Here is a 265,171-nt window from a genome sequence, read left to right on the forward strand (position 1 = left end):
ATGTAGCTGAATCTAGACAGATAAGTGCTAGAAAGATATAGATTGTGTTACCTTTATAGATGCACTAGGCGCTATATGAAGCGCTCTTTTTTTAAACTCATGTTTTGTCCTCAGTCTCTCAAATGAGGCAGATATTATTATCATCTTCATTTTACAGATGAGGAAACTGATGCATAGCAATTATTTATAAAACTTACCTTACAAATTCATAGAAAAAAATTCTGGAAGCATTTACTCTAAAAGTTGTAAGACTATGTGTGATGTTTGCTCTTTTGCCTGTGTATAATTTCTAAAAAGAGTTTGTATCACTTATGTAACAAAATGAACGGGGAGACTGTCAGTTCCCACGTTCGCGGGGAGACTGTCAGTTCACACGTTCACGGGAAGACTGTCAGTTCCCATGTTCATTTTCCCATGTTCTCATTTGGCGTGTGAGCAGTGGAGGGCTTGGGATCACAGACTGCGCCCTGCTTGGGAAGGGACAATGATCCACAAAGATTTGCAGATGGTTTTCTGCTCTGTGTTATATGGAATGGTAGTAATTTTTATTAAGTTGGAAGGAAGGGCCGGGTGCGATCGCTCATGCCTGTAACTTCAACACTTTGGGAGGCTGAGGTAGGAGGATCGCTTGAGCTCAGGAGTGCAAGACCAGCCTGAGCAATAAAGTGAGACCCTATCTTTCCAAAAATTTAAAAATTAGCTGGGCATAGTTGTGCCTGGCTGTGGTCCCAACTACTTGGGAGGCTGAGGTGGGAGGATCGCTTGAGTCTAGGAGGTCAAGGAAGTCAAGGCTGCAAGTGAGCCAGGATCATGCCACGGCACTTCAACCTGGGCAACAGAGCAAGACCATGTCAAAAACAAACAAACAAAAAAACCATTGGCAAGAAGTGGTTACAATAACTTGGAAAGAACCCTTGCTCTAGGCCTCTTGCATTTTATTAAGGGTGAATCTTCAACATTCCCTAGCAGGCTAGGATCATTCTGTCAGAGCCAAACCCCAGATAAGTCAGGCTTGCAGAAATTGTGTATTCATCTACCTGGGTCTATGAGAACCAGAGAACTAGTGCTAGCTCATGCCACTATTCATTGAACTGCTTATTTTTGGTTTGTGTTATTAATCTGCATTGTTTAACTTCTTCAATGAGATTATAAATTCCTGGGTAGAAGTGATGCTCTGGGAAATACCTCTTCATTTTTCCCAGAATGGATTAAACATAAAAAGTGTTTGATGAATGGTACTTGAATGAAATGGAATCAAATATATATATATATATATATATAAAATGGTAGATTTTTGGCAATTTGGGGTATTTATTTTTTGTAACAAATAAATCAATAAACAAAAAATGGAAGGGTCTTCCCTTTCCCTTCCCTTCCTTTTCCTTTCCCTTCCCTTCTTCTTTCTCTTCCCTTCCTCTTTCTGAGCAATTCCTTCCTAAATCCATTGTATGGGGCAGAGAAAGGTAGACATCCATTCAGCTGGGTGGCCTGGTGTAGGATGTCAGAGCCCAAATGGGATGGGGGCTCTACTCAGGGACAGGGGCAGCAATGATGATAAGAGATTGGCTGTATACAGGGGATTTGATCTAATAAAAAAATTAAAAATAATGGGAACCAAGGTTCTCGTTGTAGAAGAGAGTTAGAAATAAGGAAAGGGAGAAAATTAGAATGAAGACTGTGGTGTTGAATTGATATCGGAGATACCAGTGTGAACTCATGGATTTCAGTAAATATATGTAGATACAGAAATAAATTTAGATGTAAATGTGTTTATGTATATCTTTGTCAATACGTGTGTGTCTGTGTGTGTCTGTCTGTGTGTATATTCCTTACCTAAATACTTTTCTTTGTCGTGTTTTCAATTCCACATTTAATTCATCTGGGATTTATTTTTATGTGCAGTATGAGATGGGTGCCACATCTTTTTGACCAAATAGCCAGCCAATTTTCCCAGCACTCTTTATTAAATAATTCACCTATCTCCATTGATCTGAGATGTTTCCATTCTGATATGCACATATTAGGTTGACTGTAAACATCTTAGAAAAGCAACATTGATCTTGTTAATGATGGAGCAATGCTGACACATCTCCATTTCTCCTGCTCTAACATCTGGGGCATCAATAGCCTATTTCCAACTGAGTGTTCAAAAGACATCCTTAAGGTCAACACTTCCCAAACTAAACTGATCCCATTTGTCTTCATGAATTCCTGACCTCAGAAAACAACATCATCAGCAGCCTAACTTTCCAGTGATCTTTCAACTGCTCTGACCCTGTCCTCCCCTCTCACTGTTAAATCCCTTCCTTCTTTCCCTATTCTCTGCAACTCCTGAGTTTGGACTTTTCCCGTGAGCTATTATGATTATATTATATTTATTTCCAATGTAATATTGAAAATCTTTCAAAAATTGAAAGAATCCATGAGAAAATAAAGCATTTGGCCTGTTTGACAGTCAGGGCTGATTTGATGAATCTGAGTGACCAGATCCCATCTAATCTACCTTTCACACTGATTTCTGAATAATAAATAGAAATAATAAGTAAATAAATATAATATAGTCATATGGGCTTGTGCCTGTGATTCTGCAACTCAAAAACCTTCAAGTCTGTGTGTTGTCTTAAACACCATAGCTGAACATTCAAGGTCACTGGGGTTGACCTTCTAGATGTTCTTTCTTCTACCTGACTTGCACTTTCATCACTTGCATTAAGCTCCGGTCCTGGAACATGCCAAATATTTTCCCGATTTTGTACTTTTTTGCCTTGCATGGAAAGCTGTCCCTTTCCCCTCTATCAAAAATTATACTGTCTTTTAAGGTCCAGCTTAAACACAGCCCTCTTCCATAAAGTGCTTCCCTAATCCTCCAGCTGGAATTATTACTTACCACCTGTTTTCAAAGCACTTTGTTTGTGCTGTATTGTACTATGTGTTTCATTATGCTTAGTATGGAAGTGCTATAAGCTTGGTTTTCAGATCCAGATTTTAGCCCCTGAAGCCAGGACTGCATCTTTGTTACCTCTGACCACCACCTACAGCTAGCAGTTTTAGTTCACTTACTTTGGCACCTAGCTAAGTGCTCTTACCCCTCTCCTCCTCTTCCCTTCCCTTCCACATTGATTTAATGAGCCACAATGTATACCAGGCACTGTTCTAGAACTTAGGACACTGTGATGAACCAGATAAAGTTCTTGTCCCTATGAAGCTTATATTTTACGAGGAGTCTTAATTAACCCTTTCAAGAACCCTGTGACATAGGGGCTATTGTAAATTATTCAGGAGTTGAGTAACATATTTGGTAAGTAGCATAACTGGAATTCAAACTCAGATCTATGTGATATCACTTGTCCCTAGCACCATAGCTTGTTGAAATATTTGTGGAACTGGAAATAAGTTTGGTACTTCAAGAGAATTAAATAGGATACTTCTTTAGATGCTGAACTGAGAGGAAAATAATTATGTGCCACTATTGAAAAAGCCATGACCCCCTTTGCTCTCTCCATATGCTCAGGAAATAAATATAGAAACCAAGTCTTATAGCCAAGTTTGATCTTCAATTCTAACTGAGGGCCCATGTTGCTTTATTACAGAAAGTTGAAAAGAAAGAGAAACTCACATTTTTTTTGAGGTAGATGCATCTACATATTTTATTTTTTTTAAATCTTCATAAAAACAATGCAAGGTAGATATTGCTGTCTCCATTTCTACAGGTAGAGAAACAGATCCAGAGGGGTTAAATAACTGTCCACAATCATGGCTATTTCCTGGTATTATGTTTTGAATAGGAATTTTATAAGCCACATATAGAACTTATATCAATTGAATCATTTTAAATGTACATGGAGAAGATTCTATTTAAAGGACTCCTATAAAAGGTAGATTAATTCAATAAATGGTAATGGGATTTACTGATTTGCCATTTTGGGGTAAAAAAAAAAAAGACAAGTAAAACTGGATCCTTTTATCACCGCTTATACCAAAATAAATTCCAGATGGATCAAAGATTTACATGTAAAACACGAAATCACAGACGTCCTAGAAGAACTCATGGATGCATATTTTTATAATTATAGAATGGGCAAGACTTTACAAAATTTAACCCCGGCTGGGCATGGTGGCTCACGCCTGTATACCTAGCACTTTGGGAGGTCAAGGCAGGCAGATCACCTGAGGTCTGGAGTTCAAGACCAGCCTGGCCAACATGGTGAAACCCAGCCTCTACTGAAATACAAAAATTAGCTGGGCATGATGGCAGGTGCCTGTAATCCCATATACTCGGAAGGCTGAGACGGGAGAATCACTTGAACCCGGGAGACAGTGGTTGCAGTGAGCCAAGACTGCACTGCTACACTCCAGCCTGGGCAGCTGAGTGAGACTCCATCTCAAAAAAAAAAAAAAATATATATATATATATATGTGTATGTATGTATGTATATATGTATATATGTATATAACCCCAAGCCCAGAAATTATTAAAGAAAAGATTAGTAAATTTGATTATATAAAAATTTGAATTTTGTATAGCAAACTTTAGTCTCTTTAAAAAAAAAAAAAAAGGCACAGGTTAGCCGGGCGTGGTGGCTCATGCCTGTAATGCCAGCACTTTGGGAGGCCGAGGCTGGCAGATCACCTGAGGTTGGGAGTTCAAGACCACCCTGACCAACATGGAGAAACCCTGTCTCTACTAAAAATACAAAAAATTAGCTGGGCGTGGTGGTGCATGTCTGTAATCCCAGCTACTCGGGAGGCTGAGGCAGGAGAATCACTAGAACCCAGGAGGTGGAGGTTGCAGTGAGGCAGGATCATGCCATTGCACTCCAGCCTAGAAAGCAAGAGCAAAACTCCGTCTCAAAAAAAAAAAAAAAAAAAAAAAAAAAATAGGCAAAGGCAAAAAGAAAAAGAGGAGAAATATTTTCTTTGACTTTTTTTTCTTCTATCCTTTCTTACCTTCAAGGAAAGGAGAAATATTTTCTTTGGTTTCTAGACCTTAGGTAGATCTCACCAAAGGACTGCTTGGGTATTTGAAGCCAAATCCCTGCTAGTAATGCAGGACTGTATGGCCTGGCCATGTCTCACATGACAAAGTGATAGTCGCCAGCCAATCAGAAACAGAATTGGGGATCAGTATCTATCCTGGACTGTATGTTTCCTGCAAGTCTCAAATTACAACAGAATTCACAAATTACTACCTGGGGACTTGATGGAGGAAAATAATGTGATTCACTGCTTGAGGCTTCAAAAATCGAAAGAATGAATGTGGAAGTAAAGCATTTGGACTGTTTGATAGTCAGGGCTGATGTGATGAATCTGAGTGACCAGATCCCCAGAGCTCCCTGTCATTCCTTCTTGAAGCTGGGTTTCAGTCATAGGAGAGGGAAGAAAAGCAAGAATGAAACGGCAGGTGAAATCTATTTGATTCTTGGTGGAAAACTAAGTTTTCTGTGCGAAGTGGTGCTTTACTATTTTTAAAGGATACTTACCTGACAGGAAACTATAATTGAGTTTATGTGACTTTTCTCAGCAAAATTATGGAACATCTCAGTATAGCAAACATTGGGGACTGGGTTAGAGGGCTATAGGGGACTTGCCGTGTATTTGTGTTACATTTATATTTGCCAAGTGCATATTCTCTCTTAAGCTCTTTCTTAGGCATAACAAATGTGAGCTTATTTGGGATGAGCAATAGATATTTTATTTTGTATAGCTGTGCTTCTATTCTCCATAGTTACACCAGTATTTATTTTCTAATGAGACTTTCTGCATTATGCTGAAGCTTTGCAATAGGAAGACCGGAGTTTAGGAAGTCCATTGACCAACCCCAGCCTAGTCACCTTTGCTTTGTAAGGGAATCTCTGTGTTTGTCATTGACCCAACCCAGTCTAGTCACCTTTGCTCTGTGATAGAACCTCAGTGTTCGTGGGGTGTGTGTCAGAGGGAGAAAGAGGGATAGTTGAAAGAGGGGAGCATAATCAAAGAGCTCTAACACTTTGAGGCCCAGGTGGCTCTGATGTGGGATATCCTTAAAGGAATATGACTCTGGTAATCTTCTCCTTTGCATTTCAAAAAAGATTAAGCCTGGAGCAGTGGCTCATGCCTGTAATTCCAGCACTTTGGGAGGCCAAAGTGGGCAGATCAGTTGTGGTCAGGAGTTTGAGACCAGACTGGCCAACAAGGTGAAACCCTGTTTCCACTAAAAATACAAAAATTAGCCAGCTGTGGTGGTGGGTGCCTATAATCCTAGCTACCTGGGAGGCTGAGGCATGAGAATCACTTGAACCTGGGAGGCAGATGTTGCAATGAGCCAAGATTGCACCACTGGGCAATAGAGCAAGACTCAGTCTCTGGAAAAAAAAAAAAAAGATTAATGAGCTGTCATAGAACCCTGAGAATGAGACATGAGACATGGAGAAGACAGTGGAAACCAGGTGAATCTTCACACCTAAAAACTTGAGTAAGAAGACAAGGGAGAGAAATTCCCAAGCACGCCTTATCAAGCTGGGCAGTTTCTCAGTGCCAGCCTCATTAGCAAGCTGGAGTGGATGTGTAGAAACACTCACATTACTTCATGGAAACAATTAAACAGTGGAACCCAGAAAAGTTTGGACTTAGGGAAAATCAGCAAGGGGACAGGGTGAGGGCAGGAAGAGTGTGCTCAGAGATGTTGCAATTTGGGTATAAATGCCTATGAGGCCTCCCAGGCAAGAGAAGTCTGAATACTGTTACATTTTAGGGTTCATACACCTCTGTTGCAAGGACAAATTATTCCCTCTAAGAATTACGGTCAACTAGTATTTGGAAATGGTGATACTGTAGGAGGACTAATGCATGGAAATAGGTGTGGAATCTGAGTTTGTTTGTGACTGCCAGTGAACAGTGAAGAGCCTGAAATGAAAAACACCTGACAGGTTGCTTGAACGACCCTGGAAATGGATAAAATGCTTGGCAAGTTTTTTAGGAAGGGGGAGGAAGCAAATGTAGCCTTACTAGAGCTTAATACTTTGCACCCTCGGAGGGATGTTGGGAACGTATCTGGAAACTAATCTTTCAGCCCAGTCTTTTTTTTTTTTCTTTTGAGATGGAGTCTCGCTTTGTCACCCAGGCTGGAGCACAATGGCACAATCTTGGCTCACTGCAACCTCCGCCTCCCAGGTTCAAACAATTCTCCTGCCTCAGCCTCCCGAGTAGCTGGGATTATAGAAGCATGCCACCATGCCCGGCTAATTTTTGTGTTTTTAATAGAGATGGGGGTTTCGCCATGTTGGCCAGGCTGGTCTTGAACTCCTGACCTTAGGTGACCCACCCGCCTCAGCCTCCCAAAGTGCTGGGATTGCAGGCATGAGCCACCGTGCCCAGCCTGAATACTGAATTTCTGTACAGACTGAAGCTATTCCTAGATCAAGATAGACAAGGAATGTCAGACATGACGCAAATCCTTAAGTAATAGTTCACCCAGTGGATTTAAACCTAAGCAGGCCACGTGTCATATGCATATGAGCTCAAGTTCTGGAACAGACATGGTGGAAACCATGGAGGCAAGAGGCAAAAGTTAGGTGTGTTTCTCAAGAGTATCACCACAGCAGCCCTGGGAGGAGAGATATTTAAACTCTGGCTAGGGAAAACCGTGTGACACTGAAAACTGCATGTACCAGAAGTGAAGTAATAACAGCCCCAAACACAATCCTAACAATAGTTTACATTTACTGATTGCTTACTAGATTGCAGGCATTGTGTGGAGCATTTACGAGCTTTATCTCATTTAGGAAATTGAAGGCGGTTGATGGAGAACTTTAGAGGCTTGACATTTGAGGTCATATATATCCTAAGGGATGTTGTACTTCAATAAGAGTGGTAAAATGTTCAAGAACTCTTCAGGAGGTATGTGGAAGTCCCATAAACTGTAGAGCTACACACGTAAAATTGCTAAATTATCAGTGAACAAATTTTTTAAAAGCTTACTTTTTAAAACTGGAAATCCTATGGTGGAAGATGGTCAAGAAGAAAGCATGGATTAGACTCTCTGTGAACAAGCAATTATTGGGGCTGCCTGGAACAGAACACTTCAATCAAAGCCCCAGCTGCCAGTCCAAGGACAGGCTCCTAATTCCCTCCAGTTGCCAAGACTAGAGACAAGCAGCACGAAATGCCTGTCCAAATCAGGGGGGAGTCACCCAGACCAATTGGGACAGTCACTTAACTGCTAGAAAGGCAAAGGCCTTACTTCACCCTAGGGCTTCTGAGAAGGCTGGTAAGTGGCCTCCTGCCAGCTTCAAGGGTCAGTTGGCCAAGAAAAAAAAATGTGAAAGAGGGTGCCCATAAAACGGCTAAACAAAACTGTGCTTTCATGGACAGTGCAGAGAACAAGGCTGTATGCAAACAGAAAATGATCAGGATGAAAACCCATCTTTACTATTCCCAATGTAAACTAGCATTATAGTGAGTCAGACATGGCAATGTGGGCCAGGATATGAACTGGTAATATCACAATAGCGGTCCTTAGGCATGCAGAGATTTAAGGATATCAGAGTGGAGTTGAAAAGGAACATGGAGAGATTTGGTGTTCAAGCAGTGCAGGAGAGTGGATCCCAAGCAATGATTTCTTCTCAGTCTCCCCATGACCTATACCTGACCTACCTCCCTTCGCAAGAATCTGATGGATTAGGGTTTGTGGTTTTAGCATAAAGGTTACCCCAACCTGCATTTTTTGTGGGAGGACAGGGTCTTGCTCTGTTGCCCAGCCTGGAATGCAGCGGCACAATCACAGCTCACTGCAGCCTCAACCTCCTGGGCTTAAGCAATCCTCCTGCCTCAGCCTCCCAATTAGCTGGGACTACAGGTGTGTGCCACCATGCCCAGCTAATTTTTTTTTTTTTTCTTGAGACAGAGTCTCATTCTGTCGCCCAGGCTGGAGTGCAGTGGCATGATCTCGGCTCACTGCAAGCTCCATCTCCCGGGTGCACACCATTCTCTTGTCTCAGCCTCCCAACTAGCTGGGAGTATAGGTGCCCACCACGACGCCCTACTAATTTTTTTTTGTATTTTTTTAGTAGAGATGGTGTTTCACCGTGTTAGCCAGAATGGTCTCGATCTCCTGACCTTGTGATCCACCCGCTTTGCCCACCTCAGCCTCCCAAATTGCTGGAATTACAGGCATGAGCCACCGCACCTGGCCACTAATTTTTTTTTAACTTATTTTGTTGCTCAGGCTGGTCTCAAACTCCCAGCCTTAAGCAATCCTCCTGCCTCAACCTCCCAAAGTGCTAGGATTACAGGCAGGAGCCATCACAAGCAGCATCTTTATGCACTTTGGAGCTGTGGGTAGGGTTCCAAAGGCTTGAATTTCCAGAAGGAAGGGAAGAAGTGGATGTGGATGGCAGTGGCTGTGTGCTTGAAATGGAAAGATAGGACCAAGTGAGAGGTGAAGCCAGCTGGACTTCCTGGGTCAAGTGGGGACTTTGAGAATTTTTCTGTCTAGCTAGAGAATTGTAAATGCACCAATCAGTGCTCTGTGTCTAGCTAAAAGATTGTAAATGGACCAATCAATGCTCTGTAAAATGGACCAATCAGTGCTCTGTAAAATGGACCAATCAGCAGGATGTGGGCAGGGCCAAATAAGGGAGTAAAAGCTGGCCACCCCGGCCAGCAGCAGCAACCTGCTCGGGTCCCCTTCCACGCTGTGGAAGCTTTGTTCTTTCGCTCTTCACAGTAAATATTGCTGCTGCTCACTCTTTGGGTCCACACTACCTTTATGAGCTGTAACACTCACTGCGAGGGTCTGCGGCTTCATTCCTGAAGCCAGCGAGACCACAAATCCACCAGAAGGAAGAAACTCTGGATACATCTGAACATCTGAAGGAACAAACTCCAGACACACCATCTTTAAGAGCTGTAACACTCACCACAAGGGTCCGCAGCTTCATTCTTGAAGTCAGTGAGACCAAAAACCCACCGGAGGGAATAAATTCTGGACACACAAGGAGAAGTTGCATGAATAAGAACCTACTCCAGTTTATTGCAAGTACTTCCTCCACACTGTGGGCAGCATGTTGGTATCACAGAGATCTGGACATTCTCTTCACCCACCCCTGCAGCCCAAAGCCTACAGGAGATAGGCTTGAGAAGGAGCCAAAGGCATCTACTGGGTCCCCAAGAGTAAACTTAGAAATATTAGAGCATTCCACTGCTAGGCGAAAAAACAGATTAAGGGGAATATAATTCCCTAAAAACAAATGTTCCCTTTCTGTCAATGAGACTAAGTGGTCTTCAGGGAAACAGCATAAAACAGAGCTGCATGATCCTTTTCCCTCTAGGGGAAAAGTTTGCAAAGATTGTATTGCTTGGGTAAATGAGATCACCTGAACTAATTCCTAATTGATAAATGACAAAGTTTTGAAGTCTCATGGCCTGTATGCCTTCTCTTCATGGCAGTGGGGGGAAAAATGGGTGAAAAAAGTGGTGTACATTTTAGCACTCTAAACAGATGAATTAAACCAGATCAGTGTACACGATACCTGCCCCAGAATATTAACCTGATGGACAATCACTGATTACCAGTGTCTCTTTGAGGAGACTGTGAAAACCTTATGATGACTGAAGGGAATAAAAAAAGACCATGAAATAATCTGTGTATAATTTCAACTGGAAAAATTTGTAAGTGGAATGAGTTGTCTGTAGGCCTAGATGTTATTAACAAGTATGCTTTAAAATAACATATAATGCTATAAAGCAATAGGAAGATAACAAAAGTTGTTGGAGGGGGTGGGGCATGATGTCTCACACCTGTAGTTCCAGCACTTTGGGAGGCTGAGGTGGGTGGATCGCTTGAGGTCAAGAGTTCAAGACAAGCCCAGCCAACATGGCAAAACCCTATCTCTACTAAAAATGCAAAAATTAGCCACGCCTGGTGGTGCACACCTGTAATCCCAGCTACTTGGGAGGCTGAGGCATGAAAATGGCTTGAACCCAGGAGGCGGAGGTTGCAGTGAGTTTAACATTGCACTCCAGCCTGAGTGAGAGAATGAAACACTGTCTCAAAAACAAACAAACCAAAAAACAAAGTTAATGGAGTGATTCTAGGCTGGTACTTCTCAAACTTCTGACATTCTAGTACTACCACCTTCAAGATTTTTGCCACATCCTTGTATTTAATGTTTTTCCTTAAATTGGTGAGTATTGTAAACTTACATATACTTTTTTAAGGAAGAAACTTCATATCATGACTGTAAAAGAAAACCGATATCATTTGCCATAAATAGGAGGTAACAATATAAACAAGTACTTACGTAATGAAAACCAAAACAGTGTTGTAAAACCCTAGCTAGATACCATTACAAGCCAAAGGCTCTCAGCCTGAGGTCTTTTCTCTCTTTTAAAAAGGGAGATTAGCAAGTGATAGACCATACAAGGACCAAATGGAAACTTTCTCCTTGGAATAATGAACAGGAGTGTGAGAGAAGTGGAAAGGGAATGACTCACTCACTATGTGATTCAATGCCATTTAATGTTGTTGTCTGGGTACCACTGATAATCGTCTCCAGTGTCAGTTAGGCTCAAATCATGATTTGTGTTCTGTATACTGTGGGAAACACAGTTCTTGACCCTCTTAGAGTGATGTAAACCTCATCCACCCAGAATGGAGTGAAAATAAGATGGGAAATCAGAGAAAAAAGGTATTTAAAAACTCTTAAAAGCAGATTAGGAAAATTAAGAAGCAGCAAGATGGCAGGAGCAAAAGACACACAACCATAAGGCAAAATATAAAAGAAGGTGAGAGGATAAACTCAATGTTTGAAAGTAAGCAAAGACAGCTCACAAAAGGAAGAAGCAAAGCTAATTAAAGACTGAAAGTGGATATGAAGTGACATCACATCCAATCAAGATAAGCATAAACAGAAATGCAGAAAGCTATCCAAATAAGCACATGGGCTAAGTCTGTAGGCCACATCAGCTGTTACTCCCTGCCCTCTGTTCTTGAGGGAAAATGGGGGAGGTGTGAGAGAAATGGCTGACACTTCTGTGTGTGCACCATGAGATCATTACACAACTGAACCTACTGGTGGCAGGAACAGGACCGACTGGAGAATCAGGCATTTCAGTTACTTTCAAACAAACATATTCTTCATTTGCCCATGATTTAAAAAATGCGCATTTGTCCAGCTGAGTTTTACTTCTCAGATAGCTGTTTTGCATGTAGAATTTAAATTGCCCAGTACTTAATTTGTTTTTCTAGAAGGCAATAAAAGGTAATTTATAACTGGTAGGTTCGGTGGCCAGAGAAAGTGATAAAATTCTAAACCCAAGGCATTGGTATTCAGTGCTTTTAGCTGTTCCTCTATATAATCCAATTTATAGCAAAGTAAAGATGGGTCACTTGGGGCTTCTATAGTTGCCATTTATGCCTCAGAAAATAATAGTTAATGATTGGGGCAAGGTAAATAAATAGAAGATCAATAAAGTTCAAGGTGAAAGCAGTGTTCAGATCGCACCAGAAGCTACACATACGCTAATTAACATAAAACTGTTTCATTGCTGTAAACATTCCACTGTCTGGATTCTAACAGTCACATGGGCATAAAAAGCATCAACATGTAATAACATAATTAATCTATCTAATATAAACTTTATAAATGTATTTTTAAGCTTCAAGACTGTTTCTCGGGTACTGTTACAAATGTGATTTTCTGAATTTTGAAACTTCCTTTCAATTTTCTTTTATTCTCACATTGACAGAATGAAGTGGGAACCATATTTATGATAAGACTTGCTAGATTTTAATGTAAAATAATTTTAGAATAATATTTTACATTTATATAGTATGTTACAGTCTATAGAGTATTCTCACATCCCCACTGACCTTCACCATGACTCCGTGAGGCAAGCAGACTTTACAGAGGAGTTAACAGGCTCAGCAAGATTGAATGACTTGCTCAAGCCCACACAGCCAGTAAGTGAGGTTGACATTTAAAATGAACATGTGTTGAAGCTAGTGTGTGTTGTCAGGGGAGAAGAGGCTGACTATGTCCTCAGAAGCCTCACAGGTGACCTTACTTCATGAAGTCCCCAGGTTATATGGTCTGTCCCTAGCTCGTCAATGTCCCAGAATGTTGCAATCCAAGTCAACCGAAGTACCCTGATCAAACCCATAGGAGATTGAATTCTAAACCAGTAAGCTGGTTTGTTTGTTGTCAGAAACATTACTGCCATGTGAACCGGAAAGAATGCAGTTGCTGGTACCACCAGTATACTCTCTTCCTGTAGGCAGAATTACATGGGATGACGCACTACAATCACGAGATTAAATGATAGGCATGGAGGGAGACTAGGAGACAGATGTTGAGGAGCGGGCAAGGAAAACAGTGACATGTATTGATACAAGATGCCTATCATTATCATGATCGATTTCATTGTTACCTGTACTTATTATCTTCATCTGTCCCATTCTAGAAAGGAAGAAATTGAGACACAAAAAGATTAATTAACTTGCCCAAGCATTTGTAGGATTTCATTTTTAGGTAGTGCTTCTTGAGATGGATTTCTCACACTTAAGCCAGAAGCTACTCGTTCTAATTACAGCAGAAAAAAAGATAGAACCCACATAGTGGGTTGGGGCATACAAGCTTGCAAGGTGTAGATATATCTATGGGTAAAAACTCACATTAAGGGCCAGGATGATTCACTTTGAGTCTTGGCTCCTCAACTGGCAGCATCAGTGAATTTATATTATGTATTTATTTAAATGATACCCTCAGAAATGTAGCCCCCTCTGTAGGTGATCTTATATAATGGAGCCAGCTGAGAGGTGGTTCAGGACTTGAATTTAAAGTTTTCAAAAATTTCTCGGAAATTTTTTATTAAAGAGTGACATAAATACCCTATTACTAATATTTAATCTGATGAGCAGCCATAGGGGACACTTATGCCTTCTCCTTTTGCAATTTTATAGCTTCCACATTATTTTTTAGAGGTTTAAATATATCAGCTCTTCACGACTCTGTAGGTTTTAATTATCAAAGCAGCTACATCAATTTTTACCAAAAGCAGACTGACCTTATTTTATAACTGAAACAAAGTCCAAAGCTTGGTCCCAGCAGCAGGCAGTTAATAGGTCATTCCATAAAGATTTACGTACACTTTGTGGATACAGAAGAATTTTAAATAGGGGAAGTCAAACTTATGGACTCACTTGTCTTTCATTACTTTAGGCAAGATAGGATTTACTTCAATTAAGAGCTGTATCCTGGCTGCATGGGGCTTATTTTTATGAAGACTCAAAAAAAAAAAAAAAGAGAATACTAAATTCAGCAACTAATCTTAATATACCTTTGGGGGTAATAAACACAATAATCAAGTTTTCTTTTGTTTCAGCATGAAGGTAGCTTCACTGCGGGATGAGAGAAACAGGCAGTGTTTCATAATTATATTTATACACCTGACATAAGAAAAATATTCCTCCAAAGTGAAAGCAAAACCTAGGGCAGAAATAGCTGGGTGTTGGAGGGAGGTGGGTATGTGTGTAGGAGAGGGTGAGGGACATGTTTCTATTACCTCTTGGATCTAGCAGTATCAATACCAACCTATCTTCTAGCTCATTTTGCCACCGCAAAATTCTTTAGGAAAAAAATCTGTGATTAAAATCCTCAATCTCTGCATCCCTCATTCCCATACCCACTGTCCTCTTCCCTGAAAAAAATCTGTTGCCAGCGCCTCTTCCGTGATCTTTTCTTGTATGGGTTTTCTCTCTAGAATAACAGCTAAATCAGGAAAAGGTCTTGGGCACAGCTCACTGCTTCAGTGACTACCTTGAGACCAGCTGGGGACTGACAGTCTCAGACTCCGACCAGTTGCCACAGATGCAATTGCTTTGAAAAGCAGATTCTCTTCTCTGCTAACCTCATGCAGAAAAATGAAAATGAGAAATGCAGTGATATTTTATTTTTCATTTTCTCCTGCTCATTCTAGGAAATAGAACCAAGGGAATGTATTGGAATGAAACAGGGTTTTTCTTAGTAAATAAACATTCCATCAGTACCAAATGCGGGTTTGAGAGTGTTCTAAATAACACTATATGGCCATTCTTCATCTTCTTATCTGTGAAGGACTAGGCAGTGGTGGAGGGAGTGTGTGGAGAATAAATGGTCAACACTTAGAGAATAGACCTCATTATGCTCATTTTTAAAAAATAGCATTCAAACAGGTGTAAACTTTATAATTTTGTCATTCCAGAGAGTAGTATCCTTTTAAACATGTATTGGATGTGGTATGAGGAAATAAGATTGTTGTGATGTTCTAAGGTCTCTTAATTAGGACTATTGGTATTTTCTGCAGTACAAGATATCCATTATTTGCAATTTAAAGACCAGAGCACCTTTCCTCACAGGTGAGAGATGGAGAGAGGCTGCACTTCAAAGTGAGAAAGATACAAGTGCAAGTGGAATGGATGTGGCAGCTTGCTACCCAACAGAATGCACATCATTTAGCCCTAATGCAGTGAACACATGCCCCTAATAACCTGCCTTATTCCTGGCTCTCTTTCCCCCGTAAGCTCATACTGCCAGTTAGTAGTCTCTTGCATCTCCTGAGTGGCTGTGCTTCCTTAGTGAGGGGGCTCACTGGGGCCTGGGTGCCTAAATAAGCAGAGATGGGGGCACCCCATGTGATCCTGCCATGTAATCACTGCATTGTCTTCACTGCGAGAAGGGCAAGGGCCTGGTTCCCCACAGTCCAGATGTCTTGTGAACCAGCAGTAAATATTACCCGGATTAATCAGACTGAGAGAGATGCTGCTTAGGTCAGGGGCTAGAGGAGCTTAGCCTCAGGAAACCAGACTTCAGAATGAGAGTCAGAATGATGGGAAGCTGGAGGGCAGAGAGGGGGCAGACCTGCCTTGCCAGTGGGAGAGAAGGCTGGCATCTTGGGAGGTGAGTTCAGTGCAGTGGTTATGTGAGTTCAGGCTGTATGGTTAGGCAAGCTGGTTTTCTACTGACCAATTGATTGTGGGCATATTTCTAGAACTCTACAGTTTCTGTGACAGCCCCAACTTTCCTTCCCTCTAGAATGGAAATAACTATGTTCTGAAAATCCAAAGAGACAATGTATATAAATTGCCTGGCATAAAATAATGTTAAATATTATCATCACAAGCAAGTAGAGGCCAGGTACAGTTGCTCACACCTGTAATTCCAGCACTCTGGGAGGCCAAGGCAGGAGGATTGCTTGAGCCTAGGAGTTTGAGGCCTGGATAATATAATGAGACCCCATGCCAACCAAAAAATAATTTTTTTTAAATTAGCCAGATGTGGTGGCATGAGCCTGTAGTCCCAGGTACTTGGGGGTGTGAGGTGGGAGGATCGCTTGAGCCATGGAGGTCGAGGCTGCAGTGAGCCGTGATCATACCACTGCACTCCAGTATGGGCAGCAGAGCAAGACCCTGTCTTAAATAAAAAAAAAAAAAAAAAAAAAAAAGCAAACATATGGATTTTTTAAATGGCATCTGGGATGAGACTGACAGTTATTTTTTCCTTGTGCCTAAGTTCTTGCTTGGGCAAGTAGATAGGCACGTGCAGCTGGACTTTAAATTATATCTTTTACTTTGGTCCTGCAAATGTTGATTTTTGTGTTGGGTTAATTTCTGTGTGGAGGAGCTGGCATGAAGGCAGGCTGAGCTATCAGTTGGGGATTTTCCCTTTATGTTCTGCCTGGTCTCTATAAGTTGTCTAATGAATATCAATCAGTATTAATAAATGTCTACCTGAGAGAATTGCAGAGCAGTAACCACTGACCTTTCATCCTGTCTCCCGTTTTCTGGGGTTTTGATAGCTACAATTATAGTTGTAACATCCATTTTTATTAAATAAGAAAAAGGACACAATTAGGAAATTGAAAGGTTTCGTTGCACTTGGCTATGCTGCTTTATAAAACATGTACTGACTATTAACGCTAACTCTGCCAGCTGCTTTCCTCATACTATTTTGGTCGTTACAAGAACCTACAAGAAAGTTATTTTAGCTCTACTTTACTGAGGATCAGAGAAGTTAAGTAGCCTGTTTTAAGTTAACAGCTTCAAGTGGCAGAGTCCTAATCCATCAATAGTTAGAGCTATCTACCTATTTGCTCCTCAGATATTTTTGGATTGCCTCTTACGCGTTGTTCACCATACTAGGTGCTGAGGGGATAAAGGTCAGTGACACCTACCCCATCCTGGACCTCACAGAGCTGCTAGCCTGTGAGGCTAGCAAGGCTGAGTGGAAGGCTGACAAGTTAGGCAACTAAAACTCCATGTCACAATGTAGAGGGTGTGGGGTGACACAGTCATCCCAGGCAGAAAGAACAGCCTCTGCAAAGGCGCAGGGGTAGGAAAGAGCAAGGCACTTTGGGGGAAGCACAAGGAGTTTGCTATAGTGCTAAGTGCTACGTGATAAATAAGGGCACAGGCAGAATACTGTGGGCTCTCAGGACAGAAACCCACTATGTCTGCCTGAGGAGTGTTAGGTTGAATTTGAATTTATTTGAGGAATTGTGCTGTCAGACTCTCAAATATTTTGCAAAGCAGTAATAATAAGCTCTGGGGATGCTGACGTTCATTTCTCTGATTAGAATTTTCCGAAAAGGAATGAGACTTAAGGCTCCTCCAGGTTTGTTTGACGTTCCTGTGCCCCAACGTGAGCTGAGGGGCAGCTCTGACTGGGTCCCAACACATCAAGTAAGACATAGCCGAGACCCGACTGGCCAATATGGTGAAACTCCGTCTCTACTAAAAATATAAAACATACCCGGATGTGGTGGCGGGTGCCTGTAGTCTCAGCTACTCGGGAGGCTGAGGCAGAAGGATCGCTTGAACCCAGGAGGCGGAAGTTTCAGTGAGCCGAGATCGTGACACTGCACTCCAGCCTGGGCGACAGAGCAAGACTCCTTCTCAAAAAGAAAAAAAAAAAAAAAAAGACATAGCATGTGTGTATGTGTATATGCATATGGAGGTCCACTGTAGGATCCTGGTGTCCCAGAGGGGTTAAAATATCTCTCCTAATAACATCATTTGGCTCTGTACACCTAACACTTTTGTGCCAGACTATTTTCTTGAGCTGGTGAGGTACAGACTCATTGTCTTCATAATAATCCTATCAGGTAGGAGCAATTATTCCTAATGCTTCAGATGAGGAAATTGAAGCACAAAGAAGTTAAGATATCTATGCTCACACAGCGAGTAGGTACTATAGTCAGCACTTAATCTCAGAGCAGTATGGGCCTAAAGTCTGTGCTCTTATTCGTAGTCCTCTACCCCAGACTGTACCTCTCCTCCCATCATTGCTGAAAATTTAGAACTTTCAAAAGTTCATGAAATCATTTACGTAAATTATGAAAGATAAGCCACAGTTCTGTTCTCTGGTACATAAGAATCAAGACCATTTATGGGCAATCTCAGAAATAAACCTACCACATCCACCCCCAGTGCCTTTGACTCATTACCTCTATCCCTTTGCCAAACAACCAGATGTTGTAAAGCTGGTTACCTTCAATGGAGCAGTAAGCAAAGGCACCCCACTCAAACCTTGTGATCTATCACGGCAGTGGAGTCACTGCCTGTAGGTGGATTTTTTTTGTTTGTTTTTCTCCCAAGCCTGAATCCTGGCTCCCCTGCAGAGAGAGCTCCATAAAGGCTCAGCCAAAGGTGAATGGCAGTGACACTGTGGCAGTCTTTTGTTCCTAATGAAGCACCTTAGGGTTCATTATATGACCAGGTTCTACCCCAGGAGATCCTAATTTAGTAGCTTAGGGAAGAAGCTGAGGCATGCAGATTTAAAAGCAAAACAAAACAAAACAAACTCCATGGGTGATTATGATATACAGATAGAACTGAGAACCCCTGGAATGGGTTAATTGGATGGAGGTCTTTTACCTGCCTGTGAAAGGTAAAGAATGCCTGACATCAATAATGATAATGATAACAAATTAAATTAGTAGAATGAATGAATGCTTCCATGAAGTCTTGGGATTTAATTGCTTCTTATTTGGTAATTTAATTGGAAATAAGCATATTTGGGGGTCTATAGTTCCTAGCCTCAGCATCATCAAGAGACCCATCTTTTATAAGAAGTTATGACCTGGCTCAGGTTAGTTCTCTCTGTGTCCCTCACCCATAACTGACTCTCAGCTCTGTGCCCTTGGTTCATCTTCCCTACAGGTTGCATTTAGATTGCTCCCCAATATTCCTTTTTCTATCTTTATGCCTTGCATAGTTTGATTGGTTACCCTGGGGTCCCCAGCTCTGCTTTTATATATACAGTAGAATTAATTTCTTCTTCTACTATTACATTACCCTAAGTGAACCTGATGCCCAGGAGCTGCTGTGACTAACCCATTTCTGTGTTGCCTACAGAAATCAGTAGATAGAGAAGTTAAGGCAGAAGAGAGGTTCAGTTTAGATGTAGAAAACAACTTTGTATGAAATAGCAAGACAGACATTTGATGAGTCTTTGTTTTACCTAAATTAATAGAAAAAAAGTCATCGTCTTGTGCGGACATCGTGAATATCTTGCTGAAAAATAAGAGAAAGCACTAAAAGACCTTCCCAAGTTACTTGTTATTATGTTATATGTTATGTTATTATGACTAACATTGCTTCTGAGGAAATGCAATTAATTTTTTTTCCTGTTGGATGCTGATTCTATCTTTGAATCTTGATGAATTTTTCTGAATAGTGTGTGTAAATCTTGTTTATTATTCACATCCACCGGTGCATCACTCTCTTCCTTCCTTCCTTTCTTGCATATACATTTCTAGGAAACATGAAGATTAGAAGGTCAGGAAACATGAAGATTAGAAGGAAAAATTACCAAAAAACATAAAAACAAAAGCAACTCAACCGTAATACATTTCTGGCTCAACTGGAAATGTAAAGAACTATAATTTAATTCTCATGGCCTAATTTTGTCCATGCTGTTTAAAACCATTAAGTGATTATAATTTTGAAAAATACCAGAGAAGCATAGTGCATCTGTTCTTTCATCTTACGTTATAGAGAAGAAACCTACAACATCTACATTATAGAGAATAAGAAACATACAACATTAAGTGATTATAATTTTGAAAAATACCAGAGAAGCATAGTGCATCTGTTCTTTCAGCTTACGTTATAGAGAAGAAGACACCTACAACATCTTGATAGCAGGACCTCTGTGTTTTTAGCATGCCTCCATTAAGGGAGTGATGCCTGTGTAGCAGATGAGAATGAAATGATGCTTTGGGTTGGGTGACAAAATATAACGATTGTCACTAAAAGAGAAGAGCCCATCTTGCTATTTTGCTTGCACTACCCTTCAATGGAAAGGGCTGCAATTGAAGAAGCAATATGGTCTGGAGCAAAATTATATGATAATGACTCATAATAAATAGCGGACTCTGTGTGTGAAATTTAATGTAGTATCAGTCCTCAACTAAGTGTTAACATTAAAAGTCAGATACAAAAGAGATTTTGTCTTTTCAAAACGCATCTTTATCATCATTCAAGAGGCAATACTAGAGTCAAACATCTCATTATAGCTCTATTACTACCAGGAAACTTCCAGTCTGCAGACTTCCAAACAAATTCCTTTTAATGGGAATTAAACCAAACCAAAAGGTTTTGTGACTATTTGAGCAGTCCTGTTCTGCATTACAGGCTAAAACTTTATTCAGCTTTTTAGCCTAATAGGCTGCAGTTGCACAGCACATTTGGAACTTTAAAATCTATATCTCATTTGCATTTTGGAATTGCTATAAAATAAACACAAAACCTTAAAATTAATAATTAGAAATCTGTAAGTCCTTTAAACCTTCTTCATGCTGGAAGATAAGTAAAGTACCTTTGGAATAATAGCTCCTTAATTTCTAGCATTTATAAGTAACCTCAGTTTGGTTGTATAATATGTACCCACCTCCCTAACTCCAGCCAATGCAAAATCATTTCTGAAGGATAAACACATATTATAAACTCAACATTAGTTCAAGGTAATTAATAGCAACTAAGAAAAAGAAGGGAATGTATGTGCTATGAAATCTGTGACTGTAAGAATTCACAGGTCAACAGATTGGATTTACTTGATCCTAACAGCAGCTGTACACAAAGGAAAGCAAAGTCTTGGCTGGTTTATTACCTCAGTAGTTAAGCATTTAGGAGTGTTTGAAAATCCACTATGTATAGGAAAGTAAGAAAAGTTGGCCAGGTGCGGTGGCTCATGCCTGTAATCCCAGCACTTTGGGAGGCCGAGGTAGGTGGATCACCTGAGGTCAGGAGTTTGAGACCAGCCTGGCCAACATGGTGAAACCCTGTCTCTACTAAAAATACAAAAATTAGCCGGGTAGGGTGGTGGGCGCCTTTAATCCCAGCTACTCGGGAGGCTGAGGCAGGAGAATCGCTTGAACCCAGGAGGCGGAGGTTGCAATGAGCTGAGATGGTACTACTGTCCAGCCTAGGTGACAAAGTGAGACTCCATCTAAAAAAAAAAAAAAAAAAAAACTGCAATAAAAATATAATCATAAAGAACTATCATTGTTATTTGAAAAATTATTTAGAACATACACATTTCTGACATTGTTAAGGTGTGATTTCCTCTAGATTACTGAAAAGTCCCCTAAGCATCAGTAGTTTAAAATAGAATGCTTTTAGATAGATATTTTTAAAAATTGATTTACATACTCCTTGTGTACTGAATATAATTTAACTTTTTAATGAACAAGTTTGAATGTCAGAATTGTGGGACTAGCAGTTAAGTGCTATAATCAAAAACAAGGGGAAGCAATATCTTCTTCTCTCCCCTACCCACCACATGTGCTTTTCCTCCAAGATGCCATGTATCAAGTTGTCTAGGGGAGAAGTACGTATGTTATCTTTGATCCCCTCTGCTGCCATCCCATCAACTACATTATCTGAATGCTTCTTTAAATGCCTGTTCTTTCTTTGCCACTAATACTGCTATAGTTCAGGCCATTAATATTTCCATGTTAGATGACAGGAAGTTTTCTAACGGGTTTCTCTGCCTTTATGTAGTCTGACCACCTGAAGTCCTTTTCCATTTTATAGCTAGAGTGATTCTTCTAAAAATGTGTATCTGATCTAATCATTCCTCTGCTTAAAAACCCTTTAATGACTTCCTACTGCTTTCAAAATAAAACCCAACTACTTAATGTGGCCTCTTTCAGGCCCTATATGATTCAATTCACTATTACTTGCTTTTTGTCTGCTTGATCTAGCTGTTTCTGATTGTTAAAATCTCTCATTCATATGGTGGGCTTGTCAACTTATCTTGGTAATTCTAGAGGTTTTGCTTTCTATAATGGAAAGCTGTGTTGTTAGGTACCTTAAACTTCTTGGTAGTGACCCTCTATTTCTATTAATACATTTGATTTAAAAGACTATTTTTTGTCTGAGATTAGTAATGTTTCATCAGCTTTCTTTTTGTGTGTATTTCGATAATTCATCTCTTTATTCTCTCATATTAAGTCTTTTTGTTTAGTTTTGTGGGGTTTTTTTTTTTTTGAGACAGGGTCTTGCTCTGTCTCCCAGGCTGGAGTGCAGTGGCAGCCTCAACCTCCTGGGCTCAAGTGATTCTCTCATTCAGCCTCCCAAGTAGCTGGAACTACAGGTGTGTGCCACAACACCAGGCTAACTTTTGTATTGTTTGTGGAGATGGGTTTTTGCCATGTTGCCCAGGTTGGTCTTGAATTCCTGGGCTCAAGTGATCTACCTGCCTCAGCCTCCCAAAGTGCTGGGATACCAGGCGTGAGCCACAACACCTGGTCTAATTTTGTGATGCTTTAAGCCAAGCCGATAATCTCTGTCTTTTAAAAGTAATTTAAATCTGTTTAGTTATTGTGCTTATTAATACAGATTTGGAATTAATTCTACTTCGTTTGTATATTTGTTTTATTTGCTATAACTTTTATTTTTTATTTTTTGAGACGGAGTCTTGCTCTGTTGCCCAGGCTGGAGTGCAGTGGCACGATCTCGGCTAACTGCAAGCTCTGCCTCCGGGTTCACACTATTTTCCTGCCTCAGCCTCTCAAGTAGCTGGGACTACAGGTGCCTGCCAGCACGCCCGGCTAACATTTTTTTTTGTATTTTTAGTAGAGACAGGGTTTCACCGTGTTAGCCAGGGTGATCTTGATCTCGTGACCTCATGATTTGCCCACTTCGGCCTCCCAAAGTGCTGGGATTACAGGCATGAGCCACTGCGCCTGGCCTATAACTTTATTTTTTAAAACTTTTTCTGCTTTGTGTTAAGTTAGCAGTTTTCTATATTGGATCTCCCCAACACTTGGCCACTCTTTCCTCTCTGCTTATTTAGAAGCTCCAGATGGTATTTTTATTAATATAAACTATCTTAAGTACAAAGTATTCAGAGAAGCCAGGCACAGTGTGGCATGTTCCTGTAATCCCAGCTACTTTGGAGGCTGAGGCAGAGGACCCCTTGAGCCCAGGAGTTCAGAGCCAGCCTGGGCAACATAGTGAGATCTTGTCTTTAAAAAACAAAACAAAACAAAACAAAACAAAAACCAAAGTATTCAGACAAAGTCATTATTTCTAGCCCTATTCCAAACAAATATGACAAAGTCCTTAGCTTACTTTACCCATTTTACACTTCCTTCCCTCTTGTTATTTTTTTAAACAAAAAGTGGTTATTATTTTTAATTCTACCACATATTTTAATTTGTTCCCTCATAAATATCTCTTATATGTTTTCCTCTGGGCTTATTTTTCTTTAGTAGTTCTTTGGGCGTTGGTCTGTTGGCAGTAAGCTCCCTTAGTCTTTCATGATTGAAAATGTCTGTTTTATCCTCTCCCTTAAATGGTAGTTTATCTGGAAATCAATTTCTTGGTTGATAGTGTTTCATTCAGCACTTCTATCATTTAGTTGTCTTCTTGTTTCTATTGTTGCTTTTGAGGAATCTAGTTATAGTTCCTTCGTAGATAATCATTATTTTTTCCCTTTGGTAACTTGTGATTTATCTTTATCTTTATTGTTCTGTACTTTCACTATAATGTGACAAAAGTGTTAGTTTCTGTTTATCTATGTGCTCAGTACACGTGATGTTCTGATGTTTTCATTAGAAAACCTCAGCCATTTCTCTCTCTTTTTTTTTTTTAAGACAGAATTTCACTTTTGCCGCCCAGGCTGGAGTGTAATGGCATGATCTCGGCTCCCTGCAACCTCCGTCTCCTGGGTTCAAGCGACCATGCCCAGCTAATTTTGTGTATTTTTAGTAGAGAGCGGTTTTCACCATGTTGGTCAGGCTGGTCTCGAACTGGTGATCCATCTGCCTCAGCCTCCCAAAGTGCTGGGATTATAGGCCTGAGCCACCGCACCTGGCTGGCCATTTCTTTTTCTTCTCTACTCTTCCTTTCAGTGTTTCCTTCCAGAACTTCTATTACACATATGTTGGAGCCACTCAATCTAAACCCAGGAATTTAAACTTTTCTTTCACATTTAAAATTTCTAAACTCTGTTCTGGGTGAATTCTTTAGTACATCCCTTTAATTCACTACTTTTTCTCTTTGACTTTGGTTAGCTCCATATATCTTTTGATTTCAATGACCATATTTTTATTTTTCAAATTTTTATTAGTTTTCTCATATTTACCTGTTTTTTAATTCAGCCTCTATCTGTTCCTTAATTTCTTGTCCTTTCAAAATGGGTGCTATGCATCCATTTATTGCATATCAAATTCAAAAATATTTAATTTAAAAATATTTGCCAGATGGTTCCATAGAATTTTTATTTGGAGTAAATACATGCTCTGAGTGTCCATTTTGTTGGCTATCTTTCATAGTATTAGATATTTTTATGTGACTGAAACTTGGTGGTCAGGCTCATTTTGAGGGGAAATTTTTATTTGCCTTTTCCTGTTTTGTTTTAGTTTATTTTCTTTTTCTCACTCCTTCTGGGCTCACCTCCATGCTTAGTGATTTTGCCTCCATGTGTCTCCCCAGACCTCCATTCTAGAATTAGATCTAAAGCTGGCATCCTCATGCTCCTATTCCTAGTGATGCCACAGGCCAAGTCACATGGCCAGCTGCTTGGCTTGGTTCCTGATTCCAAGGCTGTGTCTTTGTTCTTCTACTTTCCCAGGTAGTGGGTTGGCAGCGGTTTATTTTCAGCCTCCTTTCAGGAGTTCCCGGCTTCAAACACTAAGCCTGGCTCCTGCCCTCAACTGAAGCATCTGTAATTCCTTTCACCTTGCAGGAGACAATAATCTTGGCTTTTGAGCCTGAGACCACAGTGAGCTTGTAGCTCCAGCCTTGCTGAATGCTTTCTGTTTGGTTCCACTTTAGATCCATGAAAATGATCATTTTGTTCTTGAGCCTGGTTATGTCTTTTTGGTTTTCTCTATTTTTTAGCCATCATTTCTCTTTGTGTGGAGGAAAAGGAGTAGATGAAAGCATGGTGTTACTGCACCAAGTTGAGTAGAAATATTTCTGTGTGTACTTCTCCATTTTTACCTCTCACCATCGCTGCCTTAGTTTATGTTCTAGCCATAATGAACTACTTTCAGTTTCCAGCGGGTCAATAAATTGCATGCCTGTCTCCCAACCCCCAACTTTGGATGAAATAAGACAACAGACAAAAGTCAAATAGAGACTTGAAAAAACTGATATCTATATTATATCTATCTACCCTTATGCGTCATTACAGATAAGCTAATAAAACTGGGTTATAGATCTGTAACCCAAAAGGGCTTGCCAACATTCTCTGCTGACTCTCAACCCCCACAGAATCTAGCCTTGGAACAGCCCACTAAAGGGGAAGTTTGGGTCTGCAGCCAAACGTGTTTATCCAAGATCATTGTCTGCACTGATCTAGGGCAGAAAGGGAAAAAAAAGAAGGAATTTATTAGATTAGTTCCATCCAGTCAAGAACTATGAGCTAATGAAGGTAATAGTACTCACCAATCAAGTAACTCACTCCTGAGTGTGAAGAATAGTGGTATAAGAAGCCAGAACTAGCACTCCAGTAGAAATTCCCCTCTCCTCCCATGGAAACATGGTGCCAAGGGAGAGGAGGTTCCCGTAACACCTTAACACACAGGCCATCCTCCTTCTCATTCCTCTAAGTCTTGTCTCTTTCTTTTTTCTTTCTTCTTTCTTTTCTCCTTCTTTCTTTCTTTCCTTCCTTCCTTCCCTTACCTTCCTTCCTTCCTTTCCTTTTTCTTTCTTTCCTTCCTTCCTTCCTCCCTCCCTCCTCTCTCTTTTGTCTCTTTCTTTTCTTTTTTTTTTTGAGACAGAGTTTTGCTCTTGGTGCCCAGGGTGAAGTGCAATGGTGCAATCTTGGCTCACTGTAATCTCCGCCTCCCGGGTTCAAGAGATTCTCCTGCCTCAGCCTCCTGAGTAGCTGGGATTACAGGCATGCGTCACCATGCCCGGCTAATTTTGTATTTTTAGTAGAGACGAGTTTTCTCCATGTTGGTCAGGCTGCTCTCGAACTCCCGACCTCAGGTGATCCGCCCACCTCGGCCTCTCAGAGTGCCGGAATTACAGGTGTGAGCCACCGCGCCTGGCCCTTTTGTCTCTTTCTTTTGAGACAAGCTCTTGCCAGTTTGGAGTCTAGTGGTACGATCATAGCTCACCGCAGCCTTGAACTCCTGGGCTCAAGCTGTGGGACAGTAGGTTCTCTTAACACATGCCATGCCCTTTCTCCTTCCTCTATTCCTTGTCCCCCCTCCCTTCTTCCCTTCCCTTCCTTCTCTTCCTTTCCCTCCTTTCCTTCCCTTCCCTCCTCCCCTACCCTTCCTTTCTCTTCCCTCTCTTTTCTTTTTCTTTTGAGACAAGGACTGGCTCTATTACACCTTGAACTCCTGGGCTCGAGCTATCCTCCACCTCAGCTTCCTGAGCAGCTAGGACTACAGGCGCACAACACCGTGCCTGGCTAATTTTTAAATTTTTTTGTAGATAGACAGTCTCACCATGTTGCCCAGGCTTCCAAAGCCGGGATTACAGGTGTAAGCCACCACACCTGGCCCCTCTAAGTATTTTCAAAGGCTCTTCCTTCCTCTCTTTATCTGCCAACTCTTACTTTTTCTAATGCCTATAATAAAAACAATAGTTAATACTTATTGAATCCCAACTATGGGAGGAAGCACTATCACATACATTATTGAGTTTAATCCTCATAACAACCCTATGAGGTGTGTATTTTTATCCTGATTTTATGGATGAATAAATTAAGAACAAGTAAAATTTCCTTTGTTTCCAATATAATGCAAGTAAGTGTCGGAGGCAAGATTAGGCCCAGGTTTCTCCAACTCCAGAGCCCATGTTCTTTTTATCATATACAGCTGCCTCTCATGTTTTATTCATCCCTGGATGCCTAGAACACAGCATAACACCAACAGAGTGAGTGCTCAATAATAATGAATGAATATATAAGTCAATGAAACATATTTTCAAACTAGCTGCCTAGTGGATTTAAAACAATTTTAATGTAAGGATTTATAAAGAATTCCTAACCTCTTTTGGAGTCAAATTCCTTTTCATAAAGGTGGATATAAGGATCCAGCTTTGAAGGTTTCTGTAGGGGTTGCCAGGTTTGATATACCTCTGCAGTCACATCTGTCCAGCCCTCCCAATTTTAGGTTTTCTTCCCCTGGCCGACCACAGAGACATCTTCTCTGCTGGTTCCATTCTGCTTTTGTCCCTGCCCAAACTTGTTGCCTACGTGAAAGAGTGGATTCCTTCTAGTCCCTGATCACTTATACTTGTAAAACTACTGAAGCTTCACATACTACTACCAGCCACAGTACCTCCATGTAAAGACACACTGTGTATTAGTCAAGACTCTTGAATGTAAGCCACAGAAACTAATTCTGACTGAAAAGGAAATTTCTAGGCTTATATAACTGAGAAATTCCAAAGATGAAATAGCCTTAGATAGACCTGGATTCAGAGAAGTAGATTTACAATGAGCCCAATGAAGTTTAAATTTCTGGGTTACTAATTGCTCGGTCCTGTCTTTGGCTCTGGGAGAGGTCCTAGCAGTGTGTATACATAATCACGTTTTTCTAAATCTTGTAAAAATAAAACATTTCAATCACAATTGGTTAAGATTGTGGTTTCTTTTCTACTCTGATTTCCTATCCGTCACACTGCTCCATTGGTCGCATGGGTCGTGTGGTGGTGGTGTGGTCTCAGCATTATTAAGACATACTCACTTGTAATGGAATTCAGTTTAGCAAAATCCTTTTTTTTTTTTTTTTTCCTGAAATGGAGTCTCACTCTGTCGCCAGGCTGGAGTGCAGTGGTGCGATCTTGGCTCACTGCAATCTTCGCCTCCTGGGTTCAAGCGATTCTTCTGCCTCAGTCTCCTGAGTAGCTGGGATTACAGGCGCTCGCCACCACACCCAGCTAATTTTTGTATTTTTAGTAGAGACCGGTTTTCACCAGGTTGGCCAGGATGGTCTCAATCACCTGACCTCATGATCCACCTGCCTCGGCCTCCCAAAGTGTTGGGATTACAGGCGTGAGCCACCACACCTGCCCTAAAATCCACTTTAATAATTCATTTTGTATTTGTAATTTTGTATTATTTTTCTTAAAGAGGACTCCTCAAATTATGTATGCTTCTGGCCCCACAAGACCCAGATCCACCCTTGCCAAGAGCACAAGTGATACCATGTGGATACTTTCTCTCTCAGTGTTTCAGCTCTTTTCTTGTCTGTTTGCTTCATTAGTAGCAAACTTCCTCTCATGGTGGCAAGAAGGCCACTGGCAGCTCTAAGGTTATAGCACACTCAGGGCTGGGAATTGTAAGGGAAAGAGATACCACTTTTGCTGATGACATCAGGAAATGACCTAAGGAGGGTTTGGATTAGCTTGATTTGAGTCACTTGCCCTTCTCCAAACCAATCATTATGGTCAGGGAAATGTGGAACACAGGTTAGTCAAATCTGGGTAACATTCCTGGATCTAGTTAATGGCGGGAGCAAGTGCTATGGTGGGTGGTTGAAAGGTCATCCCAATCTAGACCCATGGACTAAGACTGGGGAAAAGATAGTTTTCTAAAGGGATGCTAGAGAAACTGGAATTTCATGTTTCCAAGTCACACAAACACTACAACCATCAGCAACCTATTTTTTGAATAGAACAAACAAGTCTTTAGAGCATTTTAGAAACAATAGCTCATTTGATCCTTAAACAGTCCTATAAAATAGGTAAGGGCTATTATGTTTTATAAATAAGGAAACGTAGTAAGGAGTAGAGCTAGGTTTGAAATCCATGTCTTCTGACTCCTAGCTCAGTACCTCATATACATTTAAAGGGCTTCAATTTATTAATGGATTTAAAGAGGTAAAACATTGCCTGAAACAAGAGGGTACTGACTGCGAAAGCACGAATACCATCTACGTCTTTTGATTACAGAAACATGTTGGCAATACCCATTAGTCATTCTAAACCCATTTTACTTGCAATGTAATAGCACTGCCCCACCATTTTCACTTTCCCAGCTCAAGAGTGTTGTGAGATTAGGGCCAGGCAAGCTATTTACTGGAAGAGTAGAGCAGGAAGTGTTCTGCATAAATGGCAGGAAAAACCAGCTATGGGTGCCTGAGCATGCTCTGCTCCCTAGGCTGGAGCATAACCCTTCTCTTATGGTTCAAGGCTCACCTCAGGTGACACTGGATTGGGGAACTTTCCCAATCCACCTCCTCTCACTCTGGTGGCCCCTTCAGTGTTCCCATAAAGCCCATGACACTTTGCTCCAACAGCATTCTTCCCACTGTCTTATAATCGTCAGTGTTCATCTATTCCTCCACACCAGACTGCAAGCTCACTGAGCATAAGGATTCTAACTTATTTCTCCAAATCTCTAGCACCTAGTACAGGATTTGTCAAATAGTAGTCCTCCAACAAATGAGTCTTTTATAAGCAAATGAGCCTCAAGTACTTTGGCTCAGAGAGGCAGCCAAGCTTTTTTGGCATTGCTGACTTTCACGGATCTAACTTGAGGGCTTCATAGCACTGAACTTCAGTTTATCCCTGACCTCTGAGGAAAACGCCTCATACAGGAAAGCAAGAGCAGAAGGAGCAAGGCTGAAGCCTGTTATTTCCCTACACATTCAGTGGTCACGTCCAGTAATTTCTCCTCCATTATCTTCCTCGTACAATTTGGGCACCAGTTGGAACAGGTTACATAAGTAAATCAAAAGCCTCTTTTTGCATACCAGCTTTATATTTTTTTCCTGTAGCACTTCAGTTTCACTTAAAACAGAGCTAGGGGTGTGTTTGTGTGTATAATAGGTGTGAAAATGGTTTCAATAATAGAAAAGTCAACATATGGTTGAACAAATACAAGTAACTTCCACATTGCAAAACATGAGTGGATCTTAGGAGTGGTCCTCTAAATCTGCAGGAGTAAATTTTGTTAGTAATTTATTAATTCTAATTTCTAAAATGTTAATTTATATGGATTTGTAAAAGGGAAATCATCACTTTGGAATCTCTGATCAAAGGTTAACTACCCTTTGAAAATGAAATATTCTTTTTAGACTCTCTGGAATGAAATCCTTCCCTGTTGTACGTGTACACACACATACACACCTACATAGAACAGGCTGCATACTATTTCTGCTGACTGCCTTCAGATGGGCCGGTCTGTGTGTTCATCTTGATATTACTGAGTCCACCTATTTGAAATCTGACCTTAACTTTTTCAGGCACCAGTTCCTTTATAATTTTTATTTAATTGTAAATATAATACAACAGAATACAATGGAGAAAATCATATGTAATACTGGTATCTTAACAGAATAGTTGCAATCTTTTTCAAATATTCTGTCTTTTTCTGTTTTTAAGTGCATATAATTAATGGATACATTTGCAACTTTTTTTTAAACAACATGATTTTTTAAAAACTCAGACTTGCCTTTAGAAGAGTAGATATACGTAATACTGTATATACAATATTTTCGTTGTTGGTGTAGGAGTGTGATAACTGATGGTATCATCAATGACTTTAAATTGCTGGCTGCATTTGGACATCTGCAATAACCTCTAAATTGTCCTTACTCTCATGAAGGAAAAATGAATTCTGCAAAACAGACAAGCAAAGAAAAAGGGGTCTTCTCCATCAGCAATGAGGTCTTACTTGCTTAAGCTACACTTGTCAACTAGCTTATGTCGGGTTTCGTGATTGAAATCTCTTGTGGGTTAAGTTTGGTGTTAACCTAGGTAATATTTACTTTTCAAGATTTATATAACTTGCTATTTCATTCAGAGTTCAGTATTTATTTCCCCTGAACTTTTCATGGAAAATAATGATCTCAACAGTAGGAAAACAGTGTGTTCTTCTCCGCACCCCCCCCTCACTTTGGCTTACAGAGTCTCAACATTAGAGACTTATTCTTACATTTGGCACATTTTATAAAGACACATCGGGAAGGCTAAACGTTTCTTACATCTACTCTTCACGACTGTCCAACATAAATCTCACTAGGGACCGGGCACTCCTTGCTTACCAGTCTCCCTGGGTGAACTGGTGAGAGGTGACCCTCAACATTTTTACTTTTTATTTGGTGAAGCAGGATCAATGACAATGAGTTCTTTTGTCATGTGGTAGGCAGTTAGATATGCAGAGCTTCTAGAAATAATGCAGACTGGGAGACTGGAATGTAGTTACAAGTGTGCCAATGAACATGAGACTTTTTTGCTTGATTTTTAAGCTAAGGCTGACTTACTCTCCTGACATTTAAGGGCCTCCTCTCTAATTCCCAGTCATCAATAAAGGATGTGTACAGGGAATGACAATATTAGAGCAAAAACAACCTGCAAGTAAATCAGATGCAAAAGTCTATGTATCTTGCAAGGAAATCTTTTGCACTTAATCACAACATGGCTCTCCTCAATACTATGGAGAATAGAATTGATTCAGATTGTTTTTAAGCCTGAACGTAAACAATATTGTCGCCTTTTTGGGTTTCAGCACCTCCTTATTCATCCCTATTTTCTTTTTTATGGGAAGGGGGGTGGTGAGGTGTGTGAATCTGATAGAACGTGCCCCAGAAACTGAACCATGAAGAGGCGCTTGTCATATCGGGGGTACCTAGATTCCTCTGAAAGGAAGCCCAGCTGAAGGAGCAGGGTCACCACTTTATTTTAAAAACGTAACATGGCACATGTTGGTGCTCCCTCTATTAATCGAGCCTCGGGGGCCCAACAACGTGAGCATGGGCTGCTGCATGGAAGTTTGGGACCCTGTTGCTGAATCCTCGGGCCTGACGGTCTATCGCGGAAGACAAGACTTCCACAGAATCACACTAAACGTTAACCTAAGCCATCAGAAGCCGATAACTCCGGTGACCCTACATTTCAGCGAAACCTTCGCGAACCAACCCCTCGCTCCCTCTCGCCCAAACGCTGGGTCAACCCCACGAACTGGCGGTGGCAGGGCCCTGGGCACCGGTGAAGTTCTCGGGGCAGCGCAGATCGGCGATCTTCTCTTCTTTCGCGCTCAGACGGCGGCGGCAGCAGTATGCTTTCGGGCTGCTGGAGCCGGCAGCGGCGCGAGGCCGGAGCCCGGGAGGCCAGGGGGGTGGGGGAGGGGCGGCGGCAGCGGAGCCGGGAGCGTGCGCGCGCACCTCACACTCCGCGGCCCGGGGACGCCCACTCGCGAGTCGGGGCCGGTAGGCCGGCCCGGGTCCCATCGCCCCCGCCCTCCGGTTCCTCTCCGGCGTGAGCCCAACGGGTGTCGGCCCAGCAGCTGCTGCGCTCACCAGGTCTGGGGAGGCAGGGTACGGGGACCGGGTCGCAGCCCCGCGCGGCGTGGGCGCGCTGCCTCTCCGGCAGCCGCCGCCAGAGCGAGCAGCTGCGAGCCACCGGAGGCGGCGCAGAGGAGGCCCCCGCGGCTGGGCAGGAAGGGGACGCGGCCTACCTCTGCCCGCCCGAGGCGCGGCTGATCCCGCGCGCCCAGGGCCTCCCGCCGCTCCAGGGCTGAGCAAGGAATGAGGTGGCGCCTGCCCCGGGCTCTCGGAGCGTGGGCCGCGGCTCGGCTTCTTAGGCGCGGGGGCTCGGCCACTGCAGCGGGCGGCCTAGCTCGGGGAGCAGGCGCCGGGGTTCACTGAATCGGCCGCGGAGAGGAAGAGGAGGAGGAGGAGGAGGAGGAGCTCGGCGGGGGCGGCCGCCGCGCCTCCCCTCCCCCAGTACACGCCGGGGCTTCTCAGTGGCCGCCGGAGGAGGAAGTTCCGCTCCCTGACAGACCCGTGCGGTAGCAACAGCGGCGGCGGCCGCGGCGGCTGGCCGGGCTCAGGTATTTCGGACGCGATTGCCCTTCGCGCCAGCCGTCGAGTGGGCATCCGCGGAACTCAGCCGGGCGCCGGGCTCCTGCCAGGCAGCGCCGGGAAGCGCGGGCGGCCGAGAACTCCTTCCTGCTACTTCGCCCAGCGCCGCTGCTTCGGCTTCCCAGCGAGGTGGGAGAGCTTCCTCCCTGTTTGCAGACGTCCGTGGGAGACCCTTATTTTTTCCATCGCCAAGGTTAAGAGATTCTGGAATAGAAGCGTCGAAGGAGATCAAGTGAACCTTCTACAACTCCTCGGATGTCGCCAGGCTCCCTTTCGGGGCGGAAGACTACGTTTGAGCATCTCCCCGAGGTGCAGGAATGGAAGAACCCACCTTGCAGCTTTTCTGCAGTGTGGCTTGCCTGATCTACCACTAGGAATGAAGAAGAGGCTTGTAATAACCCAGTGAAGTACAGATGTTAAAGAGGATATCGCAGGACCTAAACTTGTGATCGTCTGGGGGAGGTCACACACGTTTCTGAGTGGGAATGGACGGGCGTGAATGACGTGCCCTCTTAAAAAGCACAACAATCCTTTAAGAGGAGCGAAATTGAGTTTTCCCATTTCGGCCAAGATTTTGAAGACAGTTCAATGTATTGTACATTGGACATAAGATGAGAACTTTCTAAAGTATTCTCTCTAAGAGCGTAAACGATGACTACCCCAGCCCTGCTGCCCCTCTCTGGACGTAGGATACCACCTCTGAACCTGGGGCCGCCCTCCTTCCCACATCACAGGGCTACCTTGAGACTTTCTGAGAAGTTTATACTTCTCCTTATTCTTAGTGCCTTCATCACCCTGTGTTTTGGGGCATTCTTTTTCCTTCCAGACTCTTCAAAACACAAACGCTTTGATTTGGGTTTAGAAGATGTGTTAATTCCACATGTAGATGCCGGTAAAGGGGCTAAAAACCCTGGAGTCTTCCTGATCCATGGACCCGATGAACATAGACACAGGTTTGTTTATTTCAGAAGTTCTGGTACTAACATTTGGCAGAGCAAGGTACGGTGATTGGATCGAATCTGTCTTTTTTTTTTTCTTGCAGTAAAATGTAATTTTTCGAGTCGTAAGTATTGTATTGTTACTTCAAGACTGGCTGAATAAAACCATAGATTGGAGGGACTCATAGAGTCCTACCTAAGTCGTTCTTCTGTTCGGTTTTATATAAGAAAAACATTTGCGTTCAGAGTTGTGTCTAATATGGACATCTGGGAAGGGAGGTATGAAAACTTAACCTAAAGAAATGGTGACATAAGCTGTGCCTGCATTTATTAATAACGTGTTGCAGTCAGTCATTGTGCCACCATGTGAAATCAAAGCATCGAACCTTGACAGCTCTTTTGGGTTTGCTCTCCCAGAGGGCTCTCATTTTCTGGCTTGTAGTTGAAGCTTAGTAGTGAATCTTAGCTTTTTAGGATGACAAACGTGGGCAGAATATACCTGTCATTTCTTAACGTGAAAATATCCTGATTTTTGTTCTTTTTTTGGAGATGTGTGTTGGTGCTCTATATGAAATCAGTTAAGTTAAAAGGTATTGAATCCTAAGTTATTGCACTTTGTGAGGCTTGTAGACAAGATTTATTTTTGCGAAACTTAATTTTGCTCTCTCTTTTAATGTAATAGATGGACTGTGGCAAGCAACTATTAGAATTTGGTTGATTAAGGGGTTCACATCCTTTCAGATCACTAAATCTAAAGTGAGCTCTGGGGAGAGCATAGCCAAACTAGGATAAAATGGGAGCTCTAGTTACAATTTTTATAATTTTTATGTTTGTACTCAAAAGAAGAGTTTAGGAAAGTAGTTGACTTTTCTTAAACCTGCCATCTTTTCCTTGTTTCTTAAAATAATTCTTGAGTATGTGGGAAAAAAAATCATATGCTTGAATTCATTTCCCATCTGATGATAGTTTTAACTTTTTGTCAAGCAACGGAAAAGCTTAGGTTCACGTGTAAGCCTACATTAAATATTTGGGAAAATGCACTGCTTTATGAGAACTGGTTTTTCTTTTTTTCTCAACCTAGTTAATTCATTACTTGTGTGATGGTTCTTTGACTTTTGGATGAATTTTATGGAGTAGTTACTTCTAATATTGTTTCATGCCATTCTTTTGTAACTAAGTTAATTTGGAATTTTTGCCATTTTCAACTACCGTACTCCTGGATTTCTTTAATTTTGCACTTTGCTTGTTGTGACTTTAAGAAAACACTAATATGATCTGTGAAATATGTTACTGAAAAATTAACAGTGAAAGTAGTTTTCCTTGAAAATCTTATTTCCCATGGTATTTGTATAACCTAAGAAATATGTTGAAAAAATGTGTTAAGGCTGTTTTTAGAGCTGTTTCACAGTAGCCACACATTAACATTACTTAGCTCTATTATTAATAGTATCTGTCATGTACTAAGCAGTTTAAAAAACACATTTTGCATGGTCTAAAAGTTTAAAATAATATGACCACATTTTAGTTTAAAAACATTTACACAAAAATTCTCAGTAAGTGGAGTTAAAATATGAAATTTGAATGAAAATACAGATATGTGCCTTTTATTCACACTTTTAACAGTCTGTATAGTTTAAACAAGAATTCTTAAATTTATAAAGCCCTTGCATATATATGCATATGTATTTAGCTATCTAAAACTATTGGGTTCCTAAGTTTGGAATGAGAGATTGGTTATTGTTCTGATAGCAAGGGGTGGTTTGTGAGCCATGCCCTGAGTTTTGGCTAGTTAAGAGCCTGGATAGCAAGTGATACATGTGAGTCTGGATAGATTCCAATGCAGTTTTTGGAATCTGTTCGGTTCCTGAGTTTAGGAAAACGAGAATTCAAATAGTGAGAGTTCAGGTAGCAGAGGATCCTTGTATTATCTCTTTATATTTCTTTGGTTATATCAGTTGACATTTGCTTTAGCATATTATTTGCTGTTGTTTAGTATATCAGAAAAGAGTCTGTAGTAACAAACTTTCTTTTACTTTGACCAAGGAAATACTTTTTAAATTAAGTGTATGTTTAAAATGTGGAAACAGAAAACATCAAATGTATAAACATTAACTTATTTAAAAATAATTCAGAAAAATGGCATTTTTACAGTTGGTACTAAGATCATACGTATTTTGGGTATGGGTCAGAACTTACCTAATTTAGAAAAAACAAATTGACAGTTTATCTTCATTTAGTGTATGTGTGTGTAAGGGTACAGGATAGAGGGCTGAGGAATGTTACTTTAACTGATAAGTAATGGAAAATAAGTCATGGCCACCATTTATTTGCAGTACTTAAGAGATACCTGTTTAGTTAGTATTTCTTTATTAATAGATTAGTATAATAATTTGGTGTTTAAGTTCTGGAGTCAGACTGTATAGATTCATACCGTAGCTTGCCACTGATTAGATTTATGACACTGAGAAATTTTAAAACTCTATGTTGTTTCCTTTGTATCACAGTGGCATGTATCTACAGATTGTTTTACTGAAAGAGATAGTACATGCAAAGCACTCAACATAGTTCCTGGCATTTAGTAAATGATCAATAAATGTTAGCTATTATTATCATCAGTGATTATAATTGTAATGGAATATTTTTATTCGGAATCTATTTTCCTTTAAATACTGTGCATTTTCTGAAAAGTTGGGTACAGTTTGATTAATATTTAAAAGTATGCTAGGATCTTATTGTCTAAAGGAACTTTTTATAACCAAACTGGTTGGCAACAAATGTATGCCTACTGTGGCAGGCCTTGCTTTTATGAAACTTTCCATCTAGGGAGAGATGATGGGCATTAAATAAATAATTTTGTTTTTGAGGTGTGATGAATGTTATGAAGTTGTACTCAGTGCTATCAGAGCAATGAGTGACCTAATCTATAGAGTTGGGGGTAGAGGGGCAGTGGGAATAAAGAAGACTTCATTGAGGAAGTGTGCCTCAGAAACGTAGAATGAGTAGGAGATTGCTTAGTGAAGTGGAATTGGAGGTTGAGGGGAGGTTGAGGGTCAAGGCAGAAGACACAACATGTGTGGGAACTCTAAGGGAAAAAAGCTCGGCATCACTAAGGATCTGAGAAATGTTAAGTATGGCTGTTGTAGAGTGTGTGGGTCTAGGTGATGAGACTAGATGAGAGGTCAGGTTTGGCCTGCTTACAAGTTTTTTGGCCTCCTTATTGTTACAAAAGTTTGAATTAGTTGTCAGCATTCACAGATCAGGAGATTTCATGTAAAAGTCTGGATTTCTGATTTCTCTTGAAAAATTAGAGGTTATGGCAACATCCAATGTATTTTCAGACGGTAATATTCAAGCCACAACCCAGTAGCAGCTGCTCCCTCTAGCGGGTTGGGGGGGCATGTGCCACTCAGAGTGCGAAATAAGTAAATACAAATCAATCAATATTTAACCTGGTTGTTGTTGAGTTTGCAAATTCTAGTCAGGATTCTAGAGAGTTTGTAGTTAAGTATTTTGGTCTTTATCATAAATACTAAGAGAAGTTATTGAAGGATTATAATAAAAGCAAGAGAATGACATGATCATTTTAAATTAAAAAAATTTAATCACTTTGGTTGCAGTGATTACTTACTGGATGGTAAGAAGCAGGAAGATAACAAGTTAAGAGGGTCTGGGTCACAGAGGATATACTGGCTTAGACCACAGTGGTGATAGTGGAGAATGAGATAAATTAGTGGAGAAAAGTGGTTGATTCAAGAGGTGTTAAACTATTAAGTTTCACAGAAAATGGTGGTTGGTTAAATATGGGGCCAAAATAGAAAGAAAAGTGAGTCCAAGATAACTTCTAGGTTTCTGGGTGACATGGCCATGGATTAATAAGAAATATATACTATATTTAATTAATGCTCTAATTTATAGATAATAGTGGTATTACATGAATTTAGTATATTTTCATGAGGAAACCAATATGTTCCCTTCTATTAAGTAGTTCATAAATAATTCAGAATTTTCAAACACTGTAGATACACTTTATAGATGATAAAGATATATCAAATGTGTAGTTTGATATTGATTATGGTTATTTATAGTATCTATGATTTTGCAGTACCCAAAACCAGAAGTGGTTATAATATACATATTGTTATAAGCTAATATACATAAAGTAATATACATAAGTATACTTTGTGTACATAATAGGTCTCAATAATTAAAAACTTAGTTTTTTTTTAAAACTGACATTTGTTTTATATAATGGCATTTTATAGATGGGCTTTGTGAGTTAAAAAAAAAACCCCAGCTTATGAGCTGTTTATTTGAATAGCTAATAAGCTTCACCCTCCAGTCAGAATTTTGTTAGTCTGAATTGAATACTTGAGGGTCAGGTATATGTTTACCTTTGATAGTTTCCTCAAAGGCATTGAGTTATAAATAAGGCTGCATCTTAGTTCTACTAACTAGCTGTGTGACATTGTGCTAGACGTAGTCACTCAAACCTGTGCGCTGTCCAGTACCATAGCCACTAGTTATATATGACTATTGCACCTAAAATGTGGCTAGTCCAGGCTGTAGTGTGCTTTAGTGAGTTTCTCAAGTTCTTCATGTCATGATTTGTGTTTTTTTTTGCTTGATTCAGTTTTATTACAAGAGTAGAGATTTCAAATCTCAGTATTGCAATTTTAATTTTCTTGTCATCTTTCTTCGTCTCATCCCTCTTCTGGACCTTTTTTTTTCTATCCTGTTTTTTATTTAGGGCTTTCTGCTCCTGTTTGGGTGACGTCACATTGTTTTATGCACTAATATTAAAGTCTGCTGGATGTTCCATTTCCCTTATAAATTGCTCATGGTTATTTTTTCCCACTTCCCTTTACTCAGACATGAATTATTGTGAGGTTTGTTTATATTTGACATTTGTCAACAACAGACTGGTGTAGATGCCTTTGCTGCATTTGTTTTTTTTTTTTTTTTTTTGGTCCACTTGTATACTGAATGAATACCCTTTTCATCTTTGTAGTTGGAGAGAACAAATTGATCTATACAGCTCTCAGTCTAGTTTCCTCTGTTATGATGGTAGCCTCTTCAGTAGTCTCAACTGTTTTTGGTGCTAGAATAGATTTTTATGTAATTCCCAAACTCAGGGTACATTTGGAAGTGTGGACAGTCACTAAGATTCTTCTTGTCTTGCCTCTTACCACACAGAATGCAGTTGTTCATCAAACTTCACTCGCACAAATCCTCCAAGAGTTGCTCTGTGACAAAATGTAGCTAGATAAAAAGGTAAGAATTAGGAAGGGACTATGTGGAAAGGGAGATTGAACTGCATGGAGGTCTCTGTCCCATTTCGTCATTGAGACAGAGCATTGGGTCCTTGAGATAGGGTACAATTGGAATAAGGTAATAGTTTAGACATTTTTTGTTTCATGAAGTAAGGCGTCATTCTGGCAAATCTAGTTTTTTTTTTTAGTAAGTTCTTTCAGATTCTGACAGTAGCTTCATGATGGCTCTTATGTTTTTGATAGTCTGAGTTATCATCATTTTCTGTGCCTTTCACAAATATAGTAATTTAGAAGAGGCTGTATGTTCTGGGGCGGCTTATCAGATGTATACACTTGTTTAAAGTCTAATTTTGATTTCTGACAAAGTAACAGTGACTTTGCTTTTATTAGTTCAGCATTATAAAATCACTGAATATCTCAGTATGTTTCATTCTTCTCAGAAATGAGGAGTATTATTATGGCATGGTTAAAATGTAGAATGCCAAAGTGTGAGTCTTGATTTTCATGTAGGTCAGTGAGGGTTGAACATTTCAGGAGGTGACATAATGTACAACGTCCATAATAAGTGAAAAGTATTTATTAGATATAGTTAAATGTTCCAGGGAATTCAAAATTGTTCAAGTACTAGTTTATTTGCTCTAAAAGCTATAACTTTTACACAGTTTTTCTTGGGTTTTATAAGAAGATTTTCAGGGCTATGAAATATTTATTTTCTCTTGTTAATATTTCTTTTGGGCTTTCTTGGTAAAATATCAAATTCATAATCAGAATATTCTTCCAATATTATAATGGATTTATATAGATTATTTAGTCTCTATGATATGTAGTTTAAGATTTTGTTTTCTATCATCACTGTTTATTGTAAATCTTTGCTTCAATTACTTTGAGTTTTTTCACTTAATGTTATTTCTAATAGCATTTCCTGGTCTTCAGGTTCTTGTTAATATTTTACTTGTTAACGGCTGAGGGTAGCCCACATCCACATGTCTTAGTCAACTTTTTGTTGTTAGAATACCACAGCCTGGTTAATATATAAACAATAGAAATTTATTTGGCTCATGATTCAGGAGATTGAGAAGTCCAAGAGCATGGCATTGGTATCTGATGAAGACCTTCTTGCTGTGTCATCCCATGGAGAAAGGTGGAATGGCAAGAGAGTGAGTGAGAGAGAGCAAGAGTAAAGTGGGCAGAAATCATCCTTATATCAGGAACCCACTCCTATGACAATGGCATTAATTCGTGAGGGCTCTGCCCCCAGGACCTAATCACCTCTTAAAGGTCTTACCCCTCAACACCGTTGCCATTGTTGCATGGGGATTAAGTGTCCAACACATGAACTTTGAGGAAGACACATTTAAACCATAACATCACGTATGGACTTACTCCCTTACCTCCCCTGTCATTAGATAGTTTTTCTTTTTTTAATCTTTCTCATGTATTGTTCATGATTGCATATTTAAAGTGTTTTTTAATCATTTGCTTACATGTGTGTCTCTTTCAATAGAAGATGCACTCCTTGAGAACAAATTACTGTATTTATGTTTGTATCTCCAATGTTTGAAGTACATTTGGTCCTTAATAAAATTATATGCCTGTTGAATGAATGTTGTCCATGGCAAGGTAACAAATTCTACAAGAGAAGATATAAACAAAATACAAGGAAGTATTGAGAGATAAGATGCAAAAGCAGGGGGAATGATGTCTTAAAGTGAGAATACGGTCTTTAATAAAGTCCCTTTATAAAAAATATAAGATTAGGAATAATTTATATTTGCCCTATTTAGAACATACTTCTTTAAATGTATCTAAAATATTTTGCATGCCTCCACATTGATTTTTTTCTTATTTAGGAAAAAAGGAAGAAAATAATAGAGAATATGTGACGCGTGTTTTCATATATTTTCTTTAATCTTTATGTCAGATTTGTAAGTTAGGTATTAATATATATATATTTTTTTGAGACAGGGTCTCATTCTGTGGTCCAGGCTGGAGTGCAGTGGCACAATTACAGTTCACTATAGTCTCAAACTCCTATGCTGAAGTGATCCTCCTGTCTTAGCCTTCTGAGTAGCTGAAACTATGGGCATGAGTTGGGACTACAGGTGTGAACAACCACGCTAGGTTAAGTTTTAATTTTTGTAGAGATAGGGTCTTACTTGTTGCCCAGGCTGGTCTCAAACTCCTGTGTTCAAGTAATCCTTTTATCTTGGCCTCCCAAAGTGTTAGGATTACAGTTGTTAGCCACTGCACCCAACCGAATCTTATTTTTATAGATATGGATACTTTCAAATGGAGCTCATGCCTAAGATTGGAAAGTTGGTAATGCAGAAGCTAAGTATCTTCTAGAAATCAGTAGTACATGGTAAACGTTAATTTTTTTTTTTTTTTAAGTGAAAGCAAGTTTATTAGAGGAGGAAAGAAACAAAGGATTGGCTACTCCATAGGCACAGCAGCCAATTTAATTTATTTTTAACTGGGCAAATGTTTTGTTTACTATTGTTTGAAAATTATAGAATATTTAACTTATATGGGAGGTGGAGGTGGGAGGATTGATTGAGGCCAGGAGTTTGAGACTAGCCTGGGCAACATAGTGAGACCCTGTCACTGCACACACTCACCCATGCACGCACATGCACACAGCAGGGCATGGTGGTTGGTGCCTGCCTGTGGTTGGAGGCTGAGGTGGGAGGATCACTTGAGCCCAGGAGCTCGAGGGTGTAGTTAGCTATGATTGTGTCCCTGCATTCCAGCCTGAGAGACAGAGGCTCTGCCTCTTTAAAAAAAATTAACTTCTGGTTTGGGCTGACTCCACATATTTCTTGGATAGGAAAATCATATTGCTACTTTTATTTTCCCTAGTTGTGCAAATTCTGTCAGAAAAGTTTATTTTCACTGCTATTGAATTTTTGCTAGAACTTTATTCCTGTTAGAACATGGTTGTAATGAAGTCTGCACTGGAGTTTTATTTTCAGATTGGGTATTAGGATTTGTCATTTAAAAAAATCTCCTTCAAAGGGCATTCTTTCCAATGATCTGTTTTTGAATTTAATGTAGTCCAGAAGGAAGGCATTATTATATATTAGAAAGAACATTGGACTCAGTGTTAAGAGACAGGGGCTTTAGTTTCACCATTGTCCTTGGTTGTTGAAGTATATTTAGATAAGCTATTAAACTTCTCTGTGCCTTGATGTTCTTTTTTATGAAATGAAGGAATGGATTGAATCTTTAAAGATTTTTTTCTAGCTCATGCATGTGAAATGCAAGTAATTTTATGAAGTAGGGAACTGAAGAGTGTGCAGTAATTTAGTTCATAAGTCTCAAATATTACAAAGATAAAATGTATTCTACTAAAGGAATTAGTGTCTTTTTTCGTATATAAAAACTAGTTTAAAATCACTTTGGAAATGACTAAAATTTATTTACATAATATTATTTACATAATAAAATCTATACCGATTTAAAATGTGAAGATGAACAAAATGACCTTTAGACATTCTTGTTTCTCGTTAGTTTTAAAGTATAGTTCATTGAGCATTTTATATGCCAGCCTGAAGGTAGTGGGTATATTTACAAAATTGTTTTCAGGTGTCATTTCTTGAGCCCAGTTATCAATTACACGTCTTCACCTGTTACCTAAGACTTTAGGATAGATTCTGTGGAAAACAGTCCTTGACCGAGGCCTCAGACCCTTTGAAGGCTCTTACTGCTCCTGTGGCACAATTTTCTTTGATTTAAGGCTATAATTTCCTTTTTTAAAAAAATTAATTTTAATTTTTTAAGAAACACCTCTCATGGGAAGGACTATAATTTCCTAACCTTAATATTGAGAGATACCACTGAAAGTGTTCTCTCCTGTTCTCCATATCTTAAGAACAACTTTTGGGACAAGTTATACAAATAGTTTTTTTAAAAAAAGAGGAAATTAAGTAATCTGGAGATTACAAAGAACATAGGTGTTGTTTTTCCTTTTGACTTTTTAAAAAAATATTTATATAATCAACCTGTTATGTAGATCTCTTGGCCTCCCCTTAGTGATGTTGATATTACCATTAAAAAATATTAGTTACAATCATTTATTCAGCAAGTGTTTTGAGTGTTTATTAGGTACCAAGCATTTTGCTAAGTATTGGAGATTATTAGTGAATGTTACAGAAGATTAATTTTGACTATTGAAAAATTCAGATCTTAGACTCATATCTTAATATTTTTCTTAAAGCATATTATTATGTTTGGAGCCAGATTCCAGGGGTCTTAGAGATAACTTTCCACCTATGGGAGGTTCTGGTACAGGCATTTAGGTCATTGGCATTTTTTAAGAGTTCAGATAAGTTATTGTTCTGTCCTTCCCCATTTTTGTTTTCTTTTTTAAGATGTATTTAAGATCATTAATTTATGTTTTTGTTTGTTTGTTTGTTTTTGTTTTTGAGACAGATTCTCACTCTGTCGCCCAGGCTGGAGTGTAGTGGCGCCATCTCGGCTCACTGCAAGCTCCGCCTCCTGGGTTCACGCCATTCTCCTGCCTCAGCCGCCCGAGTAGCTGGCACTACAGGCGCCCGCCACCACGCCCGGCTAATTTTTTGTATTTTTAGTAGAGAAAGGGTTTCACCGTGTTAGCCAGGATGGTCTCGATCTCCTGACCTCGTGATCCGCCCGCCTCGGCCTCCCGAAGTGCTGGGATTACAGGCATAAGCCCACTGCGCCCGGCCCTAATTTATGTATTTCTAATATACGGTCTGGGTTATCTGGTATAAAGAAGATGGATGCTGTGGTCAAGAATAGGTCGAGGCGGACATCCGGTCCAGCATGACTCAGTGAGTTTGGAGTGCAGGCATACAACTCCGCTTATTATGTAACTGTGTCATGTGAGGCGCATTAGGTGATCACCCGTGTGAGTGTGTGCTTGGCTTGGAGCCACTATGGTCTTTGAAAGGTCTAATTACCCTGCTAACGTGGTACAAAAGGCTCGCACCAAGGCTTGCTCACGCCCAGAGAGTAAAGCCATGTTGAAACTGTCTATGTTTCCTCCAGTGTTTTTCCAGCTACCTGCCACTCACCCACCAACTCTCCTCAGACCTCAGTTAGAACCTGACATCTGGAAATAAGAGACAAATATTTTGAAGCTTTTTGGTAAGGAATCAGGCCCTGGCATCTGAAAAGAATTCCTAACATTGCGTGAAGTTGAGATCTGGTACATTTGTATGTACAGTTGGCCCTCTGTATCCATAGGTTCCACATGTGTGGATTCAACCAACTGCAGGTTGAAAATATTCAGAAAAAATTTAAAAAGATGATTGTGTCTGTACTGAACATGTACAGACTATTTTTTCTTGTCATTATTTCCTAAACAATACAGTATAACCACTATTTACATTGCATTTACATATTAGGTATTATAAGTAATCTAGAGTTAATTTTAAGTACAGGAGAGGATGTACATGGGTTATATGCAAATACTACACTATTTTATATAAGAGACTTAAGCATTTGTGGATTTTGGTTTCCAAGGGAGGTCCTGGAACCAATTCCTCATGGATATCAGGGAACAAATGTGTTTATATTTAGCCATATATACATAAACATATTTACATATGGCTATATATGGTTATAGCTGTATGTTTATAATGTTATACATGCATACATGACTTTTTTCCAATTAGTTGGCAGTCAGGTGGCATTTGATACAAAGTTTGTATGTGTTTGGTGTGTGTATCTGTTAAATATAATAAATGAGAATTATTTTCTATTAATTTGTGATGTCATTAATAAGTATGTTTTCATGACCTAGACTTTTTTTTCCCTCTACGTAAAAAGATTGGTAACACTCTGGGTAAGGTGAACATTGAGCCTCTGGCTCTTCTTCAGTGCTGTTGGTGTAAGTGTAAATTAATAGCATTTTCATAAAGAGCAATTTATTTATATCAACTAATTTATAGTGCATATTCTTTGATTCAGCAATTCTTCTAGGGATTTATCCTTGGGAAATTTTCACATCAGTGCACAAAGAAGTGTTCAAGAATGTCCCCTGAAGCTATAACATGACATATTGTAAGTGACCTAGATGTCGGTCAGCAAGGTATTAGTTAAATAAATGATATATCCCATCCCAATATATACAAAGGATTTTTTTGTTTTTGTTTTTGTTCGTTTTGTTTCTGGTGCTGTGAATCTTTCTGGTTACTCCCAAAAGCACCACACTATTTTAATTTCATAGTTTTATAATAGTATGCCTTCATATCTGGTAGGTTAAGTTTAATGTATCATTCTTATTTTAAAAGTTATTGGCTCACGCCTGTAATCCCAGCACTTTGGGAGGCCAAGGCGGGCAGATCATAAGGTCAGGAGATCGAGACCATCCTGGCTAACACAGTGAAACCGCTTCTCTACTAAAAATACAAAAAAAAATTAGCCGGGTGTGGTGGTGGGCACCTGTAGTCCCAGCTACTTGGGAGGCTGAGGTAGGAGAATGGTGTGAACCCGGGAGGCAGAGCTTGCAGTGAGCCGATATCACGCCACTGCACTCCAGCCTGGGCGACAGAGTGAGACTCCGTCTCAAAAAATAAATAAATAAATAAATAAATAAATAAATAAATAAATAAATAAAGTTATAAGCATACGTGAAAAGTCTTAATGAATAATATTACTGAATGTGACGTGTAACTACTAGTTAGCTTTGTCAAATCTTAACATTTTCTTATTTTAGCTGGATTACCTTTCTTGAGGTAAATTCCTATACTGAGTTGGACATTGTCATTGTCAGTACATGGTTTTATATTTCCATAACATGTATTTGTTGATATAAATTATATACAGTTTTTCATGTTTTTAAACATTGCTTATTCTGCAAGTTGTTTTCCCCTTCATGTTATCTTTACAATTTGATGTTTGGGCTCTGGTTCAATTATATAATTATATTATCTGCCTATTCAGTGATTAAACCTCAAGTTATTTGTGTATTTCCCTGTTGATAGATTTTTAGTTTTTAGTTTTTTTTGTTGTTGTTGTTGCAAAAACATTCTGTACATATGTTCTTGAGCACATGTGTTTTTCTTCAAGGTAAAAGCTTAGAACTATAGTTACTGGGTTGTAGGGTATGTGTATCCTTGGCTCTAAATTTTTTTGTTTACAGCCCCTGAAGTGGTTATTATACCAGTTTATACTTCCACCTGCATCTTAACAAACCATGATATTGTTAGACTTTAAAACTTTTCCAGCCTGATGTCAATTTGTTTGTACTTCCCTGATTACTAATGAGGTGAAATACGTACTTTCAACGTATTTATTGGCTGTTTGAATTTCTTAATCTTTGAGTTACTCGTTCGGTTTTTTGCCAGTTTTCTTTTGGGTTGTTACCTTTTTCTTATTTATTTGTAGAAGTTATTTGTACATTCTGGATGAATTCTGTCTTAATATGCATTACACGTTTCCTCCTGTGAATACCTTATTTTTATATTTTGATTATGATGTTTTTAGTTTTACACAAGTTTGAAATTTTAATATATTTAAAATTGTTAATATTTTCATTTATGGTCTCTACTCTGAAGTAACAGTTTCCTGTATTTTCAGTTCTGGTAGTTGTAAAGTTTTGTTTTTCACACCTAGGGATTTAATCTAGTTGTTGATTTTTGTGTATGATGAGGTGAGGACTGAGTTTATATTTTTCCATATGGGTATCTAGTTGTCCCTGTGTGACTTACTGAAGAGTCTGTTTTTTTCTCATGGATTTGTAATGTCATTTCTGCAATATAAATTTTTCATATATTCATAGGTTTGTTTATGATTTCACTTGGTTCTTTTGTATATTTCTGTTGGAATAACATGCCGTTTTGTTAAGTATAGCCTTTAGATACATCTTGACATTAGATAGTGTGGGCTCTTCTACCTTGCTCTTCAAAATTTTTTGCCCTTAATTCTAAGCTCTTTCATAAGCATTTATTTTTTTATTCAGGTAAAGTTCATTTAACATAGAATTAATCATTTTAAAGTGAGCACTTAGTAGCATTTACAACATTCACATGGTTGTGTAACCACCACCTCTAGTTCAAAAGCATTTTCATTACTCCAAAAGGAAACTCTATACCCATTAAGTGGTTACTCTCCACTCCCTCCTCCCTGCTTCCCCCTAGCCTCTGACAACCATCAATCTGCTGTTTCTATAGATTTACATGCTTTCCATATTTCACATAAATAGTATCATGCAATCTAAGACCTTTTTTGTCTAGGTTCTTTCACTTAGCATAATGTTTTTGAGGTTGATCCACAGTGTAACAGGTAACAGGTATTAGCACTTCATTTCTTTTTTATGGCTGAATAATATGCCATTGTTTGTATATATGTGATTTGTTTATACATTAATCTGCTGTTGGGCATTTGGGTTGTTTCTACCTTTGGCTATTGTGAATAGTGTTGCTGTGAACATTTGTGTGCCTATATTCGTTTTGAGTACCTGTTTTCAGTTCTCTTGGTTATATACCTAGGAATGGAATTACTGGATCATATGATAATTCTATGCTTAGCTTTTTGAGGAACCACCAGACATTTCTGTAGCAGCTGAAATGTTTTCTGTTTCCATCAGCAATATAGAGGTTCTAATTTCCTTATATTCTCTCTAATATGTATTCATTAAAAAATTACACCCATCCTAGTGTCTTTGAAGTGGTGTCTAATGATGAATGAATGAATAATGATGAATAGGAATGAATAATAATGTTGAACACATTTTCAGGTGCTTGCAGACCATTTGCATTTTTGAAGGAATGTCTATCCAGGCTTTGTCCGTCTTTTAAATTGGTGGTTATGTCCTTTGCACAAAAGTTTTTAATTTTGGTGAAGTCCGATTTATCTGTTTTCTTTTGTTGCTTATGCTTTGGGTTTCATATCCAAGAATCAGTTGCCAAATCCAGAGTCATGAAGATTTACCCTGGTTTTTTCCTTAAGATTTTTTTAAAAAGAGTTTATGGTTTTAACTCTTACTTAGGTTGTTGATTCATGTTGAGTTAATTTTTGTGTATGGAGTGAGATAGAGGTCCAAATTATTTTGTTAGTGGATATCTGTTTGTCCCAGCACCATTTGTTGAAGAGACAGATTTTCCCCTATTGAATAATATTGGCACTCTTACTGAAAATCAATTGGCTATAGATGTATGGGTGGGTTTCTGGACATTCAGTTCTATTCCATTCATCTATGTGTGTGTCCATATGCCAGTATACACTGTGTTGCTTAATGTAGCTTTGTAGTAAGTTTTGAAATTGAGAAGTGTTCCAGGTTTGTTATTCTTTTCAAAATTGCTTTGGCTATTTGGAGACCACTGACCATTCCTTATGAATCTGAATATTGGCTTTTCAATTTCTGCAAAAATGACTGTTGGAATTTTGATAGAGATTACATTGAATCTGTAGATTGTTTTGGTACTATTATCATCTTAATAATAGTAAGTCCTCCAACCATGACCACAGGATATCTTCTCATTTTTGAGGTCTTCTTTAATTTTTCAGCAATGTTTATAGTTTTCAGCATACAGGTGTTTTACCTTCTTCATTAAATTTATTCCTGGGTATTTTGCTCTTTTGTATGGTATCACAAATGCAATTGTTTTCTTAATTTTCTTTTTTGGTTTTTAAATTTCTTGTGTATAGAAGCACAACTAATTTTTAGTGTTGATGTTATACGCTACAATTTGCTAAATTCACTTATTAGCTCTAGTAGTCATTTCATAAATTCACTGGGATTTACTATCTATAGGATCATGGTCATCTGTGAGTTGAATTAATTTTACTTCTTCCTTTCCAATTTGGATGTCTTTTATTTCTTTTTCTTGCTTAACTGCTCTTGCTAGAACTTCCAGTACAGTTTCAAATAGTAGTGGTGAAAGTGGGCATCTTTGTCTTACTCCTTATCTTAGGGGCAAAGCTTTCAGTCTTTCACCATTGAGTATGATGTTAGCTGTGAGTTTTTCATAAATGCCCTTTATCATGTTGAGGAAATTCTCTTCTATTTTTAGTTTGAGCATAAGTCCTTTCACTGTATTAATGTGATAGGTTACATTCATTGATTGATTTTCTTATGCTGAACTATCCTTGCATTTCTGGGATAAAGTCTACCTGCCTATGCCTGTAATTCTTTTAATATGCTGTTGGATTCAGTTTGCTAGTATTTTGAGGATTTTTGCATCACTATTTATAAGGGATATTAGCCTGTAGTTTTCTTGGAATGTCTTTGGCTAGCTTTGGTATCAAGATAATTACTGGTCTCATAAAATGAATTAGGAAATCCTTCCTCTTCTGTTGTTTTTAGAAAAGCTTGAGAAGGATTGCTGTTAATCCTTCTTTAAAGGTTTGGCAGAATTCACCAGTGAAGCTAGCTGGTTCTGGGCTTTTCTTTTTTGGGTGGTTTTTGCTTCTTGATTCAGTCTCTTTACCTGTCACAAATCTATTCAGATTCTCTTCTTGAGTCAGTTTTTGTAGTTTGTTTTCAGGAATTTGTCCACTTCATGTAGGTTATCTAATTTTTTGGTGAACAGTTGTTTATCATATTCTTTAAAAAAGGTTTTTTGTTTGTTTGTTTGTTTGTTTTTTTTTTTTTTTTTTTAGCGTTGGGGGTCTGTGTTGCCCAGGCTGGAGTGCAGTGGTTATTCACAGCTGTGATCATGGTGCACTGCAGCCTTGAACTCCTGGCCTTAAGCTATCTTCCTGCCTCAGTCTCTTGAGTAGCTGGGACTACAGATGCACACACCAAACAAACCGGGCCATAAGGTTCTCTTTTAAAAATCTTATTTATTTCTGTAAGGTCAGCTGCAGTGTCTCCACTTTTATTTGTGATTTTAGTTATTTGCATCTTCTCTGTTTTTTTTTCTTTGTCATCTAACCAGAGTTTTGTCAATTTTGTTGATCTTGTCAAAGAACCAACTTTTGGTTTCCTTAGATTCTCTCTATTGTTTTTCTATTCTCTGTTTTATCACCACTCTAATTTTTCATGTTTTTGTCTGTTGTGCAGGTTATGGGCTTGGTTTGCACCTCTTTTTCTAGTTCTTTAAGTTGTAAAGATTATTGATTTTAGACCTTTTAAATGTAGATATTTACTACTATTAATTTTCTTCCGAGGATTGCTTTTGCTGCATCCCCTCAGTTTTGGTATGTGTTTTTGTCTTCATTTATCTGTATTTTCTAGTTTTTATATGTCCTTAAATTGACTTCCGTAAGTATTTTAGAATGAGGTTATGAAGATACCATCCTTATGCTTTCAATTTTTGCTTTAGTGCTTCCTATTGGTGGAACCTAGTAGGGAACCAGCTGACAAAAGAAAGATGTAATTTGCAGGGTCTAAGCCCCAGCATCATGAAGCATAGACGACGGAATTTGGAATTATATAGACGAGTGGATTTGGAATTGAAAATTTTGGTTTACTTACTGATGCTGTCTGGCTTTCTGAATTTTAGTGTATGAACTTTGATTAGGTCTTGATAAGCAGTCAGTGGAACAGCCTATGAGGGACCTCTTCCTTGTAGAATTGGAATTGAATAGCCAGCAGCTCACCTCAGACAAAATGGATGCCTGGTGGAATGGGCCTTTTCTCAGTAGAGCCTTGCAGAATTGTATGACTTGTGCAGTCTGAGGTTTTGCCCCAGGTAGATGAGCAGGAGGGTGTCTTTCCAGTAGTAACAGAGACAAGCTCTCTTAACCTGTGCTGGAGGATATACCAGTTCTCAACTCAGACATGTGATAGACTTGCCAAGAGAAGAACCTATATAGGTGAGTTCCTTGCTAGGTTCCAGGTCTCTTCCTAGGTTCCTGACAGTGCCTTCTATCTGAATGTGTAGTAGTAATTATGGTCTGGTTGACTGCCTTCCTGCATTCCACCCTATTCTCATCTACACCATATTCAGAGTAACTTGGAGTGTTAATCATGTAGGTAGGATCCTTCTCTATTTTTCAGGGACGTTGTGATGGATCAAAGTTTTCTATTCTGTATTGTTTGACTTGCCTTAGCAAGAATTGAGGGGGTGGGATGGGGAGTTAAAGGCATGTGCTTAGATTTTATTCCCAGAATACTTTTCCATTTGTATTACAAATAATTACAGGAGAGGAATCCTGGATACAGACAGTAGACAGCAACTGTAACACATGCAGAAAAGGTATTTATTGGAAGGATGTTAGACTGTAACACATGCAGAAAAGGTATTTAGGTTGGATATTAGGTTGCTTCAGAATTGACATAAAAGTCTGAAGAACTAGGTTTAGTAAATAGGCATTAAGTGAAGCCAGATACACAGAACCACTGTCAGTGCTGCTGATTAATGAGCACTGGTTATGGCGTTGCTGCCTCTGGATACTGGATGTCTCTGCTTCCAGAGTGATTTCTTAAATTGAGTCCTTGCTTCTTTACAGGTGTATAGTACCAGCCGTAGCATCTCATTGCTTACACATAGGTGATAGGCAATACCCTTGCTGCTAGATGTTAGGAAGATTAAGTATCTTGAATTTTTCTGGCTTCTGTAGAAAGAGGAGGGATTCTGCTACCATTATACTAATTAATTCCTGAATGTTTTGGCTGCTTAAGAGACATAAAGGAAACTGAAAGGAATCCTGCATTTTATTACAGTGACTTATAATAAAATAAGGGGATGATGTTTTTATTTGTGCTGTGCTATTTAGAAATGTAGATATAAATAGACTTTCTAGACTCTATCCTTTCGGCACTTTCTGTTCAGGGGTTTAAAGTAGGGGTTGGTACTGTTCACCTGAGAGGGAGCTTGGAAACATGGGGACATTTTTTGGTTGTTAGAATGATGGGGATGAGGGCACTATTGCATTTAATGAATGTGGGCTGGGTGTGCTAAACATCCCATGGTGCCTTGGTGGTTGTGCACAATAAATAATTGAATTATCCTCATAATGCCAGTAGTGCATTTAAGAAAAACCAGGTTATATGGATATCTTGGTGAAGGACTAAAAGTTATTACTAGCTTCCTTTGCTTCACTGTATGAACCCTCTGGCTGAGGATTATTTCTCATTTCGTTGCTTTGCTGTTTTCTTTCCTTAGTTCAAGGGACTTGATTCCTTTCAAGCTCCAAAAATGTTATTTTTAAACTCTGGCTTTGGCTGGGCTCAGTGGCTCTTCCCTGTCTCTAGAGTCCCTGTTTCTCTAGAAAAAAATAAAAAAATTAGCCAGATGTGGTGGCACACACCTATATTTCCAGGTACTCGGAGGCTGAAGTGGGAGGATCATTAAAGCAGGAGGCTGTAGGGAGCTATGATTGTGCCACTGTACTCCCACCTGAGTGATAGAGTGAGACCCTATCTCTAAAAAGAAAACAAACAAACAAAAACTGTGAAAAGGTGCCTGCTAGCATGGGAGAAAATATTTGCAAATCATATATCTGATAAGGCATTAATATCCAGAATATATAAAGAACTCCTACAACTCAACAACAACAAAAAACCTGGTTTAAAAATGGGCAAAGGACTTGAAAAGATATTTTTCCAAAGAAGATGTACAAATAGCCAATAAACACATGAAAAGATGCTCAACACCACTAATCATTAGGGAAATATAAAGCAAAACCACAATAAGATACCCCTTCACATCTATTAGGATGGCTGTTGTGAAAAAAAAAAAAAAAAGTAACAGGTGTTGGAGTGGATATGGAAAAATTGGAAACCTTGTGCATTGCTGAGAGGAATGTAAAATGGTGTAGCTGCTGTAGAAAACAGTATGGTGTGTTCCTTTCAGCAGTCTCTGTATAGCCAGTAGTTGTGATTCTAATAAAAGTAGCAGTTGGTTTGGGACTGATAGTGATTGTTATGATTTCAATTGGGTGTTGCTGACAGTATGTGGTTCTTGGTATCTGTGAAGACAAACCACATAAGCTATCTCATTTCTATCTTACATGAGTGGTGTGGATCATTCCGTATCGGTAGGTTCACTAACGCAAATGAAGTACATTTAAAACAATGTAAAAGGTAGTAGTAAATGCAAAAGTATGGAGGTAAAGGTGTACCATTAGTTTTTGGGCTTCAAGGCTTGGAGCTCAGGGTCAGCGGCTGTCTTAGTTTGCTTGAGCTGCCTTAACAAAGTACCATGGACTGGCTGGTTTAAGCAACAAACGTTATTTCCCACAGTTCTGGAGGCTGAGAAGTGATGAAGATGCTGGCTGATTCAGTTCCTGGAGAAAGCCCTCTTCCAGGCCTGTAGACTGCCACTTTCTCTGTGTGTCCTCTCATGGTCCTTTTTCCATGTGTGCTTGTGAAGAAAGAGACAACAGCTCTCTTTCTCTTCCTTTCCTTATAGGGCCCCACCCTCACTACTTAATCTAATCCTGATTACCTCCCAAGGGCCCCCTCCCCCCCGCCCGTCATCTCCAAATACCCCCCCCCATCATCTCCAAATACTATCACTTTGGGAATTAGGGATTCAACATATGAATTTAGGGGGGACACAAATATTTAGTCTATAATCGAATCAGTCTGAGAGATAATATCTTAGTAACAAACCAGATAAATCTAGGCTGACCACAGAAACAAATTGTCAGTTTGGAGAGGCCAGACAGAAAGGAAAGATGTGAGCCAATAAGACAAATTAGAGACACTTGAAGAGAGGGAAAATTCAAAGCCTGAGAATGGAATGGCAGAGATTTGAGAAATTATCTATAATAACAAGGAGTGATGGCTATAAGAATTTTGTTTTGGGGTTCTTACTGCCTTAGATATATGTAGGCAGAGGAGACATGATAAAGATGCTGTATTCGGCTGTTCTTGCATTGCTATAAAGAAATATCCGAGACTGGGTAATTTATAAGAAAAGAGGTTTAATTGTCTCACAGTTCTGCAGGCTGTACAGGAAGTATGGTGCCAACATCTGCTTCTGGAGAGAACCCAGGAAGCTCATAATTGTGGCAGAAAGTGAAGGGCAGAGGGAGTAGGCATCTCACACAGTAGGAGCGGGAGTGAGAGAGTGAGTGGGAGATGTCACAAACCAGGTCTCATGAGAACTCACTATTGTGAGGACAGCACCAAGCCATGAGGGATCCATCCCATGACCCAAACACCTCCCAACAAGCCCCACCTCCCCAACATTGGGGATTACAATTCAACATGAGATTTAGTGGGGTCATATATTAAACTGTATCAGATGCCTTTAGTACTAATAACAGCTTTGGGCCAAGGGCTGCACAAAGACCGAATGGGTGATGTTTTACTCCACAAGAAAAGAATGGTGTACCAAAACCTTTTTAAAAATAATATTTACAATAAATTATTTTCATGTCTTCACAGATAACCCATAATGACTTTTTGCTTTGTACTGATGGTGATTTCTGATAATCAACATCCTGGTGTATCAGTGCTGTTTCTGACCTCTTTCTGATGGTAGCTTTTGATGAAAAACATACAAATTTTTGGTAAAGGATCTTTACGGTGATCAGAAATCCACTTCAACTTTTATCCTTTATACTTCAAAATGTCAATGAGAATGACTACTTAAGATACCAAATCCCATCTAAAACAACCCCCCAAAATCTCATACAATATTGAAGCTAAAAGAAAGAAAGAGTTACTGTGTGCATGATAGTTTCTTCTTTTTCCTTTGGGTTTTATACCTTTTTCAGTTTCTGATTTGTTACAGCAGTGGTCCCCAATCTTTTTGGGACCAGGGACCGGTTTCATAGAAGATAATTTTTCCAAGGACAGTGGGTGGGGTGGGGGATGATGGCTTCAGGGTGAAACTGTTCCATTTCAGATCACCATAAGGAGTGTGCAAACTAGATCCCTCACATCAGCAGTTCAAGATAGGGTTTGCGCTCCTGTGGGATTCTAATGCCATCGCTGATCTGACAGTACGTGGAGTGCAGGTGGTAATACTTGCTTGCACAGCTCACCTCCTGCTTGCCAGCCGAGTTCCTAACAGGCCCCGGACTGGTACTGATCTGTGGCCTGGGGGTTGGGGATCCCTGCATTACAGGAAGGCCAGGCCTTATTTTATTTAGAACCTGTATACTGGGGTAGTGATTTTCAGTATTTTTTGCGTTATGTGTTTTAAAACTACAACAAAGCAATTTAAAGGTTTTATAAGGTTTATACCTTTTTTTTTCTTTTTTTTAGTGTGTGTGTCTAATTGCACTGCTAGAACCTGTAATAGATTTTTGAGTAGATTTTTGTTCTTGATCTTAATGGGGAAGCTTTCAGTCTTTCACCCTTGAGTATGATGGCTGCTGTAGGTTTTCAATAGGTGCCCCGTATCAGATTAGGAAATACCCTTGCATTCCTAGTTCGCTGAGAATTTTCATCAGGAATGGATATTGGATTTGGTCAAATACTATTTCTGCATCTCTTGATGATCATGAGGTCATTCTTTTTAAGTCTTTTAATGTAGCAAGTTGTTACATCGATTGAGTTTTGAATGTTAGACACCCTTTGGTAATTATTCTATAATCTTAAAAGTAGTTTTCTATGTTTATGAGGGATATTTGTTTGTTTATTTATTTATTGTATTTGTCTGATTCTGGTATCAGAGTAATATTGGCCCCATGAAATGAATTTGGTTTTCCATTTTCAGTGTCCTGAAAGAGTTTCCATAGAACTGGTATTGATTTTTACCTAAATGCTTGATAGAATTCATCAGTGAAATAATCTGAACTGGAGTTTTCTTTGTGGAGAGGTTTTAACTATACATTCAGTTTCTTTAATAGATACAGGCTCTTAAGGTAATCTAGTTCTTGAGTTCACTTGAGTAGTTTTTTTTTTAAACAAGGAATGTGAATTACTGAATTTTTGATATAAAGTTGCTAATAGTTTCTTACTGTCATTTGAGTATTTGTAGGATTGTAATTGTATCAGTTCTCTCATTGCTGATATTGGTAATTTGTGGTTTCTCTTTTTTCCCTTCTCTTGTCATTGTTAGAAATTTATCAATTTTATTGATCTCAAATAACTAGCTTTTGGATGTATTGGTTTTTCTCTGTTCTTTTGTATTTTAATTCTTGTTTTGCTTTTATCTTTATTATTTCTTTCTTCTTCTAACTTTGGGTTTAATTTTCTCTTTTTTCCATTTTCTTAAGTTAGAACCTGAGGTTCTTGATATAAGATCTTTTTTCCCCCAATGTAGATTGCTATAATTCTCTCTTTAACTTTTCTTTTTTTCTTCATATTGGCATTTAGTGCTATGAATTTCAGTCTAAGAAGTACTTTAGCTTTATCTACAGTTTGATGTTTCCATTTTCTTTCGGTTCAGGGCACTTTCAAATTTCACTTTTTAAAAAATGCCTTTATTGAGATATTATCCACATACCATACCATCCACCCATTTAAAGTATACAATTCAGTGGTTTATTCGGAGTTTGGTATATTTAGTATATTCACAATTATCTGCAATCATCACCAGTCATCTAGTTTTACTTCTGATTTCTTCTTGGACCTGTGATTATTGAGAAGCGTTTTATTGAGTTTATAAATATTTGGAGACTATCCAGATACTTTTATGTTACCTGATTTCTACTCTAATCCCATTGTAGCAAAAAACATACTTTATATGGTCTGAATACTTTTAATTTCATTGAAACTTGTTTATGGCCTAGAAAATGGTCTGTATTGGTACATGTTCTGTTTGCATTTAAACAGAATGTATATTTTGTTGTTGTTGAGTAGAGTGTTCTGTAAATGTCAATTAGGTCAAGTTGGTTGATAGTGTTGTTCAAGTCTTTTATGTCCTTATTGATTTTCCTTCTATTTTGATCAGTTATTGAGTGAAGGATGTTGAAATTACCTACAACATTGTGAATTTGCTGACTTCTTTCATTTCTATCAGTTTTTGCTTCAGGTATTTTGAAATTTTGTTATTAGGTGTGTAACATTTATCATTGTTATATTCTCTTGACATATTGACTGAGCTCATTAATACAAAGTGACCTTTTTTAATACCTGCTCTAAAAGTTACTGTCACATTTAATATAGCTGTTCTCACTTAAACTTTATTGAGTTACTTTACACACTGTAAAATTTACCCACGTTAACTGTACAGTTAGGTGGGAGCTATGCCTCCTGTATATAGGATGATGATTTCCAAATCTGTGTTTTCAGCCTTTGACATCTGAAGCTATGAGCTTTGTTGACTTTTTAAACTTAACAGGTCTAAAATCATACACATTCATCTCTTTCTCACTCCTTCCCTTTATCCCAAATCACCCTTTCTTTCTTTATTCTTGGTTCGGTTAATGGCATCCCTTTCTATCCAGTCAGTATTGTGAAAAATCTATTATTGTTAATTCCTTTTCCTTCTCATGTTTAATCACTTGCCTAAATTTCTAGCTTTCTAAGGTCACTTGTATTGGTCCTTCTTCTCCGTATCTACTTTAAATACATTTTATTAGGCCCTTGTCATTTTTTGCCTGGGAGGATTGCTGTGACCTTCTGACTCCTTTTCCTACTTCCAGCCTTATATCCTCTCCCTTTCTACTCCCACATTGCCCCAAGTCAATCCTGAGGAGGCATTCTTTCCAAGATTTAAGTACAGTCATGCCATTTTCAAGTTGAAGTTCTTTAGTGCCTTGCATTTTTCCCCAGGCTGCATTGTTAGGTCAATTAATGATTGAGCTTTTGTCTTCTCTAGCTTCCTTGCTATGCTGTCTGTCCTACTTTACTGCGCCCTCCCCTACACTGCACACTATACGTTAGTGGCCACACCAAGTTAATTGCTAACTAGTAAATTGTGTTACTTCTTCTGTGTCTTTGTACACTCTGCTTTCTTCGTCTAGAATGCCCTTATTACTTGATCTGCATGGCAAACTCTTTATTATTTTAATTTTTATTTGAAGATCATGTATTTCTTTTGCTATTTCCCTATGTAAATCTGCTTTCAAGTCATATACCTGTATGGTTAACAAGTGACTATTCTTTTCTATGTATGTCTTACCTTTTCTGTAGCTGTCCGTGGTATTTATTTTCTCTTTCACACATTTTGTACTTTGTTTGTGTATTCATTAGATTGTGAACTCTTGTGGGCAAATCATGTGCCTTATTTTTCTCTGTATCCCTTGCCTTTCACATTTGGTAAATTTTATTGAGTTAAGCTGAAATTACTTGAATGACAGATAACCACTGATTTAATCTGAAATTACCATAAATGCAAACTGAAATCCTTTGAAAACCCTAGTTAGAATAATCTATAACTGCTTTCTACAGAAACAAAATCTTTTAATAGCCAAATAGGTGACCTATACCTAACTAAAGATAGAGACAGTAAGTTTGTGTTGATGCCATGGCTGCATTATTAAAGTGGGAGTGCTAAAGCACTTAGTATTTTGTAGGGGCCACATGACCAAAGTAATTGGATTTGGTATAAAAGCTTGAGGTTCTGTGGATTTCTCAGTGCTTAGCTTTAAATCTTTTTTAGCCTCTTTCATGTGGCCAAGCAATTCATATTGAGAAACAGTTGGGCTTCTTCATTAACATGTTGTTTTAGGAATGGGATTACTGTTAAGGAGTGGTGATCTCAAATGTGATACAGTTTGTCCTGTTTGGCTTTGAACTACAGTCAGTACACTGGAAAGTATGTGATTCTTAAAATGATAATGTTCAGAAACTTTTGGTCGTTTGTAAGACAGTATTATTCTGTGCAGGTAGAGTACGTTCATTTGCTGTTGAAAATCATCTTAGACCAGATTTGTAAACATCTCGCTTATGATAACACCATTTTAATTAACCTCTTGGTTATTTCCAAGTTTAAGGAGATCTTCTTTTTATTACCTTGAAGGCATGGCATTTCTTTTTGGAAGGTCTTAAATTCCTTCAGGCACTTGCCAGTAAAGCAGTGTAGAATGCTGTTGTTTCATTGTTTTCTGTACCAGTTGCTGACTATCCTATAGTCATTTCCCAGAATCATTCTTGGCCTTTATTGTGCACAAGTAACTATTTATATAATTGCTTCAACTATTTTGTGTGTGTGTGTGTGTGTGTGTGTGTCTTCCTGGATTCTCTGAAATTTCTTTTGAATATTATTAAAATATAAGATGTTTGAGAAGGCTATTTAATATCTAACTTTGTCATAAAAAAACTTTTAGTATTGGCCATTGTTACTTATCTTTTAAAAGGTAGCATTACATTGTTGATTCATTCATGCCTGGCTAATTTTTTTGTATTTTCAGTAGAGACGGGGTTTCACCGTGTTAGCCAGGATGTTCTCAATCTCCTGACCTCGTGATCCGTCTGCCTCGGCCTCGCAAAGTGCTGGGATTACAGGGGTGAGCCACTGTGCCTGGCCTTCATTTTCTCTTTTTATGTTGCTGGCTGGCTAGGACTTCTAGTACAATCAAATAGAAGCCGTGATAGTGAGCATCCTTACTTGCTTCCCTCACTTTGAGAGAGAATTACTTCTGTACTTTGATTATCGGGAATGTGATTTGCTGTAGTTTTTGGAAATATATTTTATTAGGCTGAAGAAGTTCTCTTTTTCTCCATTCACTTTCTTCTTCTGTTTCTACTGAATGAGTGTAAGGGCAGAAGTTACCAAAAGGCTGGAACACTATACTTTTGAGGTTACATTGAAGATGATAAAACCAATGATCAGAGGCCTGTTGGTAAAGTAGGTTTGAGGAAGAGGCAGCGTCAAAGGAAGAATCAATTTTTAACGGTGGTGGATAGAAGAGTGATGTAAAGTGTAGGAAGTGGAAACAGCAAGTGTAGTACTGTTTGAAAAAGTAAAATGAAGGAAGGGGAACACCAATGAAGGTTGAAGTGGAGGCAGTTTTGAGGGGAGTTTTTATTTATTTTTAAAGGACAGGTGAAACTTCATATTTGTAAGTAAAGGTTAAAGCTCCAGTAGAGAAGGACAGAGTGAATATAAAGGAAAATTTTTGCCAACCAAAATTCCAGTGTAATTTTATGTATCCCTATGTAAATTAGAATCATCCAGAATGCTTCCAAACATGATTCAAGAGCCTCAGCGGCTTAAGCAAGACAGAAGTTAATTTCTGTTCACACGTATGAATTCTGCAGGACAGTTTCAATAAGAGAGGCTGAGAAATAGAGTTTTTATTTAGCAGGATCATGGGCTTAGCCAAAACTTGAGGGCTCTAGGACTAAGGAAGAAGAAAGAAAAGATTTTGGGAGACAGTTTTCAGTATCTGCACAGTACGTGTGAGAAAACTCTTAAATTTATCTCTCTCAGTATTTCCATAGTGTTTAAGAAGTCAAAATGCATTTGTCTATATCTAGACTCTTACTAGCTCCTTGACCCTGAACAAAGTATTTTTCTCTTCATTCCTTAATTTTTTCATAATAAGGTAGAGAATAATGGTGTTTGATAGAGAGTACCTCGTAAGTTGGTATGAGAATTAAATAAGATAATATATGTAATTGATGAAGTCATTGCCTTGTACATCTAAGCTACAATTACTAGTTTTGTTGTCATTTGCCCTTGCTCTTCAAGGATCAGGGATGTGTTGAAGGACAAAACAGACACACAAAAAATAAAATAACAAAAGCAACAAACAAAACCTTATATTACTTATGGGATATCCAAAAGTTAATTAAATATTACACATTAAGATACAATTGAAAAGAGTAACTTCAAATCTCATGAGAACTTGTAGATATAAAACTAGATTTTATTGGAAACCTTGGAAGGTACTCAGCCAAACTGCAAAGTTTGAGGGCACGGTTCTTCACATGACCACTCTCACATCTGGCACCACTTGCAAATTCAGAGGGCTCCCCAGACCACCCTCTGGCTTGATAATTTGCAAGGACTCACAAAGGGATTACAGATTACAGGGATCGAGATTAAAATCAGCCAAGGGAAGAAACACATAGGGTGAAGTCCAGGAAAGTTCCAAATGTTGATCTGCCAGTGTCCTCTTCCCATAGAGTCAGGACATGTTCTTCCAGCACCAATGTGTGACAGTATGCATGATTGCCAACCTGGTAAACTCATTCAAGCTTCAGTGTATAGAGTTTTTATGGGGCTTCATTATGTAGGCATCATTGGTTGATTACTCAATTGCCTGTATGGTTGAACTCAGTCTCCCAATGGACTGATACTGTGTAACCCAGAGCCTTGTCCTAAGCCATATTGTTGGTGTTTATGACATGGCTAGCTTTTACTTTAAAACTGTTAGTTGTGGCCAACCCTACCTGAAGATCTGGTACGGCCAGCACCCATCATAAACAAGCACACTTCTATCAACTATGACACATTACCTCCCAGAAGCTGAAGTCAATGGTGAGACTTCTCTTTGCACAAGGCCAAATTCTTTACTACACAGAAAGATACAAGACACTGATGAAAAGGAATAATCTTTACAAATGAAAGTCTAACATAATTATCTGTTGAAAATACCAAAGTTAAAAACAATCTTAAAAATATGTAAGAGAAAGATCATCCAAGTGAAAATAAAACCCCCAGCTGGAGTAATTTAAAAATCTAGAAATTTGGCTGCCAAAGCAAAATTTGAGGAAGCATTTGCATGGAGATCAAAATGAAAATAAAATTTTGAGTCATATAGGGAAGAAAACTAGCAAGAAAGTTCATAGTGCTACTAAATAATTATTGTGAAAACTCAAGGAAAAAGGGAAATAAAGTACATTATTTGCTTTGGCAGTTGTAAAGATTGCTGCATTCACTTGTAATTTGGAGCAGAGAAGTTAGAAGGATTGAAATTATTGACTTACATGTGTATAGAACATTACTTTTTACTTGATTCCAAGGTAAGTACAAGGAATTACTTAGCAAAAAAGGGTTATATTGTTTTTAAAGTGGTATAGTCAGAGTAGTGTATGTTTTCCTATCTCTGTTAATGAAGGTACTAATCATAGAGGCTTTTGTTTTAGTGATTGTTCCAGGTTGTAGTGTGAGGCATGGGCAGAGCTGGAACTAAAATCTTTGTCTCCTGACTTTTGGGTTAAGTATACTTTTTTTCTAACTGCAAAATGATTCCTCTTGGAACCCAGTTAACAGGAGGTCTGACTGAATTTCCTGGAATTCTGGAGTTTCTCTTAGGACCAGTCTGGTTAGTCTTTTCTTGCCCTCTAGTTGATATTGGTTCTTCTGAAATAGTTTACTCACTAAACTCTTAAGCAAATAGTGCTTTTTGAGGGACAAATAAAAATAAATCTATAGATTATTTAGATTTTCAAAATGTGTTTGAATAAGGCTCTTCACAATATTGCAACAATGTAGGTTCTGATGAGCAAAGTTTGACTGCCTTAACAATAACAAGTGGGATAAGATGATTGGAGCTTTCCTTTAGAGCAAACATTTAGAGGTCTCAATTTTTTATTTTTAAAAATAATTATAAAAATTATTATACATGTTGCTATCAAATGTACTTTTCACCTGTGGAGGAACAACTGATGCTAACACGAAGTTAATAGCAATAGTAAGTGAAAATGGAAAACTGTTACATGGCAGTGTTATTAAGGGGTCTCACCATAACACCATGTCATTAATTTTAATATGGATTTTAATATTTAATATGCATTTGTATTGCCTACCCTGTAGTGAGAGCTGCTGTTTATAACCCTTTTTTTCTTTTTTTTTTGGAGACATAGTTGTTTTTTTGGAGACACAGTTTCGCTTTTGTTGGCCCAGGCTGGAGTGCAATGGCATGATCTCAGCTTAGTGAAACCTCCACCTCCCAGGTTCAAGCAATTCTCCTGCCTCAGCCTCCTGAGTAGCTGGGATTACAGGCACCTACCACCATGCCCAGCTAATTTTTGTATGTTTAGTAGAGACGGGGTTTCACCATGTTGGCCAGGCTGGTCTTGAAGCCCTGAGATCAGGTGATCCACCCACCTTGGCCTCCCAAAGTGCTGGGATTACAGGTGTGAGCCACCACACCCGGCCTTACAACTCTTTTGACTGTTTGTAGCCTCATGATGGTATATAGACTTTCTATATCATATTTACTTCAGATGGGGTCTTAGAATCTGTATTTGCATTTTAGTGTTTTTAAACATCTATTATATGCCAGGTATTGTCCTAGGCATTGAGGGATACGTTGGAACAAAAATCAGATAGGGTCTCTGAACTTAATGGAGTTACTAGTCATCAGGAGAGACAGGCATTATTCAAAGAATCACATGTGGTTGAGTACTGTGAAGGAAAGATACATGGTGCCATCAGACTGTATATTAGGGAGATTTGTCTAATCTAGGAGATACCTGAAGAAGTTATGATTGATCAGTGACTTGAAGGTAAAGAAGAAATTGTAAGAGTGTTTTAAGCGAGGAAACCTCATGCATATGGGATGCATATGGGGCTATTGATGGGAAAAAAAAATGATACGTAAAAGAACTACAAGAAGGTGGCTGGGCACGGTGGCTCATGCCTGTAATCCCAGCACTTTGGGAGCCTGAGGTGGGCGGATTGCCTGAGCTCAGGAGTTCGTGACCAGCCTGGGCAACATGGTGAAACCCCATTTCTACTAAAATACAAAAAATTAGCCTGGTGTGGCGGCATGTGCCTGTAGTCCCAGCTTGTTGGGAGGCTGAAGCAGGAGACTGTTGAACCTGGGAGGCAGAGGTTGCGGTGAGCCAAGATCGTGCCACTGCACTCCAGCCTGGGTGACAGAGGGAGACTCTATTTCAAAAAAAAGAAAAAAAAAAAAAGAACTGAAAGAAGGTGTGTGGCTGTAGAACAGAGAGCTAGAGGAGTATGTATGAGATGAAGCTTGAGAGATAGATAGAAGGTACATTATACAGAATTCCTTAATAGTCCATAATATAATTCCTTAGGATAAGGGAAGCCATGAAGTGTTTTAAGTGAGAGTGAGGCATAGTCTGAATAATTTCAGAAAGCACATTGGGTCTATAGTATGGATGGAGAATAGCTTGTGGGTGGGTTGGGGAGTGGTTGGAGAGTGAATGTGTGAAGACTGTTGGAAGCGTATTACAATAGTTTAGGTGAGGCATGATGGTAGCCTCCTTATTGTGGTTCCATCGCACGCTAAAAAGAGTATGCAGAAAAGGAGGACTATGACTAAGTAAGTTCAAGAAGTGTTGTGTTAGGCAACTCTATTGCAGAACATCTCAGGGCTTTTAAAATGCCCATGTGCATGGTGAAACTCTGCGAGGGGATATGGGATGTTTTGTGGCATATATGTCTTGCCCCCCACAGGGTGGGCTCTAGAAAGTGGTGTGTAATACCTGTTCGTGGAAGCTCACTGGTAGGTGAAGATGCTTTCTGAGTGATAACATATGAGCTATTGCAAACATGGTTGGGGATTCCACATGCCATTTAGCAATAACTTGGGGATAACATGGTACTTGGAGATAGAAATGGAAAGCTTGTTTTCTTGGGGAAATCTCCCCATTTGTCATCAGGATGGAAAATTACCCTTGAAAGAGCCAGTCTTCCCCATTTGATGTTGCTCTTCTTTGGGGCCCATTTCCAGGTCCTCTGTTTTTCTGAATCTATGTGCATGCTTGCATAGTGAGTGGGTGAGTTGGGGAAATTCTCAGCTGGAAATGTCAGAATACCCACTGATAGTTACTTCGTAGAATCTGAAATCTTGGGACAATTGAGGGCCGTGGCGGTAATTCATAATAGCAGGCACTTTCCCTCTTTCTCTTCTGTCATGAACCATGTTGGCCATTTGACCTCAGGCTTATTGTCTCTTGATTGCAAGATGGCTCTCTTAGCTTTAGGCTTCACAAATACATTTGAAGACAGGAATAGGTGATTGGGTGGGTTTAGACTTAGCAGGTAAATGTCCTTTTCTCAACTGGCTCTGTGCATTTGTTAATCTGTAAAGGAAAATTCCTGATAGTTCCCTTTTTTCTCTTTGGTTGAAATAGGGTTTTATGGCTACCCTTAGCTGCAAGGGCAGCTGGGAAAGACTTGATTAACATAGACAGATTATGATCTGTTCTCTGGGGGTAGTAGTAGCACAGTGTTTTTCTGTTGGTAAAATGTGGGGCTGGGATTGGAAGGCTCTTGGGTGTTTCTGCCTTGGATGTCTTATATAAGACTTCAATCAGCACCTATGTGCTGATGATGCCCTTGTCTGCCTGAGTCGCCTGAACAGATCAGCCCTCATGTCAGTTTCTCATGGATTCATTCAGGGACCAACCTTAGTTCCCTGCCCTATTCCTCCCACATCCATCCAGTCTGTCTGTAGGCCCCATGGATTCTTCCTGCCTGCTGAATGACCTTTTGTGTTACTGACCGTCTAGCCTACTTCACCTCCCTCTCCCTTTTCTCTCTCTCATTTCTCTTATCAGCACCTTTTCAGTGCTAATAACTCATTTTTTCTCTAGTGTTTAACATTTTATTGTTAATACTACATAATATTAGATTGTGAATTTTTCTTTTGGCATATAGGTTTATGATTTAGCACGTGCTATTCATGTAACTACCATCATAATTATATATGTAACAATTCTATCATTTAAAAAAAATACTCCCTTGTGTTATTCCTTTATAGTTAGCCCATCCGTCATCCATAATTCCTGGCTACCACTAATCTATTCACCATGCCTCTTTTTTTGTCTTTTTTGAGAATATCATATAAATGGAATCATATAGTATACCTTTTGAAATTGGCTTCTTTCACTCGGATAAGAATCCCTTTGCGATCCATTCAAGGAGTGTGTATAAACAATTCACTCCTTTTTATTGCTGAGTAGTAGTCTGTAGTGTGGATATACCACAGTTTTGTTTAACCATTTATTTTTGGAGGATATCTTGATTGTTTTCAGTTTTTGCCTATTATGGATTAAGCTGCTATAAACATTTGTGTATAGTCCTTTGTCCTTCATTTTTTTTCATCATGGCAAAATACAATTAACAAAATTTACCATCTTAACCATTTTAAATGTATACAATTCAGTAGCATTAAATACATTCATATTGTTGTACAACCATCACCGTCATCCATTTCCAGAACTCTTTTCATCTTGTAAACCTGAAACTCTGTACCCATTAAACAATAACTTCTCATTATCCCATCTCTGGTTCCTGGCTACCATCATTCTACTTTTTGTCTCTAGGGTTTTGCCTTCTTTAAGTACCTTCTACAAGTGGAATCATACAGTATTTGTCTTTTTGTCTTTTTGTGCCCAGCTTGTATAAAGGTTTTTTTTTTTTAAATGATCACGAGTCTTTATTTCTCTGAGATAAACGCCGAGAAGTGCATTTGCAGGATTCTGTGATAGTTACATCTTTAGTTTTTTAAAAAAACACAAAATTTTCCAAAGTGGTAAAATTTACACCATTTTACATTCTCACTAGCAATGTTATAAGTTCAGCCATCTGCAGAGCTTGAATTAAATTTCTGGAGAGATGACCTATTGACTCTTGGGTTAGGTGTTTACCCTTAGAGTAGTCATCGTTGGTTGATTGATTTGGAAAAGAATGGTTTACAGTAAGTACCACTCTTGTATTCATTCCTGTGGATTGGGGTGGATATAGAGGGAATATTGAACTCTCTTTCACAAAAGTAGGGCTGAGTAGAAAATGGTGTAGGTGTCCATTGCAGTAGTGGTTTCCAAATCTGTGTGTACACCAGAATCATCTGAGGACCTCTTCATGATACAGATTCATGGGTTTCATATAGACCTACTAAATTGGAATCTGTTTTTAACAAGAGTTCAAGAGAGTTTCAAGTAGTCATGCCCACATCAGTTGGGAATGTTACATTATAATATCTATGTACTTTTGAAAATTTAAAGGTTTTAGAAGCATATGCTGTACTATATAAATGAAAAACTTCCTGTTCTCTTATCTTTTCCTCTTTTTCTTTGGCCTTATGTTTATATTTTTGTCTCTTCTCTGATACTTATTCTATTTTTGTTTTCTCTCCTCCGTTTAGTTTTCACTGGTGTCTATTTTTTGCAAATGTCTGTGGATAAGTTACTGTTATCTCTGCTCTTAGTCTGGAAATTGTATAAAGAGATTATAAACAGAGTTTGATCTTAGGTATCCAGGGTGCCTTTTCTTTCTCATTCCAGATCCGAATCTGTCTCACTGATAATTCTTTCCTTTTAATGGCAAAAGTAGAAAACAAGTTCCTGGGTTTAATGGAGAGGTCTTTATGTTTTATATTTAAAGGTTGACATTCTTAAGTAGGCTCACTCTTATGTTTTATTTCCTTCTTTTCTCACAGGGAGGAAGAAGAACGTCTGAGAAATAAAATTCGAGCTGATCATGAGAAGGCCTTGGAAGAAGCAAAAGAAAAATTAAGAAAGTCAAGAGAGGAAATTCGAGCAGAAATTCAGACAGAGAAAAATAAGGTAGTCCAAGAAATGAAGATAAAAGAGAACAAGCCACTGCCACCAGTCCCTATTCCCAAACTTGTAGGAATAAGTGGTGGAGACCCAGAAGATAATGACATAAGAGAGAAAAGGGAAAAAATTAAAGAGGTAATAAGCTGAGTTTTGTGATATGGAGTGTTTATGGATTTGTATTTGGATATAAACAAATTATATAATCTATGGTATCCTGTTTTGATCTGTTCGTTCTTGGGTCATAGTTGTAGTATAGTTTCCAGGTTGGTAATAAGGACTAGAACTCTGTCTTGTTTTTTTTTTTTTTTAATGTTAATTATAATGTAATTATTGAACACTTAAAATATTTTTGATACAACTTTTGGATGGTTAGTGCCACTCATTCTTTGTTCAGAGATCTTTTGAAATTCAGCATTTTATTAATAATATATTTGTATATAACTTATTGTCTAAGCAGTTTCTTAAATGTTCAGTTACAAAGGGACTCTGCTAGATACTATGCAGATCACCTCATAAACATGCTTCTAAAGAGCTAGCATTATATCTCCAATTTTTTAAGGAATATGTCATGATATCCCTCAACTATACTGTAGATTAACACATTCCTTCCAAAAAGTCTTCATGGATTGAAAAATGGGAAAGAATTGATTTCAAAATTCTTTAAATTTATTTAGCCTCAGAAGTCTTTCAATTTGTTATTCTGTAGTTACTTAAAAGTAAAGAGAATACCAGATGGGAAAAATCTAGTGAATATTTGAGTTAAACTTTGTTAATTAGAACTCCTAAAAATTCTGGGTGAAGTTTGTAATTATACTGCCTGTGAAGACAAATATTTTATCAGAGTGTAATTGTACCAACAATATTTCAGAAGGTTTAATTATTATGAAGTAAGATAAATTTAGTTCAAGTAATCAAATATCTATTTGGATATATTCTAGTAATAGATACGGAAGGTATAGCAGATACTTTAAGCTTAGCATTATGAATTATTATAAAACGTTGACCTTGATGGAGTAGAAATAGAGCTGTGCTCTGATTTTACCTCACCTCTAGAGTCTGTTTTATATGTAGACTACTTAAGGCACTTCCTTCGGACAGTGTTGGGAGAGACAATGATAGATTTTTTTTCAGATGCGTGACTTGCTTTTTTTCAGATGTCATTACAATGTACTGAAATACTGTTTTCAAATATGTAATAATTCAGATAGATAACCGCGTATGTTCAGGGGACCCGCAGATGATCCTCAGGTTCAGTGACTCACCAGAAGTACTCACGGAACTCAGCATATAGAAATATATTTTAGTTTGCTGAACTTTTATCCTGTTATTTTACTGAAGTTATTTATTCTTACAGCTTTTTTGAGATTGCTTGTGATTTTTCTTATACATAGTCATGTCTTCTGTGAAGAGATACTTTTACTTTTTCCTTCTTGATTTTTATACCTTTCATATTTTTTTTCTTGTCATACTGCAGTGGCTAGGAGTTCTAATACATTGTTCAAAATAAGTGGCGAGAATGGACATACTAGGTTTGTTCCCAGCTTTAGGGGTTAAGCATCCAGTCTTTTGCCATTAACTATGTTGTGTCAACTGTAGGTTTTTTAAAGATGCTGTTTATTAGGTTGAGGATGTCTCCTTGTAGTTGTAGTTTGAGAGTTTTATCATGAATGAGTGTTGAATTTTGTCAGATGCGTTGTCTTCATTTTTCTCTAGATGACTGTATGATTTTTTTTCCTTTATTCTGTTAACATGGTAAATTACATTGTTTTTTGGATGTCTTATATTCCTGGGTTAAACTCCACTTTGTCATGGTATAGTATCTGTCTTAGATGTTGCTAATTTTTCTTAAGGAATTTTGCATCTGTGTTCTTGAGATACATTGGTCTTGAGTTTTCTTGTAATATCTTTGCTTGATTTTGGTGTCTGATTAATGCTGGCTGCATAAAGCAAGTTAGGAAATGTTTAATGAATAGTATGCTGTTAAATGAATAGATTTTTGGTCTACTATTTATAATTCATCTGATACATAATTAAATAGTCTGCTGTTGTATAACTGAGAACTCCTTGGGTTGTAAGACACTCAGCTCAAACTAAGTGATACAAATAGTATTTATTGGTTTAATGGCTCTAAACAAGGGCTTCAAGTTTGGCTGAATCCAAGCCTGTAGATGTTATTGTGAGTGTTAAGCATCTGTCTCTTTCCTTTTGCTAGTTTCTCCATGCTGGCAGAGAGCCATTATGAGCTCCAGGATTATATATTACATAGACCATGAGATTGCAGAATAAAAAAGTCCCTCTATCTCCAGGTGTCTATAACAATATGTGTAAAAAGAACTTGATTGTACCTACTTGAATCACATGTATCCACTCACTTTGTTTAGGGCAGGGGTTGACAGCTACAATCGTGGGCCAAATTCTGCTTGCTGTCTGTTTTTTAAAAATAAATTTCAGGCCGGGCACGGTGGCTCACACCTGTAATCCCAGCACTTAGGGAGGCCAAAGTGGGTGGATCACGAGGTCAGGAGATCAAGACCATTCTGGCTAACATGGTGAAACCCCATCTCTACTAAAAATAACAAAAAATTAGCCGGGTGTGGTGGCGCACGCCTGTAGTCCCAGGAGGCTGAGGCAGGAGAATGGTGTGAACCCGGGAGATGGAGCTTGCAGTGAGCTGAGCTTGCGTCACTGCATTCCAGCCTGGGCGACAAAGCAAGACTCCATCTCAAACAAAAATAAATAAATAAAATAAATTTTAATTTGAACACAACCATGTCCATTTACTTACATATTATCTGGGACTGCTTTTGTGCTGTAACAGCAGAGTTAGTTTGTTGATCTCTGGTCTAAGGATAAGGGATTTTCTAGCTAGGCTGAGTTAATTGATAGTAGAAGCAGCGCCTCTCTTGATTGACAGCTCTGTTATATGTGAGGAAAGGGGAGCTGTCCCCAAAAAGACTTAACATTTCTCAAAAGGAAAGAATCCCAAACAGATATGTACCTCCTGAAGAAAGAGGACTTGTCTATTATGCTGATTTTTTTCCTGTCATATAGATGAGATTAAACATAATTATGTATGTTTTCATACTGATTCAAATGTTTTTTTAATTTATTTGTTTATTTTTATTTTTTAATTATTTATTTTTTTTATTATTATACTTTGGTTTTTAGGGTACATGTGCACAATGTGCAGGTTTGTTACATATGTATCCATGTGCCATGTTGTTTTGCTGCACCCATTAACTCGTCATTTAGCATTAGGTATATCTCCTAATGCTGTCCCTCCCCTCTCCCCCCACCCCACAACAGTCCCCGGAGTGTGATGTTCCCCTTCCTGTGTCCATGAGTTCTCATAGTTCAATTCCCACCTATGAGTGAGAACATGAGGGGTTTGGTTTTTTGTCCTTGTGATAGTTTACTGAGAATGATGTTTTCCAGTTTCATCCATGTCCCTACAAAGGACATGAACTCATCATTTTTTATGGCTGCATAGTATTCCATGGTGTATATGTGCCACATTTTCTTAATCCAGTCTATCGTTGTTGGACATTTGGGTTGGTTCCAACTCTTTGCTATTGTGAATAGTGCGACAATAAACATACATGTGCATGTGTCTTTATAGCAGCATGATTTATAGTCCTTTGGGTATATACCCAGTAATGGGATGGCTGGGTCACATGGTATTTCTAGCTCTAGATCCCTGAGGAATCACCACACTGACTTCCACAATGGTTGAACTAGTTTACAGTCCCACCAACAATGTAAAAGTGTTCCTATTTCTCCACATCCTCTCCAGCACCTGTTGTTTCCTGACTTTTTAATGATGGCCATTCTAACTGGTGTGAGATGGTATCTCACTGTGGTTTTGATTTGCATTTCTCTGATGGCCAGCGATGATGAGCATTTTTTCATGTGTTTTTTGGCTGCATAAATGTCTTCTTTTGAGAAGTGTCTGTTCATGTCCTTTGCCCACTTTTTAATGGGGTTGTTTGTTTTTTTCTTGTAAATTTGTTTGAGTTCATTGTAGATTCTGGATATTAGCCCTTTGTCAGATGAGTAGGTTGCAAAAATTTTCTCCCATTCTGTAGGTTGCCTGTCCACTCTGATGGTAGTTTCTTTTGCTGTGCAGAAGCTCTTGAGTTTAATTAGATCCCATTTGTCAATTTTGGCTTTTGTTGCCATTGCTTTTGGTGTTTTAGACATGAAGTCCTTGCCCACGTCTATGTCCTGAATGGTATTGCCTAGGTTTTCTTGTAGGATTTTAATGGTTTTAGGTCTAACATTTAAGTCTTTAATCCATCTTGAATTAATTTTTGTATAAGGTGCAAGGAAGGGATCCAGTTTCAGCTTTCTACATGTGGCTAGCCAGTTTTCCCAGCACCATTTATTAAATAGGGAATCCTTTCCCCATTTCTTGTTTTTGTCAGGTTTGTCAAAGATCAGATAGTTGTAGATATGTGGCATCATTTCTGAGGGCTCTGTTCTGTTCCATTGATCTATGTCTCTATTGTGGTACCAGTACCATGCTGTTTTGGTTACTGTAGCCTTGTAGTATAGTTTGAAGTCAGGTAGCGTGATGCCTCCAGCTTTGTTCTTTTGGCTTAGGATTGACTTGGCAATGCGGGCTCTTTTTTGGTTCCATGTGAACTTTAAAGTAGTTTTTTCCAATTCTGTGAAGAAAGTCATTGGTAGCTTGATGGGGATGGCATTGAATCTATAAATTACCTTGGGCAGTATGGCCATTTTCATGATATTGATTCTTCCAGCCCATGAACATGGAATGTTCTTCCATTTGTTTGTATCCTCTTTTATTTCATTGAGCAGTGGTTTGTAGTTCTCCTTGAAGAGGTCCTTCACATCCCTTGTAAGTTGGATTCCTAGGTATTTTATTCTCTTTGAAGCAATTGTGAATGGGAGTTCACTCATGATTTGGCTCTCTGTTTGTCTGTGATTGGTGTACAAGAATGCTTGTGATTTTTATACATTGATTTTGTATCCTGAGACTTTGCTGAAGTTGTTAATCAGCTTAAGGAGATTTTGGGCTGAGACGATGGGGTTTTCTAGATATACAATCATGTCATCTGCAAACAGGGACAATTTGACTTTCTCTTTTCCTAATTGAATACCCTTTTTTTCCTTCTCCTGCCTGATTGCTCTGGCCAGAACTTCCAGCACTATGTTGAAGAGGAGTGGTGACAGAGGGCATCCCTGTCTTGTGCCAGTTTTCAAAGGGAATGCTTCCAGTTTTTGCCCATTATGATATTGGCTGTGGGTTTGTCATAGATAGCTCTTATTATTTTGAGATACGTCCCATCAATACCTAATTTAGTGAGAGTTTTTAGCATGAAGCGTTGTTGAATTTTGTCAAAGGCCTTTTCTGCATCTATTGAGATAATCATGTGGTTTTTGTCTTTGGTTCTGTTTATATGCTGGATTACATTTATTGATTTGCATATGTTGAACCAGCCTTGCATCCCAGGGATGAAGCCCACTTGATCATGGTGGATAAGCTTTTTGATGTGCTGCTGGATTCGGTTTGCCAGTATTTTATTGAGGATTTTTGCATCAATGTTCATCAAGGATATTGGTCTGAAATTCTCTTTTTTGGTAATGTCTCTGCCAGGCTTTGGTATCAGGATGATGCTGGCTTCATAAAATGTGTTAGGGAGGATTCCCTCTTTTTCTGTTGATTGGAATAGTTTCAGAAGGAATGGTACCAGTTCCTCCTTGTACCTCTGGTAGAATTAGGCTGTGAATCCATGAGGTCCTGGACTCTTTTTGGTTGGTAAGCTATTGATTATTGCCACAATTTCAGAACCTGTTATTGGTCTATTCAGAGATTCGACTTCTTCCTGGTTTAGTCTTGGGAGAGTGTATTTGTCGAGGAATTTATCCATTTCTTCTAGATTTTCTAGTTTATTTGCATAGCGGTGTTTGTAGTATTCTCTGATGGTAGATTGTATTTCTGTGGGATCGGTGGTGATATCCCCTTTTTCATTTTTTATTGCATCTATTTGATTCTTCTCTGTTTTCTTCTTTATTAGTCTTGCTAGCGGTCTATCAATTTTGTTGATCTTTTCAAAAAACCAGCTCCTGGATTCATTAATTTTTTGAAGGGTTTTTTGTGTCTCTATCTCCTTCAGTTCTGCTCTGGTTTTAGTTATTTCTAGCCTTCTGCTAGCTTTTGAATGTGTTTGCTCTTGCTTTTCTAGTTCTTTTAATTGTGATGTTAGGGTGTCAATTTTGTATCTTTCCTGCTTTCTCTTGTGGGCATTTAGTGATATAAATTTCCCTCTACACACTGCTTTGAATGTGTCCCAGAGATTCTGGTATGTTGTGTCTTTGTTCTCGTTGGTTTCAAAGAACATCTTTATTTCTGCCTTCATTTCATGATGTACCCAATAGTCATTCAGGAGCAGGTTGTTCAGTTTCCATGTAGTTGAGCAGTTTTGAGTGAGTTTCTTAATCCTGAGTTCTAGTTTGATTGCACTGTGGTCTGAGAGACAGTTTGTTATAATTTCTGTTCTTTTACATTTGCTGAGGAGAGCTTTACTTCCAACTATGTGGTCAATTTTGGAATAGGTATGGTGTGGTGCTGAAAAAAATGTATATTCTGTTGATTTGGGGTGGAGAGTTCTGTAGATGTCTATTAGGTCCACTTTGTGCAGAGCTGAGTTCAATTCCTGGATATCCTTGTTAACTTTCTGTCTCTTTGATCTGTCTAATGTTGACAGTGGGGTGTTAAAATCTCCCATTATTAATGTGTGGGAGTCTAAGTCCCTTTGTAGGTCACTCAGGACTTGCTTTATGAATCTGGGTGCTCTTGTGTTGGGTGCATATATATTTAGGATAGTTAGCTCTTCTCGTTGAATTGATCCCTTTACCATTATGTAATGGCCTTCTTTGTCTCTTTTGATCTTTGTTGGTTTAAAGTCTATTTTATCAGAGACTAGGATTGCAACCCCTGCCTTTTTTTGTTTTCCATTTGCTTGATAGATCTTCCTCCGTCCCTTTATTTTGAGACTAGTGTGTCTCTGCACGTGAGATGGGTTTCCTGAATACAGCACACTGATGGGTCCTGACTCCTTATCCAGTTTGCCAGTCTATGTCTTTTAATTGGAGCATTTAGCCCATTTACATTTAAAGTTAATATTGTTATGTGTGAATCTGATGCTGTCCTTATGATGTTAGTTGGTTATTTAGCTCGTTAGTTGATGCAGTTTCTTCCTAGCCTCGATGGTCTTTACAATTTGGCATGTTTTTGCAGTGGCTAGTACCGGTTGTTCCTTTCCATGTTTAGTGCTTCCTTCAGGAGCTCTTTTAGGGCAGGCCTGGTGGTGACAAAATCACTCAGCATTTGCTTGTCTGTAAAGTATTTTATTTCTTCTTCACTTGTAAAGCTTAGTTTGGCTGGATATGAAATTCTGGGTTGAAAATTCTTTTCTTTAAGAATGTTGAATATCGGCCCCCACTCTCTTCTGGCTTGTAGTGTTTCTGCTGAGAGATCAGCTGTTATTCTGATTGGCTTCCCTTCGTGGGTAACCCGACCTTTCTCTCTGGCTGCCCTTAACATTTTTTCCTTCATTTCAACTTTGGTGAATCTGACAATTATGTGTCTTGGAGTTGCTCTTCTCGAGGAGTATCTTTGTGGCGTTCTCTGTATTTCCTGAATCTGAATGTTGGCCTGCCTTGCTAGATTGGGGAAGTTCTCCTGGATAATATCTTGCAGAGTGTTTTCCAACTTGGTTCCATTCTCCCCATCATTTTCAGGTACACAAATCAGACGTAGGTTTGGTCTTTTCACATAGTCCCAAATTTCTTGGAGGCTTTGTTCATTTCTTTTTATTCTTTTTTCTCTAAACTTCCCTTCTCGCTTCATTTCATTCATTTCATCTTCCATCAGCGATACCCTTTCTAACAGTTGATCGCATCTGCTACCGAGGCTTCTGCAATCTTCGCGTAGTTCTCGATACTTGGCTTTCAGCTCCATCAGCTCCTTTAAGCCCTTCTCTCCATTGGTTATTCTAGTTATCCATTCTTCTAATTTTTTTTCAAAGTTTTTAACTTCTTTGCTATTGTTTTGAATTTCCTCCTGTAGCTCGGAGTAGTTTGATCGTCTGAAGCCTTCTTCTCTCAACTAGTCAAAGTCATCCTCCGTCCAGCTTTGTTCCGTTGCTGGTGAGGAACTACGTTCCTTTGGAGGAGGAGAGGTGCTCTGCTTTTTAGAGTTTCCAGTTTTTCTGCTCTGTTTTTTCCCCATCTTTGTGGTTTTATCTACTTTTGGTCTTTGATGATGGTGATGTACAGATGGGTTTTTGGTGTGGATGTCCTTTCTGTTTGTTAGTTTTCCTTCCACCAGACAGGACCCCCAGCTGCAGGTCTGTTGGAGTTTACTAGAGGTCCACTCCAGACCCTGTTTGGCTGGGTGTCAGCAGCGGTGGCTGCAGAACAGCGGATTTTCATGAGACCACAAATTCAGCTGTCTGATAGTTCCTCTGGAAGTTTTGTCTCAGAGGAGTACCCAGCCGAGTGAGGTGTCAGTCTGTCCCTACTGGGGGGGGGTGCCTCCCAGTTAGGCTGCTCAGGGGTCAGGGACCCACTTTAGGAGGCAGTCTCTCCATTCTCAGATCTCCAGCTGCGTGCCGGGAGAACCACTACTCTCTTCAAAGCTGTCAGTCAGACAGGGACATTTAAGTCTGCAGAGGTTCCTGCTGAGTTTTTGTTTGTCTGTGCCCTGCCCCCAGAGGTGGAGCCTACAGAGGCAGGCAGGCAGGCCTCCTTGAGCTGTACTGGGCTCCACCCAGTTCGAGCTTCCTGGCTGCTTTGTTTACCTAAGCAAGCCTGGGCAATGGCGGGCGCCCCTCCCCCAGCCTTGCTGCCTCCTTGCAGTTTGATCTCAGACTGCTGTGCTAGCAATCAGCAAGACTCTGTGGGCATAGGACCCTCCGAGCCAGGTGTGGGACACAATCTCCTAGTGTGCCGTTTTCCAGGCCCGTTGGAAAAACGCAGTATTAGGGTGGGACTGACCCGATTTTCCAGGTGCCGTCTGTTACCCCTTTCTTTGACTAGGAAAGGGAACTCCCTGACCCCTTGCGCTTCCCGAGTGGGGCAATGCCTCGCCCTGCTTTGGCTCACGCACAGTGCGCTTCACCGACTGTCCTGCACCCACTGTTTGGCACTCCCTAGTGAGATGAAACTGGTACCTCAAACAGAAATGCAGAAATCACCCGTCTGCTGTGTCGCTCAGGCTGGGAGCTGGAGACAGGAGCTGTTCCTATTCGGCCATCTTGGCTCCACCTGATACAAATGTTAATTGAATAATATACTAATGTAGATCTAGAAGAATGGGCAAGGATGTAGTAATAGAACTCAAAATTGTATGAAATAAAAAGACAGTTTGTGAAAATTTAAATTGATGGGTTTTAATTTTTCTCTTTTCAGATGATGAAACATGCTTGGGATAACTATAGGACATATGGGTGGGGACATAATGAACTCAGACCTATTGCAAGGAAAGGACACTCCCCTAACATATTTGGTAAGTTTACTTTTTCTAATTACTATTTCCATTTTCTACCTCCATCTTTTAAAACAAGATGTAACTTTTCAAAGTACTTTCTAAAATCTGAGTATTTCTGTGGAACTATAATTTGAAGAAACATGTATGATTTTTTTCAAGTGTCAGTCACGATTAAGTTCCAGTTGCTTTGGAGTACACATGTATGTGGTAGATTTTCTATTTACATATGGATGCTTTAGTCATTTATCTGAGTATTTTAAAGCTTTTTTTTTGGCATTTTTTTCTTTAGTGTCAGGAAAAGTGGGCACCTACTTGTCATTTTTTTCTTCAACACAATACCTATTCTGATATTCACTTTACAGAGGAAGAGGGGAGGGATGGGAAATTCTTGTAGTTCTATGTACATTTTTTTAAAAAGTTACATACTTGGGATGATTGGGTTACTGAATTCAGTGGGTTATGTTGTACATTCACGGCTCCTAAGGAAAAATTAACAATGTGTTCTGTGAATGGAGGTTTGGGGAAGAGCTGTGTTCATCTTGAGTTTGTTCATCCTACTTTCCTTGAGCTCAGTTTACTTATAAAACTTCCCAGTTTAACTTAACCAATTTAACAACTTTTACTAAACCCAAAGATAAGTCTTCAGAATTGTTAAGCTACTCTTTGTAGTCTTCACTCCTTTCCCCCATTTTAAATGCTTCTTGATGTGACTTGATGATTATCTTTTAAGTAATGATAGATGAAGGCAAGAAAATTTTAATGGGCTAAAAAGACACAAACTAGTTATATGCAATCGGATTTTATTACCTGTAGTAAACCATCACAATAATTCAAGTAACAGCAATTTTCTTTTTGACACTAGGGAAGGATTTTTCTAATGCTGTGACTTTTGTTATAATTTGTTCATTGTTGCTTGCTTTTGGTCAAAAAAGAAAATGTCTTAAAAAATAATTTCTGTTGGGGGTTTTGGAGATGTTGTGGTAGAGGAGTAAAGGAAAAAAGTTTCCTCTAGGTCATCAGTGACTGCTAGAGACTTCATAATATGATATTTAATTTATCAGCCATTATGTAATGAAATAAAGTATATTTTCTTAGCAGAGTTTTGGACTGGAAAGTTCTTACTGCTTTGTGGGTGTCACAATATGAGGCATTAGTGCAATACAGACATTCCACGGTGAAACCCCGTCTCTACTAAAAATACAAAAAAATTAGCCGGGCGTGGTGGCGGGCGCCTGTAGTCCCAGCTACTCGGAGAGGCTGAGGCAGAAGAATGGCGTGAACCCGGGAGGCGGAGCCTGCAGTGAGCCAAGATTGCGCCACTGCATTCCAGCCTGGGCCACACAGCGAGACTCCGTCTCAAAAAAAAAAAAAAAAAAAAAAATTTAGAACCTCCCTTCAAGTAACTGTTCCTTTATGTTAAACTCAATGGTAAATTGTGAGCCTTTTAAAAAGATTGGAGTATAAAAATATATTGAAAATAAAAATTGGATGTCAATTTTTAATTTTTTTCAAACAATATTTCTCAGAACATCTAATATATTAATATTTATCAAATAGATACTGGTCCTATCTGTTTATCAAATAAATATTGCTGCTTTAGTAAACTTTAAAGATAGAAGAAAATTAATTTTGACACTTAGGAAACATCTATTGTGAGAAGAAAATTATAGTGAAATGGTAGAAAAAGAAAATCTACAGAATTTTCAATAGTCAAAATTAGGTGCTGCTTATCTTTTATTAAATTTTTGAGTGGTTACAGTTTCTTTTCCAGCCAGGTAAGCTAAGTAGGAATAGATCTATTATTATGTTTTGTCTTATGTTTGTAGCTATGCAGTTAGTTAAAGGATTATTTTTTATAGTTTAATACTATGTTTTCTACTTACTCTGTTTGTTTTGTGTATCTCAAATTCTTGCCAGTAAGTACAATTTGAGTTTTTTTAATCAATTTTTTATCTTTTTCTTTTTTTAAAAAAATGGTAAAAGTCTAAGAGAAGGGTGGTAAGTAGTTCTCAGTGTCTCATTTGACATCTCAAATTTAGTATGCCTTTACAGAATAGGAATATATAGGTGGATACTGAACCTTTGCTTGCAGTATTCTAGATTTTAGGGAAAACATTAACTTAAAACACTCTCCTTTTTGTTAGCCTTGATTATTAAACAATTCTTTTATATGGTAACTGAGATAGGGGCTCCTCTGACTTCTGTCTAGTTAGTTCTTGGCATCAGAGTCCTCTTTACATGCAGATAACAGAAAATCCATTGCAAAATGGCTTAAACTAAAAAGAAAACTTAATCAGCTGAATGAATTCCTGGTGTATATCTGATTCTACCTGAGCTTTTTTACTTTATCTTTTCTGTTTTCCTGTGTGTTGATATAATCAAGCTGGTTTCTTAGCAGGATGGCTGCAGCAGTTTGAAGCTTCGTATCTTCATACTACCACATCTGTGGGAAAGAGAACATTGTAGAGAAGAGAGCACTCGGATGTCTTAAAAATATAATTGAAATACTCACTGTTTCTTATTGTCTCTGATTAGGTCTTGTGCCCATTGTTGAACCAAATGCTGTGCTTAGGAGGATGGGACATGTTCTTTTTGTTTTGCTTAGTTAGGGTCTGGCTGTGGAGCCAGGAGAGGGGAGAAGGAAGTGTTGCTGGATATGAGTTAGCACTGATACTAATTATTCTAACAGTGATTAATAGTTAGAATGGCTGGGTGCAGTGGCACATAGTCCCAGCTCCGCAGGAGGTTGAGATGGGAGGATCACCTGGGGCCAGGAGTCCAAGGCTACGGGGCGCCATGATCATGATGCCTGTGGATAGCCACTGTGCCCTAACCTGGGCAACATAGCAACATAGCAAAACCCTTTCTCTTAAAAAAAAACAAAACAGAATGAGTTCTTTCTATTTAGATGTTCTGGAAAATAGAAAGTTTTGTTAGGGATAGGTCTTTTTGCATGTAGAAGAAGTTATTTTAATTTGGAAAAAGAGTATTCTTTGATTTTGCAATGCTTTCTGAAGGGTGCATTTTATTTTCCAGGTGTGTGTGTGTGTGTGTGTGTGTGTGTGTGTATTTATATGTAAATATGTTCCTTTTGTTATTTCTGACTTAACTGTGATTTGATTTGTACATGTTTTGTTGAAGATTGTTGCTTCTATATTAATAAGAGATACTGCTCTGTACTTTTCTTGTATTATCTTTGTCTTGTTTTGATATCAGAGTAATGCCGGACTCAGAAAATGATTTGGGAAGTGTTTTCTGCGCTTCAGTTTTCTGGATGAGATTGTTTAGGATTGGTTTTATTTTTTTCTTTAATGTTTGGTATATGTTGCTGAAGAAACCACTTGCATCTGGATTTTTTTTTTTCTTGAAGGTTTTTAAACTACAAACTTAATTTCTCTGATAGTAAGGACCATTCAGTTTATCTGTTTCATTTTGGGTGAGTTTTGGTAATTTGTGGTTTTTGAGTAATTGGTCTGAGTTATCTAAGTTATTGATTTTATATGCATAGAATTGTTTGGAGTATTGCCTTGTCATTTGAATGTCTCTGGCAGCTGTAGTAATAATCCCCTTTCATTTCTAATATTAGTGATTTATGTTTTGTCTCCTCTCTTGTCCTGCTAGAATTTTATTAATTTTATTGATCTTTTCAAAGAAGCAACTTTTGGGTTCATTGATCTTTGTAATATTTTCTTTGTGTTTTTATTTCTTTGATTTCTACTCTTTACTGTTTTCTTCTTTTGCATGATTTGGGTTGATTTTGCTCTTGTTTTTCTAGTGTCTTGAAGTAGAAGCCTAGATTATTGACCAGAGATCCTCTTTTCTAATGTATTTATTACTGTAAACTTTCTAACTACTGCTTTTGCTGCATTCCTGAGGGTTTGATATATTTTCATTTTCATTCAATTCAGTGTTTTAAAATTTTCCTTGAGTAAGTTTAAGTATTTAGAGTTTAAAAAAATCCTTCTGTTACAGATTTCTTGTTTTAATTCTGTTAGGATCAGAGAATGTACTTCACATAATTTTAATTCTTTTAAATTATTTTTGGTTTGCTTTCTGACACAGGTTTGTCTTGGTGAATTTTCCATTTGTGCTTAGAAGGAATGGTATGTGTATATTCTGCTGTTATTGTGTGGAATATTCTATTGATGTCAGTTAGATCCCATTGTTTAATGGGGTTGTTCAGGCTATCTCTATCTTAGTTGGTTTTCTGTCTCGTTCTGTCAGTTACTGAGAGAGGGATGTTGAAGTCCTCAACTCTTATTTTGGACTTCTTTCAGTTCTGCCAACTTTTGCTTAATGTAATTTGAGGTACTCTTGTCAGGTGTTTGTCCACTAAGGATGATGTATTCTTAGGAGCACCACTAAAGCCCTAGTATCAAAACCAGACAAAGATATTTATAAGAAAAGGAAACTGTAGAGCAGTATCCCTTATGAACATAGACATAAGAATATTTAAGTAAATTTTAGTAAATCTTGTTGAGTAATACATTTGTCCTTTGGTATCCATGGAGGATTGGTTTCAGGACTCCAGAGAATACCAAAATCCATGGATGCCCAAGTCCCTTTTGTAAAATAGTATGTAATATTTGCATATAACCTAAGCATATTCTCTCATATTATCTCTAGATTACTTAGAATACCTAATACAATAGAAATAGTTGTTATTCTGTATCTTAAAATTTTTGTTTTTTTTAAATTGCTGTATTGTTATTTTTAAAATTATTTTCCCCAAATATTTTCCATCTAGTGTTGGTTGAACCTGTGGATATGGAACTGGTGAATACTGAAGGCTGAGTGTATATTACATTGTGACTAAGTGGAGTTTGTCATAGAGATACATGGTAGGTTTTACATTTGGAAATTAGCTAGTGTAGTTTAAGATATCAGTATAATAAAAGAGAAAAATCATAGGATTATCCCAGTAGTTGGAGAAAAAGCATTTAATAACATTTAACATCCATCGATGATAAAAACTGTCAGCACACTAAAAAGGGGATTTCTTTAACCTGATAAAGAGAATTTCAAAACAACAACAATAAGCGAAAAATACAAAATACCCCCCACACACTTAATATTGAAAGACTATATGCTTTCCCCTAAGATTGCAAGCTAGGCAAAGGTGTCTACCCTCTCACTTTTATGTAACATTGTACTGGAGATCCTAGCCAGTGCACTAAAGCAGAAAAAAGAAAAAAAAAAAGAATAAAGATTGGAAATGAAGAAGTAAAACTATCTTTACATTTTTAGTCAACATACTTGCCCATAGAGAGAATCCTAAAGAATGTACCAAAAAAAGGTACTAGAATAAACAAATTTAGTAATGTTATAGGATACAAGTTTAATATGCAAAACCAATTATGTGTCTTGGTATATTTGCAACAAACAGTTATAAACACAGTTTAAAAAATAAAGTCATTTGCAGTAGTATCAAAAAATATGAACTATATGTGTATAAATTTGACAAAATATGTACAGAACCTATACACTGAAAACTTTATGTTGTTTTTGAGAGAAATTTAAAAGGACTTAATGGAGAGAAATGCCATGTTCATGAATTCGAATACTCAATATTGTTGAGATGTTAATTCTTTCTAAATTTATGTTTAAATTTAGAGCAGTCCAATCAAAATGACTAGGCTTTTCTGTAGAAATTGGCAAGTTGATTCTAAAATCTATGAAAATACAAAGCACTTAGAATAGTCAAGTAATTTTTTAAAAAAAACCAAGTTGAAGGATTTGCACTACCTGATTTTATAATTTACAGTAAATCTACAATTCAGGCCAGTATGGTTTTAGCATAAGGATGGGCATAGAGATCTGTGGAAAAGAATAGAAATAGAAGTGTACATACATGGTTAATTGATTTTCAACAAAGATGCAAAGGTAATTCAGTGATTAAAAGGATAGCCTTTCCAACAAGTGGTGCTAGGTCAACTGTATATTTCTATGGGAAAAGAATGAGCTTTGCCTCTTCCTTCAACATTGTATACAAAAATGGACCAAAGAGCTAAATATAAAAGCTAAAAGTAAAAAAAAATTCAGTAGAAAACACTCGAGAACATCTTTGTGATTTTGAGGTTAGCAAGGATTTTTTAGAACACAAAAAGCATCAAGTATAAAATAAAAATGTTGGTAAATTGGACTTAATGAAAATTGAAGATTTCTGCTCCCCAAATACATCAGGAAATTGGAAAGACAAACCACAGACTTGGAGAAGATATTTGAAATACATACATAAGGATGTATCCAGAATATATAAATACTTCCCCACCCAAGGAAGTATATGAATAACCAGTAAGCACATCAATAAGCAGGGAAAGTAAAATTCACACCACAATGGAATATTTCTGCATACCCATTAACATGTCTAAAATTTGAAGGTCAACAGTACCAAATATTGACAAGGATGCTAGAGCAACTATAACTGTTATACATTGTATTGGGAGTGTAAAATGGTACACTGTGGAAAGCAGTTTGTCAGTTTCTTATAAACTTACTGTATAGCCTAGCAATTCCACTCCTACATATTTCCTTGGTGCTCACAAATGAGATCAGGTGTAGTTGTATGTTTCTTAGTAAATTCGATTTTTTTTCCACCAATGATATACAGAATTTATAAATTGAATTTTAAGATCTTTTTCCCTATGTTATATACAAGTTTGTATAGAATAGGAGTTATCACTCTTAAAATTAAAGTAGTATTCATTCTATGAAACTTACAGAATATGGTTATTTTGATAGCAGGTAGCTCTTTGAAAACTTCTTTATTTCCTCTGTTTTTCGGTCTGTTTGTTTAGATTTTCTGTTTCTTCTTTCATAAGTCAAAAACAGTATTTCTCAAGAAAGATCAAATTTATTGTGAATATATGAATAAAATGGGCCTTTTATAATTTTAAAAAATTTTCTCTGTGCTTATCTGTTGTTACATTTTTCTTTATTATTTTGTGTTTTTGTCTTGTCTACCTTTTAAAAACGAGGTTAATGGTAGATTCATTGTATGGTTCTTCATGGAACCATTTCTTGAATTTATTATTTCAATAATTTTCTTCATTTCTAATTCATCCATTTCTGCCTTTAGTTTTTCTCATTCTTCTATTATTTTGCTCAAATTTGTTTTTTCTTAGAATATTCAGTTATTTTCATTTGTTCTTACTAACTAGTATAAATATTTTAAGTTTTTTTGTGAGAACTGCTTTAGTTGATTCCCATGCTCTCATACCAAATTTTTATGATGTTTTATATATTTTGCAATGTCATGTTTTGCTGCTTCTTTGACCCAAGAATAGTGTTAGGCTTTTTCATTTTTTCCTGTTCAAATCTTGACTTCCTCTAGGTAAAGAATCATGATGATAGCCAGTAATTTCAATTTTACACTTTTCTTCCTTGAGCCCTTTAGCTCATGGCACCTTGTGCAACTAACCAAGACTGGTACAGAATAGGTGGGTCAGGCCTTTTTTCACTCCAGAATAGTCAATACCTTAGAGAAATATGTACTTAGAGGACTAAATAAATAACTAGGTAACTGGAGGAGCAGAACTATCTACACAAATTAAAATAAGGACACAAACAGTAGTCTCAAGGATTTAAAATAAGTTTGGTAAATGTTTTCTATGAAATGTCAAAATTAAAAGAGATACATATTCAAGAAGTTATGCAAGAGTTAGAGATATATGAGTGATTAAATGGCTTGATACCATTTTTATCATAATAAAAAGCTGAGGAACGTAACAACACGTAACTAACTTTCTGGATAATATCAACATGAAGGGAACTTAGTAGGTAGAAGACCAAGGAATTTATCAGTGTGTTGAAGTACTTGTCTTGTTAGCTAAGAGATTTTGTGTAATTTTGAGTACTTGTCTTGTTAGCTAAGAGAAGATAGATGTATTGATAAGTTGAAGAAATTATTAGGAACACATGAACAAGAAAATGGCATGTAAATTAAGAACAACCATCATAAGAACAAATTTGTGTAGCTTTAAATCATTGGAAGAAAACAATCTCTACTCAGTAGAAAGAGGAATGGAAAAAGAAAAGAGGAGAATAGTAAATGGAAAATGTGAACTAAGTAATGTTGAATGCTGGCTCTGAATATGTCACCAAGAAAACCTGTTGATAAGACAAAGCTATTAATTATTACTTTGGTAAGGAGATCAGTACCTCACTGGAGTCATAGCCTTTCAGAGTTTTGGAGTATAAATCATCATTTGATACTTTCTATTGAAGAGTTGATGGGTCTGTCAGGAAGTTCCTAGAATGAACAATAAATTTTTTTTGCAATTTTTATCTTTCTGGGCAAAAGCTCCTGGAACAGTAAATTCATGTTGTTGAAGACAATGTAATATAGTAAAGACATGTTAATGCAGGCAGTAAGCTATGTGGATCATTTGCATTTTCATAGAACATAATAATTGCATTAATGGGATTGGGGAGAACCCATCTGCTCCCTGATGTTTATTTTTTTGCTGTACTACTGGATTTTTTACTCTACTAATAGCAAAACTAGGTTGTTTTGCTACTATTTTATTTAGGATTTGTACAGTTATATTCATTAGTAAGATTGGCCTGTTCTCTTAAGTTTTCATTATCTAGTTTCGGTATCAGTTAGGCTGGTTTTGAATTAATTCTTCCCTCTCTTCCTCCCTTTCTCTCTTGCTTTCTTCCCCGCGGAACATTTTTTTAATGATAAGGATTATCTCTTAAAAGTGGATACATTTTATTATTTTGATTTTCTCTACTCATATTTTGTTTGATGGTTTCCTTTTTTCTTTTTTTTTTACATTTTCTAACTTTTATTGTACATTTCATTTTATCAACATAAAATTAACCTTTGGTTACTAAAAAAAATATATTGATAGATGGCAAGCATGCTTCCAAAGGGATTGGACTTGTTGTAGTCAATTGATGTTTATGATTTAAAAAGAAAAAGAAAACAAAACCTGTTCATTTAAACAATCATTATTATTTCCAGGTATTTTATGAGGGAAGGGCTTACACAGACATTTCTGTAATTAATTATTTTTCTGCTTCCTTAGAGTTAATTATTCACAGTTACTTTGCATAGTTACATGAGTTAGCTCTTCCCAACATTAGTAGTACTTTTTGTTTTGTTTTTGGAAAATTTTCATCTAAATCACCATGGGATGTAATCACCATTCCACATGTTGCTTTGTTCAGTTGTACAGTACCTACCTTAGCCTTTGTAAAATTTGGTAAATATTACTGCTTTCTGGTTAAGTTCTGTGGAAGAAGGCAGAAAAAAAAATTGCACCTCCCTTGTCCCTTGTTGAATTAAGAGTACACAGACTTCTCTTTCTCCTTTTTTAAAATAAGTATCTTGGCAGTTGAAAACAGGTGCTAATTCAGTTCATTCACAATATGAGAAAGATCAATGTACATTTGAAACTCTCTTCAGAGCAGAAAATTGTTAAGAGTTGAGCAAAACAGAAAACAGAGTCCTTTTCTAAATATAGCAATGTCATATGACCCCACTGGTCTTTGTACTCAGAGAATTAAGGTATTAGACACATTGCTCCATGGATGCAGCATATAATTACTCTGCGGAAGAGGCACTATGACCAACGAGCACAGATATTGATATAAATGTTGGGCTTGTGTCTGTCCTTTTTGATCTAAGGAAATAGACTTTTGAATGTTGCTGGGACATCCCCACATGACAGCTTGTCATCTGTGTAAACTCCCACTGTACACAGAAAACAGTTCTTCCATCTCTTCGGTTTTATTTTTATACCCCTTTTCACAGCAGTCGATGTTTAAACACTTTTCAAACAGTAGACTTTTTTTTTTCTGTTTCCTTCTTTAACTGTGAGATCTCAAACTAATGCTAATTCAGTTTTGTCGGTTATCATGATCATTTTTTTTTTCTGAAGAGTGGGTGATTTTTTTTAAAAGAAAATGTATACTTTTATTTTTCCGTGATTACAAACACAACTGAACATCAAATGCACAAAGTAAGAATTATACGGGGAAAAAAATCAGGTAAGTTCATATATATATCACCTTTTCAAGGCTATTTCCATCCAGAATAACCTTGGTTTGCCAGGGCCAATAGAAAGAAGTCACAAAATCGCCTTTAGTCAAATTTGTGTGTTTGCTTTCTTCTATAATTCCAATACCTCCACCATCAACGACTTGAGATAGCTGCCAAGGTGTTATATAATCAGTGCCAGTGTCTTCCTTCATTCTACAACGAAGGCTGTCACTTCACACTTGGAAGGTTGCACAGCGGCCAGGCAGAGGCGCTCCTCATTTCCCAGACGGGGTGGCGGCCGGGCAGAGGCGCTCCTCACTTCCCTGACAGGGCGGCCGGGCAGAGACGCTCCTTACTTCCCAGACGGGGTGGCGGGCAGAGGCGCTCCTCACGTCCCAGACGGGGCGGCCGGGCAGAGGCGCTCCTCACTTCCCTGACAGGGCGGCCGGGCAGAGACGCTCCTTACTTCCCAGACGGGGTGGCGGGCAGAGGCGCTCCTCACGTCCTAGACGGGGCGGCCGGGCAGAGGCGCTCCTCACGTCCCAGACGGGGTGGCCGGGCAGAGGCGCTCCTCACTTCCCAGACGATGGGCGGCCGGGCAGAGACGCTCCTCACTTCCTAGACGGGGTGGCAGCCGGGCGGAGGCTGTAATCTTAGCACTTTGGGAGGCCAAGGCAGGCGGCTAGGAGGTGGAGGTTGTAGTGAGCCCAGATCACGCCACTGCGCTCTAGCCTGGGCAACATTGAGCACTGAGTGAGCGAGACTCCGTCTGTAATCCCAGCACTTCGGGAGGCCGAGGCGGGCAGATCACTGGAGGTCAGGAGTTGGACAGCAGCCTGGCCAACACGGCGAAACCCCGTCTCCACCAAAAATACAAAAACCAGCGAGGCGTGGTGGTGTGCGCCAGCAATCCCAGGCACCCTTCAGGCCGAGGCAGGAGAATCATGGGAGCTCAAGACAGGGAGGCTGCAGGAAGCCGAGATCATGCCGCTGCACTCCAGCCTGGGCAACAGAGGGAGACCGTCAAGAAAGAAAAAAAGAGAGAGTGAGGGAGAGAGAGAGAAAAGAGAGAGTGAGAAAAGGAGGAAGGAAAGGAGGAAGGGAGAGAGAGAAAAGAGAGAAAGAGAAAAGGAGGAAGGAAAGGAGGAAGGAAGGGAGGGAAGGAGGGAGGGAGGGAGGAAGGAAGGAAGGAAGGAAGGCAGGCAGGCAGGCAGGCAGGCTGGTTTCTTTTTTGCAATTTGATCTACCTGCTTGTTGATTGTTAAGGATTGTTAAGTTTTTTTTTCCACTGTGGTTATCCAGCCCTGTTGTACATTTATTATTTTTAAATATATTTTTTGTCCTTTCTATGAATTTGGACCAGATCAGAAGGACATGGTTGTCTTATTACTTAGCTTTGTCATCGTGAACTATGCTCCCCTTTTCTTGAATTAATCCCCTTTTTTTTTCTTTCTCAGTTAAGTAGATAGATATCTTGTATTCTGACCAGGCAGAAAATTAAGGAAAAGTATGCTTTTAGTTTTCTTTTGTCTTCCTATTTTTAGTAAAGTACTATTTTTAGTAAAATATGTTAAACTATGTATATTATCTAATATACATGTAATTTCTAATGTGAAAGCAAACAATATTGGGCATTCTAAATTTTTAGTCCTTGTACTCTTAGTTTAGTTTACTTTTATACATAAATAATTAAAACACTGAATGTTAAGGGAATCTTTTTTTCCCCCCCAAAGAGAACAGGAGCCTAAAGCGATCTTTTTAATGATAATTTTTTTCTTCCCAAATATAGGAAGTTCACAAATGGGTGCTACCATAATAGATGCTTTGGATACCCTTTATATCATGGGACTTCATGCTGAATTCCTAGATGGGCAAAGATGGATTGAAGACAACCTTGATTTCAGTGTGGTGAGTGTATGATTGATAACTAATCTCTTAGATTGGCCATGAAAAGACACAATGTCTAACTGCTATTGTCTGAACATTTGTGCCTTCCTAAAATTCATATGTTGAAACCTAATCACTAATATGATGGTACTAGAAGATGGGGACTTTGAGAGGTGATTAGGTCATGAGGGTTGAGCTCTCATGAATGGAAAAAAATATATATATATATTTTAAAGTTTAGTGATTTTCATAGTTAGGCCTACACCCATTCTTCTGGCACTTTAGCATGGTTAAGTGGCACTGCTTAGGTTTGGCATAGTTGTTAAGTCACACGCCCAGCACAGTTGCATTCGTGGTGTGCAACTTGAGAAAGTTCCTTATCTTTCTAAACCTGCCATAAAATTGCTATTCCATTATAGTATTGTGAGGATTATTTGAGATAATCTGGTACATATTAAGTGCTCAGTAAATAGTAGCAATTATTTTCATTATCACCAGTCTTCACCTAAAAGATGTGTGGACTGTTTTGTCATATTCACATCTTTTGTGTTATTTGTGCTTGCTTTTCCTTTTGACTGTATTATCCTTCACTACTTCTCTATGTACTTCTCTCTGGCAGACTCTTCGTTATTTAAATTGTGATAAAAGTCCATAATTATTTCTTCTCTGATGCCTTTCTTGGTGCTAACTAGACAAAAATGGTTCACTTTCCTTTATATTACTGTAGCATTTGGACGTATCTCAATGAGAACAATTTTTATTATCAGTTAAGTTTAGGTTTGATGGTGAATGATAGAAAACCTAATATAAAATAGCTTAAACGAGATAGGTATTTATTTATTTTTTTCATGTAAATCAAGTACAGAGATAAGCAGTTCAGGGCTGGTTTGGGTGGTTCCTTGATCATCAAGGATCTAGGATCATTTGTCTTGTTGCTCCGTCGGCTTCAGTGTATATCTTAGACCTCATGGTATAAAATGGTTCCTAAAGATCCAGGCATTTTATCCAGTTGACAGAAAGAATGTGACTGTTCTTTAAGAAGACGTCTCAGGAGGTAGTCTCCCCATTTTTGCTTGTAGAGTTTACTAATACAGCCTCAACTAACTCCAAAGGAAAGCTGAGAAATGTAGTCTTTTTTTTCTGTGTAGCTATGTAGCCTTTATACAACAGATTGTGCTTTTTGTATCTTGTTTAAGAAAGCCCTACTCCTAGATCATGAATATATTTTCTTATATTTTATTCTGAAGGTTTTAGAGTTTTGCTTTTGTATTTACTCTTTAATCCAAATGGAATTGATTTTTTTTAATGTAGGATGAAGTAGGCCACTATTAGTTGATCCTAGTACCATTTCTTTTCCTGCTATTTTTATATGCCGCATTAGTCATATATTAGTCATATTATAGTTTATTCTTTAACATTGGCTTTTTTCTTTATCCATATATCAATACTAAACTATCTTAACTACAATTTTTTTTATAAGAAGCTTGATGTCTGTATCTGAATCTTGGTATCTGATCTTGTTCTCTGCGGAAATTATCTTAGTTCTCAGCTTTTTGTTCTTTCAAGTTCTGGAAAACTGTGGAAATTTTGATAAGGATTGCATTTAATTTGCAGATTAATTTGGGGAGAATTAACATCTGTGCAATACTCCCATTCATTGACAGTGTTAGGTAACATGGGGTACCTTAAAATGGCGCCGTACCTTAAGATGGGGCTGGTTCCGGGTTCTTCTCCCCTCCTTGACGGGCACTGTCTGAACCCGCCAAAGGAGGGCCCATCAGAAAGAAGCATCTCCCGCCTTCCCTTGGGCCCGCCCCTAGCCCAATCCACGTAGGCCCAAGGGATATAAAACCCAGCACACCAGCAGCGCTCTCTCTCTTCTCTTCCTTCTCCTTGCGTGGTGCCGCTTGATACCTCCAATGACGATCTCTTGACTGCGACCGGTGTAGTTTGGTCTCCACCCAGCCCCTTTCAGACAGGACAGCTTTATTATGGCTAATAATTCCCTTGTATATCATTGTTATCAGTCAGGGTTCAATCAGGAACCAGACTATACCATTTATTTTAACTAGAGAATTTAATGTTTAGAATTGTTATCCAACTAATGGGGAACCAAAAAGGCAAAAAGAGAGCATTGTGATATCACCAGAGGTATTAACTCTAGGAAACAGGAAACAGCTGCCACCTGTGGGGGCTGTAAGAACAATGGGAAGAGGTTGGGATCATTAAAATGCAGTAGCTTGGGCTGTATAGAACTAGTACCTGTGCTGCCCAGGTGTTACTGGTACCTCAGGAAGACTGTGTCAGAGCTGGGACTCAGAACTCTGAGGAGGAGACACCTAGCCAAGTGCTTGATATCTGTAAAGGAAACCATGAGTCTGATTTGGGGATTGTGTCTGTATGTGTGATAGGGGAACAGTACTCTGGAACCAATTGCCACTGCCAGGGTGAACCTGGCTGGTGTGACACTATCAGAAACTAGAAGTAAACAGGAGGGAATAAGACTCTTCTTCCTCCAGTCTTGCATTGTCTTTTTAGAACCTCCTAATGTTAGTGCCTAAAAGGGAGCCAGCTGGTAAATTAAATGCATTTGTGTAGTTCCAACTCCCATATACCAAAGTAGAGTATAGAAGAATGGATTTGAACCTGAGAGAAGTAGCGTAATCATCAGCACAGTCATTTTTGTTCCTTTCTTTCAACCTTTAAATGTCATTATGTTTTAGCTGCTTATTTTGCATATATAGTAGTATTTGGGTTTTGTTATTTTTATCCAACCTTAGAGTCTTTTTAACTATTAAGTCTGATATATTTACATTTACTATGATAACATATTTGGAGTTAGGTCTTTCATCTTTGTTTTGCTACCTATATTATGATTGTACTTTTCATTTGTTTTTAGTTTGTTTTCCTTATTTTGGATTAAATTACATCATCTCTCTTTTTCCCTCTACTAGTTTAACATTATACCTTCCATTTCTATTGACTTTGTCTCCAAAGTCTCCTCGAAGTTTAAATATATATATATATATGCGATATATATATATATATTATAAAAATATATTAAAGCTGAGTTTTATCTCTTTTTTGTGTTTGTGCTCTGGTGTCAGGAGCAAAACAATAAACAATATATATGTTTAAACTTTAAGAGTAACTCCAAAGTAGGCGTGCACACACACACACACACACACTTTCTCTCTTTCTCTCTCTCTTTCATCAAAGTATAGTATATATAAATATATATAAACTTTAAGTATAACCCTAAGTAGGCAGTTTGAAATTAATCAATTTCAGACCAGGAGTCATGGCTCGTGTCTGTAATCCCAGCACTTTGGGAGGCTGAGGCAGGAGGGTCGCTTGAGCTCAGCTTGGGCAACATAGTGAGACCTGAACTCTACAGAAAATAAGTCCCAGCTACTTGGGAGGCTGAGGAGGGAGGATTGCTTGAGCCCAGGAGGCTGAGGCTACAGGGAGCCATGATCATGCTTACTGTACTCTAGCCTGGGCAACAGAGTAAGATCCTCCTTCTGAAGAATATAAGGATTTTAGAATGCTTTAACTTAACTCATCTCCCTTTTGTTTTATGTGTCATTGTTGTCCAGTTGATCCCAAGCTATATTTTAGACCTCCAAATTAAATAATAGATAAATAAATGCACACATTTATCAAATGCAACAGGCACTGTTCTAGATTCTGTGGATATAGTAATCAACAAAACAGAGTTTTATCTGTTTTTTGTGTTTGTGTTCTAGTGTCGGGAGCAAAACAGTAAGCAAGTTATATATAGTACATCAGAGGGTGATGATAAGTGCTGTGGAGAGTAATGGTGGAGTACTGCTATTAGTATTTTACATGGGGTGGTCATGGAAGAACTCTTTGTTAAAGTGACACTTCTGAGAAGAGACCCAAGGGGAGCCATGTGGATATACAACTCTGTCTTAATAGATATTAAAACTAAGAATAGAGGTACAGTTCCCTTGTCTTTCCTGCTTCTGTTATACTATTGCAAAGTGTGTTTTCAGTTTAATTTTAAAAAGGCAATCTATTTTTTCCCTTGTTTTAATATTTTATTTTTCACTTTGTTGTTCCATAATTCTATTTCCATATGTCTATGTGTGGGTTGTTCTTTAAAGGACTTGTAATGTTTCATCAATCTGAAGACTTATGTTTTCGTCAAGTTTAGTAGATTATCAGTTATTACTTCTTTCAAAAATGTCTCTATCCTATTTTTCCATTCTGTCTCTCTAGAATTTCTCATACCTTTTGTTTTTGTAGTGAAGGAAGATTGTTTTACAAATGAAACTATTTTATTACCATGTGATTATATATAGTTAGATGATGATGTGTTAATTAGGGAAATAATGCAAGGTAATTGGTATTAATATTTTATATTAGATAGAAAAAATTTCTGATAAGGTGACATTTATTCAGAGACCTGTAGGAAGTGAGAGTGATTTGTTCAGTTATGTGAAAGGAGGGCATCCAGATAAGAGGGTAACAACTGTAAAGACTGACATAGGAGTCTCAAGTTTGACAATTCTGGGTACAGCAAGTAGGCCCATATAATTAAATGAATCAAAGGGATATTAATACGAGAGATGTCAAAGAGGTTGTAGGGGACCTGAGCATGTTAGATCTTGTTGGTCATTTTACTCTGAGTGTTATGTGAAGGCATCGTAAGGGTTTGCACAGAGTAGTGACCTAAACTGATGTAAGATTTAAAAGGCTCATTTTAACTATAGTGTGCTGAATAGAGGGTAGGGGAGGAGGGTAAGTATTAAAGCAGGGACTGGTTGGAAGGTTATTGTTGCAATTCTGGTAAGGGATGGAGGCCCTCCCACCCTTTTTTCCTTCCTCCTCATATTTAGTGAATGTCTACTATGTGCCCTATAGTATGTTACATGTTGGGAATATATGAAGTAATATTAAGCACTTTGCTTTCATGGTGGGATGGAATGACGATCGTGCTATCAAAAAATTACATTATATTGTAAAAATTCTATACTGAAGAAATATGTTAGCAGATGATGTGCCTGCCTATGAATGTTGGAAAGACTTTAGAGTAATACAGTTTCCTTTTAATTTTTATTAAAATTAACTATGAATGTTTTTATGTTAGTTGTATATCTTCTGTAGATTCTTTGATTATGTTCTCTGCCACTTCTGCTTTCTTTCCATGTGTTAGAATATTTCTAGCAATATCTATATCAATATGTAAATACAAACATAGAGACTCTATTTAGTAGGGTTATTAATATTACTATATTTGTGCTGTTTCCATCTGTTTGCCATTTAGTTTTGTTCATGATTCTTTTTCTTATAGGTAATTTGCATTTTAGAAAAATTTCATGTCTATCATCAATTTATCAAAACTATTGGTTTTATGCTTAAGTACCTGCTTTTGCAAGAAAATTTATATATTGCCACACTTCTACTTTTTAAATTTTTTTAAACATTTATTTCCAAATAATTTAGATTTCATTTTGATATTTGTGAAGTTAGTATTTATGTTAATTTCTTACCCAGGAGGCAATTTTCCCAACATTATTATTGAATAATCCATCATTCTGCCATTTTTTTGGTGCCTCCTTTAACACTTATTATATATTCTAGGAAAAATACTTAAATCCAGGAGGAGAGGGAGAAGTAAAAATTATGCTGTAGTGATTAGAACAGAAGAAAAAGGACCACCAGTAAAGAGTGCTATTCTAGAATCATGACCCAGAATTCTAGAAATGAAGGCTTTCATGAGGAAGGGCAATAGTTAACAGTGTTAAATATCCTGATAATTTCACAGTACTGTGTAAGGTACATAAAAACTGGCTTGTTGGTTTTGGGAATTAGGGAGCTGTGGTGACAGCAGTAGAGAAGTTTCAGTAACATTAACAAACGAGAGGAGAGATTGCAGTTGCATGAGAAATGAAGGTGCAGAAAGTAGAAAAATATTTTCCACAGGGTGTTTGTGAAAAACAAATGAAGTATTGATAATATTTTGAAAACTATAAAGCATTACGTATTTGTGAATGTTTTCAATATGTTTTTCACAGAATTCAGAGGTGTCTGTGTTTGAAGTCAACATTCGATTTATTGGAGGCCTACTTGCAGCATATTACCTATCAGGAGAGGAGGTGAGCAAAATCAAGCAATGCATTGTTTGTTTTGGAGGGGAGGTTTGGAATTTAATAAAATGAACAATTTCCCTAGAAGCGTATTATTTTTCTAAATTGGTAATATTGAACCAGTCTAGAACTAGATGCTTCAAGCAGAACTATTCCTTGGGAATAATAATTTTTCCATTTTGAGAATCTCAATAAAACATGAATTCATCACAGATCCTAGCATTATATACACCATGTCTCCTTTGCAAGAGGGATCCTTCTCCAGGATTTTGCCATTGCAATTAATTCCATGGCCCAAGTAAAGGGGGAAAATAAACTAATAAGGACAAAATTAAAGAATGAATCAGAAAGAATTAATGTGGATCCTCCTAAGACCAAAAATTAATAATTCAAACTTACTGTTTAGAAATTGAATCCAGTTTTTGGCTATAAATAATAACAACTCTGAATTCTCCTCTCTGGAAATCTTGGTACAGAACACATGGAGACACTTGAGACCTAAGGTGATGGAGAAGTGGGTGTAGGAAATTCTCTTTTACTATTCAAATAGGTTAAAGAATGAGGTTGAAGAGTGGGAGAAAGAGAAACTAAAGGAAGAGGTTATAAGTCATTTATTTGTTTTTTTGAGAAACTGTTTCACCCATATTTTAAAATTGGTTTGTTGATCTAGACAACTTGTAAGAGCTCTTTGTAGATTTAAGAAAATTTACCTTTTGTTATATGTATTATAAAGATATATATCTATGTTAGCCGTATTTTGTTTAATTTTTTGTTGTTGTTAACGTTGAAGTAATCATTTAAAGGATTTTTTTCCTCCACTGTTATGGCTTCTAGATTTCAGTCCTTAGAAAGCCTTTCTTATGTCTGTGTTATTACAAAGCAAAAATTCCCATTTTCGTCTGGATTTTTATGACTTCATATACTTTTATCTATATATTTCATTTATTGTTCCTTTGTGCATAAAGAGTGAGCTATTTATGTACTACTTTTTTTTTTAGAAGAAATATGTTTAAAGATGCTGGTATTTAATATATAATATTAGATTACATTTATCTTAATGTGTAATTTTATTGTCAAATTATATTGTGTGATTTGTTTATACCTCTAACCTATATTTCTATAGTCAGAACATTTAAATTCACATTTAATAAAATAGAAAAAAAAAGATATATACTCTGGCCAAGAGGTTATCAAACTTTAGTATGTATTAGAATCACATAGCATGTTTTATAAAAATGAGGATTCCAAGCCCTACCCAAAGGACCGATTCAGTGGGTTTAGCGTGGAGACCATTATCCTACGTTGTTCATGCCAAATACTCCTTGCTAAAGGTGATTTTGGAAACATTGGTTCTATATTTTGAGAAACTGACCTGGCTTATAGGAATAAAATCATTGTGAATTGTTATTTTTAGTAAGGTTTATTGAGGTATTATTTACGTACAGTAAAATTCAGTATATAGTTTTATGAGTTTTTACAGTGCATAGTATTGTAATCACCAGCACGATCAAGATACAGAATTTTATTATCCTAGAAAATTTCCATTTACCATTTTATAATTACCCTATCCCATTGCCAGCCCCTGATAACTACCTCTTTTCTGTCTCTACAGTTAAGAATGCTGGCTTCTTTTACTTAGCATAATGCATTTGAGATTTATCCATGTATTAGTAGTTTATTCCTTTTTACTCTATTACAGTACTCCATTATGCATTTTATATATTTATCAGTGGAATTATTTACAGTTTTGGAGATTATGAATAAACCTGCTATAAGCATTTGCCTATAGATTTCTGTGAGAAAATAATTTTTTATTTATCTTGGATAAATACATAGGAATGGGATTTACTGAGTCAAAGGTTAACTGTATACTTAAACTTTGGAACAAACTGTCAGATTCTTTTCCAAAAATTGCCTCTCATTGTTGTGAGTACTTTGTATTGTGAGTCTCTTTATTATTGTTAGCCATTCTAATAGATGCATAGTAGTATCTCATTGTGGTTCTATTTTGCATTCCCTGATGACAAGTGATGTTGAACATCTTTCCCTGTGTTTATTTGTCATATGTATTTTTTGAATTAGCTGTTCAAATCCCTTGCCCATTTAAAAATTTTTGTTTTTTTTGAATTATTAAATTGTGATAGTTCTTTACATATTTTGGACATAGGTCTTTTATAATCCATACATTTGCAATTATTTTCTCTATCTGTGGCTTGTCTTTTCGGTGATTTAACAGTATCTTTTGAAGAATTGATGTTGTTAATCTGGAAGTACAATTTACTAATTTTGTCTTTTATGGTTCATGCATTTGCTATTTTGTTTAAGAAATGTTTGCCTAATCCAACATCACAAAGATTTTCTCTTAAGTTTTCTTCCAAAACTATTATAGTTTTACTTTATTTGTACTTTTAAGTCTATGATTGATTTTGAATTAAATCCTATATATGCTGTGAGGTATAAATTGAAGTCTGTTTTTTCCCATATGGATGTTGAAAAGACTACTTTTTCATTAATTGACTTTGTACCTTTGTTGAAAATCAGTTGATTATGTATGTGTGGGTCTACTATAGACATTCTGTTTTGTTCTCTTGATTTATGTGTCTGTCTTGGGTACTACCACATTGTGTTCATTATTATGGCTTTATAAAAAGTCTTGGAATCAGGTTGTTTTCAACTTTATTCCTTTTCAAAATTGTTGTGGCTGTTTTAGTTACTTTTCCTTTTTGTATAAATTTTAGAATCAACTTGTTGATTTCTATGAAATCTACTGGGATTTCAATTGGGATTATAAATTTTGAGTGATTTGACATCTTCACAGTATTGAGTGTTTCAATCCATGAATATGGTATATCTCTCCATTTATGTAATTATTTTTTTATTGGTGTTTCTAGTTTTTAGCATACAGATCTTGCATGTATTTTGATAAATTTATACATATTTCATGTTTTTGGTAGTTCTGTATTTTAAATTTTAGTTTCCCATTGTTCATTGTCAGTATATATAAATACATTTGATTTTTTAAAAAAACCTTTAATAAAGACTTAAATTCTCAGCTGTCTCAGGAAATTTTGTTTCTTCTAGAAAACTTTGTGATACTATCATTTAAAAAAATGTGCTAAAAGGTACACAACATAAAATTTACCATTTTAACCATTTTAAGTGTGCAGTTCAGTGGCATTAAAAACAACATTTGCATTGTTGTGCAATATGCAATTGATTTTTCTTTTTTTCTTTCTTTCTTTTTTTTTTTTTTTTTTTGAGATGGAGTTTTGCTCTTGTTGCCCAGGCTGGAGTGCAATGGCACGATCACAGCTCACTATAACCTCCGCCTCCCGGGTTCAAGCGATTCTCCTGCCTCAGCCTTCCACAATTGATTTTTATATTGACTTTTTACCGTGTGATTTTTCTAACTTCATTAATTAATTCTAGTAGCTTTAAAATATACTTTAATAGATTCTTTGGGATTTACCTTATAAACAATCATGTCACTAGTAAATAGAGATGAGTTTTATTTTTCTGTATAGAGAATGGTTATTTATTTATTTTTGTTCTTTTCCTGCTCCTTCTCCTGAGGCAGAGGATGGTTTTATTTGTGATCCTTTTCTTTTTCTTGCCTTACTGCATTGCCTAGGACATCTACTACAAAGCTGAATAGTAATGGGTAAAGTAGGCATCCTTGCCTGGTTCCTGATCCTAGGAATTGAAGTGATAGCTTTATTCTCTTCCACAATCGTGGCATATGGCTTCAAAAGTACTGTAATCCAAGAATGTTTATTATTTCTCTTGGTCTGCTCCTTTAACTCTCCACCTTTCGTACCCGTAAGATTTTTGCCTCGTTTGTCCTTTCTGTGCCCTGGAGCGAAGATAGTTCCTGGAAAAACTAGTCCCAGAGGGAGAGCTTTTGCTCATGACTTGGGAAGGAGTGCTTCTGCTCATGACTTGGGAAGGAGTGGGATTTATGACTTGGACCCCTAGTCTCTTTCAGTCCCCTCAGCTCTCCTATATGCGTTTCACTCCTCTGCCTTGAGTCTGCAGTCTGCTGTGTACCCCATCCTCCATCTGCCTCAGCCTTACATACAAACAGTAAGTCTGGGCTCTTCCTCTCAAAGGTCACTCAGAGAGGTGCCTTTCTTCATAAAACCTTTGGGATTTAGATTTCCCCGGGAAGGATGGAACGTTCATTCTTGGGTCTCATCTTTTCCACTTGACCCAAAACTTCCTCCCCACAAAAATGTCTTTAAGAATCTTCTGAGCTGCTTCATCTGCTAACTGCCAATTCTCTAACACTGAAATGTGGTAGGTAACTGGACATATTTGAAGGACATCTTTATGTAAGAGATGTATGGAGTCAGGAGATAGCCACCTTCATATATTGCTCTGTGCCAAGAGAAATAAAACCAATTTCTTTTTCCAAAAGAAGGAGACAAAACAGGAGAGGGGGAAGGGAGGAAAAGGAGGGGGAAGGGAAGAAAAGGAGGAGGAAGGGAGGAGAAGGGAAAGGGGGAAGGAAGGGGAAAAGAAGGAAGAAAAGGAGGGTGAAGTGGGGAGGGAAGGGGGAAGGATCAGAACTGTATCTATAAAAAAATGCAAAGTTTTAAAACTTGGAAAGGAAAAAACAAAACTCCAAACCCAAGTTACTTCACCGGCAAATTCTACCGAATATTTAATATCAATTATATGTAAACTTCTCCAGAAAAAAAAAGAGCAGTTTTTCAGCTCATTCTATGAGGCCAGCATTAATCCTATGTGACACACACACACAGAGGTATTAAAGTAAAACTATAGATCAGTATCTCATGTGAATATTATAGATGCAAAAAATTCTCAACAATATATCACAAAATCAAATCTAGCAATATATAAAAAGGGTAATACAGCATGACCAAGTGGGGTTTCTTCCCAAGAATGCAAGGCTGGTTTGATGTTCAAAAATCAACCAATATAATTCACTATGTCAACAGACTAAAGAAAAACATCATATAATCTTATTACATAACCACAGAAACATCTGACAACATGTAACGTCTATTCATGATAACAACTCACAGCAAACTAGAAATAGAAGGGACCTTTCTCACAGTGATAAAAGGCATCTACAAAAAACCTATAGCTAACAATATTCTTTTTCTCTTTTTGTATATGTTGTTGTTATTATAGATTTCAGTTTTATGTTGCAAATCCATAGTACATTGCTACCATTTTTACCTTAGGTGGTCAGTTATCATTTAGAACTATTCAAAATAAAAGAAATGCCTTTTTGTTTGTCTTCATTTCAGTCATTTTTGTTGGTGTTTTCTTTTTGCAGGTCCAGGTTTCTGACTTTTCAGGTTTTTCAGATACTTTATTCCTTCTGTGGGAAGAGCTTCCTTTAACATTTTTTATAGTATAGGTCTATTGGTAGTGAGTTCTTTTAGTTTTTGTTAGTCTGAAAGTTTATTTCCACTATATTTTTGAAAAATTTTCTTTGGGTATAAAATTTAGGTTTACAGTTTTTCCTGTCAACACTTTATACTTTATAAATGTCACTGCATTATCTTATAGCTTGCAAAGTTTGTGATGAGAAATGTCCTTTAATTGCTTATTCCTCTATATGTAATAGGTCTTTTTTTTTTCATTTGGCTGCCTTTAAAATTTTCTGTTTATATTTTGTTTTGTATGAAGAGTCTGAGTGGTTTTACTTTGTGTGTGTATGTGTCGGGCAGTGGGGGTATGAGTAAGACTTATTTATTTTGCTTGAGGTTCTTTAAGCTGCTGGGGTCTGTAGGTTGATATCTTTAATTATTTTCTAAAAAATTCTCAGTTATTGTTTTTTAAAATATAGACATCCATTGACTTATGATAGGATTATGTCCTGATAAACCCATTGCAAATTAAAAACACCCTAAGTTGAAAATGCATTTAGTACACCTAACCTACCAAATATCATAGCTTAGCCTATCTTAAACATGCTCAGAACACTTACAAATTAGCTTAAAATTGGGCCAATTCATATAACACAAAGCCCAGTTTATAGTAAAGTGTTGAATAGCTCATGTAATTTATTGAATACTGAAAGCGAATAACAGAATGGCCATACGAGCACTTGAAGTATAGTTACTACTGAATGCTTATTGCTTTCATACCATTGTAAAGTTGAAAAATCATGAGTTGAACCATCCTAAGTCAAACTGTCGTAAGTTAGTGAACATCTGTATTTTTTCTTATCAATACTTTAAAAATGTCACTACATTACCTTATAGCTTGCATAGTTTGTGATGAGAAATCTGCTTTAATTCTTTGTTCCTTTATATGTAATGTCTTTTTATGTATTGCAAGATCCCCCTGCCCCACTCCTGGGATTCCAATTATATACATATACTAGGCTATCATAGCTCTTGGACTCATTGTTAGATTTTGAGTTTAGCCAAATTTAAGTGCTTTTTAAAACAAAAAATGAGCACTTATCAGAAGATATAAAAGAATCAGCTTCCTCTAAAGCCTATCAATCACAGTGATCAGGATACAGTTTAAAAATTACTCAATGTATGAAAAAAATAGAGAAAATGATCCATTTTTTTTTTCCAAAAGTCAATCAATGGTGATCTGTTCTAAGGTAACCCAGATACTGGCATTAGTTGACAAAGATGTTAAAGCAGCTGTTATAACTATGCCCAGTGACATAAAGGAAAATATTTCTGAAATGACCAAATAGATGAAAATCTCATCAGAAATGAAATAACATGGAAATTCTAGAATGAAAACTTCAGTGTTTAAAACAAAAAGTCATTGTGTTGACTGTCGTCATTGGAAGGGTAAGAGTCAGTGAACTTGTAGATAGATCAATGTAAATTATCCAGTGTGAAGAAAGAGAATTAAATATTTATTAAAAATGAATGGAGCTTCAGAAACTTGTAGGACAGTATTCCAACATACATAGAATTGGAATCCTGTATGAAGAGAGCAAATAGCTATAAAAAATAGTTGAAGAAATAATGACTATATTTTTTCTATATTTGGTGATAGACCTGAATTTCAAGAAGCTAAGTAGATCCTAAACATGATAAATACCAACCAAATGTAGGCATATCATGGTCAAACAGCTGAAAGCCAAATACAAAGAGAAAAGTTTGAAAGTATTCAGAGAGAAATGACACATGTTACATGTGGAGGTACTTTAATTTGACTGATGGCCGAACATTCATCAGAAACCACAGAGATTACTTTTTCAAAAGTTCTTTAAAATTACGTGAATGCTTAGGCAAAAACCATAGCATTTTATATTGGGTTTATAACATACATAGATGTAATACATGGAGCTGTGGAATAAAAGAGGGTGGGAGGAAATGGAACTACAAGATTGTAAGGTTTCTCCATTTTATATGAAGTTACACCATATTACTCTTAATAGTCTGTGAAAAGTTAAGGACATAATTAATCCCTAGGACAAACATTAAAGAAAAATATTGCAAACACGTATAGCTTAACCACCAATAAATAAACTGTAATTATATATATATATACACATATATATGTGTATATATATGTGTATGTATATATGTGTGTATGTATATATATATATGCTTTTTTTTGGGGGGGGGACAGAGTCTCATTCTTGTCACCCAGACTGGAGTGCAGTGGTGTGATCACAGCTCACTGCAACCTCAACCTCCTGGGCTTAAGTCATCCTTGCACCTCAGCTTCCTGAGTAGCTGGGACCACAGGTGCACACCACCATGCTTGGCTAATTGTTTTATTTTTTGTAGAGGTGGGGTCTCTCCATGTTGCCCAGGCTGGTCTTGAACTCCTGGGCTCAAGAGATCTTCCTGCCTTGGCCTCCCAAAGTGCTGGGATTATAAGTGAAAGCCACTGCGCCCTGCCTAGAAAATATTTAAATAAAAAAAACAGAAAGGAAGGAATAGAGGACAACAACAAAAAGCAATGGAAATGGCGAACAGAAAACTAAAAATAATATCATAAACCTATATCCAGTAATATCAATAATGCCATTAAGTTTTAATGAATGAAATATTCTAAGTCAAAGGCAAAAATAGTTAAAACGACATAAAAGCAAGACCAAACTATTCACAGTCTAAAAAAGACACACTTAATAGAGAGGTTGAAAGTAAATGGATAGGAAAAAAGATACATAATATATGAACAGCAAGTGTAGAAAGGTTTAAATGATGACATCAATATCAGAGTATACTTCAAGATGGAAAGTATTGTCAGAGACAAGAGGAGACCTTTCATAATGAAAAAAAGGATCCATTCATTAGAAAGACATAATCACAACACTAAAACATAAGCAAATGTGTAGGCATCAAATAACAGTGCTTTGAAATGTATGAATCACAAATGGAAGAATTAAAAGGAGATTCCTTTTTAATTTTTTATTAAAAAGGTAATTCCACAAAGATTGTTGGATCCTTCAACATTCTTCTCTTAAATTGATAGAATAAGCAGATAGAAAATCAAAGATGATGTAGAAGTCCTGAATGACACTATGAGCTATTTTAAATGAATTGATATTTATTTATAGAGCACTTTACTCAACAACTGCTGAATACACTTTCTTGTCAAGTGCACATGGTATGTTTACCAAAAATAAGTTGTATGCTGGATCATAAAACACATTCAGTCAATTTAAAAAGTTAGAAATAGTACAGAGTATAGCCAGGTTCAATGGCTTATGCCTGTAATCCCAGTACTTTGGGAGGCTGAGGTGGGTGGATTGCTTGAGCTCAGGAGTTTACGACCAGCCTCGGAAAACATGGCAAATCCTCATCTCTACAACAAATACAAAAATTAGCCGAGTGTGGTAGCATGTACCTGTAGTCCCAGCTACTCAGGATGCTGAGGTGAGAGGATTGCTTGAGCCTAGGAGGTTGAGTCTGCAGTGAGCATGATCAAACTACTACACTTCAGCTGGGGCAACAGAGCAAAACCCTGTCTCTCAAAAACAAGAAACAAGCACGATCTTTGACCATGATGGAATTAAATTAGAAATCAATAATAGACGTCAGGAAAAACTTCAAATATTTGAAAATTAAGCAATATGTTTTTAAATAAATAGACATCAAGTAAGCAATTAAAAAGGAAATTGAAAATATTACAAAGTTGATTCTTTCAAAGTATCAACAGAATTGATAAACCTTTTTAGCTAGATTGATCAAGAAATAACAGAAGACAGATTACCGATAGCAGGAGCAAATGGTATTGCCAATATTAGGCTATCATTGCAGATTCCACATACATTAAAGTCATAATAATGGAATATTATAAGCAGTTTTTTTGCAAAATTTAATAACATAGACAAAACAATTTTTCTAAAACAATCTTATCGAAACTGAGTCAAAGTAAAGCAAGAAGTATGCCATTTGCAGTATTAATTGAATTCGTAATAAAAAGCTATTTCACAAAATTAACTCCAAGTTAAATGGCTTTATTGGTGAATTATATCAAATAAGAAAGAAATATCATTCTTCCACAGAGGAATAGGGAACATTTTGCAACTCTACTTCAGAGGCCAGCATAGCACTAACATCATAGCCTGAAAGGCAATATAGCAAGAGAAAATTACAGACCAGTATACTTTTTTTTTTTTTTTTTTTTTTGAGATGGAGTCTCTCTCTGTCACCCAGGCTGGAGTGCAGTGGCGTGATCTCGGCTCACTACAAGCTCTGCCTCCCGGGTTCACGCCATTCTCCTGCCTCAGCCTCTCCGAGTAGCTGGGACTACAGGCGCCCGCCACCACGCCCGGCTAATTTTTTATATTTTTAGTAGAGACGGGGTTTCACCGGGGTCTCGATCTCCTGACCTCGTGATCCGCCCACCTCGGCCTCCCAAAGTGCTGGGATTACAAGCGTGAGCCACCGCGCCCGGCCGTATACTTTTCAAATACATTAGCAAGAATCCTGAACAAACTATTAATGTTTGTAAAGCATAGCTAGCAATAATATAAAAGATACATATTATATATAAGAATATAAAAAAGATATATAAAAGATACCTTTTATATTTTTATATAATATAAAAGATACCTTTTATATTTTTATATAATATAAAAGATACCTTTTATATTTTTATATAATATAAAAGATGCCTTTTATGTTTTTATATAATATAAAAGATACCTTTTATGTTTTTATATAATATAAAAGATACCTTTTATGTTTTTATATAATATAAAAGATACCTTTTATGTTTTTATATAATATAAAAGATACCTTTTATGTTTTTATATAATGGAAAAGATACCTTTTATGTTTTTATATAATGGAAAAGATACCTTTTATGTTTTTATATAATGGAAAAGATACCTTTTATGTTTTTATATAATGGAAAAGATACCTTTTATGTTTTTATATAATGGAAAAGATACCTTTTATGTTTTTATATAATGGAAAAGATACCTTTTATGTTTTTATGTAATAGAAAAGATACCTTTTATGTTTTTATATAATAGAAAAGATGCCTTTTATGTTTTTATGTAATAGAAAAGATACCTTTTATGTTTTTATGTAATATGAAAGGTACCGTTTATGTTTTTATGTAATATGAAAGATACCTTTTATGTTTTTATGTAATATGAAAGAAAGATACCTTTTAGGTTTTTATGTAATATAAAAGATATCTTATGTTTTTATGTAATATAAAAGATATCTTTTATGTTTTTATATAATATAAAAGATAATATATCAAGAAAAATTTCTTTTATCGTAGGAAAGCAAAGTTAAACATTTGAAAAAGCAGTTAATGTAATTAATCATATTAATTAACAATAAAGGAGAAAATCATATAATTATTGCAATAAATTTAGTAAAAGCATTTGACAAGATGCAACACGCATTCATGATTAAAATCACTCAGTAAACTAGTACAGCATGATTATTCCCAATCCAAAAACCTGAAATGCTCCAAAATCCTAAACTTTTTGAACACCAACATGGGGTGCAAGGGAAATGCTCATTGTAGTGTTTAGGATTCAGATTAGAGATGCTAAACTGGTATAATGCAAATAATTCAAAATTAAAAAAAATCCAAAATTGGAAACATTTCTGGTTCTAAGCATTTCGGATAAGGGCTACTCAACCTGTACTAGAAGGTAATTATTATTTTTCATTCTGATAAGGGACACCTACGAAAACTCTACAGCAAACTATATGTTAATTATAAAATATTAAAATATTTTTGCCCAAGGATCTGGAATAAAGGAAGGTGTTCTATTTTCACTGTTTACATTTAGCTATTCACTATTTACATTACATTACACTGTAATGAAAATCTTAGCATTGCAAGAAAGCAAGAAAAATACCTTGTTCATATTCGCTTGTATAGTTTTTTTGCTAGATTCCTTTTGATTTCTGAGATACACTGTCATGTTGTCTGCAAATAATGACAGTTGTACTTCTCCTTTTTTTCTAAATTCTGTGTATCCAGGAATGCCATCGCAATACTGATTCGTTGTAGTCATTACTGCACACATGTTGGCAGTTTGCACTGATGGTCCCACTGATACTGGATACTGTCCTTAAAAATTTTTGGAAATGAGATGAGCTTGCCACTACCTATTAGCTGAATGGCTAAATGGATTCCCCACCATCTCTGGTCTCTAAGTTCCCCTTACCTAACCTAATTTGCATACCCCTGAGTAACAAAAGAAAGGCCGTGTTGCTTACTACCTTAGTTGCAGAGGAGGCTTGGAAATGTGATTATATGGCATTTGCAGAAGCTTTAAGGTAATAGATGGAATGGAGTTTCTTGTTTGCAGACAGATAGAATGACAGTTTCCATAGAAAGTAGAGGGAGTACTTTCTAAAGAGGTCAAAAGCTGTAAAAGAGATCATCTGAGGGATCTATTTACTATTTCCTGAGATTCTCCAGACTTGACACTTACATTAAACCACAGTATTGTGAAACTATTTATTTAGAACACATTGTTTTATCTCCCTGTGTTTATAGAGCTATATCATGATTTTCTGTCTGTAATAGCCTCTCACCCTTCCACATTCTTTGCCTGGTAGAGACTTTCAAGACCTTACTGAGGTTAATTTATATGCAATAAAATGTACCTATGTTGTATGTATAATATGTAATTAAATGTATACTTTGCATTTTAACAAATGTGTGATAAACTGTTAGAATATAAATTGATATTATCTTTTCAGAAAATAATTTGGCTGTGTGAAGTAAATATTTAAAATTTAAAATACTCTGACCCAGCGACCCACTTCTAGGAATCTATTATCTAAAAGTAACAGAGTAGATACACAAAGGTATACTCAAAAGGATGTTAATTGCAGTACTATTTGTAGTAGAAAATATTTGAAAAAGACCTGAATATTCATCCATGGGAGAGTGACTGAATAAATTGATATATCTGTTACCATAGGATAAAGTTCAACTATAAACCTACATTTATATATTTTAACTAGGAAAAATGTGCTTGATATATTCAGTGACTAAAGCAAGTTATAGACAAGTAGTTGGTTACAGCTCTGTGTGTGTGTGTGTGTGTGTGTGTGTGTATCTATTCAGTCAGCTAGTCATCACAGTATTTTGCCAAGAAATAATGGCAACTCAGACTAAGATGGTGTTGTAGAGATGAGAGATATAAATGATTTCAGGGTATTTTGGAGATAAATTTAAAAGGATTGGGTGATTTTTGGAGGGAGATATAAGATAGAATGAATTGATTTTGTCTCTCAGGTTTCTGTTTTTGGTGCTAGATTGATGGTAGGATAGTTATTAAATAGGAAATGCTTGAATACTAGATTAGAGGGGGAAGATGATGAGTTAATTTTAGGTATTTTGAGTTTGAGGAGATTTTGTTTATATTTAAGTGAAAATAAGTAGTAGAGAGATGTAATGGGTCTGGTGTTCAGTGGAGAAGTATTGACTAGATATGTAAGTTTGGGAGTCAGTTGCTGGGTAGCTGATAATTGAAATCAAGCACATTGTGAAATTGTCCAGAGAGACAATTTAGGATAGGAAGAGAAAGGGGCCTAGAATTAAGCCCCAAGAAATACAACATCAAAGGCCAGATAGATGAGGATAAACCAAAGGAAGCAGGGAGATTATAGGATTATTGAACACAAAGGAAGAATGTATTTTAAGGAAGAACTTGTGAATAATAACAAAATGCTTTTGCTCACATGTGTGATCAATCCTTAGTAAGATCTATTTCAGTGAAATGATGGCAGCAGAAGCCATGTTGGAATAGGTTGAGGAGTGAATAGAAAGGAGAGGATATGGATATAGTAAATTAGACAATTTTGTAAAACTGGAAAAGTTACTTGTGTTATTATGTCAGTAGCAGCCAAACATGGAATAAAAATCCAGCTACTTAATTGTATGTTATGTATAGAAAAAAGGGATAGAAATACATAAAAACATTAACAGTATTTGGGTCAAGATAGAGGAACTGTTTATGATTTAAACTTTTTTATTTTTTAGTTTTTCTATTTTTGAAACTAAGCAAATATTTTGTAATAGGTAATAAAATATAGATTATTGGCCTTTCGTGGTGGCTCATGCCTGTAATCCCAGCACTTTGGGAGGGCAAGGCGGGCGGATCTCCTGAGGCTGGGAGTTTGAGACCAGCCTGGCTAGCATGGTGAAACCCCGTCTTTACTAAAAATATAAAAATTAGCTAGGTGTGGTGGCAGATGCCTGTAATCCTGGCTACTCGGGAAGCTGAGGCAGGAGAATCACTTGAACCCAGGAGGCGGAGGTTGCAATGAGCCTAGATCGTGCTGTTGCACTCCAGCCTGGGCAACAGAATGAGACTTGGTTTCAAAAATACATATATATGGATTATTTATTTTTTAGAAGTCTAGTCAAGAGACAGAATCCATCTAGTTACTTGAACAGAGAAAATTTAATATAAAGATTAATTAGGTATAAAGTTGTTAACTAGGAAAATGCTAGATTAAAAAGAATACTCTGTAGGAATCATAGAGGTGGCTCCTACAGGAAGCAAACAGGGTTGACATAATATGGGGAAGAGGTTTTAATTAGTAAAACTTAGAAACTTTAAGAGGAGGGGGTATCCGAAGCTGAAACTCAGACCTCTGATGAGAGTGGGCTAGCAGGTTATTGCTGGTGCTGATGTCTTTGGGGTGGGTGATAATGACTGATGTCTTTGAGGGTGATAAAGCTGGTTCTACAAGTATTGGAAAAACTTCCAAATGGATCCAGCTGCTGCTATAGGAAGGAACTCACCTTGCTGACATGAAGGCTTAGAAAAGCAGTCCAACACTGGGGCCTGAGCATGTCCCTGCACATTTGTGCTGGATGTACCAGCAATGCAAGTCCCTGACTGCTCTTTACCCATATAATCACAACTGTGCTTGTAGGGATGAGGTAATGTCTTACCCCGGTTAAACAGGCTTACTTTCGCTTACCATAGAAGAGATACCACAAGCTGAATGTTCTCCTATAATGTAACCCACTGTGTGTACAGGCATTCATCGTGGGCTCTGTGCATCATCCCAGTGTGATTGGGGTGGAGGTGGGGCATGTATAGTCCAATGCAAATGAACTTGAAGCTTTGGCTGCTACTTTGCTATAAATAATAAAGCCTTTTATCTCTGACCCAGTAGTCTTGTGTCTTCTGCCAACATTTATGAAACTGTGGAAGGCTGACTTATTAGCTTGCAAGTATAATAAAATCTTAGATTTCATTTTGAGTTTTAAAATTATTATTTGCAGGTGCATTTTAAGAGGGAAATGTGTGTGAATGTGTTTCTGTCTCTTTGTGTTAACCCTCAGTTTTGCAGTGACCTTCACTTGGTCCTGAGGAACAGCCATCTAGCCTTTAAGGGTACTTGTGCTCTCACGGTGATACTGAAAAATTTATCCAGAATGCAGTATAGAGAGTCAAAGAGGGAAAATAAGCAAAAGAGTTGAGAGATGAAAATAGGTTGAGAGGTTTCAGAGAATATTTGGCAGAAATCTCAGATGAGTTTAATGGAACAAATAATATGTGAAAAGATAATCAAGAACAAAGAGGAAATATTAAAAGCTACCAAAGAGAAAGGGCTGATTACTTAAAAAAGAATGACAGCTGACAGTGGAGTTCTCAGTAGCAATTGATGTCAGAAGATTTTAGAGTAGTATCTTTAAACTGCTGAGATAAAATAGCTACAACCCAGAATTTGAATCTGTCATTCAAGAGGGAAGATACAAGATAAAAGACAAAGAGGTATACACATCAATTAATAAAATATTTTTGAGGAATTTAAATATTAACTATAAAAATTAAGATTAGATAATGCAAGGTGTAGGAGTGTGTGTGCGTGTGTGTGTGTGTGTGTGTGTGTGGTCAAGAACATGGACTTTAGAGCTGGACTGCCTAGTTTTAAATTCAGACTAACTGCTTAACTACCTGTATGACCTTGGGAAATACATTACTTATTCATTTTATATCAGTTTTTCTACTCTGTAAAATGGGGGCAAAATTAATACTTACCTCACTAGCTTGTTGTGAGGATTAAATGAGTTAATATGTTTGTCATCATCATCATCATCATCATTATCCCAACATTTATGTAGAACATATTAAAAAGTCCTTAAAGCCCTTGTATATTAATATCACATATTAGGGGGATAGAGTTGGTATGGAAATGGGAGGAGATAATTTGATTATTTTAAATCTCTGCACCTTTTGTCTTAATTTAGTCAATACTTGTTGAGCATCTGCTATATGCCAGGCACTGTTTTAAGCATTGAAAACAAACAAATTTAAAACAAACAAATTCTTGTACCCCTATGGCTTATGTTTTACTGTGGAGGAAATAGGCAATAAATAAATAAGATAGATATGTGAGAGAGTATGTATGTATACACATATACAGTCATGTACCACATAACTGTGCTTCAGTCAACAATGGATATGATGGTGGGTCCATGAAATTATAATGGAGCTGTAAAATTCTTATTTCCTAGTGATGTTTTAATGATCCTGACCCTGTGTAGGCCTAGGTATTGTTTGTGTTTGTGTCTTAGTTTTTAACAAAAAAGTTTAAAAAGTAAAAAAAAATTTTAATAGAAAGTAGCTTATAGAATCAGGATATAAGGAAAGAAAATATTTTTGTACAGCTGTAAAATATATTTGTGTTTTTAAGCTAAATGTTATTATAAAAGAGTCAAAGAGTTAAAAAAAACTCTAAAAAGTTTATATGGTAAGGTTACAGTAAGCCAAAGTTAATTTATTATTTTGAAGGATAATTGTAAAAAATAAATTAGCGTAGCCTAAGTGTACAGTGTTTAAATCTACAGTAATGTTCAGTAATGTCCTAGGCCTTCACATTCACCCACTACTCATCCTCTGACTCGCCAGAGAATTTCCAGTCCTGCAGGTTTCATTCATGGTCAGTGCCCTGTACAGATACACCATTTTTAATCTTGTATTCTATATTTTTACTGTACTTTTTCTATGTTTAGGTAAACAAATACTTAGCATTGTGTTAAAATTACCTACAACATTCGATACAGTAACATGCTATATAGGTTTGTAGTATAGGAGTCATAGGTGTACCATATAACCTAGATGTGTGGTAGGCCTTACCATCTAGCTTTGTGTAAGTATACCCTATGATGTTTGCACAATGACAAAATTGCCTAATGATGCATTTCTTAGCACTATCTCTGTCATTGTACATGATGGAACATACACTGTTAGCAGTAAGCACCAAGGAGAAAAATAAAGTGGGATGGGGCATAAAGGATTTTAAATTTCAAATAGGATGGTTAGGGAGTCCATGAAAAGGTAACATTTGTGTGAAGACCTGAAGGAGATTAGTGGGTGAGGATATTTTTTGTAAGAATATTTAATAGGCATAGCAAATAAAAAGACAGTGAAACAAAAACATACCTGGCATCCTTAGAGAACAACAAAAGAGGCAAGTGGAGCTAATATAGAGTGCCTGAGGGACAGAGTGAATGAAGGAGAGTGCATGAAGGAGGGGGTGAAGCCATAGAAGGTAATGGGGATACATCTTAGATATAGGTATATACCCTTTGTAAGGACTGTGGCTTTTGCTCTGAGATAGGGAGCCATTTGAGGATTCTAAACTTCTAACACTCCCACATTGACTGCTAGATTGAGAATAGGCTGCAAAAATATTATCTTAGTAACTTAAGCACTCTAATAAAGAAAACAAGCATAAGAAGCATATATAGATCCTAATGTCACTTCCCTCCTCAAGAATCTACAGTGGTTCTGTGTTACCTATTGTGTTGTCTTACTTTTTTTTTTTTGGAGACAGAGTCTCGCTCTGTTTCCCAGGCTGGAGTGCAGTGGCGTGATCTCGGTTCACTGCAACCTCCGCCTCCCGGGTTCAAGTGATTCTCTGGCCTCAGCCTCCTGAGTAGCTGGGACTGTAGGTGCACACCACCACACCTGGCTAATTTTTTGTGTTTTTAGTAGAGATGGGGTTTCACCATGTTGGCCAGGCTAGCCTCAAACCTCTGGCCTCAAGTGATCCACCCACCTTTGTCTCCCAAAGTGCTGGGATGATAGGGGTGAGCCACCATGCCCAGCCTAACTTTCGTTACTTATACTTTAAAGCTCTTTGTGTTAACAAAGATATCATGAAAGAGCCACTCATAAATTGCTGGTAGAAGTAGAAATTAGTAAAGCGTATATGGAGGGCAAATTCGTAGTAACTTACCAAAATTTCAAATGCTTATACTGATTGAGACAACAAATTCACTTCTGGAATTTATCTTAGATAGCCATATACTGTAGAAACAAATTAAATGTCCATTAATAGAGGACTGAGTAAATAAATTACAGTGTATCCATAAAAGAAGAAATTCTGCAGCCACCAAAGAGAATGAGATGGTAGCCCTTTGTAGGCTGCTTTGGAAAGCTCTCCAAGGTACAAAACAATATATTAAAGAAGCAAGTTCAGAATGTGTGATATTCTGTGTTAGAGAGAGACAGAGACTCTGAGTGTGTGTAAATTGCAACAGAATTTCTGTTTTTGTGAGGTTTGGGAATGAAGATTTTATGTGACTTGACCAGAAACCATGTGTACCATGGGACTGATTTGGCACAAAATACAAAGAAGCTAACAGGTGGTTGCATTGTAAAAGGAATTGTGTGGCTGATGGACAGAACTGAAAAAGAGACTTAATTTTTTACTTTTGATACTTTTTGGATTTTGTATTATTTGCCTGCATTGCATACTGAAAACTGATTTGCTGTTGCCTACCAAAATATTTTTCTGAAAATAGAGAAGATAAGTCTAAAATACATTGTTAAAGAGTTCATATATTTATAAATTAAGATTTATATACTATGTAAGGGATTTTTTCTCAATGACATTAGGGTGTTGTTTTCTTTTAGACCTGTCTACTATAACTGTTTATATGTTAATTGCTATTAATGATACAATATTTTTAGTTGAAAATTAGACAATATATTACTGGTTTATTCTGGAAGTGAATTGAGCATGCTTTCTATTTAGAAAAAGTTTATATTTGTAGGTCATTTTATCACTTTTAAGTTTATATGTAGAAAAGATGTGATACAAAATGTGTGATTAACAAAGATATAGTATTAATATTAGTTTCTAGATAAGAAAGTTAATTTCTTTGTCTTTATGGTAAACAGAAGCAATACTGTTTGCTATATAAGGTAACTTGTCTTTACTAACATGTAAATGTTAATAAAGAGAGAACTGATTTTACATTTGCTCTTTCTAATTAATGAGATGAATATGAGAACATTATTACAACTTTGACTTTATAATGTTTTTCTTTGGGGTTTTGATGTTAAAGTAGATATTGAAGGAAATGGTAAATTGTAGTTGTGTGAATATATCTAATTAAAAGTTCTGCTAAGAAGCTTTTGCCTTGTTGAGGGAACTTCGGAACATCTTAATGAGGGACAGAGTGAATGAAGGAGAGTGCATGAAGGAAAGAGTAATGGGGATACATTACCTCTATGATATTTCCTTATCTACTTGTACATATTTCTCTCTAATATTTTCTTTCCCCAGTAATGTTGGTATGCTTTGTTATAATCTCAACTGAAAATTTTGATTCATTCCAGATCTTCAATTACTTATTATATTATTAGAAGAATCTAATAATATTTTTATCAAAAGTATTTGGCTGCAGTAAAGAGATGGAATTTTAAATAACCACTCAATTTGGAGACCATTTGAGAGGGGATAGACTTGATACATATAGGAGAATGTGCTACTTTTCCTAATAGAACATTATGACCCAGTCACAGTTTGGAATCTGTTAAGTCAGTGGTCTCTAAAGTTAAGTACACACACTTACGTATTGGGATATACTAAGAAAATAGTAGAAATTTTACTATATACATCTTGATAATACTACATGCTAAGAAAATAGTAGAAATTTTACTATCTATATGATTTTAAAAGTTTGGAGACCACTGATATTTAGGCAATTATTTTTGAATACCAAAAAAGCAGCAATTGGGACTGACAAATGAAGCATTTATAACTCTCAAAGTAAACTTAGCATGTGAACTCAAATGTTTTCTTTCCTTTTTTATAATATGATTAAACCTTGATGGAAAATTTTGAGACATAACATGCTCAGAGTAATTTAAGGGCATTTATGCAAATTGAGTTACCTCTTTCTTTTGCTTATATTTTGAACTAAACCTGTTTACCGTGGATGAAAAGTCCATAGCCTAATGTTTCTTCTTGAATTTTTTGCCAGCTGAAAATAGACTATCAACACCAAAACTATGTCCTTCCTTTTCAATTAATTGTTGTTTTAGGCCTTTGCATGGTTAACTTTCCTTAGTATCCAGTTTGCAAACATACTCTCTGATTGCCAAATGCTGCCTGGTACCAATGAGATGCCTTTTCCTACCCTGTGCTCCCATGTACCCAGTACCTTGTGCTATGTATACTGTGAGAGAGAGAGAGAGAGAGAGCAATAAGTAAATGCTTACTAATGGCTATAATTTATGAATATTCATATTTTAAATCTCAGATATTCAAGATTAAAGCAGTGCAATTGGCTGAGAAACTCCTTCCTGCCTTTAACACACCTACTGGGATTCCTTGGGCAATGGTGAATTTGAAAAGGTAACTCTATGTGGGTATTCTTATTCTGGAATAATTATTTTGACCTTTTTAGTCTTAGAAATTTCTAATGAGTCACCTCCACATTTTTTTTAAGACTTATGTTGTTTTTCTCTCTATGTATAATCTTTGTTTTCTTTTGTGTATATGCATAAATGTGTTTCTTTAAAACATTTTCTGATTTTTAAAATAAGTCCTTTGAAACAGGTTAACTGTCTCAATTAACTTCATTGCAGTTTTTACTACTCGTTTCTCTAAGTCTAGATTTCTCTTCCTCACCTTTATGGTATACAATATTTGTTTCTTTTATTTGCTTATTCATTTCCATTTAGTGCTAGAATAGAGTCAAAGTACATCCTCTCTCTTTTTCTTTTTATATACCACCTGCTGATCTTCTAAGTGAAAATAGAAAATAAATACCTAGAAATGAGGGCTTCCTATTGCTGAATGTCATATTAAAGATAAAGAAAGACATAATTTATGATATTGACTGCAGGGTTTTTATTATAGCATCTACACTATTGAAGTTCAAAGTGAACTCTTAAGCATCAATCTTTATAATCTGTTTTATAAAATATTGGTTTTTTACTTAGAAATAGATGAAATGTTTTCTTTGGACAACTTTATAAATTATGTAAAGATGTACAATTAACATTTGAATAATGTCAACATATTTGAACTTGCATTTAAGTAATTTATGCTGACTGAAATTTGTTGTGCTCATTTTTTCTCCTAGTAAAATTTATTCATCATAATGTTGGAATTTGGAAATTACCTAAAAATTTGATTGTTGTTCTCTTTGCACTCAGACCCTTTAGAATAAAAGTTAGGAACATTTATTTTTCTGAAGATGTGAATCTATGACATTATTTTTAAAAACGACTCGACTTTAGTAAAATTTTTCTAATTGAAGAACTTTATTGAGTTTAGATTTACATTGAGATGTCAGCAGCACTTAATACTGAACATTAAATCTAACTTTACTATCTCTGATTTCATGCACTATATATAGTGCAGATTACCTCTTTGGTGAGGAAAAAGCTGGCTGGAGTTCCAAAGCAAGCTCCATGGAAGGATGTGGCCAAGTGATGTTGTGTATACGCTTGTTCTCTTTCCTTAGTTTTGTGACAGATTTTGTGATATTTCCTTCAGGATCATCGTCAGAATCAGGCATTATTATCTACTTAGATAATAATTAAAACTTAATTCCGACAGGAAGACAGACTGGAGGCTCTTTTTTTGTCTACATAGAGGGAAAGAACTTGAAAATCAAGTTTAAATTGCAGAACTTCTAATTTAAGATTGAGAATAAAGTAAAAAGGTTTCCAAGGACCATGTTGTAAGCTTTTTATAAGATTAATTTTAATTTAATTTCTTTGGTATGTAAACAAATACATAATTTTACTTGAGTTTTTATATCATAAATGTAGTTATTTACCTATTTAAAAATTTTTAGGTGTCAGCCACTGCACCTAGCATTATTTACCTGTTTTTGAAATTTTTTTTTTTTGGCTGGGGTCTACGCATTTCCCACCCATAGGCCTTCCCTCAGTCTTGATGACTGAAAGCCAACCCATCTTAATCATATTTATCTTCTACAATATGATACAGCAGACAGAAATAAAAGCAGAGCTTTTTTTGTAATGTTTATTTGGTTTATCACTTTAATGGCTTGCTTTTCTGCTTCTTATCTTTCTCACTCAGTAATACTCCATGGAAATACGATTCCAGGTTACTCAGTAAAGATCTAAATAAATCTTTGTGATGAATACCAAGTGAGAAATAGGATAGTTACACTATAATTTATTCATTAATTTTCATATCAGTGGTATTTGTTTCCATTATTTTCCTACCACAAACATTGCTACAATAGCATCCTGTTATACATGTTCTTGTGTAGTAGGAATTTTATTTCTTGGAAAATGGTTCTCAAGAATACAATTGCTGGATCAAAAAGCATATGCTTTTTTTTTTTTTAATCTGTGGGACAGATTTCCAGATGTAGCATTCCTGGATCAAAGGGATATGTATTTTTAAATTTAATAGATATTGCCAAAATGTGTTCCAGAAAGGCTGTAGTACATTTCCACCAACAATATGTGAGAGTCTCTAAATGTGTGCAGGTATAAATTCTTTTTAATTTTTGACACAATGGTTGCTATAAAATATTCATAGTTTGTATTTTCTGACTAGTGAATTTGAACATCCTTTTCATAAATTTATTGGGCATGTAGATTTGCTTTTTGGTGAATTGTCTATTCCTAAGTCCTGCTTGAGTTCTTTGTCTTTTTCTAATTAATTTATAAAGTGTTTTGTAGATTATAGAATTAATTCTTCTTTGTCTACTCTTCTGTTAGTCTGTTGTCTTTATAATAATTTATGACTCATACGTTTTAAACTTTTATATATACAAATACATGTTTTATAACTTTTAGTTTACAGTCTTGGTTAAAAAATTGTCTCCTTCTATATTTTTTACATTCTTCAAGATTTCCATAAAAGCTTTGAAATACTGCTTTTCTAAAAAAAATTGAAGTGTGGCATGACTTGTGGAGTTTTCATCAGTTATATCAATTTCCTTTATCACACTGAGGAAATTTCCTTCTTTTCCTATTTCACTGAGATGTTCTTGTTGTTCTTTTATCATGAATGGATGTTAAATGTTGACAGATACTTGTTTTCCATCTATGGAGATAATCATAAGGTTTTTCACCTTTATTCTTTTAATGTGGTATATTACTTGTAAGATTTTCAAATGTTAAATCAACCTTGAATTCCTTAGATATTCCTTGGCCATAATGTATCCTTTTTATATTTTGCTGTATTTTATTTCCTAATACCCTTTGAAACTATATGATGGATATTGGTAGGAATTTTGTTTTTGGAATGCCTTTGTCAGATTTTGGTGTGAGTTACTTGGCCTCGTTAAATGAGATATTATTAAATTACTAAAATTGTTGTTTGCAGAAGTAATTCATGGAGTACTGTAGTTACTTCTTTCTTAACTGTTTGATAGATAGACCTAAATGCAACTACCTGAGCCAGAAATTTTCTTTGCTGGAAAGTTTTTAATAACAAATTAAAATTTATGTGTGTGTGTTTGGAGGCGGCTGGTTTAGAGACAAGGTCTTGCTCTTTTGTACAGACTGGAGTACAATGGCACAATTACAGCTCACTGCAGCCTTGACCTGCCAGGCTTAAGTGATCCCCCCATCTCAGCCTCTCTAGTAGCTGAGACTACAGGTGTGTGACACCACACCCAGGTAATTTTGTTTATTTTTGTAGAGATGGGATCTCACTGTCTTGCCTAGTCTGGTCCCAAACTCCTGATCTCAAGTGATTCTCCCTCCTTGGCCTCCCAAGGTGCTAGGATTACAGGTGTGAGCCACTGCACCCTGCCCAAATTTTCATATGTGTGTGTGTGTGTCTCTGTGTTTATATATATATAATGTATATATGTAGATTTATATGTATACATATAAAAGAAAATTTATATATGATATATTTATATATGAGATATATAAACATATATCTTATATTCAGATTTTGTTTTATTTTGTGTCAGTTTTAGTTAATTTTAAAGAAATTTCTTTATTTCACTTAATTAGAAAATTTGGTGTAAAGTCGTTCTTCTGTTACTTTGTTTTACCTTTCATCTTTGTAGATTCTGTAGCAACAACCACTTTCATTCCTGATTCTAGTAATTTGTATTCTTTCTTTTCTCTTTACTAGTTTAATGAGGCATTTGTCAATTTTGTTAATCTTTTCAAAAAAGTACTTCTGTTTTTGTTAATTTTTACTTTTTTTTGGTTTTATTGATTTCTGGTTTATTTTTATTATGTCCTTCTCTTTTCTTATTGGAGTTACTTTGCTCTTTTTCTGGTTCCTTACATTGGAACTGTAGGTTGTATCTTTCTACACTGATCTTATACCTTTCTGTCTTTCCTCCCATAAACTACTGTTTTTCTATAGAGCTATGAATTTCCCTCCAAGCACTGCTTTAGCTGCATTCCAGAAATTTTGATTTTTTTTGTTATTATTCAGTTCAAAATAGCTTCTCATTTCCTGTAGAATTTTTTCTTCAATGCATTAGTTTTTTATAATTGTGTGGTTCAATTGCCAAATTTTAGGTCGTTTCTTAGATATCTTATTGTTTTGATTTCTAATTTAATTTCATTGTGATCATAAAAATTAAAATTTGAATCCTTTCAAATTTATTACAACTTGTTTATAGTTCCGCTTATGGTCTTTCTTGGTAAATACACTTGATAAGGATGTGTATTCTGCAGTTGTTGGGTGTAACATTCTGCATATATCAGTTAGGTTAAGGTGGTTAATGGTGTTTAGATCATGTATTATCTTTCCTGATTCTTTTTTGATATGATTGTTTTATGCATTTCTGAAATGAAGTGTCAAAATATCCCAAGTATGATTGTGGAATTGTCTCTTCTCTATTTCTGTCAATTTTTTGCTTCAGGCATTTTGAGGAAGCTTTACTCTTAGGTACTTACACATTTATTTTATGCTTTCTGATGACTTGAGCCTTTTGTTATTCCACTGTGTCTTCATCTCTGGTAATGTTTTTGTCTTGAAGTTTATCAGATATTTATGTAGCCGCTCTACCTTACGCTTACTGTTTTCATGGTTTATCTCTTTTTTTCCATTTATTTTCAGCTTCACTGTATTGTTTTAACTATAGTCCTGCTTTTGAAGACAGCATATAGTTTGGATCATAATACAACTTTTGTTATTCAGTCTGACAATATTGACATTTTACATCATTTAGCAATAGATCTAAAAAATTATTCTGTATCAACACTTTATATATAATCTCATTATTTTTAAGAGCTTTGTAATGCTTATGAATATATTGTGACTTAAAATTAATTCTGTATTAGTGAACTATTAGATCATTTCTAGATTTTAATACTATCAAAAAATATTAGAAGAAGTATCCTGCATATGTTGGGAATGGCGTGTATGTGTATGTGTACATATACATGTGTTGGTATGACTTTGGTAGAAATAGTGGATCAAAGAATTATATACATTTTTTCTGTTGATAGGTACTGTCTTCTAGAGAGGATATGCCAGTTGACATTTCCTTAATAAGTGTGTGAGAATGGCTGTTATCGAACCTTTTGAAAATATGGTTTACTTTTATTTATCAGATAGGTAAATATAAAATCTTGTTCCAATGTTTGTTTTATTAATTTGTGAGTGAGATTGAGTTTATTTTATTCAGTAGATAGCTTTTTTATGTCCTTTGTTTTTGATTGGCTATTTTTTTAAAAATCAGTCCTTATGATATTTTTGTGTATTAGCTAGATTAGTACTTTGTCATAAAAATTGCAAATTTTTTTGCTATTAATAGTATAGTTTGAAGTTGGGTAATGTGATGCCTCCAGCTTTGTTCTTTTTGCTTAGGAATGTCCTGGCTATCCGAGCTCTTTTTTGGTTCCATATGAATTTTAAAATAGTTTTTTCTAATTCTGTGAAGAATGTCAGTGGTTTAATGGAAATAGCATTGAATCTATAAATTGTTTTGGGTAGTGTAGTCATTTTCGTGATATTGATTCTTTCTATCCATGAGCATGGAATGTTCTCCCATCTGCTTGTATCCTCTCTGAGTTCCTGGAGCAGTGGTTTGTAGTTCTCCTTGAAGAGGCCCTTCACTTCCCTTGTTAGCTGTATTCCTGGATATTTTATTCTCTTTGCAGCAATTCTGAACGGGAGCTTATTCATGATTTGGCTCTCTGCTTGTCTGAATATGTTTAAAAGAAAACTGAACATGTTTTAAAGAAAGAAAATAAAATTCAGATATCCAACAATATACTTTTATAATATCCATAATCCAATCCAAAATTACTTTACTTTATGGCATGCAAAGAAGCAGCAGAAAAATGTAGCCCATTATTCTGTAGCCCAGAGAAAAATCTGTTCATAGAAACAGACATGGAAATAACAGAGGTGATGGAGATAGCAGTAAAGGACTTTACATAGCTATTGTAAGTGTGCTTGAGGATTTAAAGGCAAATGTGAAGAATGAGAAAAGAGATTTTAAAAAGGACCTAAGTGGAACTTCTAAAGGTGAGAAATATATGAAATAAAAAATTTACTTGACAAGCTTAAAGGCAGATTTGACACTGCATCAGAAAAGATCAGTAAGCTTGAAGACAAAACAATAGAAACCACCTAAACTGAAGCACAGAAAGAGAAATAAAAAGCTGGAGTATGGAGAGAAGCATATCCAGTGACCTATGGGGCAGTGTCAGATGGTTTAACATATCTGTAATGGAGTGATGGGAGTGGCGAATTTGGGAGTGGGAGGAGTGGCAGAAAAACTACAGGCGTGAATTGTTTTATTGTGCTTCACTTAATTGTTCTTTGCAGATATTGCTTTTTTCCTTTTTATTTTAAACAAACTGATGATTTGTGTCAACCCTGTGTTTAGCAAGTCTGTCGGGGCTATTTTTCCAACAGCATATATCACATTTTGATAATTGTCACAATATTTTAAAAGTTTTCATTATTGTTACATCTGTTATAGTAATCTGTGATCAGTGATCTTTCTTATTACTCTAGTAATTATTTTGGGCACCATGAACAAGCAGTCATAGATGATGGCAAACTTAATCACTAAATGTTGTCTCTGTTCTGACTGCTCCACAGATTGGCCATTTTCCCTTCTCTCTCCTTCTCCTTGGGCTTCCCTACTCCCTGAGACAGAACAATACCAATAAATAACCTTTCAGTGGCCTTGATGTATTCAAGAGACAAGGAGAATAGCATGTCTCTCACTTTAAATTAAAAGTTAGAAATAGGCTGGGCGTGGTGGCTCACACGTTTAATCCCAGCACTTTGGGAGGCTGAGGCATGCAGATTGCTTGAGCCTAGCAGTTCGAGACCAGCCTGGGCAACATAGTGAGACCCTGCCTCTACAAAAAATACAAAAATTAGCTGAGCATGATGGTGTGTGCCTGTAGTACCAGTTACTTGGGAAGCCAAGGTGGGAGGATTGCTTGAGCCCAGGAGGCGGAGCTTGCAGTGAGCTGAGATCCTGCCACTGCACTCCAGCCTGGGTGACAGAGCCAGACCCTGTCTCAAAAAAAAAAAAAAAAAAAAGCTAGAAATAATTAAACTTAGTGAGAAAGTCATGTCAAAAGCTGAGATAGGCCAAAAGCTAGGCCTCTTGTGCCAAACAGTCTGCCAAGTTGTGAATACAAAGGAAGAATTCTTGAAGGAAATTAACAATGCTATGCCAGTGAAACACACAAATGATGAGAAAGTGAAGTAGCCATATTGCCGACTTGGAGAAAGTTTGAGTGGTCTGTGTAGAAGGTGAACCCAGCTACAACATTCTCTGAAGCCAAAGCCTAATGCAGAGGAAGGCCCTAAGTCTCTTCACTTCTGTGAATGCTAAGAGAGGTGAGGAAGCTGCAGGAGAAAAGTTTGAGGCTTGCAGAGGTTGGTTCACGAGGTTTAAAGAAGGAATCTGCCTCCAAAACATAAAGGTGACAGGTGAAGCAGCAAGTACCAGTAGAGTGGGGTGTGGCTGAAAAGATGCCTGAGAATGTGGAACAACTTTGGAACTGGGTAACAGGCAGAGGTTGGAGAAGAAGACAGGAAAATGTGGGAAAGTTTGGAACTTCCTTGAGACTTGTTGAATGGCTTTACCTAAAATGCTGATAGTGATATAGACAATAAAGACCAGGCTGAAGTGGTCTCAGATGGAAACGAGGAACTTCTTGGGAAATGAAGCAAAGGTGACTCTTGTTATGTTTTAGCAAAGAGACTGGAGGCATTTTGCTCCTGCCCTAGAGATGTGTGGAGCTTTGAAGTTGAGAGAGATGATCTAGGGTATCTGGCGGAAGAAATTTCTAAGCAGCAAAGCATTCAAGAGGTGACTTGGGTGCTGTTAAAGGCATTCAGTTTTGTAAGGGAAGCAGAGCATAGAAGTTCAGAAAATTTGCAGCCTGACAATGTGACAGAAAAGAAAAGCCCATTTTCTGAGGAGAAATTCAAGCCCACTGCAGAAATTTGCATAAGTAACCAGGAGCCAAATGTTAATCCCCAAGACAATGGGGAAAATGTCTCCAGGGCATGTCCAAGGTCTTCAAGGCAGCCCCTCCCATCACAGGCCCAAGGCCTAGGAGGAAAAAGTGGTTTCGTGGGCCGGGCCCAGGGTCCCCTTGTGTGTAGCCTAGGGACTTGGTGCCCTGCATCCCAGCCTCTCTAGCTGTGGCTGAAAGGGGCCAACCTAAAGCTTGGGCTATGGCTTCAGAGGGTGCAAGCCTCAAGCTTTGGCAGCTTCCATGTGGTGTTGAGCTTGCCAATGCACAGAAGTCAAGAATTGGGGTTTGGGAACCTCCACCTAGGTTTCAGGGGATGTATGGAAATACCTGCATGTCCAGGTAGAAGTTTGCTGCGGGGACATGACTCTCTCTCATGGAGAACTTCTGCTAGGGCAGGGCCGAAGGGAAATGTGGGGTTGGGGCCCCAACACAGAGTACCTGCTGGGGCACCACCTAGTGGAGCTGTGAGAAGAGGGCAACTGTCCTCCACACCCCAAAATGGTAGATCTACCAACAGCTTGCATCATGCACCTGGAAAAGCTGTACTCAATGCCAGCCAGTTCAAGCACCCAGGAGGTTGGGCTATACCCTGCAAAGCCATAGGGGCAGAGCTGCCCAAGGCCGTGGGAGTCCTCCTCTTGCATCATTGTGACCTGGATGTGAGACGTGGAGTCAAAGGAGATCATTTTGGAGATTTAAGACTTGACTGACCCAATTCATTTCAGACTTGCATGGGGCCTGTAGCCCTTTGTTTTGGCCAATTTATCCCATTTGGAATGGCTGTATTTACCTAATGCCTGTACACCCATTGTATCTATAAAGTAACTAACTTGATTTTGACTTTATAGGCATGTTGGCAGAGGGGACTTGCTTTGTCTCAGATGAGACTTTGGATGGTGGACTTTTGAGTTAATGCTGAAATAAGACTTTGGGGGACTGTTGGGAAGGCATGATTGGTTTTGAAATGTGAGGACATGAGATTTGGGAGGGGCCAGGGACCGAATGATATGGTTTGACTGTGTCGCCACCCAAATCTCATCTTGAATTCCCATGAGTTGTGGAAGGGACTCAATGGGAGGTAATTGAATCATGCTATTCTTGTGATAGTGAATAAGTCTCACAAGATCTGATGGTTTTAAAAAGGGGAATTTTGTTACACAAGTTCTTTTCTCTTGTCTGCCACCATGTGAGATGTGCCTTTCACCTTCCATCATGATTGTGAGGCCTCCCCAGCCACGTGGAACTGTAAGGCCATTAAACCTCTTTCTTTTATAAATTGCCCAGTCTCAGGTATGTCTTTATCAGCGTGATGGTGCATGCCTGTAGCCCCAGCTACTTGGGAAGCTAAGGTAGGAGGACTGTTGGAGTCCAGGAGGTGGAGCTTGCAGTGAGCTGAAATCGTGCCACTGCACTCCAGCCTGGGGGACAGAGCCAGGCCCTGTCTCAAAAAACAAAACAAAACAAAAAACAGAAAAAAACCCAGCCAGGCACGGTGGCTCACACCTGTAATCCCAGCACTTTGGGAGGCCGAGGAAGGTGGATCAGCTGAGGTCAGGAGTTTGAGACCAGCCTAGCCAATGTGATGAAACCCCATCTCTACTAAAAATACAGAAATTAGCTGGGCGTGGTGGTGCACGCCTGTAATCCCAGCTAGTTGGGAGGCTGAGGCAGGAGAATCACCTTAACCTGGGAGGCGGAGGTTGCAGTGAGCTAAGATCGCACCACTGCACTCCAGCCTGGGTGACAAGAGCAAGACTCTGTCTCAAAAAAAAAAAAAAAAAAAAAAAATTGGAAATAATTAAGCTTAGTGAGGAAGGCATGTGAAATAATTAAGTCTAGTGAGGAAGGCATGCCAAAAACTAGGCCTCTCGTGCCAAACAGTCAGAGTAGTTGTGAGTGCAAAGAAAGTTCTTGAAGGAAATTAACAGTGCTATGCCAGTGAACACATGAATGATGAGAAAGTGAAATAGCTATATTGCCAACGTGGAGAAAGTTTGGGTGGTCTGTATAGAAGATGAAACCAGCTACAACATTCTCTTAAGCCAAAGCCTAATGCAGAGCAAGGCCCTAACTCTCTTCACTTCTGTGAATGCTAAGAGAGGTGAGGAAGCTGCAGAAGAGTTTGAGGCTTACAGAGGTTGGTTATAAAGTTTAAGGAAGGAAGCTGTCTCCAAAACATAAAGGTGACAGATGAAGCAGCAAGTGCTGATGTAGAAATTGCAGCAAGTGATCCAGAAGATCTAGCTAAGGTAATTGTTGAAGGTGGCTACACTAAACAACAGATTTTCAATGTAGATGAAACAGATTTCTCCTGGAAGAAGATGCCATCTCATAGATGAAGAGAAGTCAATGCTTGGCTTTCAAGGATAGGCTGACTCTTGTTGGGGGCTGATAGAGCTGATGATTTTAAGTTGAAGCTAGTTCTCATTTACTGTTCTGAAAATCCTATGGCCTTTAAGAATTTTGCTATGTCTACTCCCTGTGTGGTCTGTAAGTGGAACAACAAAGTTCAGATGAGAGCACATCTGTTGATAGCAGAATTTAAGCCCACTGTTGAAACCTACTGCTAAGCAAAAATCTCTTTCAAAATTTTACTGCTCATTGACAGTGTACCTGGTCACCCATTTTCTGCAGTGAAGATGCCCAAGATTAATGTTGTTTTCATACCTGCCAACATCCATTCTGCAGCCCATGGGTCAAGGAGTGATTAAGACTCTCAAGTCTTATTATTTAAAGAATGCATTTTATAAGGCTGTAGCTGCCATATGTAGTGATTCCTCTGACAGATCTCAGCAAAGTAAATGGAAAACCTTCTGGAAAGGAGTCACTATTCTAGATGCCATTAAGAACATTTGTGATTCGTGAGAGGAAGTCAAAGTATCAAACAGGAGTTTGGAAGAATTTAATTCCAGTCCTCGTGGGTGATTTTGAGGGGTTCAAACTCAAGTGGAGGAAGTAACTGTAGATGTGGTGGAAATAGCAAGAGAACCAGAATTAGAAGTGGAGCCTGAAGATGGGACCGAATTACTGCAGTCTTATGATAAGACTTGAATGGATGAGGAGTTGCTTCTTACAGCGGAGCAAAGAAAGTGGTTTCTTGAGACGGAATCTACTCCTGGTGAAGATGCTATGAACATTGTCAAAATGACAATAAGGATTTAGAATACTACGTAAACTTAGTTGATGAAGAAGTGTCAGGATATGAGAGTGGCCTCCAAGTTTGAAAGAATTTTTACTGTGGACAAAATGCTATCAAACCGCATCACATGCTACAGAGAGATCTTTCATCCTACAGAGAAATCAAACAGGAAGAATCAATCAATACAGCAGACTTTATTGTTGTCTCATTTTAAGAAATTGCTCCAGCCACCCCAGCCTTCAGCAGCCACCACCCTGATGAGTCAGCAACCATCATCATCAAGGCAAGACCCTCCACCATCAAAAAAGAGTATGACTTGCTGAAAGCCTCAGATCATTTGCATTTTTAGCAATAAAGTATTTTTCAAATTAAGATATGAACATTATTTCCACATAATGCTGTTGCACATTTAAAAGGCTGCAGTATAATGTAAATATAACTTCTATATATACTGGGATACGAAAAAGTTTGTGTGACTCATTTTGTTGCAATATTTGCTTTGTGGAAGTAGTCTGTAACCAGGCCCATAATATCTCTGAGATATGCCTGTTTTTAAAGAAGTAATGTCTAGAAATTTTTCAGATTTGTTAAACAGCTGTAAATTCACAGATTCCAACATTTGATGGAACCCAGCAGGATAAATATAAAGAAACATGATGTCTGAAAATCTGTGACTAGAAAAAGAAAAGTTAAACAGCCAGAGAAGAAAGACATTTACACTGGGGAACCAAAATAGAAATACTTCCTTCTTATCATAAGCAATACAATCCAGAAAACAATCGAATGCATCTTGAAAGTGTTGAAAGAAAAAAGTCGATCTCGAATTCTATAGCCACTGAAAATATTCTTTAATAACAAAGATGAAATTAAGACATTTTCAGGCAAACAAAAGCTTAGAGAATTTATTGCCAACAGACCTGTATTGTTAGAAATTTTAAGGAACTTTCTAATGACACCAGATGGAAAAACAGATTTACACAAAGAAGGGAAGGGCACTGGAAACAGTAAATATTTGAATAAATATAAAAAGCTTATTTTTTTCTATTTTGGTCTTTGTTTAAAGCAAAAATAATAACTCGCATAGTGGCGCCTATAATATACGTAGAAGAAAAATTTGTTACCACAGTAGCACAGAGGATAGTATGGAGATGTGAAGCCCTTACATTATATGTGAAGTGGTATAATGTATAAAGGTCTACTGTGGGAAGGTTAATGGTTTATGTTGTAATGCCTAGAGCAGTCATAAAAAAATAAGCCAGTAAAGAAAATGGAATACCAAAAACTACTCAGTCCAAATGAAGGCAGGAATAGAGAACGAAACAACTAATGGGAAAAATAGACAATGAAAAGGCAAGATAGTAAACTTAGGTTGGTAGGATGTAAAACGGTAGAGACACTTTGGAAAACAGTTTGACTGTTTTTCAAATGTTGATCATATCAACAGGATATAGGTAAATATTTGTCATATTCATCCAATGGAATACCACTTAGCCATAAAAAGAATCTAACTGCTGAGACACACAGCAATATGGGTGAATCTCAAAGACATGCTGAGTGAAAGAGCCAAACACAGGAGCATATACTGTATGATGTTTATATGAAATTCTATAACATGCAAGACTAATCAGTAGTGAGAGGAAGCAAATTGAGAGTTGTTTGAGACTTGGTGGAGGAAGTGTGTGTGTTGATTGCAAAAGGGATCAGGACATGTTTTGGAAGGATTGACTTGGTTTGTATACCAGTTTTTGTTTTCATTTGTTGTAACCATTGAATGTTGTACCTGAAAGGATGCATTTTTATATGTAAATAATATGTCAATACATATTTAAAAAGAAAAATAAACCAGATCCTACGCTTGGCTGAAGGGCTGTATAATAACAAAAAATAACACTACCTTATAATTGAAGGACAATCTTAACTTTGAAAACATATTTAGAAAAAAGTTTGTAAAAATACAGAATTAAAATAAGAAGAGACCAATGAGTATTAAAATGTAATAGACAACTCAAATTATGCTTATGCAGTTTTCCAAAAGGGTAGATGAGAATGTGTTAACAGATTGCTTTGGTACTGAGAGGGATTGGAAGAGGTAGAGGGCTTAGAGAAATACTTTTTTTTTTTTTTTTTTACTTTATGCTTTTTCAGTGCCATTTAAATTTTAAATCATGAGTATATTACATATCCCCTCAAATTAAATGAAAATGTAACAAAAGTCAGACTTCATTTTAAAATAAAAATTAAAGCTATTATATTCATCTGCTGTCAAACAAGGAAGTTTTTTACTTAAAAAATTTTTAAAGCATCTGCTGTAATAAAAAGGTGAGAAGAAAGCCATTCTTACATTTCAGCTTTACTTGTAGACTAGTGTATTATCTGTCAAAAGCCCTTAAAGCTTGTTTCTTTTGACCCAGCAATTCAACCTTTGTTAATGTACCCGAAGAAATTGGATGTATGGACTAAGGAAGATATCTACAAAATTATGTTTATCACAGCGTATTTCACAAAATCATAAGTACAGGTCGAATGTTCAAGAGCAAGGTCATTTGTTAAGCAAATTTGGTAGTCCATAAGGTAAAACAATACGTTGCCACATAAATGATATCATAGACAAAATACTTACATTATATTAAAAATATTTTATAAGCCAGATTATGGCATCATATAATGAGAATGACCATATAGTGTGTTATTCATAAGAGTATAATTTAAGAATGAATGGGGGAGCTGAAATAATTAAAACTATTTAATTTTCTGAGTATTTAATCACTGACGAATTGGTTTTATTTTATTGGGTATCCTGTAAAATAATTCTGCTATAAACCTGTTTTCTAAAATGAAATTATTAAAAACATACATTCTTGTATATTTTTCTAAAATTGAAATTATTGGCACTTTCAATGGACTCTTGTGTGCTTTTATTAGAGAAGGTATTCTCCCTACAGTTGCTCAGAGCAAATTCTGCTCAATTTTAGGATATTCTTAATTCCAAATTTTTGCATATTAAAATGTTTAAATATTTCAGACCAGATATTTTTACAAATCCCCTTCTTTTGCTTTCATTCAGAATACCTTCCACAAATCTGAGATATTTTTACATTGACTTTTATTTGTAATTATTTTAAATAATCATCCAGTTTAGATGATACAGAATCATAGGGCTTCTCAATTTCATTCCATTGAAGTATACAATATAAAGAAATCTAATTGAAAATAGCTCCATCAAACCATTATTCCTACAAATGAAGATACTTAAGCTTACACATTGAGTGCTTTAATTTCTTTAGTTCATTCTTCACTTTTGTTGGAATGCATTTCAATATCAGCGTGTTTGCAAGCTTTGTTTCTAATAATTGCAGTTTACTGAAAGCGTTACTCCATTCTTTCAATACATTGATTAAATATATTCAACTGACTTTGAACAAAATGCAAACCGAAATATAGAAGACTCATTATCAAAACAATTTAATGTGATTGTAGACCACTTAGGGTGATTTACTGTCAAGAGTTTACCAAACATTTTTAGAATCTTTCCTTTTGCTGGTGGTCAGGTAAGAGAAACATATGTTTTGCTTGCTTGTTTTTGTTTTTTGGTATTCATTGCAAATTTTTTGTTACTCAGGTTCTCTGAGTATATATGTAAATTTTAGTATCCAGACCTTTTATTTTGATAAGTTGAAAAAAAGCATAACATTTGCATGAAATGATGATCCGGTTATTTTTTGGCAGCTCATCATCATTTTATAGTTGGAAATTTTGCCCTCAGCAGCGTTATATCTTGTTCTTAGGGATTTTCTTATTTTTCTGAGTTGCTAGGATATATGTAAGTATCAAATTTAATATTTTAGATTCTTCCTGTGACACTACGTAAAAAATTTAAAAACCTTATTTAGAATTTAGTATTTTGAAAACTGTTCCTTTATGACTTTTGGCTAGAAGTTCTTTTTATAGAGAATGGCAAACTGTTGGACTTCCTAAGTCTTATTTTTATACTTGACCACACTATAATTCATCCACTATGCTGAAACCTAATCTTTCTAAATGGTATGCTTTATTCCTTAAGTATTATGTTCTAATCCTTAAAGTTATTCATGGCTTTCCATCACACTTAAAGACTAAAATTTTACCATGGCCTACAAAATTATTTTATAGTCCACATTATACCTTGCTTTTTAACCTCATCCTGTGTCATTCACTTCCCCTTACTTTCTGAACTCTAGCCAAACTAGCCTCCTTCCTTTCCCTCAAGGCCATTACATTTGCTGTTTCCCTTACTGGGAATTCTGTTCTTCCAGATCTTTTCATTAGTGGCTCCTCATCATTCAGGTCTCAGTTCAAATCATATCATTTTAGAAACATTTTCTCTGAACATTATATGTAAAAAGCCTTTTTTCTAACTCACTTTCTATCCCTAGTACTCAACATTCTATTTTTCCTTTTTAATTTTTCTTCACAGCAACTATCACTATTTAAAATGATCTTATTTATTGTAAGAGCAGGAATAGTATATGTCAGGTTCACCACTGTCTCACAGCATAGTAAACACTTAGATTTGTGAAATGTAGTTACTATATCCATATTTATTCTTTGATTCTCACTTCTAGCTATAAAATAGCCTGGTGGTATTTGCCTTCCATATTTTCAGACAGTTTAAAAATAGCACCAAACAATGAAGGAACTTTAAGCAAGGTTGTGATATGTACTTAAATCTATTTTAATGTTCTCTAAACACAAATAAAATATAACATATTGAATTGACAGAATACAAGTGAATATAAGATGAGAAATATATATATATATATATATATATATTTTTTTTTTTTTTTTTTTTTTTTGAGACAGAGTTTCGCTCTTGTTGCCCAAACTAGAATGCAATGGCGTAATCTCGGCTCACTGCCATCTCTGCCTTCTGGGTTCAAGCGATTCTCCTGCCTCAGCCTCCTGAGTAGCTGGGATTACGGCGCCTGCCACCATGTCCGGCTAAGTTTTTGTATTTTTAGTAGAAATGGGGTTTCACCATGTTAACCAGGCTGGTCTTGAACTCCTGACCTCAGGTAATCTGCCCACTTCGGCCTCCTGAAGTGCTGGGATTACTGTCGTGAGCCACTGCGCCTGGCAAAAATATTTATATTTATACTTCTCCCAAAAAATAAGACAAGATCCTAGAGAATGGTCTAGAGTTCTTGTAGGAATAACCTGGGAACTCTGCTGCTTGAATCGTCTAGACTTCCAGTTGCAACCATGAAATACCTTTTATCAGACTACCCTCCTACCAAAAGCAGTCATGAAAGCTAGACAAAATATATAAAACCAAATGGTTTGAAGACACTGAAATGCAATTAACTCAGGTGGAACTTGAGGGGCTGTGATCCTAAGGTCATTGCCATATAAACATTGGCTTTTTCCCTGAGGATATGTTCTAAATCATGTTCAGAGCAATAGAGGCCATATCTAAAGTGGCAGTCATTTCAGGCAGAGGAGACAATGGTCAGGCCCCAGAGCTGCTAAAATGACTGAAACATAGGGACAAAATCTCATGTAGAAAGAAATTGCAGAGGAAAAGCCCAAAATTTATGGACAAATTTCCCTCAAGTCATTGGTGATTCCATAACCACATATATGGGGCAAGCGAGACTCAAAGAAACCCAGCAGAAAATAGCAGAAGAAATTAAAGGGCTAAGGAGAAAATTTAACAGCCACATGACAGTGGGGAAACCGAGGTTAGGCTGCTTAGGTGCCCTTGGTAAATACCCCTGGCTTCCAAATGAAATTCCCAGGGCCATTTTTGGAGGTTGGGGTAAAAACGGAAATGGACTATTTTTAACAAAACCTAAAACACAATGTAATCTGCGTTTACTCAGTCTGTGTTCAGAAGAAATTTAACCTTTTTAGAAGATAATGTCATTCAAAGCCTCTACGATTTTTCATTTATGTAGTCTGGCTTCAGATAAAAAATTACTAGACAGATTAAAAAGAGAAAACGCAAGAGCATATTCTAGAGATTATATCTGCACAAATGAAATGTTTAGGAGATTATTCACAGAAAAATGTTCATGATAACAAAATAGTGGAAATAGCCCAAGGGACCATCAATAGGGAATTTATTAAATTGTGTATATTTATGTAATATATTAACTTTCACACAGGCACTATCATCATTTGGTGCAAGCCAGTTCTTTATTGTATGATACTGTCCCGATCATTCACTACAGGGCAGTTTATAACTTTGGATCTGGCACAATAAGTGGAGGTTGCACATTTAAGTTTTGAGACAACTCAAAATGCTCCCACACATTTTCATTTGCCTCTAGGGTGGGGCATTCCACTTGAGAATCATTAATATTATGGAATTCTGTACAACTGTAAAAAAAAAAATGAGAAAGCTGTTTGTGAACTGATATGGAAAGACCACCAACTTGCTATGTTTTGTTTAAGAAAGGAGGACAATGAGAATATATATTTGGATTGCCTACATTTGCATAAAACATTCTGTAGTAATATGTAAGAAACAAATGAAAGTGATTTTCTGTGGGGCCTGATGAGGTGAATGGAGATGAGAATGAGTGAAATATATTTACTGGATTTAAAAACTACTGTTTTAATTTTTAGAACATGGATTTATTACCTATTTAAATTTTTAATACAATTTTAGATATAAATAAGCTATTGTGTCAGATATAATAATTTATAAGAGATCTATTTAAAATTTACGTATTCATTAAACAAATGTTTTGGTCTTTTCCCCATCCTGTCTCCTTTTACTTTTACTTTTCATTCAGTGGAGTAGGGCGAAACTGGGGCTGGGCATCTGCAGGTAGCAGCATCCTGGCTGAATTTGGTACACTACATATGGAGTTCATCCACCTCAGCTACTTGACGGGGGACCTGACTTACTACAAAAAGGTTTGTTTTCTTGCCTTCTATTCTTTGTTTGTTGTAAAGAGTCCTTTAAGATTGGCCCAAAGATTTGATTAATGCTTAAAAGGTTTGCCTTTCTAGATATGTGTTTATTAGGGCTCTAGCCTTTATTTTTTCTTTTGAAGTTACTCAAAGAAATGTCCTATTTAGAACATATTTAAAATATGTATTGTTATTTGAGAAGTTATAACCACTATTACATTTTTCAAAAATGTCATTGCTATTTTTATGCAGCATTGTGCTGCAGTACCTACCCAGCCTGGTAAGACAAGAAAAACAAAATAACCAGATGTTTAAGAATTGAAAAGGAAGAAAGAAAACAGTAGTTATTCACAGATTATGTGATTATTGACCTAAGATATTAAGTCAGTCTATGTTTAAATTACTAGAAATAAGAGTTTAATATGTTTTTTAAATAGATGATCAATATGGATGTTAAAAATCAGTAGCTTTCTCTACACCAGCTACAAAAGGCAAGAAAATGTCATTTTGCAAAAAAATATCTTATGTAATAGAACAAAAGTATATATGTTTCCTACAAATACATCTAACAAAAGATAAACAAAGTTCAAATTTTTACTCAGCCATGGAAAAGAATGAAATCCTTTCATTTGCAGCCATATGGATGGAACTGCTGGAGGATGTTATGTTAAGCGAAATAAGCCAAGCTTAGAAAGACACGTATTATGTGTTCTCATTCATATGTGGGAACTGAAAGAAATGGATCTCACGGAGGTAGAGAATAGAATGGTGGTTATCAGAGGCTTGGAAGGGTAGTGAGGAGAGAAGGATAAAAAGGGGTTGGTTAGTGGGTACAAAAGTACAGTTACATAGAATGAGTAAGATCTAATGTTTGATAGCACAGTAGAGTGACTATAACAATGATTTGTTGTATATTTCAAAATAGCTAGAAGAGAAGATGTAGAATGTTTCCAACAGAAGAAATGATAAATGTTTGAAGGGATGGATGTTTCAGTTACTCAAATTTTATCATTACACATTATATGCTAGTATCAAAATATCATGTACAACTCTTTCATATCCATAAAAATTAAAAATAAAAATTTAAAGATACGAAACTTTATTAAATGATATTGAAGAGGATATAAATAAATGGAGAGATATATTTATGTACAGGTAAACAATATCATAAAAATTTCAGTCATCCCTAAATTGATTTGTAGCATAAATTCAGTGCCAATAAAATCTCTAATGGCCTTTTTCCTCCCAGTGGAACTCGAAAAGACACTTCTAGAATTTATATAGTAAAGAAACATTCTAGACACTTGTGAGGAAAAACACTGGCTAGATTTACATTGCCCAGTTATCAACATTGACAGTGTAGTATTTGCTAATAGGGACAAACAGACTGACAAACAGAATAGATAGCTCTTAAACAGACCTACATATATGTAGAAACTTGTTTTAACAAGTGTCGCACTGTGGATTATAGTAGTTAATTCCAGGAATATTAAAGGTTTAACTTTAAAATATAAAACCCTGACACTTTGAGAATAAAAAATGTATGCGCTTGGGGTAAAGAAGGATTTTTACAATGGGAAACAAAAAATATTACCTAGTAAAAATACCCTATAACCCAGCAATTCCATTATTTGGTATGTACATTTACATTATATACATAGAAGCATTGTTTGTATTGGCAATTTATGTAATAAAATACAAAGTAGTAGTGAAAAATGAATTATATTTATATCTGTTAGTTAAAAGAATATGATACAATTTTTATAAAGTTCAAAACAAAGCTGAACAGTGTATTGGTTAGGGATTCAAAATGGTTTTGATAAATTGTTGAAGTAAAAATAATATATAGAGATGAATCTCTAAATTAAATGTTTTATTTGGAAGCACAGAACTCCAATTCAGGGCATACACACAGAGTAGGGTGGTTGGTCCTCAGTACATCCAGAGAACAAAGAGAAGGTTGGAAGTTTTATTAGAGGAGAAATGTTATGTATAGTTTTGAAAGGAAATGTGTTGACACGAGTAAAGCTTCTAGAAGCTGTCTGGCTCTGATTGGTGACGGCAGTAGATAAAACTATAATCTTAGGGTTATAGCAGCTGAGCTTGTGGAAAACATAATTTTTGGAGCTGATGTTATGTGCCCCAGGTGACTTTCTGCTGGGCCCCTTGACTCTGATTTAGTTGGGTATGACAAGAATGATCCAATTCCTATAATTTGCTTTCACAAAGTCAAGATAATGACAAATATGAAACTCAAGACTACAGATACATCTGGGATATAGGCAGTAGTATGTGAATGGGCAGTGGTAAACAGACCATCAAAGGTGTTTGTAGTGTTGTATTTCTTAAATTGAGATGTGAATAGAGTCGAGATATATATGTATATTCCTTTCTGTGTATGAAATACTTCATCAACAGAGAAGAATTTTCAGCAAAGTGGAACTAGATGACAGAATTTTCCCTGTCCTGACTAAACGAATAATAAAATTAAATATTTTTATATTAATTATATTAATAAAAATTAATTTTTGTATTATATTAATAAAAATATTAAAGACAGTAAAAATTCATCAAAGGCAATAAAAGAAGGAAAATATATAACTTCATGTCATGTTTGATAACCAAAATAAAAAAAAAAGATTTCTGGAATCAGACATAAACCAGACAATAACCAGATGTTGAAAAATTGAAAAGGAGGAAAGAAAACAGTAGTTATTCACAGATTATGTGATTATTGACCTAAGATATTAAGACAGTCTATATTTAAATTACTAGAAATTAGAGTTTAATATATTTTTTAAATAGATGGTCAATATGGATTTAAAAATCAGTAGCGTTTCTCTACACCAGCTACAAAAGGCAAGAAAATGTCATTTTGCAAAAAGATATCTTATGTAATAGAACAAAAGTATATATGTTTCCTACAAATAAATCTAATAAAATATAAACAAAGTTCAAATTTTTACTCAGCTATGGAAAAGAATGAAATCCTTTCATTTGCAGCCATATGGATGGAACAGAAAGTATGGCAATTGTGCAAACATACTGCTGGAAACAAAAGCAGAGTGGTATATAGCATGTAGAAGACTGATAAAGAATCCAGTTTCAAATTTTAAAAACAGTAAAAAAAAGAAAAAAGTCACCATGAATAATTCATACTGTAATAGAAATTAAATTTAACAGAGTTAGAACTCAAAACCAAAATAAAACAATAAAGTGATACAAAAATATTTTGGAGCTAAAGAAACAAGCTGAGACCTAAAATGATATATCCCCATAGCTAATGGAAAACAACAAAGAACTCGTTGCACCTAGTTAAAAACTGAATTACTTACATGGAATAAAAGCAAGAGATAGTCAAAGGAAAAGCAGAGATTAAAAAGATAATAAATTTGTAAAATAAACATATAATGTATGGGCCTTCCTGAAGTAGAATACCTAAATCATAGGAATTAACCTAAAAGCAGCAAGAAGAAGAAACACTGCTGGGCACAGTGGTTCACACCTGTAGTCCCAGCACTTTGGGAGGCCGAGGTGGGTTGATCGCTTGAGCTCAGGAATTCGAGACAAGCCTGGGCAACATGGTGAAACCACTTCTCTACCAAAAATTAGCCATGTGTGGTGGGGCATGCCCGTACTCCCCAGCTACTCGGGAGGCTGAGGTGGAAGGATCACTCAAGCCTGGGAAGCAGAGGTTGCAATGAACTGAGATCGAGCCATTGCACTCCAGCCTGGGCGACAGAGCAAGACTGTCAAAAAAAAAAAAAAGAACACTGCAAATTCCATTTCTAACAAAATTAAGGGATACTTGATACTTCCTATCACCAAACAGGAAGAAAAGTAGGCATATAAGCAGTAAAGATCAGAGAGAGGTTTGGTATAAACGGAAGAGAGGATGTTTGGGTCTGCAGACTAAAAAATACAAAGTCAGTAGAGCACAGTTCTCTAAATTAGGTGTTGTAACTTGACATACAAAACTCAAATTCTCATGAGCAGCAATGAGAACAGGATCACAGGCTAATGGTGAGTACTTCTTTGGACCTTAATAGATGTAATGTGTTGAGAAGCTGGAAAAACAGAATTGAGTAAGGATTCTCACAGACAAGCTGTTTGCACCTGTGGACTTTGGTGAGGGAAGGGAATGAGTGACAGATTCACTATTGTGAACAGTGCTGTATTTCCAATCTCAAGTGGCTGGGTAGAAGCAAAGTCTAAAAAAAACATATTTATGTCTGAACTCTTACCTGGTGTTTTATGTCAAAACTTTCATTCAGGAAAATAGTAATGAGTAATTTGTTAAAAAAAGAACAGGTACAGAATTTGTACAAAGATATTACCATAAAAAAGGAAAAGGAGGGAAAATTGTGGGCACAAAATACGTAAAAGAGCAATTGAAAATTCCAACCAAATATCACCATGAGAGAAAACATAATAAAGCCTTCATCTCTGTAGAACAAGTATATAAACAGAGATACAAGAGCTCAGAGACAATAAGATGTGATATCAGTAACAAAGTATAAGAAAAATAGTTAACAAAATGAAGGCCAAAATGGAAGCAATACAAAGAAAAACAGTGTTCAAAATATAAGGAGCTTAGAAGACAAAATTGAGAAAAGCTAGTAAATGTGTGGAAATAAAAAGAGACAGAAAGAAAATGATAGATAAGGAAGAAAGAAAGAATCGAATAGTATACAGTTTTTGGATGACAGAAGAGTTAATTTTCTCACCTTTTATAACATTCAGAACTATCTAAAAAGTGGTCTATGGAATTTTTGAGATTGAGATTGTTATACATAGTGTTGGTCTTAAATGTGAAAGAACACAGGAAATATAGACAGCATCCCTGAGTCCATTCCTAAAGCTACTTAAAGACAAAATCCAGCCAAATGAATGACGATGGGAAACCTTGTGGCAGAAGAATTAATTTTGTACTCTAGTCCAGAAAAGTGAAATAATATCAGGTCCTCTGAAAAAGAAAGTTTTCCCAAGTCATTTATACCAGCCAGGTTATTTATCAAATGTAATGACAATATTCTCAAACAAATAAGAGTACAAGGAACATAACACCTCCTCCCACCTCCAGGGGCCCCCTTAAAAGCACTTACAAAGTTCACCCAATCTAGAGTTGAATCAAAATAAATCCCTAGGAAAGTCTCCAGCTTCTTAATATATTTCATGATTTTTCTTTCCCCCTTACCCTCAGGGAGATATTTTAAAATTTGGAATTTCAGGAACTTGAAGATATCTATTGTGGGAACAATATTTAAAGTTCAACAGTTTGTTTTACTTCATTTACTTTTTGATCTGTTCAATTCAAATTAATACTTTACAAAATACAATGGCATTTTATGATTCAATTCCTGTGAAGTTATCTCTGTTCTTATATTTGAATATATATGTGTTGACTGTGTCTGGAATGACGTTTAAAATAACTGATGTTTCAGATGGTATTTCTTGGTAGTAGCATGTTGAGATTTAAAATGGTTTCTATCTGTGCTGTTTTCTCTGTATTATTTTTATTATTGCTTGATTTTAAAATAATGAACACATATCATCTTATAAAAATGAGACATTTAAGAAATAGAAGGCTTTCCTGACTTCCCCCCGCCCCTCCAACACACACACAAAGGCAGGGAATAGGTGTAGATTCTGAGTAAGAAAAAACACAAAGCCTACGTTAGAACCAAGCCTTGATGACACTTATTTTTATTAATTGCATTCTTAATTTTATTTTACTCAGGTTATGCACATTCGGAAACTACTTCAGAAAATGGATCGTCCAAATGGTCTTTATCCAAATTATTTGAACCCCAGAACAGGGCGCTGGGGTCAGTGTAAGTATTCTAGTATACCTGAGGCTTTCTTAAAAAATTATTTGTCTGAAAACTCTTTGCTTGATTTAGTAAAAAGTACACTACATGGAGTTAGAAACCCTCAGTGTCTAATCTTGTGGTCTGCTGGTGCTGTTCTTAGGCATGTTTCTGATCTCTCTTAGCTTCAGTTTTCCCACTTATAAAATGGAAATGTTAATAATATGTCTAAGAGTATTTTATTTCCTGTATTGCTAAAATATAGTGTGGCAGTTTGAAGGTTGTACTTAAAAACTCTTATTAATAAATTATATCTTCATGTAAATAAAAGCACTGCTTAGGAGAGGGAGGTAGAGGAGGAGTATGAAAAACAAACGAGTATTTACTAGAAGGGGGGCAGTTGTTCTTGGATAAGCCATGTCTATTCATTTTAGAAGAAGGCATCCTGGCCTTCATTATTTACCAGTCTCTGTGCTAAGTTCTTAGAAGAGATTGAGATGGAGAAAGAACATAGGGCTTGGCCTGAATTCACAGGCTGGCAGGATAGGCTGACACATAAATGTTACTGTACAGGAAGGAACCAATTGTTATATGAAACTGTGGTAAAAATGATTCCCTCTGCCTGAGGGGAAAGTATTTTGTTTAGGGAGAGGGTAATTTTTCTTATTAGAGCTCATTTATTTTTGAAGGAATTGATTTTTAAAAGTAACAACTAATATTTATGTGGAAATGTGGAACTTACAGAATTGTAGTAATTGTAGGTTTATCAATGCTATTCTCTTTTAAAAGTTAGGAAAACAAAAACAAATAATAGAGATTGCAGCTTTGCCGCTAATAAAACATGATCCAGTTATTTTTGAGACTAATAAAATCATAAGTAGTAAATAAGAGACAAAAGTAACGATCATTTAATTTTAGTATTGAAAACTCTGCTGATTCTGCGAGTAAGAAAATATGCTGGTGTGAGTACCAAGAATAGGAAAACATTTGCCCGGGAATTGTCTTTTTGTTCCTTTCTAGGAAATTGTCTTTTATTTTATGAAAAGAAAGCAGATAGGTCAATATAATTATGTCTTTCGTGGATCTGGGAATAGATCTCAATTTTCGACTCTTTTTATACTTACTTTTCCTGTTTCCTGAAATTATTTACATATGACTCATTTTTCTCTTTATTTTGAAGAAGATAAAAGCTCTAATGCCTAGACTGAGTGGGAATGATATTTTCTGGAAAAACAAAACCCTGAGAGCTGCATTTCTAAAATGTAAAAACATAGTTTTCTTATTTCAGATAAGAGTGACTGGATTGGATGTCTACTTAGTAATCTGGATGAATTCTATTATAAATCTTTACCCCTGTGAGTTGTATTGCGATTTGAGAATATTATGATAATGTAATTATATAATAATATATATGAAAAATTATGTTCAGTTCCTGTCTTAGACTGTATGCCAGTGTAAATTCTATATGGTATTACTATTTAAATGTAAAAGATGAAATCATAAAAGTACTAAAAAAAGATTGAATATATAATCAAGAAAGCCTTTTCTAAGCATGTCGCATAAAACAGAAACTACAAAAAAAGATGTCAGTTTTCCTGTATATTATTGTTAACCTCTGTATTAGTCTGTTCTCATGCTGCTATAAAGAACTGCCTGAGACTGGGTAATTTATAAAGGATAGAGGTTTAATTGACTCACAGTTCCACAGGGCTGGGGAAGCCTCAGGAAACTTACAATCATGGCAGAAGGGGAAGCAAACACATCCTTCTTCACATGGTGGCAGGAAGGAGAAGTGCCAAGCAAGGTGGGGAAAAGCCCCTTATAAAACCATTAGATCTTGTGAGAACTCACTCACTATCAAGAGAACAGCATGGGGGTAACATCTTCCTGTACCCACTCTCCAGAGTGTATATATTTGTATGCTTTTTGAGCCAGCAACTAATTTCCAGCAATTTATTCCAAATAAATTTTCAGAGCTATATATAAAAGTTTATTTACAATAATCTTGGGGTTGTTTATAATAGGGATAATTTGGAAGCAATCTAAAGCAGTTCTGTCTAACAGAACTTTCTGTAATGAGGAAAAGATTCTATTATCTGTATTATCCAATACAGTAGTCACTAGCCACGTATGACCATTGAGCACTTGAAATGTTGCTAGTATGGTTGTGGAATTACATATTAAATTTTAATTTAATTAACTTACATTTAATTAGCTACTTGTAGCTAGTGCTTCTGCATTGGACAGGGCAGTTTTTAAACGTCTTGTAATAGGGATTTGGTTAAATACATTTTGGCCTGTCCAGATATAGTATACTATGCAGCCATTAAAAGTTATATTTTAGAATACCTGACATAGATAAATATGACATATCTAGAAAGATATTTAGAAAAGGAGAGGAAACACTATAGAAATAGAAACCAAAGTGTTATGTGTGGTTTTCTCTGAATTTGTGTTTTTGTTTTCTCCTTTTCATTTACTGTTACTATCCAAATTTGATTATGAACATCTATTACTTTTGATGTTAGCTTAAAAACATTTTTAAATAAAAAGAGAATCCCATTTTCCATGCCAGTATAAGGATACGCAAAAAAGTAAATCATAGTTTGAGAATTGCCAGCCTTAAAATGATCAAAAGTAGAGCATTGATGACATGGAGGCAGGAGAGTCGCTTGAACCCAGGAGGTGGAGGTTGCAGTGAGCCGAGATTGCGCCACTGCACTCCAGCTTGGGTGACAGAGCGAGACCCTCTCTCAAAAAACAAAATAAAACAAAACCAAATCCAAAAAACGGAACTCTTTCTCTTCAACGTTGTGTTGAGAAAACTGAATAGCCATGTGAAAAATAATGAAGTTGAACCCTTACTCTATATTATCTACAAAAATTAACTAAAAACGATCAAAGACTCTAAATTTGAGAACCAAAACTGTATGTAAAACTCTTAGAAGAAAACATAGGGGCAAATCTTCATGACCTTTGATTTGACACTGGATTCTTCAATATGACACCAAAGGCACAGGTAACAATACAAAAATAAAAGGTAAATTGGATTTGATTAAAATTGAAAATTTTTGTGCATCACAGGATACTATCTATGAGAAAGAAAGACAACCCACAGAATGAGAGAAAATATTTGCAAATCACATATCTTATAAGGTTCTATACACAGAATATATAAAGAACTCCTACAACTCAATAACAGAAGGCAAACTACCTACAACTCAACAACAGAAGGCAAACTACCAAATTAAATAATGGGTGAGGACTTGAATAGTCATTTCTGCAAAGAAGATATGCAAATGGAAAATAATTACATGAAAAAGATGGTTAACATTAAAATACAAATAAACTCACTGAGATACCACTTCACAGCTACTAGGAAGACTGTAATCAAAAGGATGAAAAATAAGCATTGGCAAGGATGTGGAGTAATTGGAACCCTTGTACACTGGTAGTAGGAATGTAAAATGGTGTAGCTGCTGTGAAAACCTAGCAGTTCCTTAAAAAGTTAAACATAGAATTACAGTATGACCCAGCACTTCATCTCCTCTGTATATACCCAGAAGATTTGAAAACAGAGACTCAAACAGATACTTGTAGCCCAGTGTTCGTTACATTATTTATGATATCCAAAAGGAGAAAGTAACTCAAATGTCCAACAGATGAATGGGTAAACAGTATGTGAGTATAAACATACAATGGACCATTACTCATCCATAAAAAGGAATGGAGTTCTGATACATGCTATAATATAAACAAAACTTGAAAACATTATGCTAATCAACAAAAGCCAGCACAAAAGGACAAATATTGTATGATTCCACTTATATCAAATATCTAGAGTTGTCCAATTCATAGAGACAGAAAGTAGATTAGAGTTGACCAGAAGCTTTGGATGAGAAGAAAGTGGAGAAGAAAATGGAGAGTTATTGCTAGAGTTTCTATTTGCAGTGATGAAAAGTTTTGGAAATAGGTAGTGGTGATGGTTTTACAGCACTGTGAATATAATTAATGCTGCTGAATGGTACATTTTCAAAATAGTTAAAATGGCAACTTTTGTTTTATATACATTTCATCACAATAAAATTTACAACAAAAAAGATAACTTTTATTCCTCTGTTTTTTTCCTCACAAAATACAAATTACTCTGTAATGTATTCACTCTCAGCAGTTTTTAATTTCAATGTTATAGAAAAAGCCATTCACTGGTTATTTTGGCAGAAGATCTTTAAAATCCTAGCGAGCTGCCCTGATATCCTTTTAGCAGCTGTAGTCATTACAAAATTGGCCAATTTGTTCCTTGTAATGTTTTTGTATATTTTATATCAGCCTCTGAAAAGTATATCAAATTTTATTATTATCTTTGGCTATATACATCTGTCATATATATAAATAGTCTGCAAAACAAACATTTAATTGAACTGAAATTTAACAATTCAGCTTTGGCTAACTGTATTATAATTAGAGTAATGATGATGTCTGTGACATGCACATAGCAATCACAGAGAATAATTACTGGTAATTACCTTCAGGAAAAGTACTTGGCAACAGATGTAAAAGAATATAGTAAGAAACCTAGATTTAAAGGCAAATTACTAGTTTTTTTTTTTTCTTTTCTAAAACTTTTTTTTTTTTGCTAGTTTTCTAAGCATGATACTTAGCCTATGTCATTTAATGATTAAAGTGAAGAGGGGTGGAGCCAAGATGGCCGAATAGGAACAGCTCCGGTCTCCAGCTCCCAGCCCCAGCGACACAGAAGACTGGTGATTTCTGCATTTCTGCTTGAGGTACCGGTTTCATCTCACTAGGGAGTGCCTAACAGTGGGTTCAGGACAGTCGGTGAAGCGCACTGTGCGCGAGCCGAAGCAGGGCGAGGCATTGCCTCACTCGGGAAGCGCAAAGGGTCAGGGAGTTCCCTTTCCTAGTCAAAGAAAGGGGAAACAGACGGCACCTGGAATATCGGGTCAGTCCCATCCTAATACTGCGCTTTTCCAACGGGCCTGGAAAACGGCACACTAGGAGATTGTGTCCCGCACCTGGCTCGGAGGGTCCTATGCCCACAGAGTCTTGCTGATTGCTAGCACAGCAGTCTGAGATCAAGCTGCAAGGCGGCAACGAGGCTGGGGGAGGGGCGCCCGCCATTGCCCAGGCTTGCTTAGGTAAACAAAGCAGCCAGGAAGCTCGAACTGGGTGGAGCCCACCACAGCTCAAGGAGGCCTGCCTGCCTCTGTAGGCTCCGCCTCTGGGGGCAGGGCACAGACAACCAAAAACTCAGCGAGAACCTCCACAGCCTTAAATGTCCCTGTCTGACTGACAGCTTTGAAGAGAGTAGTGGTTCTCCCAGCACGCAGCTGGAGATCTGAGAACGGGTAGACTGCCTCCTAAAGTGGGTCCCTCACCCCTGAGCAGCCTAACTGGGAGGCACCCCCCCAGTAGGGACAGACTGACACCTCATTCAACCGGGTACTCCTCTGAGACAAAACTTTCAGAGGAACTATCAGACAGCTGAATTTGTGGTCTCACGAAAATCCACTGTTCTGCAGCCACCGCTGCTGACACCCAGCCAAACAGGGTCTGGAGTGGACCTCTAGTAAACTCCAACAGACCTGCAGCTGAGGGTCTTGTTTGGTAGAAGGAAAATTAACAAAGAGAAAGGACATCCACACCAAAAACCCATCTGTACATCACCATCATCGAAGACAAAAAGTAGACAAAACCACAAAGATGGGGAAAAAACAGACCAAAAAAACTGGAAACTCTAAAAAACAGAGCACCTCTCCTCCTCCAAAGGAACGCAGTTCCTCACCAGCAACGGAACAAAGCTGGATGGAGGATGACTTTGATGAGTTGAGAGAAGAAGGCTTCAGATGATCAAACTACTCTGAGCTACGAGAGGAAATTCAAAACAATAGCAAAGAAGTTAAAAACTTTGAAAAAAAATTAGAAGAATGGATAACTAGAATAACCAATGGAGAGAAGGGCTTCAAGGAGATGATGGAGCTGAAAGCCAAGTTTCGAGAACTACGCGAAGAATGCAGAAGCCTCAGTAGCAGATGCGATCAACTGGAAGAAAGGGTATCGCTGATAGAAGATGAAATGAATGAAATGAAGAGAGAAGGGAAGTTTAGAGAAAAAAGAATAAAAAGAAATGAACAAAGCCTCCAAGAAATTTGGGACTATGTGAAAAGACCAAACCTACGTCTGATTGGTGTACCTGAAAATGATGGGGAGAATGGAACCAAGTTGGAAAACACTCTGCAAGATATTATCCAGGAGAACTTCCCCAATCTAGCAAGGCAGGCCAGCATTCAGATTCAGGAAATACAGAGAACGCCACAAAGATACTCCTCAAGAAGGGCAACTCCAAGACACATAATTGTCAGATTCACCAAAGTTGAAATGAAGGAAAAAATGTTAAGGGCAGCCAGAGAGAAAGGTCGGGTTACCCACAAAGGGAAGCCCATCAGACTAACAGCTGATCTCTCAGCAGAAACTCTACAAGCCAGAAGAGAGTGGGGGCCGATATTCAACATTCTTAAAGAAAAGAATTTTCAGCCCAGAATTTCCTATCCCGCCAAACTAAGCTTCATAAGTGAAGGAGAAATAAAATACTTTCCAGACAAGCAAACGCTGAGTGATTTTGTCACCACCAGGCCTGCCCTAAAAGAGCTCTTGAAGGAAGCACTAAACATGGAAAGGAACAACCGGTACCAGCCCCTGCAAAAACATGCCAAATTGTAAAGACCATCGAGGCTAGGAAGAAACTATAGCAACTAACGAGCAAAATAACCAACTAACATCATAATGACAGGATCAGATTCACACATAACAATATTCACATTAAATGTAAATGGGCTAAATGCTCCAATCAAAAGACACAGACTGGCAAACTGGATAAGGAGTCAGGACCCATCAGTGTGCTGTATTCAGGAAACCCATCTCACGTGCAGAGACACACGTAGACTCAAAATAAAGGGATGGAGGAAGATCTATCAAGCAACTGGAAAACAAAAAAAGGCAGGGGTTGCAATCCTAGTCTCTGATAAAATAGACTTTAAACCAACAAAGATCAAAAGAGACAAAGAAGGCCATTACATAATGGTAAAGGGATCAATTCAACAAGAAGAGCTAACTATCCTAAATATATATGCACCCAACACAGGAGCACCCAGATTCATAAAGCAAGTCCTCAGTGACCTACAAAGGGACTTAAACTCCCACACAATAATAATGGGAGATTTTAACACCCCACTGTCAGCATTAGACAGATCAACGACACAGAAAGTTAACAAGGATATCCAGGAATTGAACTCAGCTCTACATAAAGTGGACCTAATAGACATCTACAGAACTCTCCACCCCAAATCAACAGAATATACATTTTTTTCAGCACCACACCACACCTATTCCAAAATTGACCACATAGTTGGAAGTAAAGCTCTTCTCAGCAAATGTAAAAGAACAGAGATTATAACAAACTGTCTCTCAGACCACAGTGCAATCAAACTAGAACTCAGGATTAAGAAACTCAGTCAAAACCGCTCAACTACATGGAAACTGAACAACCTGCTCCTGAATGACTATTGGGTACATAATGAAATGAAGGAAGAAATAAAGATGTTCTTTGAAACCAACGAGAACAAAGACACAACATACCAGAATCTCTGGGACACGTTCAAAGCAGTGTGTAGAGGGAAATTTATAGCACTAAATGCCCACAAGAGAAAGCAGGAAAGATCCAAAATTGACACCCTAACATCACAATTAAAAGAACTAGAAAAGCAAGAACAAACACATTCAAAAGCTAGCAGAAGGCTAGAAATAACTAAAATCAGAGCAGAACTGAAGGAAATAGAGACACAAAAAACCCTTCAAAAAATTAATGAATCCAGGAGCTGGTTTTTTGAAAAGATCAACAAAATTGATGGACCGCTAGCAAGACTAATAAAGAAGAAAAGAGAGAAGAATCAAATAGATGCAATAAAAAACGAAAAAGGGGATATCACCACCGATCCCACAGAAATACAATCTACCATCAGAGAATACTACAAACACCTCTATGCAAATAAACTAGAAAATCTAGAAGAAATGGATAAATTCCTCGACAAATACACCCTCCCAAGACTAAACCAGGAAGAAGTTGAATCTCTGAATAGACCAATAACAGGTTCTGAAATTGTGGCAATAATCAATAGCTTACCAACCAAAAAGAGTCCAGGACCTGATGGATTCACAGCTGAATTCTACCAGAGGTACAAGGAGGAACTGGTACCATTCCTTCTGAAACTATTCCAATCGATAGAAAAAGAGGGAATCCTCCCTAACACATTTTACGAAGCCAGCATCGTCCTGATACCAAAACCTGGCAGAGACTTAACCAAAAAAGAGAATTTCAGACCAATATCCTTGATGAACATTGATGCAAAAATCCTCAATAAAATACTGGCAAACCGAATCCAGCAGCACATCAAAAAGCTTATCCACCATGATCAAGTGGGCTTCATCCCTGGGATGCAAGGCTGGTTCAACATACGCAAATCAATAAATGTAATCCAGCATATAAACAGAACCAAAGACAAAAACCACATGATTATCTCAATAGATGCAGAAAAGGCCTTTGACAAAATTCAACAACCCTTCATGCTAAAAACTCTCAATAAATTAGGTATTGATGGGACGTATCTCAAAATAATAAGAGCTATCTACGACAGACCCACAGCCAATATCATACTGAATGGGCAAAAACTGGAAGCATTCCCTCTGAAAACTGGCACAAGACAGGGATGCCCTCTCTCACCGCTCCTATTCAACATAGTGCTGGAAGTTCTGGCCAGAGCAATCAGGCAGGAGAAGGAAATAAAGGGTATTCAATTAGGAAAAGAGGAAGTCAAATTGTCCCTGTTTGCAGATGACATGATTGTATATCTAGAAAACCCCATTGTCTCAGCCCAAAATCTCCTTAAGCTGATTAGCAACTTCAGCAAAGTCTCAGGATACAAAATTAATGTACAAAAATCACAAGCATTCTTGTACACCAATAACAGACAAACAGAGAGCCAAATCATGAGTGAACTCCCATTCACAATTGCTTCAAAGAGAATAAAATACCTAGGAATCCAACTTACAAGGGATGTGAAGGACCTCTTCAAGGAGAACTACAAACCACTGCTCAATGAAATAAAAGAGGATACAAACAAATGGAAGAACATTCCATGCTCATGGGTTGGAAGAATCAATATCGTGAAAATGGCCATACTGCCCAAGGTAATTTATAGATTCAATGCCATCCCCATCAAGCTACCAATGACTTTCTTCACAGAATTGGAAAAAACTACTTTAAAGTTCATATGGAACCAAAAAAGAGCCCGCATCGCCAAGTCAATCCTAAGCCAAAAGAACAAAGCTGGAGGCATCACGCTACCTGACTTTAAACTATACTACAAGGCTACAGTAACCAAAACAGCATGGTACTGGTACCACAACAGAGACATAGATCAATGGAACAGAACAGAGCCCTCAGAAATGATGCCTCATAGCTACAACTATCTGATCTTTGACAAACCTGACAAAAACAAGAAATGGGGAAAGGATTCCCTATTTAATAAATGGTGCTGGGAAAACTGGCTAGCCATATGTAGAAAGCTGCAACTGGATCCCTTCCTTACACCTTATACAAAAATTAATTCAAGATGGATTAAAGACTTATATGTTAGACCTAAAACCATTAAAATCCTACAAGAAAACCTAGGCAATACCATTCAGGACATAGGCGTGGGCAAGGACTTCATGTCTAAAACACCAAAAGCAATGGCAACAAAAGCCAAAATCGACAAATGGGATCTCATTAAACTAAAGAGCTTCTGCACAGCAAAAGAAACTACCATCAGAGTGAACAGGCAACCTACACAATGGGAGAAAATTTTTGCAACCTACTCATCTGACAAAGGGCTAATATCCAGAATCTACAATGAACTCAAACAAATTTACAAGAAAAAAACAAACAACCCCATCAAAAAGTGGGCAGAGGACATGAACAGACACTTCTCAAAAGAAGACATTTATGCAGCCAAAAAACACATGAAGAAATGCTCCTCATCACTGGCCATCAGAGAAATGCAAATCAAAACCACAGTGAGATACCATCTCACACCAGTTAGAATGGCCATCATTAAAAAATCAGGAAACAACAGGTGCTGGAGAGGATGTGGAGAAATAGGAACACTTTTACACTGTTGGTGGGACTGTAAACTAGTTCAACCATTGTGGAAGTCAGTGTGGCGATTCCTCAGGGACCTCGAACTAGAAATACCATTTGACCCAGCCATCCCATTACTGGGTATATACCCAAAGGACTATAAATCATGCTGCTATAAAGACACATGCACACGTATGTTTATTGCGGCACTATTCACAATAGCAAAGAGTTGGAACCAACCCAAATGTCCAACAACGATAGACTGGATTAAGAAAATGTGGCACATATACACCATGGAATGCTATGCAGCCATAAAAAATGATGAGTTCGTGTCCTTTGTAGGGACATGGATGAAACTGGAAAACATCATTCTCAGTAAACTATCGCAAGGACAAAAAACCAAACACCGCATGTTCTCACTCATAGGTGGGAATTGAATAATGAGAACTCATGGACACAGGAAGGGGAACATCACGCTCCGGGGACTGTTGTGGGGTGGGGGGAGGGGGGAGGGACAGCATTAGGAGATACACCTAATGCTAAATGACGAGTTAATGGGTGCAGGAAATCAACATGGCACATGGATACATATGTAACAAAACTGCACATTGTGCACATGTACCCTAAAACCCTAAAGTATAATAAAAAAAAAAGAAAAAAAAAAAAAAATAAAGTGAAGAAAATACAGGAAATCAGTCATTACTGATTCATTATTTTATATTACTAAATTTATAATTGTGGAAAAAACAAGAATGGATATGTTATTTTGAGTTAGAAAATGAATTCTGATTGTCTTGCTTAATAATTTAGATAATTTATTTAACTTCTCTATGCATCTTTATCTGTTCTCATTGTACTTATTTAATAGAAAATTCATGTGGGTCATATTTATAATATATTTGAAAATGCTTCAAATTAGTTTTTATTCTAGAATTTCCCATAAGACTTCAAGAAATAGCTTCTGTTAGAAACCTGCTATTAACTGTATAACATGTTGAAATAAATCATATGAATCATTGCTATTTAGGAGTATTTTATAATATGTTAATCAATTTCTGAATATCAAAAGGACCTTAGAGTGACATGGTTTATCAAATTTCACATGTAGGCATATACTCTACAGGAAAGAGAAGTAGCTTCAAGTTCCTTAGTGGTATCCTTTTGCTTTAATGTAATTTCAGATGGTCTGTAAAGCAAGATGGACAGAATTCTCACTTGAGAAGGTTTTTTTTTTGTTTGTGTATTTTGTTTTTATTGAAGATAATTGACAAGAAAATGTAATATTCTCTGTTCAATAATAAGGTTAATTTTGTTTTAATATGATTTGTTATAACATTTCTAATTCACATTCTTCCTTTTGCACTCAGTGAATATATATACTCTGTTAAAAGTTAAACAAGGCATATACCATAAGGTGTCATATTCAGACACTGACAAGAAACCGGATCAGGTTTTGAGAAAACTAATGAAGGAACAAGATTACTTTTATTCTGTTAAAACTGTCTATAAAACACATTGTAATAAATAGGCTAAATTAGGAAAAGGAAAGGCTTAAAGCAGAAGGACATACTAGAAAGCTAATATAATACGGATCTGGATCTAGGATAGCTGTCTGTGGGAGTGGTAGTCATCACAGATTTTATCTTTTCGTTTGTTTCCTACATTCATTCTTCACTAAGTCTTGTCAGTTCTAACTATTTCTAAAATATTCGTTTCCCCATTTTAACTGTGCCTTTTTCCATTTGGAATACCTTCTTCCTTCTCTATGTCCTCTTATCAATAAATTCCTACCTATTCGATGAAAACAGAAAAGGAAAATTCTAAGTTAAATAAACTCTCTAAATATAGTAATCTCTCTTGCAACCACCTGTTAGGGAAAAGGAAAAATATTAGGGTATATATATATATATATATATATATATATATATATATATATATATAAATACCCATTAAAAGATTAATATCAATTTTATGTGTGATAGTATTATAGGAATATATTTTCTCTACAGGATGTTTGCATTCATTAATTTCACTGGTACTAAATATCAACCACTGTTCCAGATGCGAGTATATAGATGTGAACAAGTAGACAGTGCCCCTAATACCCTTGGAGAACTTACATTCTGTTACATTCTGCTGGAGAGATATGAAATAAACAAATATATGATGTGATGTAATATAATGGTAAGAATTTCTCTTTTCTTAAAGCACTTTTAGTTTCTAGGACAATACATTCTTTTGCTTTTCTCATAGCCTTACTTAGCTTCATGCTTCACTCAGTCTTTTTATTATTATTATTAGTTTTCTCCTTTACTCCTAGCCTCTTAGTGTTGGAATGCCCTAGAGCAAGCTCGCCCAACCCAGGGCACTGGATGGCTTTGAATGCAGCCCAACGAGAATTGATAAACTTTCTTAAAACATGAGATTTTTTTTTCACAATTTTTAAAAAGCTCATCACCTATCATTAGTGTTAGTGTATTTTATGTGTGGCTCAAGACAGTGCTTCCAGTGTGGCCCAGGAAAGCCAAAAGATTGGTGGATAACCCTGCTGTAGAGATCAGTCCTCCATTCTCTCTTCTCTCCAGTGTCATAGTTTTAAATACCACTTACATGCTGGCATCTCAAATCTAGAACTCTAGTCCTCACCTTGTCCTTGGCCTCTATACTCATATATCCAATTATCTACTTGATGTTTTTACTTAAATATCTTATAGATACCTGAAACTTAATATATCTGTAAATGAGCACTTCATAATAATTCTGTCCACCTCAAAACCTGTTATTCCTCCAGTCTTTCTCATTTCAGTTAATGGCACGTCTATTCTTGCTCATGCCATAAATCTTGTTGTCGACCCTTTACTTCTTTATCTCACACCCCACTCCAGTTTCTCAGCAAATTCTGTTCTGCCTTTGAAATATGACAGGAATTCAGGTGCCACTACCCTGAGCCAAGTCACCATCTCTTGCCTGGATTGTTATAATAGCATCCTAATTGGCCTTTCTGTTTCTGCCTCTGCCCCTTTCAGTCTATTCTTAATACAGGAGCCAGTAATTTTTTACAAAGTAAGTCACATTATGCCATTTTGTGCAACTCTTCATTACTTTTCATGTCAGAGTAAAAGCCAAAGTCCTTTTGGGGCCCTGTGATCTGGCTCTTATTGTCTATTTTCCTTCATTTATTCTTCTCCAACTACTTTGGCCTTCTGTCACTTGTTGAATCCATTAGGCACTTCTCCACCACAGAGCTATTGCAGCCACTACTCCCTTTGCTTGGAATGATTTTCCCAGAGATATTCACATAGCTCAATCCCTCACTTTCTTCAGGTTTTTTTACTCAAAAGTTACCTTTTCAATGAAGTCTTCCCTGGTCACCTTACCTGATAGGCAGAAGTACAGAAAATTGAAAGATATGTTTTATAGATTCCTTCCACCGAGTGGTCCATACTTTCTCTGTGAATTAGAAGGCATTTAACTGCTGATAGCAGAGAAGAAGGTAGAGCAGTAGAGGACTTAAGACAAATAACAAATATCTTCTTCAGGAAATAGGAAAGAACACTAATGAAGGAGTTATAGAAAAGTTGACAGGCAGTGTTGAGGCTCATGTTGATGGTGAAAATGGTAAATTTGGAGATAATAGTAAAACAGACTGACAGCTGGGCTGATCCACAGCTGATGTTTCACTGGTTGGGTACAACAGGAGAACGGTGGAGTCAGGGTCTTGAATGGTTAGACAAGAGGGATTACCTGTTACTTCCTTTCCTATTCAACCTGACTGCATAGGATCCAAACTTATTTGAGAATATATGTATGTATACTTTTCTCTTTCTGTTTTATCTAACAAATCCCAAAACTCGTATCAACCCAGCCACCTACTTTTCCCATTTACATACAGAGTCAACTAAGCATTGCTGGTAAAAATAACAGGACAGGTTAAAGTTACTATAAACGTACAATTTCCAGTTTTATGTGGATCACCAGTATTCCATGAGTTTTTTTTTTTTTTTGCTTTGATCAATTTACTTTCCTATTCTTTACTCTCCTTAAGTCTTCTGTGTAACCCCTCTATCCATCTCCAACTCTTCTTTTGACCATTTCTTTATTCTCAAGTTCCTAGGCAATTTTAGTTTAGATATATCTTTAGTAAAAATAGTATTTATATAGATTTTAAAAATTTCAGTTCGAGAGTCTCAGTGTTTTAAAAACTGAGTCAAAACAACTAAATTGGTGGAGGTTACTGATAGATTTGGACTAATTCCAAATATCCTTTGGTTTTGTTTGTTTACTTTTGAAAAACTGCTTTATTAAGATATAATTTACATATAATAAACTGTACATATTTAAAAGTACAACTTGGTGTTTTAAAATAGGTGTACACCTATGGAAATCATGATCACAATCGAAATAGTGAACATATCTGTCACCCTTTTCCTCATACCCTTTCGTGTTCCTTTTCTCAACCTCCTCCCTTCCCCTTCCCCCTCCCCCAAAACAACTACTGATCTGCTTTCTGTCATTAAAGATTGGGTTGCCTTTTCTAGAATCTTAGATAAATGGCATCCTTTATTTGTACTCTTTATGTGGCTTCTTTCAGCATAATTATTTTGAGATTGATCCATGTTGTGTATATCAGTAGTTCTGAGTGGAATTCCACTGTATGGAATACCATAGTTTGTTTATCCATTCTCCGGTTGATGGACATTTAGGTTGTTTCCGGTTTGGGGCTACTGCAAATAAAGCTGCTATGAACACTGACTTACACACCTTCATATGTTTTCATTTCTATTGGGGAATGCTTAGGAAGAGGTTGCTTTTATCAAATAGTAGATGTGTATGTTTAACTTTTTAAAGGAACTACCAAGTTGTTTTCCAGAGTACATATACCATTTTACATTGCTATCAGTAGTGTTTCTCCATATACCTGCCAACACTTGATATAATCAGTCCTTTAATTTTAGCCATTTTATTTCATTTTATTTTCTTTTTTCTTTTTTGAAAAATTATACGTGAAGTTCTGAGGTACATGCACAGAACGTGGTTTGTTACATAGGTATACACGTGCCATGGTGGTTTGCTACACCCATCAACTCATCATCTACGTTAGGTATTTCTCCTAATGGTATTCCTCCCCTAGCTCCCCATCCCCTGACAGGCTCCCAGTGTGTGATATTCCCCTCCCTGTGTCCATGTGTTCTCATTTTTCAACTCCCACTTAGGAGTGAGAACATGTGATGTTTGGTTTTCTGTTCCTGTGTTAGTTTGCTGAGAATGATGGTTTCCAGCTTCATCCATGTGCCTGCAAAGGACATGAACTCATCCTTTTTTATGGCTGCATAGTATTCCATGGTGTATATGTGCCACATTTTCTTTATCCAGTCTATCATTGATGGGCATTTGGATTGGTTCCAAGTCTTTGCTATTGTGAACAGTGCTGCAGTAAACATATGAATGCATGTGTCTTTACAGTAGAATGATTTATAATCCTTTGGGTATATACCCAGTAATGGGATTGCTGGGTCAAGTGGTATTTCTGGTTCTAGATCCTTGAGGAATCACCACACTGTCTTCCCCAATGGTTGAACTAATTTACACTTCCACTAACAATGTAAAAGCATTCCTAGTTTTCCATAACCTCTCCAGCATCTGTTGTTTCCTGACTTTTTAATGATCGTCTTTCTAACTGGTGTGAGATGGTATGTCCTTGTGGTTTTGATTTGCATTTCTCTAATGACCAGTGATGATGAGCTTTTTTTCATATGTTCGTTGGCTGCATAAATGTCTTCTTTTGAGAGGTGTCTGTTCATATCCTTCGCCCACTTGTTGATGGGGTTGTTTGTTTTTTTCTTGTAAATTTAAGTTCCTTGTAGATTCTGGATATTAGCCCTTTGTCAGATGGTTGGATTGCAAAAATTTTCTCCCATTCTGTAGGTTGCCTGTTCACTCTGATGATAGTTTCTTTTGCTGTGCAGAAGCTCTTTAGTTTAATTAGATCCCATTTGTCAATTTTGGCTTTTGTTGCCATTGCTTTTTGTGTTTTAGTCATGAAGTCTTTGTGCATGCCTATGTCCTGAATGGTATTGCCTAGGTTTTCGTCTAGGGTTTTTATGGTTTTAGGTCTTATGTTTAAGTCTTTAATCCATCTTGAGTTAATTTTTGTATAAGGTGTAAGGAAGGGGTCCAGTTTCAGTTTTCTGCATATGGCTAGCCATATGTTTTCCCAACACCATTTATTAAATGGGGAATCCTTTCCCCATTTCTTGTTTTTGTCAGGTTTGTCAAAGATCAGATGGTTGTAGATGTGTGGCATTATTTCTGAGGCCTCTGTTGTGTTTCATTGGTCTATATTTCTGTTTTGGTACCAGTACCATGCTGGTTACTGTAGCCTTATAGTATAGTTTGAAGTCAGGTAACATTATGCCTCCAGCTTTGTTCGTTTTGCTTAGGATTGTTGTGGCTATATGGGCTCTTTTTTGGTTCCATATGAAATTTAAAGTAGTTTTTTCTAATTCTGTGAAGAAAGTCAATGGTAGCTTGATGGGGATAGCACTGAATCTATAAATTGCTATGGGCAGTATGGACATTTTCACGATATTGATTCCTCCTATTCATAAGCATGGAATGTTTTTCCATTCGTTTGTGTCCTTTCTGATTTCCCTGGGCAGTGGTTTGAATTCCTGGACACGTACACCCTCCCAAGACTAAATTAGAAAGAAGTCGAATCCCTGAATAGACCAATAACAAGTTCTGAAATTGAGGCAGTAATAGTCTACGAACCAAAAGAAGCCCAGGACCAGACAGATTCACAGCCAAATTCTATCAGAGGTACAAAGAGGAGCTTGTACCGTTCCTTCTGCAACTAATCCAAACAATAGAAAAAGAGTAAAATCCTCTGTAACTCATTTTATGAGGTCAGGATCATCCTGTTACCAAAACCTGGCAGAGACACAACAAAAAAAGAAAATTCCAGGCCAATACCCCTGATGAACATCGATGCAAAAATCCTCAATAAAATACTGGTGAACCGAATCCAGCAGCACATCAAAAAATTTATCCACCATGATCAAGTTGGCTTCATCCCTGGGATGCAAGGCTGGTTCAGCATACACAAATCAATAAACATAATCCATCACATAAACAGAACCAATGACAAAAACCGTGTGATTATCTCAATAGATGCAGAAAAGGCCTTCGACAAAATTCAACAACCCTTCATGCTAAAAACTCTCAATAAACTAGATATTGATGGAACGTATCTCAAAATAATAAGACCTATTTATGACAAACCCACAGCTAATATCATACTGAGTGGGCAAAAAGTGGAAGCATTCCCTTTGAAAACCGGCACAAGATAAGGATGCCTTCTCTCACTACTCCCATACAACATAGTACTGGAAGTCCTGGCCAGGGCAGTCAGGCAAGAGAAAGAAAGAAAGGGCATTCAAATAGGAAGAGAGGAAGTCAAATTCTCTGTTTGCAGATGATATGATTGTATGTTTAGAAAACCCCATCGCCTCAGCCCAAAATCTCCTTAAGCTGATAAGCAACTTCAGCGAAGTCTCAGGATACAAAATCAATGTGCAAAAATCACAAGCATTTCTGTACACCAATAATAGACAAACAGCCAAAATCATGAGTGAACTCCCATTCACAATTGCTTCAAAGAGAATAAAATACCTAGGAATCTAGCTTACAAGGGATGTACAGGACCTCTTCAAGGAGAACTACAATTTTAGCCGTTTTAATAGATGTGTAGTGGTAACTCATTTTGGTTTTAATTAGCAGTTCCCAAATGACTAATGATGTTGAACACCTTTTTTATATACTCTTTGCTATCCATTTATCTTCTTTGATGAATTATCTGATCAAATGTCTTGTCTACTGCCTATTAAAAAACAGATTATTTTCTTAATTGTTGAGTTTTGAGATTTCAGTATATATTCTGGATACAATTCCTATATCAGATATATTCTTGGAAGGTATTTTCACCCAGTCTTTTAATTCTCTTAATAGTGTTGAAAACAGAAGATTCTAATTAGGAAGTCCATTTTTCCAATTTGCTCTTTATGAATTATATTTTATGTCATATCTAAGAAATCTTTGCCTAACTCAAGCATGCCTAACCCAAGCACACAAAGATTTCTTCCTATGTTTTCTTCTAAAAGTTTATAGATTCAGGTTTTGTATTTACATCTGTGAGACATTTTGAGTTGATTTTTCTATAGGGATCAAAGTTTATTTTTTTTTACATATAAATATTCTATTATTTCAGCATCATTTGTTGAAAAGGCTTTCCTTTTTTCTCTGCATTGCCTTGGCAGCTTTGTTAAGAATCAGTTGTACATTTAAGTGTATGTTTATTTTTAGACTCTATTCTGTTTGTCATTAAATCTATACAATCAACACAGTGTATACCATCCTGTTTTGATTAGTGTAGATTTATTATAAATGAAGTCAAATAGTGTTAGCCTTCCAAATTTGTTCTTTCTCAATAGTCGTTTTTGCTCTCTAGGTCCTTTGCATTTTCTTTCTTTCTTTTTCTTCTTCTTCAACTTTTATTTTAAATTCTGGGCTACATGTGCAGGATGTGCTTGTTACATAGGTAAACGTGTGCCATGGTAGGTTGCTGCACAGATCAACCCATCACCTAGGTATTAAGCCCAGCATCCATGAGGTATTCTTCCTGATGCTCTCCCTCCCCCTGTACCTCCCAACAGGCCCCAGTGTGTGTTGTTCCCCCATGTATCCATGTGTTCTCATCATTCTGCACTCACTTATAAGTGAGAACATGTGGTGTTTGGTTTTCTGTTCCTGTATTAGTTTGCTGAGGCTAATGGCTTCCAGCTCCATCCATGTCCCTGCAAAGGACATGATCTTGTTCCTTTTTATGGCTGAATAGTATTCCATGATGTGTATGTACCACATTTTCTTTATGCAGTGTATTATTAATGGGCATTTAGGTTGATTCCATGTCTTCTCTATTGTGAATAGTGCTGCAGTGAACATAAGCTTGCATATACCTTCATAATAGAATGATTTATATTCCTTTGGGTATATATCCAATAACAGGGATTACTGGGTCAAATGGTATTTCTGCCTCTAGATCTTCAAGGAATCACCACACTGTCTTCCACAATGGTTGAAATAATTTACACTCCCACCACCAGTATAAAAGTATCCCTTTTTCTCTGTAACCTCACCAGCATTTTTTATTTTTTGACTTTTTAATAATCATTCTGACTGGTGTGAGATGGTTTTTCATTGTGGTTTTGATTTGCATTTCTCTAATGATCAGTGATGTTGAGCTTTGGATCAATTTGATCAATTGATCAGTTTGGGATTGATTTTGATTGAATCCTTATTCTTATTGTGCATTATTTTTTTTGCCTCTGCATGCCTGGTAATTTTTGACTAGATTCTAGGTGCTGGATATTTTTTTATCCCTAGAAATCTTCTTGAACTTTGTTTAGGGATACAGTTAAGTTACTTGGAAATAATTTGACCTGTTTCTTGTTTTGCTGTTAGGATTTTTTAGGTGAATCTGGTGCATTGCTCAGTGAGGCAAGATCTTCCTGAGTACTCTACTAAATGTCCTGTGAATTATGAATTTTTCTTGTCTGGCTGGTATGAACATCCACTGTTACCAGTAGGCTCTTTGTAAGCACCAGGCAGTGTTCCCATCAGTCCTTTCATGTGGTTCTTTCCATTTTCACCGCAAGTGCTGCTCAGTACTCTGCTGAATACTCAAGGGAGATCCTTTGCAGATCTCTGGGGTTCTCTTTCTGTGCACATTTGTTCTCTCTGGTATACTGTCCTATAAACTGTAGCTCCCTCAGTCTTTCCAGACTCAGCCTTATTTCTGAAACTTAGAGAGTCCATAGGTCTGTGCCTTAATTTTTTCTCTGTGCCTTTGCCTGAAAATTTTCTTGATGCAATAATTTACAGGCAATAATGGGACTCACCTTGTTTGTTTTCCATCATTTAGCGATTACTTCCTCTGTTGTCTGATGTTTATTGTCTTGAAAACCAGTGTTTCATGTATTTTGTCCAAAGTTTTTGGTTGTTTTAGGTTTCAGGCTAAGCTCAAGTACCCATTACTCTATTTTAGCCAGAAGCACTTTTTTAAAAAAAAAGTCAATTCCTATTATGTTATTTTTCCTCCTATTTACTGGGCATTCTTAAAATATCCTACCCCATGCTGCTTCATTTTTTTACTCATTTGAGTATTTGCATATATGTATATTTCCATCTTTTTCTAACAGTTGCCCTTGAATTTTAACTTATATCTTGTTTATATTTTTTCTAACAACATCTAGACTTAATCATTACTGTATCTTCCCTCTTAACAACATGAAAACTTGTGTACTTTCACTGCCCCATTGCCTAGCCTTATCATGAAGTTGAGGTTCAAAGAGTTAAACCCTCTGTTCATTATTGCTTTTTGCACACTCCATTCCATTATCCTAGATTTTTTGCTTTAATTTTTAGAACACTTCCTCTAGGAGTTTCTAATGGTTTGTTACCTACACCTTTCCCTCAACCCCACCCAGATGACCTAAGTCAAGGTGAAAGAAGAGATCCTTTTGCAAGAAATCTCTTTACCTATAAACTCATTTATTTGCCCACTTGATCTTCTGTTTCTCCAGTCTCAGAGAATCCAGCATCCACTGTTCTGCCCAGTATTTATCCATTGACCTGTGCTCTGGATCCTATCTTCTCTCAACTCTTGAACTTTTTCTTTTTTGGTGTTTGCGTTTACTTATGCTATATTAAACTTCTTGGTTCCTTTCTCATAGCCAGTAGGTCCCTCTCTCTACTTCAACTGTTTTTCAATGCCGTAGATTCCTTCTGGCAAATATTATGTACCTCTTCATGTCTTGGTGAAGCCTATTAAAAAAAAAGGAAATAGTCTATTTTTCTTGTTTGCCTTCTGTTCACTTCTCAGTACATTGCATTCTGGGCTCTGCTCCCCATCACTTCACTAAAAATAATTTGACCCTCTTACTGTCCTATAGACTGGTCCAAAAAAAGGACAATGTATTAGGTATTGCTGTATAACAAACCCCTCTAAAATTTAGTAGCTTAAAACAATTTTTTATTTCTCTGGAATCAACAGGTTGCCTGAGTAATTGTGCTGATCTGGCTTGGGCTTTGCTTATCTTATCTGGATTTGTTCATGTGTCTGCAGGTAGATGACAAGTTGGCTGAAGGCTAGCTTGGCCCCACTGGGGAGGACTCAGCTCTGCTTCATGTGGTCTCATCATCTATCAGGAGATACCATGCTTTTTACATAGTAGTAACAGTTCCACAAAAAGAAGTGGAGCATGCAAGGCCTCTTGAGGCTTAGGATTGAAACTGGCACACTGTTACGTTTTACCAGATTCAGTTAAACAAAGCAAAATGCAAGGCCAGTCCAGTTTCAAAGGATGGAAATTTGTTTCAGGTTCTTTATGCAGCTTCTTAAATGTTGATATTCCTAGGAATTTTTCTTCTAACCCTTTCCATTTTGCCTCACCATCCTCATCTCTTTTTACAGGATGACAAAATTTGCCCTATATATTGGTGACATCCAAATCAGCAATTAGCAAACTATGGGAGACCAGCCTGTGGCCTGTTTTTATATGGCCCACCAGCTTAGAATGGTATATATATATGTATGTAGATATAAAATACTTTAAGTTCTAGGGTACATATGCACACGTGCAGGTTTACATAGGTATACATGTGACATGTTGGTTTGCTGTACCCGTCAACTCATCATTTACAACTCATCATATGTCTTTACAGTAGCATGATTTATAATCCTTTGGGTATATACCCAGTAATGGGATTGCTGGGTCACCTGGTAATTCTAGTTCTAGATCATTGAGGAATCGTGACACTGTCTTCCACAATGGTTGAACTAATTTACACTCCCACCAACAGTGTAAAAGTGTTCCTATTTATCCACATCCTCTGCAGCATCTGTTGTTTCCTGACTTTTTAATGATTGCCATTCTAACTGGCGTGAGATGGTATCTCATTGTGGTTTTGATTTGCGTTTCTCTGATGACCAGTGATGATGAGCATTTTTTCATGTGTCTGTTGGCTGCATATATAGACATATATATATGTCTCAAAAGAAGACTCTTTTGAGAAGTGTCTGTTCATATCCTTTGCCCACTTTTTGATGGGGTTGTTTTTTTTTTCTTGTAAATTTGTTTCAGTTATTTGTAGATTCTGGATATTAGCTCCTTGTCAGATGGGTAGATTGCAAAACTTTTCTCTCATTCTGTAGGTTGCCTGTTCACTCTGATGGTAGTTTCTTTTGCCGTGCAGAACTTCTTTAGTTTAATTAGATGCCATTTGTCTATTTTGGCTTTTGTTGCCATTGCTTTTGGTGTTTTAGTCATGAAGTCCTTCCCATACCTATATCCTGAATGGTATTGCCTAGGTTTTCTTCTAGGGTTTTTATGGTTTTAGGTCTTAGGTTTAAGTCTTTAATCTATCTTGAATTAATTTTTGTAAAAGATGTAAGGAAGGGATCCAGTTTCAGCTTTCTACATATAGCTAGCCAGTTTTCCCAGCATCATTTATTAAATAGGGAATCCTTTCCCCATTTCTTGTTTTTGTCAGGTTTGTCAAAGGTCAAATGGTTGTAGATGTGTGGTGTTATTTCTGAGGCCTCTTTCTGTTCCGTTGGTCTATATATCTGTTCTGGTACCACTACCATGCTGTTTTGGTTACTATAGCCTTATAGTATAGTTTGAAGTCAGGTAGTGCGATGCCTCCAGCTTTGTTCTTTTTGCTTAGGATTGTCTTGGCAATGCGGGCTCATTTTTGCTTCCATATGAACTTTAAAGTAGTTTTTTTCCATTTCTGTGAAGAAAGTCATTGGTAGCTTGATGGGGGCATTGAATCTATAAATTACTTTGGGCAATATGACCATTTTCATGATATTGATTCTTCCTATCAATGAGCATGGAATATTCTTCCATTTGTTTGTGTCCTCTTTTATTTCGTTGAGCAGTGGTTTATAGTTCTCCTTGAAGAGGTCCTTCACATCCCTTGTAAGTTGGATTCTTAGGTATTTTATTCTCTTCGTAGCAATTGCGAATGGGAGTTCACTCATGATTTGGGTCTCTATTTGTCTGTTAGTGGTGTACAAAAATGCTTGTGGTTTTTGCACATTTATTTTGTATCCCGAGACTTTGCTGAAGTTGCTTATCAGCTTAAGGAGATTTTTGGCTGAGACGATGGGGTTTTCTAAATACACAATCATGTCATCTGCAAACAGGGACAATTTGACTTCATTCCTAATTGAATCACCTTTATGTCTTTCTCTTGCCTGATTGCCCTGGCCAGAACTTCCAACACTATGTTGAATAGGAGTGGTGAGAGAGGGCATCCTTTTCTTGTGCCAGTTTTCAAAAGGAATGCTTCCAGTTTCTGCCCATTCAGTATGCTGTTGGCTGTGGGTTTGTCATAAATAGCTCTTATTATTTTGAGATGCGTTCCATCAATACCTAGTTTATTGACAGTTTTTAGCATGAAGGACTGTTGAATTTTGTCAAAGGCCTTTTCTGCATCTATTGAGGTAATCATGTGGTTTTTGTCATTGGTTCTGTTTATGTGATGGATTACGTTTATTGATTTGCATATGTTGAACCAGCCTTGCATCCCAGGGATGAAGCCAACTTGATTGTGATGGATAAACTTTTTGACGTGCTGCTGGATTCGGCTTGCGAGTATTTTATTGAGGATGTTTGCATTGATGTTCATCAGGGATATTGGTCTAAAATTCTCTTTTTTTGTTGTGTCTCTGCCAGACTTTGGCATCAGGATGATGTTGGCCTCATAAAATGAGTTAGGGAGGATTCCCTCTTTTTCTATTGTTTGGAATAGTTTCAGGAGGAATGACACCAACTCCTCTTTGTACCTCTGGTAGAATTCAGCTGTGAATCCATCTGGTCCTGGACATTTTTTGGTTGGTAGACTATTAATTATTGCCTAAATTTCAGAGCGTGTTATTGGTCTATTCAGAGATTCAACTTCTTCCTGGTTTAGTCTTGGGAGGGTGTATGTGTCCAGGAATTTATCCATTTCTTCTAGATTTTCTAGTTTATTTGCATAGAGGTGTTTATAGTATTCTCTGATGGTAGTTTGTATTTCTGTGGGATTGGTGGTGATATCCCCTTTATCATTTTTTATTGCATCTATTTGATTCTTCTCTCTTTTCTTCTTTATTAGTCTCACTAGTGGTCTATTTTGTTGATCTTTTCACACAACCAGCTCCTGAATTCATTGATTTTTTGAAGGGTGTTTTGTGTCTCTCAGTCTTTTGGTTCTGCTCTGATCTTAGTTATTTCTTGCCTTTTGCTAGCTTTTGAATTTGTTTGCTGTTGCTTCTCTAGTTCTTTTAATTGTGATGTTAGGGTGTCAATTTTAGATCTTTCCTGCTTTCTCTTGTGGGCAATTAGTGCTGTAAATTTCCCTGTACACACTGCTTTAAATGTGTCCCAGAGATTCTGGTACATTGTGTCTTGGTTCTCATTGGTTTCAATGAACATCTTTATTTCTGCCTTCATTTTGTTATTTACCCAGTAGTCATTCAGGAGCAGGTTGTTCAGTTTCCATGTAGTTGAGCGATTTTGAGTGAGTTTCTTAGTCCTGAGTTCTAATTTGATTGCACTGTGGTCTGAGAGACAGTTTGTTGTGATTTCTGTACTTTTACATTTGCTGAGGAGTGCTTTATTTCCAATTATGTGGTCAATTTTGGAATAAGTGTGGTGTAGTTCTGAGAAGACTGTATATTCTGTTGATTTGGGGTGAAGAGTTCTGTAGATGTCTATTAGTTCTGCTTGGTGCAGAGCTGAGTTTAAGTCCTGGATATCCTTGTTAACTTTCTGTCTCATTGATCTGTCTAATATTGACAGTGGGATGTTAAAGTCTCCCATTATTATTGTGTAGGAGTCTAAGTCTCTTTGTAGGTATCTAAGGACTTGCTTTATGAATCTGGGTGCTCCTGTATTGGGTGCATATATATTTAGAATAGTTAGCTCTTCTTGTTGAATTGATTCCTTTTCCATTATGTAATGGCCTTCTTTGTCTCTTTTGATCTTTGTTGGTTTAAAGTCTGTTTTATCAGAGACTAGGATTCCAACCATTGCCTTTTTTGCTTTCCATTTGCTTGGTAGATCTTCCTCCATCCCTTTAATTTGAGCTTATATATGTCTCTGCACATGAAATGGGTCTCCTGAATACAACACACTGATGGGTCTTGACTCTTTATCCAATTTGCCAGTCTGTGCCTTTTAATTGGGGCATTTAGCCCATTTACATTTACGGTTAATATTGTTATGTGTCAATATGATCCTGTCATTGTCATGTTAGCTGATTATTTTGCCCATTAATTGATGCAGTTTCTTCCTAGCATCGATGGCCTTGACAATTTGGCATGTTTTTGCAGTGGCTGGTACTGGTTGTTTCTTTCCATGCTTAGTGCTTCCTTCAGGAGCTCTTTTAAGACAGTCCTGGTGGTGACAAAATCTCTGAGCATTTACTTGTCTATAGAGGATTTTATTTCTCCTTCACTTACGAAGTTTAGTTTGGCTGGATATGAAATTCGGGATTGAAAATTCTTTTCTTTAAGAATGTTGAATATTGGCCCCCACTCTCTTCTGGCTTGTAGGGTTTCTGCTGAGAGATCTTCTGTTAGTCTGATGGGCTTCCCTTTGTGGGTAACTCGACCTTTCTCTTTGGCTGCCCTTAACATTTTTTCCTTCATTTCAACCTTGGTGAATGTGACAATAATGTGTCTTGGGGTTGCTCTTCTCAAGGAGTATCTTTGTGGTGTTCTCTGTATTTCCTGAATTAGAATGTTGGCCTGCCTTGCTAAGTTGGGGAAGTTCTCCTGGATAATATCCTGAAGAGTGTTTTCAAACTTGGTTCCATTCTCCCTGTCATTTTCAGGTACACTAATCAAACGTAGATTTGCTCTTTTCACATAGTTCCCTATTTTTTTGGAGGCTTTGTTCATTTATTTTCACTCTTTTTTCTCTAACCTTGTCTTCTTGCTTTATTTCGTTAATTTCATCTTCAATCACTGATATCCTTTCTTCCACTTGATCAAATCGGCTATTGAAGCTTTTGATCAAATCGGCTATTGAAGCATCACAATGTTCTCTTGCCATGGTTTTCAGCTCATCAGGTTATTTAAGGTCTTCTGTACATTGTTTATTCTAGTCAGCCATTTGTCTAACCTTTTTTCAAGGTTTTTAGCTTTCTTACAAGGGATTTGAACATCCTCCTTTAGCTCAGAGAAGTTTGTTATTAACAACCTTCTGAAGCCACTTCTGTCAACTTGCCAAAGTAATTCTCCATCCAGCTTTTTCCCATTGCTGGTGAGGAGCTGTGATCCATTGAAGGAGAAGTGCTTCGATTTTTAGAACTTTCAGCTTTTCTGCTCTAGTTTCGTCCCACCTTTGTGGTTTTATCTACCTTTGGTCTTTGATGTTGGTGACCTACAGATGGGGTTTTGGTGTAGATCACGTTTTTGTTCATGTTGATGCTATTCCTTTCTGTTTGTTAGTTTTCCTTCTAACAGTCAGGTTCTTCAGCTGCAGATCTGTTGGAGTTTGCTGGAGATCCACTCCAGACCCTGTTTGCCTGGGTATCACCAGTGGAGGCTGAAGAACAGCAAATATTGCAGAACAGTAAATGTTGCTACCTGATGCTTCCTGTGGAAGCTTCATCCCAGAGGGGCACCCATCTATATGAGGTGTCTGTTGGCCCCTACTGGTAGGTGTCTCCCAATTAGGCAACACGGGGGTCAGGGACCCACTTGAGGAGGCAGTCTGTCTGTTCTCAGAGCTCAAACGCCATGCTGGGCGAACCACTGCTTTTTTCAGAGCTGTCAGACAGGGACGTTTAAGTCCGTAAATGTTGTCTGCTGCCTTTTGTTCAGCTATGCCCTGCCCACAGAGATGGAGTCTAGAGGCAGTAGGCCTTGTTGAGCTGCGGCGGGCTCCGCCTAGTTCGAGCTTCTCGGCTGCTTTGTTTACCTACTCAAGCCTCAGCAATGGCAGACACCCCTCCCCAAGCCAGGCTGCCACCTCTCAGTTCGATCTCAGACTGCTGTGCCGGCAGTGAGCAAGGCTCTCAGGGCGTGGGACCCACCGAGCCAGGCATGGGAGAGAATCTCCTTTTCTGCTAGTTGCTAAGACCTTGGGAAAAGTGCAGTATTTGGGTGGGAATGTCCCGTTTTTCCAGGTAGTCTGTCACAGCTTCCCTTGGCTAGGAAAGGGAAATCCCCTGACCGTTTATGCTTCCCAGATGAGGCGATGCCCCGCCTCACTTCAGCTTGCCCTCCCAGTGAGATGAACCAGGTACCTCAGTTGGAAATGCAGAAATCACCCATCTTCTGCATTGATCATGCTGGGAGCTGCAGCTCTCAGCTGTTCCTATTTGGCCATCTTCAATACTACCAGTGGTTTTTATATTTTTAAAGGGTTGTTTAAACAAACAACATAGTTATCAGCAACTCTAACAACAAAGCAGAGGGATATGCAACAGAGATTGTGTGCTATTTTGCCCTATTAAAAATAAATTCTGGCCGGGCATGGTGGCTCATGCCTGTAATCCCAGCACTTTGAGAGGCTGAGGCAGGTGGATCACGAGGTCAGGATATCAAGACCATCCTGGCTAACATGGTGAAACCCCATCCCTATTAAAAATACAAAAAATTAGTCAGGCGTGGTGGCAGGCATCTGTAGTCCCAGCTACTTGGGAGGCTGAGGCAGGAGAATGGCATGAACCCAGGAGGCAGAGCTTGCAGTGAGCTGAGATTGTGCCACTGCACTCCAGCCTGGGTGACAGAACGAGACTCCATCTCAAAAAAAAAAAAAAATTTACCCCATGTTAATCAGTATTTCATTACTGATCTTTCTTGGTTTATAAACTTCTATCTGTACGTGTACAGGATATTTGTGTCTGAGTATTTTGCGGTACTTTAAACTCCATATGTACAAAATTGAGTTCAGTGTCTTTGCTTTAACGCTTTCTCCTCTTAATTTCTTACTTCACCCACATTCTACAGTCTTATGCCAAAAACCTGACAGTCTGATGAGATACCAATCCGCTGTTTCCACTTTTTTAGTAACACATAAATCTTCATTTCTTATTATCCTTAGTTAATTTAGGCCTTCAGTTCAATGTTACCCATTACCAATTCGACCTTAGTACTTCTTGTATAATCTAATAATTTTCTTCCCATGCTTAAAATGTATTTGATATATTAGGAGTAGGGTGTATAGGCTGAAGCCAGAATGTGGAGGATTAAGGAGCAAGTAGATTATGAAAAAGAAGCAACATTTAAGTTCAGACTCTTGAGAGAGGAGCAGAATGGAATTGTGCATTCAAGTATTTCTATAAGATACATTCTTATTACAGTCAGCTGAGTGGTTTGAAATATTTTATGTAGAAAACTTAAAAGCTCTAGGCACAAAGATAACATTTACAGAAGATTTAAAAACTCCAAAAGGGAATCTTTAAATCAAGATTTTTATGCATTTTTCTGATAATCTACGTTAATGAGATTTTATAAGTTTTTAAAAATTATCTTCATAATGGATATTTAATGCAAATAATTGAATGTAGTACAATTTTAGTATTGGGCAATTAGGAAGGTGTTTAAAAATGTATACATGGAAATTTTATTAAAACTTGAAAGAATTAATACTTCAGATGTGATTTAATATGTTCATTCAGCAAACATTTTTGTTGAACCTGTATTTGGTATTATGCTAGGTATTAGTATTTATCCCATAATCCATTATTTGTTTTCATAAACTCAAAAAGAGTGAGAGTTCAAAACTTCATTTATTTTTTTAAAAAATACAGTCCATCTGATTTTTTTTTTTTTTTTTTTTTTTTGAGATGACGTCTCACTCTGTCACCAGACTGGAGTGCAGTGGTGTGATCTCGGCTCACTGCAACCTCCACTTCCTGGGTTCAAGTGATTCCCCTGCCTCAGCCTCTCTAGTGGCTGGGACTACAGGCGTGCACCACCACACCCGGCTGATTTTTTGTATTTTGGTAGAGGCAGGGTTTCACTGTGTTGGCCAGGATGGTCTCCATCTGCTGACCTTGTGATCTGCCTGTCTCGGCCTCCCAAAGTGCTGGGATTACAGGTGTGAGCCATTGTGCCCAGCCCCAGTCTAGTTGATTTTAATAAAACAAAAAGTACCTTAAAAGTTATTATAATTGAAATGTTACTTATACTAGAAAATAGAAATTTAGCTGTTTACTTGATAATTGTGTATAAGCATATATTATTATCAGAAATGTGCTAGGTAGGTACTGTAGGGCATGTAAAGAAGCTTAAGCCAATGAAATTAGTGTCTGTTGTGAAGTTGTTTATAGTTTACCAGAGAGTTAATTTTCTTTAATTCATGTTTCTTTGAATATTAAGTAAGACTTTTCAGATTCATTATCTGATTTTTTTATCTATCAATTTTAAAGTAGATTAAAATCTTTTATATTTGCCAATTTCTCAATGTAATTTTTATCAGTTTTGCTTTATAGATTTACTTTGTTTCCTTAGGACACCAAAATATACTAACTTTAAACTTCTTTTTGAAAGGTTTCTCCATTATTTGCTTTTTTAAAAATACAGTGAATTCTCTGTTTGTATAGTTGAATTTCTTAGCAATTCTTTCATGATTTTAATTTTTCCCATGGGCACTGGAATTTTCATTTGCAAGCTTATCTTGAGTCAGAGCTTCATAATATGTGTATTTCTCTCATGACTCCCCTCACTAACTCTTCCCTACTTTTAGTTTTATTATTACTTTCACAGGTTCATCAGTTCAGAACTTAGTATTTTTTATACTGGAATCACAGTTGTCTCTTCTCTTGAAGATATTACACATTCCCATAATATATCAGTTTATCCTAGTTCTTATTGTGCAGCTGTTTCTGCTGCTTCCTTGTAGTTTAGGAAAATAATTTTTTATAGCCAGAGTCTCCACCACAACTGAGTGCTTTGAATGCTTTTCCTATCTTGCGGGAAATAAACTCCTAGATGTCTTTGCTTACTTTATTTTCAAGAAATAGAAACTTCTGCCTTTGACACTATGGATTTCTTTGTATTTCTTCTTGACTGCAGATGTTATTTTGTTTTTGAATATGACTATATATTTTTAATATTTAGTCTTTTATCATTGGTATGTGTTTCAGGTATGGGGTGGGATTTTGCATCAACTTTTAAGAGCATCTTGACAAAGAATCATTATATAACCACAGTTGACCCTTGAACAACACAGGGGGGTTAGAGTCACCAACCCCTTGTGTAATCAAAACTTCACATATAACTTTTGACTCCTCCAGAATTTAACTACTAATAGCCTACCGTTGACCCAGAAGTCTTACCAATAACATAGTCAACTAGTACATATTTTGTGTGTTATATATATTATATACTGTATTCTTAAAGTAAGCCAGAGAAAATAAAATGTCATGAGGAAAATCATAAGGAAGAGAAAATACATACACAGTACTGTACTGTTTATTGATGCTGTAAATTTATGTTGTCTGTTTACAAGATTAATAGTCTGTGTCAAATGGTGGCAACTACAGTGGCAAACCTCAATCTACGGTACAAATCAAACTGTCCAACTTTTTGTTGTAATATCATGACTTTTCGCTGCCTCTTGGGAGCACTTTCAGATTGCTAGTGGCACTTCATATGGGTCCCATGGTGTTATTCAAGGTTTACACTACTGCGCCAAACAATGAAAAATACACAAGAACCACGAGAAATCACTTTTTACTGCAATATGCAATTTACTGAAGACACGGAGATGATTAGTGTCACAGGTTGTTTTAAGTGGATGCTTATAACACTTGAGCTCACTGCATAGCAAAAAGAGGTGTCTGTGAAATTATTACAGTAGTAAAGTATGTACTGCAATTAATCTTACACATTTATGATTTAATACTGCATCTTTACATTTGTTTACATTTCTCTTGACTATCAGTGGCACCATGTATGTCTGTGTATATGTAAGTTTTGATACATTTTACCTTTTTTAATAGATTTGTATATATTTCATGATACTAAATGGTAAAATAGACTAGTATCTACACATATGTTATTAATTCATGACACACTCAACTCTTTCTTAATATTTTCTCTATTTCTAGACCATGTGGCTTGTCTATGTGTTTTTCCACATTGTTGCAAATCTTAAAGATCATTTCAATATATTTATTTTTAAAAATTCATGTGTAAGTAGATCCATGCAGTTCAAATCTGTGTTCAAGGGTTAAATGTTTTATGATTTTTAAAGGGTTTTTCTGTGCAACACATTTTAAAAAGGTTTTCTATGTAAAATCATCTTGAATAACAAAGTGGTTATAAACTTCCATACCATAAAGAAATACAGGAATTAAACCAAGATTCCTTTAGCTTCCATGTGCTTTGGTTTTTATTCATGATAGGACAAACAATGGGAGCAGATTATGAGACAGAGGAATAAGAAGTTAAACATGTATAGTATTAACTAATTGCAATTATCAAAGAAGTAGTGAACTTGATAAGGTTATAGTAGTACTTCTGCTTCATGGAAGAAGATTGAACTATAATGTCACCACTGTGGCCGTTCATCTTTCTTGAGACCATAATGAAATGAAAGTAGAGAAATATTTATAAATAGGCATAAACTCATAATAATAAAAAGATTTGAAGGCAAGGGGGAGGTAATAAATGGACAAGATATTTCAACAAATTTGCAGAACACAGAGTGGCTGGGAATGGCTACAGAGGGACTACAGGAAAGGTAACTGATGGAATCCCAGAGAGATTTTGGGTTCATAAACAATAGATACCAGTAAACAGATATATGCAAAGTACAACAAAAACCAAATATTTATTCAAGGTCATTATGTGGAACATGGGCTCTACCTGAAATCCTTATGTGCCACCTCCATCCCTGGTATTTACCACTAGAATAACTATACAGCCCTCTTTTTTAAAAAATCACATGATTTCATTGAGGAAAGTTAAAGCTTTCAATATGGATGTTAGTTTCCCAAAATGAAGTCTCCCTTCATTGTGAAATTTAACCAGGTCCACAGTACCGCAATATCCATTCCTGATTCTGAAGCAAAGCCTACCAGTTAGCCCATCCTTCCTCAAAGCATTCTACATAGAAAGCATCCAGTCAGTATTCCCACTCAGGGGATAGAATTAGTGACAATTAGGTCTACTCAGTGGAGGAACACCTGCTATTCAGTAGAGAAAACCCACACTAGCTACCCAGAACTTTATTCTTAAGCACGGATAATTAAATAATGGTTGACTACTACAGTGGGATATCATACAGAAATGCAAATAAATGATACATAGTTACGTATAACAACATGGTTGAATCTTGAGCTATAGAAGCTGGACGTGAGAATACAGTTACATTTAATTAATATATTAAATATACCAATAGGCAAAATAAGCTCATAGTAATTGGGAGAGGGTATCAGATGGTAAGTGTATTAAAAATTCAAAGAAGTAGTTACCCCAAAAGTTAAGATATTGGTTACTTTTTTGGTGGGTGGGAATTATGATTTTGTGGGATACATGGAAGGTATTGTTCTGACTTTGGGTTATACAAGTGTTCTCTGTAATAAGGAGAACATTTATGTTTTATATGCTTTTCTGTATACATGTTAAATTTCACAGTAAAAAATATAGTCAAAAAAGGGATCCCACAGGAGACAGACAATTCTATAAACACTTTTAATTCTCCATTTTAGTCAACTCGGAGAAGGTATATTCATAGAGTAAAAATAGGATGCTATGAAAAGGAAGCAATTAGAAAATGAAAAAAAGAGTTCAGATTAAAAGTGTGATTGCTGACATTAAAGCTTCAGTGAAGAGACTAAAGATAAAATTGATTTAATAAAGTTCCTGGAATATACGGGGAGAATAAAAGACTGAAATTTGAGAGAAAATAATAGAAACTCAGTCCAGGAGGTTCAGTTTCCAATTAATGAGCATTTCAGAGGAGATAACTGAGAAAGTGGAGTACAGAAAATATCAAAGAAATAGTAGAAAAGATTTTTCCCAGAGCTGAAAGATATTGATCTTTAGTTTGAAAAGTACCTAGCACAATGACTGTAAGAACAAACAAATAAAAAAAGACTATACCTAAATTTAATCAGTGTTTAAGTGAAGATTCTAAACCTTGGAGAAGAGAGCTGAGTGTGAGGAAGTAAGATTGGGAACATATTAAGCCTATTAAAAAATAACATCAGATTTCTTATCAATTATACTGGATGTTAGAAGGTATTGGAATGGTACTTTCAAGAAGCTCTGGGGGAAAATTATTTCCAACCTTAAATTTGATACCCATATGAAACAAAATTAAGTGAGAGAGCATAGCAATGACATTTTCAGATGAAAAGGCTTACATCCCACACACTTTTGTGGGAAGTTATTTCAGAATGTGATTCAGTAAAACAGGTGTAGGCAAAGACTTAGGACTGAAGAAGCAATAGGCATAACTCTGGAAAGCAAGAAAAGAGAAGTGGCAAGATGACAGCTGTGGAGTATGCCTAGAAAATGACCAGATTGGGAGGAAGGTCTCTAGTGGAGTAAGGAGCGAGGGGTGACTCAGTATAAGTAACATGGTTGCTAGGCTAGGATACAATAAATGATTAGGGAAAGTGATGGGAGACAATAGGAAACCAGTAAGAAAATCTGGAGAAAACTAAAAGCTATACAAGAAAGTCGTAGTTAAAACATAAGGACAACTAAAATGCAGCATATTTTACGCAGTTGATGTCTAAGAAAAGACTGGGCAGCTGATAAGATGGTAGTGTCACTGAATGAGTCAAGACATTTTGACATAACCGCAAAATAGAGGTTATAATATTGATGGCAATATTTTGTCATAGTTGTTTTGATACATACATATTTTAAAATAGTTCCTCTTCAAATGTAAAATCACTGCTCTCTTGTTCATTACCAAAAAATGTGCTGAAAAAGTACCACTAACCTTAACCCCATCCCAAATGCCCATTAAGTATAAGGGACTCTCCCTGTCTACTCTATTCATTTCTGTATTGTTTTAATATTTTACAAGTTATGTGTTAACTTCTATGATTTTTTGTGATTATAAAATGTGTCAATTTGTTAGAATTAATCTAGCTTCTAACTATAATCTATTGTATAAATCCATCATATATTACCATCATTATAAAATTATTAATGTAAGTATGATGAGTATGGAAAGCTATTCAAAATTTAATTGTGAATTTCTTGTTCTATCTGAAATGTAGAATAAGACACCTTATTATTGCCCTGTCTTCTCCTCCTCCAGGTGACTTCTATAATACCCAGCCACTTAATGTTCAAGATTCAGGAAGCTTTCATAAAGCAGAGGTGTCCTTTTAGATATTTAGATGGAAAATAAAGAATATCATTAATCTTAGTTGAAAGCAAATGGCTTTTTTTTTCTTCTTGAGACAGAGTCTCACTTTATTGCCCAGGCTGGAGTGCAGTATTGCAACTTCTGCCTCCCAGGTTCAAGGTATTCTCATGCCTCAGCCTCCCAAGTAGCTGGGATTACAGGCGTGCACCACCATGCCTGGCTAATCTTTGTATTTTTAGTAGAGATGAGGTTTCACCATGTTGGCCAGGCTGGTCTGGAACTCCTGACCTCGAGTGATCCGATCACCTTGGCCTCCCAAAGTGCTGGGATTACAGGTGTGAGCCACCACACCTGGCTGCAAATGGCCATTTTATATAGTGTTCAAAACCTGGCAAAACAAATTTATGGTGATAATAGATATTAGAAAAAAAATGGTATCATTGGGTATTGACTGTAAAGGCCACATGAGGAAAACTTTTATGATGCCAGAAATGTACTATAGTTTTATCTTGATTGTGGCTTTGTTGGTATATACATGTGTAAACATCAAAATTATACACTTAGCATTAAATTAAAAAAAGAAGTGAGAAGTAATAGCATTTGAGATGAGGTAAAAGTGAATTATGGGAATATTAGCAGACATACTGGTTAAGGTGAATGATAGCTCTTTTCCCCCATTTATTACTTTCTACAACAAAAGATGATTTTTAATTATATAAGTTACATGTATTTAGATAATTATAAGTGTCTAAAGTTAAAATTGAAGGGCTCCTTCCTTAGAGCATCGCTTGAGCCCAGGAGTTTGAGATCAAATCTTTTCTATGTATACACCAACATTCTTTAAACACACATTTTGAGAAGTATCAAACTGTATAGATAATTCTGAAATTTGCTCCCCCTGCCCACTCAACAGCATATAATAGATATCTTTTAGTGTCGGATTATAGATGCACCCTGATTCTCTTTAATGATTGTGCAGTCCTCCATAGTAAGTTTATATCGTAACTTAGCCTCCTCCCTAAACATTTCAGCTTATCTTTAGTTTTTTACTAATGAAAATAATTCTGATTAACTTTTTTTCATCCATATTTGTATATTTCTGCAAATATTGTTATAGGATAATTCCAGAACTACAATTCCTAGGTTAAATTTTGTTAGCTTCTGCAAAATTGTCCTTCAGTTTCAACAACCGGGAACCATAATCTTGCCAACATTGGATATTATCAGTCTTTTAAAATGTTCGCTGATCTAATGGACAAAAATGGAATCTCACTGTTTTAATTTGCCTTTTTCTGATCATTAGTGAAATTGGGCATCCTTTATTATGTTAATTATAAATTGATGTTTCTTTTTTTGTTGTGTGTACCCTATTTTAATTTTCCTTATTTGTCAGGAGTCGTCATTTATGAGAGTAATCCTTTTCTTGTTATGTATGTTGCAAATTTCTTCTCCAATTTCTAGTCTTTTAGATTTGTCTTTTAGCTTTAACTTATGAAGCTATCCATTTTTCCTTTATGACTCCTTCATTTTGTATTTCGCTTAAGATCATTTACTTAGGAAGACCAGATATGTTCTTATATTTTGTTCTGGAAACTTATTCTTTTGCATTTTACGTTTAAATCATTAATCATCCACAAATGTATTTTGTGAGCTAAATATATGAATATTAGTATGTTTTTTTTTTCCCATAATGGATAGCCAGTTTTTGCTGTAAGTCACTGAATAATCTGTCTTTTCCTCACCAATTTAAAAACCAGGGGTAGTAATATATGAATCAATAAGGGTTATAAGAAATGTACTTTTTTTTTTAATGCAGAGAGGAGGATGTCAGTTTTGAAGCAGAGTTCAAGGATATAGGGCAGGGTTTGTAGAAAATCAAGGATAAAACAGTATGGTTGCCTTGGGAGCTGTAGTGTCAAATTGGTTAGGTTTAAAAGTGTAGGTGGGATGAAGTAAGAATATATCTAGGACAAACAAATATAGGCATACCCATATGTTTATATGCTTAGCTATATGCTTTGCTTTACTGCACTTCACAGATATTGCAGGGTTTAGTGTGTGTGTGTGTTTGCAAATTGCAGATTTGTGATTACCCTGTGCTGAGAAAATCCGTCAGCATCATTTTTTTGACAGCATGTGTTTGCTTTGTGTCTCTGGGTCACATTTTGGTAATTCTTGCAATATTTCAAATTTTTTCCTTAGTATTATGTATATTATAGTGATCCGTAACCAGTGATCTTTGATATTATTGTGTTTGTTTTGGGCAGCATGAACAGCACCCATAGAAAATGACAAACTTAATAAATTATGTTGTGTGTTCTGACTGCTCTACCAACTGGCCATTTCCCTGTCTCTCTCCTTTGGCATCCCTATTCTTTGAAAGACAACAATATTAATATAAGGCCAATTAATAACCCTACAATGTACACCTAGTATGCATCAATATTAATCCTTTAATGGCCTCTAAATATTCCAAGTAAAAGAGTCATATGTCTCTCACTTTACATCCAAAGCTAGATATAATTAAGCTTAGTGAGGCAGGCATGTCAAAAGCTAAGAGAGGCCAAAGGCTAAGCCTGTTGCACGAGTTAGGCAGATTGTGAAAGGAAAGGAAAAGTTCCTGAAGGAAATTAAAAGTGCTATGCCAGTGAACACATGAATAATGAGAAAACAAAACAGCCATATTGCAGACATGGGAAAAGTCTGAATGGTCTGGGTAGAAGATCAAACCAGCTACAACATTCCCTGAAGCCAAAGCCTCATCCAGAGCAAGGCTCTAGCTCTCTTCAATTCTGTGAATGCTAAGAGAGGTGAGGAAGCTGTAGGAGAAGACTTTGAGGCTTACAGAGGTTGGTTTATGAGGTTTAAAGAAGGAAGCTGCCTCCAAAACATAAAGGTGACAGGTGAAGCAGCAGATGCTGATGGAAAAACTGCAGCAAGTGATCCAGAAGATCTTTTTTTTTTTTTTTTTTTTTTTTTTTCAGAAGATCTAACTAAGTTAATTGATGAAGGCGGCTACACTAAACAACAGATTTTCAATGTAGATGGAACAGGTTTCTACAGGAAGAAGATGCCATCTCATAGATGAAGAGAAGTCAATGCTTGGCTTTCAAGGACAGGCTGACTCTTGTTGGGGGCTAATGCAGCTGTTGATTTTAAGTTGAAGCCAGTGCTCATTTACCATTCTGAAAATCCTAGGGCCTGTAAGCATTTTGCTACATCTACTCCCTGTGTGGTCTGTAAATGGAACAGCAAAGTTCAGTTGAGAGCACATCTGTTGATGGCAGAGTTTACTGAATATTTTAAGCACACTGTTGAGAACTGCTAAGCAAAAAAGATCTCTTTCAAAATATTACTGCTCATTGACAATGCACCTGGTCACCCATTTTCTGCAGTGAAGCTGCCCAAGGAGATTAATGTTGGTTTCATGCCTGCTAACAACATCCATTCTGCAGCCTATGGGTCAAAGAGTGATTAAGACTCTCAAGTCTTATTTAAGGATTGCATTTTGTAAGGCTATAGCTGCCATACATAGTGATTCCTCTGACAGATCTCAGCAAAGTAAATGGAAAACCTTCTGGAAAGGAGTCACTATTCTAGATGCCATTAAGAACATTTGTGATTCATGGGAGGAGGTCAAAGTATCAACATTAACAGGAGTTTGGAAGAATTTGATTCCAGTCCTCATGGGTGATTTTGAGGGGTTCAAACTCAAGTGGAGGAAGTAACTGTAGATGTGGTGGAAATAGCAAGAGAAACAGAATTAGAAGTGGGGCCTGAAGATAGGACTGAGTTACTGCAGTCTTATGATAAGACTTGAATGGATGAGGAGTTGCTTCTTACAGATGAGCAAAGAAAATGGTTTCTTGAGATGGAATCTACTCCTGGTGAAGATGCTATGAACATTGTCGAAATGACAATAAAGATTTAGAATACTACGTAAATTTAGTTGATAAAGCAGTGTCAGGATATGAGAGTGGCCTCCAAGTTTGAAAGAATTTTTACTGTGGGCAAAATGCTATCAAACCGCATCACAAGCTACAGAGAGATCTTTCGTCTTGCAGAGAAATCAAACAGGAAGAATCAATCAATACAGCAGACTTTATTGTTGTCTCGTTTTAAGAAATTGCCCCAGCCACCCCAGCCTTCAGCAGCCACCACCCTGATGAGTCAGCAACCATCATCATCAAGGCAAGACCCTCCACCATCAAAAAAGAGTATGATTTGCTGAAAGCCTCAGATGATCATTTGCATTTTTAGCAATAAAGTACTTTTAAAATTAAGATTTGAACATTGTTTATTTAAACATAATGCTGTCAACACAACTTTTATACCTACTGGGAAACCAAAAAGTTTGTGTGACTCACTTTGTTGCAATATTTGCTACATTGCAGTAGTCTGGACGCAAACTTGCAGTATCTCTGAGGTATGCCTGTGTGTACTAAAATTTGTATGAATAGTAATCAAGAGGAGCAAGTCAACAGCTACTTATGTTATGCAAGGTGATATTATAAAGGAATTCTTGGGCTTTTTTTCTTTTTGTAGATGTATTTTAATTTATTATCTTTGGCTTAGGAATTACCATTAACCATTGTATAGGAACATGTCTAAGAGTGAGCTCTTTTTGCTTAACATCAGATTTAAGTTGAGCTTTCATATTTAGTCATAACTTATTTATTTAAAGCTATTAATATATAAAAGGTAATTATCAATTCTGGAAAAGTTTGGCTCTATGACAGTGTACAAACTGTAATTCAAGAAAAAGACTACTAAGTATGCGAAGCACCACATCCAGAGAAAAAAGATTTTCTAGAAAATTGGATACACATATAGAGGAAAGTGATTATGTGCAATTACTTATGGGACTAAATTTGAAGTATGTTGGAAATAGGGTTGTCAATGTAATTTTAAAATTATTGACCTCTAACATAGTCATTATAATTGAAAATATTACTTTATTTGTCTTGTCTTCCCTTGCCTTTACCTCTATCTTTCTGTTTTCTCCTTTGTTACAGATCATACATCTGTCGGCGGTCTGGGAGACAGTTTTTATGAATATTTACTGAAAGCATGGTTGATGTCAGATAAAACAGACCATGAGGCAAGAAAGATGTATGATGATGCTATTGAGGTGATTATTTCCAGAACATTTTTCTACTTAACAGATGGGATGTACAGTGTATTTGGTAGTGACTAGATGAATATCTTATAACCATTTTATTGTAGACATTCAGTAAATACATATAAGCATTTTATTATATGCATTCACTATAGAGTTTGTTACTATTTTAATAGAAAAGCCTCATATTAAGTCTTCTTTTATTTGTGACATTTTGAAGAAATTTTTGAAGAAAGAATTTATTGCAGTCCAGGTGCAGTGGCTCACGCCTGTAATCTCAGCACTTTGGGAGGCTGAGGTAGGCAGAACACTTGAGGTCGGGAGTTCAAGACCAGCCTGGCCAACATGGTGAAAACCCGTCTCTACTAAAAATACAAAAGTTAGCTGGGCATGGTGGTGCATGCCTGTAGTCCTAGCCACTTGGGAGGCTGTGGCAGTAGAATCGCTTGAACCTGGGAGGTGGAGGTTGCAGTGAGCTGAGATTTCATCATTGCACTCCAGCCTGGGTGACAGAGCAAGACTTCGTGTCAACAATAAATAAAATAAAATAAGAATTTATTTTAGTGTATTCATGAAAATTGATTTTATTTACTTTTAGTTAATGTTTACAGAGACTGGAAAAACTTCTGACTTTATATACATTTTCATAAACATTTTTTCTTTCAAATGAACCCTTGAATCTTCACATTGAGAGCCTTATGGGTAAATACTTAAATAATGACAACACACTTATATAGTATTTTATACGTGCCAGGCACTGTTCTAACCCTTCTTACATGTATGAGATCATTTAATCATTATCACCATTTTACACATGAGGACCTTAAGGAACAATAAAGTTAAAGTAACTTGCTGAAGGTTGCATTGCTGGTAATTGATGGGGCCTGGAACTGAACAGGCTGGCTGCCGAGCCAGTGCTTTTAACCACTGTATTATATTGTTTCATATTTAAATGACTTCATACCATGATATTGTGACGGTTTATAATTGGAACAAGATTCATTCTAGGAAGAATTTATATGGAGTATTTCTAAGAAAAAACTGTGAAATAGAAAAGTAAGTCAAAAGTGTGTTAAGTGTGTTTAGCAGGTTATTAGCTTCGTGCTCTATTATAAACTGATACCTACCTAACGATTTTAGTTATTTTTTAAAAGTTGTATATTTTGTATATAACAACACTGTGCTGATGTCAGTAATTAGTTGTCAGAGTTATAATTTTTGTTTGGTTTGTTTTTTTCATTAAACCAAGAATCTTATCCATTTTATATCACTACTGTTTAGGCATGTAATTTGTTACAATTGTTTTTTAAAAATGCACAGGAGTTGAACTTAATATGTGGCTCACAGTGTTTTGCCCATTATAGGTACTCAACAAGAATAAACTCTTGTTGAGTACCTATAATGGGCAAAACACTGTGAGCCACATATTCAACTCCTGTGCATTTTTTATATTCTGTTATAAATAATAAATTGAACTAAAGGTACAACCAAGAATATAAATTTTAGTAGGAGAGCTTTATTCTCTTTTATTAAAATTTAAACCTAGAAAGTTGTATGATCCAAGATAGGTTATTATCTGGGAAGAATTTAATATTCTTAGAACCATATTGTTGAAGACAGCTCTTAGTAATTCCCACTAGACTGTGGCCTCCTTTGAGGGCAGAGACTAATTTATTTATCATTATCTCAGCACCTAGCACGATACTTGAAACATAATAAGTATTCCGTAGTATTCGATAAATGCATGAATGTATTTAATATTATATTTGAGAAAATGTGATATATCATATACCATGTAATAAATTAATTTTGTTTGTTTTCTTGTAATTTTCTTTAAAACTATTTTGACTTCTGCTTAATTTTTTCCAAAGGAAAAAAATTATATTTGTCTTTTTTTTTAATTGTACATGCTTTGAAAGGCATGATAACTGTTTTGAAAGTTAACCTTATAAATTCACACTATTTTTCATGAATCATCTGCTATATGTTATGTATCCTGTAAATATTTCTGTACTTGCTTTCTTTTCCCTGTTTTTATTAGTTTTATTAGTTTGTTAAATCAAGAATAGGTACCTAATAAATGTTTTTTAATAACAGTTGATCAGCTTTCACTTTGAGACATGATCTCAAGTATGCAGTCTTTGCAGTGTTAATTATTTTCAAAAACTATTCTATTAGCGTATTGTAAAATAAATGACATATGGAATGTATGAAAGAGATAGGAATGACCACTTAAGATTCATTCTAATTTGAAATACATTATTTTTAAACTTTGTCTTTCTGAGCTATTTTACTTAAATTATTCCATACCCATCCTACCTTCCCCTATCCTTACAGATACCCATATCCCTTGTTTCTACTTTCTTTTAAAATTATTGGTAAAAAGCCCTAACTAACTGCCTTTTACTTTAGTTCTAGTAAGTCCGGGTGGATATGCTTGGATAGCTTTTAATTGTAATATGGTAAGATTTAGGTTATAATGAACAGAAATGACAAACAGGCGTTTTTGGAATACCTTATATGTGGAAAACATGGTACTATCATGAGGTTCAAAAAGATGAAAAATACCACCCCATACTCAAAAAACTAATCTTTTTGTGCTTCAGAGTACTATGGTTAAAACAATGACAAAAACTTATAATCCAAAGATAATTTCTTATCATTTTGGTTATCAGCCACCTCTCATTCCCCAACATCAAATACAGTTATCTAAGAGCACCATTCATTTATAAAATTACTTAATAATTAAACATGTATTGAGTGCACACTGCATTATATGCCTTCTGGAATACAGGTGATGAGTAAGACATAGTCACTACAGTTCTGTAAAACTCACATTATTATTATGGAGAATACAGAATAAAATTTTCCAAGGCTGATTGTTACTAAACTTGTCAGAGAACAACTGACAGTAAAAATACTCCTTTTTGTCAGAAAGAAAAGTTAACCACTAATCATGTATAATAGTTTCTACTAAAGAAAACTGAGTTAATGGCCATTGCTTATACTTTTCCATAGAAATACCTCTAAAGGTAGAAAATAGCTCATCTCAGCAAAGTCTAAGAACATATTCCAAAGGAGCAAAGCTCTTGAAAATCTCATTTTAAAAATGAAATGTGATTGTTATACTCTGATATACTCGTTTAGTATAGACGATTTCTCTCACCATTCCTACATCTTTGAGTAAAATGTATATTCCAGTAGGATAGACAGTGTTTATAATATGGCTTCTCTTATCCATGACAAAGCATCCAAAACAAATGCGTGAGTTTGAGAAGTAAGGAACTAAAGATAATATTATGTAGAAGGTAATCTTTAGGCCAAGTCTCTCCTCTTCCCCTCTGTCTTATTATGGTAGTGATTCAGGTATTGGTTCCAGATTATATGCAATTTGATCACCCACTGCAACATTTACTATTAATTAAGTCTCTTAGTTTGGGAAAGTTACTACTTTATAGACTACCATATTACCCAGATTTTATAATGGCCAGAAGGATATAGTAAGTTTGAACACTAATAGTTTGCAGCTAAAATTTTGAATATCTTTTCTTTCCTATAGGCTATAGAAAAACATCTTATTAAGAAGTCTCGTGGAGGTCTTACCTTTATTGGAGAATGGAAGAATGGGCACTTGGAAAAAAAGATGGGGCATTTGGCCTGCTTTGCTGGGGGAATGTTTGCACTAGGAGCAGATGGTTCCAGAGCAGATAAAGCTGGTCATTATTTAGAGCTAGGGGCAGAAATTGCACGTACTTGTCATGAGTCATATGACAGAACTGGTAAGAATATTAATAAGGCTAATTATATAGTCTAAAATAATCTCTAAGTTAAAAATGTGTTCAGCAATAAGGAGAATATATAGGCACTTTTTACTTCCAAATAGTTTACACCAACGTGGCAAATCATTTTCTTAAGAACTTGAATTTTAATTCTGGAAATGTGTCTCTGCATTATTTTTTAAATTCTGAATTCTGCTGCTGTTTCTGTTAAAGATTTTGAAGTAATTGTTTTAAAGACAAGAATCGTGGGGTATTTGGGAATATATGGAATAACATTTATTTTAATATAAGAATCTATTTTTGCCATTTCAGCTTCTATAAAAATAGTTACTTAAAAGAACATAAAATTGACTGATTTCAGTTATATTGCCTTGCCTATCCTCTTGTGATAAGAATAACCAAAAGATAATAATATTTATCTTTATTGGTATCTGGCTAACTAGTAGTTTTTCAATTAGTTCACCAATAGTTTTTGGAATTGTTTATGGCTTTAACTAAAAAGATCCTCTGACATTGCATTGGGCAAATGCTTTTTGAACTTCAGTGTCCTTGGAAAAGGACATGATTCCTAAATGGTGACAAAAATTGTTTTGGTTGGGGCTGAGAAAATTTTTACTCTTTTTATGTATAAAGCACAGATGTACATATAGTCATAAATAGATACACAGTATATATTTGGTATTAAATTTTATAGAGGGAGAAGGCAATTAGGCTTTTTTAAAAAAGACAAAAGATTTCTTAGGGGTGCAATAATGAAAAGGGGGCTGAAGAACACTGGACTAGACCTTCCAAGGTTTTCTCTGGCTTTAAAAACATGAGTTTCTATATGAAGTAATAGATAATGAGCTCCCTGAAAGCCAACAAACTAGAAATTTCTATTTGATTTTGGAAGTTGAATTGTTGATTTTATCAAATAACAATTTCTGTTTTAGGGTTAATTTATCATCAGATACCATGAAACAAATATGATTGACCTAAAATTTATGCTAGTTCATAAATCTGTCAAGTTATTTTTATACAGTAAGGAATTAAACTTATGGCAAAATTGATTCTTCAGTTCTCTCATTAACTAAATAAGGGTTCCATTTCCTGAAAGAATATAAGTCAAGAGGATGGTGAAGTAGTGTTATTTTAGGGTAGTTTAAGTGTTGGTGTATAATACATATAATGGCAGTGATCTGAGTTCGAAATAGAGGCTAAATTATTGTGTTGATACAGAATGTCAATTATGCACTTAAAATATAGCTAAAATTAGTAAAACATTGAGGACCAGGATGGATATTCAATTTTATATTAGGATCCATGAGAATAAGGGTTGTTATTTTGCAGATTTTGACTGAAAATCAAATAATAGACCTAAAATAATTGAATTTCATATAGCATACATTCTAAAATATGGTATATCATAGTTATTATAATTAAATATTTACTCCATGAAACAGGGAACAGCCATTATATGCCAAGTATTATGCTAGATGCTTATAGGTTAAAGTATGAACAAGATATATTCCCTGCCTTTCAGAAATTCATAGTGTACCAGAGTTTGAAAGGATTTCCTTATATTTCTGATTTTAATGTTTCATAATGACTTTGCTGATGCTGATTCTTGTTCTGATTGTCATTTTCACATTGCAAGTTGATGAACCTGTGACCCTCTTTGTTATGGTAAACCAAAAAATGATTATTTGATTTGTGTCCTGTATTTTCAAGTCTTCCGTTGTTTTTACTTGTCTTTAATCTCAATTTAGATCCTTTAATTAAAAAGTACAATCCTAGTTTTGCTAACTTTCCAGCAGGTTATTATATCCTCTGCTGTGTTTTCTTATAGCTGTGCTATAATTTTTGGCCACCATATTTTAAAATATCCATTCATTTCTCCTTAGTAGTTATTCCAGCTAAATTTATACTGTAATTATCTACAACTAAATCAATTCATAATCTAAGCTCTAAAATGTTTTCTTATATGTGTGTATTATGGCAAAATGTCTTTAAAATTACCTTGCCTTTAAAAAAAAATCCACATAGTATCATTATCTATATACTTTTATTTTGGACCACAATGGACTGTATGATGTGCAAATGTCTAGTTTGCATTTGTTTTCAAAAGATTACTAGACTGTTATTGGTAGAATTAGATTTAGCAGTATGTTGATACACATTATTCTGAGAAACATGTTAGAATAACAGGAATGTTTGTAAGTCTATTTTAAGAAAACCAAATGTGGATCTTTTAAAATGACTCATTTTGCACTGAGTGCAAACAGCAACAATAAAAATAAACAACAAAAATTACTTCATATTCTATTCTTTCAGGAAAGAAAGAAGTCCTTGCAAACAAACTTATATGGTTTATTTTGCTCAGTTATTTCTTTTGTCATGTTACAGCATTAAAGCTAGGTCCTGAATCATTCAAGTTTGATGGTGCAGTGGAGGCTGTGGCTGTCCGGCAGGCTGAAAAGTATTATATCCTCCGTCCGGAAGTAATCGAAACCTATTGGTACCTATGGCGATTCACTCATGATCCAAGATACAGGCAGTGGGGCTGGGAAGCAGCACTGGTAAATAAGCCAATATTCCATTTTATCTGCAAGAGTGTTAACTCATGCCCTCCTATGATGCCATGTACCCTCACCCATGTTACCTCAGTTTTAGTATCTGTAGGGCAGTGTTTGTTTATCTGATGAAGAAACTCTTAGTCAATTTGAGTTTCTGGGCCGTAGAAATAAATCTTACAATATATATTAAATATATATTAAAATATATTAAAAATATATAAATATATATATTTCAAAGGAGGAATTTTTAATGGTTAGTTAGGTAAAGGAAGCAAGTGGTTTACTCTTAAAATGTTAGTCTTTCAGGGAATCCATAGCTATCAGTACCTAGGGAGGAAAAAAGTATGTCTTTTATGAAAGTATAGCTTATTCCCAGGGGTAAGGGGTTGTTTTTTTCTTTGAGATTTACTAATTGTGATAAATAGCACTAATTATGGTGACTATTCACATTCAAATTGTTTAACTTAAGCTTACAATCTAGATAGAATGACTAAGGGCATCCCAAATGAGGTCAGTAGTGCTGGTAAATTGCCCAGACAGGAATGTATGAGATATGTTTTAAGGCAAGATGTATACCAATTTATGTAAAGAGAATGTTTCACAGTGGCAAAGCGGGAGAGAAGATTGGAGGCATTACATAGACAGCCTTATAAACCAAATCAAAGGTTCTTAGTTGTTCAGGAAATAATACGTGTGCACAACTCCCTACCCACAATACCCACTCTCTCAGTTACTTCTGTCAGCTACTGCGTAAGTGCTGTCATATGGGAAGTGGTAATAGAAAGTTCTTTGCTTATCCAAAAAGCCCTTCAAATCTTTTCTTTTTTCTTTAGCATCTTCTACCTGCAAAAGCTCCTTGACTTTTGAGAATTCCTTACAGAACTGCTAAATGTTTTATAAGGGGGAAGGAACTCCTGAAGGCTTTTTTCAGTGGGGAGTAACAAAGCAAAAGGATCTGATTGTAATCCACAAATTGGTGGGTTTGGGAGACCACAGCCATAACCTGGGAATAATGTGAGATCTTGAACTAAGGGGACTACACTTATTTTTCACCTGTCATTCAGACCTAGATAGTCCTCCTGGACTTTAACAATAAGAGCATATTAATGGAAACAAGTGGTTACACAGAACAGGAACAGATGCGGCATTTATTGATGCTGCTTTCCCTTGGCCCCTTGGCTCCAGAATTGGGAGCACAGCTACTGGTGAAATTCTCTGTGTAGGAGGGTGCTGCCACAGTTGAGAAGACAACCAAACTATTGCCACAGTGGTTTGGGAATAGAATACACACACACTTCTATTGTTAGCAGTGGCTTACTAATGCTTCCGTAAATTAAGCACTATTTTACGTAAGGGAAATAGGTAAAATAATCATATAATGAATCTGTTTCACTTGAATGTCCCCTGATATTTAATGCTCCTTATTTAGAGGAATGAGGGGGATATGTCTGAATCACGTGAGGAGTGGAAAGTGGTGGCAGAAGCACTTTTTGTCGTTGAAGAATACTTTAAGATAATTCATCCTTTTCCTAATGTCCTTTTTTCCTGTGTGCTTTCTTCAAGTATGGCCCTACTTTTGTCTGTTAAGGAGAGGTGTGACAGAGTCAAACTTTAGTCCATGTCTGTCTAAATTTGAATTATAGGAGGTAGAATTTTGCTTTTGTAGCCTATATGGACAAACACAAACTCAATGTATAATCGGTCAAGAACAAGAACTAGAGTAGTTATACTCTAAATTCAAGTTTCAGAAGTGTGCAGTAGAAGTGATGAGAAGAGGGAGGAATGGAGGCAAAAGAGGCGGTGTCACATCTTAAATAGTATTTGCTCATGCATCACCATTGGCCTCTCCTCTTGGGTGTGAAGAAAGCAAAGGGAAGGCTCAGTGAGGCAGAATAGCAGTATAGCATGTCTTCTGTAGCCTTAGTTATTCTGTTGACATATTCAAACTTCCAGACTTGCCCTCATGACTTTAAATGTCTTAAATATTAGTCATGCCTCCCCACTACTTTCTTATTATTCTTAAACCATTTTGATAGTTCATATGGTGGTGAAGACACATGATTATTGTGAAGAAAAGTACTTAAAAACTCTTGTATCCAAAATTTCTTCAGAATATATTAGAGAAAAGCACCAAACCCCTTAAATTTAGTTATAATCAAAATGGAGCTATAAAATGAGCAGATTGATTAAATAAACACCTTTTTAATGTTAATTAGCTTTTCATAGGAAGGAGAAGCCCAGAAGAGTAAGAAAAGTAGCAAGACTAGGAAGAACAAGCCATGGCAGACAGCGATGATTAGTTAAGTAACCATGCCTTCACTGGATGACCTCGCAGGGTTAGGTAGAATAGAAAAACAAAACAACCACGTGTGCTTTCCACTTTTCATGATTGGCTGAATTCTGGACTGTGCTGTACCTGCATAAGCAGACTGTTTGGTTGCTTTGAATTAAAAAATAAGGTTGTGAATAGATTCCATTTGATTCAGTATATTTTATTTAGGCATGCCCAAAGATGCAAAAAGAGTAAGAATTTTAACTCTCAGTCAAGCAGTAAAGCACAGTAGTTAATAATGTGGAGCAAATTACTCTGTGCCTCAGTTTTCCCTTCTGAAAAGTGAGGCTATTAACCTCATAGAGTTCTGAAATTCAAATGTGACTATATTTAAAGCTCTTAGAACAGCTTTCAGCACATAGCAAATACCTTATAATTGTTAACTCTTTATATTGTAATTATTATTGTAGTAGGTGGGCTCTTTCTGCCAGTTGGTACCACCTGTAATGGCTAACTGATGGGATTATGATAATGCAATATCTGGCACATAGTATGTATTTAGTAAATATTATCTCTTACTGCTATTACTATAGAGTGCTCCTAAGTAGTATTTTTTTTAGCATGTTGTGGATTATTGTTTGTCCTTGGAAGTGATAAAATTGCAATAAAAATTGTTAATCGAACCTGACCTCCATCTTGATTTGTCAGAATTAATGGACCTTTATTTTGCCAGACAGACCCCTCATTTAGAAAAAATAGCTTTAATTTTATTTCTAAGAGGAAAATACAAGATGTCTTAAAAAGATTAAAGAGTTTGGAGACAGAAGTTCTATAGGAAACATCCTATTTCTCGTATGAGTTAATTTTTCCAGTATGAGAATATTTCCTTTTGGTAATATATTATTCTTAAACCATCAAATTTTCATACAAATCTTTATGAACTTTTGACTATTGTCCTTCAAAGTTTTGTTGTCCTTCAAAACTTGAAATTCTATGAAATTGCTTATTTTGTCTGATCTCTTTCATAGGCCATTGAAAAGTATTGCCGAGTTAGTGGTGGATTTTCTGGAGTCAAAGATGTATATTCCTCTACTCCTACACATGATGATGTACAGCAGAGCTTTTTTCTTGCTGAAACATTAAAGTAAGTATATAACTTAAAAAACATTTTTATACTAGACTGGTTTTGCTGTGTGATCACTAGATGATGAATTATGACTATGTGACAGGTTACACTAAATTTTGTTGTAAATATCTTTTTATTTAATTGGGTATGTAAATTTTTAGCTACATCTCAAGAAGAATGACTTAGACTATTAGGTAGGTATTTTATCAAAAAAGTACTTAGTACCTGTTAAAATTTTTTGTTCTTTGCTCTTTATTGTGCATTAAAACCACCTGGAAGGCTTCGTAATACACAGGTAACTAGGTCCACACCCACAAAGTTTCAGTAGATCTGGAGTTTAGCCTAAAAATTTGCATTTCTAACAAGCTCTCATGTGTTACTGATAATGCTGGTCCTGGGATCATACCTGAGCTCCCTACTGTAGCTAATGAAATCTGTCAGGAATAATCATGCAGTTTTGATGGTACTAAATGACATATAGACACTCATCCTCCCGACGAGGCTCACTGTAAAGATACACATAAAAGGAACAATGGAAAAGAGTAGACAACTTTATTTTGGTCTTATACTCAAAACCCCAGGTAGAGCTCTCTGTAAACAGACCTGGAAGAGATGGAGATTGTAAATATGTCCACTTCCCTAAAGACTGACCAAATAAATATCTCTTCTTACTCGCTCTTAAATTTATTATTTGTATTTCTTGCATATCTATACATGAATGCCTTGTAAACATTTTATTTTTTCAACAAATGTGTATTACCAGGCACTGTTAAGCCACTTGAGGATGTTTCAGTAGGCAAGCAGGACAAAAATTCCTGCCTTCTGGATTTTACATTCTAGTATACTTGTAGTTTACATTCTCATGTATTATAATTAAAATGTACCTTTCTCGAACTAAGTTTCTAAATGTCTATCTTATTCTAATTTTTCTTTCATTACCCCTAGTACTGTTTTTTTCCTGTCTTTTTAGCTTATACATTATATAATCATCTGCTTCCTCCTTTTAATATATCACCAATTCTTTATGCTTCTTTCTGTTACATTTCTTTATTTTGCTCCCTCCTTTCCGTTTCTACAATTTACCCTAATCCAGCCCCTTATCACTGCTGGGATGGTTTAGAACATCTGCCTGGTACTCAGTTTCCTACATCTAGATGTTTCTTATTCTGACTTATCCTTTGTGATTAGGCTTGAGACTGTAGAAGTTGAAAGAGCACTAGACTAGAAAATAAAGTGATGGGAACTTTAGTTGTACACTAGCTACATCTAGCTGAATGAACATGTCAAAATAAAATTTTTTGCTTTTGGTTTACATGTCTGTAAACTATGGAATTTGGCCCAGATTGTGTAGTATCTCTCCTGTTTTTTTTTTTTAAACTTCAGAAAAACTGTAAGATAGGACAATGATTATTTGTGTCTTTTCACCTAGTTTTGCCACATTTCCTTCTCTTTCTTTCTGTATACATTCACATATACACATAGTTTTACTTGTTTTTTAGCTTTTTGTTTTGCTGGACAAGTTGATGGTGATCAGCAATATATTTCAACAGTAGCTTTCAAGAAAAGGTCATTATCTTACATAATCACCATTCAGTTCTCACACTTGTCAACCTTAATATTCATATAATACTGTTGTCTAATATGTAATCCCATTTTCAAATTTCTCCAGTTGTTCCAATAATGTACTTTATTTTTGTTTAATGCCAATTCAGGATCCAGTACGGGATCATTTGTTACATTTGGTTGTCATTGTCTCTTTAGTCTCCTTTAATCTAGCACAGAGTTTTCCTGTTTTTCTTTTATCTTTTATGAAATTGACATTTTTAAAGTATTCAGGCTAGTTGCTTTGAGGAATGTTCCCCGTTTTAGATTTTTTTCTAATTGTTCCTCATGATCAAATTTAGGTTAAACATTTTCAGCGTGAATATTATATGGATCTGTGTTCTTATTGTTGCATCTCTTAAAGAGACACATAATAGTTTAGCCCATTATTGGTGATTTTAAGTTTGAGCATAGGTTATATTTGATTATTGTCATGTAAACAATGTTTTTTCTTTTTGTAATTAATAACTTATCTGTGGAGTGATAATTTTGAGACTGTGTGAATATTCTTTTAATCCTAGATTCTGTTCTTAAACCAACCTAATGTACATTCAAATATTTACATATATATAAAGTTCTCTTGCATTTGTCTATTTTATGTTTCATTGCTTCTGGCAGGAGTGCCTTTATCGTTTCTATCAATTAATGCCTCTCTCATTTCTAATTTCAGTTCAAATTTCACCTCTTTGCAGACTGGCTTTCACAATTAATTCTCAAATCCCTCATCACTACAACTTGGAGCACTTTAGTACATGCATGGCATAGGGCTGGAAATAGATGGTATGCTGCCTCATCCCCTTGTACCTATATGGAATATCACCAGTTAATCTTGCTATTTTTCCTTGCCAAGTTCAGTCAGAACTCTTCTCAACACAACAGTATGCTAGGTAACCAGTTACTTATATATAGATATATAGATATATATTTGCTACAATTTTTGCTTTTAGAAAAACATACATCTGGAGCAATAAAAGTGAAAAAGGTCAAACAAAAAGAAACATACAAATAATTATAACATCACCCTTGCTAAGAAAGTTGTCACAGTTGAGCAATACATTCAGCATTGCACTTCCTGGCAGCTAAAGCAAAAAGGAATCATTCTGCACAGTGTCATTATCATTTTTGGGAGTTGAGAGAGCATACTACTTTGACAAATGAGACAGAATTTTTTATGTTGTTAAATTATAAAATGACTTAAATTGGATAACTCTATAAAAATATTGAACTATTAAGTGAACCATGTGAAATTACCCTTTTAAAAAGGATAATTTGAATATTGTCAATTTAATATGGTTCAACCTAATACATAATGGTAATGGTAAATGTTTTGAAAATATTTATTTTGTTTGAAACAGTGATCTTAGGGAAGACACAGAAACACTCAATCTGATTTACTCTTTATAAAAACTGATGGCATAATATTAAAATACAATTGAATAAAGTCATTTCTGTGAAGATCTAAATTAATGTAGCTGTAGTCTTATTGTAAAAATAGAGCTTAAAACTTTATAGAGGAATGAAGATAAGTATGGTCTCTTAAATATTTCTCAAATATCAGTTAATTTAAATAGGCTTTGTCAGAAGCTGTCAATTTAAGATTGTATATTCTACCAATTGGTGGGAATTTATTGCAGATTCATTAAAAGGCAACAATCAATGTGTTTTAGCTACCAGACATGGAAACTGATTGTCACGGCAGTGGCAAAGTTAAATGAAAAAACCTGTATTCTTGACGTAAGTTGAGGGTCATTTTACCTTTTACATGTTGTCATAGGTGCTATACCATGGATTAGTTATTGCTATAGATACACTTTTTTCCCCAGAAAAGGCCATGTCTCCTACTTTTTTTGTTTCCCTCAATAGTCCTTACTTCACGTATAATATTTAGCATATATACTGATGGCATAACAAAAACTATGTAATGAGGAAGGTCAGAGATAGATTCCTTCAAAGTTTCTAAAACTCATACTCTAGTACAGGAAATAAAACACATGCAATATATACAACAAATTTTAAATACATTAAGTGCATAAGAGAAATATTAACAAAATGCAGAAGTCTTTTAGAGAAGAAAGAGTTTGCTTAACCTGGAAAACAAGGGAAGACTTCCTGGAAGTAGTAGCATTTGAACTAGACTTGAAGGCAAGATGGGTAAAATAGGATGAACTGGTATTCAGGGGAATAGCTATAAGGTAGACCATGGGATATTAAGAGTGAGATGAGAGCTCTAAAGGTGGAATTGACAAACCTGAATATCTAATTAGATATAAGGAGATTCAGTAAGAAGAAAGAATCAGAGATATTAAAGTTTCCAGTGCCAACCTGACTACAGTTTCTAATCAGCATGTTAGTGTCTTACTTTTAAATATTAATAAACAGTATTGACTTAGAAATGTTTATTGAACTATAAACATGTAAGATTTGGCATATTTGTGTATGTATGTTATACTTTGACTTTTAAAGTTCAAAATATGAATATAACAAGGCTAAGAAAATATCCAAAAATAGAAGGATATATTTCCAGCTTGAAAGACACCATCAAGATCCCAGCATAGAAGATGAACACAGACCCACACCAAGGCACAGCACCTTGGAATTTCAAAACCACTGGGGTAAAGGAAAGATCTCAGCTTCCACAGGGAGAGAGAATAGAATAAAGTCTTGTAGATCTGGATTCAGAGTGGCTTCAGACCTCTCAAGAACAGTCATGGAAGCTAGAAGCGTTGGAGCAGTTGATTCATGAGAGAAAATTAATTCGAACTTAGAATTCTGGGTTTTTAGCCATGTAAAGTATCAAAAATCTACTTCCAATCCTCTTTCTCAGTAAGTTTTTGGAGGATATGCTCCATGAAAACTGGATATAAACCAAAAAAGAAGACATGAATACAGGAAAGAAGTGAAAGGAAGATTAAGGGATAATATATTGAGATTGAGGAGGACAGAGGCTCTACAGAGATTTCTTCAAGATTAAATGTATAGACTGTTTATTTCTGAGTATTTTGAGACAAGAATTAGTTGCTGAAGATTTTAGGTGCATTATTACTAATAAATACAAGTCAGCTTGCTTTTTAAATAAGGGGAGGAGTCGTGTAAGAAAGAAAAGCCATGAATAGCTTTTAGTTAACATATGAACTTGTTTAAAGACACTTGGTTGGAGTCTTGATTGTTTTGTAAGAAGAGCTAAATGGTACTGCTGTCCCCTCTCCAGCTGCAAGAAAGAGAAATATGTTCTTTGATAATGGCTTTTGTCCCTCCAAGGATTGTTTTATTCATGGTTTTAGTGAAATAGCAGTTGCTCAAAAGTCTCTTAAGCTGAAAGAATTGCGAGGAAATTAGCAGACAGAACACCAAGACTCCTAGGAGCGGTTTTCTAGCAGTAGCACTTGAATTGTTGAATGAATATCTCCCACATGGATTCTCTATAGTTCTGTCACTTTATACCATTTACTGTCGTAAGCCTCTTATCAAAAACTTTGAAGGAGTGTATTATTTTATATATGTACTTCAGTGTCTACACCCATTCACTTAGATCTTTCATTGAATTAGATTTTCATTGCACCTTACCTCAATTCTGTTGCACATTTATTTAAAGATCTGATAAACTGAGAAAAGTATACATTTTGAGGATACATTTCAACCATTTTTTTCTGAGTTCGTATATATCAGGCATTAGGCAGCTCAGAAATTGCAAGTTAGTTGGAAACATAGTCTTTAACAAATTTGTTATTAAAGGAAAGAGAAATAGCATAAAATTAAGATCAAATTTATCACCACAGTATGTCTACTTTCACTGGTATCAAAGTCTCTGGGGGAGAAATTATGTCTGTGTCTCTTGCTTGTGTGCTTTTTTCCTCCCTATCTCTTGAAATTCAAACTTTGAATATAGTAGTAAAGTTCTGGAAAGCTATATAAGAATATGTCTTATATTCCTATATATACTTATATACTTAAGAATAAGTAATCTTAAATAATGAGAGTTATGGACAAAGATTTATGTACAGAGATGTTTATTGCTGTTATAAAAATAAGTCGTTATTTGTTACATAATAGCTGAATGGTTAAGTAAATTATGGGACATCCACAATAGTATCATGAAGCCAAAACAATTGCATTTTTATAGACTTTTCACAGTATAATATTAAGTGGGCTGTTAAGTCCACATGTGCATATGTAACACATAGATGAACATGTTAATAGTATTTCAACAATATCAAAATGTGAACTGTAGTTTAGCTTAATTGAAGTTTAGTTTTTAAAAATACTTTTTGCCTCTGTAAATATTTAAAAACATCTTTAAAAATACTCTATTTTGAAAAAAATGGGCTGGATCCATGCTAAGTACCAAAACTAAGTTTCTGTAGAGCAAAGCTTTAAATATTAAAAAAAGAAATAAAATCATGAAACAATTGGAAATTTTTTTCAACCCTGGGGATGAAGATGGCATGATGCAAACCCCAGAAATCATTGAAGAAAAGATTGATAATTTAATTACATAAAAATAGAAAACATCTGTACAAAAAAAAAGCACTAAGTAAAGTAAAAGACAGATGGCACACTGGGAAAACATTTCTTAAAATTAGAAATTATTAAGAAAAAATACTAAGCCTACTAAAAAAGGTAGTAGCAGTTCTTAGAAAAGAAATGGCTGTAAATACATGAAGAATGCTTGATCCACTTGTAAGAAATAAATGAAATAATTGATCAGATACTATGTTTTATTTACTATCACGCTGCTTAAGATTTAAAAGTTTGTGTTCTGGTGTTGGCAAGGATGTAAGAATCTAGTCACTTTCAAACACTCTAAGTGAGAGTACACTGGAAGTATATTCTTTTTCGTTGTTGTTGTTAAGGAAGCAAGGTCCACCCGTGGCCCCTGCCCCGACTTGGAAGTATATTCTTAAAATATCCTTAAGTGTGTATTATCAATACTTCATTTGTCCTGATAGTCTATGCGAAATATTAATATCCTCAGTGCTTTAGTTTAGTGTTTGAGTTAGAACAAGCATGCATGCAGTCAACGTGTTTGTTGAGCTATATATACATAACAGCATAGCACTTGTCATATTAAAATCAGTTGTGTAAACACTATAATGTGTAGCTCGACTATAATGTGTAGCTCCTAAAAAATCAAGTTGTTTTTAATACAGCTTTTTTTGAATTATAAAAATAGCATGTGGATATTGCAAAATGAGTTAAATAGTGTAGAACTGAAGAAATGACAAAAAAAAAATAAGTTTCTTTGTGCCTCACATCCAATCTCACTTCCCAAAGAGAATAATTATTAAATAGTTCTTGATATAGCCTTCTGGAAATTTTCTGGATATATGCAAACATATAAAAAGATATATAATATATATCCTTTAGCCTTTTTTCTCGATATATAAGATTATATATACCTATTATTCTGAAACTTGCATTTTCACCTTTTTATCTAGGAAAAGTTTCCATATTGGCATATATAAATCCACTGAGGAATGTTTTATAATTTGTTTAATCAGTACCCTATTGTTAGATATAGAACTTGGTTCTGTTTTTTTGCTCTTATAAATAGTGCTGCAGTGAATGTCCTTTTACATATGTCTCTGCTCCCTGTGTGGAGATAAATGTTGGTTAGATTCCTAGAAGTAAAATGGATGACTAGGGCAGTGGCATGTGCATTTGATATAACTATAATTAAGCAAAATAAGCTGAGAGAGCGAACTCTTCAGAAAACTTCTCAGAGAATTTCAGAAAATTAATTAGAAATGGTTAAAATCAGATGGGTATTCTGAGAAGTTTGGAAACATTTAGGCACTACCTGATAGTGTGTAGTAAGATTTGAATGAACAAACCTTTTGTTTTAAGTAAATCTTAGACAACAGAGTAACTCACTTAAAACTTGTTTTCTGTAGGTTAAGAACACAGATGAAAAGTCAAACAATCAGATTCTTAGGAAGTAAATGGAATGAAAGTTTCAGTGTTTGCTCACCCTTTTAAACTAGTGCTTTCTGGAATCCTTAATTCCACCTCTTTGTTCTTTATCAAGATGTGAGCTCTTTTTCTACTAAGTAAATAGTGATTAAAATATATAGACAATACAAATGTAATATAGGAAATGATTTATCCAACAAATGTTTGTTGTTAAGTGCCTGATGTGTGCCAGCTGTTTTGTATGCTAGGGCTACATCAATGAATATAAAATAATCCTGACATAAAATAAGTTACATCCTAAAAATTTCATTCACTCTCTCCCTAACTTATAATTATGCTGTTTTGAGTGCCTGCCTGTAAAAATATGCCCTATGTGTATTATCCAAACACTTCATTATTCTCTGTCCTTGCCCTCCTTTATTTTTCTTCATGACACTAACATCATCTGTATTAGTCCATTCTCACACTGCTATAAAGAACTGCCCAAGACTGGGTAATTTATAAAGAAAAGAGGTTTAATTGACTCACAGTTCTGCATAACTGGGGAAGCCTTAGGAAACTTAAATCGTGGCAGAAGGGGAGGCAGGCACATCTTACGTGGTGACAGGAAAAAGAGCATGTGAAGGAGGAACTGTCAAACATTATAAAACCATCAGATCTCATGAGAACTCATTATCAGGAGAACAATATGGGGGAAACCACCCCCATGATCCAGTCACCTCCCACCACATCCCTCCCTCTACATGTGGGGATTATGGGGATTACAATTCGAGATGAGATTTGGGTGGGACACAGAGCCAATCCATATCACCATCTGACATAGGTGTGTGGTGTTCTTGTTTGGTAGAGATGCAGGTCTTGCTAATTGCCCAGGTTGGTCTTGAACTCCTAGGCTCAAGCAGTCCTCCTACCTTAGCCTCCCAAAGTGCTGGGACTACAGGTGTGAGTCATCATGCTCAGCCTAGATGGATTTTTTTTTTTAATCTATCTTCCAGTAGAATGTAAGCTTCATAGCTGTAGGGACTTTTCCTTTTAACTGCTATGATCTCCGTAGCACCTAGCACATGAGTCACTCAGTAAATATGTATTGAGTTTGTTGATAAATTTTTAGTCTGTTAGGCAAGAAGAGAACTTGGCTATTTGCATCTTTACTCTGATCACTCTTTAGTTTTTAATTATATCATTTTATCAGTTGCGTTTAAGGCATTACCTGATCATCCTGTATACAATTTCAAATTGTTCCCTTACTCCCTCTTATTTTTCCCTGCTTTACTTTTCTTCATAGCACCTATCTTCCAACATAGCACATAATTTTCTTAAGCATTCCCCAATTAGAATATACACTACATGAAGAGTTTACAGTATTTTTGTATATTTGGGTTATTGTTTTATCCCCAGTATCTACAGTAGGGCCACTCATATAATATGTATTTCAGTATTAAATGTTTGCTGAATAAAGGATTGAATCATTTGATTTCAAAGGAGACAACTAAAAAACCCCAGCAATTTTATAAGATCTTGTATATAATAAGAGTAGGAGGGGCAAAGAGAATAATAGACCTACTTTACTTCCTGGTTGGGGCTTAGAGCTTCATCTCAGAATTCACTTAGTTTTAGGAGGTGGCTGATAATGAGTCAAAGAATTGATAAAGCAAGAAGAAGGGACCCAAGGAAAAATGTGAAAGCTGAGGATGTCAGGGCTGTGAATTTGTTTTCAGTAGACAGTCAAAGGTCCAGATGCCCACATAAAGGAGAAAAGCAGAAACAGTACAAACTAACTGTTGTTAGAAGTTACACAAAGTTGGTAACCTAGAAAAGTGGTTCTCAAACCTGAGTGTGCATCAGAATCACCTGGAAGGCCTCTTAAAACATGGGATGCTGGGCTCTGTTGACAGAGTTTCTGATTAATAGGTCTAGAGTGGGGCCTAAGAATTTGCGTTTTTAAAAAGTTCCCAGGTGATGCTGATGCTGCTGGTCTGGAGGAATCACACTTTGAGAACCACTGACATCTGTGACCCAGTAAAACACTTATGGAGGCAATTAGGGATTAAGAAATTATACTGGCAGAGAACCTAGCATAAAGTCAGGTGGGCAAGTCTTTGCTTAACTGCTATATTTATGTAGTTCAGTCTCTTCAAATAGGTATACTGGAAGACCAGAACCGTGGTCTTCACATTTTTAAGTGCTTCCTATGTCCTGACACAATGCAATCTAAATATTAGGCACTGGGATACACACATACACACACACACACACACACACACGAGCATGTAGGAACACACAGTGAATTTCACTTCTACTATTTAATATAAGCATTTTTCCAGTTTCAAAAGTTTAATCTTTGAAATATGCTTGCAAATTTCTTTTGCTACAGTAGAGGGAGCTGCAACCCAAATTTTACTTATGTAGCAATACACAATAAGGCTATTCTTCTCCATCCTTGTTCATTAGTCTTTTAAAAAAAAACTTTTAAAATCAGCTTTATTGAAATATGTTAAGTGTACAGTTTATTGCATTTTGGCAAGTGTTTAAGCCTGGGTAAACATCAGCCTTAGTTGATACGTGGAACATTTCCATTCTAATTTGGCAGTCAGTTCTACCCACCCCCAAACTTTTATCTGCTTTCTGTCACTATAGATTGCTGCTTGTAGAATTTCATATAATTTGAATCATGCAGTATTAGGGAGGAGGTAAAGGATAATCATTGTTTAAGGGGTATAGAGTTTGAGTTTTACAAGGTGAACAATGTGAATATACTCAACACTACTGAACTGTATGCTTTAAAATGGTTAAGGTGGTAAATTTTATGTTATGTGGCTTTTACCACAATAACATTTATGTCTGGCTTTTCTTACATAATATTTTTTAGGTTAATCCATGTTGCATTTATCAATAGTTCATTCCTTTCTATTGATGAGTATTATGCTCTTATTTGGATATACCACATTTTATTTGTCCATTCACTTTTCGATCGTCTGTTAATCATGTGTTTTTGAAAGGAATCAGAAAAAAAGAATTGTTTACCATTTGGCTACACTTAATCTTGCTCTTAATTTTTTCTTTCTAGTAATTTTCAAATTCATCCCTTAAAAGTAATTTCATCTAATTTACTATTATTAAATAAATATTATAAAATAATTTGCTATTTATTAAATTAAAATTCTAAATATTTTTAATCTGGTGCTTCTAAAAGCAGAAATGTAGGAGCTAAAATTTGTGGCAACAGTTTTTCTCTCAAAACTCAGGTAAATATTGTTGCCTGCAGTTTATTGCCCTTAGTTTGTCTTGGTTTTTTAAAAAATTTCATTGTCTTCTAGTTCTTCCTTTGCAAACAATTTTACTAAGCAAGTTATTCTTGATATTTAGTTTGGTGTGCTAACTTACTTTTTCTAAGGGGACGTGTTGTAGTATTGTAAAGAAAGCTAGTAATAAATGGAGTAATAGATTCATGATACCAACTTGATACCAATTTGTGATACCAGCTTACCTCTAGGAGGTAAGTATATGTGCACTTCACTGTAAAATTCTTCCAACATTTCTATGTTTGGAAGTTTTACAGGCCAGACACAGTGGCTCATGCCTGTAATCCCAGCACTTTGGGAGGCCAAGGCGGGCGGATCACCTGAGTTCAGGAGTTCGAGACCAGCCTGGCCAACATGGTGAAACCCCGTTTCTACTAAAAATACAAAAATTAGCCGGGCATGGTGGTGCATGGCTGTAATCTCAGCTACTTAGGAGGCTGAGACAGGAGAATCACTTGAACCTGGGAGGCAGAGGTTGCAGTGAGCCAAGATCATGCCACTGCACTCTAACCTAGGGGACACAGCAAGACTCCATCTCAAAAAAAAAAAAAAAGAAGAAAGTTTTATAAAATATTGGGCGCCAAAGGGAGGGGAAAACTAGTAAATTATCCAGAATAGGTATTGGTACTGATGTTACTGTCGTATCTTCTCATAGTTTTAATTCTCTTTTTTACTGCTATTGTTATCTTCATTTGCTTATGAAGTTATTCTCAGTATAAGCAAATGAATGCACAGTTAGCTGGCTATCGGACTATTAAAGCAAATTCCCTGAGCAAGGTTTTGAAGTAAGTTCAGAGAAAACTCTGTTAGTGGCTTTGTCCGTAAAACATCAATAGTAGTATGACTTTTAAATTTCTAAGCAAAAGTGACTAAGTAATATATTTTGGAGAGAGAGAATCAGTGGGATCATTGTGGGTGAGGATTCTCAGATGAGGGGAAAAAAGGGTTAGAGAAGACTGAAAAACAAAGCCACTATTTCCTTTTGTTTATCTTTTATCTTGTCTGTAACTGGATCTTGAAATTAGCCTCCTACCATGAGAGAACTATTTTTCCAGCTGGATGAAAAGAGTAACATTAAGTCCCCTATTCTGCTGTTTTCTGCTCACTTACTCCTGGAGACAAGCTAAGTCAAATCAATATGTACTTATTAAGTACCTGCTTTCTCAAAGTTGTATTTGAGAATTAAAGTATATGAAACATATACTCTACCCATAAAGAGCTTGGAGTCTGGTTTAGAAATCTCTTACCTTTAGGCATGGACAAATTTAATAAAAGTACAAAGTATATATGCAGTTGGCCCTCCATATCAATGGGTTCATGGATTCAACCAACCATGGATTGAAGACATAGTTTTTTAAAAATTACATCTGTTTTGAGCATGTATATACCTTTTTCTTGTCATTATTCCCTAGGCAATATAATATAACAACTATTTACGTAGATTTAAAGTGTATGGGAGCATATGCATTGGTTATATGAATATACTATACCATTTTATATCAAGGATTTGAGCATTCAAGGATTTTTGTATCTGCGAGAGGTCCTGGAACCAATCCCCCATAGATACTGAGGGACAACTGTATTTGGTGCTAAATAGAAAATAAATGTTTTAGAAATTCAGAGAAGGGAATTTTGGTACAGGCTAGAGTAGTCATGAAGAAAGACTAAAATGATGCTGAATTAGTAAGATGTTAATAGGTGGGGTAAAACAGAAAGTAGAGTTTGAAAAGAAGGATTCAGCCTGAAAAAATACCTTTAAAAAAACACTAAAGAAACTAGACTGACTAATGTACATTCACTAGGAGAAGTAGTAGGAAATAAGAGTTTTAGAATCAAAATCAGGGAAGCAGCATGGATGACCCTTGAGGACATTATGCTAAGTGAAATAAGTCAGCCATAAAAAGACAAATATGGGGTGATTCCACTTCTATGAGGTCTCTAAAGTAGTAACATTTATGGAAACAAAGTAGAATGTTGGTTACCAGGGACCTGGGGAGGGGAATGGAAATGAGTTTTAGTTTTGCAAAGAACAGCGTGAATATATTTAATACTACTGAACTATATGCTGAAAAATGGTGAAGATGGTAAACTTTATGTCATGTGTTTATTACCACAATAAAAAAAAGTAAGGAAAGCAATGGCATGCTAAAAAGGGAATTATAAGATAAAATGCAAAGCACTCATACTTTAACTCCAGCCTCCTCTCCTCTAACCCCTTCAATCCAACTTTTCCCCTCTTTAAAATTATCTTTCTCCTATCCCACTGTTTCCCTCCATTATTCCTAAAATATTAATATTGATGGCAAAATCACATTTGAAATAGTACCTTGATATATAATTTATTTGGATTCTTGCAGTAATTTAAAATAACAAATTATATTCCAGGTAAACAAATATGGCTAAGATGAAACTAGAACCCCAAAGGAAGAAAAGTAACTGGTTATTTTAAATTACTACTACAAATGCAGTTGGATTAAAGAAAATATAGATGTATTTAATGTCCATTTTCACAAAATTCTAGGAAGTCATGGTATGAAGACAGAAAGGAGCTAGTCATCATGAAGAATCAGAAAGGATTTCTAAGAACAAGTTCTTGCTGGACCATCTAATGTTCTTTTTGGATTGGATTAATAATAGACATGAGGGTAGGGGATTCCATGAACATAATTACATGGCATTCAGCAAATTGTTTGACACAGTCTCTCACAATGGATGAGTGGAACTTCTGCTTACTCTAAAGATGGAACCAGATTTACCCTTCTGCCTGAAATAAATGACAAAATATATGTGAAACAATGGTTTTGAAACACCAGACAGGAGGCAATGAAGGACAGTAATCTCTGAGAGATAGGAAACAAATGAAGTGAGCCCTGAAATTGCCCCAGCTGACTGTCTTGATAGAGTTTCCAGGACATAATACAGGGAGGGGACTTGAGACAAAGCCCAGAGTGCTCCCTGAGGAGATGAAGCTGTGAGTGTGGGGAAACTAAGGTAGCTAGAATTCACAGGACAGTACCAGAGAGAAGAGAGCTGCAGAGAGAAATAACCAAGGGAACGCACTGGAGTGTTCAGCAGAGTGCTGATCATCACGTGCATGTGAAGAACCTACCTGAGGTGAGGGAAAGAATCATCCTAGAGGATTAAAGGCAGCAGTTTCTGGCACTCACATAGGGCCACAGAGGGTTGCAGGAACAGTGCCTGTTACCAGCAACCAGACTGGAAAAATTCATATTCAAGTGGCACTGGGTAGAGTGAGTACTCAGGAAGGTGCTGCCTCAATAGTGGGGAATAACCTGCTGCTTTGGACCTATGTAGCAAATAATGAAAGCAAGACCTGAAAGGATCAGACTGTTTCTAAGTGATCTAACTACATCCCTGAACAAAACTCAAGATTTATATAAAGGAATATAAAAATAACTACCACTCAACAAAGTAAAATCTGTAACGTCTAGCATCTTAGTCAAAGATTAACATGTATGCCGAGAGGCAGTACAATGTGATGAATAATTATGAAAATAAAACCAACTTAGAACTGATAAAGATGTTAGAATTAGTAGACAATGACAGTTAAAATATTTATGATAACTATGTTCCCTCTATTCAAAAAGTTAAGTAGAGACCTAGAAGGTATAAAAACCCAAATCAAATTTCTCTAAACAAAAACTGTAATGTTTGAATTGAAAAATATACCAGATGAGATTATTAGCACGTTAGACATTGCAGAAGTAAAAATTAGTGAACTTGAAGATTTAGCAATGAAACTATCCAAAATGAAACAAGAGCAAAAAATAAGAATCTTATAAAAATAGAAAGTTATCAGTGATGAGCTATGAGACAACTTACAGTGGCTTAAAATACATGAATTTAGAATCTCCAAAGAAGAGGACACAAGAAGGTGGACCCAAAAAACCCCTTTTTTTGAAGAAATAATGGCAAAAAACTTTCCAAACTTGGTGTAAACTATTTACCCACAGATCCAAGAAGCTAAACAAACTCCAAGCACAAGAAACATAAATGAAGAAAACTTCACCAAGACACATTATAATCAAATTGCTCAAAACCAGGGGTAAAGAAAAAAATCTTTAAAGCAACCAGAGGAGAAAGAAAAATTAGGTAAAAAGGAACAAATATAAAAATGGCAGCAAGAATCAACCATGGAATTTTAAACCATCTGATGTAGGAAATTGAAAGATTTAAAGTAATTTTACAGAGGATCTTTATATCATGACAGTTCATGAATCTCATAAAAATAAAAATATTTGCCACTGAAGATTGATCCAAATTCTGAAAAAAGCAAGAGTTTACTATAAAACAATGACAAAAACCTATTATAAAGAAGCTCATCTGATTACCCAGTGAAAATGCATAATTTAAAAAAACTCAAAAAGTGCCAACATGAACTATCTAAGAATAAAAGAAAACTTGTTATTTAGCAGCACATATACTTTGGCAATGAATACTGGAGAAAAGATAAAACTATTTTTACTTTTCACATTGTTCTTGGAAAATCACTGTTCAAATCCCTTTTATAAGTACGTATTTACTAATAAAAACATGGTAACAGAAAGGGGTGTAGTATATTTTAAATGTTATATGTTTTCTTTTATGATGAAATGTTACGGATGGCCCACATCTTTTATGAGGTGAAACCATTCTGTAAAAATATTAGCAAAAGAAAGTAAAATTGATTAAAAAAAAACAGTAAAGAAGAAAAAATTTTTAAAAAGAATGATAGTTGCTTTAAACTTTAAAACAACAGCAATTAAAAGAGACAGAGGGACATTATATAATGATAAAAGGTCTTGTCCAACAGGAAAATATCACAATCCTAAACATATATGCACCTAACACTGGAGCTCCCAAATTTATAAAACAATTACTGATAGACCTAAGAAATCAGATAGACAGCAACAAAACAATAATGGAGGACTTCAGTACTCGACTGACAGCACTAGACAGGTCAACAAGACAGAAAGTCAACAAAGAAACAATGGATTTAAACTATATCCTGGAACAAATGGACTTAACAGATATATACAGAACATTCCATCTGACAACCGCAGAATACACATTCTGTTCAACAGCGCATGGAACTTTCTCCAAGATAGACCATATGATAAGCCATAAAACAAGCCTTAATAAATTTAAGAAAATTGAAATTCTATCAAGGCCTCTCTCAGACCACAGTGGAATAAAACTGGAAAGCAACTCCAAAAGGAACCTTCAAAACCATGCAAATACATAGAAATTAAATAACCTGTTCCTGAATGAGCATTGAGTCAAAAATGAAATCAAGATGGAAATTTAAAAATTATTTGAATTGAACGACAGTAGTGACACAACCTATCAAAACCTCTGGGATACAGCAAAGGCAGTGCAAAGAGGAAAGTTCACAGCCCTAAATGCCTACATCAGAAAGACCAAAAGAGCACTAACTGACATTCTAAGATCACACCTCAAAGAACTAGAGAAACAAGAACAAACCATACCCAAACCTAGCAGAAGAAAGGAAATAACCAAGATCAGAGCAGAACTAAATGAAATTGAAACCAAAAAAAAATACAAAAGATGAATGAAGCAAAGAGCTGGTTCTTTGAAAAGATAAAATTGATAGACCATTAGCAAGATTAACCAAGAAAAGAAAGAAAATTCAATTAACCTCATTAAGAAACGAAACAGGAGATACTACAGCTGACACCACTGAAATACAAAAGATCATTCAAGCCTACTGTGAACACCTTTACACACATAAACTAGAAAACCTAGAAGAGGTGGATAAATTCATGGAAAAACACAACCCTCCTAGCTTAAATGAGGAAGAAATAGATACCCTGAACAGACCAACAGAGAAGCAGCGAAATTGAAATGGTAATTTAAAAATTACCAACCAAAAAAAGCCCAGGAACAGACGGATTCACAGCAGAATTCTATCAGACATTCAAAGAAGAATTGGTACCAATCCTTTAACACTATTCCACAAGACAGAGAAAGAAGTAACCCTCCCTAATTCATTCAATGAAGCCAGCATCGCCCTAATACCAAAACCAGGAAAGGACATATCCAAAAAAGAAAACTACAGACTGATATTCTTGATGAACCAGATGCCAAAATCCTTTACAAAATACTAGCGAACGGAATCCAACAACATATCAAAAAGATAATCCATCATGATCAAGTGGGTTTCATACAAGGGATGCAGGGATGGTTTAACATATGCAAGTCAATAAATGTGATATCCCACATAAACAGAACCAAAAATCACATGATGATCTCAATAGATTCAGAAAAAGCATTTGGCAAAATCCAGCATCCCTTTATGATTAAAACTCTCAGCAAAATCGGCATACAAGGGACATACATACCTCAGTGTAATAAAAGCCATCTGGCCGGGCACGGTGGCTCACGCCTGTAATCCCAGCACTTTGGGAGGCCGAGGCAGGCGGATCACAAGGTCAGGAGATCGAGACCATCCCGGCTAACACGGTGAAACCCCGTCTCTACTAAAAACACAAAAAATTAGCCAGGCGAGGTGGTGGGCCCCTGTAGTCCCAGCTACGCAGGAGGCTGAGGCAGGAGAATGGCGTGAACCCCAGGGGCGGAGCCTGCAGTGAGCCGAGATCGCGCCACTGCACTCCAGCCTGGGCGACAGCGAGACTCCGTCTCAAAAAAAAAAAAAAAATTAAAAAAAAAAAATAAAAGCCATCTGTGACAAACCCACAGCAAACAACATAGTGAATGGGGAAAAGTTGAAAGCATTCCCTCTGAGAACTGGAACAAGACAAGGATGCCCAGTCTCACCACTCCTCTTCAACTAGCACTGGAAGTCCTAGCCAGAGCAATCAGACAAAAGAAAGAAAGGGCATCCAAATTAGTAAAGAGGAAGTCAAACTGTCACTGTTTGCTGATGATATGATCATTTACCTTGAAAACCCTAAAGACTCCTCTAGAGAGCTCCTAGAACTGATAAAATAATTCAGCAGAGTTTCCGGATACAAAATTAATGTACACAAATCAATAGCTCTTCTATACAACAACAGCAACCAAGTGGAGAATCAAATCAAGAACTCAGCCCCTTTTACAATAGCTGCAAAAAAAGAATAAAACAAAACACTTAGGAATATACCTAACCAAGGAGGCAAAAGACCTTTACAAGGAAAACTACAAAACATGCTGAGAGAAGTCACAGATGACACAAACAGATGGAAACACATCCCATGCTCACGGATGGATAGAATGAATATTGTGAAAATGACCATACTGCCAAAAGCAATCTACAAATTCAATGCAATTCCCATCAAAATACCACCATCATTCTTCACCAAACTAGAAAAAACATCCTAAAATTCATATGGACCAAAAAAAGAGCCTACATAGCCAAGGCAAGACTAAGCAAAAAGAACAAATCTGGAGGCATCACACTACCTGATTTCAGACTATACCTCAGGCCATAGTCACCAAAACAGCATGGTACTTGTATAAAAATAGGCACATAGACCAATGGAACAGAACAGAGAACCCAGAAATAAAGCCAAATAGTTACAGTCAACTGATCTTCGACAAAGCAAACAAAGTGGGGAAAAGACACCCTTTTCAACAAACGGTGCTGTGATAATTGGCTAGCCACATGTAGAAGAATGAAACTGGATCCTCATCTTTCACCTTACACAAAAATCAACGCAAGATGGATTAAGGACTTTCAGACCTGAAACTATAAAAATTCTAGAAGATAACATTGGAAAAACCCTTCTAGACATTGGCTTAGGCAAGGATTTCATGACCAAGAACCCAAAAGCAAATGCAACAAAAACAAATAGCTGGGACTTAATTAAACTAAAGAGCTTTTGCATGGCAAAAGGAAGAGTCAGCAGAGTAAACAGACAACCCACAGAGTGGGAGAAAATCTTAACGATCTATACGTGTGACAAAGGACTAATATCCAGAATCTGCAACGAACTCAAACAAATCAGCAAGAAAAAAACAATTCCATCAGAAATTGGGCTAAGGACATGAATAGACAGTTCTCAAAAGAAGATGTAGAAGTGGTCCACAAACGTGAAAAAATGCTCAACATCACTAATGATCAGGGAAATGTAAATCAAAACCACATTGCGACACCACCTTACACCTGCAAGAATGGCCATAATCAAAAAATCAAAAAACACTATATGTGGGCGTGGATGCAGTGATCAGGGAACACTTCTGCACTGCTGGTGGGAATGTAAACTTACACAACCACTATGGAAAACAGTGTGGAGATTCCTTAAATAACTAAAAGTAGAACTACCATTTGATCCAGCAATCCCACTAGTGGGTATCTACCCAGAGGAAAATAAGTCATTATACAAAAAAGATTCGTGCACGCGCATGTTTATAGCAGCACAGTTCACAATTGCAAAATCGTGGAACCAACCTAAATGCCCGTTAATCAATGAGTGGATAAAGAAACTGTGGTATATTTATACGATAGAATACTACTCAGCTATAAAAAGGAACCAATTAACAGCATTTGCAGTGACCTGGATGAGATTGGAAACTATTATTCTAGGAGAAGTAAATCAGGAGCGGAAGAACCAAGCATCGTATGTTCTCCCTAATATGTGGGAGCTAAGCTATGAGGACACAAAGGCGTGAGAATGATACAGTAGACTTTGGGGAGTTTGGGGGAAGAGTGGGAGGGTGGCGAGGGATAAAACACTACAAATATGAGGCAGTATATACTGCTCAGGTTATGGGTGCACCAAAATCTCTCAAATCACCACTGAAGAACTTATGTAACCAAATACCACCTGTACCCCAATAACTTATGGAAAAAAATGAGTGGCAGCAGAGTCCTCATCAGAACCAATATTCCTGCTGAACATAGATAGAACTAAACAAGATTTTGACAAATCAAATCCAACAACAGATTACATAGATAATACATTATGACTAAATGGGTTTATCCCAGGTGTGGAGGGTTGATTTAACGTTTGAAAATCAATCAATGAACTAAAAAAGACCACCTCAGTAGACAGAAAAATTCTTTGGCAAAATCCAACACCCATTTCTGATAAAAACTCTCAGCAAACTACGAATAGAAGGAAATTTCTTATCCTAATAAGGGCATATATGAAAAACCTACAGCTAACATCATATTGAAAAACTGAATGTGTTACTCTTAAGATTAGGAACAAGACAAAGGTGTCTGCTCTCTTCACCACGCCTGGCCGGAATTTTTTTTAAACTGTTTTATTTCAGCAGGTCTAGTTGTTCATCTTACTGGATTTCTTATACACTATTCTGAAACCTCTTGTCTTTGTGTTTAGATCATTTGGGTGACTGAGTTTTATTTCTTTGATGTTTTTCATCAAAGCTGCTCAAAATAGGTTATTGGTTTTCTGTGCCATTATAAGTGAGCTCACTTCATGTTCTTGTTGAATTCTAACTGAAGCTCATTTCTCCCCTTTTTATTTTCAGATATTTGTATCTGCTGTTCTCCGGTGATGACCTTTTACCGTTAGACCACTGGGTGTTTAATACAGAGGCTCACCCTCTGCCTGTGTTACATTTAGCCAACACCACACTTTCAGGTAATCCTGCTGTTCGATGAAAGCAGTTCCAGAAGGACCATTCTCGCCTGTGTTTTGTTTACATGGACCATTACGGAAATTAGTTTGAAGAGGCGGCTTTTGAAAACCTGGACCTCTATGTCAACATGACAGGGTGAAACTATTCCCCCTAAGACTTTTCATCTTGTAGATACATCAACTTTGAAATTATTCCATTTTATACCTGACCAAAACATGTTCTGATATGTGTAGGACAGAGACCTGGATGTGCTTTGATCATTAATGAGGTGGTCACATGAGAAATGATGCCTGTTACTACTGTATTGTTTTTAGAGTCCTGAAGTCTGGAGGCTGGACTTCCTGAAAGCAAGCCAAGAATGTAGAGCACCTTGCAGGAGTTCAAGATGGCCTTCGGAACCAATTATATATTTGTTTCCTCTTACAGTGGAGCAGCATTCAAATCAAATATTTACATATTGCTTATCACTCTTTCTCCATTTTAATAATGGAATGAACTAAAATAAACAAGAACGGAAGAATAGTATAATTGTATCAGTAACAAGAAGACTCAAAAAAGAAACAGGAGTACCTATCCCTATCTGAATTTTCAAGTTCCCCATTGGATGACCAGACTGGCAACCATTTCAAATCCCAATCTATTTCATTGAAATTTCTTGGTTAAGTTTAATTTTCTCTGGGGGCATGATCTCACAAAGAATACTCAAGTCTTTTTCTTCTTATGGAATCATCAAAACTGCTATTTATCATAATCACCACTTATGAGCCTGGGTTTGGGATTTTGTGCATGTAGTTCAGTCTAGTGTTGGTAGTATGACAGAAAGTGGGGAAAATGCTGCAGTTTGTTGCCTTGAAACCTAAGAGCAATCCTTGGTTTTTGTTGGTACATGATTTTTCCAGACCAACACATCTACCAAGTAAATTTTATTCACTTTAATTTCATAATAAAGTTAGTAGAGTCACTCAACTTACAACTTTATTTATGTGGCTTGGCAAAAATCACTATACTATTAGGCAGCTCTAAATTTGCCTTGATAAGCTAAATAAATTACTTTTATAACTTACTAAAGCAAAACAAACTGAAACTTTCTAAAATATTCTATCTGGAATAGGGACAGGGGATCTTTTATTTATAATCTCATCAGTTGAGTGAGTTGTTCACAGATATTTTATGTTTTTTAATTTTCTCCAAGAATATTTATAGAATTCCAAAGAATCAGAATAGTTTCAAAATAATTTTCAGTGATAAAAGAATGGTATAATTAATCATATTACACTAAAACTGGGATATATCTAAGGGACTTTATCTTACTATCAGTAGGTTTTGCATTGATATTTCTTTTTAAATAAACTACTAGTTCTTTATATTTTGACAAAAAGAACTTAAATTTTATCAGGAACTGTAAGATAAATATCTAGTGCTTATAAATTTTCTGTCCTTAAATTTATGTGACAGTGCAAGATACTTTTGCTCTTTTCATTTAATATAGACATCTTCCATTGGCATTAATAAAAGTTAGAAACAGTATAATTAGTATAACATTTACTCTGAATTTGAAGATTTCATGAAACAAAGTTTGTACAAGAAGCCCACCTTGGAATTCTGAAGGCTTATTTTCTTGTTTGATAAGCTTTTCTTTTAAACTTAGCTTTTAAGTTGGGAAAAGACTTAATTAATTAATATAATATTTTCTAAGGTTGATCGTCTTATACCACTGATCATTAATTTTGACAGTTCTGCTGATGATCCGTAAATGATAACCACTGCAAAATTTTTCAGTATAAAATTTTTCACTGCAAAAAAATTTCAGTAGAAAATAAGGATGCAGGGCCAGTTACGATAGTCCTTAAGAGAGTTAAATTATAGCACATGTTTTGACATTGTAATATCTTTTACTACTTGAACATTTAAATTCCTAAATGAGAAAGGTATATATATTACTGTAACTGTAGAAGGGAAAAGGGAAAGTATTTGGTTCTAAAAAATGTTAACCTTCCTTGTAAAAGTAGCACAAGCCCACTTAATGAATCACTGAGAAAAAGTGAAAAACTTGAGTTGGCAAAGATGCAGAGCAGCAGTGCAGATGGCAGTGAACTCTGAATTCTCTTTCACCTTGTTTAGAAGAATGCAGAGTAAAGGGACCTTCTTGGTTCCGCAGGAACTTCTCAAGGGATGAGGAGACAGAACCCCTACTTCCAAGTGCTCTATTTGTATTACCCAGATAACTGAAGCTTAAGAGAAGGCAGGGAAGTATACAAGCAGAGCCAGTTCTGGTACAAACAAAGAATTTGACAGGGACAATGGAAGGGTCTTCTTTACCACTCCTTACCTTCTGTGTGATGGAAAGACTAGAGCTTATAAAAGTACTTCCATTTTTTTTTATTCTCCTGAATACCAAAGGCAATTAAAGTCAGCCACAAATGACTTGCCAGTGTCATGTTTTATTTTTGTTAAGAGATTTTTAAATTATTTCCTTCAAGATCAATTCTTATCCCATATAATGCTTAGCTTCCAAGTATATTGTTTACTTTCTTCTGTCCTTTACAGCTCTTTGCATTTTGTAGACCTTAATACTCAGGTTAAATATTCATTGCATTTATAAGACCTTCTGCAAAAAGCCCAGAAATGGTCCTTTCCAGGTGCCTCTTCAAAGAGCTGACATCTTACCTTGTGCCTTTGGCACAAATGTGCAGAATAGATAGATCAGTTGGTGCATAATCGAAAAAAATAGGAATTTTGAACACCCTTCTACATTTATTTCTCTTCATTTTAGAATCACACTTTTTATGTTAAACCAGATTTATTATTATTATTATTATTCAACCAGTATTAAATTGTTAAAACCAAGAGAATGGGGCCCTAACCAAAAAGAAGCCTCAACTCAGAAAAATAAGTCCCCAGTCAGGTGGTTCTTACTTTCTTGTGGGTTGCACATTTTATGTCTCTCTAACATCAGCGTATTCCTGACTTTAAGCAGGTGTTTATATGTAAAATAAAACCTGGGTATCGAAGGGAAATGCATTCTTTTTATGGAGTATTGACCCTGATCCTCTATGATGTCATATAGAGCAACTCAGGGCTATACTTGCTAGATTTTAACCGAGCAGTTTGAAATATTAATCATCATCCTCTCATCTTCTCCACTCTCCATTGCCAAAGTCTTTGTCAAAACTCCAAATTTGTTGATAAAAGATTGTGTTTGCCGTTCTCATTATAATGCAGTTTCTCCTTAAGCCTGGAGTTTTTTGAACGAGTGCATGAGTAAATGAGAGAATGTGTGAACGAACATTTATGAAGTATCTAATATGTGCCAAGCATTGTGCCTGACACTTTCAATCATTAGAATGTTTTATGTGATTCCACAGCATTTTCTGTATGAGAGTAGCTCACAATATTTTAAATGTTTCCAATATGAATCGTGTTACAAAATTCTGAATTTTATATTTCATATAAATTAAAGAGGAAAAAGAAAAGGTTTATAATATATTTTAAGACAATGTGTTACTATATAATACTAACAACCATAATTGTAGTTAATAAGTAATATCTCTTGAAAATGTCAAAGAAATACTTGATTTCTGATGCAACTTTGACTAAAATATTTACTTTAGAAATAAAAACATTCTTATTTTGCTATATCACTTTAATTGCATAATTAAAAACAGTGTTTTATAGAAATGCTGGTTATTTTGTATTCAAAAAGATTTTGTCACATAATTCGTGGGTAAAACTTGCAGTTGTAAATTGTCTCTGCTCTGGTATGGGCCCTATTAATAGTCCCATGCTGTTAAATATAAAGAAAAATATACTAAAATATTCAAAGTTCCAAATAACAGTTCCTAGTAATAGTATTTTGAGTTATTTTTCTTTAGGTTTCCTTATACTCAAATTGGCTAGCTCCTATCTTTTCCTCTCTCTCTCTCTCTCTCTCTCTATATATATATATATATATATATATATATATATGAGATATATATATGAGATATATATATGAGAGATCAAGATCTGTATATGCATATAAATACGATTATACACAGATAAATTTTAATACTCTGTTAACAAACACAGTTGAAAACTGGTTTCAGCTGCACAAATAAGCAGAATATTTGAGTAACTATATATGATATAGAGAGATTTTAATCCATTTATCCTGGCTCAAGAACACTGATAAGGATGATTTTCTGTTACTTCAGCTCATTCAGATCATGATGGACATGCTCTTTTTGATCTATAACTGGTCAGCAAGCTTCCAGATAATATTTTAGGCTATGGGAGCTATACAGTCTCTCTTAGTACTCATTTCTGCTGTTGAAGTATCGAAAACAGGTAGAGATACTATGTAAAGAATGGGCGTAGCTATGTTCCAGGAAAACTTTATTTACAAAAGCAGATGGAGGGCTGGATTTGGCCCGTGGGTCATAGTGACCCCGATTGCAAGTTTATTTTGTGTTAGACCCTCTAACCTTTAATCTGCGTCTTTTCTGTTTTGACTTACGTAATTCATTTTTAAATCAAAAAGATGTGCATATATATGGTTGTGTGTATCTGTATAACCTAAAGCTATAATATTTTGTTGTCTTGAAAGTAGATATACTCTTCCTGGAGTCTGTTCAGGTTTCAGGACGATTGACTATAATGAAAGAGGCAGAATAGGGTAAGGGAAGATGGGTATGCTATCAGCCATTATCTTTGCCTTGTCATTTAATGCCATAATTTCAGATTCTCTATGTAAAACGAAGGTCTGTGTATTGTCAAAATACTATACTCTCCAAGTTCTCCTGCTCATTGACCCTTGGACCAGGATTCTGGATTGCTGGAGCTGCAGAAATTCATCCACTTGGGTACTCTTAGAGCTCTACAGCAAGAATATGATAGAATGTCTGATCTTTGTGCTGCAGAAAGCAAACTTTTGAAGAATTCTAAGCAACAGAAAATGGGTTATGTGACTCATCTGCTATTTGGCAGCCACTATTCCTTTTTTAGACTGCAGAACGGTACTGTCCTGTTACCTCTAGAATAGCCTGAGTCTGAGGAGTGCAGACAAAAGATGTATCCAAAAGGAGAATCCCTTTCTCTTGCATAACTCTCCTCAATTCCTTTACAAGTCAGTAGCATTATTTCAGAATGTCTATATGCATCATTTTCAACTAAAGCATACCTCATCCTTAAACTTCCACTATTTAACAGCTAATCCATTTCAAACTTGGTTTGAGCCTAGCAATTGCAGAACTCATAAAATTGCTTGTGAAATTACGCACCATATTACTAGCATGTACATTGCAGTGCACCAATCATGCTAACAGATAATAGATTTTTCTTTAAGAAATTTATCAAATATTTCACTATTTTGGGAAATTTTAGAGGAGGGGAAACCTGTATTCAGAATGATAGAGGGAGCAGAGACTTACTGTCTCTCTTCCACATTATAAATGAACTGCCTTTCCAGGTCCAACATGCTATCAGGTTGCTTCAGCTCGGTGTGAATGTAAGTGTGGGGACTCAAACACACACACCTATACACATATATAATAATATGCAGAGGATTTTAAGCAATTGCAAATGTCTTGTGGCTATTTGATTTCTACAAAATTCTGTAAGATGTATACCAGAAAACATAACAAAGATAAGCTCAGTTCTTCATTGGGAAAAAATATTTTTAAAGAAAATTTAGAAGTTTTTGCTGAATTAAATAAAGTTTCTTCAATTTTAATTACTGGATTTGGAAGTTGAAATGCCATCCTTCAATATCACTGGTCTCAAATTCATTGATAGAATTTTTTCTTAAACTAATAAGTGGGGTAAGTATAATCTCCTAAATTGGTACCCACTGGCTGCTCCTGAACTGGTTTCCAGTCATGTCCTCTAGTATGTGATTTTTATAAATTAAAGGTAATATTGTATATTAAAGTTCAAATAAAGATGTTCTTTAAGTGAAAATTTTTTCTTTAGCCTTCATTTTTACCCAGTGATGACAGTTCAGTTTCTTCCTAGGTACAGAAGAGCAACGTTGGCTTTTACAGTAACTGGTGGTCATCAGTCTCTCGTTCAGAGAGTATTTCTTTTGGATCAGCTAATCTTTACATTCTTGATGTTATAGAAAGATGAAGAGCTTGCTTAGAGAGTTGTATTTTATTCCAACTGATTTTGAGAAAACAAACCATAGACTTACAACCTTATAGTATTACTGTGATGTTATCTCTAAGACCTAGTCCAGTCCAGCCTCTGAGATCCTTAAGCTTAAAGACTGCCTCAGTCACTGGACCTCATTCTGTCACATTAAAATGTGACCTGACCCTTCTTAAGTGATTTTTGGGCAAATATAGGCCCAAAAGGCTTGCGCAATAGTATCAGCTGGACTATAGATAGTGGTTTAGTCTGTCAATACTGTAAAAGCAAAGGATATTTAAAACCCCTTACCCAGGGAGCATCAAATAAGGTAGTGGTAAAAAACCTTCTGAAATAACAGCCAGTTTACATCCTTGATTTCCTAATTCTTCCTGGCACAGTGGGTTTCAACTTGATCAAAATTTTAGACTTAAGAAATTACATTGTGGATGTATCAAAATTAATTGCAGACATATTTTCTGGAACAACTAAAACTAAAACAGGACCAGAAAAAATTAAAAAAATAAGGAGCTCTAAGTAACTATAATTTGATAAAATCTGAGCTTCTCTCTGTTTGCCAGATAACTGAAATATCCATCTTTATTTCATTGGATTGCAAAGGAACTGTCATTATGCAAATAGTGCTCGGAATGATTCAGATAGTGAGTGAGCCTGCACCCTTACTTCTTGGTTGACCTAACAAGTTTACTTTTATTGTAAAATATATCTAACATAAAATTTGCTATTTTAACTATTTAAGTGTACAATTTGGTGTCATTAATAATTACATCAGCAATGTTGTGCAACATATTGCCACTATCTGTTTCTAGATTTTTCACCATTCCTAACAGAAACTGTGTAACCATTAAGCAATAACTCCCCAGTGCTCTCTTTCCTCCCCCAACTCCTGGTGTATTAGTCGGTTCTCACACTGCTAATAAAGACATACTCGAGAATGGGTAATTTATAAAGAAAAAGAAGTTTAATGGACTCACAGTTCCACATGGACGGGAAGGCCTCACATGGTAGAAGGCGAAGGAGGAGCAAAGGCATGTCTTAGCATGGCAGCAGGCAAGAGAGCTTGTGCAGGGGAACTGCCCTTTATAAAGCCATCAGATCTCATGAGACTTATTCACTATCACAAGAACAGCACAGGAAAAAGCCCACCCCCATGATTCAATTGCCTCCCACCAAGTCCCTCCCACAGCACATGGGGATTATGGGAGCTACAGTTCAAGATGAGATTCAGGTGGGGACACAGCAAACCATATTACCTGGTAACCTTGAATCTACTTTCTAGACAAATTTCTTAACCCTACTAAATCTCAATTTTCTTGCCTCTAAAAGAGGGATAATACAGGATTTCTAGGATAATTAAATGAGAAAAATCCAGGCACCTAGCCCAAATTTAGCTTAAAGCTTTAGTTGTTTTTACGTATTTTTGTTAGCAGATTGGAGTAATTGTTTCTAAAGGAACAGAAAAAAATAATAAGGGCAATTAAAACAGGGCAGTGAAGAGCCAAGAAAACATCTAATTATACCTTCTCATTTTAGGCACAAGGAAAGTGAAACCCAAAAGGGAGGGTAAAATGAAGGCATTAGATGATCTTTAAGATAGTCTTTCAGTGTTATCCTTCATGGTTCTATGAAATAAGACGTGTATTTTTTGTTGTGGTTATAAAAAGTTTAATAATATGCAAATACATGAATAATGCATGTGAACCAAGCACTTTAAAAACTATAGCAGAAGTCACTTTTTGTTGGATACACAGCAAAAATATATACAAAAAGTTAATCGCAGTTATCTTTATATGGTAAGGATATAACAATTTCTTGCAATTTCCTTTTAAAAGAAATTTTTACTGAGGTATGATTTACATAAAATATTCCCACTCTAAGTGTATGATTTAATGATTTTTTAGTAAGTTTATAAAACTGTACAACCATCCCACAATCCACAAAGATCCCATATGTTGATTTGCAGTCAATCTCCATTTCCATCCCAGCCACTGGTAACCACTGGTCTACTTTCTGTCTCTGTAGATCTGCCTTTTAACTGGACATTTCATATTAATGAAATACAGTATGTGGTCTTTTGCATCTGGCTTCTTTAACCTAGCATAATGTTTTGCATTTAAGGTTTATCAATGCTATAGCAACTATCAAGAGTTATTCCTTTTTACTGCTAAATGAATTTCATTGTATGGATATACCATATTTATCCATTCACTGATAGACATTTGGATTGTTTCCAGTTTTTGGTTATTATGAATGATGCTGTTAAGAATATTTGCATACAAGTCTTTGGGTGGATATATGTCTTCATTTCTCAAGAATATACCTAGGAGTGGAATATCTGAGTCATATGGTAAAGTTATGTACAACTTCTCAAGAAATTACCACACTGTCTTCCATAGTACTGTTTTTACATTCTCACTAGCAATGTATGACGGCAAGGGTACCAGTTTCTTCACATCTCCACTAATACTTGTTATTGTCTTTTCATTATCTGCCTTTTTTATTATAGCCATTTTAATGGGTGTGAAGTTGTATCTCATCGTGGCTTTAATTTGCGTTGCTCAAATGACTAATGGTGTTGACCATCTGTGATAGTAGCTGTTCATGCCTTTGGTAAAATGTTTATTCCAATATTTTGCCCATTTTAAAAATTGAATTGTCTTATTGAGTTGTAAGAGTTCTTTATATATTCTATATTTTCTCTAAGATTGTGGTTTGTCTTTTCAATTTTTTATTCATGTCTTTGACATGCAAAAAATTTTAGTTTTAATGAAGTGCAGTTTATCAATGTTGTATTCTATGGATTGTGCTTTCTTTCCTAATCCAAAGTCACTAAGAGTTTAGACCTAATTTTTTTTCTAAAAGTTTTATAGTCTTAGCTTTTACATTTAGGTCTATGATTCATTTTGAGTTAATTCCTCGTGTATATGAAGGGTCTAACAATGTTTTGTGCATGAATGCCCAGTTATCTCAGTATTTATTGAAAAGACTATCCCTTTCCTATAAATTGCTTTGGCACCTTTGTGAAATATCAACTGACATTAATTTCTGGACTCTTAATTTTATTCCATTGATATATGTCTTTTCTTATCCCAGTATCATGCTATGTGATAACTAGCATTAGAGCAGTAGTTCTCAGCCAGGGGGTGACTTTGCCCTTCCTCCCTTCAGGGACATTTGGCAATGTCTGGAAACATTTTTGATTGTCATGACTGGGGGTAGGGGGTGATTCTGGCATCTAGTGGGGTAGAATTCAGGTACTTCTTTTTCCTGAAAATGGGCCACTGTTTCCTGTTTCTTTGCATATCTTGTAATTTTTTGTTGAAAACTGGACATTTTAGATAACATTATTGTAGAACTCTGGGTTCTGATCTCATCTCTGTGACCCAGGGAGGTGATAGTTGTTGCAACTGCTGTTCTGTTTGTTTAGTGATTGGTGTAGACTAATTCTTTGGAGGCTCTTTTCCCCATGTTGCACAGTCATTGATGTCTTTGCTTAGTTTTATAAAATCTTGTTTATATTTTTTAAGCCTGGCTTCCTAGGAGTCAGCCCTGTGTCAGTATAGTTTAGTGGTCAACCAGTGATTTGTCAGAGGTTGTACCCAAATACCTTTGGCTAGGAAGGGCTTCTGCGTGTTGCCAGTGGATCCATGTGTAAGCTGGAGAACACATTCGAAGTTTATGCAGTTTACAAGTCTTCCCAGCTTTTACTTCACCCGAGGCCTTATGTCTAAGGTCTCACATTTAGTCAGGAATGTTCAGAGGTAGCTAGGGCTTTCTCTGGTTTCTCTTAAATTGTGCTCAACCTTGCTCTTGCATTTATCCTTCCATGCCACCAGAGATGTGTGGCAAGTACGCTATGGCTGTTTCATTCCGCGAATCTCCCTGTTAAATTTATGGCTTGTCTGTCAATCTTTTGCTTGCCCCAACCAGAACCTCAGGCTAACTGCACTGGCCTTTCCCATTCGTTTGCTACTGAGATTCCTTTCGTTTCTAACAATGCCCAGGAGCACGGAGTTTTTCTGCATTCTACTCCAAATCAGGTAACCCTCACCGCCTGTCCTGCCCTGATAGAGCTGCCATGCTGATGGAGCTGGAAGGGGATGAGAGCAGCTCTGGGCTAAAACATCACAGACACACTGTTCTTTCCTGGTTCGGGAGTTTTTCTTGGATAAATACTTCTCATTTTGTTGTATGCCTTTGGTCAATTTCCAGAATCTAAATGGTTGGAGTTTTTTAATTGTCCATTTTATTCGTTTTGAGGGAAATGATTTGCTGAGCTTCTCACTCTGCCATTTGCCATTCCAGAAATGAATAGATAGATGTGTATATAGATACCTTTATTCATATTCTTTATAAGTTCCTCTACAAATTTCAGCCTTTATTTTTATTTTTGAGACAGAGTTTTGTTCTTGTTGCCCAGGCTGGAGTGCAGTGGCGCGATCTTAGCTCACCGCAACCTCCGCCTCCCAGGTTCAAGCAATTCTCCTGCCTCAGCCTCCTGAGTAGCTGGGATTACAGGCATGCACCACCACAGCTGGCTCATTTTGCATTTTTAGTAGAGATGGGGTTTCTCCACGTTGGTCAGGCTGGTCTCGAACTCCCGACCTTAGGTGATCCGCCCGCCTTGGCCTTCCAAAGTGCTGGGATTACAGCAGTGAGGCACTGTGACCGACCTATTTCCAGCCTTCTTAAAGCTTTACTCTTCCCATCTGAAAGGCCTTTATCCAATTCCAGCAAAGCCCTACACGTCTTTCGTGTTCTCACAAGACTAAAAGCTTTCCCAGAACCTTTCCTGATTTCCCAAACTTTGAGTGATTCTTCCGTGTTTGTACATCCATAGTTTGTTCATAACTTCTACAGCTCTTCACATTCTGCCTTATAATAATTATCTGTGGATATGTCTTTACCTCTTCTATTAGGTTATCAGCTCCTTAAGGATATAGACAGTATCCTAGTCATCTTTTTATTCCTCTTAACAACAAATTTACTGAATAAACACCCTAGTTCTCAGAGGCCGATACTCTTTCCACCAGGCCAGGCTGCCTCATTTAAGGGTGATTGTAGTCCATTACTCTTGATTCTGAGTTTTCTATCAATCAAAGCTTCATCAAAACCATACACACTAAGAAAAGTCTACACCTTATAAAAATGATATGGCATGTATTGCTTTCTTTTTCTGCAAATGTAGAAAATACACAGCAAACAATGATTCACAGAGTGTCGGGAGGACCTAGTGTCAGGGATCCTTAATTAGTAAAGAATCCAAAATTGTAGTCCTTGGTCTTCCCCTGACTGATCGGTTGTAAGGCCTTAGGCAAGTTATTCAACTTCTCTGGACCTCAGTTTATTTTCTGTAAAACGGAACTGGACTAGAGAACATTGGAATGTAATTCGTGAGATCATTAATATAGTTATTCCACACATTTTTTGAGCTTTCACCTACTGTTTGCCAGAAGCTTTCATAGGCTTCAAAATATATATAGAAATCAAAATAAAATCTGTACCCTCAAACAGGACTGGCTTGCTTAATATTGTGGCTTTCAGTATTGTATGGGTAGAGTACTATCCTAATCAAGCTTAACATAGATTTGGGAGGGAGGAGGATAATGAGGAAAGTAACTGACACTGGAACTGAATTTTAAGAGGTAATTGAATTTGAAAACAAGGGGAAAGGGAGCTATTTGATAAGGCAAAGATACTTGACGAACGGACCAGGACTATGAGATCCAAAGCACGGGTAGGGACACTGGCCTTGAACTTGAACAAGGACATCCATTTTACTGAGAGCCATAAGACAGCTCTCTCCTGTAGCTCTTAAAGGCCTTGAGTGGGGGTCCAACAGGGGCACCTACCAAGATCCCCAAGAGTGATTCTCCCTTTTAAAAGTCAGCGTTCAATCCTCCCCCAGTACCAAAGAGCCCATAAGATGCAAAAGTGAATGTTACTTAAAATGAGGTTAAGGGACTCCCCTGGGAATAGCTTTCAAACATACTTATCACTCATCAAAACTTCGAACGACTCAAAATGAATTTGGTGTGGGCTCAGTATTTTGAAGCAGTTCAGCAGTAAGAGTCTAGAAATTTATGCCACTAGAGGGCAGTAGTATGTTTCTCCCCTCCCTCTCCTCCCTCTCCTCTGTCTCCCCTCTCTCTCCCCTCTCCCCTCTCCCCTCTCCCCTCTCCCCTCTCCCCTCTCCCCTCTCCCCTCTCCTTTCTCCCCTCTCTCCCTCGCCTCTCCCTCCCTCCCACTGTCAGCTGGTTGAAGTCTGGGAGGCTGGAGATACAGGGAAACACCTTGCTTAAGTTTGTCAATACACCCTGCCGCTGGCTGACAGTAGGATGCCAGGGTTCTTGGTTGTTCAGGCAAGCCTACGATACCAGTGTGTTTGACTCCAGTGTGTTTGATCTGAGCAGTTGAAAGAATGCAGTGACCATTTTTGAATGGAGAAGATGAAGATCTAGGAGGGGTGCAATGATGAATTTGTTCTTGAACATGTTAAATTTTCATTTCTTACTAAACATCTACCTGTTTACTGAGAGTAAGTAATTAACTATGTGAACCTGGAATTCAGGAGAGGTCTGGGCTGGAGATACAAATTTGGACATTTGTCAAGGTATAGCCTGTAGACTTGAGATCCCTTAGGGTAAGCCACTTAGAGGTTGAGAAAAGAAATCACCCAAGGGCTGAGCCCTGAGGCCATCCAGTGTTTAGAGGTCTGTGGGATAAGAAGGGAGCAGAGAAGACCAGAGAGAGCCAAGGGACTCGGGGGAAAACCCAGAAACCAAGGAGGAGGGAGTGAGCCGCTGATGGATTAAGTAAAATGAGTCCTGAGAATTGGATTGGGTTTGGCAACGTGGTGATGACTGGTGATCTTGACAAAAACTGTTCTGTAGAATAAGGGGGCAGAAGCCGGCTCAGAGGAGGTTCAAGAGGAAATGGAAGAAGAGGTAGAGACAATGAGTGTAAACAACCCTTTACAAGAGTTTCACTTGCGATGAGGAGCATAAAAACAGGTGGTAGCCAGGCATTAGAGACAGAGGATCAAGAAGAGATTTTCTTTTGGAGGGCGGTATTACAATCTGTTTCCATTCTCACGGGAATACTCCCTCAGAGAGGAAAAGTTTGGTATTGCAACAGAGAGGATAATTGCAGGAACCATGTCCTTAGGTCGGCGGTAGGCGTGGCCTCACCGGAGCGTTTGGACAGTTCCCTCATTGTAACCGGAGGGAAGCTGAGCACCAGGAAGAGAAGCAGGTAGTACGAGGGGCAGCACAGGGGAGTTCTCTTCTGATTGCTTCTATTTTCTCAACGAAATAGGAAGTAAGATTATTAAGAGTGGGAATAAGGGAGAAGATGTCGTCATTTAAGGCGAAAGAACTTGAGAAAAAGGATAAGAAATAGTTTTATAGGAAAGTAGCAGTCTGAAGGATACGGAAACTGCCTGTTTTATTTTCTGTCAAACTGGACTAATGTTACCTGTGGACTCTCTACCAACCCCCCCACTGAGGACAACTTGAAAAGCCAAATAAAAGCAAAATAAAAAAGCAGTAGCTCGCACCTGTAATCCTAGCACTTTGGGAGGCCAAGGCGAGCATATCACCCGAGGTCAGGAGTTCAAGACCAGCCTGACCAACCTGACAAAACCCCATTTCTACTAAAAATACGAAAATCATCACGGTGTGGTGGCACGCGCCTGTAATCCCAGCTATTCGGGAGGCTAAGGCAGGAGAATTGCTTGAACCCGAGAGGCAGAGGTTGCAGTGAGCCAAGATTGCATGACTGCACTCTAGCCTGGGCAACAAGAGCGAAACTCTATCTCAAAAAAAAAAAAAAAAAGAAAAAGAAAAGAAAAAAAGAAAAAAATCTTAAAAAGAAAAATCTTTTAAAAAGCATTGAAGAACCAAAAGCCTAGTGAAGGATGACCAGTAGGAGGAATGAACCCAAAGAAGTAAACTGCCCAGCATTCCAGGCTACCTTGACCTGAAGGCGTTTGTTAATAAGGAAGAAACATCCAGGACACTGAGTTCCTCAGCTGTGCCCGGAGGGGAGCATCGAAATCAGCCACCCACCTACACTCCCAGTCCTTTTAGGCTCACCTTCGATTCATATGTCTATGGGATGCTCTAGGAAGAGGAATAAGGCAGAGCCTCTGCCTTATAATCTGCTGGGTTTGAGGAAGGGGAAGTCAGGCAGTTGTCCCTGGAGATTGGATTGTTTGTTTTATCTTATCCGCCTTAGGACGCAGAAAGCAGTACGGAAAAAGGAGAGGACCCCCGATGAGGACGGAAAAGAATGCAGTGTATGGTAGCTCATGCCTGTAACCCAGCACTTCAGGAGGCTGTGGTGGGAGGACTGCTTGAGGCCAGGAGTTTGAGACCAGCCTGGACAACATAGTGAGACCTTGACTACAAAAAATAATAAATTAGCCAAGCGTGGTAGCTCACACCTGTAGTCCTAGCTACTCCGAAGGCCGAGGCAGGAGAATTGCTTGAGCTATAACTTCATCTGCAGTGAGCTATGATCGTGCCTCTGCACTCCAGCCTAGGCAACAGACTGAGACCTTGTCTCTAAAAATGAAGAAGATAGACGCAGAGTGGGAGCAGCAGTAGGGTCGTTCAGGGATTCTTCACGCAGGACTCCAATCACAGCACAGTTCTGCTAACCTCTGGGAGCAGGGAGCTACAGAGAGTAGCAGTCCCCACCTAGTACCCCAAGATCTTTTATCTGATACTGCACTTCAGAGGTTCCCTGTCCTCACAGGGAGGTATCAGCGTAGCCCCCCCACATTGTTCTAGCCTCATCACCCACCACTTCCTGCTTCCCAACTCACACTGTTCCAGCACCAAAATGGGTGAGTGGTTCAATTGGCTGATGGGGAAGATAAATAGACCGGGCCACTGGAGCCAGAGGGACAAAGAATGTACACATGTGGGGTGTACATGCAAATGGAGAAGGGGGAAGATGTGAAGCTGGCATTGTTTGTAGGAGTGCAAGGATCTATGGGTACATGTGTCACTGTGTGACCAGTTAGAGAGGTTATATATCACAGGGGTTACTGTCGTGGGTGGCCCCCAGCCCTCTCTGCTGGAGTCCCACCCCACTTGACTATGCAGCCAGGCTAACATAATGGAGACCAGCAGAAAGCCCTGTACTCCTGGGCTTAGCAAAAGGCACTTCAAGCGAGAAAGAGCAAGGCCAAAGGTAGCCAGCTGAGCCCTGTAGGACCAAAGCATCACCCACCTCCTATTCCCAGTCAAGGCAGGCAGCATCACTGAGGAGACAGCCTGCTGAGGCTTTGGACTGTCAGCGTTCTTCAGTGCAAGGAGCAAAAACCAACTCTGGCTACTTACATAAAAGGTGTTTATGGAAGGATATGTGGAGGCTCAGATAGTCTGTAGAAAGTCAGAGGCCTAGGCTTGAAGAATAGGCAGACAGCAGGGGTTTTAGAGGCCAGGCCACAGAAACCCCCAGACAGGGGCCACTTCCAGACAGCCCCATTGCTGGACCACCCCAGACCTGTTCTTAGTGTCCCCTTGCTTTACAGCCTCATGTGAGCTTTGAAGTTTGTGTTTAGGTGAACAGTGTCTGTTGCATATTCACTGTATGATCTTGGGCCACAACTATAACATCTCTTTCTGAGCCTCAATTTTTTCATCTGAAAAATGGGATAATTATACACCTATTACAGAGTCGTTGTGAAGATTAAATAGATTGTCCCACATGGCATCACTAGGCCCGACCAGCTGAGGCTCAGACCATCCTTCCTTCCAGAACAGTTTGTCCTGTTGGACCAGAGTCTAGAGCAGAGGAGTCTAGGACTTCACTCAGAATCACCACTTGGCTCCAGCCTTACTCAACACCTTCCAGCCTACCACGACTTTTGTAAGTGGAGGGTAGTTGCCGCATGTCCTGTGAAGACTATAAATCTCTCTACACCTCAGGCTCTTCTCATTCAGCTTAGCAATAACACCCTTATAGGTCAAGCCCTTCTAAAATGCCAGGCACTCTGCTAATCACACTGCAAACATCATCTCATGTATTCCTCATAACAAACTGAGGGAGGTAGTAGCATCACTCACATTTTCAGGTGAGGAAACTGAGCCTCAGAGAGGCTAAGGGGCTTCCCCACGGTTATTCGAAACAAAAGCTTGCACTCCTAACCACTAGGCAATACCACCTCTAACAATGGCTGGTTGAGTCCGCCTGTGGGCCCAGCCCTCACCACTTCAGCTTAGAATACGAAGCCAACCATCCCCGTGAGCCAGTGCCCACTGGAAATGTTACAGGGATCCTTCACTCCCCTGCAGAGCTTGGGGGGCCTCTTCTTCCACAGCTTGGTCTAAGTTTGTTGCCCGGGCTGGGTGAGTTTTGCTGGAGCTCTGGGCTGCCCCACAAGGGTCTGCAGCTGACCGGGACCTCGGAAGCCTGGCCAGGCCACCCTCCTGGCTCCCAGGAAGCAACACCAGAGGAGGAGGAAGTCATGGCCTTGAGGTTACCCTCTGCCTGGGGTAGGGACCAGGGTGGGCTGCAGCTTCCAGGAGCCGTGCAGGACCAGCTCTTTTCGGCACTGTCCACAGCGCAGTCCCTGAAGACGTCAGGACTGAGAAGAACACTGGAGACTGCTGGAAGCCTCCCGAAGGCATGTCTGGCAGGGATATTCTCCTGAAAGGGCACCCGTGTGATGCAATCCGCAGTTCCCTCTGGGCATTCAGGGCCTCAGCACTCTTCAGACCAATACTGGGAAATGGCAACGCTGTTTGTGGAGAAAAGAAGGAAGCAGCTCACACCTGGCTCCATTAGAGATGGCACATTTTATTTTGCCCCTTTGATGAAATGTTTCCAAGAAACACAAAGTGAAACATGCTGAGGGTTTGGTATTTTTCCACTTGACAAACATCTGTGATTTCAAAGGCACATGGTGCTCCTCACATACTTTATTCCTTTCCTTCTTTATTCATCCACATTCACTGTCAGCCTAGCTCAGGAAGAGGGCACTGAAGATCACCTGTGCATACTCAGCTCAAAGTGCGTTTCTGGTGTTGTGGGGAGGCCCAAGGGAGACGGCTTGAAGAGGTGCAGCAGCCTCATTCACCCAGAGCCCATGGCTTGTTGTTCATGGGCCAGCAAAGTTTCTTGAAAAGTAACAGCAGGGAGCAGAATACTCCTTGGCCTCTCCAGGAGCCAGTGGATGCCAGAAGAGACCTTGGTTGATATGGTTCCTGATTTCCCTGCAACACTGGGAGAGCAAAGGCTGCAGAGAGCCCAGCCACAGCCACTCAGCACACCTTAGCCACACAGTGATGCTTCCCAGAGCTTTCACTTTCTTGGACTGAAGAACCACAAAACTCCTCCTAAATGAAACTAGACGTTTTTAATCATCTAGCTTGAGGGGGACCTAGAGATCATTTCTGGGTGTACTTTGCAAATTCAAAAACTGCAAAGCGGGGAGGGGCTTTTAAAAAAGTCATGCAATATTTGTTTGTTTACAAATCACATTAGTAATCATTAGTGCTGAGTTACTGTAGGATTTACAATGATTCATTGTATTTAGTCCCTACCATCCAGAAGCTATCAATATATTGTCATTTCTACTTTGTTCTCAGTCTGCTTTGAAGCAGGAAAATTATCTAGAAAGAGCTTCATTCCACTTAGTCTTTTTGTAAATAATTTTAAAATCTGGTTTTTGTTGGTGAAAGTGACTCATTTAACAGTTAAGCTAGAGACATTTTTGGCTGGAGTGAGTGTAGCCATTGTGGGTTTAATTCAATTCGACAAGCATTGATTGGGCATCTGTTCTATGGCAAGGACTAGGATAGACACCAGAGGTGCAGAGGTGACTGAAAGATGGCACATGTTCTCAAGAATATCACAGCAGTCTACACATACCCAAGCTGCAAGGTGGACTCTGTGCTATAGAACAGGCCTAATGTGCTGTGGGCAGAGAGAGTTGGGAATTAGGAAAGCTTCATGAAGAAGGTGGCATCAGAGAGTTAAAACACTGCTTGCAACCCCTTCTATCTATGGGTCCTATCTTTCTTTTTCTCTTCCAAATCTAGTCTGTTTATTAATTCATGTAATCGTGTAATTCACACATTTGCCAAATAGTCATTAAGCCCATGATGTCCCAGGCACAGTTCTAGACATGGGAGACACACTGGTGAGTAAGACAATTTGTGTACTTTTAGTAGGGCAAGGATGGATGATGATAACTTACAAATGAATAAACAAATAGAATGTCAATTGTAATGGGTATTGTAAATAAAAGTAAAATAGTGTGAGGTGTACGAACAGTGAGTGCGGATGGGGAAGGCATGTGTATCCTGTAGTAAACATAGTGTTAAGGAAGGCCTGTCTAAAATGGAGATATTTGTGCAGACGCCTGAATGGAGGGACAGAGGGAGCCACGGGAGTTCTGGGCTGACAGTATTCTTGGCAGAGGGAAGGAGTGGCAAGCACAAAGACCTGAGGCAAAAACACATGTGATGGCCCAGGATGGCAGGAGGACAGCGATGAGCAGAAGGATGGGGAGAGCTAGGCTGGAAAGACAAGCAGGGGCCAGATCATGAAGGCCAAGGTAAGGAGTATGGATTTTTTTTCTAAGGGTGGTAGGAAGCTACTAGAAGCTTTGAAGGGAGTCATATGATCTAATTTGTATTTTTGAAGATTATTACGGTTTTGGGGTTTAGAATAAACTTTAAGAGATCAAGAAAGGAAGCAAAGAGAACTTGAGAAATATTTCCCATTTGAGAAATGAAAAACACAGTTGACATTTCTGATATAGGGAAAATAGAGGAGTAAATCTGGGGAAGGAGGACTTCATGGACTCAATTTTGGTCATAAGTGTAAAATGCTCACCAGCTATCTGAGTGGAGATTTTGAACAGGCAGTAGGATATTTGAGTCTGAAGTTCAGGAAGTAGTCAAGAATACCCATTCCACCCAGAAGGCAAATTAGATAAGGACTAACAATAGTTCTTTAATATTCAATACCCAGGAAGTTATTAGAACCTTTCTTTTTTTGCCATAGTAACATTCATAGAATGACAGAGAGGTAAAAGCCAAATTGTGGGGGTGAAGATAGTGAGTATAGATTATTCTTTCAAAAGAATCAGATTTCAGCTTTGTTAATTCTATTTTTTCTTTGCTTTCTACTTCATTAATTTCTACTGTTTATTATTTACCTCCTTCTATTGTCTTTAAGGTTTCTGTTCATTTTCTTGAAGTGGAGACTTACCTGATTAATTTCTTCTTTCCTATTACAAGTATTTAAGGCTTGTAAAAATTTGTTTGAAAGGTTTCTTTCAAGTATTTGCTTCTAATGTTGAATTTGTTTCAAATATTTGGAAAAAAGGTCAAATATTACATATGCTGCTTTCAATAAGCTTTGGTATGTAGTGATTTCACTATCGCTTACTTCTAAGTATTTTTAAATTTTCGTGATGAATTCATCTTTGACCCTGCCTCCTGTCTTTATTTCAAAAAGGATGCGATTGCAAAGATGAGTTTACTGCAGAAAACCAACAAAAATGACAGATTTGAATAACAAACAAATGGTAATTCTAGGAATGAAAAACATAACCACTGAAATGAAAAACGCAGTCAATAGATTAAACAAAAGATTAGACACATTGAAAGAGAATGTATCCACAGTGCAGGAAATAAATATAAGAATAAATAAAAATGAAGGAGAAGTTAAGAGCAAAGATATTAAAAAGTCAGAATTAAAATATTCTAAACAATACTCTGAGTTCAGGGCAGGAGCACTGGAGCTGAATCTTAGGAGAGGAATGAAGATGTGGATTGACTGCAAGACTTTATGATAACCACGTACAGTCAACTTTGCAGTAACCACTAAAAGAATAGAAACAGCATGTAAACATTCCAAATCTGTAGAGAGAGAACACAATGAAGTGAAGGAAATAGCTTGGTAATTTTTATAAAAGGCAAGAATGAGGAAAGACAGGAATGATCAGGCTAAGGTGAAACAGTGATGTGCTATTTATGTGAGGCATAACTAAATGATAAGAATATGGAAAAGTTAAGTGTCCCATCCCACACAAATTGAGGGGTTCAACATAAAAGAGACATGATCAGACTTGTGCTGTAGGAAGGTGATACTGACTGCAACCACCTGTAACGTGGGATGTGCACTGTAGGAGGACAAGATGGAGGCCTGGGCTTGGGAGCTTTGAGCTAGCTTGGGCCTGCTCTAAGGCTGTGGCAGTGACAGTGGGGATAGGCTGGGTGGGCTGGGGAGATGAAAAGGCCATTTCAGTTATGCTGAGATAAAGTTAAAATGACAGCCACTGGCCTCTGGTCTCAAACAGGGAAATCAAAACCTGGCCTGCATTGTGAACCCAACATCAAGGGTTTGGGAATTGTGTAAGTCTGACCTTTGTTCACTTCCAAGTGATGTCATCAGTTCACGGGGCCTCTGAGCCTCCTAATCCTACCGTTGAGGCAGGTGGCTGTCAAGCCGTCATGTTGAAAACCTGCCTCTGGAGTTGTTGTTTGGGGCTCTGCTCCTTCAGAAAGTAGAGAGAGAAACTCACACTATATCTGAAAACTACCAGCCCTCATGTTATTCCAATAAAAATAATCTCTTCCACTTAAATAAAGCTTGCTTTGTTCAGATGTTTGCTCTCACAAGTTCTTCACAACTTGCCATGGGAGGAGATGCTATTATTTTATTAGGCTGTGCGGATATTATTTTTCACATTTCTTTTTACTGAGAGGAGACAGAGATCCAGAGAGTTGATATAGTTTGCCCAAGCTCACCCAGTGTCAGTGGCAGAGCTGAGGGTGCAAACCAGGTTGTCTGGTGTGGGCTCAGGCTCTCTGTGCTGTCAGGTTTGAACTCATTTTGGTAATAGGAGGGAGTCAGGAGAATAGAAACTGGCCAACTCCAGCCTATATTTTCATCCTCTGCCACCCACTAGTCTTCCTCCTTCTTTATGTAAAGAGTGTTTTTTTCCCCCAACAAATAAGAAAATTTTGGGATAAATATAAAACCCTGCATTTAGATTTTAACAGTAGGTTTCTCAAGTTTAAGCTGGAGGAGGCAGTTCCTGAGAAAATGAACAATATCCAAATAATAGTAGTTCCTTAAAGAGAAAATAGAGGCAGAAAAGAAATAAAAAAAAAATTCCCAGAACTAAGAAAAACACGACTTTACAAATTGAAAGGACTCTCCAGTACCTATCACAGAAAAAAAACAGACTGCATATCTGAAACTGTGGCATTTCTGAACACTATGAACAAAGAAATTTGGAATGCTTCTAGAGAGAGTAGGGGGATAAAAAGTTCATATAAAAATGTTCAGGAATCAGAATGGATTTGGATTTCTCAAAAGTAACCCTGGAAGCAAGAACATGTGGACCATTGCTTTCAATATTCCGTGGGAAAATGATGTTCATCCTAGAATTTGTATTCAGCCAAATTATCAAGTGTGTAAGGAGCATAAAGACATTTTCAAGGCCAGCACGGTGGCTCACACCTATAATCCTAGTACTTTGGGAGGCCAAGGAGGGTGGATCACCTGAGGTCAGGAATTCGAGACCAGCCTGACCAATATGGTGAAACCCCCTCTCTACTAAAAATACAAAAATTAGACGGGAGTGGTGGTAGTCCCAGCAACTCGAGAGGCTGAGGCAAGAGGATCACCTGAGCTGGGGAGGTCACGGCTGCAGTGAGCTGTGATCAGGCCAATGTACTCCAGCCTGGGAGCCAGAGCAAGATCCCATCTATAAATAAATAAATAAATAAATAAATAAATAAATAAATAAATAAATGACATTTTCAGACAAGCAAGGTCTTAAAAAATTTACCACCTAATGAGAGATGGCTACACTAAGATCAGTATTTAGCTGAAACCATAAGTCACTATTGAATGAATGAATGAAATGGAATGAAACCCTGAGACACATGAGTAAACTAGAAATTTTATTTTTAAGGCTTACTTATTAATATAATTTTATTATTAAGTTTAAGAGGTCAGTTTTTAAAATTTGTCATTAGAATTCACTAATAATAATTTGTCATCACTTCAATCTGCTGGATTACTCCTGTGTCATTACATTTGTCATATAAATAGAAACTTTGAACTGAGGCTGGTGAGGACACAAGCTGTTTTTTAGTATCTTCTTGCCAGTACAAGGCACACTAGCGGTGATGTTGCTCCCAAATAATTAATCTTTTCTTTTCTCCATAGTAACTAAGGTAATGTTTATTTCCCTTTCAACTCCTACTTGAAGATTTGATTGCTGGTAAAGATGCTATTTGAAGCATATTGAAGTTTTGTGCCATCTGAATATTTCAGAAGGAAATTTCAAATTTTTGCCCTCACATACATTGTGTATTTCTTTAATCCTTGGATAAACAAGGGTGTAAATAAAGTAATGTAACTAGATTTCAGAATAGCAATATCTACAAATTTCCATCTGTATTTAAGATTTCATCGCATGCATATCAGTGTCAGCATCTTTTCTTAAGTAGAATGAAAGGTGGGTCTTTCAATAAGGATAATTCAAGAAAAAGTTATCCTCTCAAGATCCATGATTTTGATTACTTCTCCAGCAGAGTCCAGCATATGAATTGATTTCTCTCCAATCAACCTTTGGGCATTAGCAAATCCTGCTAACAAGTTGTCATTATTATTATTACCTGAAGCATACAATATTAAGGTATTTTTAAAAATCAAGCTATTTTTAAATATGTGATGGCTGCTGTTCCATCTTATTTTAACATCTCATGTAAGTAAATAACAAAACAATTTCAAAGCCATGCAGGTTCTCTTTAAACCAGAATGAAGAGAATGGCTCACTATCTTCATGCTTTGGCCTGTAATTCAGTTAAAATATACTATTATAATTACATTTTAAATACACAACTTAAGGATGTGTATAAAATGTTTTGCTTGTGATTCCTAAATCACTCGTTACCTTCACCACGTTTTTCCCATGGTCAATCTATAGATCTGTTTTCTACTTTATGAGTATGTCTGTCAGTTTCACCATTCTCTTGGTCAAACTGCCTTACCCTGATCTCCCACCTCATTTCTTTGCAAGCATTCATCACTAATCCATTGTATTCTTGCTTTGTCACCCACGCTGGAGTGCAATGACACGATCTCAACTCACTGCAACCCCCGTCCCCCGTGTTCAAGCGATTCTCCTGCCTCAGCCTCCTGAGTAGCCTGTAGCTGGGACTACAGGCACATGCCATCACACCCAGCAAATTTTTGTATTTTTAGTAGAGACAAGGTTTCACCATGTTGACCAGGCTGGTCTCAAACTCCTGACCTCAAGGGATCCACCCTCCTTGGCCTCCCAAAGTGCTGGGATGACAGGCATGAGCCGCCTGTCCCGGTAGTGACAGTCTTTAAGAACAAAGTCTGTTTCTGCACATCCAAATGACTAATGTTCAGGATACAGAAGTAGCACATTAAATAACATTATTAAAGTTTCTACTTCTGGGAATGCTTTTTGCAGACCAACCCCCCCACCAAAAAAAAAAAAAAGTTATAAGAGCAAGACAAAAGACAAAAATAAATCTCTTTAAAGACATTACATAGCTATTAATAGATACGGAGTCAGTTAGAGTTAGGTGGCTAGACTTCAGTGGCGAGAATATCAGAGCAAAGAAATACATTTTGAGATAAACCCAGAATTCTGCAGGGCTTTTTCCTTGAGGCATTTGCCAATTTAAAAGCAGCACAGGGCTGAGAAGCTAGGAAGCTGGGCAGCAGCAGACACTTAAATAAGGCTAGAAAGCTGAGCAGAGCTTTCAGCAGTCTAACAAGCCTAAGGAAACAAAAATTAGAGTTCAGGTTTCACCAAGAAAAGGCCCCAGTAAACACTCTAGACCTCCCATTAAGACACCCAGAAGCTATACTCTAAGAGGTAAGGTAAGCCAGAAATAAATGACGTTCACAGAAGACTAAAACCTAGTCCCGAACCAGTGTAATCCCAATGTGATTAATAGGGGTTAATATGATCTGCTCCGTCTCTACTTCCCTCCCAGAGAGTTATACAGCAGAAGAGAGAATTCATCACCAGGAAGACAGACTAACTGAAAATATCCATCCTAAAGTTCAGGGAGAAGGGAAAAAAAGAGATGGAAAGTACAGAAAAGACCATGAGACATATGTGATACAGTGATGAGGTCTAATATATAACAATATGTAATAGTCTCAGAAAAACAAAAAGAGAATGGGGCAGAAGCAATATTTTAAGAGCTACTAACCAATACTTTTCTAAAACTGTGAAAAAAAAATTCAGTCATCAGATTCAAAAGTTCTATGAGGCTGGGCGTGGTGGCTTATGCCTGTAATCCCAGCACTTTGGGAGACCAAGTCAGGTGAATCACTTGAGGTCAGGAGTTCACCAGCCTGGCCAACATGATGAAATGCTGTCTCTACTAAAAAATATAAAAATTAGCTGGACATGGTGGCACATGGCTGTAGCCCCAGCTATTTGGGAGGCTGAGACAGGAGAATCACTTGAACCTGGGAGGCAGAGGTTGCAGTGAGCCGAAATCACGGCACTGCACTCCAGCCTGGCGACAGAGCGAGACTCTGTCTCAAAAAAATAAATAAACATAAATTAAAAATTAAAGGAAAAAAAAGTGGGATTTCCTGGGCTATTATGATGGTGATGAATTTCAAGTGGTTGTGGCAGTATCGCTTCCCACCCTTTACATTACAGCTGAATGTGGCCACTTGGCAGAAGCAGCTGGCCATGTAGTGTTCGTTGGTTCTGTCCATCTGCTGCCTGCACAAACAGTCCAGCATGATGGTGATGGATGCTCAGGAGATCCTGCTCTTCAGCAACATCAAGCTGTGGAAGCTTCCTGTGGGATCAAGCTAGGTTGTATTAGAGGAACTGAGGAAGAATGGGAACTTACAGTGGCTGGATAAGAGCAAGTCTAGTTTCCTAATCATGTGGCGGAGGCCAGAAGAATGGGGAAAACTCGTCTATCAGTGGGTCTCCAGGAGTGGCCAGAACAACTCTATACTTAGCCTGTATGAGCTGACCAATGGGGAAGACACAGAGAATGAGGTGTTCCATGGACTAAAGGAGGCCTTCTGTGGGCTCTGCAGGCCCTACAGTAGGAACATAAGGCTGAGATCATCACCATCTCACTCAGAGACCAGTGATGGCTGAGGTGTCAGGTCCATCTGTCAGAGACCTGCTTCCTTTTATTTTCTATCTCCCAACTTTCCAGGGCTTTCAGGAGGAGACAGACTCAGTGGACCCACACATTGAACCTGTGAATCCAACAGACTCAAAAGGGCTCCAGTCCTGAAGCCTGGGACCCAGGGGTGGGTTTCTCATACCCCACATATCTGTCCCTGGGATAGGGTGAGACTGAGGCACTCGAGACAAAAATGTACTTCTTCAAAGCTTGCCTACTTCCTTTCTTATCCTAGACTGCCTCTGAGCCAGGGTCTGTAAACCTAACACTTTATGTGTGGTCACATGCGTAAGTTCATACACACATGCACCTGCACATGCTTCTGTCTCCTCCATCTTCTATCCCCTTAGCTGCTGTTGCCTCCCTTCTCAGGCTGCTGCTGGATCTTTCCTAGGGAATGTGGGAAGCCTGGCTGCAGGCAGCCGTCCAAGCAATAGAAAGATAGGAGGCCCATGGGCCTGGCACTGACAGGCAGGGCCCAACATTGATTTATGTTATTAAAGTCTCAACTGCCCCCACTTCAGACAATGAAAACTGAGCTATATGCTGCTCACAATAAATTCAGTTGAAATATAATGATTAGAAATGTAAAAAGTAGTAAGAAGGAATAAGGTACGCCATGGAAATACTAATCAAAAGAAAGCAGATATAACTATATTAACTTCCAAAGCATGACAAATCGTATCTCCATTGCATAAAAGAATATAATCAGGAGTGTTTTTTAATATCTTTTTATTTAATCTGGAATTCATAGCTTGAACAAATCTCAAAAATCCATCATCTTTTTTTTTTTTTTTTTTTTTTTTGAGACAGAGTCTCACTCTGTCACCCATGCTGGAGTGCAGTGGCAGGATCTCAGCTCACTGCAACCCCCGTCTCCTGGGTGCAAGCAATCCTCCTGCCTCCGCCTCCTGAGTAGCTGGGATTACAGGCACCCGCCACCACGCCTGGCTAATTTTTGTATTTTTTTATTAGAGACAGGGTTTCACCATATTGGTCAGGCTGGTCTCAAACCCCTGACCTCAGGTGATCCACCCGCCTTGGCCTCCCAAAGTGCTGGGATTACAGGCATGAGCCACCTCAACCAGCCAAAAATCCGTCATCTTTAATTACTGAAAACTTATCATAGTCTATTGCAACTCTTTGAACAAGTATATTATTTACATTTTTATCCTCCAAAGACTCAAAACTGAAAAAAACTTAAAGAACTCTTGTGATGTCTGTTACTTTGATATTTTATCAGCAAGAAAAATATGTTTTGTTTACCTCAGTTTTTTCTAAAATTGTGAAATGTATTATTTGTATCTTTGTTATGTCTACATTGAAGATGATTAATCATGGATGATGTTGTACATGGTTTTGGAGTTTTTTCTTTTCATGAAATGTTGAGAGGACAAAGCATATCCTCACAAGCCATGACAAATTTCTTTGAAATACTTTTGGCCTAAAGGGAAATAATGAAAAGTTAAATATAGTTTTTAAAGTTTATTTTGTTAGTGTTTTGAGTGCTAGTACCTCAAACAATTCTGTAATGATGTGAATTATGATATAATCTAATCTTTGTTATTCTTCCTTGTATCATTTAGTTTTTAATTAACATTTTATTCAAAAAGGATATGAAGTTCTTCCTATGTTTATGTCACGAATCCACTCTTTTTTAACCTTCAAATCAACAGACACTCTTTCCTATATATTCAGCTATTTGGATGTTTTTAATAATTGTTTTCATATGTAAAATTGCTCATTAGTTTTTGTAGTATTTCAATTTTTTTAATAGTTTGAGGGGGTGCCGGTGCAGGTTCGCTTCATGGATATGTTGTGTAATGGTGAAGTTTGGGTTTCCAGCGTGTCCCTCACCCCAATAGTAAACACTGTACCCAAAAGGTAATTTTTCAACCCTTACCGCCTCCTACTCTTACCACTTTTGAAGTCCCCAGTGTCTGTTAGTTCCTTCTGTATGTCCATGTGTACCCACTGGTTAGCTCCCCTTATAAGTGAGAGCATGTAGTATTTGATTTTCTGTTTCTGAGTTATTTCACTTACAGCAATGGCCTCCAACTCCATTTATGTTGCTGCAAAAGACATAATTTCATTTTTGTGGCTGCGTAGCATTCCATCGTGTGTGTGTGTATGTGTGTGTGTGTATGTGTGTGTGTGTGTGTGTATATATATATATATATATATATAAATACACACCACATTTTTTATCCAGTCATCTGTAGATGGACACTTAGGTTGATTCCATGACTTTGCTATTGTGAATAGTGCTGCAATAAACATATGAAAAACTATACCATGCAAACAGAAAACAAAAATGAGCAGGACTAGCTATACTTATGTCAGATAAAACAGACTTTAAATCAATAACTGTAAAAAGGACAAAAAGGTTATTATATAATGATAAATGGTTCAATTTAACAAGAAGATATAACTATCCCAAATATATATGCACCCAATACCGAAGGACCAAGATCTATGAAACAAATACTACTAGACCTAAGAAAAGAGACAGCAATGCAATAATGGTGGGGAACTTCAACACCCCACTGACAGGACTAGACAGATCATCAAGGCAAAAAATCAGCAAAGTCTTAAACTGGACTCTAGGCCAAATGGACCTACCTAATAGACATTTACAGAACATTATACCCAACAACTGCAGAATATACATTTTTCTTATCTGAATGTGGAACATTCTGGAAAATAGACCATATTCTTGGCCATAAGGCAAGTCTCAATAAATTTTTAAAAAATCATATAAAATATCTTTTTAGACCACTGTGAAATAAAATTAGAACTCAATATCAAGAGGAGCTCTCTAAAATATTTGAATATATGGAAACTAAACAAGTTGCTCCTGAATGATCTTTGAGTAAATGATGAAATTAATACAGAAATTAAAAAGATGGAAACAAATGAAAAGAGACACAACACACCAAAACTTCTGGGATACAGCAAAAGCAGTGCTGGAAGCTTATAGTGTTAAATGGCTACATTAAAAAGATAGACCTAAAATCAACAACCTAATGTCACACCTCGAGGAACTAGAAAAATAAAAACAAACCAAACCAACAGCTAGCAGAAGAAAAAGAAATAGCAAAGATTAGAGCGGAATTAAATGAGGTTGAGACAAAAAAAAAAACAAAAAACATGATACGAAGGATCAATGAAACAAAAAGTTGGTTCTTTGAAAAGATAAACGTAATTGATAGACCACTGGCTAGACTAGCCAAGAAAAAGAGAGAGAAGATTCAAATAAACACAATCAGAAATCATAAAGGTGACATTACAATTGATACCACAGAAATACAAAAGATCAATTGAGACTGCTTTGTACATCTCTATGCTCACAAACTAGAAACCCTAGGGGAAACGGATGCATTCCTGGAAATGTACTACCTTCCAAGACTGAACTAGGATGAAATAGAAATCTTGAACAGACCAATAGCAAGTAATGAAATTGAACTAGTAATAAAAAATTTCCTGACCAAGAAAAGCCCAGGGCCAGATGAATTCCCAGCCAAATTTTACCAGATGTTCAATTTTTGAATAATACAAATGCATTTTGTGTTTGGGAGTACATATTCAAGTAACTGATAGATTTACAACGTATAAAACACACAAGTAGATTCTCACTCCAAAAGTCATCTAAAGTGACTACTGATATTTGAAGGTGAATATTCTAATATTAGCAACAATTTGAATGGTGTGGCGTATTCACATTACTGACGATTTAGCACTAATTAGATATGGTGGTAACCCTCAAGGTTACAAGATTATTGATTAGTAAAAATTTATAAATGCCAGAAATTACGTTTAAGTATGCAGTTGGCTTTTTGGCCTTTTTAAGGCTGAGGCTTAACACCAAGGCCAGAATTGAACTATATGCACCCTATTCATACTATGCACCATTTCTTAGGAGGTCTTTTACCAAAAGTATAAACCAAGAAAGTGGCTTCACATCTCCTATAGGTTCTGCATCAATCAGGTTAGTACTAACTTATGCCTTGCTTTCCTTAATATTTTTATTATTTATTTATTTTTAGACAGGGTCTCACTCTGTTGCTAGGCTGAGTGCAGTGGCGAAATCATGCCCTATTGCAGTCTCAACCTCCCTGGTTCAAGTGATCCTCCCACCTCAGCCTCCTGAACAGCTGGAACTAAAGGAGCATGCCAGCATGTCTGGCTAATTTTTTGTATTTTTGTAGAGATGGGGCTTCACCATGTTGCCCAGGCTGGTCTCGATATCCTGGGCTCAGGCAATCTGGCTACCTTGGCCTCCCAAAGTGTTGGGAGTACAGGTATGAGCCACTATGCCCGGTCACTGCTTAATGTTTGTATAACTTAAACCTACCAACCTATTAATCTCTTTTAAAATGGTAAATGTGTTGTGGGCAGAAACCTTATCTTAGTTGTGTTTTGCCTGTTTAATTTTATAGGGAAATAATGATCATGTGGTAATTTTCCTCAAAGGATTCTTTTATTACTATTATTATTATTATAATACTTTAAGTTCTGGGATACATGTCCAGAACATGCAGGTTTGTTACATAGGTATACACTTGCCATGGTGGTTTGCTGCACCCATCAACCCGTCATCTACATTAGGTATTTCTCCTAATGCTATCCCCCCGAGCCTCTCACCCCCGCAACAGGCCCTGATGTGTGATGTTCCCCTCCCTGTGTCCATGTGTTCTTATTGTTCAACTACCACTTATGAGTGAGAACATGCAGTGTTTGGTTTTCTGTTCCTGTGTTAGTTTGCTGAGAATGATGGTTTCCAGCTTCATCCATGTCCCTGCAAAGGACATGAACTCATCCTTTTTTATGGCTGCATAATATTCCACGGTGTATACATGCCACATTTTCTTAATCCAGTCTATCACTGATGGGCATTTGGGTTGGTTCCAAATCTTTGCTATTGTGAATAGTGCTGCAATAAACATACGTGTGCATGTGTCTTTATAGAATGATTTATAATCCTTTGGGTATATACCCAGTAATGGGATTGCTGGGTCAAATGGTATTTCTGGTTCTAGATCCTTGAGGAATCGCACACTGTCTTCCACAATGGTTGAACTAATTTACACTCCCACCAACAGTGTAAAAGCATTCCTATTTTTCCACATCCTCTTCAGCATCTGTTGTTTCCTGACTTTTTAATGATCGCCATTCTAACTGGTGTGAGATGGTATGTCCTTTTGGTTTTGATTTGCATTTCTCTAATGACCAGTTATGATGAGCTTTTTTTCATATGTTTGTTGGCCTCATAAATGTCTTCTTTTGAGAAGTATCTGTTCATATCCTTCACCCACTTTTTGATGGGGTTGTTTGTTTTTTTCTTGTAAATTTGTTTAAGTTCCTTGTGATTCTAGATATTAGCCATTTGTCAGATGGATAGGTTGAAAAGAAGAAGATATGTAATTCAGGAAACAGTTTCAACTTAAGAGACAGAAGGAGAAAAACTCGAAATGACGGTGAAAGGAGATTTCAGGATAACAGCTATGTACCAAGTATAGATGTCAACCAGTCCAGAGTGGAGTATGGTCAAATGGATCCAGAGATAGAGCCCCAGGAAGTGGAAAATGATGGAATACCCTCATTTATTTCAGTGATTGAGAGGAGTTTTCAGTGGATAGGTGAAAGCTGGGGTTGTATCAGTGATGAGTGTATAGAAAACTATATCAGATGCAAGCTCCCTACATCTCTTCTAGCTATTCTTGAGGCTAGGCCAACTAGCCATTCCTCCAGAGTTTTTCTCCTTCCATCTCTTCCAGGGTTGGATAAAACACTACAGCACAGGGTGTGAGATCTAGGATCCCAAGTGGGCAGCCCATGAAGGGACTGGGTTAATGCAATCTAGAAGTACAAGGGAATAAATTCACATGAGATGAATTTTACCAAACAAGAATCCAGAGACAAGAAGGAGCCTGGAGAACAAACCACTTTTCTTCTTTTCTTCTATGGAGGACATTGAAGCATGATTTATTCTTGCAACCCATCTGGAGAAGTCTCGGGTGCCAAATGAACAGACCTGCTGAACAACCTGCTGTGTCACTGAGTGGCTCTTTATGCAGCCGCAGCCAAGTGCAGTAACATGTCATTTTGCATTGCTTCACATCTTTATTTGCCTCCCTTCCTTTTTCCTCAACCTCAATGATCTGGATTTGCATCTCCCAAATAAAGTATCAGTACTTTAATTTTTGCTTCAGACTCTACTTTTTAGAGGCTAAGATTAAAACTAAGCAAATAATTAAAGAAGAAACTTCAAAGAAAACTGAAAGTAGGGCAAGAAAGAAAAAATAATAGAGTGGCTATTATTATTATTATTAGGCTCAGTCCTTAATAGAATTTAGTAATAACATTATAAATATTAAATATCCAACAATTGAGATATAGCTACCCTGGAAGACTAGGGTGAGGGAAGAGATATTGTTCATGTAGTAGTGGTGGTTAAACAGAAATAAATCCTTATCTTCACTAGTAAGAAGTCAATTAGACTGAAAAATAAAAAAAGTTAAAAAAGAAAAGAAAACTAATGGAATTGAAATGATTCCCCTCTTGAGAAAAGGAAATAGGGAGTTGACAATTCCTCTTTTTTAAGTCTTACTGAATTAAATCTGACTCTTCTGTCATTTAAGTCTTACTGAATTAAGTCTAACTAACTCTTCTATCATGTATACTTATAACATTGATTTTAAAAAAACACATTTCAAATGCTAGTTACTGATGAAGGATGTGGTTTTATTGTTGTAAGCTATAAAATCAAACTAAGGTAGATATTTAAACTCTGAAGAAACTTCAGTTTTGTGAAGTGACTGCACATTTTACACTTCCTCTAGCTCTGTATAAGATCTTATCCTAGCTGTTCCACATCCTCTCCAACATTTATTATTGTTGATCTCTTTTTATTTTAGCATTTGATATTGTCTTTTTCATTTCCATCATTCCCGTTGATATGTACTGATATCTCATTGTGGTTTTAATTTGCATTTTGCCTAATGCCTAATGCCTAATGAGGTTGAGCATTTTGTCATGGGCATCATGGGCTTACTGCCCATTGGTCCCTCTTCTTTTATGTTCTTTTTAATTGACTTGTTTCATTCTTTAGTTATAGGAGTCTTTATGCATGCACATACAAGTCATTTGTCAATGTTATGTGTTGCAAATATTTTCTCCCAACCTGTAACTTAAGTATTTTCTCAATTGTGTCTTTTATTTAGAAAAAGTTTTTAAATTTTGCTGAAATTGCAATTTAGCAATTTTTCTTTTATGGCTAATATTTTCTGAATCCTCTGGAGAAAACTTTTTTCTTCTCTAAGGTGATGAAGATATTCTTCATGGTTTTTTTCTAGTAACTTTCTAGCTTTTCCATTTAGGTCTGTGGCCCATTTATTGATGTGATTTTCCTTTCCTCATGTATCAGTACTCTATGCTGCATAACAAATTACTACAAACATAGTGATGGAAAACAGTGAACATTAATTGTCTGACAGTTTCTGTAGGCAGGAGTCCATGCCCAGGTTGGCTGAGACCTCCACTCAGGGCCTCACAAGAATAGAATCAAAACTGTCATCTGGTTTTTGTTCCTTTCCAGAGCTTGGGGTCCTCTTCTATGCTGACGTGGTCATTGGCAGAATTCAGTTGTGGCTGAGGTCCCACTTTCTTGATGGCTGTCAGCAAGGGGCTGCTCTCAGTTTCTAGAGGCCCCTGTAGCTCAAGGGAGAGTCTCTCATTCCAGTTGGCTAAGACGGAGTCTTATGCAAAGTAACATAATCATAGAGGTGACATCCATCACTGGTGCCATACTCTGTTGGTTAGAAATAGGTCATAGATCCTGCTCACACTCAAGAGGAGAGGGTGTAGAGCCAGGAGGCAGAGATCATAAGGACCATTTAGAATTCTGCCTACCTCACCTCATCACATTTCCCATATGACCTAGTACTGCCCCTCTGTATTAGTTCATTTTCATGCTGCTGATAAAGACATACCTGAGATTGGGCAGTTTACCAAAGAAAGAGATTTACTGGACTTACAGTTCCATGTGACTGGGGAGGTCTCACGATCATGACAGAAGGTGAAAGGCACATCTCACATGGAGACAGACAAGAGAAGAGAGCTTGTGCAGGGAAGTTCCCCCTTTTAAAACTATCAGATCTCATGAGACTTATTCACTACCATGAGACAACATGTGAAACACCTGCCCCCATGATTCAGTTACCTCCCACTGGATCCCTCCCACAACATGTGGGAATTTAAGATGAGATTTGGGTGGGGACACAGCCAAACAATATCATTCTGACCCTGGCCCCTCCCAAATCTCATGTTCTCACATTTCAAAACCAATCATGCCATCCCAGCAGTCCCCCAAAGTCTTAACTCATTTCAGCATTAACTCAAAAGTCCACAGTCCAAAGTCTTTGGACAAGGCAAGTCCCTTCTGCCTGTGAGTATATAAAATCTAAAGCAAGCTAGTTACTTCCTAGATACAATGGGGGCACAGGCATTGGGTAAATATAGCCATTCCAAATGGGAGAAATTGGCCAAAACAAAGGGGTTACAGGGCCCATGCAAGTCCAAAATCTAGCAGAACATTCAAATCTTAAAGATCCAAAATGATATCCTTCAACTCCATGTCTCACATCCAGGTCATGCTGATGCAAGAGGTAGATTCCCATGGTCTTTGGCAGCTCCACCCCTGTGGCTTTGCAGGGTACAGCCCCCCTTCTGGCTGCTTTCATGGGCTGGCACTGAGTGTCTGTGGCTTTTCTAGGCGCGTGATGCGAGCTATCAGTGGATCTACCATTCTGAGGTCTGGAGGATTGTGGCCCTCCTCTCACAGCTCCACTAGGTGGTGGCCCAGTAGGGGGGCTCTGACCTGATACTTTCCTTCCACACTGTCCTAGCAGAGGTTCTCCATGAGAGCCCTGCCCCTGCAACAAATTTCTGCCTGGACATCCAGGCATTTCCATACATCTTCTGAAGTCTAGGTGGAGGTTCCCAATCCCCAATTTTTGACTTCTGTGCACTCGCAGGCTCAACACCATGTGAAAGCTACCAAGGCTTGGGACTTACACTCTCTGAAGTCATGGCCTAACCTCTACATTGTCCCCTTTCAGCCATGGCTGGAGCAGCTGGGACACAGGTCACCAAGTCCCTAGGCTGCACATAGCACAGGGACCCTGGGTCCAGCCCAGAAACCACTTTTTCCTCCTAGGCCTCTGAGCCTGTGATGGGAGGGGCTGACATGAAAACCTCTGACATGCCTTGGAGACATTTTCCCCATTGTCTTGGGGATTAACATTTGGCTCCCTGTTACTTATGCAAATTTCTACAGCCGGCTTGAATTTCTCCTCAGAAAATGGGCTTTGCTTTTCTGTCACATTGTCAGGCTGCAAATTTTCTGCTCTGCTTTATGCTCTTTGTGCTCTGCTTCTCTCATAAAACTGAATGCCTTAAACAGCACCCAGGTCGCATCTTGAATTCTTTTCTGCATAGAAACCTCTTCCGCCAGATAGCCTAAATCATTTCTCTTAAGTTCAAAGTTCCACAAATCTCTAGGGCAAGGGCAAAATGCCACCAGTCTCTTTACTAAAACATAGCAAGAGTCACCTTTGCTCCAGTTCCCAAGTTCCTCGTCTCCATCTGAGACCACCTCAGCCTGGACTTTATTGTCCATATTGCTATCAGCATTTTGGGCAAAGCCATTCAACAAGTTCTAGGAAGTTCCAAACTTTCCCACATTTTCCTGTCTTCTTCTGATCCCTCCAAACTGTTCCAACCTCTGCCTGTTAACACAGTTCCAAAGTCGCTTCCACATTTTGGGGTATCTTTTCAGCAGTGCCCCACTCTACTGGTACCAATTTACTGCATTAGTCCATTTTCACACTGCTGATAAAGACATACCCAAGACTGGACAATCTGCAAAAGAAAGAGGTTTATTGGACTTACAGTTCTACGTGGCTGAGGAGGCCTCACAATCATGGCAGAAGGTGCAAGGCATGTCTCACATGGTGGCAGACAAGGGAAGAGAGTTTGTGTGGAGAAGCTCCCCTTTTTAAAACCATCAGATCTTGTGAGACTTATTCATTATTACAAGAACAACATGGGAAAGACCTGCCCCCATGATTCTATTACCTTCCACCAGGTCCCTCCCATAACACATGGGAACTTAAGATAAGATTTCGGGGGGGTCGGACACAGCCAAACCATATCACCCTCAGAGGTATTTACCCAAGAGAAATGAAAGCATATGTCCACAAAAACCTGAACACAAATTGTCATCAGCACTTTGTTCAAAATAGCCAAAAACTATAAACAACTTGTATGTCTAACAACAGAAGAATGGAAAAGCAAACTATGATATATTCATGCAATGAAATACTAGTCAGCCACAAAAAGGAATGAACTGCCAATATACATTTTGATATAGATGAATCCAAAAAATATGCTGGGTGAAAGAAGCTGGCCACAAAAAAGTACCCATGATATGAACTCAATTATATAAAGTTTGAGAAGAGGTAAAACTAACCTATGATGATAGAAATCAGATCAGTGGTTGTTTAGGAGGTAGAATTGACTAGGAGGGGGCATGAGGCAACTTTCTGGAATAATGGAAATGTTCTGTGTCTTGATATGCATTCATTAAAACTGACAAGTTTGAGGTTCACTATATGTAAAGTATACCTCAATTAAAAGGCACACATTATTTCAGAGCAAGCATTTATTGGATATGGGATTTTGGCAGGGGTCATTAAACTTTAGTGTATATAGGAATCATTTGGGGTGCTTTTTAAAAGTGCAGATCCCTAGGCTTCACCCTAAAGATTCTGATCTAGGTCATCTGCAGTGGTGCCAGGGATCTGCATTTTTAATAAACAATTCAGGTTATTCTGGCACTGCTGGCCACTGGAATAACCTTGGAGGAACACTGTTTAAGATATGTGCTCCCTCGAACTGGCTCTCTCCCTCCATCATTCTCATTCTGAGCAGGGGCTTCTCATAGCTATCATGCCATGGCAAGGGGACCTAGGACAAATTGCTCAAATCTCAAGCAGAGAGAGGAGGAGAGACAGCTTGTTGTGCCTCTGGTGGGCCAAGGTACTCCTTACTCCCTGAATTTTTATGTATCTTGGAGGGGAACTCTCTTGCATGAAGTCTCCCTGGGCACCAGTGAAGAAAGCTCGGGTGTGTACTGCCTAGGCTGTGCCTCAGACAGGCTGGAGAAGGAGCAGCTGCCTCCTCCCCACTTGCTCATGACCAGCCCCAGCCCTGGCCTAGGAGTACAGCCTTCATTGAGCATCAGCTCAACTGTAGCTAGGCCCGGAGCCCAGCAAGTCTCAGAATGGGTGCTCTGAGAGCGTCATCTGGGGAGCCTTGAGGCTCCCAGGGGCTCCATGGCTACACTTTTGGTTTGGCCCAAGATTAAGTTTTACTGTTGCTCCACAGTGCACATGAGACTTTTGTCCATGAGGCTTCCTCAAAGGTAGAGCCGTCTTTTCAGAAACTCATGACAGACAGCAATGGGTGGACAGGGGTTGTGGGGCCCTGTGTCCATCTGCAATGACCACAAGATTGAAAGTGATGAGCCCAGGCAGGTGCTGTGTGAGTCAGATTCAGTGTGTACTTGTCATCCCAAGGCCACTCTTGGCATCAGATGCAAGCCTTCCACCTGCCCCAGGGGGTTGATGGCTCTCCCTGCACCCTGCAGGTATTAAGCTGTGCACCAATTCTGGCAGCCAAGCCAAATCAGAAGCCAAAGATGGAGGATGGAGTAACTTGAAAGCACTCTCTACTATGAGAGCTTCCTATGTGCCAGCAAAGAAGCCTTATGGTTTCTGAGGCCCAGGCTGGTCTCACCCAATGCACAGACCCATGTTTAAGCAGAGAGGGTTGTGTTGGACCAGGATGCACCAACCACAGGAGGGAAGAATAAATACTTGACAAATACCTACTAAGTGCCAGATGCCCTGCTGGGTGCTTTACATGCATTATCTCTAAGCCACACAACAGCACTGTAGGCTAGGCCTTGGTCCATCTTGTAGATGGGAATCTGAGGCTTAGAAAGCTTAAGTAACTGGTCAAAAGGCACACAGTGCGAAGTAGAAGATCAAGGATCCATCTACCTTCACAGCCCCATATTTCTTCACTAAGGTTCCCCTGGCCCATTACCAGAAAGAAGTGTGAGGTGGGCAGCTGCTGGAGGCTGAGAGCTAGTGGTTGGTGCAGAGGTCGCCGGGAAAAATATTCTAGAACCTGTGTGCTCTCAGAGCACAGCCACAAGACTGGGCTAGAGGCTACTCAGCAGCACAGCAACACCTAGGAAGTTTCAGCAAATGCTTTCACCTTCACCATCATTGTTGTCGTTGTCATTATTGTTGCTATGCTGCATAGCCTGATGACTGAGGAAACCTGTGCACATCCCTTCTTTTATTTGAACTTACCCGGGGAAGTAGGTGTTACTATTCTGTTCATTTTTCAGATGCACAGAATGAAACTCAGAGCAATCCTGTCTCTCGGATCCTTCCTTCCTAGTGGGCTAGAGAGCTCTCAGGACAGCCCCTCTCAGGGATGGGTGGAGGGCCTGGAGCAGGCTCCCCATCCCCGTCAGTGAGGGGCCCTGCCAAATATGTGTGGGTGTGAGCCCTCACCCAGGTGAGGGAGGAAGAGGACAGGCCGAGTGGATTACTGAGCATTTGAACTCAGCCTCAGAACAGCAAATATTGATTCAAGAAGCTGCCCAAAGGAGCTGACATTTTTATAGTCAACAAATAAAGCGGAGCCCCTCCCTGGCCCCTCAGTCAAAGGCCCTTTCTCTCTACAGCTGCCAGGGTACATTTCTGTCACCGCGTGTGAGAAGAGGAGGAAGAGCTGGTGGGAAATGTCCACAGGGGCCTGGCTGACATCATCACCCCACCTTTAGAGAGAAGTGGGAGTCCCAGGCCCCAGGGTGCGACCTCGGTGAACCAGCCAGCTATCTGACAGGTACCAGAGTCCCTTGGGGTGGAGCAGAACCTGACACTGGAGCCCCCAAAGACAACACACCCCTCCCACACACAGCTTCCTCGTGTGGTGGCTTTTGGCAGCCTACACAGTTCTGGTTCCCTCATTCATGGATGAGGACCTGAGCTCCAAAGAGAGAGATGGCTTTCCAAGGTGAACAGCCAGAGAGCAGTGAGGGCTGCCCAGCTCCTCTGTTTCAAGGCAAAGGGAGGGTCTGCGCTCAGTAAGCTACTCAGCTGGGAATGAGAACTCATCATCTGCCAGACAGCTGTCCTTGCCCTCTGGGCTGGGCCAGCATGAGCCACAGCCTGGCATTCCTGAGCCTGCCTTCACGCTTTGTCCAGCAGGTCTCTTTACCTGAAATCCTCCTACCCAAGCACTTTTGCAGGAGGACTCATCATGCATGACCCTGCTCACTTTTCACCTCTTCAGGGAATCTTCCTAACCCGCTCCCCACCCTCACTCCCACCTCTGGCAGGCAGAAACCACTGCTCCTTCCTTGGTGCTCCCAAAGCACATGCTTCCTTCCTGTCTTGTGGCATTTATGCTATTTTGCCTTGGGTGGATCATTTCTTGGATACTTGTCTCAGTCCTTCTTGGTCAAGAGCTCCAGCAAGAGGTTGGTTCATTTCTGTTGCCCCAGCGAGCCTAGAAAAGCCCCCAGCACTTGGCAGGTGCTCAGTCAATGCTTGCAGCGTTGAGTTAGAACAATCCAAAACATGTGGCTAAGAAACCAGAGTTGCAAATTCAACTGCATCTAGACCAGGGAAGGAAGCTGGCCATGCCTCAGGCAAGCCCTCCCTCGGGAGGGAGATTTGTGCAGGCCCCAGGAACTCAGCCATTATTTCCTTTACTGGCCTACCCCGCCTTCTATTCACCCATCTATCCATCACCTAGGGGTTGAACTTCTACTCTGTGTCTGGTGCTGGTTGGGTGCTAGGAAGGCAAAGGCCAGGGCACACACCCGTGAACTCTGCCTGGAGCTGCTGGAGCATGCCAGGGTATGTGGTGAGGGGAATCTAAGAGGCCTTTTGCTTTCAGACTGGTCTATGGGTCAATTGCGGTGAGCTGTGGCTCCAGGGACTCTGGCTTTTGGGCTTCAGGGAAGAGAGGGCAGCTCTTCTCAGGACTGGCCCCAGGCAGAACTGTGGAGTAAGCCCCATTATCATTATCGCTATTCACCGAAAGTCCTTCCCCTTCTAGGCATGTGGCAAGATTAGATTTCTCTGCCCCTGTGATTGGGTCGGTCCATGGAGCTAGCTCAGGGGAGCAGTGGCACAGATCACTTCTGAGCTGGATGTACAACTGGCCAATTTAATTGCCCATGTAAGACCCTCAAAGGTGCTTTTCTCTGGAGTAGGCAGTTCTGCGCCTTGAGGTTATTCAAGGATCAGCCGTGGGTCCCAGCAGTGGATCTCTGCATCCAAAAGCGTCCAAGGCAGCTCTCCAAGTGGCACCATTTCCCACATAGCAGGAAGGGGAGCCAAGCGTGCAGGCCAATGACTTATCTTTAGGAAGATGACCTGGAGGTGTCTTTGTTCCTGTCTTTTAGCCTGTACTTTGTCACATGACCACACCCACCCACAAAGGAGCCTAGGAAATGTAGTTTCTAGTGGGGCAGATGCGTGCCCATCTTAAACTCAGCCATGTTCATTACTAAAATGAAACAAGGGAGAATGGATACTGGGGACAATTCGTGGGCTTCAACAGACTCACCCACCATCTCTCTCTAAACAAATGCCTGATTCTCCCAGGCAAGCCCTGGCTGCCCACAGCCCCTCCCTGAAACCGGCTGAGCTGCTGACCTTTTCTCTTCTCTCACCACCAGCCTTCCAGCTCTGAATGGCCATGAGCAAAATGCCTCTCTTCCTAGGGCTTCCTTTCCTTATCTGTCAAAGAAGGGTTTAGAGCAGTTGATTTCTGAAGTTCCTTCTAGAACTAACATTTGACCACTGTGGTTACAGGCAAGTCCTTTAACCTCTCTGGATTTCAATTTCCTCATCTAGAAAATAGAGATAAAAATAGTTCTTACCTCCAAGGGTTGTTGTGAAATCATCTATGGTTATGCCTGACATTTAAGAAATAATCAATAAATGTTTGCTGTAATCAAAACGATATGAGTTTCACTTGTCACTTCCTTAGAAAGAATCTGACGTACTCATTCATACTAAGGTCTAAGGCAGGGTCAGCAAATATCTGGCACAAGGGCTGTCATAACCCTCCCTTCTGTTACCGACATCACTGATCAATGAGGGCATTCTCCGCAGTAAGTGAGGATACAGCCACTGAATGCAGCCTCCTGGCTTTTCTCAACCTAGGGCTGCGGCAGCCTCCTCCTCTAGGAAGCCTTCCTGGTTCAACCCCAGGCATGATGAAAAACAAGAAGCCCACACATACCCCTAAAATGGCTCTTGTTCCTCCATATTATATTTTCTTTTTATTTGTTAGTGCCCCAGCTAGCCCGTGAGTTCCATGCTAGAGGGAGTAAAATCAGTTTCTCTATAGCCTAGGTCAGTCCCCAGAACATTGTAGATGCTCAAAAAAGTGAATTCTAGATCCTGTGGCTGGCAAATAGGGGATGTTTGGGGGACGGGCAGTGTGCTGGCTTTATAAAGTGGATGGCTTTATAGAAGCCCATGTTCCTTGCCTCTGGAAGCTTCTGCAGGAGCTGTGGGGAGGGTCTCCCTGCCTACATTTCCCCTGCAGGGCTCCCTGGGCACCTCCAAGTGAGCTGGTACAGCCACCACACATGGGGAGAGAACAAGGCCAGCAAACATGGAGGCCCCAAGACTGCTCCGAGGGAGATGCCCTCCCCAGGCCCTGTGGGTATCTGCTTGCCCCGCAGGCTCCCAGCTGCAAGGCAGTTCCAACTTAGCAACTAATGGACCTGGGAGAGCTCAGGCACTGCCTTCTGTTCTCACAGACCCGTGATCAGCATCACCTTGGCGATAGAGTGGAACATGGGGTGGAGTGGGGGGAGCTGCCATCTGTCCAGTCAATGCAGAGAGGTGCTCCCTGCTGGGGCTCAGGCAGACCAGGGAGGGGGGAAGGGGAGTGACCACACTGCCTTTGGGGGATCCTGTTGAGCTGCGTGGAGTGCTCATGGACACAGGAAAAGCATGGACCTGAGACCTGGTTTCCAGTGTCCTGGCTCATGGCCAGACAGTCTCGTCTGATTTTTTTGTCTGTGGAATATGGTTGCCAGACCTGGGTCAGATGTGACCCATGCAGAGCATGTGATGAGAGCCCCGGGAAGGCCTGTGTGTGCCATCTGCCTACCCTCTGGCCTGTCACAGGCCCTGAAATACCAGAATCAGGACAAAGCCAGGAGGATCCCCTTGCTAAGACTTCCTGGTTACTCAATCTATTATTGCAGCTGAAGAATCTGAGACTCAGGGAACATTAAGTGACTTCCAAAAGTCACACAGCTTGGAAAGCAGGCCATATACCTCCAAGCATAGGGCTTGCCTCACTCTCCCGCGGGACTCTGTGGCAGGGACCTCCATTTCTCTGCCAAATCCTTGATTCCATGCTCTTGTAGCAGACACAGAATCCAATGGGCAAAGGGTCACTTAAGAATAATATTTTTTAAATATTAAAAATGTTATGTCCATGAACTGGAGTGATCCAAACAGCACCCCTGAGCCAAGTGCCGGGGAGTGGGATAGGTGTAAGCCACGGACTCTGACCTCCAGGACCTCAGGGCTGGAGATGGACTCACAACTACTGGATGGTGGCGCCTCACGTGTTCAATGATGGGTTGGTGGCATTGCCCCGGCATCCTTGGATAAATAATAATATTAACACAACATACACCTGTTGTGCAGGGAGAGTATGTGTTGAACTGTGTTTTGGGCTTTCCCCTCACTCCCACTGCTTCCACGTTTGCACCAGCCTTCTCCAAGGTCAGACAGAGCCATCCATTGCTTTCAAGAGGACTGGGATGTTACAGCAGGAATACAAAGGAAAGAAAGTCATTACGCAGATTTTTTACTTCCAAAAGAGATTTTTAAGTCTCCCTTTCAGAAGCAATAGTTATGAAAGTCATTGCTTTTAATTTATAAAATCAAGGAGCATTGAGAGGTAAAAAGATTTTTTTGCTAATCCAAATTGATCACACTCACTTATTCAACAGGTATTTACTGAGAACCTGTTTTGTGACACACTGTTCTGGATACTAAGGCTGTTGTTTGTCCATATACACAGTGGGAAAGAGAACAGACAAGGAATTATTCTGCCCCAGGAGGGGTTGGCATTACCCTGCCTTGTGGGTTTGAGGGTGGGGGTAAAGTTGAGGTGGGGAGTGTGGAAGGAACAGATGGAGTCCACTGGAGCCTCCCAGACCAGGCGTCTTTGGGAAGAAGAGGGAGTCAGTGTGGAGGACACTGTCCAGCTCTGCACAGGCACCTACAGGCTCCCATAGACATGGCATTGCCCTTGGGGGGAGTGTCCATCATGCACGGAATCTGTGCCAAGAACTGGCACAGCCCCTGACATCCCATGGTGTCCTGGACCTCCAGGAAGAGAGGTGTTCCTCCATGCCTCCAGACTTGAGCCTGCATGGCAACGCCTCCTCTTCAATGGCCCAGGACACCAAAAGCCGTGCCCTCCTAGAGGATGGGACCCAGGCTGGCCGGAGGGGACATACTTAGATGGAATTGAAGAGAAGCAGTAGAATTTCCCTCTCAGCGCACAGTGGGGATCACACATTCATACTGGCACTGTCTGCCTGACACCTGTTACACTTCCCTGTACCATGTCACTGCCCCCTGCTCATGATGCTCCCTACCTTTGGGTCCTAGGTACTGCCACTATTTCCATTATGGACAGAAAGCTGAAATTCCAAGTGCGTGGCTCCTTTACCCAAGGCCATATGTTACCAGGTGTCAGAGCTGGAATTCACCCCCAAATCTGATTCCAGAGTTCTGAGTCCCTGGCACCACTGCACTGCTTCTCAGAAATGTTCCTGTCAGTGGACTAATAAGCTGGACTGCTGGGTAGAACATTTGTTGGTGACAGAACCAGGGTCCAAAAAGTTTTGTCTAGCCAGAGTGACGGTGACTCTAACAAGATGAGTATGAATCAGGTCCAGCTACATAAAAGCCCAATGCCCTAGGCATGGTTGGGTGGCAGCAGGCCCAGGGCTCCCCTTGGCAGCAGTGCAGGCGTGGGGTCCCAATGGGACATGGAGCCAAACTGGCCATATTTGATCCCTGGCCACATTGGAGCCCAGAACAAGAGAAAGAGAAGTCACTTTCACTCTGCATTCATCAGTCCATGCAGAGAAGGCAGAAAACCTGGAGCCTCTTCAGGGAAAGAAAGTGTAGAAAGAACCTGAGCTCAGGCAGGCCTGGGTTCCCATATCCCTCCACCATGTACCTGTGTGTGACATTTGACAAATTACCGATCTCCCCCCTCCAGTTTTCTTGTCCTGTGAAATGGGTTTAGGAGTCTACTTTGCCTGGTTGTTGTAGGGGTTAGAGCTAAATTAGCTGTAGAAGGATACCTTCTAAATGGTATTATTCAGAGGAAACTGATCAAAATGTTGATAGCTGACTTGTTGAAAATCAGTCACCAGGAAAAGGAATTAAACTTGTTCCATATCCAACCAGAACCAAAGAATGATTAGAAGTGGCCAGGAAATAGATTTTGGTTGGACTTAAGGCAGCGATTCTTGGCCTGGGCTGCATCAGGAACAGGGAAGCAGGTAGGCCCAACAGCTGCTTGGCCCATATAGGAATCTGGAGGATGGAAGGTGATGTTGGGCCAGAGCACTTCACAGCTCTTTCTCTTGAGGAACTTAACATAAGCTAGTTTAGAACGGAAATTAATTTAAAAATCCTTTCGCCTTCACATTCAAGAGAAGATGTCTGCACATAAATCTATGTCTTCATCTGTACTTATCCTCAGAATAGATCAATAGAAGTCCTGGATCAAAGGACATCAGCACTTTTAAGACTTGCCCTACATATTGCCAAGTCGTTTTCCCGGAGAGATTGCACCCATTAAAAATTCTACCAGTACTGGGCAAGAGCACCCCGTTCCCTGTGTCCTCCTCATCATGGAGAGTTAGCTTTCGAGATCGTTTCTGAGTTGGTGGTAAGAAGGCACCCCATTGTGGAGATTAAGCATGGTGTCTTGGTTTAAGTTCTGGGGGCTCTGCCCCCTACAGGCTGTGGGACCTAGGGCCGGCTCCTCCGCTTCAGTTTTTTCATCTGTAGGATGGGAATACATCACGGACTTGTTGTGAGGCTTAAATAAGAAAATGTCAACTGTGTGCAGCATAATACCTGCATTATAACATATAATATATAAATTATGTATAATTATAAATGATATATAAATTATAATATATAAATAATAAGTACATTATTTGCATTCCATGTGCATTATTTGCATTCCATGTGCATTATTTGCATTCCTTAGTTAATAGTGAAGTTGAACTTTTTTTCATTTGCTTTGCCTAATAAAGGAGAACTCTGGCAAAAACTGTGCTTATTTTTTGCCCATTTTACTGTTGGAGCACAGGACTTTTCCTACTGATCTTTTAACACATCTTCCTCTGCTAGTTACATAATATTAGACCCTCTAAATTTTGTTACTATACACATCAGCATCACCTGAGAGGTTTTAAAAGTTAAATCGATGTCTGCAGGTAAAGCCAGGGCATCAGACTGGACTTGGGATGATTCTCCTTTGCAGCCAGGGCTCAGATGCAGTGTTCTATTTTAACATTGTCATTTGCTTGCTAATTTTGTTTATATACACTTGAGGTTCAGAAGTTTAAATGTTTGTTTATGTAGCCATATTTCTCTTCCTTGTCTTTTATGATTTCTTCAGTATCCTTTATGTTTAGGAAGTTCTCTCCCATGCAAATAGTCACAAGCTTCTCCTGGCTTCCTGTGCTGTGATGGCTTCCCCTGTCACCTGCTTGTGTGATCTTGGCAGGTTGCTGAACCCTTCTGGGCTTCCGTTTCCCCTAAGGGAGGGAGTTGGACTAAATCAGACTTTTCCAAAGTCTTCTGAGATGCTCTTTTGGAAAAAGAATTTCCCAGCCAAATAAGTTTGGAAAAAGCACATTAACATGTCAAAAGTTCTGAGAAATATTACAGTAAAGAGAGATTACCCAGCATTTCCACTCCTGGGTATATGCCCAAGAAAATTGAAAACACATGTCTGCACAAAACTTGTCTATGAATGTTCATAACAGCATTATTCATAATAGCCAAGAGGTAGATACAACCAAAACGTCCATCAACTGATGAACAGATAGCAAAATATCTATACAATGGATATTATTCAGCCATAAAAAAGAATGAAGTACTGATTCATGCTAACCTGAATAAACTTTGAAAACAATGCTAAATGATCACAAAAGATCACATAGTCTGATTCCATTTATAGGAAATGTCCAGATTAAGTAAATCTATAGGGATAGAAAGATTCGTGGCTGCCTAGGGTGGAAGGAATTGGGAGGAAATGGAAATGACTGCTAATGGGTATCTGGTTTCTTTGGGGGTATAAAGATGTTCTATAATTAGATCGCATTGATGGTTGCACAAGTCTGTGAATTACTAAATACTAAATAATACTAAAGACAACTAAACTGTGTATTTTGAAGGGGTGAATTTTATGGAATGTGAATTATGTTTTATAAAGCTATTTAGAAAAGAAAAGAAAAATTAAGACTTTGGAAGAGGTGGGTCCTTCCCAACTTTGTCTCTGGCTAATCCCAGGACCTTAAGAAAGCTTTCTTCCCACATCTTCAAGCCTTAGAGTGCTTATCTGAAAAACATGGCCCATAACACCACTTTGCATTGTGCAGTTGAAAGAACACTTCATACCTGCTTCTTGCAGCGTCTCCAAGAAGAGGTTAAAGCAACAAATGAAATCTGAGGTGCTGTGAGGGCGAGTTGCCTTGGCTTGCACAGCTGCTAAGTGGTGGTGTGTGGATTTGAATTCGTTTCCGTCAGGCTGGGCGCTGTGAATAATATCTGCCCAGCCTGGGTCACTGGGTTGCTGAGAGTTTGTAGCAACACTGTCTGAGAACTTGCTCTGAGAACTGGCAGGTGCTCTGCCATGTGGTGTATCGTTCTAGCCAGTGACGATGGGAGAGGTGTGGTCTGGGAGAGTCACTCCACACCCACTTCTTCTGAGGATGGAACAGCATTGTTTCCACTGGAGTAGCCCCTGATCAGCTACTCTGAGCTTTATGTTCCTTTTTGTTAACGTGGGAAGGTTGGTTCTTATTTCACGGGAGCTGCTGGGGACTGATAATAACCGGTTTATTGAGTGCTTACCCGGTGACCTGCACTCCACTGGACACAGGACCCGCAACTGCAAGTGGCAGCCTCAGTAAAGCTCACAGCAACCCTCTGAGGGAGGTGAGGTCACTCCCTTTCACAGAGGAGCAATTGGAGGCCTGATTTCTTTCCATTAAACTTTATGTTCATTGTTGGTCTTTGAAGAGGTTACTAAAGGCTATATAGTACTCTGTCATAGACATGTAGCTCCTTTAACCATTTCCCTTGTATTTGACACTTATTCCTACGTTAAGCCACAGACAGTGCTATGGCGGACAAACTCATAAAATTCTGTGCATCTCTATGCCTATTTCCTTGAGGTAGATTCCTAGAAGTGGAGTTACTAGGTCAAAGGGCATGAACTCATTTACTGCTGCCTGTGTGCTGCCAAGCAGCTTTCCAGAAGAGAAAGGCTGAGGCCCTGACACTCCCACGAAAGGTATACAGGAGACAGCCATGCAGGAGGATTGCAAACCAGGCTTAGCTCTGTTTTTTCTCTCATCTGTTCAGATGATCTCACAAAGACTGATCTTATCCAACCTCAACTTGTTAAAACGTACGGCAGCAAGTAATTTGGAAGAGTCAACTCTATGGGCCTATTCTGTGGATCTCTGAACATCCACAGGCACCTTCCCACAGATGCTCCTTGGCCAGTTAGGCAAGTCAAGGGGGAGTTAGTCCTGCAGGAGGTCTCAAGCCAGAGACCCTGTGCTGAGATCTGAGGTGTCATCTGCCACATGAAAATGCCAAGCCTGTATGTAAGAAATACAAGACTTGTCACCAAACCTGCCAGTAATGATAAATTCTAACATTTATTGAGTATTTACTCAATAAATTATGCATATTTATTAGTGTAATCCTGATATTAATCTTAGGAGGTGGACTTTATTAGTATGCTCATTTTAATAGTGGGAATGAGGAAACTATATAAGATGCAGAAACTGGCTTGTCTGAGGTCACGCAGTTAGTAAACAGGTGGTGGATCCGGACCGATTCTGGTCAGTCTGACTCTATGGGCCACACACCCAGCAACCGTACTATACTGCTCTACTGTCTGGCTGATGGGCAACAGATACTCTAGGCCAACCAGTCTTGAGTTCCTGGCAAACACTGCTGAGAACAGCACTGGAAAGAAGCTTTGGCAGCACCTGAGGCAATCTGATGAAGTGCTGTTGCCCACTGGATGAGAGGAAGTATAAAACGCAGATGGCAAATGGTTTTTATCCCTTTCCTTGGCGTCCGGTAAAGGGTACATTCCTTGTACGTCTTCCCTGTGCTACCAAGAGTGACCAGGACTAAGAATCAGTGTGGCCACCAAGATCCTCTGGCTTCTGCTTAACCATGCCCATCTGCTCTCCTCCCTCCTGCGCAGGGCTGTGGGGGGTGTGGTGTGCTGGTCATGTTCGCTTCCTGGTTTGCTGGTGCGGCAATGTGCAACACTGAGACCTGGGCCCTGTGTGGCAGGAAACACTGTGCTAGCCCGGTGTGGTGGGGGCACAGCATGTGCTCCAAGAGATGGATGGAGAAAGGAAGGGCTAGGTATGTGCATGGATAGAAAAATGAATAAATAGGTCAATAAAGAGCTCAGGCCAGGTGCAGTGGCTCACACCTGTAACCCCAGCACTTCGGGAGGCTGAGCTGAGAGGATCACTTGAGTTAAGGGGTTCAAGACCAACCTGGGCAACATGGTGAGACCTCATCTCTATAAAATATATGTGTATTAGCCAGATGTGATGGCACATGCCTGTGGTCCCAACTACTTGGGAGACTGGGGTGGAAGGATCCCTTGAGCCCAGGAAGTTGAGGATACAGTAAGCCTTTATCGTGCTACTGCACTCTAGCCTGGGTGACAGAGCAAGACCCTGACTCTAAATAAATAAATAAATAAATAAAGAGCTCAGCACCATTTTTTTCACTTGTCCGCACTAGACTATGAGAGCTGGGGCCCTGCTACTTCATTACCTGTGGGGTATCCAGGGTCTGACACTAATTGATGCATGGTTGGTAGGGGACAAATATTAGATGAATGAATGGTGGCAGGTGCTGTAAGACTGTCAGACATTTGAATAAGGCATTCCATTTTTTGGAGTTAGGAAGGATGTCCCTGCGTGCGGCTTTGCCCCAGGCCCCAGCCAGCTCTGGGCCTGTGGGTCTGTGGAAGGGATGAGGCACTGCTTCCACCACCCAGGTCCAAGAAGCCAGGCTGCAAAACCCAGCAGGACAGCCTCTTTTCATCTGTGGGGTTTCCCTTGAGGGAGGGCGTGACTCACAGAGGAAAACCACTCCAGCTTCCTGTGGCCTTGAGTTCTGCTCAGTCTGGCTCTCAGAGGCCCAGCCTTACGGGCCCAGCCTGCTCTGATCCCAGCCCTCGGTAGGATGTTGAGTCAGGGGTTATCATGTCAGGGATTCCATTAGTCTCGTCGTTTTTAAACTTGAATGTGCATGGGAATCCCCTGGAGGTCTTGGAAAAACACAGATGCCTGGGCCCCACCCCTGGATTTCTAATTCAGTAGGTCTGAGGTAGTACCCAGGAATCTGCATTTCCAACCAGTTCCTGGGTGATTCATCTTTTGAGAACTGTGTTAGGCCCACCTCTGCCAGGCATTCTCAATTCCACGTAAAAGGGTGCTGAGTCCTGATGTCACCAGCAAGGGGTTCTGGGAGTCTCTGTAGGCTGGTGGTTGCTGTGTGGCTCAGCGTGGACCCTCAACACCTGCTGCTGCTGCAGCCGCTGGTATCTGTCATGGCTCTGTCCCATGGGCCCTTCTCTTCTACCATTCCTCCCTGACCACTTCCGCTTCCTTAGCCCTCTGCTCGGGAGGGTGCTCACACCTGAACTGAGCTTGGGAGCTCCCTGCCCAGTGGAGAGAAAGAACCACTCACCCTCCCCTCCTCCCTCAGCCTTTGCTAGGACCCAGCTCCATCAGCCTTTGGGGCCCCTGTGGAGCTTCCTGTGATGGCCAGGCCCACCATGCCCCGCAGGATTGCCTCCTTTCACAGGGGGCTTCCCTCGGCTGCCTCTGAAGCCCCATCCTCCTGGTCCTGCAGCTTTCCCTCCTGTCTGTCCTCCCTTCCCACACACACCCAACTCTCACCAGCCTGGGCCTTTGTCTTGCTGGGCCCTGTGTTTGGACAAAGCAACTTATTTGGAACTTTCCTCCAACTTTGTGAAGGGGACAGTAAGTAAAGGGACCAGGACCCAAGGCTCAGGAATGTGTTGGTCCTGCTGGGAAATGCTTGCTTCCTGTGGACCCAGCTGAAAAGTACATAGGAAGCAATTATTTAACAAAAGGAAAGGTAATAAAGGAGCTCAATAAATATTTGTTGAATAAGGGAACACAAAAGCTGCTTTACAAATGCACACCCAAAAACACCTCTTTAAAAAAGCACTTTGATTCTGTGAGAGCCCTGCAAGTATGCATGCAAAGCCCTCGATCATTTGACCCCAAGTGGGGAAATGAGAATCCCCTACACAGGACATTTCTAGGTTGGAAATTTCTCTGGCACTATGATTGCTAGTGAGTTCCGTGGCAGCTAGTGCCCTAGGCTAATAGGTGCTAAACATCAAAAAGCATCCTAGAGATAATAAATTTGGGAAGCACTGGCGTAAATAAATATAAAGTAGTCTATGTAGTGGGGGGACTTCTCTGAGCCTGGGGTAGGGAGGGGTTGCCTCAGGCCATTCCCAGGTTCTTAGACCATGAGAACCTGCCCCCAAGCCATCTGCCCAGGGGCTTGCATCTGCTCGCTAGGGCTGGGAACCTGGGGGAGGGTAAAGGTAAGGGGTAGGATGGGAATGAAGGCAGTTTTCCATTTTCTCACCTAGCTTCTAATTTGTGCCTAGGAAGGAAAAGATTTCCTTTTCTTCCAGGCTTCCACCAGCAAGGCCTTAGAGAGGCTTTTCCCTTCCCTAGACTCCCACAGAGATGCTGGGGCCTTGGGGGTGACTGCCAAGAAACCTGAGTAGCCTGATACCCGGGTCAGAGGTCTCTCTGTATACACACACACACACACACACAGAGATACACACACACACACAGATACACACACACTTGTAAGCACGTGAGCCTTGCAGCCACAGGCCACTGGAAATGGAGTCATGGTCACCTCATGTGGGGACCCTTGATATAGAGGAAGACTCTAGTGGGAATATGGGCAGACAGCTGGACGAGAGTTTGGAAGAGCGTTCCCAATGCCCTCGTTGTGCACTCTCCTCCTGTCTGGACACAGGGCAGGCTGTGTTCTGACAATCCAGGGATGTGAGGTCAGGAGCGCAGAGCAGGGTGGAAATCACCAATAAGAGAGTGAGCTGGAAGCTGGCATTTTGGGGAAGGTAGTGCCATCCCATCCTCCTCCTTCCCAGCTTCATGGCAGCCAGTAAGCTTTGCCCTCTTTGAGGACCTGCATCCCCCAGGGACCCGGTCAAGGCAGGGTGGGGGCGGGTGAGCCCCTGTCGGGGAGAGCTGGGCTATGCCCAGGCCCTGCATGGGAGATTAACCACCAGGGAGGGCATCTGTGCCCAGCGTGGGAAGCTTGGGCTCCTGGTCCTGCCAGTTCAGGTTCCTCTTCTAGAGAAATGTTTTCTCTGGAGCTCTGGGAAAAGAAGTTTTCTGGGACACCTGTTGAATGTTTCACTCACCCTTCTGTGGTTAGAGGAGAGGGTGTGCAGAATCCCTCGTCACCCAGCTGGTCTGAGACAGCAAAGGTCAACACCAAGCCTCCTTGGCCTCTTGCCCTGTTGGGGGGCACCCAGAGGACGGTGTCCCAGCTCCATTCCAGTAGAGCTGCAGGAGGAAGAAGACGACAGGGTGATTTTGACTCCCAGGAGGGGACTTTCAATTTGAGGCCAGAGTAGGGTTGGAATGGGGTAGGAGGTAGTCCTAATTGCTCTGGAGAGAAGCTCAGAGATGGGGAGGAGTGGGGATAGAGCAGAGTGGAGGCAGGGCTAGACCAGAGTCTCCTGAACACCTGGTAATGGCTCACACCAGCCCAGAACCTCATTCACCTCAGTCAGTCGTCATCCAGTGAGAGCCCCACTGGCCTGGAGTGGGCCCCTTCCCCCAAGTGGTCAGTGGATGTATGGCTGTGGGGCCTCTGTTTATGTCTTCCCAGGCCATCCTCCATGGGTACAGTGTGGTCGCAGGTTCGGCCTGTCCATCATAGCAGCCCCCATCCCTGGAGACCACTAGAGAGCTGTTCCTCTCTTTGCCCCCATTCATCTGGCACCCACCTGGGACAGGCCCTGCCGCAGCATGATCTCCCACCTGCCTCCTTGGCCCTCTTCTTGCCTACAGCCATCCCAGGGCCTTCACCTCCTCGTCCTCATCCATCCTGTTTGCTTCATGTTTGGAGTCTTGGCAGGGAACCTTCATGCTTCAGAAGGGAGTGGAACATTAAGAAAGACAGACTGGTGCTGATGGGAGTCCCCAGGCTTTTGCTGAGAGGCAGTGACACCTCATTAGACAGGCACAGATGGTTATTCAGGGCCCCCTTGCCTTCTGCTATGGCAGTGCTGGCAGGGAGGACCACGTGTGTCTAATAACAGCCAGAGTTCCAGCTGCCTTAGCCTTTCCCCTCCGGAAGCTCACTTTAGTCTGTCCTTCAACTCTTGGTGGCCCTCATTGCTTCAACTTGTGGCCTCCCAGAGCCGCAGCTTCCTTGGCAGTCAGTGGTGAAAAGTCTACAAAACCTGGAGCCCACGGAAGGGTTGCTATGTAAAGAAATTGTCCCTGGAGCCTTACAGTCAGAGACTCCATCTGCCCTTGGCCTCTCCATGGGTAACTGGAGCACAGGTACTGTCCTGGTGTGGCAGCCCTTCTGGGATGGTCTGATTCTCCCTGAGCTGACGTTGGCACTGGTTTCTAGGTTTCCAAAAAGCTGTTCAGGTCTAATTGTGCAGAATAGAGGGGAGGGTGTCATTCTCCTGCTAAGAATCTGGGGCTACCTTTTCCCCCTTCCTCCTTCCCAACAGCAAAATGTCCTACAACAGTGATGGGCAAGGCGGGGAAAGGCCCCTGTTGTCCAGTCATCTCCCTTGTGGCCTGTGGAGTCTGGGATTTTTGGGGCTCAGCTGTGTTCCTGGCTGAGCCTGAGGCCTTGAGCAGTGCTCATTCAAATCTCTAGAGTCTAAGTCCTCACCTCTGAATCATGGGGCAGGGATGGGACCTCTGCCTACCCTCTTCAGAGTTGCTGGGAGGTCAGTGTGGGCCCACCCAATGTGTGTTTGCTGTGGTCACAGAGATCCTGGGCACTCCAGTGTCACAGAGATGGTATAGGAAGCTGTCAGACAGTAAAATCTGAGAGCTGGCCCTTTAAGAGATTGGTAGATTCCTAGCTTAGCCCAACAACCAGGCCAAGACCAGGAGGGCTGCAGCAAGAAATGGAAAAGCACTTCCGCCAAGCTCTCTACCTAGGATTGCACCCTGTTTCCAGGTTACTGGAATATACTGGGGCCTCAGCTCACCTGCACATGCAGGGAAGTCCCCAAGCCCTACAAATGCTATTTACCCCGAGTGACTGCAGCTGGACTGTGTGTGTGTGTGTGCACACGTGTGTGTGTGTGTGCAACAAGGCCCCTCCAGGCCCATGATTTGGAGACCCAGGCAGCAGGACACCAAGCCCCCTGTGGGTAGTGCCAGCTTCTCAGCAGCTGAACAGGGTGGAGCTGGAAGAGCTTGGAGCCAGCTGGCCCTTAGCACTGAATCACCCAGGGGCGGGACCTCTTGGAAATGTAAGTCTCAGCTCCTAACCCTCTACTGAAAGCCCTCAACAACTTTCCTGTCCATTGTCCTCAGAAGAGTGAGGCCCAGGGCCCTGCCTGGTCTGGCCTCCCAGGCTCTGGCTGTCTGTGCTCCCCACTCCTTCCCATTCTCTCAGCCCAGCTACACTCACATGCCTCCGTCACTGTCATTGACCTGCTGCTGCACACCCCAGGAGCCTTGGCGGGTGCCGTTCTCTCCTAGTGATCCTTCCACTCCTCTGCTCATTACCTACTCTTCCCTCAGACCTCCTTGACCAGGTCAAATCCTCATTTTAGAAGGCCATGTCTTTGTTCTTCGAAGCATTTTTTGTTGCTGCAATGTTGCTTGTATTGCGCTACGCAGTTGATATCTGGTTCCCTGACTGGGTTGCAGAGGTTCAAGATGATCTGGCTTTTGCCTCCCAGAGTACCCCAGTGCCAAGCTGTGAGCAAGGCTCAGTTTGTTAGATGAATGGATGGATAGATGGATGGATGAATGGAAGGAAGGAAGGAAGCATGAGTGGGTGGACAGAGGGATGGATGGATGGATGGATGGATGGATGGAGTGAAGAAAGGATGGGTAGATGAATGGATGGATGGATGGGTAGAGGATGGACGGATGGATGGGTGGATGGATGGAAGGATAGGTGGATGGACGGATGGATGATTTTCACTCTGTATGTTTGCCATCCCCAGTGCTAAAATGAAATGCAGCCCTCAAACCAAATGGCCACTGACTGAACTCAGGACCATTTGCTTTGGCCAACTCAGCCCTTAGCCCTAGGGAGCATGAGTGGGGAAGAGTGATATTATTCCTCCGAAGGCTGAGATCCTGACATCCTTGACCTGGTTTAACCCTCCCACCTCCCATCCAGGGCAACCCAGCCTGGTAATTCAGGCCTTCTGGAGGCACACAGACCATTGATACAAGTGGGCGAGGGAAAGGATAGTGTCCTTTGATGGGCCTGCTTGTGCCTTGAGTTTGCCACCTACTCTCTGTGGGACCTTGAACAATCACTTAACTTTTCCTGGGTTTAGTTTCCTCATGTGCCCTGATAGCTTTACAAGGCTGCCTTTGCAATGGAATACAGTCATGTATGAACACCTGTAGGTGTTGTGAAACATGGCACCCTGCAAAGACCTGAGAGGCTGTGTCTGTGGCCCTGCAGCGTAGGTATGCAGGTATGGGGGCTCACCACACTCAGGTTGAAAGTGGTCTCCCAGCTCCTCTCTACTGTGTGCTCTCTCCCAGCCCCTGGCTGGAATCCTCTCCTGGGACCTCTTCTGTCCCCAGGCCCCTAACAGGTTTACTGGCCCTCACCATGGGGGAAACATGGCCTTCTCTGCCCAGAGCCCCAGGCTCAGCCCTTGGCTTCTGGCCAAAACAACCCTTTGCAGCCACTGGGCCCACTCACCCTGTGCCTCCCAGCTCCTCTAGGGAGCATCTTTCCTCACAATGCCCCTTCCTTACTCTGCCTCTGAGGGCGCTGACTGTGGGATCAGAAGAGACTTGGTCTGAACCTCAGTTCTGCCACACCAGCTCTGGGCAATGACTCAGTTGCTCTGTGACTGGGTTTCTGCATTTGTAAAATGAAGACCCAGTGCCCCTTGCAGGTTGCTGTGAATATGCATCAATGACAGAGGTGAAGTGCTGGCTCAGTGCCTGAAACATGGCATTTGCTCAAGAAACGTGGGGTTTCTTCTTCTCTCAAAGTCTATCTTTTCCTCACAACTCTGTTCTCCAGAATTTCCGAAGTGGTGCCGCCTGCACCTCCAGTGACAGACACAGTCACAGGCATTTAAGGCCTCTGCCAGCCAACCTCGTGTGATCTCCTGAGTTGCCTGGCTGTCTTTTTCTAACCTCTTTCTTTGTCCCTGAAGACCGACAGGCCCCAGGCTTAGGGCCACTGAATTCAGGCCCAGGCTGGGGCCTGTGGTGTGAGGGCAGAGTTGGGGGAACTTAGCATACTTGAGGGTGTGTAGCTAGACATGACTGGCAAGGAAGGTGAGTCTAGCGTCATCAACTGTATTTGCCTCAACTGTCCCTCCTTACACGTCACCCAGGAACATTTGAGCCTGGAGACAAGGTTATCATAGCACAAAGCCACAGCGAGCTTTGCTGGGCCCCGCTCCTCCAGCCTGGGGGACTCCCACTGGCACAGACAGTTCAAATCCTATCAGCGTGATTCACTTTGAATCAACACCATTTAAATCCACCCACCATTTACCAAGCACTCTTCAGTGCCAGGCACGGAGGGAGACCCTGGGGATGCAGAGACGGCCCAATCCCCACCCTCCGTGGGCTTTCAGCATAGTTGGAGAGCCAGCTACCAATAAGCTCTATCCACACCAGTGGTGCTCAATCCTGCAGAAGGTTGTGAGATTGATACCTAGGACCACTCAGAACATGGAACTGGAATCTGTGCCCCCTCCATGATCTGCACACACACACACACACACACAGGTGGACACATGCACAGACACACTCACTCATGCACACACATGCATCTGCTCTTTCCTCTCCACAGTGACCAGCTTGGGACTTCTTGAATCCTGCCTGAACCCACCCAGTGCACTGCTGCCTCCATGCTTCCTTTTAACTCACCCCTTCTCAAGAGTGGGCATGTCCTGGTTCCTCCATGAGGCCGTGTGATGCTTGGAACCTTGTCTTGATGCCCATCTAAGATGTCCAGCCCCACAGAGGGCCTGGGCCGGGAATACATTTGCTTTGCTAGGAGGCCATGAAAGATTGGTCAAAAGGTATCACACATTTCAG

The 265,171-nt window shown here is 38.0% G+C and overlaps 1 protein-coding gene and 1 pseudogene across 2 annotated transcripts; both read left to right on the forward strand.

Annotated features, from left to right (window-relative positions):
* The first annotated feature begins 33,096 nt into the window (after positions 1-33,096).
* On the forward strand, positions 33,097-214,969 carry MAN1A2 (mannosidase alpha class 1A member 2). Of its 2 annotated transcripts, none has more exons than XM_063624683.1 (13): positions 33,097-34,247; positions 67,592-67,847; positions 77,151-77,247; positions 89,010-89,128; positions 95,152-95,232; positions 115,192-115,286; positions 133,274-133,397; positions 139,135-139,228; positions 178,816-178,931; positions 182,479-182,698; positions 185,084-185,256; positions 188,554-188,669; positions 208,922-214,969. In XM_063624683.1, the coding sequence occupies exons 1-13, from the start codon at positions 33,946-33,948 to the stop codon at positions 209,052-209,054; spliced, it is 1,926 nt and encodes a 641-aa protein (XP_063480753.1). In that variant the 5' UTR covers positions 33,097-33,945; the 3' UTR covers positions 209,055-214,969. The 2 variants fall into 2 exon arrangements, with proteins under 2 accessions (XP_063480753.1, XP_063480754.1); XM_063624684.1 differs by lacking the exon at positions 33,097-34,247 and adding an exon at positions 59,663-59,728.
* An 18,835-nt stretch (positions 214,970-233,804) lies between these two features.
* LOC134734846 (vacuolar protein-sorting-associated protein 25-like) lies at positions 233,805-234,313 on the forward strand (annotated as a pseudogene).
* The last annotated feature ends 30,858 nt before the right edge of the window (positions 234,314-265,171 follow it).

The sequence above is a fragment of the Symphalangus syndactylus genome, chromosome 12 (assembly GCF_028878055.3).
Source record: "Symphalangus syndactylus isolate Jambi chromosome 12, NHGRI_mSymSyn1-v2.1_pri, whole genome shotgun sequence".
Lineage (NCBI taxonomy): Eukaryota > Metazoa > Chordata > Mammalia > Primates > Hylobatidae > Symphalangus > Symphalangus syndactylus.

Coding starts and splice junctions, on each gene's coding strand:
- MAN1A2 (XM_063624683.1), top strand. CDS start 33,946: ATGACTACCCCAGCCCTGCTGCCCCTCTCTGGACGTAGGATACCACCT. Junction 139,229..178,815: donor AACAGGGCGCTGGGGTCAGT/GTAAGTATTCTA, acceptor CCTTTGTTACAG/ATCATACATCTGTCGGCGGT. Junction 188,670..208,921: donor TTTCTTGCTGAAACATTAAA/GTAAGTATATAA, acceptor TTTTATTTTCAG/ATATTTGTATCTGCTGTTCT.